Source organism: Pinus tabuliformis, chromosome 6, assembly GCF_031772625.1.
Source record: "Pinus tabuliformis cultivar Carrire ecotype Pingquan chromosome 6, CPIR1, whole genome shotgun sequence".
NCBI classification, from domain to species: Eukaryota; Viridiplantae; Streptophyta; class Pinopsida; order Pinales; family Pinaceae; genus Pinus; species Pinus tabuliformis.
In genome coordinates this window covers 47,440,080-47,728,437 of record NC_142292.1, presented here as the reverse complement: position 1 = coordinate 47,728,437, position 288,358 = coordinate 47,440,080, and the positions used below count along the sequence as shown (strand labels likewise).

Here is a 288,358-nt window from a genome sequence, read left to right as displayed (position 1 = left end):
GTATCAATAATCACATTCCTTTCTTCTATGCTTCTCTTGAGTCTAGTGATTTCATTATAGAGATTATCCACATCTATAGCATCCTCATAATCATCATCTTCAAATGCCATTAACAGCTTATATTTATTACCTTGTTCATCTTCATCACTGTTTGATAAGCCATCACTATCTTCATGGGTGTAGTAGCTTTTCCTATTTGCACTTTGTTTCTTGTTCCATCTAGCAGGTTCTTTTCCTTTATCCTTATAAGGACATTTTGCAGCATAATGACCTACTTTCCCACAAGCAAAACATTTGAAAGGTAGCTTACCTCTGAACCTTCCAGAACCCCTTTGAAGATTTCTGACAAAATTTGATTCTTCTTCCTCTTCTTCTGGAACATGGCTTGCTTCATAGTAATCTTCTTTTCCTGATGCCTTAAAAGCAGCTTCCCTTCTCTCAGATGGACCTCCCTTTCTCATTTCATAAGCGGTTAGAATTCCATGTAGCTGAGACATAGTGAGAACACGGAGATTTTCTTTTTCTTCTATTGCAGATACTTTAGATTCAAACTTGGGGGATAAAGATCTTAGAACCTTTTGAACTACTATAGTTTCTCTTATTTCTTCACCCAAGTTTTTCATACAATTAACAATCTCATCTACCCGGAGAAAATAATTAGCCACACTTTCATCATTATACATCCTGAGAGTCTCATATTGAATCCTGAGTGTTTGAAGTTTAGCTTCCTTTACCTGTTCATCTCCTTCATAGCTAGTGATCATTTTGTCCCATATTTCTTTTGCTGATTTGAAGTGCATGACCTTCATGAATTCTGTTTGAGATATACTTCCTAATAGGGTAGCAACTGCTTTTGCATTTGTTTCATATGCCTTTTTTCCATCTGGATCTGTAGGAGTAGCTGAAGGAAAAGCATAACATTTTTCTACAATGTCCCAAACTTCTGTACCAAGAGATTGAAGATATGCAGTAACTCTTACCTTCCAATAATTGAAATTTGTTCCATCAAAAACCGGTGGCCTGATTGATGCTTCTTTCTCGTAGTTGCTCATGATGAATGATCTTCCTTCAAGCGATCAAGCTTCTCTGAAGGACCTGCTCTGATACCAATTGTTGGAAATAATACTGAGAGGGGGGGGTGAATCAGTATTATCAGATTAATCAAACTTTTCAAATGCCCAAAACATATACGCTACTTCAGCTAAGTGAACCAGCGTGTACACGCTACTGTGACGAAGTAAAACAGCGTATAAGCAGAAAACTCACAATTTAGTTGGCTTATTCTTCAATTAAGTGCATCAGGACATTATTCATCATATTAACAGTAAACATGTGCAGTATAACAGAACAGATAAAAAGCCACACACATGAACACCAAGATATAAGGTGGAAACCCAATGTGGGTGAAAACCACCTGCTGCAAGTTGTCTCTATCTTTCTTAATATGAAACTTCAGTTTACAATCTTTTGTACTGGTGCAGCCTTATACCAGTACGCAGGCTACAACCTGCAGAAGGCTTCAACCTTCTCTCGTTCTCCAAACTTCCTTGGAAGGGAGCTCCAACCCCCTTTTCTTTTGTACTAGCCAAAATACTAGTATGTAGGTGCTGACCTACAATCTTACTTCTTCCAGGTATCACTTTTCATACATTTTCAGACTTGGATATTCCTGAAGCACAACATTACAATCTGAAGACCACAATTCATTCAATTTTCACAACAGATCATTGAAGCATAAAACAACCAACTTTGAATCACTGAACCACTGAACCCTGTCAATCACCAGTTACCAGAACACAGAGCAGACTACAGAACTCTGTAATAACAGTCAGATCCCACTGTAAACCCAAATCAAGCTTCAAAAGATATACGCTACTTTAATGAGCAGAAACCGCGTATACACGCGCTTTTACCGAAGCCAACCTGCGTACAGATCTAAAAATGAACTTTCTCAACTTGCAGCTGTACCAGATATTAGTTAGACTCAGAACGTAACATTGCGACAATATGCAGATCTAGAAATACGCATAATCAACATGATAGTGCATTTCAAACCATTTGATCCCGATCTCTCCTTAGATCTAGTTCACCATCACCCGATGAGATCTCTCCTTAGCTCAGATCAACCAACTCAGAACCTGCATATCAGATCTCTTTCTCTCTTAGATATTCATGCCTTGTCGAAAAAGGATGTTTGCCTAATGATCTTCTTCTCCTTATATAGCCTTAGGCCTTTCTCAATACCAAGAGCCAAAACCATAGTAACACAATACCATCAACTTTAAAACTAGGGATCGACACGCCCGTCGAGACATAATGGTCCGAAATCATAGGCACAACTTCCAAGGTCTAACCACCATGAACCAAAGGAACCTTTCCACATACACGCGCTTTTTCTGAATCTAACTTGCGTGTACACGCGACTTGGGCTTAACGAAAGAGCGTGTATGAGCTTTCTTGCCATGCTGTACTGAGATCTGTCTTCTGATTGAGTTGCCATCACCTGTACTATCCTTTGAGCACCTGTACCATCCATTGAGTGAGTTTCCATCAAGGACAACACTTGAACCATAATGCCAACACATACTGCTCTTAGCATTAACCAGAACTGGTCCGAATCCTCATTCCCTACTCCTCTGAATACGGGTAGCTTGATCGTAATCACCATGCTGAACTGCGGGGCTGGTGGAGGTGGAGTGGGTGGAGATGGAGGTGAGGGATGTGAAGCGGGTGGTGGTGTGGGTGGGGTTGGTAACTGCAAAATGTGTTGCCTTATCAAACTGACTGCACTTCTCGGATAGACCCGAGCGAGATCTTCCTCGCCCTCTTGCAAAGGTGAAATTAAGGGACCGTTTCCTAATCCCTCACTACCTTTGTAGATCTTTCTGCTCTGCGTCATTCCAAACATTAATGTATTCACATAACCCACTTTTCACATGACAGCATCTTAATCCAAGTATTCAAAGATTTAATGTACTTACCTCGCGGTCCCTTGAGAAAATGTCGTTCTGCTTCGTTGTAGCTCACGGTTGTGTCTACCATGAACTCAATGATAAATCCCCCTATGATCTGGTCAAGCCAATGGTCCACAACTTGTGTGATTTTATCTTCTAATGCCTCTAGTCTGCGCACTAATTCCGAAGTCCACACTATCAGTTGGTCTAGCTTACACCTTCCCTGGCTGTCAGCTAGCCTCGCGATCCACTCATACATTTCAGAAGGAAAGGATGTGAAGAAGATCTCATGGATTTCTGTATACACATAGTGATCCAGCCACCTTTTCTCGGATACCTACAGAGTTATGTTTTCCTGCATCAAAAACTCGTGAATCTTCTTGTCCAACCACTCTTCAATTTCCTTCTTTGTTGGGTTCCAATGGCACGACATCAGACATCCCTTAGGCAGATCCTGGTCCCGACAATGGAACCATTTGTTGGCTACGTGGGGCCTGACCCAGGTTCAGTAGTGAGTTTAGCCAAGAAAATCTTGGTACTACTGGCCCTTTCGGCAATAGTCTGTGGAGCGTGGACTGAGGTCTCACCCAAAGTAGTATGGGAGGGTGCTGGAACCAGGTTTCTACACCCTAGGGATGTCTTGATGAAGGTTCTGGAGGTTCACGATCCTAATCTATGTGTTTCGCTACTCTGCGTAGCTTTCTATTCTTCACAACCCCTATTCACCTTCGTATTATTCCGATCCAATCCGATCCTTACTATTATATTAGTGCTTAACTTGGTTTGTGTGGACCCAATATTCTTATTACTTGTTCCACTTTCAGACTAGTGCGTGTACTTGAAAATAATATAAATGCATAAAGAATAACCAGAACATAGAAATACAGATCTACAAGCATATGCACAATATTTTGAATCAATCTTATCTTTATTAATACTCAAGTTCAGTTACAGACCCGACTCTGCCCTGCGCACTCAACTGCAGGGGTCCGTGCACTCAGCTGTGGATTCTACTTGGCCTCTGCACACTTAGCTGCAGAGCCTCTATCTACTACTATGAATCAATACACTTCAGATTCACCTCTATCTTCTAACCATGCCCTCGCATCTATCTGTTACTTATCAAAACTTAGACTGACTTTACCCTTAGAGCCTCGCTTTATTTATACAATCCCATGGTCTATGGACCATGGGTAGGCCGACACACTTTAAATTAAATTACATTATCTTAGTGCGGACAACCCTAGACTCTCACGCTCCATGCCCACCTTTCGCAGGGTCTTTACATTACTCTTGACCAAAATTCGAGCTTCAAACCCCAAAAACATGCTATGGGGGGTTCCACTACCCAACACCTGTTATAGGCAAAAGGGAGATGAAAGAGTAATAATCGCGACTATAATTAAAAAATCAGCGATGACATTGCGACAATGAAGGCCAAACCCACGATGGGTGAGAAGAATGAGGGAAAAATAAAAAATATTCAAGACTAGACAAAATTGAGTGTCCTCAAGCAATCACCAGCAAGTGAAAACAGTTACAGAGAAGCAAACAAACCATAAAACTAACGGTTGGTCAAACTCATCACAAGATCAGGGTGAAGGATGGGATGGAAAGGGTTATAGCTTCCCCAATGGAGACGCCTTTTTTTGTCTAGTCAATCATCCCTGTGGACAGAGACGATCCCTCTAGCTCAATGAGTGGGACTAGCAACCTACGTGATAATCTATTATAAACTTTGCTAAGTTTCAATTGAAATAAGAGACGAAGAAGAGTTCTGATGCTATCACATCTCCCTTTGTTGAATGCCTTGAATCACTTGCATCACGGGCTCAGTCCTGCTGCTCACAACATTTAAACACCTGCAGAAGAGATCAAGACACAACAAGGCATGAAAATACAAATAGCATAATCAAAAGTAACCTACTTAAAATATCAAGGAGCATTAAGATAAATGATACATAAGCATACACATTTATGGAAAATGAACCAGTAGTTGTATATTAATATAATATGTTAGGTAAACTTGACTCAGGATAGAGTCAAAGTTGACCATGTTAAACAGTGATGGTTTTGGGGCACATGGTATTGTGCACCCATGGTATTCTGCCCATGGTAGTATATGTAATGGAGCTTATAAAATGCTGGAAGGACTTCATTGTAATGCAAGACCTGGAGGTGAGCGGTGAAGGCTCACTTGTTCGAATTGGCCAGGGTTTTGGCCAATGCTAATGAGATCTTATTAGGATGGATTTTTCCTCGATTTGGGGTTTTTCCGGATAAACTTTTGTGTTTATGGTTGTTGCTGATTATTTTTATATTTATTCCTCTCAATAATTATTTATGTTATGCAGTAAATTTCTTAACAATTGGTATCAGAGCCAGATATTGGCTTCAAAGGGATTCTTTGATGCCAGGGGTTTATTGAGATCATTACCGGTTTGGAACATGTTGACGAATTGTTCAGGATTCATGCGGCTATTTAAAAAAGGTCAGCAGAAGAAAAGTGTTCATGTGGCTTCGAAAATTGTTCGTTTTCTACTACGTGAGGCCATTGGTGCTGGAATCTACGAGGTTCTCGTCGGGCTCACAGTTGGAGCGGTTTGATAGAAGTTTTTGAGCAAATCAAATTGAGAGAGGATGGATCAGAATCGTAGCAGCAATAAACAAAAAAAAAAAAATTAGTGGAGTTAAAATTATTCCATGTAAATGGGCATACTACTGTAAGACCTGGTAAGGCATGTGTACCCCTCGGTGATCACCGGTAAAGTCTGGGTTAGACCTAGGTGATATGGGGGATGTCGGGTTAACAATACCCTGGGCAAAAACATTGAGGGGGGTAAGAGCTAGAGTGAGCGGGATTGTCTCACTTAGCAGGTTTGGCTAGAGTTAGTCAAGGAACCCCAAGTCAAGTTTAAGGGGGGAATATTGTTAGGTAAACTTGACTCACGATAGAGTCAAAGTTGACCAGGTTAAACAGTGATGGTTTTGGGGCACATGGTATTGTGCACCCATGGTATTCTGCCCATGGTATTATATGTAATGGAGCTTATAAAACGCTGGAAGGACTTCATTGTAATGCAAGACCTGGAGGTGAGCAGTGAAGGCTCACTTGGTCTGATTGGCCAGGGTTTTGGCCAATGCTAATAAGATCTTATTAGGTTGGGTTTTTCCCCGGATTTGGGGTTTTCCCAGATAAACATTTGTGTTTATGTGCTTATGGTTGTTGCTGGTTATCTTTATATTTATTTCTCTCAATAATTATTTATGTTATGCAGTAAATTTCTTAACATAATAAAGGAGGAAGCATACAACCAAGCCTTGATGTCAATGGACTCTCCTTGAATGAATGTCCAAGTCCAAGCTTTAGCTCTCCACGCACTCCTTCTCCAAGCCAAACGAGTAGCATGTAGGCACAATCTCAGCATAAGGGTGCAAATAGCCAAAGACCAACAATTTGGGAATGGGAAAAGATGAATATATAAGTAGGAAAAGGGAGTTAGGATCTCTCCAAAGATAGGAGTAGGCCCTCATCTCAAGGAGTTATCTCATAGGGATAAGATCAAAAGGCCAAGTTGGGGGAACTTGACCTCATCCACGGCGAACAACCTCCAACTCATTGCTTTGGAAGCTTTTAGATCAAGAAGCTTCTCATCCTATTTGGGAAAATTTCCTTTTAGGGATCATCACGGGTATTCAAGAAAATAGAGAAATGGCATCACAGGGCTAGTATAGGAAACTAGGAATCATTGCGGTTTTTGACATCATAAGGGTGATGATTCTAAAATTAGGGTTTTAGAGCCATTTCCTTCAGGGGAAGATCAAGGAATTTTCCAATTAGTGTTTTAGGGAGGATCTAAGCTACATATCTAAATGAGTACACTGCATGATGGTCATGTTTTGGGCACTTCGGGGTATGTCACAAGGAAATGCAGGAGGTGTGACAAAATATTGTGTAACAGGGGAAGAGAGAGGATTGGAGGGAAAAAAGAGAGAGAGAGAGAGAGAGAGAGAGAGAGAGAGAGAGAGAGAGATGGGGGAAGAGGGAGGGAGGTAGGAGAGAAAGGGAGAGAGTGGAAGTACGAGAGAGAAAACTTGAGAGAGAGGAGGAGAGAGGGAGGGATAGGGAGATAGAGTTGGAGTGGGAGAGAGGAAGGGAAGAAGAAATACATAGAGAGTGAGAAGTGGGGAGATATGGGAGTGATAAGGGAGAGATGGAGAGAGAGTGTGTATGTTTGGGGGTGAGATAAAGATACAAAGAAGGAGATATGGAGAGAAGGAGAGAGGAGAGAGGGAGGAATATAGTAATAGAGTTGGAGAAAGAGAGAGAGAGAGAGAGAGAGAGGATGTGAGAGAGTGGAGAGAGGGAGGGAAAGAGAGATGGAGTTGGAGGGTGAGAGAGATGGAGGTAATAATAAAGAAATAGAGACAAAAAGGTGGAGAGAGAGAGAGGGAGTGATAAGTAAGATTGAGAGAGAGGGAGAGAGGAAAACAGGAGGGAAGAGAGATAGAAGCGGGGGAGAGGTAGAGAAGGGGAAGAGAGAGAGAGAGAGAGAGAGAGAGAGAGAGAGGGAGAGGAGGAGGGGGGGTAGATAGATAGATTGGAGAAGGATAGTGTATGTTTTGGGGGTAATATAAAGAGACAAAGGGAGATAGATATATAGATGGAAAGTGAAGAGAGAGAAGAAGAGAGAGATGGAGAGAGGGGGGAGGGATAGAGAGATTGATATATATGGAGTGAGAGAGAATGTGTGTTTGGGGAGTTGAGATAGAGAGACAAAGAAGGAGAGATGGAGGGAGGTATAAATATAGATTGAGGGGGGGAAGAGAGAAGAATATTTCTTGGACTAGATGCATTGATTTTAGTGTAGATGGTGATTTCTAATCCTATTTTTTTCCTTGCACTAGATGTATTGATTTTAGTGTATATTTTAATTTCTAATTATATTTGATTGCTTGCATTAGATGCATTGATTTCAATGTAGATTATTTCTAATCCTATTTGATTGCTTGCACTAAATGCAACATTGATTTCAGTGTAGATAGTGATTTCTAATCCTATTTGATAGCTTGCACTATATGCATTGATTTAAATGTAGATGATTTCTATCTTATTTTGATTTCTTTCACTAAATGCCTTGATTTCAATGTAGATGGTGATTTCTAATCCTATTTGATTTCTTGCACTTGATGCATTGATTTCAGTGTAGATGGTGATTTCTAATCCTATTTGATTTCTTGCACTAGATGCATTGATTTCAATGTAGATGTTGGTTTATAATCCTATTTTCTTACTTTCACTAAATGCATTAATTTCACTATAGATGTTGGTTTATAATATTGTCTCCTTACTTTCACTAGATGCATTGATTTGAGTGTAAATGTTGTTTTCTAATCTTATTTGATTACTTGCATCAAATGCGTTGATTTTAGTGTAGATGTTGATTTCTGATTTGATGTAACTAGATGTATGATGGTGTAGATGGTAGTGGTTTGGTAATATTGAGTAACTTTTGTTCTGTGTGGGTACTACTATTGATTTGCAAGGGTAGCATTATCATTTACATGCTTCATCTTATCACAATCTCCTTCTTTTATGGTTGAGAAATCTAGGGAAGTTATATTAGTTGATTTCTCTTACTTTGTTAACTACTTGTGACGTATTTTTACTTAACTTAATTAGCTTCTTATTTCTCTTGATTATATCTAGTGTTCTTATCATCAAATAATTACCAAATCATAAAGAACTATGAGACAATAGGATACAAGATGTAGTCGATCGATCAAGGTTTAAACCTCTCCTCTTTAGAGGAAAACCCATAAGAATTCTTATATTTTATAGAATCTTCAAATGAAAAATTCCAAGACCTAAGACCCTTGACAAAAACCCCTCCAGGACCAAGTCGACCTTTCTCCTTGATGATCTTTCTTTCCAACAATTTCAAACCCGAAAATTTCTTTAGCAACATCAACCCCAATAGTTTCTTTTGCAATTTCGACCCAACAGTTTCTTCTAAAACTTTGACCCCAACAATTTCTTCTACAACTTCGAGCCTAGCAACTTTCTAGTAATTCGACTTTCTCGACATCTTTCTAGTACTTTTACTTGCCCAACAACTTTCTAGTACTGCGACTTGCCCAACAACTTGTCTTTGACCAATAAATTTAGAAACCCTTAATCCAGGTGGCTGTTGGTGGCCACCCACCTATTCCACTTGGACTCCCACCATTGTCTCTTTCAGTTTTTCAGTTTCCTTAATTCTAGAATAGTTTACTATTTTTGGTCGTTTTTCGAGTCCTGAACTTCCAGAGCCAGTATAAGGCCCTAAACAACGCTTTTTGGGAAAATTGAGGTAACCAAAAGTCTTTAACTAATTTTTTCCATTTCAAGGTTATATTCCTCAGATAGATATTTCTAACGAGGTATTTTTCACGTCAAACGAAGATCTTATACCAAAGCTATGACCCTGGGAAGTTGATATTCAGATTTACTCAAACGGGGCCCATGGTTTTGGTGCTTCATCTCCTAGGGTTAGGTTTTTGGATGTTTAGGGTTTTCCATTTTTTCTCAAAAATAAATAGGCCTTCGAGCCTCATTGTAACACATTTCAGAGGCATGTAGTCACCACATCTCTTCTCAAACATAAGATACCATTGTCTGACCTAGTTTATTTCCATTTCATTTGTAAGCTTATTTCAGTAATGAAATGAAGTGTTATTTTTGCTGCATCTATGTATTTATGGTTATATCTGTAATTTTTTGTGTTCTTGTTTAAGTTCGGATCAACCCTAACACGAGAGAGAGAGAGAGAGGTCCAAAAACTTTGATCTTTCTTTCCTTCTTCTTATCCTTTATTTTAGTCCTTCTCTGGCTTCTTTATTGAGGAGACCAAACTTGCTTATGGTGTGTCCAAATGAGGTCGAGTTCCTTCTTATATATAGGATTTCCAAGGGTGTGAATTACTTCCTTAAGGCCGACTTGGATCACCAGCCTCTTCAATTTATGCAGACATAGGGGAAGTTACAAAATCATAGCCACCAGAAATGGTCAAATCTAATCTAGGAGGCACATTATATTCGGGTAACATGACACTTTAGTGTGGAGAAGATAGTGATGATACTACAAAAGTATTTTATTGGTCGAAACTCCTAAAATATGTATGCAAATAAATCAAGTCCTACACTACCTGTTCTATTTTCAAACCAACCATTAAGAATCAAGGCATGTACACACCTCTACCTACTCCTGACCAACCTTGGGAATCCATCTCCATGGACAATATCTATGGCCTTCCTTATACCAAACATGGTAATTATTGTGTGTTTTTGGTCGTTAATATATTTTCTAATATGGCCATATTGGTTTCCTATAAGAAGAGTATCACAGTCAAAGACATTGCCAATTTGTTCTTCGAATGGGTGTGGATACATTTTGGGATCCCGCAAACCATCATATCATATTGGAATAGAATGTTCCTAAGTGAATTCTAGTAGAGACTATGGTCATTATTGTACACCAAACTCACTAAGTCGAATTCCTTCCACCCCCAGGCTGATGGTTAAACAGACGTCGTCAATAGGATCATTGTGCACATATTGTGCTACAACTCCAAGAATCCATGAACATGGGATGAGAATCTTCATTATGTCTAACACAACTACAATAGAGCTTTCCGTAACTCAATTGGTCATGGAAGGTGGGCCTAGAATTTCAACCATTGTGTCTCATTGATGTTGTACTGCCCCTTGTAACTTGTTGAGAATGCAACAAGATGATGGAGCTTAGTGGAAAGGAGTCGCCTTCACTAAGTGGGCCCGCAGGCAAATTATGGCGCAAAGTCTTTTTTTAGACTATGTCTATTCTTAGACATATAGATCATGGTCTATGAGTTGTAGGATGTTTTTTATGGATGATTGGTCATGTTGGGAAAAATAGATGGACTTCTATTTCTGGTTCACAACGGAGTGATCAAAGTCTATTTTTAGACTGCCAAGCTAAAAATAGAAAAGTCAAATATTATTGTCTCATAATAATATTTAGACTATAAACTTTATCTTATCCTCTTGGAGCACTTCAGTTTGAGCTACAGATGTGGCACATGCAGCTGTTAGAAGGAAATACGCTTTTCTTATGATTCATTTGAGCTATTGCATGCATGACATCAGTTAGAACTCATGCATGTGAGTTCTGTGGAGTTGGATGTGGAGTTGATGGAGTCGTGTTCAGTTTGACTTGGTTAAACTAGTTGTAATTAGTCTAACTGCAAATAGACTAGTGATGAGTGATGTGAATTAATTGATTAAATTAATTCACTAATTATTAACTCATAATGCAACTGAAGAATACATCAGTTAACTCAGTGCATGTACAGTTCAGTGGAGATAGGTGTTAGAGGTTGAGATTGCTATCAGTTGTGACTATAGTTGTGCATGAGGTCTTGCACAAGCAATGTATTGAGTATGCCAATAAGTATTGCCTAGAATATGCCCGGTAGAATAGCCTGTGCTCACGTGATTTCCAGTGTGAGTGATTCTCAGCAGGTATTATGCAATAGAGGCAGGCAAAGCAGCGGAGGAGATTTGAACCTATGACTTGTTCGGATCTGAGCTAATTTTGTGTGTAACAGGTGGAGATAGTGCTGGATACTTGTGAGGAGTATTGTACTATGTATTGTTACATGTTATCAATCATTAATATACAGATAGTGTGGGGTTTTCAGCTGTAAGCTTTCCCCAGGATACATACTGTGTTAATGTGTGCATGCGATTGATGTTTCATTGTTTTTTATGCTGCTAAATTGATTATCAACGTAGAGGAGGTTATGTATTGTGCATGTATTCCGCAATAGTGTATAATCGGGATAATCTTTGTTGAATATGTGTTTATTATTCAAAATTTCTACATGGTATCAGAGCTGTTGATCATCAGATCTACTATTCAGGAAGTGTTTACATTCTATTTCTTCAGGCAGAGTCTGTAATCGGGCCAGGTAGCCTCTGGATTCATCCTTCCTTTGGAAGGTGAGATATCCAGTAAAAGCCCATACAGTCAATCTATGTAAGAGAAATAATTTGTTCTCACGAATCTTAGATCGGAGGTAGTTGAGTTTGGAGCTGGTGGAATTCGAATTTGCAGCAGCGTTTTCTTGGTATCAACGTGGCAATGTCTTTCAACGGATTGCGATTGGAGTATTCTCTTGAGGGCAGCTCGAACTATATTGCATGGAAGGATAGGATGGAGGTAGTGTTGGATGATAATGGGCTGAAGGATTTCATAGAGGTTGATGTGCCAAATCCTACTGATGCTGCACAGGTTGATGCTTGGAAAAAGAAGACAAAAAAGTTTCGAAGGATTCTGTTGGAGAGCGTGAAGGATCACATTGTATCCAGCCTGCATGGAAATGCTTCTCCATACTTGATGTGGAAAGCGTTGACAGATCTATTCCAAAGCAAGAGCGATCAGAGGAAGCTGGCGCTCAAGGATAAACTCAGAAACATCAAATGTGAGAAGGGAGACAGTATGCCCAAGTATCTCACGAAGTTCACTCAGTGCAAAGATGAGCTGGGAAGTGTGGGGGTGACTGTCCATGATTAGGACTTGGTGAGCTTGGCTCTCCTTGGTCTTCCGAAGAGTTGGAATTCCTATCAGGACTCTATCAATGGTCAGGAGAAATTGCCAAGATGGGAGAGACTTTGGTTAGATCTTATGTAGGAGGAGATCACGCGAAATACCAGGGACGGATCTTCATCAAAGGGAACTGATGAAGAAAATTGCGCTTTGGCTACCAAATCAAAGAAGGGGAAGAGCAAGAAAGCTTCTCAATCTGGTGTGAAAGGCAAGAAGCAGGACATGTCCAAGGTGAAGTGCTTTCACTATCACCAGCACGGACACTATGCCACTGTTTATCGACAGTTGGTGGAGTCGCATGTGTGCAGGCTCAAGAGAGGTACATCGGGATCTGGCTCTTAGTACAGATAGGCGGATGCAGATTGGGCAGGGAGCCCAACAGACAGAAAGAGCACATCAGGAGGAGTCTTCAGTATCGGGTCGACAGCAGTTTCTTAGTACAGCAGGAAGCAGAGATACGTGGCACTCAGTTCAGCAGAGGCCGAGTATATGGCAACAAGTTTGGCTGCATGCGAGGCTATATGGATGAGGAAGATCCTGGTCGGTTTGTTCGGTTCTTAATTAGAGCCTACTGTGATTTACTGTGATAACCAAAGTTGCATTAAACTCTCGGCTAATCCTGCATTTCATGATAGATCTAAGCACATTGACATCAGGTACCATCATATCAGAGATTGTGTGCAGCGGAGAATCATGTTACTTTCATACATTCCAACGAAGGATCAGGATGTTGATATCTTGATGAAGGCGCTCACCAGGAGAAAATTCGAATACCATCGAGGCAGAATAGGGGTTGTTGATAATCCATATCTTGTTGAGAGGGAGTGTTGAGAATGCAACAAGATGATGGAGCTTAGTGGAAAGGAGTCGCCTTCACTAAGTGGGCCCGCAGGAAAATTATGGCGCAAAGTCTATTTTTAGACATATGGATCATGGTCTATGAGTTGCAGGATGTTGTTTATGGATGATTGGTCATGTTGGGAAAAATAGATGGACTTCTATTTCTGGTTCACAGCGGAGTGATCAAAGTCTATTTTTAGACTGCCAGGCTAAAAATAGAAAAGTCAAATATTATTGTCTCATAATAATATTTAGACTATAAACATTATCTTATCCTCTTGGAGCACTTTAGTTTGAGCTACAGATGTGGCACATGCAGCTGTTAGAAGGAAATACGCTTTTCTTATCAGTCAGTTGGGCTATTGCATGCATGACATCAGTGAGAACTCATGCATGTGAGTTCTGTGGAGTTGGATGTGGAGTTGATGGAGTTGCATTCAGTTTGACTTGGTTAAACTAGCTGTAATTAGTCTAACTGCAAATAGACTAGTGATGAGTGATGTGAATTAATTGATTAAATTAATTCACTAATTATTAACTCATAATGCAACTGAAGAATACATCAGTTAACTCAGTGCATGTACAGTTCAGTGGAGACAGGTGTTAGAGGTTGAGATTGCTATCAGTTGTGACTATAGTTGTGCATGAGGTCTTGCACAAGCAATGTATTGATTATGCCAATGAGTATTGCCTAGCATATGCCCAGTAGAATAGCCTGTGCTCACGTGATTTCCAGTGTGAGTGATTCTCAGCAGGTATTGTGAAATAGAGGCAGGCAAAGCAGTGGAGGAGATTTGAACCTGTGACTTGTTCGGATCTGAGCTATTTTTGTGTGTAACAGGTGGAGATATTGTTGCGTACTTGTGAGGAGTATTGTACTATGTATTGTTACATGTTCTCAATCATTAATATACAGATAGTGTGGGGTTTTTAGCTGTAAGCTTTCCTCAGGATACATATTGTGTTACTGTGTGCATGCAGTTGATGTTTCATTGTTTTTGATGTTGCTAAATTGATGATCAACATAGAGGAGGTTATGTATTGTGCATGTATTCCGCAATAGTGTATAATCGGGATAATCTTTGTTGAATATGTGTTTATTATTCAAAATTTCTACATAACTAACAGGAAGAAAATGCACATGTCCAATCTGAACTTGACAAAGCCATCAAGATTATTGAATGAATTTAACACATCTACCAATAGTTTCATGATATTCTACACAAGGCCAATACTAAGTACAAGCAACGTCATGATCAACACAAAGTGCCACATAAGTGTCAAGTGGGAGACAATGTTTGGTTGCATTTATAGAAGGAACACATTGCAAGGTCCCATCAGAAGATTATTCCACTCTATTATGTACCTTACACCATCACCAAGGTTGTGGATGATAATGCTTTTGAGCTAAGTATCTCCCTATTTCTTTGCCTACACCTAGTGTTCAATGTGGACCACCTTCGGCCTACTTTCCACCATTTTTGGACACATAAGAAATTGAAGAAAAAATGACATTGGAAAAGCTAAACCTATATTACATTGAATAGGCCATGACTAATTGGATCATGGACACATAGAATAATAATACCCACTAACAGATAATTTAACTGTATCAGGTAGTCAAAGCAAGCCTGCTCTTGCACCAAGGCAAGTTGCTCATCAGGGACCAAGTTCAGCAGAAGTTTCATCATCTCATGTAGAAACATAACTCAATGGAGACAATTTATTTCTAAGGGGAGAGGAGCGCCCACCTATTCCACTGACACACAACATAATTTTCCTATTTTCGTAGTTTTCTATTTTTGGCAATTTCAGGTCCTATACTTCTAGAGTCGTTTTGAGGCCATAAATGACGTTTTTTGGGGAAACGTGAAAAATTTTGGATTTAAACATATTTCTCCTTGGATAAACCTTTCTAATCAGCTATTGTGCATACCAAAGGAATATCATATCCAAAAGTTACAACCCTAATAAGTTAGCTTATCGGGGCCCATAAGACTTTGGTGCTTCATCTCCTAAGGTTAGGGTTCTAGATTTTTAGGGTTTATCATTGTTTCTTCATGATAAAAAGGCCTTTGGGACTCATTATAACACAATTTAGAAGGCATGTAGCTGGAACATCTCTTCTCAAAGATAAGCTACCATTGATAAATCTATTTTGTTTCCATTCTACATGTAAATAGTTTCATCATTTCTATTCATTAATTGAAGTTTAGTTTCACTATATCTTTGTATTTTTGTTTTAAATTTGTATTTAATTTTGTTCCCTTCTTAAATATGAATCAATATTACAAGAAAAAATCTCAGATTCAACTCTGGTACTACTCAATATTTCATATTATGCTCCACATATTACACTATATATAGAACTAGTCAAGAATCCTTCATTCTTCCAAGAAAATAAGGGTACCCATGCACCAGGATTAGAAGGAAAGGGAGAACCAATTCCCAGTCATGCCCAAAAATCTGTCCAATGAGAAATTTCAAACAACAGAGGGAGTACAACCCATCCAAGGGTCGATCATCAAGAATCTAGTAGCAAAATTAGACCCAAGACAAATGTGAAAGCCCTATTAAGGCAGCACAAGCAAGAGAGAAAGTGAGACCTCTAGTGCCCTACTATGTGCACATATGTATATTTTTCTTATGCATTCCTGATGTGTTATATGAGAGAACATGTACTTCCCTTCTATGTATGTTCCCTCAAGGCGTATCTTGGCTCTTTGGTGTTTTTCTTAAAGGGTTGTCTCTTTGATCTACGAAGGGAAAGGGGAATGGGCATTGATCCTCCTTCCATCACCCCAATCCAATCCCTTAATGGATGTCAGTAAAATTTTCCAACTTCAATTCAACCCCAATTGTATCATAATAAAACCTGTCAATTCATGGATTCCTGAATTTCCAAGATACTCTAGTATTTTCTTTAGATGGGTATGGACCATGGTTTTTCAAAATAGGTGGGAAAAATCTTCCCTCAAAGCAAAGATTAATAAAGGTGTCCCTTCCTCAATTGTATTAATTAAATTTAAATAATCATTTGCAGGTATTTAATCAAACATTTAATAAAAGCTTCAGCAAGTCATGGTTCTCCACGCTAATGTTATGCTCACAATTATCATTACAAAGAGTAGGGGTAGGAAAGGGGATGTTAAAATGGATCCACCTTGGTTTTGACAAACACACTAACAAAATGTTTTAACTATAAGAAATTTTGTATTTTCAGTTATTTTATATAATATATACATAGTTGACATTGAAATATTCTATTTATCATAAAAGTTTGATTATCCACATAAAAATGTTAATACATGTCCCCTCATATTTGAAAGCAGAAAACATATATCCCTATGATATAATATCATGTGTGTGTGCTAGTTATTAATACATTTTAAAATGTTACATGTCAACTCCATATTAAACATTGAAGGGATTACAAAATCTCCCTCATACATTGAGATAGAAAGCAAATATTTATGGAATAAGAACCTTCTCTCTCTCTCTCTCTCTCTCTCTCTCTCTCTCTCTCTCTCTCTCTCTCTTTGATTTGATGTTAAAATTCATATCCAAATATTTGATTTATAACCCACATTAAACTTTTTCTTGTTGTTAATATTTTCTAAATGTTATTTATTGAATTCATGTTAAGAATGGACTAAATTACTCATGTATCTCTCAATAGCAAGTGAAAAATACAAGAAAAAATTCAATTTAAATTATTTTCTTTTGTGGATATAAATTTGATATAAAATTATGTTATTTAATGACATGGATTTTTTTCCTTAATTTTTTTAACAGTGGGAAAAATTTTCATAACTCAATTATAAAAAAATCCATCATGGGTGCTAAGTTGACTTGTCAATGTTGTTCAAGGAAAGTCATGCCACCAGTAATTAACCACTAGTGGTCCGTAAGGGGGTAGGCTTCCACTTGTTATTGTTGTTAACATGTTTCCTTATGTCTAAAGAAGACAAGCTCTTAGCCAAAGTAGAAGTTGTTTAAGGGTGAAATATTTTATCTATGACTCACACTAAAATATTTTCTATTAATATAGTTTTGTTTTAAATATTATATGTCAATTAAGCATAGAATGAATTACATATCATGTAATATCAATAATGTTATTTTAGATGCCATCACATAACTTCCTCGTACTAAAAAAGCAATGTATTTTTACTTTTAATTATTTTATCTCTTTTTATAGAGTTGATCTAAAATTAAAAGAATTATTTTCTCAACTGTGATTGATTAGTTTTGTTATTAATACTTTTTTATTTATTAAATTAAAGTATTACCTTAAATATAATATTAACTGACAACATTTCCCCTCATAATAAATTGTATAACCGCTCTCAAGTTCATGTCTAAATGAAAAATATCCCCATCCCATTAAAATACCTTAGCCAATTTTATAAAAACAGTACCACAATAAAATACCAAATGCATTCTATTTATAGTATACTCTCTAATACAATGTGAAGGGTTTATTTTTTTATTTGTGGGAGCTTCTTCTCTTCTCAAAATTTACAGATTTTCTCCAGGTATTTTGTGGCTTCTCTTACTCTTTTATTTTTCTCTTAAAAAAATATCCCTAACATTTTAAAAACCCGAAGGTTTTCTATATAGATTTTCATTTCCTGTTGTAGAAGTTGTCATGCCCCCTAAAAAAAAGAATGATCCAACTTAGGTTCACTACCATTGAAATGAAAAAGGGATAAAAATATGCAATTATTGTGGAAGTAAAGTTAAGGATGTGGGGGTCCTGTTATGCAACCAACTCACAAAGTAGAAGAGATATATCAATGACTTCAAAATTAGCCTCTTCGAAGGGGCGAGCTCCTTTACATTACACAAATGAACAATTCTTGGATGATTCAAATGACAAAATCTAATTTCTATATATAGGAGTCTAAGGGGTCACAATATAATAAGAGTTAACATAACAATAACAATAGTGGGTTTCTATGGGGCACGACAATAACAATAGTGGGCTTCTATGGGGCACTAAATAAAAATATGGGGACTACATGGGCACAATAATAAAAATAAGGGGGCTACACTGACAATAAAAATGAGGGAATACACTAGTATTATAGGGACCTGACATGCCCTTCTTCTTTAGGAAATTGTTGTCCTCAGTGCTTGAGTAGTTATGGATGCTTCTGTTTAAAATTATCATATTCCCGTGTGAAATATGTAGTGAGCAAGTTCTTCTACTTGATGAGATACTCTGAAATTGATCGATTTTATAGTTGTCAAGTTCTTGTTTCCGTGACTTATTCAGGTTCCAATGTGATTTTTCCCTCCTCGTCAAGTTATGGAAATATTGTTTGAACTAGAAGCTTGTCACCTGTAACCTTCTTTAAGCATTAAACATGGAAAAATGGGTGCACTCGAGAAGATGCAAGAAGCTCCAATTTGTATGCTATAGTACCAATATTTTGCAACACCTTGTAAGAACGATAATACTTTGGTGATAATTTATTATCCTTCTTATCTTTCTTGAGGGACATTTGTTTGTATGGTTGTAGTCATAAAAATACTCAGATGCCTACATCAAAAATTCTTTCGTTTCGATGTTAATGTGCCTGTTGTTTCATTTTATTCTGCGCCAAAGTGAATTTATCCTTTAAGAGTTGGAGAACTTGTTGTTAATGCTCGATGTGATCTTCCACTGCCTGAACCTTATAATTCTCTCTTAAAGATGATGTGATGGACGATGGATGATATCCATAAAGTGCCATAAATGGGGTCATTTTTGTTGCAGTATGGAAGGAAGTGCTATACCACCATTTAGCCAAAGGTAACCACTTGACCCATTGTGTCTGTTTATCATATACAAAGCAACGACGATATCCTTCTAAAAAAGTGTTCACTATCTCAGTTTTCCCATTAGATTGAGGATGATATGGTGAGTTATGTGCTAATTAAGTACCCATACAAGAAAATAATTCCGTCCAAAATTTTCCAGTGAAAATGGGATCTCTGTCGCTTACAACAATCTTTGGGTTTCCATGTATCTTTTGAATTGTTTCCATAAATGCAGTAGCAACTTTATTAGCTTTAAATGGATGAGATAATGCACAAAAGTGTGCATACTTGGTAATTTTATCAACTACCACCATCATGACACTCTTTCCTTCGGAATTGGGTAAACCTGTGATAAAATCCATTGAAACCTCCTCCCAACATTGACTTGGATGGGATAAAGGTTGTAATAGACCCATGGTCTTAATTGTCTCTGAGTCCAATTTGCGATGCATCCTTGGAGTTCATTTGAATTTCCTCTAGTATAAATTTCCATCTTGGGAGGGACCCTCAAGATTGGTAATATGATACTCATTGTAATTTTAATTTTAATTTATTATTTTCTTTGTTTTCATGCATCTAGTATCATAGATTTCTTTGCAAACTCTATTCTCGAGTTGTATGTTATAATTGGTGTTTTCTATTTTAAAGACCAGGAAATGTTAACACAAGAGATCTCACCACTCACCTGCATGTGCCATTAAGTGAAGCCTCACCTGCATGTGCCATTAAGTGAAGCCTCTTGTGGTATTCCTCTGAGTCTTATTTCCAACCACAAAATTCAAACCAAGATTGGAGTCTTCAGGAAAGAGTTATGCCTGATCTCCCATGATGATCTGATTATAAATTAGTTCACTAGAGCAAACTTGTACAAAGTTCCACATGTCATTGTTTTGACCTTCAACCTTGAAATTTCTACATGAAAAGATACAGTGCATGCACTTTTAGTCACCTTTTATAGAATTCAAATCTGATGCCTGAAATGAAAGTTATGACAATTTTCCCTAGGTCATATGTTCGAGACAGAATTTTGGAGTCTACCAAAACCCTAACTTCCCTTGATCATATCTCCAAAAATATAGCGAACCAAGATCTGAATGTTTTACACAAAGTTCACCAAGATTTCGACTCCACGTGGAAAAAAATTCATCTTTTGAAGCCTCGTAGAAAAATAGTTATAGCGAAAAGTCCAAGATGTCCTATTGGAAGAAGTGAAACCCTAGAATCCCAACCTCTAATACCAAATGTTATGAAAACAGCTCACAAAATAGAAGAAAAGATAGATCAACGACTTCAAAATTAATCTCTTTGACAGAGAAACCTCCTTTACATTACACAAATGAACAATTCTTGGATGATTCAAATAACAAAACCTCATTTCTATATATAGGAGTCTAAGGGGTCACAATATAATCAGAGTTGACATAACAATAATACTATAAGGGCACAATAATAACAATAGTGGGCTTATGTGGGGCATGTTAGCTTTGCTACATGTTGTTGTTTTTCTAGGAGGAGGAATAAGCTTGGTCTTGGGTTACTGGATCAAAGATAGTCTACAGTGGTTTTCCTTGCCTTTCCCTGGTTGCTCGCTTACTTCATTTCGCCTTGCTATCTCTATTTCCCTTCCTAAACCCCTCCATTCCTCACTTCCCTTTCATTCTCATTTCTCTCCCTTAACCTGTCATTTCCTTTAAAATCCTTTATAAATATCATAGTAATCCTTTTTCCCTCGGACCCCGGGTGCAAAGCTAAACCTATGAGTCCGTGGATTATATGACCGCGCGCATATAAAAACGTGCTATCGGCGAGGCCCTTCCCTATCATATCAAGCAATAAGCACATGCTTTTAGCCCCGCCATCCAATCCTCTGCCTTGTGATCCAATGGTATACGCTACTCCCGCTCCCGTAAACCACATGCACGATAGTCCACGGGGAAAGCGGTTTCCCGCCGAACCCTCCACCATGCGTCTCAAATGTATTGGATCATGCCCCCATATACGGAAACCGCCTGCCATCCCGAAGCGGTGCGGGGAAACCACTCACCGCCCATACGTACTGTTAGGTTCCTATACCAATAGGTTTCACTTTTCATGATTGACCCGGGAAGTGCCAAATATGTTCATATTTTCATGCTGCAAAGGTTCCATATTTTGTAAAAGCATTAGAGGAAAATTAAAAAATGTAAAGATGGTATGCCCTAAAAGAAAAATCAAAGGGCAAGAAAAATCATTTGGTCAGAAAAAATAATAGAAATGAACCCCAAAGAAAGACCAGGAAAGTGGCTAGCCAAAATGCCACTGCTAGCTTGATGGATGGCCCAATAGTTCAATCTGGACCATGCCATGTTTTAAATTGCTTATTCTAGACTAGAGAATGAATATCTGTCCAAACAGTTCAAGCTTGGCAGATGAGTAGATAGGCAGAGAAATGAAGGGGCCCAACTGCCTAATCTAGGCCCTTGGAAGAAATAAGGGTAGATTTAAATAGGAGGACAGTCAAAAGAAAAGAGGACAATCAGGGTTTACTAGTTCAAATGCACCCAACCAAATGGAAGAAAAAATGCTAGGTATATTAGGTTGGGTAGGTAATTTGAGGTTGCAGAAGCAGGTGGGTGCTCATTATTTACTTGTCAAGGGAGGCTCATATCATCAGTGACATAAGAACTAAGGCAATTGTTAGAACTGTGGAACAATGGATGCATGACTAACCTCCCCTTTCCTCCCTCACAACAAACACTCACTAACATCCCTTAAAGAGATTGAGATCTGCTCAAAAACTCTTAAACTTCACTCCATTTCCATGAAAAATTTAAGTAAAACTTTTGGTTTGCTTAAAGGCTCAAAGCCACATTTCTTGTGTAAAATCATCATTTCAATCTCCTATCATGCCTAAGTTCACTTGATAAACTTAGCATTCATCCATACAAATTCAATCCATAAAGTCATATTAACTTCTATCTCTATTATTTAACTCCCTAAATCATTTTCCCTGCCCCTAGTTCTACAAAAATTATATAAAACCCCAAAAATATTAAAAAGTCCCACCCCATGGCACTATAGCCATATAATGCAGTCTTGGGAAATATCTAGTCCATTTGGGCCTTGGTATTAGCCCTTCCGCGTCCAAACACCTGGGAGTAATTTAACATTTGGTTAAATTATTTAACCTCGCCTAAACCCTCCATAAACCTTACCACACTACCCTCCGCGCTTGTATATTTTGGGATTAATTTAATATTTGGTTAAATTAATAACCATGTCTCGAACCACGTAACCAGGAACCCATTAACCCAAAGTTTTTAGCCCCCCCACGACATATTATAATATTAAATACGGTCGGGTCCCCACGCCGTATCGCCCCAACATCTAACCATCCCGTCAACCGTTGATTTGTGCCCGGCAGATCCGATGGCCTAGGTTGATTTCAGAGCGCCCCCGACGTACGGGAGTTAGCGCCCGATAGCACGGCGGTTTTGCCGTCGTACAAAAGATTCATGTCCCGTTTTGATTGCGTCAGGCCTCCTTTGACACATACCGCCCCCGTACCAAAAGCGGTCCGATAAAACCGTTTACTGCCTTCTTTCCCCGCTGCTAGCGTCATACGCCATGCCAGCCCCCATGCGACTGTTCCATCCTACCTGTCCACCTAATCATCTGGCCACGTCATCATCCTAGTCAACTGCCACATCACCATGCCGTACCAACTACCCACCAAATGACATCATGATGACATCATCCCGAAAAAGCGCCAAAAAATTCCGAAATTTCATAAAATATGCCAAATCGACTGTTTTTGTTCATTTTCATTGGTCAATTTGGAAGCTTCGTGCATGCTGTTTTACGTCGTTTATCCACCCAAGTGCAAATTCGATCATCCGAGCCGCTGCCACCTGCAATTTCGACTCCATTGTCGCCATTGAACCAGCTCAACACCCTCGGCGCCATAAATCCAGGTATTTGCCCGAAATTCAACCTGTTAACCCTGTTTTTCGCCATTTTTCTCCATTTTAGCTGCGTAAACACCTACAAATATCCAAACCAAGGACATTTTTGCACCTAAATTCTGCCCAAAATTTACTGAGTAACCCCCTGTTCAAAAGAAACCCTGTGAACCTGCGACCATTTGCAAAATTCACCGTCAAAAAATCATTTCTAAGTTGGTTTTGCTGAGAGAATCTTCATACTGCCCGTGCATTGGCTCCTTTTGCCAATATCCCCTACAGGAACTTCCCTCATTTGGCCAAAATCATCCTCTTTTCCCTCTGCAAGTCGCCCACAGTCTCTTAATCCAGGGAATCCATTAACCCAAGGCAAGTCTGTCTGAACTCTGCCAAAATTTGCCTCTTTTATCATAACTACAGACAGTAAAGACCATTGCCTCATTTAAACTCAGTCTGCAGCTCTTTTGCAAATCCTCAGAAGCTCTTTCATCAGTCTGTTGTTGTACTAATCCTGGTTCCAAGGATAAACACAGGTAAACCTCAAAATGACCACTCCCACAGCTTTAAATATTGCCCCCTTGAATGCACCACATAGGAACTTGGAATGGCTGCCCCTTGCTGACATGGATTACCAAATGAAGGAAACAGTGGAACTGACCAACAAATATCACAGTGAAACCTTTTGTGAGATAAGGAAAAGATACAGAAACAATGTTGATATCCTTGGTATCTGGGAGTCCATTCTTCCAATCTGTTATCTCCCACAAGTAAATGTATTCCCTGACCTTATCCATCAATGTTGTGAGAATTATGAGCCCACTCAAAGAGCAGTTTTGGCTCCATCTGGGACTGTTTTGTTTCACATCACCCCTCAAGCCATAAACAGGATGCTGAACTTTGAGCCAACAAAGCCTCTGGTTCCTCTCTCCATGAAACTTCTGCTTGACCAAGGTGCCAAGCTGCCCAGCTCAAAGATCACAAGAATTGCCCAGCTGTTCATGCAACCAGATTTTCAGCCCCGACAGCCTCCTCCTTATCTACATGTGTGGTTTAATGAAACAGGGAGAATGCTGGTAGACATCATATCCTGCATCTTAGGATTCAATACCAGTGAGTATGTTGATGAGACAGTTTTGGTAATGTTGTCCATGTTTGCTCTAGGACAGCCCCCTGATGTCCAGTATGATTATGCCACCTTCATAGCTGATAAGATTCATGAGCAATTCATGAACCTGGAGAGAGAAAGGGTGTTCAAACATACCTCCTACATATATCATTTGATGTTGTACTATCAGCCTGATAGTTTCCCAGTTTTCTTCAGAAAATTAGATGCCAAGGGGGAGTGAAGGTCTATAATATTTTGGTCATCGGTCTGCCACCATGTTTATTACTCTCCATATACCTACTGCGAGTTTATTGACCTATTTATACACCCAGATTCCTCCTTACTGGTGAGCACTCCTCTTCCTAGACTCACTGATGAGATGCAAAAGATTCTGCAACTTTCCAAAAGCTACAGCATTGGTGACTGGTATTTTTACCAAAACCACACAGTAATCAGGATTTATAGCTGTGAATTGGCCCCTTACAGGCTGCCCAAATATGTCCTCATGAGACTCTTTGCCTTGGAATACTTCCGGAAATTTGGTAATGCAAATATGATCCATTTCTATGGCAAAAGCAAAAAGGCACAGCTCAAGATTAGGCATCAATTGGGCCCATTTATTTTCAATAAGAGAGAAGAAGCCTGGGTGGAGGCACACAAGATGTTGAAAATTTTTCTGTTACTAAAAACAAGCTTTTATTGGGCACCATATGACCCCAATCACTTTATAAGCCTTAGAAGAGTCAAATCTAGGCTTGCAGCATATGAACACTGCAATATCCCTCAAATTGAACAACATGCTAATCAACAAGAATGGATAAAGGGCACACTAGTTGAAGAATTTTCTGAGGAAGAGCTAGCAGAAAAAGCAATCAAAGACCTTGAAAAATCAGTTGACTTGAAATCTTTTGGACAGGTGTTTTTCATAGCCCCTCGGCACCTTAGAGAAGGCACCTCATCTGCCACGGCCTCCCAGCAACCTGCCCAAGTAAGTGCCCCACCAACAACAATAGATAAAGGTAAAGGGGTGCAGCATTCAGAAGAGCAAGTACACAATTTGGAACAGCAAGAAACAATGGCAGATCGGCCTACTGCTATAGATGAACAAAGTCAAGGGAAAGACCCTTCTACCCAAGCAAAGGTGATGGAAATCCCAGTATTACAGACACCTCTTAATGAGGAAAGGGCAAAGAAAAGGGATAGACAAGAAGAAACCCCTCCAGGGACATCCACCGAGCAGCAAGGGGAAAAAAGACAGAGATTAAATTATTTTTCAAAAGAGGAAATGCCAGAAGGACAAACAGAACAACAAGTTCCCCCCAGGATGGAGACATTAGCTAGCTCCTTTCAGCAGGAGCAAGAGAGACAATGAGGGGTAGAGGTAACATCCACCAGGCAACAGAGCCGACAGGGCTCTGACATCAAAAAAGTATGTACTGATGTCAAGGCTAGAAATGAGCCAGTGAGATACCAGTTGTACAACCAGTTGCTAAGGATGGCCCACCAATCAGCAAAGGCTAATGTCAGCCTATGACATCCAGGAAGGAAAAATGACTCTCAGTCATTTCAAACCTACAATGCAGCAACCCCAATTAGCTACTGACTATATTAGAACCAATCTGGAAGTGTTCGCCAAAGATATCCATCCCATGGACCAGATTGAATTGCACAAGAAGACCGGGGAAATGGTATATTCTACCTTGGCAGATAAAACATTGTTAGCCCATAGATTGCAAAACTCTTTGCACAATACTTCTGCCCAACTAGAATTGGAGAAAGCTTCATCACAGGCCAAGGACAATAGAATCAAATCCTTGGAGGAGATCATTATAGAGCTGGGACATGATCCCACTGATCCCAAGGGCGTGCAAGCTTTGATAAAAAAGAAGGACGAAGACATAGCCGCCCTTAGAAGACAAATCAAGCTGCCATCTACATTGCATCCTCAAACTACAGAGGTAGCACAACAAAAAGAAGAGCAGGATGTGGTAGCTTTGCTTATGACCTTGCATAAAAGGTTGATAGAGACAGAGAGTGCCTTGGAGGTATCATTACAGGGAAGACAGGGAGAGTTGGCCTCTCAACCAATTCAAACGGCTCAGATCCTTACAGCTGCTCCTCCTACGGCCACCACAACAGTCCCTCCCACTACTCCAACATCAGAATCAGGTGCCTCAAGTTCAGCACCAATTTCAGCAACTACTACAGCACCTGCAGAGAAAGAGACCAGCCTGAGAATGGACAATATGATGAAAGAAATAGAAGCCCTGGAATTGCAAATGGCGGAATTGAAAGAGTCCAAAGAAAGGCTGGCTAAAATTGAGGGAAAATATGACAAGTCAAAGCAGGATGTAGCTGAAAAGACAAGGGAAGTGAAAGCCCTGGAAAAAAAGGATAAATGAACTAGAGAAAGAGCTCACTTTTGATAGAACTCTAGCTGATATCAAGAAAATTTTGTGGGCCAAGATTGGCCAATCCATTACAGACCAATGGCAATCCATTGAAACCATGCATGAGCAAATGGATTTGATAGGCATAGCTCAATTTGAAAATCAGAAGGCTAGATCATCTGTAGGAAATATGATTGAGCAAGCTAATAGGATGATCCAATTCCTGAACACTCACACCAAAAAGCAGTTGGCAGCAATAGGAATCACGAATAGGACTGACACTATCTTGCTAGCAAAAAGGGTGCTGACCCTAAGGAATTTTGTGCAAACCTTGGAAAGAAAGTGCCAAGAGACGCAAGCAGAGGTGGATGAGTTTAGAATAAAGATCGCAACATTACAGAGCAGAGGGCTACCCAGCTTAGTAACCAGCGCCGGAAGACTGCTGTCACATGAGCATTATGCCAACAGGGTAAACAATTATGCTTCCAATCAAATCACAGCTTCCTCAAGCACATCAGAAGAAACAGGGCCTCCATCTGGACAGAGTGTCTTTGATAAGCTAGAAAATCTATTCTACATTGCACACGAAATAAACCATCTCTTTGAAGTCCAGCCAAACTTTTATAGATATACCGAAGCTGATGAGACACTGATCAAAATGCAAAGGCATCAGCTACCTACAGAGGATTGGTGGAGAGGAATGATGGAAACATTGCTTAGGTGATTTTGATTATTAATTCTTTTTGTAAGCTACAAGTCAGCACATACAGATGGTATGCTCCACCTGTCAAAAGGGAAGAAAAGGCAGTGCAAGGCAGAAACAGAATGACCACTACAGCTCAATGAATGCGAAGAAGTCAAGCACCGATGATGAAGACAAAGACAGCAATGTACCAACATCAGGACAGCACATGCAGAATAAATGCACAGCAAGCAGCCGACTCATTCAGCCCAGAAAGTCAAAACTCCTCTGACAAATTGGACAGCTAACGCATTCATATTTACTACAGCATGTATTCCTTCATTTACTACTTCTTAAATAGTTGGTAAAGAAAGTTATGAGTTGAAAGCTTATCCTCATGATATTTTGTATCCTCCTTTTGTATAAAGACCCCCCCATAATATGTATTTGGGGTTGGTAATTTCACTTCTGAACTACGTTGTAAGTTATTCAAAGCTATATAATACAAAGGTTGCTGGAATTTCGTTGTGCTGAACCATCTGAATGTGGAACTAAAGCTCTGGGAACGCTACAGAATTCTTACGTCCTTTATGGATCAATAAGTCCCTCTTCTCTGTGTTTTTTATGTTTTCTATATGTGCAATTTCATGTATGTTCCATAAACTTGGCAGCCGAGAAAAAGAATAGCACAGAATTTGCTTAAGGGTACTCTGTGTTCAATCTCAGTTACTGTATATTTTTTCTTCAAAATTAATCATAAATAGGAATTCTCAATTGCTCCTATTTGCATTAGTTCTCTCATTCTGAATATTGCTTAGGAATTCTTCATTGCTCCTTAGTAATCTTCATGCACTTTCCCTCTGCCAACATAATGAAAGATTCTTGAGTGCCTTTCATTCTCTGACTTAATTTCATCATTTCAGATATCAAAATTGCTCCTAAATCGACTACCCTACTCTGTAGCAAACTCCTTTTACCAAATGAACACTTCGACACTTTACCAGTTCACTCACTTTGACTCCGTCTACACAATGGTAGAAACTGTTCCCTACTTCATTCTTGTTCCACCTGAAATTACCCTCCAACAAAATCAAAACAAAACTTGTGCATAATAGCTAGCCTAAAATACTCCAAAAACAAAGCAAACTACAAAGAGAGAGCCCTCTCTGGTTGCAGGTAGGCTAGTACCTATAGCTAAAAGATTGGTTAGTGGTTACCTCGGTCATATTCCCTTCCGAGGCAGGGAACAACCTGAGTGATAACACATACTACCCCCCGCTCATTAACCTTCGCTCACCTCCGCTACCCGATAGCCGTCGGATCTACCCGACCGCGATCCGACGGCCCGCATTTGCCCATCCGTGCTACCTCCCAATACCCCTCGTCAAACGATCTTTGCTGTTGATTTTTGTGATCCGACGGCTGAGCTTCATCCCTCCGCTCAATCTACCTCTGCCATTCTATCTACGCCCATAGCCTACTTTGTGCTCCTGAGAAATGAAGGTGGCCGACTACCAGTTCCGATACTGTCTGTATTAATTTTTCAACCACTGCAATCAAGGCACAGTATGGCCTAGAAGAAAAAGTACAGGAAAGAGCAGTTAAAGGTATTAATCAGTCAAGGAGCCTTGTACAAATTACACTCCATCTGCTCAGAGAAGGACAGCTGAGCAGCAGAAAGGTCGATTTGTTCATTAAAGCAGCAGATTATAGCAGAGATCCATATCAAACAGTTAATGTGGTTGGCGGCCCATCATGACCCCTCCACACATAGCATAGTAGACTTTTTGTAAACAAACTACATATATACCCAGAAAGAAGATGTAATAGGGTTGATGAATGTTATTTTGATGTAAAGTTCAACTTCTGGAGACTGTAAATACTGTGATACCTACAACGTCTGGTCTTCATTTTCAGCTAATGCAAGCTTCTTTTTCTGTTAATTGCTCACTTTCCACTTCTTCTTTGTTCCAGGCTGTGCCTGTTATGCATTTTTCATGTGCTCTTGATGTTTAGCATTAGAGGGGTTATCATCCCACCTCTGCATTAGAATCTAATAGATATTATTGAATTTGTATGCAGGTTTCTATTGTTTTAATGCCAGAAAGCTGTCATCCTGTCTGTGCATTAGGAAATAGATTTGCAGACCTCTTTACTAGTTGCAGCTGGCCATCACAGGGTCCTGTGCATCTGCTAGTGTGATCAGTATTTTCCATTTCCACTTAATCCTCAAATTGTGAGTAATTGGTGCTCTAAAGCCTTGTAGTCTGGGGGTGTTCACCCATGTCTGGGGTTAAGCAAAGTAGAAGTGGTTATCTGGCTTGAATATGCATCATTCCTTCCATTCATCCACCATTTTTCCAACATTTTTGTTTATTTTGTAATCTTCCCGAGCACCTCTGATATAAAACCTAGGAGAGTTTCTTGGGGTGATAACATTAACTGGCGCTGTTGCCGGGGAGAGGAGATTGAAGCTCAGCTTCCCTGGGAGAACGACACGGTTCCAGATTTTGATGATAGAAAGGTCTAGGCACATATTCTGGTTGTAATCATCTATCTGGCGAATCCACTGGAGGAAGGCCAACCTTTGGCAACTCCACATTGAAGTTCTGGCTCAGTTTGTGAGACATGCTGGAAGAAATCCTCAGAAATCACCAGCTGAACCGGTGCCTGACCCTGAGAGGATTGTCAAATCGAGGAAAGCATCACAGAAAGGGGCATCAAGAACAAGTAAGCCTAAGAAATCTCATTCATCTCTGAAAGATAAGGTTATAGCTGAAGATATACAGTTTGAAGATTTAGAGCCCGGCACTGTTAATAGGGAAATTCCTTCAGAGATTAATACTGCCCCTTGTGCAGTTAGTTCCCCTTTGAATCTCAGTCCAAACAAAGCTTCCCATACACTCCAAAACATCCCTTTGTCTCTGTCATCCATTGCATTACTTCCTACCTTTCAATCTGCTAGTATCCTTCCACATATCCCAATCATGGCAGGCCAACAAGCACCCATGAAGATAGAAAGAATTATTGCTGCTAGATATGGACCTTTCATCTTGCCTATTCCTTTGAATCCTAAGCCTGTGGCAGAATATCAAAAATATATGCCTATGTTCACTGACACAGAGGGAGTGACAGCAGAAGAACACCTAGAAGCTTTTTATAGTTATGCTGATAACTTAGATATAAGTGAAAATGATGTGTGGATGAGAGTTTTTGTCCAGAGCCTTGATGGAGAGGCCAGGAAGTGGTTCAGAGAATTACCCCAGAGATCTATAACAGACATTGAAGCTTTAGATGATGCATTTTTGAAGCACTGGGGAGATAAAAAATATTTGCTATATTACCATATCGAGTTTGGTAACCTGAGGAGGGAAAATGGGGAATCATTGCCTGATTTTAATAAAAGATTCAATCGTATGTATAGTAAGATACCAGCTGAGGTAAAGCCTATCCCCACCTCTGCCAAAATCACTTATGCCAATTCTTTTGACTCTGATTTATGCCTGTTATTGAGAGAAAGAAGATGTGCCACTCTAGCTGATATGCAGGATGCAGCACTAGAGGTGGAATCCAATATTATGGCTGTAGAAAAGCTTACAAGTCAAGCTGACAGAAGGAGGCAGAGAGGCCAGGCTTCTACTTCTTCTGCTTCATCTTCAGAACCCAAATTAGATAAAATGACTAAGATGATAGATTCATTGGCTGCTGAAATTTCTAAGTTGAAGGTTGAGCAGAATTTAGGAAAAACAAGGCAGGAGAACACATTTGCTCCAAGAAATCCCAATCCATTAAGAAGAGAAAATGAACAGTTAAAAATTATGCAAAGGGGAGAAGAATCAAAAGAAGAACAGAAAGTTAGAGCTCCTTTCCAAAATGTAGTCATGGAGGAGGAACAATTTGAAGATGAGGATGAAATTCACTGCATGGAAGATAAAGGTAGGGCTGCCTTTTTGACATGGGCTGCTTATAAAGAATCTTTGCTGCAGGAACAAGGCAGTCAGGAGTGGGACAGAGAGACTGTTCTACAAACTGGTGAACAGAAAAGATACAATCTGAGGTCAAATGCAAAGAATGTCAAAGAGAATCATGCCCAAAGGTTGTTGTCCAAACAGAGTCACATAATATCAGACAGAGAAGACCAGCAGCTGATCTAGTCATTCTCAAAGCTCCAGTTCAAGAGGTAAAAGGTTCTGATAAGTTATCTTCTTCTTTCAGCTTTGAGTTAGAAGTTCAGAAATTGAAAATATATGTGCCTCTGGTAGAGTTGGTAAAGAGTGAAGTATTTAAAAAACCTATCCTTGAAGCCCTTGAACTGGAAACCACACAAACCTCCACTGACTCTGTCAATTTGCAAGATGATAATCCTGCTATTGTGCTTAGCCCCATGATTGAAATTGCTGATAATAATTCTCCATCTTTTTATGTCTCCTTGACCATTCATGACAAAATCCTTCACAATTGCCTTCTAGACACAAGGGCCAGCCACAATTTAATGCCTAAAGCTGTCATGGAAGAGTTGGGCCTTGATATCACTAGACCCTATCATGATTTATTCTCTTTTGATTCAAGGAAAGTGAAGTGCCTAGGATTAATCAAAGACCTAGCCATTACCTTAACTCAGCTACCCATGAAGAGTATGATCATGGACATTGTGGTAGCAGATGTCCCTCCTAAATTTGGCATGTTGTTGTCTATAGAATGGATCAAGAGACTAGGTGGGACATTACAGAATGATCTATCTTATGCTAATGTCCTAGTTTTTGGAGGAGAGAGCAGGAGATTGTACAGAGAAGCACAGTTGGCATACATCATCAATGATGAAAATAATCCTACCAATCATCCCATATATGTTGTGGAAACCGATTTTGGAGCATGTATTCTCCAAATAGAAGAATCTCAGAAGGCCTCAATGCAGCTCAGGAAACCAATATTTTAGGCCGAGGAAGAGCAAGGAAGTCAAGTTTGGGAGATGTTCTTTGATGGAGCATGTTCTAGGGAGACTGCAGGAGCAGGGGTGGTGCTAATATCTCCACAACATAAGAGCACAAAGTTGTCTTTCAAGCTTGCTTTTCAAGTCTCAAACAATATAGTAGAGTATGAGGCTCTGCTATTGGGTCTAAATGCAGCAAAAGATAGAGGAATCAAGAATCTGAAGGTATTTGGAGATGTTTATTTGATCATTCATCAAGTAAATAAAACATTTCAAGCAAAGCACCCAAGGCTAAAAGCATACAGAGATGAGGTATGGAGACTCAAAGATTCCTTTGAAAATTTATGTATTTCATATATTCCTAGAGCCAAAAGTCATCTTGTTGATTCCCTTGTTGTTTCTGCTAGTATATTTATCCCTCCAATGCCTCCCAAACTGGTGTATGAAGTCCAAATGAAATATAGACCATCCTTGCCTGATAATGTCCAGCATTGGAAAGTTCGATGATGATGACGAGTTAAATGGGTTTTTTCAAGTCATTGATGAGTTTTCCAAAATGCAAATTGACCAAGAAAATGAAGCCTTGCAAGAAAGCCCTCAATCCCAGCTTAGGAACAAAATTGGTAAAAATAGCATTGTCCAGCTTCCCAGCAATCATATCCCAAAGGGTTTAATTCCTCTTGAAAGACTGTTTGACCAAAATGTTGTGCCCTATAAGGCTGCCCAAAAAGAAGACCAATCTGCAGTCTGTAAGCATGATATAGGGAGTCCAGGTCAGCCAAGATATGTAAATTTGTCCACTCATATGTCTGCTGATCAAAGTTCTGAATACTGCAAATTAATGAATCAATTCACTGAAGTGTTTTCCTGGGAGTATAGTGACCTAAAAACTTATGATAAGAAGATAATCCAGCATAAAATCCCTCTGGAGAAAGACACTATTCCTTTCAAAAAGAAGTTGAGACCAATAAATCCTATGCTTCTTCCTCTAATTGAAAAAAAAATTAAAAAATTGTTGGCTGCTAAGATTATAGTTCCTCTTAGATATTCCAAATGGGTAGCCAATCTAGTAGTAGTGAGGAAGAAAAGTGGAGAAATCAGACTGTGTATTGATTTCAGAAACTTGAACAAATGCTCTAAGAAGGATAACTATCCTCTACCCAAGATGGAACATTTGCTGCAGAATGTCTCAGGAGCCAAAGTAATGTCTTTCTTGGATGGATTTCCAGGCTTTAATCAGATTGCTATATACCCAAATGACCAAGAGAAGACTACATTTACCACTCCTTGGGCCACGTTTATGTATGCTAAGATGCCTTTTGGACTGATGAATGTTGGAGCCACCTTTCAAAGAGCTATGGACATAGAATTTGTGGAAGAGAATGATAAATTTGTACTTGTATACCTTGATGACATAACAGTTTACTCCAACAGCCATTAAGACCATTTGCAGCACTTGGAAAAAGTGTTTCTGAAGTGCAGAAGGTTTGGAATTCCAATCAATCCTAAAAAATCACAATTTTCTTTAGAAGAATGCAAGCTATTAGGACATGTTTTTTCCACTGCAGGTGTCTGAATTGACCCAGAAAGAGTAAAAGCAATACAGACTTTGTCGGTCCCTAGATCAAAGAAGGATATTCAGTACTTTCTGGGCAAGATTAATTTTGTAAGGAGGTTTATACCAAATTTTGCAGAAATGGTGAAGCATGTTACCTCCATGTTGAAGAAAGGAGCAGAGGTCAGATGGACTGATGCAACAAGAGAATCATTTGAGTCTATTAAAAAAGCTATTATGGAAGCTCCCACATTAATAAGTCCAGATTACAGCAAGGAGTTCCATGTATTCTCGTTTGCCTCTGAAGACACCATTGCAGTAGTTTTATTGCAGGCAGATGAAGAAGCTTCATAACATCCAGTGGCATTTTTCAGCAAAAACTTAAGGGATGCTGAGCTGAGGTATGATATTATTGAAAAACAAGCATATGCTCTTATCAAATCCTTGAAATCTTTCAGAGTTTACATTCTGCATTCCAAGATAATTGAATATGAACCCTCTGCTGCAATAAAAGATGTCTTGACACAACTTGATGCTGATGGAAGAAGGGCTAAATGGATTGCAAATCTGATTGAATTTAATATAGAATTGAAGCCCACTACGTTGGTCAGAGGTCAAGGTCTTGCCAAATTATTGGCTGAAGAAAATTGCAGATCATTGGATATTGATTTCCTGTGCACAATTGCAGAAAGTGATCAAAAGATGAAGAAAAGGAAGCAGTTGAACCAGACAGAAAGCAGTCAGTGGCCAAGAATATATCTTCTTGTGACTGGTATTCTGCAATAATTAATTTCTTGCTAAAGCTAGAAATCCCTTCAAGCTTTACACAAAGTCAAGCCAAAACTATAAAGCTTAGGGCAACTAAATATTGCATTATTGAAAATCTGCTCTATTGGAGGGATCCATCTGGGGTGCTTTTAAGGTCTCTGGACAAAGAATAGTCAATAGAAGTTATGCAACAGTTGCATTCCAGCACGTGTGGAGGGCACTATTATTGGAAGACTACTGCCCATAAAATTCTCAGAGCTGGGTACTATTGGCCCACTTTATTTTCTGATGTATTTTTATTTGTTAAATCTTGTGACAGGTGCCAAAGATTTGAAGGAAAATAGCAGTTGAAGTCCCTGCCCTTAAAACCAATACAGGCAAAAGGACCTTTTCAGCAATGGGGCTTGGATTTTATTGGAGAAATCAATCCACATTCCAGTGGCCAGCACAGATGGATATTAGTAGCTACTAATTATTTCACTAAGTGGATTGAAGCAGTCCCTACCAAGAAGGTTGATCATAATGTAGTCATGAAGTTTTTGACAGAAAATATCTTCAACGGATTTGGTTGTCCACATAAATTGGTCACAGACAATGCAGCAGCCTTCAAAGCAAAGGAATTGGTGGAAATGTGTGATTCAATGGGTATTAAACTAGTTCATTCCACCTCATATTATTCTCAAGGAAATGGTTTAGCAGAATCTTCAAATAAAAGCCTGATAAGGATAATTAAAAAGTTGTTGGAGGACAGTAAAAAGAATTGGGATTCAAAGCTCAAGTATGCACTGTGGGTTGACAGAGTGACCACTAAAAGATCCACAGGGAATTCTCCTTTCAAGCTGGTATATGGTACTAAAGTTGTGTTCCCAATTCATCTAACTCTCCCTGTGGCAAAATTCCTTCAAGAAGAGTAGGATGAAGAAGAAGACATGGCAAATAGGATCACTGATTTAGTAGAGGTACATCAAATTAGAGAACAATTGGTTGAAAAGGCTGCAGCACATCAGAAAAAGATCAAGGATGCTTTTGACAGGAAGACAAAATCAGATAATTTTCAGGTTGGAGACTTGGTTTTGAAGTGGGATGCACTAAAATAAAGAAAGGTAATCATGGGAAGTTTGATGCTTTCTGGACAAGCACTTTCTTCATTTCACAGATTCAAGGGAATAACACCTTCATACTGAAAAGTATGGGAGGAGAGGCAGTTTTTGATGGCCCAGTTAATGGGCGTTTTCTAAAAAATTATGTAGTTTAAGGTCTATGGCCTTAAAAGTTGTAAACATTTTTTTTTATCAGTTTTGAGTAGGCAAAGTAGACTCCATGCCCAATGGAACACTAGGAATTTTAGCTAATTTGTTTTCAACTAGAAAGGCAATGGTTTGTACGTTCTTGAGACCTCATAGGGAGGATCTCATCCTCAGAAGGAGCTAGTGTTAGCTCTGCTACATGTTGCTGTTTTTCTAGGAGGAGGAATAAGCTTGGTCCTGGGTTACTAGATCAGAGATAGTCTACAGTGGTTTTCCTCGCCTTTCCCTAGTTCCCCGCTTACTTCATTTCACCTTGCTATCTCTATTTCCCTTCCTAAACCCCTCCATTCCTTGCTTCCCTTTCATTCTCATTTCTCTCCCTTAACCCGTCATTTCCTTTAAAATCCTTTATAAATCTCATATTAATCCTTTTTCCCTCGAGCCAGGGCGCAAAGCTAAACCTACAAGTCCATGGATTATAGGACTGCGCGCATATAAAAAAGTGTTATCGGTAAGGCCCTTCCCTGTCATATCAAGCAATAAGCACGTGCTTTTAGCCCCGTCGTTCGATCCTCCACCTTGCGATCCAATGGTATATGCTACTCCCGCTCCTGTAAATCGCGCGCACGATAGCTCACGGGGAAAGCGGTTTCCCACCAAACCCTCCATCCACACGTCTCAAATTTACTGGATCGCGCCCCTGTGTACTGAAACCGCATGCCATCCCGAAGCGGTGTGGGGAAACCGCTCACCACCCATACGTACTGCCCCTCGCTCGTTAACCTTTTCTCACCTCCGCCGCCCAATAGCCGTCGGATCTGCCCGACCGCGATCCGATGACTCGCATTCACCCGTCCGCGCTACGTCCCGATACCCCTCATCAAATTATCTCCGTCATTGATTTGTGTGATCTGATGGCTGAGCTTCATCCCTCCGCTCAGTCTGCTTCCGCCATTATGTCTACACCCATAGCCTGCTCTGTGCTCCTGAGAAACGAAGGTGGCCAGCTACCAGTTCTGGTACTATCTATATTAATTCTTCAACCACTGCAATCAAGGAACAGTATGGCCGAGAACAAAAAGTACAGGAAAGAGTAGTTAAAGGTATTAATCAGTCATGGAGCCTTGTACACATTACACTCCATCTGCTCAGAAAAGGACGACCGAGCAATAGAAAGGTCGATTTGTTCATTAAAGCAGCAGATTATAGCAGAGATCCATATCAAACAGTTAATGTGGTTGGCGGCCCATCATGACCCCTCCACGCATAGCATAGCAGACTTTTTGTAAACAAACTCCATATATACTAGAAAGAAGATGTAATAGGGTTGATGAATGTTATTTTGATGTAAAGTGCAACTTCTGTAGACTGTAACTACTGTGATACCTACAGCGTCTGGTCTTCATTTTCAGCTAATGCGAGATTCTTTTGTTGTTAATTGCTCACTTTCCACTTCTTCTTCTTTGTTCCAGGTTGTGCTTGTTATGCATTTTTCATGTGCTCTTGATGCTTAGAATTAGAGGGGCTGTCATCCCACCTCTGCGTTAGAATCTAGTAGATATTATTGAATGTGTATGCAGGTTTTTATTGTTTTAATGCCAGAGAGCTGTCATCCTGTCTGTGCATTACGAAATAGATTTGCAGACCTCTTTACTGGTTGCTGCTGGCCATCACAGGGTCTTGTGCATCTACTGGTGTGATCAATATTCTCCATTTCCACTTAATACTCAAACTGTGAGTAATTGGTGGTCTAAAGCCTTGTAGTCTGGGGGTGTTCACCCATGTCTGGGGTTAAGCATAGTAGAAGTGGTTATCTAGCTTGCTAATGCATCATTCCTTCCATTCATCCACCATTTTCCAAAATTTTTGTTGAGTTTGTAATGTTCCCGAGCATCTCTGATACACAACCTAGGAGAGTTTCTTGGGGTGATAACAGGGCACAATAATAACAATATGGTGACTGCATGGAGACAACAATAACAATAAGGGGACTACACTGACAATAACAATAAGGGAATACACTAGTATTATAGGGACCTAATAAGTCCATAGAATTAAAGAACACCTAACACATTGGAGATGGAAAGTAAAACCTTGTAGCAATGTTTCATACAATCATAAATCAGAGATGCTAATTATAATTGAGGCCTACAATGAAGAAAAAGGGAAAAACATGAGAATTAAAAAAGATAGAGGCAAAATTTAAAATGATGATGTTGTTCTTAGTGACCCTGACTTTGAAGAATATATGCCTAGTTTTGAAGATTCCTCTAGTTTCCCTGCTAGATTTGGAGAGGATGCTTCTGGACCTAGTTCAAATTTTTTAAACTTGAATATAAAATCAACCCATAAAGGGATTGACTCATTCTTTGTACCCTGCACCACTCCTGGTTCTCAACCCACTATTGATGCTAAATGGAAGAATAAAGAGAAGGAGGTTTCATATGAATGCATTGCTAGATGGTGGTATGATGCAGACATACCTTTTAATGTTTTTAATTAAACATATTATCAGCCCATGATTGATGTTATAGCTTCATGTGGAGTAGGCTTCAAAGGCCCTAACTTTCAAGATATCAGGAGGCACTTTTACAAAATGAGGTCCAAAAAATACAAGAGTACCTTATAGAGTTCAGGAAATCATGGACCAAAACAGGGTGCACAATTATATCTAATGGATGGATTGATGGTAGATCTTGCACCATATTAAATTTATTAATTTCCTATCCAAAAGGTACTATGTTTCTCAAATTTATTGATGCACCTAATCAGGTGAAGGATGCACAATTACTATTTCGTCTTTTGGATGAAGTAGTTATGGAAGTAGAGATTAAAAATGTTGTACAAGTGATTACAGATAATGTCTCTAACTATGTTGCAGCTAGAAAAATGTTGGAGGAAAAAAGCCACCATTTGGTGGTCTCCATGTGTGACCCATAGTTTGGACCTCATGCTTGAGGATATTGGAAAAATTGAGTGGGTGAAAAAGTGTGTGGAGGAACCAAAATCCATAACCAGGTACATCTACAACCACTCATGGGTTCTGAACCTTATGAGAAACCACACTGGGGGTAGAGAGCTTGTTCGATCAACCATCACACGATTTGCAACAAACTTTATTTCGTTGCAATCCTTTGTTCAACAAAAATCAAACTTGAGGAAGATGTTTTCTTGTGATGAATGGAATGAATCTTAGTGGAGAAAAAAAGGCTGAAGGGAAATAGATGGTTGGCCAAGTATTTGACAAAAAAAATTGGTCAAAGGAAAAGTAGATAGTGTTATTTAGTGAGCCTATTGTTAGGGTTTTCCGGATGGTGGGTAGTCATAAACCTACCATGGGTTTTCTTTATGATCCCATGGGGATAGAAGGCAGAAGTACATTCCTCTATGGAGAATCATCGATGAAAGATGGAACAAGCAAAAACATAGACCTTTACATGTAGTTGGCTACTTCTTAAATCCAAGATATGTAATTTTGGATTTCAATGCTTATAAGTTTCAATTTTTAACTTTTTTCATTCATTACAAATTAGAAAATATTTAAAATAATTGAAATTGGTTGATGAATATGTTTTTGTTTTCTAAACTTCGAAGGTACCATTACACTACAAATTTTGAGGTTGATGGGGAGGTATTAAAAAGATCGTATAAATGCATTGAGCACATGGTCCCAGATTCCAAGGCTCAAGACTGGATTCATAACAAGCTATTACATTTCAGTGAGAGTATCGGTATCTTTAGAATTTCTATGGTTGTAAGAAATAGAGAAAAGGATCCCTTAGGTAATAACAGTCAAAATTTCCAAATTATTATATTACTCATTTCAATTTACAATTGTTGAGTCCAAGTTTCAACTTTCAAATTCATATGCTAATACTTCTTTTCCTTCCACCCTTTTTGCAACCTATTGGTGGAAATAATTTGGTGGTCAATGCCCTCAATTGAAAAAAATTGCAATTTGAATAGTGAGCCAGACATCTAGTGCTTCAGGGTGTGAGAAGAATTGGAGTGTGTTTGAGAGTATACATACTAAGTAGAGGAACCATTTGGAGCAAAAGTAGTTGAAATTGTGGTTTTTGTTTAATACAGCCTTAGGTTGAGGCGCAACCAATTGTTGAACAAAACACCTGAATCAAGCAACATTGTCTTAGGCAAATTTGATCCAACATCAGATTGGGTTGTGGAGATTCAAGCACCAACATTTGACAATGAAGACCTTTCATGGTTGGTGTTATCACTCTAGGAAACTCTCCTAGGTTGTAGATTGGAGATGCCTAGTAACATGTAATCTTCAATATTGTTCACTGAACTATTGGAATAAATGATGGTTTGGATCAAGTTAGATAACCATTTCAACTCTATTCTCACTCAAGACATGCATGAACGCCCTTAGCAACATAAGGCTTTAGACCACAAATGCTCAATAGTTTGTAGATTTAATGGATAGATGGAGAATACTGACAGTACCAGCCGATTGCATACATGAACATGTATGAATGGCTAGCTACAGGCAACAAAGAAGCTTGCTAATGTAATATATCAAAGCAGAGATAAGATGACAGTTATCTGGCCTTACACACATAGAAAACCTGAACAAATTGTTCAAGTGCAAGCGTAGAACATCATAAAGGCAATGGACATTAAACATCTAATGGCAAAAGAAGCTTATATTTCTTAGAATGAAGATGAGAAGCTTGAAGAAACAAAGGAGGAATAATCTCCAAAAGTTGAACCTCTATTACATCTTACTAACAGTTATTTATAACCTTTTTACAATGATCATGAGCCTTTTGAGGCTTCATGGGTCTTAATCTACCTGATATGCATTGTTAACTAATTCAATGCCTTCTAGGTAAACATGGCTCGGCAATTTTCCTCTTCTGACAGAGGGATAATTGCATTCAAATATTTTGGGCAGTTGTTGCACTGTCTAGGAGCTTTCTCGGGCTAGAGATGCCCCATAATGTTTGTTAGGATGGTTGTTGTGTTGGCATGACTGTTGATGTGGTTGTTGCACTGTTGGAGCTCCCTAAACGTGTTTAATTTGGCTGTGTGGCGCACTGTGGCTCCATGATTGTTGCTCGGCCTCTATCTCCTGGCAGTTATTTCCCGGCAACTATCTCATCGGCACTGCTATACGGTGAAATAGGTCTTGGGGCCTTTGAAACCCCTCTAAAATGCGAACAGTTACTGGTCTTTGTTTAATACAGAAAAATGATCAAATACTGTGAACTCCCGCCTTCTCTGTGTATTTTGGAAATACATGAAAAATACTTAAGAAACAGGAAAAATCAGCCTTGGTGGACTTGAAAAGTCTTCAAACATGCAATATATATCTATTGGGTCCGCCCTTTGGGTCGCTGTCACAAGTTGCATGTGGCCTAGTCCATTTGTTCCCTTTGTATTTTGAAATAGCCGAAAAACATGAGAAATACATGAAAAAATATTTTTGGGTGGACTTCAAATTCCCTATATTCCACCTCCCGGAACTTTTCGGGTTCGGGCTTCATTGCTATCGGTGCTTCCAGGCTTCCTTTGTATTTCATTAAAATAATGAAAATACGATAAAAACATTGAAAAATGCTTAGGCTCGGACCTCAAATATTATAGACTATTGTTCATAATGTCGTCGGGTCCAGCCTTATCGCATCGCACATAGGAATATGTAAAGGCCTCACCCCTTGGGTCAGCACTGATGCGATATTGTGATGTGATCTGATTTCAATCGCATATTGATACTCCCCCGGGTCGTTTGAACAGTGCTCCATACTATCTCCGATAGCGATAGCCGATCGCCATCGCCATTTCCCTTGGGCCCGCGTCGATACTCTGTCGATACTTCTGCTGATGTGACCCACCGATGCGATTAGCCATTTAGATCTAGGTTGTTGATCCACGTATGTGATTGACGGTCCTCGTTTAATTTCTAATCGCCATCGCCATTGCCCCATGGTCTGCGCCGATTTTGCCTCCGCCGGTTTGACCTGCCGATTAGATCTGGGCCGTTGATCAGCCAGATCTAACGGCTACTGTGCCTTCTCACTTTAAGCCTGTGATTTTGGAATTTAAATGGTTTTCAATCATTTCCTGCCTCCCGATAATGTATTTCCTCCCCTTTGAGGGCTTTCCTCCTTTGACCATTTTGATTTTGAACAACCCTTAAGAGGATTTTGAAGAATCTTGGAGCACACTTGGATCCTTTGAGATAATTCTTAAGCAAGTTTGGAGACTTTTAGGACATATATGGATCCATTTTTGGGTTGTTTGCCTCCAAGGCTAACATTGGCTCCTTCTGGGGATGAAAGCCTCCCTATGAGGTTTCAAGAACTACAGATCAATGTCTTTCCTGTAAAAACAAAATTTAAATCTTCCTTCTAGTGTTCCATTGGGCATGGAGTCTTTTTAGCATAAAAATAAAAACTGAAAGAAAAACATATTTACAACCAAGGCTTTAAGGCCTTAAATGAAATAGGTTTTCAAGAATCACCCATTTACTGGGCTACAAAATGCATCTTCTCCTTCCAGATTGTCCAGGATGAATGTATTGTTGTGCCGAACTTGAGCAATGACAAAAGGACCTATCCACAAGGAGTCAAACTTGCCATGATTACCTCTCTTTTCTTTAAATGCATCCCATTTAAGCACCCAATCACCAACTTGTAACTTTTCTGCTTTTTCCTTCTTGTCAAAAGTTTCTTTAATTGCCTTATGATGAGCCTTTGATTTATCAACCAGATGCTCTCTTATCTGATGTAGTTCAACCAAGTTATTCATTCTTCTTACCATATCATTCTCTTTATATTGTTCTTCTTGCAAGAACTTAGCTACAGGGAGGATGAGCTGGATGGGGAAAACAACATCAGCACCATAAACCAATTTGAATGGAGAATTACCTATGGAATTTTTTATGGTAACTCGGTCAACCCATAGTGCAAACATTAGCTTGGAATCCCAGCTCTTTTTGTTGTCCTCTAACATCTTTTTGATTACCCGTACCAAGATCTTGTTAGATGATTCTACCAGTCCATTGCCTTGAGGATAATATGGGGTAGAATGCACCACTTGAATGTCCATGGATTCAGTCATGTCCATCAATTCTTTTTCCTTGAACTCTGCTGCATTATCAGTGACTAGTTTGATTGGGCAACCAAATCTAGTGAAAATATTCTCATTCAAGAACTGTAGGACAACTTGATGACTGGCATTCTTAGTGGGTATAGCCTCAATCCACTTGGTAAAATAATCAGTGGCTACTAAGATCCATTTGTGTTAGCCACTGGAATTGTTAGAAAATTATATATTACGGAGCAATGAAACACATAAAATATTGCGGAAATATAAACACAAAAATGCATCAGACAAGAGAGACATAGATATACGTGGTTCACCTAGTTTGGGCTACGTCCACCCCTAGCAGTCAGTCCTTCCTTTCTATTATCTAGAAAAATGAAGAGACACAACCTACAGTAGATCCGTTGTAATATCCTTTGTTTTCTCTCACAGTCTCGCCTCTCCGTTTCTCGCTCAGAGAATACACATCTATCTCACAGCCTCAAATACAATGCCCTCATACAAAGATAGGGGTTGCCTTCTATGGAAAAAAAGCCTAAACTAAACATAAGTTCTACCGTCAGATCATCTGCCTAATGAACGCCCCAGATTGACTAGAAATTACTATACTTTTACAAGGCACTTTTACATCTATTTTTGGCTTCGGGGGCGCTGCCCCCGGACCCCCCCCCCCCCCCCGCATGAAGGGGTGTACAAACTTCCTGGGGTATACATCCGACTGAAACAAAAAGAGCTCTAAACAATCATGCTCCACACACAACAATCCCCCACTTGGAGAATGATTATAGCAACTCCACTGCTGCTTCATTTGATGTAAAATGACTCCTCTTTGGACCTGGTTGTTTCTCATCTTCATCATCATCCTTGAAGACCAATTGAAACTAAGCATGTTCTCATTTTCTCCCTGGTTACAACTTTTGTTAGCATTTTTGCAGGATTCTGGCTAGTGTGTATCTTTTCCAGCTTCAACTCTCCATCTTCCAACACTGATCGTATGAAATGGTACTTGAGCTATATGTGTTTAGTCCTGGAATGAAATGTTGAGTTATTTGCAAGATGAATGGCACTTTGGTTATCACTGTATAACGTGCCCATATCATGCTCCTTACCCAGTTCACCCATAAACCTTTGTAACCAAATAATTTCTTTACTAGCCTCTGTAGCGGCAACATATTCTGCTTCTATTGTTGAAAGCGCAAAAACACTTTGGATTTTTGAAACCCAACTGACAGCTGTTCCACCAACAATAAATACATATCCTATAGTGCTCCTCCTGTTATCTCTGTCCCCTGCCATATCTGCATCAACATATCCCTGTAGAGAAATGTTTGAACCACCAAAGCATAATGCTTGATTTGTGGTACCTTTCAAATATCTGAGAATCCATTTCATTGCCATCTAATGTTCCTTTCCTAGATTGTTCAGGTACCTGCTTACAACTCCCACTGCATGTGTAATATCAGGCCTTGTGCAAACCATTGCATACATTAAGCTTCCAACTGCTGATGCATATGGAACTTTAGACATATAATCCATGTCTTCTTGTGTCTTTGGGCACATTTCCTTACTAAGTTTGAAATGGCTAGCAAAAGGTGTACTAACTGGTTTTTCATTGTGCATATTAAATCTTTTCAACACCTTTTGTATGTACTCATTCTGAGACAATGTTAATTTGCGATTTTTCCTGTCTCTAGTGATTCTCATACCAAGGATTTTTTTTGCAGCTCCCAAATCCTTCATTGCAAATGAATTTGCCAATTTTCTTTAGAGCACATTTATTTCCTGCATGTTAGACCCTGCAACAAGCATGTCATCTACATATAATAACAATGTAATATCGCTGCCATCATTTTACTTTTTTAGATAAACACAATGATCAGAGTGACATCTAGTATAGCCTTGTTCAGACATAAACTTGTCAAAATTTAGATACCACTTCCTTGGAGCCTGTTTTAAGCCATACAAGCTCTTCTTCAACCTGCGCACTATTTTCTCCTTCCCTTTCACCTCATATCCTTGTGGTTGCGGCATATATATCTCTTCCTCCAAATCCCCATGGAGAAAGGTTGTCTTTACATATAACTGCTCAAGATGCAAATCTTCAGATGCTACTAGACTTAAAATAGTTCTGGTTGAAGTCATTTTAACAACAGGAGAAAATGTTTCATCAAAATCAATACCTTTCTTCTGTGCAAACCCCTTCACCACAAGTCTAGCTTTGTACCTCTGTTTTCCTCCATCTTCTTCCTTCAGCCTGTAAACCCATTTATTCTTCAATGTAGTTTTTCCTGCAGGCAACCTGACTAAGTCCCAAGTATGGTTATGCATTAAGGAGTCCATCTCTTCTTCCATGGCTACCTCCCACTTCTTCCTACTTTCAACCTGCATTGCTTTTTCATAACATTCGGGTTCACCAGAATCAGTCAACAATAAATAATATAATGAAGGAGAGTATCGTTCAGGGGGTCTACTTATCCTGGTAGATCTTCTAACACTACTTTTAGGTGTTTGGGGTGCCTGTTGTTGTTGTGGTGGTTGTTGATTATTATTATTTTCAGGCACCTTTACTTTTTCAGTGATTTCGTCAAGAACTGCATATTCCTTGTTTTCTTTTTCTTGCTTCTTTTCCTGCAACTAATTCTTATACAAGACCTTTTCATTGAATATTACATCTCTGCTCCTAATGATTTTGTGATTTTCGTAATCATATAAGCGATAACCAAAATCATTAACACCATATCCAATAAAGGTACATTTCTTTGACTTTGCCTCAAGCTTTGTTCTATTTTCTTTATCAATATGGACAAAGGCCTCACAACCAAAAGGCTTTAAAAAGGAGTAGTTTACCTTTTTACTTGTCCATGCTTCCTCTGGAACACCACCATCCAAGGAACTTGAAGGCCTTTTGTTTATTAGATAAACAACAATATCTACAGCATCTGCCCAAAACTGTAAAGGCAATCCTACATGCAATCTCATGCACCTTGCACGCTCCATGATTGTTCTGTTCATCCTTTCTGACACACCATTTTCTTGTGGTGTTCTTGGAACTGTCTTCTCTCTACGAATTCCATGCTTTGAACAGTAACTATCAAACTCTTTGCTGCAATATTCACCTCCATTATCTGATCTAAGACACTTCAATTTCTTTCCTGTCTCAATCTCAACCAAAGCTTTCCATTTCTTGAAAGCATCAAATACATCAGATTTATTCTTAATACAATAAATCCAAGTTTTTCTAGTTGCATCATCAATAAAGGTAACATAATAATGAGAGCCACCGAGAGATGATACCTGAGCAGGTCCCCATACATCTATATGCACAAGCTCTAATTTTTCACTCTTCTTTTCTTTCCCAACTCTGAGAAACCTGACTCTCTTTTGTTTTCCATAAATGAAATTTTCACAAAAGTCCAAATCAACATTCTTCAAACCCGGCAACAAATTCCTTGAGTGAAGAATCTTCATCCCCTTTTCACTCACGTGTCTGAGCCTATGATGCCATAATGTTGCATCTGCTCCTTTGGAAGTTAAAGCATTAACATAGTTAGAAATACCATTGCATAAATACAATGTACCAACCTTTTCGCCTTTTGCTATTACCAGGCTCCTTTGGTGACCTTCCAAGCTTTATCTGTGAAATTTTTCACACAACCTTCACTGCCTAACTGCTCTGTTGAAATCATATTTTTCTTTAGATCTAGAACATGCCTTACCTCCTTTAGTAGCCATTGGTTTCCATTTTGTTGTTTTACAAGAACCTTACCCATTCCAACAATTTTACAGGGTTTATCATCACCCAAACGAACTTGTCCAAAATCTCCTTGAACATAGTCATGAAAGTATTTCTTATCAGGTGTGGCATGGAATGAGGCCCCTGAATCTACCACCCAGGAATCAATAATATTTTCGAAAGAAAGAATCAAAGCATCTTGTAACACCTCACCTATCACATTTGCTTCATGATTGTTTTCTTGCTATGCATCTCCTTCTTTTACCTTCCGAGATCTACAGCCTTTCTTTAGGTGTCCTTTCTTTCCGCATTTCCAGCACACTATCCCCGATCTGGACTTGGATATGCCATTCCTTGATTTACTACGATATCCTGAGCTCTTTCCTCTTTCCATTTTTCTTCCCCTAGACTCTGCACTCAAAGCATTACCCGATGTCTCACCGGAGCTTTTCCATCGCATTTCCTCACTAAGGATAGCACCGACAACATCATCAAACTTTAAAGCACTAGATCCAAAGACAGAGTTACTAATGGCCATTACTAAACCATTCCAACTTTCTAGAAATGAGCACAAGCATAACAGAGTTCTAACTTCATCAACAAAGTTTACCCCTACAGAACTTAACTGACTTGTAACTATATTAAAATCATATAAATGATCTGCAACAGATCCACCTTCCGACATCTTCATATTAAATAATCGTTTCATAAGAAATACCTTGTTTGAGGCCGAGGGTTTTTCATATAGTTTCGACAACGCCTGAATCAAACCCTCTGTCGTTGTTTCCTTCGAAATGTTGAAGGCAACGGGCGCAGGGAGGCACAACCGTATTATTCCGAGTGCCTTTCTATCGAGAAGGTTCCATTCTTCATCTATCATAGCCGTCGGATTCTTTATTTTCCGCTCAATGGTAGGTACAGATCTTTCTGATACAGATAATCTTCCATCTGCATCTTCCATAGCAATAAGTTTTGGCCGTTAAATTTCTCGACCCTAAACTTACCATCTTCTGCCATTGCTCCCACTTGAACGAGGAACCCTTCTTTCCTGCAAGTTTATCAGCCAAATAGACCTTCGGCTCTAATACCAGTTGTTAGAAAATTATATTACGGAGCAATGGAACACATAAAATATTGTAGAAATATAAACAAAAAAACGCATAAGACAAGAGAGACACAGATATACATGGTTCACCCAGTTTGGGCTACGTCCACCCCGAATAGCCAGTCCTTCCTTTCTATTATCCAGCAAAATGAAGAGACACAACCTACAGCAAATCTGCTGTAATATCCTCTGTTTTCTCTCACAGTCTCACCTCTATGTTTCTCACTCAGAGAATACACATCTATCTCACAGCCTCAAATACAATGCCCTCATACAAAGAGAGGGGTTGCCTTCTAGGGCAAAAACCCTAAACTAAACATAAGTTTTACCATCAGATCATCTACCTAATGAACGGCCCAGATTGACTAGAAATTATTATACTTTTACGAGGCACTTTTACATCTATTTTTGGCTTTGGGGGCGTTGTCTCCGAACCCCCGCCGGGGGACCGCTAGCCCCTGGACCCTCGCGGGGGGGAAAAGTCCCTCCCGCACCCCCCCCCTGCGTGGAGGGGTGTACAAACTTCCTGGGGTATACATCCGGCTGAAACAAAAGACCTCTGAATAATCATGCTCCACACAACAGGAATGTGGGTTGATCTCACCTATAAAGTCCAAGCCCCACTGCTAGAAGGGGCCATTGACATGTATTGGCTTTAAGGGCAGAGATTTTAGTTGTTGCCTTCCCGTAAACATCTGACATTTGTCACAAGCTTTTACAAAAGAAAACACATCGGAGAACAAAGTAGGCCAATAATATCCAGCCATCAAGATTTGGTGAGCTGTGGTTTTCCAATAATGATACCCTCCATAGATGCTAGAATGAAACTGGTGTATAACCTCCAGAGACTATTCTTTATCTAGACACCTCAAGAGGATTCCTGATGGGTCTTTCCAATAAAGCAATTTTTTGTTAATGTAGAATTTGGCTGATATGAGTTTAATGGCACGAGCTTGACATGAGCTAAGTCCTAGAGGGACTTCTAACTTTTGCAAAAAATGAACTATGTTGTAATACCATTCACATGTGACTAGATTTTCAGCCAAATATTGATCCTGCTTTTGCTCTTCTGTTGCTCCCTTTGCCTGCTCATAATTTGAATTTAGACCCATGGAATTTATATCTAACAAGCTGCAATTTTCTTCAGCCATAAGTTTAGCCAAGCCCTGGCCTTTGACAAGCTTAGTGGGCTTCACCTCTATGTTAAACTCTATCAATTTTGCAATCCATTTAGTTCTCTTCCCACCAATATCTAGCTAAGTTAAGACATCCTTTATTGAGGCTGAAGGTACATATGCAACTACTTTGGATTGTAGAATATAAATTTTGAATGCCTTTAAATACTTTATAAGAGCATAAGCTTGTTTTTCGATAAGGTCATACCTTAGTTCAGCATCCCTTAAAGTTTTGCTGAAAAAGGCCACAGGGTGCTCTATGCCTTCATCATTTTTCTGCAACATAACTACCGCAAGTGTATCATAAGAGGCAAAAGAGAAGATACAAAACTCCTTAGTGTAATCTGGGCTGATTAGAGTGGGAGCTTCCATGATAGCTTGCTTGATGGATTCAAAAGAGCTTCTTGAAGCATATGTCCATTTTATTTCTGCTCCTTTCTTCAGCATGGAAGTGATGTGCTTTACAAGCTCTGCAAAGTTTGGAATGAACCTCCTTACAAAGTTAATCTTACCCAAGAAGGATTGAATGTCCCTTTTTTACCTTGGGATGGAAAATGTCTGAATGGCTTGAACCCTGGCTAGATCAATCTTCACACCTTCAGCAAAAACAATATCTCCCAGAAGTTTGCCTTCTTCTAGAGAAAACTGTGACTTCTTTGGGTTGATTGAAATTACAAATTGTCTGCACTTTAGGAAGACCTTCTTCAAATGTTGTAAATAGTCTTTGCGGCTGTTGGAGAAGATTTTTATGTCATCCAGATAAATAAGGACAAATTTGTCCTTCTCTCCCACGAAGACTATGTCCATGGCCTTTTGAAAGGTAGCGCCAGCATTAATCATTCCGAAAGGCATCTTGGAGTACATGAAAGTGCCCCAAGGAGTAGTGAAGGCGGTCTTTTCTTGATCTTCAGGGTGTACAGCAATCTGATTATAACCTGAAAATCCATCTAAGAAAGACACGACTCTAGCCCCTGAAACTCTTTGTAGCAAGTGTTCCATCTTAGGCAAGGGATAGTTATCTTTTTTAGAGCACTTGTTTAGATTTTTGAAGTCAACACAAAGCCTGATTTCTCCATTTTTCTTTCTTACTACCACAAGGTTAGCTATCCATTTTGAATACCTTATGGGCACTATAATTTTTGCATCCAATAGCTTCTTGATCTCTTTCTCAATCAAAGGCAATAAGAGAGGGTTGATAGGTCTTAGCTTCTGCTTAAAAGGGGTGGTATTCTTTTCCAATGGAATCTTATGTTGAATGATGTCTGTGTCATAAGTTTTAATATCGTTGTATTCCTAGGAAAAAATGTCAGTGAATTGCCTCATAAGGGTGCAATACTCGGAATTCTGAACAGAGGACAAATGCGCGGACAGATTTATGTTTTTTGGATGGGCTAGGCTCCCTATATTACGTTTACGAACAGCAAACTCATTTTTTGTTTCGGCAAGCTTATATGGCACATCGTATTGATCGAAAAGCTTCTCTAGAGGCACCAATCCTTTTGGTATGTAATTATTGGGCAGCTGGATGATGCTTCCTCGGTCGATCTCACTTTTTAGCTTGGGCTGGACGCATTCTCCCATGGCTTTATTTTCCTGATCGATGTGTATTTCAGAAAATTCCTCCACGACTTGCAAAATTCTGTTAATTTCCCCATTGTCTTCAAAAACCCTCCAATATTTGACATTGTCAGGTAGAGACGGTCTGTATTTTACCTTAACTTCGTATGTCAATTTAGGAGGCAAAGGAGGAATAAACATGCTAGCATAGGTAGCGAGGGAATCGGCAAGCTGGTTCTTCATTCTTGGAATATAAGAAATTTTGAAATCATTAAAAGAATCCTTGACCTCCATACCTCATCTTGTATGCCTTCAGCCTTGGATGCTTAGCTTGGAACGTTTTATTTACCTATTGAATAATGAGGTCTGCGTCTCCAAACACTTTTAGGCCTTTGATACCCATTTCTTTAGCAGTGCTTAAGCCCAGAAGTAAAGCTTCGTATTATGCGATGTTGTTTGTGACCTGAAAGGTTAATTTGAAAGATAAATGAATGCATTCCTGTGTTGGGGACACAAGGACCACACCTACCCCTGCATCTTCTTTAGAGAAAGCCCCATCAAAAAGCATATCCCAAATCTGTGGGTTTTCTTCCTCAACAATCTGGAAAACTAGTTTCCTGAGCTGCGTGGAAGCCAACTGAGATTCTTCAATATAAAGGATGCATGCTCCAAAATCAGTGTCGATAGCATATATGGGATGATTGGTGGGATTATTTTCATCGTTGATTATATAATCCAATTGCGCCTCTCTGTATAATCTCTTGCTCTTAACTTCAAAAACTCAGACAGTAGCATAGGACAGATCATTTTGTAATGATCCACCTAGTCTCTTGATCCAACCTATGGAAAGTAACATGCCAAACTTGGGAGGTACATCTGCTACCACAATGTCCATCATCATGCTTTTCATAGGCAGCTGAGACAAAGTGATGGCTAGGTCCTTGATTAACCCTAGACATTTCACTTTTCTAGAGTCAAAAGAAAACAGGTCATGATAAGGCTTAGTGATGTCAAGATCCAACTCATCCATGACAACCTTAGGCATTAGATTATGGTTGGCTCCATTGTCCAAAAGGCAGTTGTGAAGGATTTTATCATGAATAGTCAGAGAGACATAGAATGATGGGGAGATGTCTTCACAGTTTTCAATCATTGGGCTAAGGATAATAGCTGGCATGTCATCTTGCAGATTTACATAGTCAGTAGAGGCTTGGATGGCTTTAGGTTAAAGGACCTCGAGGATGGATCTTTTGAAGGACTCATTCTTCACTAGTTCAATCAAAGGCATAGGTATTCTTAGCTTCTGAATTTCTGATTACAAACTGAAAGGAGAAGGGGACTCGTTAAGGCCTCTTACCTCATGAGCTAGAGCTTTGAGGATGATGGGATCAACTGCCAGTTGTTTTTTCTTATTAGCTTGTGGTACTGTAGGGACAGCAGCTCTTTGAACAGGATTTTCCTTGGAATTATTTATCTTTGACCTTAAATTATATCTTCGCTGATCTACAGCTTGTAAAATATCTTCACCATCCCATTCTTGGCTAATCTGGTCATTGCATAATGACTTTTCATATGCAGCTGAGATAAAAAAGGAAGCATTGCCTTTGTCTTCTAGACAATGGATCTCATCATCTTCTTCGAACTGCTCTTCTTCCATGACTGCATTTTGAAAAGGAGCCTTCACCCTTTGGTCTTCATTTGCATTTTTGTTTCTTTGCAAAATCTGCAACTACTCATTCGTTCTTCTATATGGATTTGGATTTGGATTTCTTGGGGCAAAGGTATTAGGCATTCTTCCTTTCCCGATTGCTGCGCATCCTTCAATTTAGATATTTCAGAGGCTAATGACTTGATCATTTTGGTCATTTTATCTATCTTAGGATCAGAGGATGATGAAGACTCACCCCTCTATCTTCTTCTATCAACATTTCCCTTGAGTTTCTCAGCAGCCATGATGTTTGATTCCACTTCCAAGGTTGCATCCTGCATGTCAGCCAAAGTAGCACATTTCCTCTCTCTCAATAGTAGGTAGAAGTCAGAATCAAAAGCACTAGCATAGGTGAGTTTAGCATAGGTAGTAGTGTGTTTTACTTCAGCCGGAATCTTGTTGTACATATGATTAAACCTTTTATTGAAATCAGACAGCAACTCACCATTGTCTCTCTTTAAGCTGCCAAACTCAGTGTGGTAGTAGAGGAGGTCCTTTTTATCCCCCCAATGCTTTAGGAATGCATCATCTAAAGCTTCGATATCTGCTATAGATCTGGGGGTTAGTTCTCTGAACCATTTTCTAGCCTCTCCATATAGGCTTTGGACAAAGACTCTCATCCACACATCATATTCACTAATGTCCAGATTATCATCATAGCTATAGAATGACTTAAGATTTTCTTCAGCAGTAACACCTTCAGTCCCAGTGAACTTAGGCCTATATTTCTAATATTCTCCAGTATGCATGGCATTCAAAGGAGTGGAGAGTATTAGAGGTCCATATCTAGCAGTTATGATTCTTTCCATTTTGGTAGGTTCTTGAGAACTTGCCATAGTTGTGGTAGCTAAAAGAGTATTGACAGTCTGAATGATAAAGGGTTGAGGAGTGACTGACAGAACTAAAGGAGTATGATGGATAGGTGGTGAGGTTTCCTTTGGGCTTAAAGCAAAAGGAGAACCTAAAGAATAAGGAGCTTTATGAATCCCTGAGAGTTTTTCTTCACTACTAGTATTAGATTCTATACTCTCAACATGTATTTGTTCTATTACAAGCCTTTCTTATAGAGATATAGGAGGTTGTTTAGTTTTACCTAAACCTGACGCTCCTTTCTGTAATACCTTTCACTCTTTGATGATTTTTTCAGGATCAGGTACTAGGTCAGCATGTAGCTTTTGAGGATTTCTCCGAGTATGCCTCACAAACTAAGCCAGAACTATGAAGTGGAGTCGCCAAGAGGTTTGGCCTCCAGTAGAGTCGCTAGATAGATGATTACAACTAAAAATGTGCCCAGACTTTGTCTATCATCAAAGCTGGATCTGTGTCATTTTCCAGGGAAGTTGAGCTTCGGTTTCCTTTCCCCAACAACGGCGCCAATTATGTTATCACTCCAGGAAACTCTCCTAGGTTTTAGATCAGAGATGCCTGGTAACATGTAATCTTCAATATTTTTCTCTGAACTATTGGAATAAATGATGGTTTGGATCAAGTTAGATAACCATTTCAACTCTATTCTCACTCAAGACATGCATGAACACCCTCAACAACACAAGACTTTACACCACAAATGCTCAATAGTTTGTAGATTTAATGGATAGATGGAGAATACCGACAGTACCAGCCGATTGCATACATGAACATATATGAATGGATAGCTATAGGCAGCAAATGAACTTAATGACTATACTGGCAGATGCATATATAATGACACACATAAATGGCTAGCAACAGGCAGCAAAGAAGCTTGCTAATCTAATATATCAAAGCAGAGATAAGATGATAGTTATATGGCCTTACACACACAGAAAACCTGAACAAATTGTTCAAGTGCAAGCATAGAATAGCATAAAGGGAATGGACATTGAACATCTAATGGCAAAAGAAGCTTATATTTCTTAGAGTGAAGATGAGAATCTTGAATAAAGAGAGGAGGAATAATCTCCAAAATTTTAACCTCTATTACATCTTACTAACAGCTATTTATAGCCTGTTTACAGTGATCCTGAGCCTTTTGAGGCTTCAGGTGTATTAATCTGCCTGTTATGCATTGTTAATTGATTCGATGCCTTCTAGGTAAACATGGCTCGGCAGTTTTCCTCTTCTGATAGAGGGATAATTGCATTTACATATTTTGGGCAGTTGCTGCGTTGTCTATGAGCTTTCTCGGGCTAAAGATGCCCCATAATGTTTGTTAGGATGGCTGTTGCCCTAGCAAGATTGTTGACGTGGTTGTTGCACTATTGGATCTCCCTTAACTTGTTTGATTTTGCTATGAGGCACGTTGTGGCTCCATGATTGCTACTCCGCCTCTGTCTCCCAACAGTTATTTCCCAACAACTATCTCCTCAGTGCTGTTATACGGTGAAATAGGTCTTGGGGCCTTTGAAACTCCTCTAAAATGCAAACAGTGATTGGTCTTTGTTTAATACAGAAAAATGATGAAATATTGTGAACTCTCACCTTCTCTGTGTATTTTGGAAATACATGAAAAGTACTGAAGAAACAGGAAAAATCGGCCTTGGCGAACTTGAAATGTCTTCAAACATGGTATATATATCTATTGGGTCTGCCTTTGGGTCGTTGTCGCAAGTTGCATGTGGCATGGTCCTTTTGTCCCCTTTTTATTTTGAAATAACCCAAAAACACGTGAAATACATTAAAATTATTTTTGGGCGGACTTCAAATTCCCTATATTCCACCTCCCGGACCTTTTCGGGTCCGAGCTTCATCACTATCGGCGCTACCAAGCTTCCTTTGTATTTCGTTAAAATAACGAAAATACGATAAAAACATTGAAAAATGCTTGGGCGCGGACCTCAAATATTATAGAATATTGTTCATAATGTCATTGAGTCCGAACTTATCGCATCGCACATAGGAATATGTAAAGGCCCCGCCCCTTGGGTCAGCGTTGATGCGATATTGCGTTGCGATCTAATCACAATCGCATATCGATACTCCCCCGAGCCATTTAAACAACGCTCCATACTATCTTCGATAGTGATTGTCGATCACCATCACCATTTCCCTTGGGCCTGCGTCGATACTCCGTCAATACTTCCGCCGATGCGATTAGCCGTTTAGATCTAGGCCATTGATCTGCGTATGCGATTGATGGTCTTCGTTTAATCATCGATCTCCATCACCATCACCCCATGGTCTGCACCGATTTGCCTCTGCCGATGCGACCCGCCGATTAGATTTGGGTCATTGATCGGCTAGATCTAACAGCTGTTGTGCCTTCTCACTTTAAGCCTATGATTTTGGAATTTAAATGGTTTTCAAGAGTTTCATGCGTCCCAATAGTGTATTTCTTCCCCTTTAAGGGCCTTCCTCCTTCAACCATTTTGATTTCGAACAACCCTTAAGAGGATTTTGAAGAATCTTGGAGCACACTTGGATCCTTTGGGATAATTTTTAAACAAGTTTGGAGACTTTTAGGACATATATGGATCCATTTTTGGGCCATTTTCCGCCAAGGCTAACAGTTGGACTTGGACCCACTTCCACAAGTTGTAGAGGCAGATATATCAAAAGTATCGGTACCACATTCAAGGCTAGGGGAATCAAGTCGTGATCCCATTACAAACTTGGAGGCTACTCATTTTGCAGAAGAGGATGAGGATCAGGTTGATGATTCTCATGATGACAATTAGAACTTGTAGGTTGTAGTTGTAATATTTTACTTTGTAGTATGTGGTATCATACTATCATGTTATTTTGGACTATACAGGACTTTTAGAACCTATTTCTTGATGTTCTTTGGCTCAGCAACGTTTTGCACTAAATGTTATTTTGGTTATATGCACTATTACTTTCTATATAAATAAGAACTTTTGCATATTTTTGTATAAATGATTTGATTAATATTGATACACATGAATATATATGTTTTTCTTTAAAATTTGAATATTTTATGTGTTTTTGGTAAACCGGTTTTTTGGTCCAGTTTTCTTCCTAGTTCCAGTCAGTTGCCGATTCACGAGGTTTTTCGGTTCACTAGTTCAGTTTTGAGAACATTGCTTTCATTCCATACTCTTATTATTTGACCAACATCGAGAACTTTTCACTCACTCAATTTTGTCACAATTGGGCTTGCAATTCAACTCGGACCCTCGTAGCAGAGCACAATGTTCATCCACAATGCACAAGAAACATATTTGAGCATAACCTGTACGGTTGGAAGCAGAAAAAAGTGTTAGCCAAGCTTTGATACCAATTGAAGATATAAAACAAAAGAAAATGAAATATCAGAGGCAAAGAAAACTTGAGGAAAACACTTTCAACCTTGATTGTATATTCACAAATAATGATACATCATTCTCACACACACACACTAATACAATACATGACACCTCATATTATAGAATTGAGGTTCCCATAAAAAATTTCCAATTTGGCTAAATGGTTGAACCTTCTCCATAACTTTTTCCACAATATCTCCATGAATATTTCCATAGGTATCTTAGTTGATTTTATGTGATATCCATCCTTAAATTCTCTCATTATCCTCATCTTTGGTCATACATAGACTTCTAAAGTCTACTTTCATTATTACAAATTTTCATTATATCACAAGTATGAATTATTCCTTCATACTCCCCTTGATGAATACTTAATCTAGACTTAATAATTGTTAATGTGAATATGAGGCCAACATACACAAAACATAAGGGATGTGCATTGCTCTAAAATCTGCATTATTAAGAAAAAATACCCTCCACATGTGCTTATTACAATGAAAGGACATCGTTTTCAATGCATAGTGTGACCATTTTGAGGCTCATCAACCATAAGTTATTCTATACATGCTTCAACAAAAACATAGTTACCGATCAAACAAGAAAATTATCGATTTCCCAATTTTTTGAGGTAGCAAAAAAAACACCCAATTTTAAAAAGTGGTTACTCAGAATACCCTTATTTTTAGCATATTTTTAGCACTTTAAATTTTCTTATGTAACATTTTTTTTAAATGTTACTGATTTTCATGCTGATTTTGAAAAGTGTTGATACAATATCAACCCATTTTTTAAAGGACTTATTTTTGACACTTCAAATTTGTTTATGTATCAAGTATGAACATATGTTTTAAAATGTTAGTGATTTTCATGCTAATTTTGAAAAGTATTGATGCAACATCAACCCTTTTTATTTAGAGGGTTTGTTTTTTAAAGTTTAAATTTTCTAATGTATTAAATGTGAATAATTTTTTTAAAAGTTGGTGATTTTCATGTTGGTAATAAAACAAAAAAACCATAAAAATGTAAAAATAAAAATAAAAAATTAAACAAAAACAAAACTAAATTAAACATATAAAGGAAAATATTTCAAAAAAACACATAATTTAAAGAAAAATTAATAGCCAAAAAAACATAAAAATTAATTTTTTTAATTTAAAAAAAAAAAAAAAAAAAAAAACTGTGTAATTAAAACAAAAATAATAATAATAATAATTAAAACAAAAATAAAATTAAATAATTAAAATTTATAAAAAAAAATAATTAAATAATTGTTTGGTGTGTGTTATATTCTTTCAACAACTACCCACGCGTGGGGGGATCACAAGGGGGGCGGTAGCCCCCCTGCATGGGGTTCGGGGCAATGCCCCTAGAAATTTTTTTTGGACCCTATATTAGGTGGTTGGACCTACCTATGATTTTATGCATGAATTTCCACATGGTTTTGGGCATGATGGTTTTCTATCCATAGTATTTTGTAGATCCAGTCAAGGGAACTACGGTTATGTTCTAATCTAGGGTTAATGGATTGGGGTTTATGGATGCTTTGGCATATATATATATATATATATATATATATATATATATATATATATATATATATATTGTAACATTGAAAGGAATATAATGAAAAATCAATCTGGTAATCCTTGTTTTTGGATCCAGGAGAAAAATCATTATGTATATTTGTTTTATGTTTTATACTATTACCATTGTTTATTTTCTATTTTTTAGAATTTGTATGCAGGTAATTTTTGTACGGGATTAAAACCTACATTTAGTATCATAGTTGTTTCGGCTTCAAGGGGACGCCTTTGCTGCAGAAAAGTTTTGCTCGGGCCTGTGGTAGACCTTGCTCAGTGGGAGATCTACGAGATCGATTCTTGTGGTGAAAGAAGATGGCGAGCAATGGAAAAATAGAGATCAAGCGATTTAGTGGTTAGAGTTTTCAGTTGTCGAAACTCGGGATGGAGGATCTGCTAGTGGATAAAGATCAGTGGATTGCAGTAGATCCGGGTACTAAACCAAAAGAAATTTCAGTTGAGAACTAGGTGAAGTTGGATCAGAAGGCAAAGGGCACAATACGATTGTGTGTCTCAGATTCAGTATTGTTGTATGTATCAGGGGAAGCTTCGGCAAAGGTTTTGTGGGACAAGTTAGGGGCTTTGTATCAATCTAAGTCTCTGGTGAATAAACTGTTCCTACGGAAAAAGTTGTATAACCTGAGGATGAAAGATGGAGAGTCAGTGACAAAGCATCTGAATGCCTTTAATACTGTAGTAAGTTAGTTATTATCTGTTCATATTAAAATTTCAAACGAAGATAAGTGCATCAGTTTGTTTTGTTCTCTATCATATTTGTTGGATAGTCTAATTGTTGCAATAGGTAGTAATGTAATTGCCTTATAGTTTGATGAAATAGTCTCATCCTTGTTGTCAGAGGATATGAGACGGAAACAAATGGAAGGCCAGAATGGTGATGCCTTTTCTTTACGAGGACGGTCCCAATACATAAACAAAAATAAGTCCTCGAGTGGGAGATCTAAATCTCCAAGAAACCCTGCAAAGGTGTGCTGGAAATGCGGAAAGGAAGGGCACTTCAAAAGGGACTATAAATCTAAATCTCCTAAGAAAGGAAAGGGATATGATGATGCTCCTTTTGTAGAGGCAAAAACCACCTCAGATGAAGGTGGGAATGTGTACTTGGCTTCTTCTTCAAGTACACATGTAGATCATGAGACATGGTTGATTGACTCAGGTGCATCCTTTCACTTCACTCCCCATAAGGAGTGGTTCTCCGCATATGAGAAATATGATGGTGGTGATGCCTTCTTAAGGGATGACTGGAAGGCTAGAATCATCAGTCACGGAAAATTCAAGTTGAAGTTTCAAGGTGGAAGGATTAGAACACTTCCGGGTGTTCTGCATATTCCTACATTAGACAGAAATCTAATTTTTGTAAGCAAGTTAGATGATGTAGGTGTAAAAACAGTGTTCAAGAAAGATACCTACAAGATGCTTAGGGGAGCACTGGTATTTATGCGGGGAGTTCGGATTGGAACTCTGTACAAGCTTCATGGTAGCACTGTTATTGATGGGTGCAATAGTTCTATGGTTCGTGAAAATGGAGCAGAAAATCTAGTGGTCTCTAGAGAAAAGACCATGTTATGGCATCAAAGGCTTAGACATATTGGAGATAAGGGCTTTCGAATACTTCATGGTAATGGTATGGTAGAAGGTATGTCTAATTTCTCTCTGGATTTTGATTTCTGTGAAAATTGTGTATATGGGAAGCAAAATTGGGTGAGTTTCCCCTCTGGTGTTAAGAGGATGAAACAGATATTAGAGCTTGTGCACAATGATGTGTTTGGACTTGTGTCAGTTCATCACTGGGTAAGTTTGTGTACTATGTATCATTTATAAATGACTTCTCAAAGAATATATTGATATATTTCCTTAGGAAGAAATCTAAAGTCTTTGACAGGTTTAAAAAATTTAAAGCTCTGGTGGAAAACTAGACAGAGAAGAAGATAAAGGTGTTAAGAACAGATAATGGTGGAGAGTTTTACAAGAAGGAATTTGAATAGTTCTGTAATAAGTGTGGTATAGCATGGCAAAATACTACTCCTTACACACCTTAACAAAATGGAGTTGCAGAAAGAATGAATAGGACATTGACGGAAAGGAAATAAGCATGCTTAGTGGTGTCGAGTTAGGGCATGAATTTTGTTTAAAGGCAGTAGAGACTGCATGGTACCTGGTCAAAATATCACCTTCGTCAGCGTTGAAAGATAAGACTCCACAAGAGGTATGGACTGGTAAGAAACCTTCTCTTTCACATCTAAGGGTATTTGGATGTGATGCATATATACATGTTCCAAAGGAGAAAAGAACAAAGTTGGATAGTAAATCTAAAAAGTGCATCTTTATTGGGTATAAGGATGGTTTAAAAGTTTATAATATTTAGAACCCAGAAACAAGGAAGTTTGTGTACAGCCGAGATGTGGTGTTTAGACAGATGAAAAATGTTATTAAACATGAAGTCCTACCAAAGGAACCTGAGAAAATAGAGTTTGAGCTAAAGGAGGAAGAATCAAACTTTGCATCAGAAGAGGAATCAGAAGATGAAGAGCCACAAAATCTAGCCGTGAGAAGATCAGAACGCAAAATAAGGAAGCCAGAAACGTATAGTCCATCTGTTTTCTGTTCAAATTTTGCTTTATCTATTATTGATGATGATCCTAGAACTATGAGGGAAGCAGTAGATTCAGAGGATGGAAAACTCTGGAAAGAGGTCATGGTTGATGAAATGGCATCTTTGTACAAAAAAGAGGCTTGGGATCTAGTGGAGTTGTCGGCTCGAAGGAAACCCATTGCCAGCAAATGTGTTTTTAAGAAGAAGATGAATGCAGAGGAAAAGTGGAGAAATACAAAGCTTGGTTGGTAGCAAAAGGTCATTCCCAGGTGCTGGGAATTGATTTTGGTGATATTGTTTCTCTTGTTGCCAAAGTAGCTTCTACTAGATTACTTTTATGTATTGTTTCTACTTTTTATTTTGAGGTAGAACAAATGGATGTGAAGACAACATTTCTTCGCGGGGATCTAGAAGAAGAGATCTACATGAAGCAACCTGTAGGCTTTGTGGTGAAGGCTAAGAAAGAACTAGTATGCAGGTTAAAATAGTTTCTATATGGGTTAAAACAGTCACCAAGGATGTAGTATAAAAAATTTGATACATATATACAGGGACTTGGCTTCACCAGAAGCAAAGAAAATCATTGTGTGTATTTTAAATTAATTGGCGACCGTGTTATTTATTTGGTCTTATATGTAGATGATATGTTGTTGATTGGAAATAAAAAAGAAATTATCCAGGAATTGAATACCCAATTGTCCTCCAAATTTGACATGAAAGATCTTGGTGCTGCGAACTATATTTTTGGCATAGAAATGAAATGAGATCAGGAAAAGAGGAAACTCTAGTTAAACCAGAGGAAGTATGTTGAGACAATATTACAAAGGTTTAATATGCAGGATAGTAAACTGGTGAAGGTTCCTATTCCTGTAATTTATTTGTTGAACAGTGTCCCAAGGCACAAAAAGAAGAAGAGAACATGTCTCGTGTTCCATATGCAAGTGCAGACAGTAGTCTAATGTATGCAATGGTTTGTACTAGACCATACATTTCACATGTAGTGGGAGTATTGAGCAGGTTTATGTCAAAACCAGGGAAGGAGCATTGGACAACAGTAAAGTGGGTTTTTAGGTATTGGTGTGGCACTAGTGATTATGGTTTGTGCTACCAAGGAAGACTAGGATTAGATAGAGTTTTGGACATCCGTGGCTTTGTTGATGTAGACTGGGTTGGAGATCTGGATCAAAGAAGATCTACAAGTTGGTATGTGTTTAACCTATTTGGAGGTGCAGTCAGTTGGATGAGTAAGAGATAGTATGTAGTGGCACTTTCAACTACAGAGGTAGAATACATGGTAGACACTCATGCAAGCAAGAAATTTGTTTGGTTGCAGAGATTGTATTCAAGTATGGGGTTAGTACAACGAGCTATAAGGATAGACTATGACAGCCAAAGTGCAATTTTCTTGGCAAAGAACCTTGCTTATCATTCAAAGACAAATCACATTGATGTCTAGTATCATTTTGTGAGGGATATGGTTGAGGAGAAAAAGGTGTTGTTGGTAAAGGTGAACACTTTGAAGAATATTGCAGATGCAATGACAAAGTCGGTGAGTACTGAGAAGTTCTCTTGGTGTAGAGAAACGATGGGAGTTGCAGGGTTGGACCAATGACTATGCTCTCCTATGGTCCCCTATGGATAGAAAACAACAAGTGGGAGATTGTTGGGTATGTGTTATATTCTTTCTACAACTACCCCACACGTGGGGGGGGTCATAGAGGGGGGTGGTAACCCCCTACATGGGGTCCGGGGCAACACCCTGGAAAAAAAAAAATTGGACCCTATATTAGGTGGGTAGACCTACCTATGGTTTTGTGCATTGATTTCACACATGGTTTTGGGCATGATGGTTTTTTTTCCATGGTATTTTGTAGATCCGGTCAAGGGAATTACGGTTATGTTCTAATCCAGGGTTAATGGATTGGGGTTTATGGATGCTTCAGCATGTATATATATGTATTGTAACATTGACAGGAATAAATGAAAAATCAATCTGGTAGTCCCGGTTTTGGGATCCAGGGGAAAATCTCTGTGTATATATGTTTTATGTTTTATGCTCTTGCCATTGTTTATTTTTTATTTTTTAGAATTTGTATGCAGGTAATTTTTGTACTGGGTTAAAACCTACAATAAACAAATTTAAAATAATTAAAAACAAAAATTAGTATAATTTAAATAAAATAATTTAAATTTAAATTTAAAACAAAAAATGATGATGATGATTAACCTCCATTAATACCAATGTGGTCTATCGGACCTCAAGAAAAGAGAGTCTAATTATCATTCTTCAAAATCTTGTTTCTGTGATATAGGAGAAGGGAAAGAGGTTTTCCAAGCTCACTATAATTGGTTTGGCTTAATAAGTCAAGAAGATTGGAAGTGTGCCTGATGATACAAAATTGAGAGTGGATGTGGGCAAGAGCCAGGCAATCTAAAAGGAAATGTTTTTCATCTTCCACCTTCTTAGTGTCACAAATCTGACAAATTCTATCGTCCCAGGGAATCTTGGGAGTAGACCACCACCTGGTCTCACTCCAAAGCTCATGAGACTTAGTTCTTATCCTAACGATGTTTGTTTTCTTCTTAGTGCTAGTCTAGAGAGAGATAATTTTGGTTATCAAGGGTGGGGTTGATCACCTCCTTATAGTACCTTAGCTTCATGTTACCCTCCAACTCCTTAGCATCCCACATCTTGTCCTTAAAACTGGAGGTAATAGTATCTTTGATATTGTCCTTGCTTCCCATGATTATATCCTCCTTAATCCCCCAAAGGTTGAGCCAAGACTGAACATCCTAATGCCACCTATGGTTGAAGTACAGGTGGGGGTTTTGACTAAAGTTAGAAGCAATTTTTGGGAACCTCTTGGATTCCATATTGTGAAGCTTCTTCTTATACATCACATATCTAAGCATAGTATCACTTTCAATGGGGGACAAGCCACCTTCGATCAAGAGGATAGGATAGGGAGTATTTCCCTTGATCTTGAGGTTATAGGTTATGAATTGTTTTTGGATTATCTCAATCTTTCTCCATGACTCCCTAGATATATTGCACCCACAAACTTCATATCCGTATAAGATAACAGGGGTGCTGAGAGTCTCAAAGAGAAACATGTTTTTACTCCAAATATAAAGATCGACTGACTTACAATTATTTTCAAGCTGATAATAAGTTTTCCAACCTCCAATAATTCTTTTCTTGATGCTATAATTCCAACTGAGCTGATGAGGAAAGCCAATACCCAAATATTTATAAGAAGAAACCTACTCAAGACAATGGTTACAATAGACGAAACTACCATGGGTGATATTTTGGGATTTAATGATCATGACTTTAGTCTTATCAGTATTAATTGTCATACCCATCTTGGAGCAGTAGCCATGAAGATTCTTTAGTTGCTTGTCTAGGTCATCATGGCTCTTAGCAAGAAGAACAATATCATCAACATAAAGAAGAAGAGTAATGATAATACCAACGAGCTTGGTGCCTTTACATCCCGCAGTTTCGAGACACTCCTCTAGTTTATCGATGTAAATACCAAAAAGGGTAGGGGAAAGGGGACAACCTTCCTTAACCCCGATATTACATTTAATATCCTTAGACCACCCTTCGTTGTTCTTAAGCTTGGCAATGATAGTCTTGTAGAGGCGGATCACAGCAATCCTTAGTTTAGGAGGAACCATGATATCTTCAAGCCTCTCCAAGAGCTTGTCTCAGTGGACAATATCGAAAGCTTTTCTAAAGTCCACAAAACAACAGAAGAGATCGGTTTTACTATTGCAACATTCCTCTACGATGATCCTAAGAGTGACAAGGTGGTCAATGGTCAAGTAATGTCTCCTAAAAATAGCTTACCCTTTAGCTCTTTTACCCTGTTTCTCAAGCCAAAGGCTAAGGTTTTTTTCCAGAATGAGCTCATAAATCTTGGCTAGTATGTGGCTAATCATAAATTATGGTCATGTAGTTAGAGGGGACGCTTTTGTCCCCATTTTTTAAGATAGGCACAATAAGGCTTTGCATCCAAAGCTTAGGGAAGCCATGCTTTATAGCCAAATTGAGAAGCTTGTGGAGATGAGGAATGAGGATAGATTTTCCCATTTTAAATATCTCATCTTGGTATTCTTTCCACGACTAGCCCATGTAGTTAAACAGGGGTTAGAGTGGGGGGGGGGGGGTTACAGGGGGTTTGAGGTGTACCCATAACCCCACTTTATGGGGTTCGGGGCAACACCCCGGAAAATTTTGGTTTTGGACCCTATGTTAGGTTGGGGCGACCCACCTATGGTTTTGTGCGTGATTTTTGCACATGTTTTTTGGACGCGATGGTTTTCGGTCCATGGTATTGGATGCTTCGGCATGTATAAATATGTATTCTAACATTGAAAGGAACATAATGAAAAATCAAGCTGGTAGTCCCGGTTTTGGGATCCAGGGGAAAATCTCTGTTTATATGTGTTTTATGTGTTATTCTCTCGCATTGTCTATTTTCTATGTTTTAGAATTCGTATGCAGGTAATTTATGTACAGGGTTAAAACCTAAATTTGGTATCAAAGTTGTTTTGGATTCAAGGGGACGCCTTTTTTGCTGAGGGGTTTCGCTCGGGTTTGTGGTAGACCCTATTCAGTGGGAGATCTGCGAGATCGATTCTGATGGTAAAAGAAGATGGCGAGAAATGGAAAGATAGAGATCGAGAAATTTAATGGTCAGAGTTTTGAGTTGTGGAAACTCAAGATGGAGGATCTGTTGGTGGATAAAGATCAGTGGATCGCAGTAGATCCGGGTACTAAACCAACGGGAGTGTCTGATGAAGAATGGAAAAAGTTGGATCGGAAGGCAAAGAGCACAATACGATTATGCGTATTAGATTCAGTGTTGCTGAATGTATCAGGGGAAGCTACGGCGAAGGATTTGTGGGACAAGTTAGGGACTTTGTACCAATCTAAGTCTCTGGTGAATAAAATGTTCCTACCGAAAAAAGTTGTATAACCTGAGGATGAAAGATGGAGACTCGGTGACAGAGCATCCGAACGCATTTAATACTGTGGTAAGTCGGTTAGCATCTGTTGATATTAAAATTTCAGATGAAGATAAGTGCATCAGTTTGTTGTGTTCTCTACTAGATTTGTGGGATAGTCTGGTTATTGCAATAGGTAACAATGCAACTGCCTTACAGTTTGATGAAATAGTCTCAGCCTTGTTGAAGGAGGAGATGAGATGGAAAAATATGGAGAGCCAGAATGGTGATGCCTTGTCTGTACGAGAACGGTACCAGAACAGAAACAAAAATAAGTCATCGAGTGGGAGATCTAAATCTAGAGAGAGATCTAAATCTCCAGGAAAACTTGTAAAGGTGTTGTGCTGGAAATGTGGAAAGAAAGGCCAATTTGAAAGGGACTGTAAATCTAAAGTTCCTGACAAAGGAAAGGGATCTGATGAGGCTCCTTCTACAGAGGCGAAAACCACCTCAGATGAAGGTGGGGATGTGTATTTGGCTTCTTCAAGTACACATGTAGATCATGAGGCATGGTTGATTGACTCAAGTGCATCCTTTCACTTCAGTCCCCATAGAGAGTGGTTTTGTGAGTATGAGAAATATAATGGTGGTGATGTCTTCTTGGGAGATGATAGGAAGGCTAGAATCATTCGTCGCGGAAAAGTAAAGTTGAATTTGCAAGGTGGAAGGGTCAGAACACTTTCGGGTGTTCTGCATATTCCTGCATTGGCCAGAAATCTGATTTCTGTAAGAAAGCTAGATGATGCAGGTGTAAAAACAGTCTTCGAGAAGGATACGTGAAAAATGGTTCAGGGAGCACTAGTATTGATGCGGGGAGTTCGAATTGGAACTCTATACAAGCTACAAGGTAGCACTATTATTGATGGGTGCAACAGTTCTATGGTTCCTGAAAGTGGAGCAGAAAATCTAGTGGTCTCTGGAGAGAAGACCATGTTATGGCATCAAAGGCTTGGAAATATTGGAGAGAAGGGCCTTCGAATACTTCATGGTAAAGGTATGGTAGAAGGTATGAGTAATAGCTCTCTGGATTTTGATTTCTGTGAAAATTGTGTATATGGGAAGCAGAATCGGGTGAGTTTCCACTCTAGTAGTAAGAGGGCGAAACAGATATTAGAACTTGTGCACAGTGATGTGCTTGGACCTGTGAAGGTTCCATCACTGGGTAATTCTATGTACTATGTATCATTTATAGATGACTTCTCAAGGAATACATGGATATATTTCCTTAAGAAGAAATCTAAATTCTTTGACAGGTTTAAATAATTTAAGGCTCTCGTGGAAAATCAGACAGAGAAGAAGATAAAGGTGTTGAGGAAAGATAATGGTGGAGAGTTTTGTAGCAAGGAATTTGAAGAATTATGTAATAAGTGTGGTATATCACGACAGAAGGCTACTCCATATACACCTCAGCAAAATGGAGTTGTAGAAATAATGAACAAAACGTTGATCAAGGATAAGAAGCATGCTCAGTGGTGCCGGGTTAGGACAAGAATTATGGGCAGAGGTGGTGGATACTGCATGTTACCTGGTCAACAGGTCACCTTCATCAGCATTGGAGGATAAGACTCCACAAGAGGTATGGACTGGTAAGAAACCCTCTCTTTCACATCTAAGGGTATTTGGATTGATGCATATGTACATGTTCCAAAGGAGAAACGAACCAAGTTGGATAGTAAATCTGAAAAGTTCATCTTTATTGGGTATAAGGATGGTTTAAAGAGTTATAAGCTTTGGAACCCAGTAACAAGGAAGGTTGTTTACAGTTGAGATGTGGTGTTCAAAGAGGTGAAATATGTTATTAAACATGAAGTCCAACCAAAAAAACCTGAGAAAATAGAGTTTGAGCTAAAGGAGGAAGAATCAAACTCTACAACAGAAGAGGAATCAAAAGATGAAGAGCTACAAACTCCATTTGTGAGAAGATTAGTTCGAGAAAGAAGACAGCAAGAAAGGTATATTCCATCTGCTTTTTGTTCAAATTTTGCTTTGTTTGTTACTGATGATGATCCCAGAACTGTGAAGGAAGAAATGGATTCAAAGGATGGAAAACTCTGCAAAGAGGCCATGGTTGATGAAATGGCATCTTTGCACAAAAATGAGGCTGGAAGCAAACCCATTGGCAGCAAATGGGTGTTCAAAAAGAAGACAAATCCAAAAGGAAAAGTGGAGAAATACAAAGCTCGGTTGGTAGCAAAAGGTTATTCCTAGGTGCCGGGAATTGATTTTGGTAATATTTTTTCTCCTGTTGCCAAGGTAACTTCTATTCGATTACTTTTATCTGTTGTTGTTGCTTTTGATTTTGAGGTAGAACAGATGACTGTGAAGATAGCATTTCTTCACAGGGATCTAGAAGAGGAAATCTACATGAAGCAACCTGAAGGCTTTGCGGTGAAGGGTAAGAAAGAACTGGTATGCAAGCTAAAGAAGCATTTGTATTGGTTTAAAAAGTCACCAAGGATGTGGTATCAGAAATTTGATACATTTATACGAGGACTTGGCTTCACCAGAAGCAAAGTAGATCATTGTGTGTATTTTAAATTAATTGGTGACTGTGTTATTTATCTGGTCTTGTATGTGGATGATATGTTGCTGGTTGGAAATGACAAAGAAATTATCCAAGATTTGAAGACCCAATTGTCCTGCAAATTCAACATGAAAGATCTTGCTGCTGCAAACTATATTCTGGGCATGGAAATTAAAATAGATCAGGGCATGAAGGTGTCAAGGTGGACCCCAAAAGAATCAGGACGCCTGCAAACTATATTTTGGGTCTCACAGGCTATTATTGCAAATTTGTCCGCAATTATGGTCGCATTGTGAAGCCCCTCACTCAACTCCTCAAGAAAAATTCATTCTTCTGGAATGATGACCCACAACAGGCATTTACAGCTCTCAAAAATTCCATGTGTTCCACTCCAGTCTTAGCACTCCCTGATTTCACCAAATCTTTTGTCATTGAATGTGATGCTTCGGGTACGGGTATTGGGGCGGTCTTAATGCAGGAAGGTCGACCCTTGGCCTTCACAAGCCAACAACTAAGTGGGAATAATCTGGGACAATCTACCTATGAGAAGGAAATGATGGCCATCTTACATGCAGTAGATACCTGGTGACCTCACTTACTGGGGCGACGTTTCCAAATCTGCACAAACCATCACAGTCTTAAATATTTTTTTGAGCAACGCCTATCCTCCCCACAACAAAATAAATGGCTCGCCAAAATGTTGGGATATGATTATGAGATCATTTACAAGAAAGGGCGTGAAAATAGTGTAGCAGATGCATTATCTCGCCAATTTGAGGAGGAAAGTACCCTGCTCGCAATTTCCCTTCCCATTCCAGAATGGATTGAAGAGGCTCGCAGGGAATGGTTTTCACATCCCTAGCTCTCCCAACTCATTACTCAATTGAAGGTGGATCCAAATTCCACCAAGGGCTACTCGTGGCAGGATGAGATTCTTCGCTACAAGGATAAAGTGGTAATATCACCAACATCCACCCTCAAAAGCCGCATTTTGGGAGAATTGCACTCATCCCCCATTGCAGGACATTCAGGCTTTTAGAAGATGTATGCTCGCACTAGAAGATCATTTTTTTGGACAAGCATGAAAAAGGACATCCTTACTTTTGTAGAAGAATGCGATGTCTGTCACGCCACAAAGGGGAGACAGTAAAAGCACCAGGCACATTACAACCGTTGCCCATCCCGGCATCAATATGGACGGAGGTTTCTATGGATTTCATTACAGTTCTTCCAAAGTCAGGAAACAAGTCATTCATCATGGTGGTTGTGGACCGACTTTCTAAGTATGCTCATTTTTGCGCCCTACCCCACCCATTTACACCGACTTTGGTCGCTCAATCTTTCATAGATCAGATCTTCAAATTGCATGGCATGCCCACTTCTATTGTGTCTGATCGTGACCTGATCTTCACCAGTAATTTTTGGCAGGAACTTTTCAGGCTACAAGGCACCCAACCAAAACTCAGTACTTCTTATCATCCATAAACGGATGGTCAAACTGAAGCCATCAACAAATGTCTGGAAACCTACCTTAGGTGTTTCACTTCAGAAAAGCAACATCTTTGGGTACAGTGGTTACCTCTAGCTAAATGGTGTTATAACACCAACTATCATGCCACCACCAAAGTGACTCCCTATGAAGCAGTTTATGGTCAACTCCCTCCTTCCCCCACTTCTTATATCAAGGGGTGCTCAAAGGTACAAGCAGTAGATCAACTCCTACAAAACCGCACAACCATGCTCGCCCATCTTAGAGAGAATCTTCATCAAGCTCAAAACCGCATGAAGCAGCAAGTAGATCAGCATCACTCAGAGTGCCAATTTCAAGAAGGGGATCAGGTATTTTTGAGGCTGCAACCATATAAGCAAACATCACTCAAAGACAAGGGTTGTCAGAAACTATCTCCAAAATTCTACGGACCATATCAAGTACTTCAGCGCATTGGAGAAGTGGCCTACAAGCTAGCTTTGCCACCCACTGCAAAAATCCATCTAGTTTTCCATGTCTCATGCCTCAAGAAAGTTATTGGGAACAATTGCAGAATTCAAACCAATCTACCTGAATTGGATGAAGAAGGGTCAATCTGGCTCCAACCTGAACAGGTCCTAGACACACGAGAACGGCACCTGCGTGGTCGCATGATCAGGGAAGTCCTCATCAAGTGGAAAGACACATCTCTGAAAGATGCAACTTGGGAACCAGCCACTATTCTTCAGCAGTTTCCGCAGCGTCAGACTTGAGGACAACGCTATTCTTAAGGGGGAGGGCATGTTAGGGTCCCACCCTAACCCCCTTATTTATGTAGTAGGATCGTGTCATAGTAAAAATTCAATAAAGCCCATATTAATAATTGTAAGTGGTTAACCCGCATTTAATGACGAGACCACAGTTAGTTGCAAATGGGCCATGGTATTAGATAGATGGTATTAATAAAAACCATGGTATTGATCCATGGTATTGCATGTATGAGTCATATATAAAGGATAGAGACTCCCTGCGAGGAGCATGGTGTCTTATTTTGTCATCGAGCTCTGCTCTATTGGAGGTTGCCCCTCGAAGAGGCAAGTGAACATTGTTTTCTGAATAATAAAATACTTGTTTTTGTTACTCCTATTCTATGTTCTGGGTATATTTCTTCGCATGTTCGGTATTCTGGTCTCGTCTTGCAGGTTAAGAGCATAACAAAGAGGAAGAGAACATGTCCCATGTTCCATATGCAAGTGCAGTCGATAGCCTGTTGTATGCAATGGTCTATACTAGACCAGACATTGCACATGTAGTGGGAGTATTGAGCAGATTTATGTCAAAACCAGGAAAGGAGCATTGGACAGCTGTGAAGTGGGTTTTCAAGTATTTGCATGGCACTAGTGATTATGGTTTGTGCTACCAAGGAAGACAAAGATTGGACAGAGTGTTGGATATTCGTGGCTTTGTTGATGCAAACTGGGCTGTAGATCTGGATCAGAGAAGATCTACAAGTGGGTATGTGTTTAACCTATTTGGAGGTGCAGTCAGTTGGATGAGTAAGAAACAATTTGTAGTGGCACTATCAACTACAGAGGCAGAATACATGGCAGCCACTCATGCAAGCAAGGAAGTAGTTTGGTTGCAGAGATTGTGTTCAAGTATGGGGTTAGTACAGGAAGCTATAAGGATAGACTGTGACAGCCAAAATGAAATTTTCTTGGCAAAGAACTCTGCATATCATTCAAAGACAAAGCACATTGATGTTCAGTGTCACTTTGTGAGGGATATGATAGAAGACAAAAAGGTGTTGTTGGTAAAGGTGGACACTTTGAAGAATACTGCAGATGCTTTGAAAAAATCTGTGAGCTCTAAGAAGTTCTCTTGATGTAGAGAAACAATGGGCGTTGCAGGGCTGGATGAATGACTAAGCTCTCTTGTGGCCCCCTGTGAAAAGAAAACAACAAGTGAGAGAATGTTGGGTTGTGTTATATTCTTTCCACGACTAGCCCACGTAGTTAACCGGTGGTTAGAGTGGGGGGGGGTCACACGGGGTTTGAGGTGTACCCATAACCCCACTTTATGGGGTCCGGGGCAGCACCCCAAAAAATTTTGGTTTTGGACCCTATGTTAGGTTGGGTGGACCCACCTATGGTTTTGTGCATGATTTTCGCACATGTTTTTTGGACGCGATGGTTTTTGGTCCATGGTATTGGATGCCTTGGCATGTATAAATATGTATTGTAACATTGAAAGGAACATAATGAAAAATCATGCTGGTAGTCCCGGTTTTGGGATCCAAGGGAAAATCTCTGTGTATATGGGTTTTATGTGTTATTCTCTCGCATTGTTTATTTGTTGTGTTTTGGAATTTGTATGCAAGTAATTTATGTACAAGGTTAAAACCTACAGTGTCAGAGGAAAATATCGAAAGCTTTTCTAAAGTCCACAAAACAATAGAACAGATCGGTTTTACTATTGTGACATTCCTCTACAATGATCCTAAGAGTGACAAGGTGGTCAATGGTTGAGTAACATCTCTTAAAACCAGCTTGCCCTTTAGCTCTTTTACCCTGGTTCTCAAGCCAAAGGCTAAGGTTTTTTTTCCAGAATGAGCTCATAAATCTTGGCTAGCATGTGGCTAATCATAATGGTCATGTAGTTAGAGGGGACGTTTTTGTCCCCATTTTTTAAGATAGGCACAATAAGGCTTTGCGTCCAAAGCTTAAGGAAGCCATGCTTTATAGCCAAATTGAGAAGCTTGTGGAGATGAGTAATGAAGATAGATTTTCCCATTTTAAATATCTCATCTTGGTAACCTTCAATGTATTTTGGCTTTCCCATTAGCGAGTTTATTTATCCCAGAATCAACGTCTTCCAGAGAAAAAATATCATCCTTTATAGGAGTGTTTAAGATGGTTTCCATGGTGTCGGAGAGTTGTACAACTTCCTAAGATAGTTATCTCAATTTTCCAGAGGGATAGAATGATTATCTTTAGTTTTACGAACAAGCACATTCTGCCAAAACTTTTTGGGCGCAACTTTAGAAAGGTGGAGAAGATGCTCTTGTCTCTTATTAATATATGACCTCTTCTTTCTTGTAATGACAGCTTTGTATATACTGACATTCTAGAGCTTAATGCTTTCATTATGGGCATAGTGGAAAGGGTAGTAGTAAAATGGTTATAGATTTGATCAATGATGTTATTATAAGTCAGGGAGCCTAAATCCCTTAGGAAAAGGTCGACCTTACTTCTATCGAAGTGGATGTGACTTTTGCTTTCACTGTTCCCCTGCATGTGGGTGGTATGCATAGCAAGATTGGGGGATAAAGACAAAGGTTTGTGGTCTGAGTCAGGATCGTACCCGTTAAGAAGCTCAAAGTTTGTAATATTGTTGAAGGCATGGATGTCAAAAATCACATAATCCATGACACTTCTACCCAGCCCATGGAAACAATTCATTTGATAGGAGAGAGGCCATTTATTAATACCATTACAAATAACTAGGTCCTGGGAACTACAAAGTTTGAGGAGGTCAGTGCCGAATAATTTCTCAATTATGTCTCCATATTTTCTCTTAAATCTATTCGCTAAGTTACCATCCTCATCAAGCCACAAGGGGTCGGTCTTAGAGTTGTTACTTAACATAATAGCTTGGTTAGTAGCAGTTCGAGCATTAAAATCCCCAAGCAAAAGGATATTGCATTCATTCATTAGGTTGTACATGTATTTTTCTAAGGTATTGAAAGGACAATCCTTATCCACGTTTTTCTTATAGGATGTAGAGTTGATAGGGGCAAAATAATAGATAGCAAGAAAGATCCTATTGGTTGTAGAATCAGAGGTCTCGATCCAAATATATTGATTAAAGGGATCAATTTTATGAAGTCATATGTGATAGGAAACAATGTTCCTAATATAACAGGTTATACCACCAAAACCTTTCCTGAAGGATTTCTTATTCCAAGCAAACCAAAGAGTGAACTCGTCAAGGTGAGGGACCATAGATTCGTCATGCTCCCAAGTTTTAACTAGAAGAATAAGATCAATATCACTCGAGATCCAACTTAACATATGACCTTTACATCATGGAAAACCACGACAATTCCATAAGTGGATCCAAAGTGATGGTATTCCCTATTTATCACTTGTGTTTGGGACTCTGTCTCTAATAATAGCTTTTATATTCCTAATGATTGCCCATTTCCCTTCTTTTCTTGCCTCCTTGACCTTTTGTACTTATTTCCCAAGTTTAGGTTGGTATTCTGGAATGAGATCTTCATTTATAAAGATTCTCGTTCCTTTTAGGCTTGGGGATTTCCTAAATATATCTAATTATGGTGATTACAACTGACCCTGACACAGATTAATCTATGTTTATGCACAAGTGTCTTTTTTAACCTTATTGCTTAGATGAGATAAGTTGTTTGAATTTGAGATTTAGTCTTTAATTGTTCTTTAACTAATTCTAATGTGTCTTCATTATTTTGTTCTTCTATACCAGCAATTATAAGGTGTAAGGCTCTTTTGTGGCGCTCATGGTCGAGTACAATTAGTTTATTAATTTCTTCTTTTATGGGTTTAATATCTAATTTATTCTTTGTGTTATTTAGGGCTGAGTTATTATGTAGTTGTTCTTTTAGATTTTTAATATCGCTTTTCAAAGTGTCATTTTCTTTAACCATTGCTCGTTTGCTATGTTCGATTTCTTGAATTTTACCTTTCGTTCCTTCGAGTTCAATCTCGAGAGAGAGTATTTTATTTTCTAACGATTTGTAGTTATTGTCAAGCATTGTATTAATTCTAATTTTAAAATGGTTTTCTCTTTCTTCTCTTCATCTTTCTAAAGATTCAGTGTACTCCTAAGGACTCTAAAGTAATTTTACTTGGTCTCCCTTTGCTAGAGGGGACTTTAGAAAGATGAGTATTACTCATAGTGGAAATAAACAAAACTAACAACAACAACAATAATAATAATAATAAAACATTATATATATATATATATATATATATATATATATATATATATATATATATATATATAAACGGATCTCACGTCGAAGTGACCACGGGGGCTTGGCCTAGCGGGTAGGGAGCTGAGCGCAGCTCCGCGCCCGCCCACGACCCAGCCCCCGCGACCACCTGGGCAGAGGTCTATTTTTTATTTTATTTTTTATTGTGAATTTTTAAATTTTTTTAACTTTTTTTTTATTATGTGGTTTTTTATTTATTTAAAAATATATATATATTTTTTTTTATGTTTTTTTGTTATATTTTTATTTTTTCTTTAAATTGTATGGTTTTTTTTCTCCTTTTTATTCTTTTTTTGTTTATTTTTTATTTTCCTTTAAAAAATATTTTTACAAGTTAATTTGTTTTCTTTACATCTTTATGGGTTTTCTCTTTTTTTCCTTTTTAAATAGCTTTTTATATTTGATTTTTTTTGTCATGTCTTTTTATTGTTTTTTTTTCAATTTATTTTTTTTAATGTTTTTTTTTTATTATTTTCATTTTTTTCAATTTGGTTTTTAATGTTTTTTTTACAAGTTTAATTATTTTAAAAGTTTTTTTTTCTTATTTATTTATTTTAAAGATTTTTTTTTTATAATGATTTGTATTGTGTTTCTTTATTTTATTTTAATGTTTTTTTTTGGGTTAATTTATCTCATATCATTAATTTAACCTTTATTCCTTTTTTGGTCAAATTTTTAAATTTTTTTCTTAAATTATGTTTTTCTAATATTTTCCTTTTTTGTTTTTATTTTTTGTTTTTTTTTATATTAATTTTGTTTTTTTTTCACATTTTTTATGTTTGATTTTTTGTCCTTTTGTATTTTTTTGGGTCATGTTTTTTAATTTTTCTATCTTCTAATATATGTTTTTATCTACTTATTATTTTCTTAAAATTTTTGTTTTTTTGTTTTTGCTTTTATTTTTACAATGTTTCATATCCTCAATATATTTGAATGGGCCAATTCACATCAACTTTGGTGTGAAACACAACGGTGGAAAAGACCTAAAGAAGTTTGGGAAGAACAGGTGTGTACATTTTGCACGTCTATGACTGTAGAATCGGAAAAACATTTCATCTTGAAATGTGATGCATTCAAAGACAAAAAGTTATGAGAACATGTTAGCATCAGTTTCTTTTCATTGTATTTTTACTTGAGGGGATTGTTGGAAAGTTGGGCAAGCTCATCATCAATTTGAATCGGAAAAGGATTGAATTGCAAATGGTCTCATAGACTATTTTTAGTCTCGTAGACATTAAAATATCATTTCATTTCATTATACATTTCAAAATAAAAAAAATGTATAAGTAATAAATTTGGAGAACAATTTTTTGTTATGGTGTACAAACGACGTTTTTTTTGCATAATCTTTAATATGTCTTATTAGTTTCAATTTATTAAATTCAAAAGAAATATAATTTTAATATTAAATTATTATTATTATTATATATGAAAATAAAATATATATATATATATATATATATATATATATATATATATATATATATATTTCTCAATAATAAAATATAGTTTTTCAAAAACAATGCGTAATTTTCAAAATCTTAAAATTATTTAAAAATAAAATATTTACACAAATTTCAAAAAAAAACAAATGTTTTAATAGAGAGAGTATCAAAAACTCCAAAATTACATATAAATTCATTTGTTTTGTAAAATTGTGCATTCACCATAACTGAAGTATTTCCTATCCAGTGACTTCAATACATTATATGAAAAAGACATTATATTTAATAAATTATTATTAATATGATATATTTAAAACAAAAATAAATTAAATGGTAATAATTTTTTACAATAATATTAATACCGTGGTTGAAATGTCATCTTGGAAGTTTAAGGCTTTTCAGAGACATGATATTTTATCTTTAATACAAAATTGTTGAAATTTTAAGGGAATGTGATATTTTATCTTTAATGTCATGCCTATAGTAGGAATTTTAAGGTTTTTCAGAGTCGTGACATTTTATCTTTAATGTCATTATTAAAAAATGTTGACAATTTACCTCGAAAGAAAAAGGTGTTATTCCAGTATTTTCAGGGTGTTTTTTGCACAAAAAAATGGTTTTTACTCCCATTTTTAAAAAATGTTGAAAATTTACCTCGAAAAAAAAGAAAAGAAAAAATTATTCAAACATCAACACTTCTCCTTTTTAGGTTGTTTTTCATGTTTTGTGGGGTTTTTTTGTTAGAGTTCTCGTTTTGAGGTAATAATTCTCGTTTGATCAGTAACAACAATGTGTTATCTATATAGAAAAGAACAACAATGTGTTATATATATAGAAAAGAACAACAATTTATATAGCTAAGAGAAAATTAAAATATAAGCACCTAAGGTTTGGACAAACACAATGTATTTTTGGTGTATATATTGAATATGAGTCAAACTAAGACAATTAAGGAAAGATGCATGATGAAGTATTGTACAAGAAAAAACAAAAATAAAACACAAGAATTTTTAGGTGTTTTGCTTAAAATTGTGATCCGAAAGAAAATTAAAAGTTTGTAGTTGAATACAATGCTATATCTAAGCCATATGCATTATTTAATATTAACACATAAAATACAAGCTCGTGACATATTGGTCATTAGTTAATAATTTTCATGGGAGATTATTCAAAGTGAATGACCTTCACAAGAGATCAGTGATAGTGAATGATTTGAGTATTAAATACTCTATGCAATTAATCTCTAAAAGACTCATAACATTGCAGTATAAAAACCCCCCAGATGCCTAAATAAGAAGGGAGCTCTAAATGAATTATTCATAATCACACAATACACGCTACTTGGTTTTGCAAATGTAGTTAGCTAAGTGAACTTGACTATGGAAAAACACTCATGGTTGTGTACTTGAATTTGAGTCATATTGGGATGAGTGATGTCACAGCCCCACGCTATGTGTTATCTATATAGAAAAGAACAACAATTTATATAGCTAAGAGAAAATTAAAATATAAGCACCTAAGGTTTGGACAAACACAATGTATTTTTGGTGTATATATTGAATATGAGTCAAACTAAGACAATTAAGGAAAGATGCATGATGAAGTATTGTACAAGAAAAAACAAAAATAAAACACAAGAATTTTTAGATGTTTTGCTTAAAATTGTGATCCGAAAGAAAATTAAAAGTTTGTAGTTGAATACAATGCTATATCTAAGCCATATGCATTATTTAATATTAACACATAAAATACAAGCTCGTGACATATTGGTCATTAGTTAATAATTTTCATGGGAGATTATTCAAAGTGAATGACCTTCACAAGAGATCAGTGATAGTGAATGATTTGAGTATTAAATACTCTATGCAATTAATCTCTAAAAGACTCATAACATTGCAGTATAAAAACCCCCCAGATGCCTAAATAAGAAGGGAGCTCTAAATGAATTATTCATAATCACACAATACACGCTACTTGGTTTTGCAAATGTAGTTAGCTAAGTGAACTTGACTATGGGAAAAAACTCATGGTTGTGTACTTGAATTTGAGTCATATTGGGATGAGTGATGTCACAGCCCCACGCTATGGTGACTTCGTCCATAGTGGGTGTTGTGTGGCACCCATAATTTCACTTTTAGAATTACTCTTACTTGGACCACGCCTACTTCTAACACTTAGTCAATTTTTTATTAAAGTGTTTCATCTTCAATTATTCAATGTGTAACGGAAATTCAATTACTTCTTTAAATATTCAACACTTATATAAACTCTAAGATAAGAGTATCTGATATCGTAAATTCAATGAAGTGAGATGAATAATAAAACCATGTATAGTGGGAGGGGGATACTTACCAAACAAGTTCGCCCCAATATTTTACTAACTCTGCAAATATATTACAACAGCTACAATATAGAAACAGTGTGGCAATTGTCTAGTTAGACCATCAACTCGTCCACCCAACTTCTGCCCAATTCGTGCAGCTCACCTTGCACTTTTTTCCCAGTTAGTGCAGCTTTCTTACACTTCTGCCTAAAACATGCAATCTCTGCCCACATAGTGCAACCTGCAAGAAAACCTGAAATTCCTACCCAGAATAAAGACTCGTTCAACTCGATTGTGCAAGCTCACTGGGTGAGCTTCACTCTGCTCGTCGCTCTACTACTACATCCCTTTCTGCCTTGTGTGAATTTTAGTTCCCTGCGATATCGTAGACTTCACCCAAGTGCCTCTGTGATGTCTTCTTCTTAGTCGATTTGCCTTGCTTGGATGCCTCTTGGTCGAACTCCTCACTTGTGTTTATATGCTCCTTAGCCGAAATATTAAAGTGGATCAACACCCCTTCATGTTCTTGAGTCGACCCAACATGTTTGTCGAACGCCCCTGGCCAACCTGTCGCTAGGTAGGTGGGTGCCCCTCCATGGGCGGGCGCGCCCTTAGGATGACCTATCGATGGGCAGGTGAGTACCCCTGCTCAGCAGGCATGCCTCTACCTGGGCACATCCCTTGCCTTAACATTCACACTACCTCCTCGTTTGTCGCTTGTTTGTCAATCACTCCACATTGTTGTCGCTCCTTCCACCTGTCGCACCCACTCGTCGCGTCGTGCTTCCTGCCCACTATGCCTTGTCATCGCATCACATTGCCTTGGCACCCAAGCGCCCCTTGGTGTGGGTGCACCCATAGGCACGAGTCTACAAGTCGATCGCTATAAGTTTGTGATGCGCACTCCTTGCTCGAGTTGTGTGGACGCCCTTCGCTATAGAACATTCACACCTCTCAACTCGCCCTCCAACGCATGCTCTTTGCCAAGTCGTCACTAAGTCGCCCTCGTCGCATAGCTAGGTGCCCTGCCTTCTCGTGGGCACGCCCATCATGCGCTCTCGCCCAACTCGCTCCAACTTTTGTTTTTTTACTCTCCAAGGGTTTATGGGCAGTGATGGGCGCTTGTTGACCTTGGTGCCAATATGGGGCCCTGACAGGGGACCTTCCAAAGAGGTCATGGTTGTTTAGTACAAGTTCTTGAGGTGATTATAGACATTTTGATTCATTTGGCAGTTCAACCTCACTTCTTCGCCCTTATGAACATCATCTAATGCAATGAGGTGATGATTGACACTATGATTCATTTCAATAAGTTTTAATCCCACTTCTCGACCTGTGTGAACATCTCCAAATGAAATGAGCACAAAGTGAATTGCTTTTCAATCCTACTTCAACCCTATAAGCATCCATTAATGTAATGAGTGTTAAGTGAACTATTCAAGGTCGAGAAATAGCTCGCTAGTGAATGACGCTCATTGTAAATGGGTTACAATGAATGACTTGTATTAAACACTCCATGCATTGAATCCGAAAAAAAATATATTTCATAATATTGAAAAGTGGAAACAACCCACATACTTGAAAAGAAAATATTTGTAAGCAAAATTGTCATATTTGATGAGTTTAATTTCCAGCATTTTGGCATTAAAGTGGATCAAATTGATTTAGAACAAGTTGCTAAAGGCTACGTATATTCTAAGCAAAATTTAGAAAAACAAAAGTGGCTTGAAATGACCTTAGGAATATAAGATGAAATGGCTCAAATTGCTAGAGTTAAAATGAGGAGATTTAATGAAAAAATGCAACTTAATTTATGTATAATAAGTTAGAAATTTAATTATGCATATGAAGTTGAAGTCCAAATTAACGTTGCATCAACCCCCATTGAAGACAAGTTTGTTCAGGGAGATAAGTCAAAGGCTAGATGTCATTGAATCATTGAAAGGATTGATCAAACAAAATTTGATGGAAAGCATTGGGTACATGAAAGGTTCAACAATCTGGAAAGGTTCAATAAGGGGTAGGGGAACCTAATTCAACATGATACAATTTGGATTACATGCATAGATCAAGGCAGTTGTGATATAAGATACTAACACAACATAGTATCAAGCATAGAGACAAGGACTATGTGCAAGACATAGCTGCAAGGTATGCAAGGTACAAGTGTAGGGCACAAGCATAAGAATTGAATATAAGTGAAGGTGCAACATAGAAGATTCTCTCAACCTTCCATGATCAACCTTTGATCAACATAACTTCACAAAGTATTCGGTGTTCAACTCCTCCAATGTTGAATGATTGACACAACTTCACAAAGTATTAGGTGTTCAACCCTCCTACAATGTTGAATGATTGACACAACTTCACAAAGGACTTGGTGTTCAACAACCCTCCTCTCAACGTAACATCACAAAGGACTTGGAATTCAACAACACTACTTTTAGTACAACTTCACAAAGAACTTGGTGCTTAATGATATTCCATAAAAAGAAGATACAAAATCATATTATCACTAAACCTTTACGAAAGAGATATTTGGTGTGTGAAGTATTAGGTGTTCAAACCCTCCTCCAATGTTGAATGATTAACACAACTTCACAAAGAACTTGATGTTCAACGACCCTCCTCTCAACATAACATCATAAAAGACTTGGAATTCAACAACCCTACTTTCAGTGTAGCTTCACAAAGGACTCGGTGCTCAATGATATTCCATAAAAAAAAGATATAAAATCGTATTATCACTAAACCTTTAGCTTCACAAAGGACTCGGTGCTGAATGATATTCCATAAAAAGAAGATATAAAATCGTATTATCACTAAACCTTTACAAAGGACATGTTTGGTGTGTCGATAAATGTGATGATTTCAAAAGATGTTAGAGTTATTAGACTAATGGTTACATTTATGAATATTTATCTTCCATAAAAAATTAATACAAAATGATATTATCACGAAACCCCATAAGGGTACAACACGATATTATCACTAAACCTTTGGGAGGTATATGTTTGGTGTATCAATAAATGAGACCATTTTCTAGACTAATGGTAATATTATGAATGCTTTGAAAACATCGAGAAGGATACAAAACGACCTTATCACTATACCTTTAGGAGGTACATGTTTGGTGTATCAATAAATGAGATCATTTTTTAGACTAATGGTAATATTGTGAATGCTTTGAAAACATCGAGAAGTGGCATGAATCAAAATTTTGTAAAACCACCAAAGACAGTAAACAAGTGTACAAAATGTGTATACGTGTGTGAATGGTAGAGATAAGTGTACAAAAGTGTGTATACGTGTGTGATTGGTAGAGGCTACTACAAGCATGTGTTTGACTGACAATACTAACTGAGAGAGCGTTGTACAAGAAGTTTTGAAAAACTTACGCTTTTGCATCATTTATATTAATAATTGTTTTTCTATTTCCATGTAACGTGCGTACATGATTGTGTTGGTAGAACATGATCGTGTTGGTAGAGAATACGTATGTGTCACAGAGAAAATTAAGCGGGAGAGTATTGGAAAAAACAAAAAAAACATATGTTTTTATATAAGGAGCTAGGAAGAAAGAAAAATTATCATATTGAAGTGTTTAATCCCATTCATAATCATCAACTAAAAGCATACATAGAAGTCAATATCTCTTGGAGAGCCAAAATTCTTATTACTCAGTTAAGGACTAATTCTCATCAACTCCATTGTGAAACAGGGCGCTGGAAAAGGCCAAAGGAAGTGTGGGAGGAAAGAGTAAGCATTTTTTGTTCTTCCGGAAAAGTGGAAACAGAGAAACACTTCATTTTAAAATGTGAGGCCATCAAAAACAACAGGGAAAGTTATGCAGATACGCTGGCAGCTAACTCTTGAGATAATCTATTTAGCGAGGGGTTTGTCGAGAAGCTAGAAGCATTTATTGTGAAGCTTCATAGAAAAAAAGGCCAAATACATCAAGCAGATGAAGAAGCAATCTGTCCCATAGACTATCTTTAGCCTCATGGACATTAAAAAAAAAAAAATCTTTCTTTCTTTCTATATACTAATAAAATTCTCCTTTCATCTCATTTTCTTCGTGTGCGATGCAACCGTCCTGCTATTGCGGCTTTGATGTTATGCATCAGTTTTGATAACAAGGCATTCTATTCCAGCTACGATGTTCTGATTCAGTCTTGATAACAAGCCATTCACTATATGGTTAGAATAAGTACGTTGTGATATTTTTGAGGAACCACCATAAATGTTCTAACTTTTAATCATATATGTAACTACCCCATTTTATTGATTGAGAATTTTCTAAATCATAAAAAATTAAGAGTATAAAAATTGCGGGCTGTGTAGCTAAGCAATATTATTATATTATAATTGGAATCTGTCAAAAAGAAACGGGTAGAAAAGATGAAATAATGCCAAGCTGCACCTAAACAACATGCAGCCACTATTTTATAATCATATTTTGGCATCCTCCTGAGAAGATGAAATTATAAAATAAGTTCATTACAGCAACAGAACCCTTGTTTGAAAGCTTACCATGTTCCCATTCAATTGGAGAGCCTTCTGCATTGCCGCACTTTGGACCTCTGATACCTGCGCTTCAGGGTCTTAGTTGAATGGATGCTGAATATAGTCTTATTAGTAGGCATTTAACGGAATGTTTTCAATATCCTAAAGCCAGTAGTAAAACCATGTATCAGAACCACGAAGAAAGAAAAACTGTGAAGCAATTCACCTGAAGAAATGAACCAAAGGTGTCCCATAATTCATGTTTTCTGGAAGGCTCGAGAGCTGGCTAACCACAGATCAAATACACTGGATTCTAAGCAACCAATGGAACTAGAAAGGTGCTAATATGTAAATTTAGAACGATGCCCAACGTGGAAAAGTTAATTTGACCAATAATTTACACGTACATAAAAGAATCATAAAATAAAACCAAAAACAATGATCTCTGCCAAGCGGCAGGGATTAACAAATACATACATCGACAAGGATATCAAAGGTTCCGAGTTCTTATAGAATAATTATGCAAGGAAAATTGACTTCGTCAAGATTTTGGTGCAAGCATTGACTAGAAATGTATCATACGTGCACGCCATCCTGCCCACCAAGTTTGCTAGCACCTTTTACAGCCAAATATAATGTGCAAAAGGCTTAAAATCAATTCAGGAATTTTGCATATTACAAAACATCACAAAGATGCTCAAATAAAATTAACCGTAAAAAATGAAGACTGTACAGTATCTTTATTAAATTGATGCTACACAGAAAAGACCGTGCTTATCCATCTACAAGATGTGATGATGACATCAAAACCACAAAAGAAATTTAGAATTTTACAAACTCCCTGCATTACTAGATGTTGCTTTAGTCTTTGATTTCGCCAAGTCAACTAAATCCTTAAACAACCTATCTTCAGCCTTAACTTGCTTACTGGGCACCGGCGACTGCTGCATATACGGAGAATTCATTTGATATGGATTAGGAGAATTCATTTGATATGGATTAATATTCCTCCCATCGTAGAGTGAAAGGTTTTGTGTTCCTCTCATCAGTTCATCCTGTGCACCTATAGAATACCCTGGCTTAAACTGACTAAATGCTGAAACTTCTTGTAACTGAAAATGTTGTTGTCCTGGTGTATTATTTCCCGGCCACCTGTTTTCCATCTGTGGCACATTCTCCATAGCTTGAGTATCCCAAGGAGCTGGTGGAAGGCTGACAGGGCTTCTCTGCAAGCAAAATTTTAAGGATGGAAATTTATGTTAACCTTTAGAAACTTTGTCGACTTTCACTAGTCCATGATATGCCATCTATAAAATGTTTGATGGTATTTCTGTAAAAATATTTAAACCTAGAATAATTTTTTATAGCCTCTATATAAAATTTTAGCAATTTTTAAGGTATACTATAAAATTTGGGCGAAATATTTTTAGAAAAAATGAAAATTAACGAATTTTTTTTTGGAAAAATTATGGAAAATTAGCCCACTTGCGAATATTAACCCCTAAAATTTTCCCTGCTTCTGAGCCTGTACCTGCATGTTTTGCATTTCTGAACCATAGATAACAGCTTGCTGAGTTGGACTGAGAGATTGCCCAGATGGGCTTGTCCACTGCAAAGAATGACCAGCCTGATCTGCACGTATTCCTTGAGACTGAAGTTGTCCATATTGAGCTGAGGGCAACACCTGACCGGAGATGTTTCCATTTGGATGCAAATAAGGCTGCTGCTGCAACTGTGGTGGAGAGGTATATGTCTCTGCTGCTAACATGCCCTGTGGACTTGATAGTGAACTGAGTGAATTAGTAGCAGCCTGCTGAGCTACGGGAGATTGTAAGCTTTGCAAGGATTGCCCAGCTGCTGGAATAGCTTCTGTAGGTGTTACATCAGTTGGTGACTTGTAATCTTCACCACTTAAAAGATCAATACTTGGTCCTGCCTTAGTAGTTGGTGCATTGATCTTGAGACCTGGTGGTGGAGGAAGCAATGTAGCAGGCTGAGTTTTTGCAAGGGTATGACCTTTTGAAGACCTGCAAAGCATAGGAATTATAATTACCTACCCTGCAAAGAACAAACAATTAAGTGTTGACCTTACAAATCATATTTAAGGGGGGGCATATTAATGTTCCAAGAACAGTACCTACGAGCAAGCTGTTCGAGATTATCTTCCATTTCGTCTTCTTCAGAATTGACATCAACAAAAGGTGCAGAAGCTCTTTTCTTTTCTGGTGGAACCAATAATCCTGAAGCAATTGCATCATGTTTGCCAAGGATACGTTGGAGGTCATCATTCAATGCCAGTCCTTGACAAAGAAGCTCTTCATCCCTGTGAAATATATTGACATCGCATGATTCTCAAACCTTGTAAATAATAAATATATATAGGGTTCACAAAACCCAAAATGTGCTTTGTTCGTCCACAAAAGCAGGAAAAGAAATATTATATCGAAGTCACATGCGGAAAGGCAAACGCCTAAAAATTGTGTTCCGTTGTATTCTCGAAAGGCCCTATATGCATTTCATGACAAAGAAGAATAATATTACTATATTACAGTTATATAAACAAAGGAACATTGACCAAAACTTTCAGAAATGTGAAAGTTGCTCATACGAAGTTGTGTTCACAAGTTGCACCACTCGCTGCTTGTAAGAACGGCATTGTTCAACAAGATCCACAATCACTTCCTGCTTGATACCCTGCAAAATAAATATGGAATCTTAGCATTAATATTGCCTTCATTTTAAGAGCTGTAATGATGTATGCGAGTGTGTGTAGAAACTCGAGAGAAGGACACCCAGACAGACATACCCCGTTTATCTAAACAGAGATGTCTGGTATTGTCAACTCTCTCAAGTCTAAAATATATAGCTTCTTCAAAAATACCCCTTTCATTTTCTATATTTATTCCCTGGACAATCGTATTATCATTCAGCAATTTTACTCCTCACTAGACATGTTAAGTAATTTGAGATTAAAATAGTATGATAATAAAAAAGCCAAGAATTAACTGCATGTTGGATTGTGTATTTCACGAGGATAATAAGGCAGCATGGAACTTTAGGCCTGTAACCCATCTTATAATGGACTTGAACATTGTAAACTGGCAGCCTAAGTTGCTACAGGAAGAGGGAGCCAATGCAGCAAGCAAATCAGGGGGATTGGGGTGATTCACAAATTTGGGAGTGTAAGTGACAACATAGCCTGATATATTGCTTCTTGACCATACTCACTTCATTTTACTCCCTAGTTTAATTTTTGGATCTTATGAAGATTTGTAACACCTAATGGATCCATCATACAACACACATCTGGCTGTGCACTCTGCATATTGCTCCTCCACTTTACAGGATTGGATTGTATACTCCGGAGCAGCCACGCATGTGACAAAACACCAACACCTTCTCTATGATTATCAAATTTTGAAAATATGTACTTTAAAACCATCATCCACTTCAGGTTCCCCAAATTTTTTTCATATAAATTGTCCTTATGGTGAATCTGAAATATTTATTACAACAGCAAATACTTCAATTTTGCCTAGCCTTTTCACTAGGTAAGCTCAACAAAATAGACACTGAAAATGTGCTTTAAGGAGAGATAACTTTCACAGCCCTTGGCACAATCCTGACCAACACAGATTTGGAAATTACTTTTATAATAGCAGATTTGTAACAACACTAAAATCGATTTCTACTTTCAACTAGGCATGCTAAACACATGAACTATGTTGCAGGAAATGTGGGACCCCCCGTATCAGTTGTGTCTCAGCACAAAAGCACTGAAACGCATTTCACCTTTTCGAAACGTGTTTTAGCCTGGTTGAAATGTGTTTCGGGAGCCATATCCCATGTCTTAGCATTTGTACATCATGTTTCAGCATTCGTATGGCACATATGGGGTGGTACAACATGCTTGTGTGGTGTGTGTGGGCCAAACACAAATTATTTGAAAAAAAGCAATAATTTATGAGTGGGCCAGCCTGATCATTCAACCCTAGGGCAATGTTTCTGATTATATGCAGGTATTTGTTGAAGCATGATTTTCTTGGGCCTTTGGCCTTGGTACTTGCTCATTTATTCATGAATATATATATATATATATATATATACACAATGTTTCCTTGCTTCTTGACTTTTGGGGGATCACGTTTCCAGCATGTTCCCATTTCAGATACATGTTTACATTTCCTCGTACCATGCAACTTAGCACACAATATTTCGTCCCAGCTGCCAAATAAATCAGCTAATTAAAACAGCCAAATATACTCATGACAATGAGAAAGCAAAAGTCTGATTTTCAGATTTACAATGAAGCGAACAAAGTTCCTTTGATAGATTAATTACTCCAAATGACTTGGAATGTCAAGATATCCATTTAGGATATAAATACTATATTAAATAAAATGAATAAGAATGAATGATTTACAAATGAGAACGATAGGCTTGCTTATATACCAAGCAAGTGTCTCTTCATGAAGAGTCATGTCTCATTTAGACATGTCTCTTCAACCTAATTACTACTTAACTAATAAATAATTATGATTATTATCATTTACATTATATTTATATTATTTATATATTTTATTCGTTACATAGCCTCCTTCCTCAAAAAGCTTTGTCCTCAAAGCTTGTCGATGAAAAAAGGCTTGATCTCTTTTTTGGCTTCGAACATCTTTCTCTCTTGGAATAGTCATCCTCGTTGATACAAGTTGATATGATCTTCTTAGTGACAAACAAAATTGTCACACTGAGAAGGGATCAGACCATCCTAGATTAATCTTCTGTATAGTATTCTAATCACTGGAATTTTGTAACGACTTGTCAACATAAGACGGAATTGATGTTACGCCATTGTTCTCTGAAACATTAATTTGTTGTCTACGGTTTGAATGGTCCTGATACACAGCTTGGTTGATTTTTCTATTCTCATGATTCGGATGCCGATATAAAGTTTTTAGATTTTCTTCTGGCGAAGATGGTGTTGAATTGGTTATGGAACATTCACTTGGGATGTCCATTGTCTGAACTGCAACATCTACATGTGTCGTTTCTTCAACTGACTTGTCTTCTTGAGTTGTCATATTCACTGGATCCGTATTCGTTCCCTTATTTTCAACTTGAACTGTTGTGACTGGAGATTTTGATACTTCTTGAGTGACTTGTTTCAACTTATCTTTTAATGCTTTCTTATCTTCCTTAAGTTTCTTAGTTTGATTGAGCAGACTTTGATTATGGTTTCTCAGACGTAAAAGTTCTTTGGTTTTTTATTCATCAACCTTATTTTCAGTGTTTTGAATTTTAAGTTTTTCATCTTTTAAATCTCTAATTTGTTCTAATAAATTTTTATTAAGGTTCTTTAAACGCAAATTTTCCTCTTCTTGTTCTGATAAATGCTGCTTGAGTTCTTTCTTTGAGACTTTAGTCTTTTTCACTTATGCCAGTAATTTTTCGACGTGGTTCTTGAGACGAGAAATTTCTTTATCCTTTTCCATTATTTCTTTGTAATGTATATCCACAAGATTTTTATGTTCGCATTCTAACACTTTCTTGCTTTGTTGAATTTTGGTTATTTTGTCATTCTCTTGATCTTTTAGCTGCACTTTCTCGGTACAATGAATAACATCATTCTGTGGAAGTGATGATGGATATAGAGAATCCAAGAAGGAATCCATTCTCTTTCTCTCCTCAGCTCGTCGCTCCATTCTTGTAATTAATTGTTCTATATCTCTTGCGATTGATTGTTTTTGTTCCCTACTCAGGGATTCCATATTTTTTATTTTTCTTCACTTCTTTTAACTTTGCATGGAATTTATTTTTTAAGTTATTTATCTCTTTATATATATATATATATATATATATATATATATTTCAAATATTCTTTTTTTATTTTTTATTTTTTATTTTTACCTTTTTTAATATAAAACTTCTCTTTATATTTTTTTTTATAATCTTTTTTTTTTCTTTCTCTATAGTTTTCTCAATTTTTTTTAATTTACTTCTCTTCTTTTTTTTTTAAATATCACTAAGGCTTTATTACTCCTTCAAAACTTATCGTTTATGCGCCCTTTTTTTTAAATAATCCCTCTCACTTTCTATTCACTCTTTTAATAAAATTTTTATATAATAATAATGTTTTTATTTAATATATATAATTATAATTATATATATTATATAATTTTAATTTATATATATTATAAAATTATAATTATATAAAATTTATATATACTTTTTTGAGACTCGTTTTTCCTTTTATATGTAACTATATAAGGCTTATATAGTATCCCTTTTTATAATTACAATAATAATATTTTTTTTTCTCAGAAAATTTGGATGAGAGGTGACTCTTGGTACGGTCACAATCTTTAGATTTGAACGATTAAAATTATTTAGATCACACCTTTTTCTCCAATGTTATCAAAATATCTTTTACTTTTAAAATACCATGGGCAATTACCATGGGTTGTTTCTAAAACCTCGGTTAATGTTCTCCACGTAAATTGTAAAACTTACCATTGGTTTCTAAAACCACAGACAATTACCATTGGTTTCTAAAATACCATGGGCAATTACCATGGGTTGTTTCTAAAACCTCGGTTAATCAGCCAATTTCCCAAAGTGTCCGGAGGAGAGGCAATGGAGGTCGATATAAGATAGTACTCAGTTTGCTTATTGTTAACAACATTTGATTCTTCACACCTGGAGTTCCTTGATTTCTTGGAGGGTCGACCATTTCCTTGATGTCCCGCATTCCTTTTTCCTTTGCCATTGGACCTGCCATTCCTTTGATCATTGTTGTTGAAGTTGCCCCTAGAATGATTGTGATCATCACCATGCAATGTGTCCCTTCTGTTTGGACACTCCCATGTATAGTGACCAAACTTATTGCAAACAAAGCACCTGCCCTTCCTTCCTCCCTTAAATCCAGGCTTTCCATGGAAATGACCTTTAGACCTTGCACTGTTCCTCCTTTTGGCATGAGCAAAGAATGTAGTGGGGTTGCTTCTATTAGAAGGCATTTCTTGCTCCACCATTCTTGTTTCTTCTTGAATGCATCTCGATATCAATTCTTCAAACCCTGAAATTCGATCATTGTTGAGTACGGTGGTTCTAAATACATACCACTCAAGTGGGAGTCCTCAAAGGGTGGTGAGCGTAAGTTCCTTGTCAGGAATGACTTCTCCAATCGAGAGTAGATCATTCTTGATCTCAGTAATCCTCAAGAAATAGGATTGAATATCCTCGTCCTTGCCCTTCTTAATATCCTTCAACTTATTATTGAGAAATAGAATTTGATTAGCATTACTAACCTTGAACATGCCGACCAGCCTGTCGTATATCTCATTGGAGGTCTTCAATTCGGAGATGTAGGCCACCAGATGCTTGTCAATGGAATCCCTGATAATCTTCTTTGCTTTGACTTCAGCCCTATTGTACTTGGTCTTCGCAGTAGCTGGTGCATTTGAAGGAGGTTCAAGGATTTTAACCTGCACATAGTCCATCATTTCTTTTTCTTCCAAGGTCAAATCAAGAGACATCTTCCATCCATGATAGTCAGATTTATCATGGATCTTGTCTTCAATCAGGAAGTAGGATGAGGAACCCATTGAACCTTTTGTCCTTGTCCAACTGTCTTTGGTGATTGCTATTTCACTCTTGCTTGGGCTTTGTCTTCACCTCAACTCTGAAACCATGTTAATTTTAGGCAACAATGGTATGTTCTATGATTTAGAGCAATTTTACTTCAATTTCTTTATTAGCCCAGAATCAATATTCAAAATAACAATCACATCAACATGATAGTAAAATGCGAATAGAACATAAACATAAACAATAAAAGACAAGCCAAGACAAGAGGACACAAGATGTGGCACCAGCCAAGGACAAACCCCAATGTGGGGAAATCCTTGATCAAATCTTCTTTTAGTCTTCAATAGTTCAGCAGAGAGAGATAGTACAATTTACAAATCTGATAATTTATAACAGCAGCAAAAAAGCCTTAACCAGAAAAGTCAACGCTAGTCAACAAGGCAGATTTGACCCTCAATAAATCGGTCAACTTCAGTCAACTTCGGCCTCCAAACAGCGAGATAAAACAGCCCTCAAAACAGTGAAATTCAGCCCAGTCAAAATCTGGTCAAACAACCCAATTGTGGTCATCCCTAGCTGCAGTCAACATTTAGCCTTGATTCTTGTGCCCAGAAATGCAACCAGCCCAAACAGAGATAGCCCTCACAAAAACACAGTCAAAGGAGGTCAACGCATGTTGGTCAACGCTTGGTAAAAATGTTCAGAAATTCGGTCTCCTGAAATTTCGGCCTCATGAAATTTCGCTCTCCTGAAATTTCGAGTGTGTGGAGAGAGTGTGAAGATGAGTGTGTTCAAATGAGGCTAAGTCACCTTCTATTTATATGTAACGTTGATGATGAATAGACGTGACTATTGGGCTTATGAGCCTACATAATTTTGTTGGCCGACCTTGACAAATTGACCATAATCAAAATAAATTTATAAGTTCCTTTTTACATGTCAGAATCGAATGATCTCTAGATCAATCCTACACCTCTTGAAGAGAGGAATCCAAGAAAAATATCAATTGTCATGAATAAGATGACTCATGTGGAGTTTGGCGCTAGTTGCCAATTTTAACAAAAGTCGACCTCATTAGGGCAGTTCGAACACCTCAAGGAAGCCTATATATAAGAGAACCTCGACCTCATTTGAAGGAGTATCCAACAAGTTCAATCAAGGACAAGAAGAAGTCCATTGAAGCACAAGAAAGGCAAGGAATAGCTAGCGAAGAGAAGACCAAAGGAAGAAGGAGAAGTGTTAGAGGATTTCTTTTCGGACCATCACCCTTCACACGTGTGAGATTAAGGCATCATTGTGACTGCAAGAAGACAGAATTGCAGACTCATCAAATGGAGCCGAAGTTTTGAAGCAAAGAGATCAAGGAGAGAGGTCGAGTACCTTAGAAAAGAAGAGCAAGCCTAGAAAAGAAGAAAAAGATTTATTTTTACCCTAAAGACAGTCACACGTGCGAAGGTGCAGTGACTAATGGGGGTCGAAAATTGCAGGTCTAGGGTGCCAAAAAGTTGCATATTTGAAGGAGCCGAAATTGGTTGCAGAGAAAGAGGTGTTTGACTTGGGTTGACTTTCAGAGAAGCAAGTTCATCAAGAAGAGGTTTGACTTGGTCTTGGAGGGGTCTTCTTGGATCATAGGTCTTGGAATTCGTCATTTGAAGATTCTATAAGAAGAGAAGAATTCTTGTGAGTTTTACTCTCAAAAGAAAAGGTTTTGGCCCTGGCTAGCAGCCTACATTTTCTGTCATTTTGTCTCTTTGATCTTCATAATTTGGTAGTTGTTTGATGATAAGAACACAATAATAATCAAGTAAAAGAAGAAATTAATTACAAGTACATCAAGTTAAGTAAAAGAACATCACAAGCAGTTTTCAAAGAAAGAGAAATCACCCTAATCTAGCTGCCCTTGATTCTCAACAGTGCGAGCATTCAAGAGAGAGGAACGAATTCATTTAGGGAGAGTGAGAGAGGTATGAGTGCCATCAAAGAGAGAGAGAGAGATGAGGTGGATTGATTGCCAAGTAGGAGAGGTGACATGTATTTCTCTTTTAATAATATTATTATAGCATCATAAGGATAATCATAATAATATTAATAATATTGATGATTAAAATAAAAATTAATTAATTGAGATTGATTAAGGACAAGTTATGTGATTTTCCATCATCTATATATGATTACGAAATGATGGAAGGTGATTTACTACTTTTGGAAAGTCATGGGTGCAAAGATAAACATGACTTTCTATTTTTTAAAGTCACTCTAGAAAGTCAAAAATGAAATTTTATTCAAGGAAATTCATCCCATAGCAACACATATCTCTTTGGCTTAGAGACAGGTCGAGGAATTACTGGTCTTGGAGGAATCAACTTGACTTGTCCATTATCAATAGTTACTCTTTTCAATTTGGATTGAGGTTGTTTAGTATCAACTATTGACTTGTATTGGAAATACCAGTTTCCAGGTAACTCAGTAGGATCATATAGAACACCTTCAACTTGAGCATTAGACAAACCAACTGTAACACAATCCTTTAAGACAGGCTGTTTAAGTTTAGGATGTGCTGTATTAGTCAATTGAAAAGAAGCTTGTCCAATTATAGACAGGTATTCACTTTCTTCAGCCATGGTTAACCCTTGGACACCAGACAATAATTTCCAACAATCTTTCAGATGGACATCATTCAGACTAATAGCATAGTCAGGATAAATGGTTCCATATTGACAACCAGTAGCAACTGACTCAATGAATTTCAAGTATTTCTTGAATGCCAAGATATCTCAGCAATTAGCTCGTGGGCGATTATTAGCATGGCAAATGTGGTTTCAGATGTATGAATTTGATGTTGAATGGATTCCTGGAAATTCTAATTATTTACCTGATGCCTTAACCAGAGAAATGAACAAGGTACATGTACATAGTGAAAGTCTTTTCACCATTGCAGGAACCAGTCCTGCTGATGATTCTTTTGAAACTTTTGTACAGCGTTTTAAGATTTTAGAATATTTGTTATCCGATGTCACTGATCAAATCAAGAAGATAATTGGTCTCCGACTAAGAAGAAATCAGTGGATACAAAGATGTCAAGCTTGGCAACATAAAAATGTTGGCGTTTTTCTAAATCTCAATGAAGAATTGGTAAAGGTTTATCCTCTACCAAATTTACAGGTTAAGCTCTATTTTACCTTACTCTAGGATATTTAGGGTCTTTATGCAGATTTGCTTTCTGCAGGGATGGCATAATAAACGATGGAAATAGAGTTGCAGCATTTTCTATTGTAGCCAATTCACCTTTGTTTTTATACAAACTGGAAAATTTTGGAATTGCAGTTTTAGTACTTAATTGGCTATTACTAGATTCAGCAAAATCTGCTGCTTCTTCATGGGAATCACTGGTTTCCCATTTAGGTGGAATTTCCATTGTTTTTACAAACTTTGGAGGCTGTTCTTCTCTTTTCTTCTTCTGTCTTCTTCTTTTCTCTTTCTCTTCTCTACGCTGCTGTTCAGCGGACTGTTCATCATGAAGAAGTTTAAGATTGGCTAAAATCAAATCACTTTGAGAACCCAAATCATCTAAGACTTCTTCAGCATGTGCGCACCAAGTAGTTAGATAATTCCCAATCTGATAAGTTTGATCTAGATCATTTGTATTTTGAGAATTGTGTTCTATCAAAGGAGCACAATCTGCTCGGGTTGGTGGCTGTCTAGAAGAGGAGGAAGTAGTACAGAACTTTGTTCGAGGAGGCCATTTGCCACCTTTAACAAATCTATGATTGGCATATTGCCATTCTTCAACAGGAGCAAAAGAAGTACGCATACGATGCATTTTATTTACAGTGGGTAGAAATGGTTTATACTCAGGTATATACAACTCATTAGGTGACAGAGAAGGTTCACCTAAACTTTCTTCTTCGGGAATAGTAGCAGGAACTTGACTACTTGAAGGAACTTCATTTGGAATCATAGGAAACACATATCTCTTTGGCTTAGAGACAGGTCGAGGAATTACTGGTCTTGGAGGAATCAACTTGACTTGTCCATTATCAATAGTTACTCTTTTCAATTTGGATTGAGGTTGTTTAGTATCAACTATTGACTTGTATTGGAAATACCAGTTTCCAGGTAACTCAGTAGGATCATATAGAACACCTTCAACTTGAGCATTAGACAAACCAACTGTAACACAATCCTTTAAGACAGGCTGTTTAAGTTTAGGATGTGCTGTATTAGTCAATTGAAAAGAAGCTTGTCCAATTATAGACAGGTATTCACTTTCTTCAGCCATGGTTAACCCTTGGACACCAGACAATAATTTCCAACAATCTTTCAGATGGACATCATTCAGACTAATAGCATAGTCAGGATAAATGGTTCCATATTGACAACCAGTAGCAAGGTTTCCTTGAATAGTACCAATCCTAGCATGTTCATAATTTTGATGACGGGTATCAAACAGTTCAGCAATACAGGGAGTATTAATTCCATGACGAAACAGTGGAGCTAATCCAATCCTTATCCCCCCAAAATGAAGATAGAAATACTTTCCATCTTTTACATACTGCCGAAATTTCTTAATTTCATCATCAGAGAATAAATTCAAAGCAAGGATTTGCACAGAAGGTCCAGATATCTTAATAGTGATTTCTACCTCTTTCAGAAAGTTTTTCTTCTTGAACAGGAAAGTCATAGGTAGCTTATAGATATCAGTAGAATTTAGAGCAGGAGGAGTCCAATGTTCAGGGTCTTCAACTAATTCATGATTTTCGTTTTCAACAGACTCGGACTCAGTCGACCGTGACGAGACTTCAGTAATGACTTTTCTGTCTATGGATGAGAATGATCGCAACAGATTGGCCATATTTAATCTATAACAGAAATAGACTAATGAAAGCTTTTATCTACTCGGTCCAATGATCAACAGAGTGACCTTTCAAAGGCTAGCTGGCTTTCAATAGAATTCTGTCTACAGATTAGTGAGTTAGGATCTACAACTGAAGCGAACGCCTTCTGCAAATTGAAACACATATCTCTTTGGCTTAGAGACAGGTCGAGGAATTACTGGTCTTGGAGGAATCAACTTGACTTGTCCATTATCAATAGTTACTCTTTTCAATTTGGATTGAGGTTGTTTAGTATCAACTATTGACTTGTATTGGAAATACCAGTTTCCAGGTAACTCAGTAGGATCATATAGAACACCTTCAACTTGAGCATTAGACAAACCAACTGTAACACAATCCTTTAAGACAGGCTGTTTAAGTTTAGGATGTGCTGTATTAGTCAATTGAAAAGAAGCTTGTCCAATTATAGACAGGTATTCATGAATGGATTTCTGTTGATGCTTTTATTGATACCGGTGGCTCCAATAATCTTGCTAGACCGTCACTGTTTAAAGGATTATGGAAGCCCTTACAGAATATCCTTAGATCTGAAACCATTGGTGGTTCTGTTAATCTGACTCATTATGTTGATAACATTTCAATGAAACTTGGGGGGAATATAATTAAGATTTCAGCTATTCAGCATTATGATAACTCAGCAAGTTTATTTCTGGGAATGCCGTTCATTAATTCAGTGTTGCCTGTTACGATCAGTAATGATAAAATCATTTGTAACAGTTCCAAGACCAGTATTTCCAATAGAATTCTGTATAGGAACTTACTTGGAACAACTGAAGCGAACGCCTTCTGCAAATTTCTTCAACACATCAACCAGAGATTTGCACGGACTTTTGCGAACTCCTGTCGCTTCTCAAACGCGCCTTACTATCTCTCACACGATGCTCTTAAAAGAAACAGTCCTCAGACTGGCGGCCCAGCAGGCTTCAGTATTAATTCAAAGTAAAATTACACACCATAGAAACTCAAAGATATGAGCTCTGATTACACACACACACTCACAAACTCACTAAGCACTCACAACTCACGATGCCTAAACTATGAGAGAGTTCTCTCTTAAATAACCTAACAAACGAATCTAGCTGACCTAATGCATGACATAAAAGTAGAAATAATTGAGGGTCCTGTCAGTATCTTATTCCACTGACGGTGTCTACTCAACTTTTTCTTTTGTACAAAGATTCGTCACAACATGTGACCAACAGTGTCACATTGCTGACAAAGAGATTCGTTACCAAGAACCTTTCGGGCTTCTATCGCTATCATATCCCATCTCGGAATCTGACGGAGTCTTGACTCTATCCCAATGGTACGATAAATGAGATAAAGTATCTTGAGGATCTTTCCAGGAAGATGTAAGCCATGATAGATATTCTTTTTCCCAGGTAGGGTCATTTTGTTCTTGAGCATCTTGATAAATATCCACATATACGGTTTCTTTTTCGCTATTCACTTTAGCTTTTCCTTTTGGATCGTGGATTGTAATGGAGGAATCTTCTTTTTGTGGAGCATGTGAACTCTGACCTGTGTCCTAAGTAAATCTGATCGAATCTGCAGACTTCTTTAAACTTTTAGATGGAAAGAGATAATCATCTTTATTCCATCGGTTCACATATGCAAAGGGATCGATTTCAATTCCAAGGAAATTATCTTTCTTGCTATTTCTGAAATCTGGCAAAGACTGTACAGCCAGTTCAACCCCATCTAATAACTCCCATTTAAAAATCTGAAACATACTTACAGATTGTTCAATACTCGATTGAACCCATAATTTACATTGATGACTAAGATTTCCTTGTTCTTGCCATCCTATTTCAAACACCATTGAAGAACAGACACGATTAGAGAGAAGTAGATTGATCAAGCAAACCGCATCTTCGGACCATGAACAAGAATATACATTAATAGTAATAACAGCCTTCTGATTAACTATTAATCGAAATACTCGTTGTTTTCCTTGCAGAAGTTCGAGGGTTTTTATCAGTGATAGTTTCTCCGGTAGTTTTAACGAATGAAAATCTTGAAGCCATAATGAAATCTTTTTAATCTGATCTGGATCTTCAGCTAATGTAGATTTCATAATACTATCCTTTCCGTAAAGCTGTGAAAAAGGATTTGGTTCAATAGCATTACGGAATTCCATATTCTGATAATCCCAAGGTTCTGTAAATGTTCTTAAATACTGCAAGGTCCTTAATACACATTGAGAAGCTCTGACTTGGAGTTTCCTCTGACACTTACCATCTCTTATCTCCCAATCAGCAAAAGACTGAAACATCTCAAATTGAGGGAAAGAATCAGTATTAACAAAAGCTTCAGTATTTTGTTGGAGATATGCTGCTTCAATCTCTTCAAATAAATCTGGAATTTTGAGAGATTTCAAAAAGCGTTCAACAAGACCATTCATATTTACCTCCTCCAGTTCTAACATTTTAGAAGAAATATACATAGAAATAGAAAACTCAATTGCACCAATAATCTGATAATAATTCAGAGTTTTCAGAGTTTGAATCATATCTGGAGTATAATGACTGAGCCAAGTGTCATCGAGCTGTTGAAAATAGAGCTTAACCTGTAAATTTGGTAGAGGATAAACCTTTACCAATTCTTCATTGAGATTTAGAAAAACGCCAACATTTTTATGTTGCCAAGCTTGACATCTTTGTATCCACTGATTTCTTCTTAGTCGGAGACCAATTATCTTCTTGATTTGATCAGTGACATCGGATAACAAATATTCTAAAATCTTAAAACGCTGTACAAAAGTTTCAAAAGAATCATCAGCAGGACTGGTTCCTGCAATGGTGAAAAGACTTTCACTATGTACATGTACCTTGTTCATTTCTCTGGTTAAGGCATCAGGTAAATAATTAGAATTTCCAGGAATCCATTCAACATCAAATTCATACATCTGAAACCACATTTGCCATGCTAATAATCGCCCACGAGCTAATTGCTGAGATATCTTGGCATTCAAGAAATACTTGAAATTCATTGAGTCAGTTCGAATCAAGAATTTTGAAGGTGCCAAATAAATTTCGAACTTTTGAATTCCATTGAATATTGCAAGGGTTTCTTTTTCAGCAGGAAAATAACCTTTCTGATGTTTAGAGAATTCACCTGAAGCATAGGCACATAGAACTTCTTCAACATTTTCTCCTTCTTGCCTTCTCTCAAAAAGAGTAGCCGCCCAAAAATTGTCGGAAGCATCAGTCTGTAAGATGAGAAAACCAGTACCAGGCGGTTTTAAAGTAGGTAATGTTTGGCATTCTTGTTTCAATAATTGAACCGCTTGAGTAGCTTCATCAGACCAACCACCATTAATAAATTCTCGAATAGGAGAAGTCTTTTCAGAAAGATTGGGAATATATTTATGAACATAATTGAGAATTCCCAAAAATCGCTGAATCATTGGCTTATCTTGTAATTGATCAGGAAATTCAGATAATTTCTGTAAAACATGAGGCTGCATCTGAATTTTACCTTGGCGAACGGTGATGCCGAGAAAATCAATACTGTCTTGAAATAAAACCATTTTCTTCTCAGATAAGACTAAACCATGATTACGGGCTTCGTCAAGAAATATTTGGAGATGCTTCAAATGAGAGGCGAGATCTGGACTAAATACAAGGATATCATCAATATATACAACAATAAAATCGTATGAACCAAAAATATGATCCATTCGACGCTGAAAGAATGCAGGAGCATTTTTGAGACCAAATGGCACAACTCGCCATTGAAAGAACCCGGCAGGACATGTAAATGCAGTTTTTGGACGATCTTCTTCTGCAATTTGAATCTGATAATATCCTGATTTCATATCAAATTTGCTGAATATCTTACTGCCATGAATTTTCTGCATGATTGTTTCTTGTCGAGGCATGGGATAATTAAAGCTCTTAGTTATAGCATTTAAAGGCTTATAATTAATCACCATCCTATCTTTACCACGAACAATCTCAGAATGATTGCGAACTAGAAATGCAGAACAGGAATAATGAGATTCACTTACTTCAATCAAATTAAGATCTAGCAATTCTTGAATCTGTTTGCGCATTTCTTTTTCTTCATCAGGAGTACAGGGTATCAATTTGCCAGTCACTCCATTGTCATGCAGAGTGATAATTTCTTGTTTCGGGCTCTGAGTTGTCCAAAAAGCTTGAGGATTAGTAGAACAACATTTTAGCAATTCCTCAAATATCTGAATTTGTTCAGGAGACCAATTAGGATCCCTATTGGCCTTTTGGGTAGGTTGAGCTTTGGCTTCATAAATCTTTAACACTTCTTCCCAATCATGAGATTCTTTTCTCTGTTTGGGTTGCCTTTTTAAACCTACCTTTTTCTGACTCTGATCTTTTCGGGCTTCAGAATTAGCCATAGTTAACCTGGGGACTGAGACTGCTTTCTTCTTGATGTTACAAATGATTTTATCATTACTGATCGTAACAGGCAACACTGAATTAATGAACGGCATTCCCAGAAATAAACTAAACCATGATTACGGGCTTCGTCAAGAAATATTTGGAGATGCTTCAAATGAGAGGCGAGATCTGGACTAAATACAAGGATATCATCAATATATACAACAATAAAATCGTATGAACCAAAAATATGATCCATTCGACGCTGAAAGAATGCAGGAGCATTTTTGAGACCAAATGGCACAACTCGCCATTGAAAGAACCCGGCAGGACATGTAAATGCAGTTTTTGGACGATCTTCTTCTGCAATTTGAATCTGATAATATCCTGATTTCATATCAAATTTGCTGAATATCTTACTGCCATGAATTTTCTGCATGATTGTTTCTTGTCGAGGCATGGGATAATTAAAGCTCTTAGTTATAGCATTTAAAGGCTTATAATTAATCACCATCCTATCTTTACCACGAACAATCTCAGAATGATTGCGAACTAGAAATGCAGAACAGGAATAATGAGATTCACTTACTTCAATCAAATTAAGATCTAGCAATTCTTGAATCTGTTTGCGCATTTCTTTTTCTTCATCAGGAGTACAGGGTATCAATTTGCCAGTCACTCCATTGTCATGCAGAGTGATAATTTCTTGTTTCGGGCTCTGAGTTGTCCAAAAAGCTTGAGGATTAGTAGAACAACATTTTAGCAATTCCTCAAATATCTGAATTTGTTCAGGAGACCAATTAGGATCCCTATTGGCCTTTTGGGTAGGTTGAGCTTTGGCTTCATAAATCTTTAACACTTCTTCCCAATCATGAGATTCTTTTCTCTGTTTGGGTTGCCTTTTTAAACCTACCTTTTTCTGACTCTGATCTTTTCGGGCTTCAGAATTAGCCATAGTTAACCTGGGGACTGAGACTGCTTTCTTCTTGATGTTACAAATGATTTTATCATTACTGATCGTAACAGGCAACACTGAATTAATGAACGGCATTCCCAGAAATAAACTTGCTGAGTTATCATAATGCTGAATAGCTGAAATCTTAATTATATTCCCCCCAAGTTTCATTGAAATGTTATCAACATAATGAGTCAGATTAACAGAACCACCAATGGTTTCAGATCTAAGGATATTCTGTAAGGGCTTCCATAACCCTTTAAACAGTGACGGTCTAGCAAGATTATTGGAGCCACCGGTATCAATAAAAGCATCAACAGAAATCCATTCACCACGTACTTGAACTTCAACAGGAATATACAACAGATCACTAGTTCTGACAATCTTTTTCATAAAGGCTTGTTCATCAACAGAACTAGGTTTAGGGAGGAGAGAGGAAGATGATACAACTGTCTTCGGATAAGGACATAAAGAATTCTGAACGGACTGAGGTTTAACGGATAAGAAGTTTGGCAAAGAATTCTTGGTGTCAACAGTTGTAGTAGTTGTGACAGAGGTATCAGAATACTCTTCTGTATCATCTTCTTCAAAAACAACAGAATCACTATCATCACTTAAGTGATCCTCATAAACATCGGAATCAAAATCAGAATCTTGATAAGCAAGATTCATTTTATTACTAATATCAGGCAGAGAATCAGTATCAGAAAGAGAAGCATCAGTCAAAATATATACATCTGAAACTTCATCATCAGAATCAACAACTGACCAGTCATCTGCAAATTCTTCAATATCAAAACAGGCTTTTAGTTTGTTAGAGGAACTCTTGGGACATTTGCGTGCAAAGTGTCCTTCTTGCTTACAGATAAAGCAAGCATTATCCTTCTTTTGTTGTTTCCTCTTTTTCACATACCTAAATTTACGGAATGGTCGTTTAGGATTGATAACTCTCTTAGGTCTGTATTTACCATATCTTTTTTATTTCCTTTTCCGGAAAGGAGTCCAGGGTAAAACAGAACGACACACATTCAAATTAGGAGAAATATCATGAACCTGTTTCTGCCAGCACAAATATTTTACTTTCTCTTGGCTTCTGAATAGGAGATCGATCCAATAGATTTGTTCTATCTTTTTGCCTTGGACTTCAATATCTTTCATTATCATATCCCCTATATTTCCCGGTAATTTAGAAAGAAAAGCAATCTTCTGAGTATGATCATTAACAAGATTTGCTTTATAGATTTTACCCATAAATTCAGATCCACACTGATCTAAATCTTTTAAATCTGTTAATTGCATGCGGGTTAAATCTGTAATGATTGTTTTCTTTTCATCTTGAGGCTCGGGAACAAATTGAGTTAACAAGAGAACTTCTAAAGTGGCTAAGCATAAAGCTGCCACATTGTTTCTTTCTTCTTGAGAAGCGCCCATCCACCAATCCCAAACAATTCCGGCCATTCGTTTCTCCGCCAGCAAGAAAATGGAAAAATTATCCAATTTTGACACAACTTGCATTTGATATAGTGCACCTATCCAAATCCGGATAGATTCTGCTGGATTAGATGACTTATCTAAATCTAAAACATATCCAGAGGAATTAGTATGAAAGAGATCTTCTTCAACTCTAGGATATTTAGGGTCTTTATGCAGATTTGCTTTCTGCAGGGATGGCATAATAAACGATGGAAATAGAGTTGCAGCATTTTCTATTGTAGCCAATTCACCTTTGTTTTTATACAAACTGGAAAATTTTGGAATTGCAGTTTTAGTACTTAATTGGCTATTACTAGATTCAGCAAAATCTGCTGCTTCTTCATGGGAATCACTGGTTTCCCATTTAGGTGGAATTTCCATTGTTTTTACAAACTTTGGAGGCTGTTCTTCTCTTTTCTTCTTCTGTCTTCTTCTTTTCTCTTTCTCTTCTCTACGCTGCTGTTCAGCGGACTGTTCATCATGAAGAAGTTTAAGATTGGCTAAAATCAAATCACTTTGAGAACCCAAATCATCTAAGACTTCTTCAGCATGTGCGCACCAAGTAGTTAGATAATTCCCAATCTGATAAGTTTGATCTAGATCATTTGTATTCTGAGAATTGTGTTCTATCAAAGGAGCACAATCTGCTCGGGTTGGTGGCTGTCTAGAAGAAGAGGAAGTAGTACAGAACTTTGTTCGAGGAGGCCATTTGCCACCTTTAACAAATCTATGATTGGCATATTGCCATTCTTCAACAGGAGCAAAAGAAGTACGCATACGATGCATTTTATTTACAGTGGGTAGAAATGGTTTATACTCAGGTATATACAACTCATTAGGTGACAGAGAAGGTTCACCTAAACTTTCTTCTTCGGGAATAGTAGCAGGAACTTGACTACTTGAAGGAACTTCATTTGGAATCATAGGAAACACATATCTCTTTGGCTTAGAGACAGGTCGAGGAATTACTGGTCTTGGAGGAATCAACTTGACTTGTCAATTATCAATAGTTACTCTTTTCAATTTGGATTGAGGTTGTTTAGTATCAACTATTGACTTGTATTGGAAATACCAGTTTCCAGGTAACTCAGTAGGATCATATAGAACACCTTCAACTTGAGCATTAGACAAACCAACTGTAACACAATCCTTTAAGACAGGCTGTTTAAGTTTAGGATGTGCTGTATTAGTCAATTGAAAAGAAGCTTGTCCAATTATAGACAGGTATTCACTTTCTTCAGCCATGGTTAACCCTTGGACACCAGACAATAATTTCCAACAATCTTTCAGATGGACATCATTCAGACTAATAGCATAGTCAGGATAAATGGTTCCATACTGACAACCAGTAGCAAGGTTTCCTTGAATAGTACCAATCCTAGCATGTTCATAATTTTGATGATGGGTATCAAACAGTTCAGCAATACAGGGAGTATTAATTCCATGACGAAACAGTGGAGCTAATCCAATCCTTATCCCCCCAAAATGAAGATAGAAATACTTTCCATCTTTTACATACTGCCGAAATTTCTTAATTTCATCATCAGAGAATAAATTCAAAGCAAGGATTTGCACAGAAGGTCCAGATATCTTAATAGTGATTTCTACCTCTTTCAGAAAGTTTTTCTTCTTGAACAGGAAAGTCATAGGTAGCTTATAGATATCAGTAGAATTTAGAGCAGGAGGAGTCCAATGTTCAGGGTCTTCAACTAATTCATGATTTTCGTTTTCAACAGACTCGGACTCAGTCGACCGTGACGAGACTTCAGTAATGACTTTTCTGTCTATGGATGAGAATGATCGCAACAGATTGGCCATATTTAATCTATAACAGAAATAGACTAATGAAAGCTTTTATCTACTCGGTCCAATGATCAACAGAGTGACCTTTCAAAGGCTAGCTGGCTTTCAATAGAATTCTGTCTACAGATTAGTGAGTTAGGATCTACAACAGGGCTTCGTCAAGAAATATTTGGAGATGCTTCAAATGAGAGGCGAGATCTGGACTAAATACAAGGATATCATCAATATATACAACAATAAAATCGTATGAACCAAAAATATGATCCATTCGACGCTGAAAGAATGCAGGAGCATTTTTGAGACCAAATGGCACAACTCGCCATTGAAAGAACCCGGCAGGACATGTAAATGCAGTTTTTGGACGATCTTCTTCTGCAATTTGAATCTGATAATATCCTGATTTCATATCAAATTTGCTGAATATCTTACTGCCATGAATTTTCTGCATGATTGTTTCTTGTCGAGGCATGGGATAATTAAAGCTCTTAGTTATAGCATTTAAAGGCTTATAATTAATCACCATCCTATCTTTACCACGAACAATCTCAGAATGATTGCGAACTAGAAATGCAGAACAGGAATAATGAGATTCACTTACTTCAATCAAATTAAGATCTAGCAATTCTTGAATCTGTTTGCGCATTTCTTTTTCTTCATCAGGAGTACAGGGTATCAATTTGCCAGTCACTCCATTGTCATGCAGAGTGATAATTTCTTGTTTCGGGCTCTGAGTTGTCCAAAAAGCTTGAGGATTAGTAGAACAACATTTTAGCAATTCCTCAAATATCTGAATTTGTTCAGGAGACCAATTAGGATCCCTATTGGCCTTTTGGGTAGGTTGAGCTTTGGCTTCATAAATCTTTAACACTTCTTCCCAATCATGAGATTCTTTTCTCTGTTTGGGTTGCCTTTTTAAACCTACCTTTTTCTGACTCTGATCTTTTCGGGCTTCAGAATTAGCCATAGTTAACCTGGGGACTGAGACTGCTTTCTTCTTGATGTTACAAATGATTTTATCATTACTGATCGTAACAGGCAACACTGAATTAATGAACGGCATTCCCAGAAATAAACTTGCTGAGTTATCATAATGCTGAATAGCTGAAATCTTAATTATATTCCCCCCAAGTTTCATTGAAATGTTATCAACATAATGAGTCAGATTAACAGAACCACCAATGGTTTCAGATCTAAGGATATTCTGTAAGGGCTTCCATAATCCTTTAAACAGTGACGGTCTAGCAAGATTATTGGAGCCACCGGTATCAATAAAAGCATCAACAGAAATCCATTCACCACGTACTTGAACTTCAACAGGAATATACAACAGATCACTAGTTCTGACAATCTTTTTCATAAAGGCTTGTTCATCAACAGAACTAGGTTTAGGGAGGAGAGAGGAAGATGATACAACTGTCTTCGGATAAGGACATAAAGAATTCTGAACGGACTGAGGTTTAACGGATAAGAAGTTTGGCAAAGAATTCTTGGTGTCAACAGTTGTAGTAGTTGTGACAGAGGTATCAGAATACTCTTCTGTATCATCTTCTTCAAAAACAACAGAATCACTATCATCACTTAAGTGATCCTCATAAACATCGGAATCAAAATCAGAATCTTGATAAGCAAGATTCATTTTATTACTAATATCAGGCAGAGACTCAGTATCAGAAAGAGAAGCATCAGTCAAAATATATACATCTGAAACTTCATCATCAGAATCAACAACTGACCAGTCATCTGCAAATTCTTCAATATCAAAACAGGCTTTTAGTTTGTTAGAGGAACTCTTGGGACATTTGCGTGCAAAGTGTCCTTCTTGCTTACAGATAAAGCAAGCATTATCCTTCTTTTGTTGTTTCCTCTTTTTCACATACCTAAATTTACGGAATGGTCGTTTAGGATTGATAACTCTCTTAGGTCTGTATTTACCATATCTTTTTTATTTCCTTTTCCGGAAAGGAGTCCAGGGTAAAACAGAACGACACACATTCAAATTAGGAGAAATATCATGAACCTGTTTCTGCCAGCACAAATATTTTACTTTCTCTTGGCTTCTGAATAGGAGATCGATCCAATAGATTTGTTCTATCTTTTTGCCTTGGACTTCAATATCTTTCATTATCATATCCCCTATATTTCCCGGTAATTTAGAAAGAAAAGCAATCTTCTGAGTATGATCATTAACAAGATTTGCTTTATAGATTTTACCCATAAATTCAGATCCAAACTGATCTAAATCTTTTAAATCTGTTAATTGCATGCGGGTTAAATCTGTAATGATTGTTTTCTTTTCATCTTGAGGCTCGGGAACAAATTGAGTTAACAAGAGAACTTCTAAAGTGGCTAAGCCTAAAGCTGCCACATTGTTTCTTTCTTCTTGAGAAGCGCCCATCCACCAATCCCAAACAATTCCGGCCATTCGTTTCTCCGCCAGCAAGAAAATGGAAAAATTATCCAATTTTGACACAACTTGCATTTGATATAGTGCACCTATCCAAATCCGGATAGATTCTGCTGGATTAGATGACTTATCTAAATCTAAAACATATCCAGAGGAATTAGTATGAAAGAGATCTTCTTCAACTCTAGGATATTTAGGGTCTTTATGCAGATTTGCTTTCTGCAGGGATGGCATAATAAACGATGGAAATAGAGTTGCAGCATTTTCTATTGTAGCCAATTCACCTTTGTTTTTATACAAACTGGAAAATTTTGGAATTGCAGTTTTAGTACTTAATTGGCTATTACTAGATTCAGCAAAATCTGCTGCTTCTTCATGGGAATCACTGGTTTCCCATTTAGGTGGAATTTCCATTGTTTTTACAAACTTTGGAGGCTGTTCTTCTCTTTTCTTCTTCTGTCTTCTTCTTTTCTCTTTCTCTTCTCTACGCTGCTGTTCAGCGGACTGTTCATCATGAAGAAGTTTAAGATTGGCTAAAATCAAATCACTTTGAGAACCCAAATCATCTAAGACTTCTTCAGCATGTGCGCACCAAGTAGTTAGATAATTCCCAATCTGATAAGTTTGATCTAGATCATTTGTATTCTGAGAATTGTGTTCTATCAAAGGAGCACAATCTGCTCGGGTTGGTGGCTGTCTAGAAGAGGAGGAAGTAGTACAGAACTTTGTTCGAGGAGGCCATTTGCCACCTTTAACAAATCTATGATTGGCATATTGCCATTCTTCAACAGGAGCAAAAGAAGTACGCATACGATGCATTTTATTTACAGTGGGTAGAAATGGTTTATACTCAGGTATATACAACTCATTAGGTGACAGAGAAGGTTCACCTAAACTTTCTTCTTCGGGAATAGTAGCAGGAACTTGACTACTTGAAGGAACTTCATTTGGAATCATAGGAAACACATATCTCTTTGGCTTAGAGACAGGTCGAGGAATTACTGGTCTTGGAGGAATCAACTTGACTTGTCCATTATCAATAGTTACTCTTTTCAATTTGGATTGAGGTTGTTTAGTATCAACTATTGACTTGTATTGGAAATACCAGTTTCCAGGTAACTCAGTAGGATCATATAGAACACCTTCAACTTGAGCATTAGACAAACCAACTGTAACACAATCCTTTAAGACAGGCTGTTTTATGGTATCAGAGCCCTGTTGTAGATCCTAACTCACTAATCTGTAGACAGAATTCTATTGAAAGCCAGCTAGCCTTTGAAAGGTCACTCTGTTGATCATTGGACCGAGTAGATAAAAGCTTTCATTAGTCTATTTCTGTTATAGATTAAATATGGCCAATCTGTTGCGATCATTCTCATCCATAGACAGAAAAGTCATTACTGAAGTCTCGTCACGGTCGACTGAGTCCGAGTCTGTTGAAAACGAAAATCATGAATTAGTTGAAGACCCTGAACATTGGACTCCTCCTGCTCTAAATTTTACTGATATCTATAAGCTACCTATGACTTTCCTGTTCAAGAAGAAAAACTTTCTGAAAGAGGTAGAAATCACTATTAAGATATCTGGACCTTCTGTGCAAATCCTTGCTTTGAATTTATTCTCTGATGATGAAATTAAGAAATTTCGGCAGTATGTAAAAGATGGAAAGTATTTCTATCTTCATTTTGGGGGGATAAGGATTGGATTAGCTCCACTGTTTCGTCATGGAATTAATACTCCCTGTATTGCTGAACTGTTTGATACCCGTCATCAAAATTATGAACATGCTAGGATTGGTACTATTCAAGGAAACCTTGCTACTGGTTGTCAATATGGAACCATTTATCCTGACTATGCTATTAGTCTGAATGATGTCCATCTGAAAGATTGTTGGAAATTATTGTCTGGTGTCCAAGGGTTAACCATGGCTGAAGAAAGTGAATACCTGTCTATAATTGGACAAGCTTCTTTTCAATTGACTAATACAGCACATCCTAAACTATGAGAGAGTTCTCTCTTAAATAACCTAACAAACGAATCTAGCTGACCTAATGCATGACATAAAAGTAGAAATAATTGAGGGTCCTGTCAGTATCTTATTCCACTGACGGTGTCTACTCAACTTTTTCTTTTGTACAAAGATTCGTCACAACATGTGACCAACAGTGTCACATTGCTGACAAAGAGATTCGTTACCAAGAACCTTTCGGGCTTCTATCGCTATCATATCCCATCTCGGAATCTGACGGAGTCTTGACTCTATCCCAATGGTACGATAAATGAGATAAAGTATCTTGAGGATCTTTCCAGGAAGATGTAAGCCATGATAGATATTCTTTTTCCCAGGTAGGGTCATTTTGTTCTTGAGCATCTTGATAAATATCCACATATACGGTTTCTTTTTCGCTATTCACTTTAGCTTTTCCTTTTGGATCGTGGATTGTAATGGAGGAATCTTCTTTTTGTGGAGCATGTGAACTCTGACCTGTGTCATAAGTAAATCTGATCGAATCTGCAGACTTCTTTAAACTTTTAGATGGAAAGAGATAATCATCTTTATTCCATCGGTTCACATATGCAAAGGGATCGATTTCAATTCCAAGGAAATTATCTTTCTTGCTATTTCTGAAATCTGGCAAAGACTGTACAGCCAGTTCAACCCCATCTAATAACTCCCATTTAAAAATCTGAAACATACTTACAGATTGTTCAATACTCGATTGAACCCATAATTTACATTGATGACTAAGATTTCCTTGTTCTTGCCATCCTATTTCAAAAACCATTGAAGAACAGACACGATTAGAGAGGAGTAGATTGATTAAACAAACCGCATCTTCAGACCATGAACAAGAGTATACATTAATAGTAATAACTGCCTTCTGGTTAACTATTAATCGAAATACGCTTGGTTTCCCTTGCAGAAGTTCTAGGGTCTTTATCAGTGATAGTTTCTCCGGTAGTTTCAAAGAATGAAAATCTTGAAGCCATAATGAAATCTTTTTAATCTGATCTGGATCTTCTGCTAATGTAGATTTCACAATACTATCCTTTCCGTAAAGCTGTGCAAAAGGATTTGGTTCAATTGCATTACGGAATTCCATATTCTGATAATCCCAAGGTTCTGTAAATGTTCTTAAATACTGCAAGGTTCTCAATACACATTGAGAAGCTCTGACTTGGATTTTCTTCTGACACTTGCCATCTCTTATCTCCCAATCAGCAAAAGACTGAAACATCTCAAATTGAGGGAAAGAATCAGTATTAACAAAAGCTTCAGTATTTTGTTGGAGATATGCTGCTTCAATCTCTTCAAATAAATCTGGAATTTTGAGAGATTTCAAAAAGCGTTCAACAAGACCATTCATATTTACCTCCTCCAGTTCTAACATTTTAGAAGAAATATACATAGAAATAGAAAACTCAATTGCACCAATAATCTGATAATAATTCAGAGTTTTCAGAGTTTGAATCATATCTGGAGTATAATGACTGAGCCAAGTGTCATCGAGCTGTTGAAAATAGAGCTTAACCTGTAAATTTGGTAGAGGATAAACCTTTACCAATTCTTCATTGAGATTTAGAAAAACGCCAACATTTTTATGTTGCCAAGCTTGACATCTTTGTATCCACTGATTTCTTCTTAGTCGGAGACCAATTATCTTCTTGATTTGATCAGTGACATCGGATAACAAATATTCTAAAATCTTAAAACGCTGTACAAAAGTTTCAAAAGAATCATCAGCAGGACTGGTTCCTGCAATGGTGAAAAGACTTTCACTATGTACATGTACCTTGTTCATTTCTCTGGTTAAGGCATCAGGTAAATAATTAGAATTTCCAGGAATCCATTCAACATCAAATTCATACATCTGAAACCACATTTGCCATGCTAATAATCGCCCACGAGCTAATTGCTGAGATATCTTGGCATTCAAGAAATACTTGAAATTCATTGAGTCAGTTCGAATCAAGAATTTTGAAGGTGCCAAATAAATTTCGAACTTTTGAATTCCATTGAATATTGCAAGGGTTTCTTTTTCAGCAGGAAAATAACCTTTCTGATGTTTAGAGAATTCACCTGAAGCATAGGCACATAGAACTTCTTCAACATTTTCTCCTTCTTGCCTTCTCTCAAAAAGAGTAGCCGCCCAAAAATTGTCGGAAGCATCAGTCTGTAAGATGAGAAAACCAGTACCAGGCGGTTTTAAAGTAGGTAATGTTTGGCATTCTTGTTTCAATAATTGAACCGCTTGAGTAGCTTCATCAGACCAACCACCATTAATAAATTCTCGAATAGGAGAAGTCTTTTCAGAAAGATTGGGAATATATTTATGAACATAATTGAGAATTCCCAAAAATCGCTGAATCATTGGCTTATCTTGTAATTGATCAGGAAATTCAGATAATTTCTGTAAAACATGAGGCTGCATCTGAATTTTACCTTGGCGAACGGTGATGCCGAGAAAATCAATACTGTCTTGAAATAAAACCATTTTCTTCTCAGATAAGACTAAACCATGATTACGGGCTTCGTCAAGAAATATTTGGAGATGCTTCAAATGAGAGGCGAGATCTGGACTAAATACAAGGATATCATCAATATATACAACAATAAAATCGTATGAACCAAAAATATGATCCATTCGACGCTGAAAGAATGCAGGAGCATTTTTGAGACCAAATGGCACAACTCGCCATTGAAAGAACCCGGCAGGACATGTAAATGCAGTTTTTGGACGATCTTCTTCTGCAATTTGAATCTGATAATATCCTGATTTCATATCAAATTTGCTGAATATCTTACTGCCATGAATTTTCTGCATGATTGTTTCTTGTCGAGGCATGGGATAATTAAAGCTCTTAGTTATAGCATTTAAAGGCTTATAATTAATCACCATCCTATCTTTACCACGAACAATCTCAGAATGATTGCGAACTAGAAATCCAGATATAATGAAAGATATTGAAGTCCAAGGCAAAAAGATAGAACAAATCTATTGGATCGATCTCCTATTCAGAAGCCAAGAGAAAGTAAAATATTTGTGCTGGCAGAAACAGGTTCATGATATTTCTCCTAATTTGAATGTGTGTCGTTCTGTTTTACCCTGGACTCCTTTCCGGAAAAGGAAATCAAAAAGATATGGTAAATACAGACCTAAGAGAGTTATCAATCCTAAACGACCATTCCGTAAATTTAGGTATGTGAAAAAGAGGAAACAACAAAAGAAGGATAATGTCCCAAGAGTTCCTCTAACAAACTAAAAGCCTGTTTTGATATTGAAGAATTTGCAGATGACTGGTCAGTTGTTGATTCTGATGATGAAGTTTCAGATGTATATATTTTGACTGATGCTTCTCTTTCTGATACTGAGTCTCTGCCTGATATTAGTAATAAAATGAATCTTGCTTATCAAGATTCTGATTTTGATTCCGATGTTTATGAGGATCACTTAAGTGATGATAGTGATTCTGTTGTTTTTGAAGAAGATGATACAGAAGAGTATTCTGATACCTCTGTCACAACTACTACAACTGTTGACACCAAGAATTCTTTGCCAAACTTCTTATCCGTTAAACCTCAGTCCGTTCAGAATTCTTTATGTCCTTATCCGAAGACAGTTGTATCATCTTCCTCTCTCCTCCCTAAACCTAGTTCTGTTGATGAACAAGCCTTTATGAAAAAGATTGTCAGAACTAGTGATCTGTTGTATATTCCTGTTGAAGTTCAAGTACGTGGTGAATGGATTTCTGTTGATGCTTTTATTGATACCGGTGGCTCCAATAATCTTGCTAGACCGTCACTGTTTAAAGGATTATGGAAGCCCTTACAGAATATCCTTAGATCTGAAACCATTGGTGGTTCTGTTAATCTGACTCATTATGTTGATAACATTTCAATGAAACTTGGGGGGAATATAATTAAGATTTCAGCTATTCAGCATTATGATAACTCAGCAAGTTTATTTCTGGGAATGCCGTTCATTAATTCAGTGTTGCCTGTTACGATCAGTAATGATAAAATCATTTGTAACATCAAGAAGAAAGCAGTCTCAGTCCCCAGGTTAACTATGGCTAATTCTGAAGCCCGAAAAGATCAGAGTCAGAAAAAGGTAGGTTTAAAAAGGCAACCCAAACAGAGAAAAGAATCTCATGATTGGGAAGAAGTGTTAAAGATTTATGAAGCCAAAGCTCAACCTACCCAAAAGGCCAATAGGGATCCTAATTGGTCTCCTGAACAAATTCAGATATTTGAGGAATTGCTAAAATGTTGTTCTACTAATCCTCAAGCTTTTTGGACAACTCAGAGCCCGAAACAAGAAATTATCACTCTGCATGACAATGGAGTGACTGGCAAATTGATACCCTGTACTCCTGATGAAGAAAAAGAAATGCGCAAACAGATTCAAGAATTGCTAGATCTTAATTTGATTGAAGTAAGTGAATCTCATTATTCCTGTTTTGCATTTCTAGTTCGCAATCATTCTGAGATTGTTCGTGGTAAAGATAGGATGGTGATTAATTATAAGCCTTTAAATGCTATAACTAAGAGCTTTAATTATCCCATGCCTCGACAAGAAACAATCATGCAGAAAATTCATGGCAGTAAGATATTCAGCAAATTTGATATGAAATCAGGATATTATCAGATTCAAATTGCAGAAGAAGATCGTCCAAAAACTGCATTTACATGTCCTGCCGGGTTCTTTCAATGGCGAGTTGTGCCATTTGGTCTCAAAAATGCTCCTGCATTCTTTCAGCGTCGAATGGATCATATTTTTGGTTCATACGATTTTATTGTTGTATATATTGATGATATCCTTGTATTTAGTCCAGATCTCGCCTCTCATTTGAAGCATCTCCAAATATTTCTTGACGAAGCCCGTAATCATGGTTTAGTCTTATCTGAGAAGAAAATGGTTTTATTTCAAGACAGTATTGATTTTCTCGGCATCACCGTTCGCCAAGGTAAAATTCAGATGCAGCCTCATGTTTTACAGAAATTATCTGAATTTCCTGATCAATTACAAGATAAGCCAATGATTCAGCGATTTTTGGGAATTCTCAATTATGTTCATAAATATATTCCCAATCTTTCTGAAAAGACTTCTCCTATTCGAGAATTTATTAATGGTGGTTGGTCTGATGAAGCTACTCAAGCGGTTCAATTATTGAAACAAGAATGCCAAACATTACCTACTTTAAAACCGCCTGGTACTGGTTTTCTCATCTTACAGACTGATGCTTCCGACAATTTTTGGGCGGCTACTCTTTTTGAGAGAAGGCAAGAAGGAGAAAATGTTGAAGAAGTTCTATGTGCCTATGCTTCAGGTGAATTCTCTAAACATCAGAAAGGTTATTTTCCTGCTGAAAAAGAAACCCTTGCAATATTCAATGGAATTCAAAAGTTCGAAATTTATTTGGCACCTTCAAAATTCTTGATTCGAACTGACTCAATGAATTTCAAGTATTTCTTGAATGCCAAGATATCTCAGCAATTAGCTCGTGGGCGATTATTAGCATGGCAAATGTGGTTTCAGATGTATGAATTTGATGTTGAATGGATTCCTGGAAATTCTAATTATTTACCTGATGCCTTAACCAGAGAAATGAACAAGGTACATGTACATAGTGAAAGTCTTTTCACCATTGCAGGAACCAGTCCTGCTGATGATTCTTTTGAAACTTTTGTACAGCGTTTTAAGATTTTAGAATATTTGTTATCCGATGTCACTGATCAAATCAAGAAGATAATTGGTCTCCGACTAAGAAGAAATCAGTGGATACAAAGATGTCAAGCTTGGCAACATAAAAATGTTGGCGTTTTTCTAAATCTCAATGAAGAATTGGTAAAGGTTTATCCTCTACCAAATTTACAGGTTAAGCTCTATTTTCAACAGCTCGATGACACTTGGCTCAGTCATTATACTCCAGATATGATTCAAACTCTGAAAACTCTGAATTATTATCAGATTATTGGTGCAATTGAGTTTTCTATTTCTATGTATATTTCTTCTAAAATGTTAGAACTGGAGGAGGTAAATATGAATGGTCTTGTTGAACGCTTTTTGAAATCTCTCAAAATTCCAGATTTATTTGAAGAGATTGAAGCAGCATATCTCCAACAAAATACTGAAGCTTTTGTTAATACTGATTCTTTCCCTCAATTTGAGATGTTTCAGTCTTTTGCTGATTGGGAGATAAGAGATGGTAAGTGTCAGAAGAAACTCCAAGTCAGAGCTTCTCAATGTGTATTAAGGACCTTGCAGTATTTAAGAACATTTACAGAACCTTGGGATTATCAGAATATGGAATTCCGTAATGCTATTGAACCAAATCCTTTTTCACAGCTTTACGGAAAGGATAGTATTATGAAATCTACATTAGCTGAAGATCCAGATCAGATTAAAAAGATTTCATTATGGCTTCAAGATTTTCATTCGTTAAAACTACCGGAGAAACTATCACTGATAAAAACCCTCGAACTTCTGCAAGGAAAACAACGAGTATTTCGATTAATAGTTAATCAGAAGGCTGTTATTACTATTAATGTATATTCTTGTTCATGGTCCGAAGATGCGGTTTGCTTGATCAATCTACTTCTCTCTAATCGTGTCTGTTCTTCAATGGTGTTTGAAATAGGATGGCAAGAACAAGGAAATCTTAGTCATCAATGTAAATTATGGGTTCAATCGAGTATTGAACAATCTGTAAGTATGTTTCAGATTTTTAAATGGGAGTTATTAGATGGGGTTGAACTGGCTGTACAGTCTTTGCCAGATTTCAGAAATAGCAAGAAAGATAATTTCCTTGGAATTGAAATCGATCCCTTTGCATATGTGAACCGATGGAATAAAGATGATTATCTCTTTCCATCTAAAAGTTTAAAGAAGTCTGCAGATTCGATCAGATTTACTTATGACACAGGTCAGAGTTCACATGCTCCACAAAAAGAAGATTCCTCCATTACAATCCACGATCCAAAAGGAAAAGCTAAAGTGAATAGCGAAAAAGAAACCGTATATGTGGATATTTATCAAGATGCTCAAGAACAAAATGACCCTACCTGGGAAAAAGAATATCTATCATGGCTTACATCTTCCTGGAAAGATCCTCAAGATACTTTATCTCATTTATCGTACCATTGGGATAGAGTCAAGACTCCGTCAGATTCCGAGATGGGATATGATAGCGATAGAAGCCCGAAAGGTTCTTGGTAACGAATCTCTTTGTCAGCAATGTGACACTGTTGGTCACATGTTGTGACAAATCTTTGTACAAAAGAAAAAGTTGAGTAGACACCGTCAGTGGAATAAGATACTGACAGGACCCTCAATTATTTCTACTTTTATGTCATGCATTAGGTCAGCTAGATTCGTTTGTTAGGTTATTTAAGAGAGAACTCTCTCATAGTTTAGGCATCGTGAGTTGTGAGTGCTTAGTGAGTTTGTGAGTGTGTGTGTGTAATCAGAGCTCATATCTTTGAGTTTCTATGGTGTGTAATTTTACTTTGAATTAATACTGAAGCCTGCTGGGCCGCCAGTCTGAGGACTGTTTCTTTTAAGAGCATCGTGTGAGAGATAGTAAGGCGCGTTTGAGAAGCGACAGGAGTTCGCAAAAGTCCGTGCAAATCTCTGGTTGATGTGTTGAAGAAATTTGCAGAAGGCGTTCGCTTCAGTTGTTCCAAGTAAGTTCCTAGACCATACATCGTTTTATCCAAGTCTCCTTAGAGGTTACAAGTCTGCTTGATCCGAGCTCTTACAATTATGTGAATGCAATCGACCAATAGCAGAACGATACAATCTAATTAGTAGCAATGATACAGTGACATTGAATTACATTGGCATGGTTTCATATGGAAGATAGGTAACTCGGCCAAAGTTCACCTCAGAGAGCCACAGCACTAGGAGACCAAACAAAGAGAGAGCAGGTTGTTCTTCAGACTGTTTTAAAAGGAAACGAAGAAGGAGAGTTAGGGCCGAGTTAATTTGGGGTTGTTCTGGGCATAAAAGGAGTGAATTTCTCCTCTCTGTAACAGGCCGAAAATTTCTGTGAAGTTGCAGGATGAAGATACCAGGTTTTGGGAGGCCGAGTAGTCCTATAAGGCTACCAGATTAGGCAGCAATCTTCTGTGGGAACAGCCCAATAAATAAGGGTCTCTGGGTGTGGGAATTTGTTCGTTTATGTAGGTACAGTGTGCCCTAAATCTCATAAATTGCAAACCTTACTTGATGTGTTATGGAGGGCTATCAGCGGATGGTTTCAAGGGAGAGAGGGAGCAGGATTGGGTCCAAGTATTGGATTGCATCCAAGAGAAAACATCAAAAAGAAACATCTTTGTGATTGAACCGGAGCTACAGAAAGCCTAGTGAAGATAAGGAGTAGGTATGTTTTACGTGGTTCTTCTAGTGATTGTTGGGCTGTGTAGGAGAAAGCTGCCAGAAAACAAAGGAGGTGTATTCTGGGTGTGTTTTGTGCAAGACTTGATGGTGCAAACTTCTCTGAAAGCATGTCGAAGTTTTCTGAGCTGATAGAGGAGGGACCAAGCCCTAAATTTGGGCTGGTCTGATGTTTGATCAGGCTAGAATAGCAGTGCGTATCAAGCCTAGAGATAGCACAAAAAAAGATCTGTTGAGGAGGATTTGTGAAGGTTTGAGGACAGAGTTAAGGCAGATATAAGCCCTAACCAGCGCCACATTAGACTTCAGAACTAGCACAGCTCGAGACTTCAGGAAGCAGCAAAAGGCAGCTAATTGAGGTATGTATGGTGATGTTTGCTAACGGATGTGAGTCCTATTTTAGGACAGTTTGGGAAAGACACTTGTGGACTGTTTACAGGATAGCAATAAAGTCTCCTTGTGAGCCCTAAGTACAGACTCAAGAAGGTCAGTAGGTCTGCTTGGAGAGGCAGATCTGTGAAAACCCTAAGGATAGTGAAGCAGTAGACATTCACTATCAACTGAGTTGTATTTGTGAAGATCTTATGATGGAAGTCTTGTAACTATTGAAAAGCAGATTGATTGGTGCCCCAAGGACTGACAACAATAGGACAGTTAGAGGGCTAAAGACAATCATCTAAAGGGGCAGTTGGAGGACTGATAAGAAAGTTTGTTGGAAGATCCTGGGAGTTGGTTATTTTAGAAAGGATGAGAATAACATCTAGAAGGAAAAATTATTTGAAGTTGTGTTGATTGATAGAGACTGATTGGAAATGTCAGCCAAGTTGTGGATTGGCTAACATTGTGATAATCAATTTATTGAAGAAATTGTGTGATGGACTATCTTCAAGGCAGAAAGTGGTGCGGGGAAGATGATGTAGGTGAAGACCTCAAGTACAGGATAATGATATGTTAGGAGGCAGAGTTGGAGCCCTTGAAGTTGCAAGGTAAGCAGTGATAAGTGGTAAAAGGGATGTTAAAGGAAAGCTACAATTACAAGTAGTTGATGTAAGAGAAGTATGAATACTTCTAACACAAGTCGAGGTTTATTGATAAATTCTCCCTGGTTTAGAGGGAGTGAGCATGGATTTCTCCTCTCAAGTTGAGGAGTAAGGTTGGACACTTGTTCTCCCTGTGTCATGTGCTAGGCCAAAACTAACAGTCATAAGTCTAGTGCATGCATCACGGATAGGGAGAATGATAATTTGAATTAGCTTGGTTCTCCTTGCGTCAGGTACTGTGATGGATTAAGACTAATATCCTAAGTCAAGTACATTGACACGGATAAGGATAATGATGGATTGGATAAGCATCTTGGACAGACATTCTTGAGTCATATAATGTGATGGATTAGGATGGAAATCCTAAGTCACATAGACCTGCATAAGAATGTTCCGATGGACAGACATTTCCTTGAGGGAAATGGTCAAGTGGTAGACATACTCCGGGTATCCCAGGTGGAGTATGTACCATGGTGAGGTGGTGTGGTGTCCTATGGAATCCCTCCCAGCATTGTGCTTTGATCTTGTGAAAGATAGAGTGTACCTGTCAAGGCCTTGGTAATGTGACAATGTTGACTATGATGATATTTTGATGCTATCAATCTGGATCCCCTTCTTATGAGAATATTTCAACTTGAGATGGACCTGTTGAGTCATTATGAATACCTCCCTAGTTAAGAGGGACTATTGGAAAAGTAACTAGGTTTGGTCTTCATATTAATTTGTATTTTATGTAAATAAAGAAAAAGAATTTTATTCATTTCAAGCATGGGTTTCATGCTCAAGTGCTCAAGTGTAGGTTAAGCATGTTCTTCATGCTTTTAGGGATTTATTGAGTCAAAAATTTAAAATTGAGTCAAAGTCCATTTGAACTCTTTATAAGAAAAGGAAAAGAAATTTTTATTTAATCAAAAAGAGTCAAATTGACCTCCATAAGACCAAGTCAGCCCTCCAGATGGTCAAGTCGGCTCACTCAAAGGAACGTGTCTGTTCATATGTGAGAACAACTATATATATGCATGAATCCTCCACCAAAAAGTAAAAAAAGTTCATTCATGTTCTAGTGTGAAGCGAGTTTCATGGGAAAGGATATGTGAGTTTTTTGTGGGAGAATAAGGCCGAAGTTTGAAGGACAAGTTGCAGACCTCTAGTTGCAGGATGGAAAGACAAGTTGTAGACCTGTAGTTGCAGGATTGAAGGACGAGTTGCAGACCTAAAGTTGAAGGGCTGAAATCTTGACTTGAAGCAGATTGACCAATTTTGACTTGGTAAATGTTGACTTGCTTGAAGAAAGTTTTAAAAGGGCTCACTTAGTTCTTGGAGGAGGTCTAGGTCTTTGGGCATTGAAGGTCTCATTTTTAATCTGATTCTATAAGAACGATATTGTTCGGGTTTTCCCCAAGTTGCGGGGTTTTTCCCTGGCATGGAGCCTACATCTTGTGTCTATTGTCTCTTGTGATCTTCATGTTTACCTTTTTGATAATTGCTTGATGAAAGAGAACACAAATAATCTAATAATAAGCCAACAAAGTTCACAAGTAATTATCATGCAAGGAAAATCAACCTTTACCTTGATTTTCCAACAATATCTACAAGGAAGCCTCCCTTGTGTTCGATTGTGTCCATCACTTAAATGAGGGGAGTAGTTAGTAAGGTAAAAGTGGTCACGCTACCATTGTTGCACTTTGTCTAGGTCATCTAGTAAGGCTTTGCATAATGTGTTATATTTTGTTGTAACAAAGCTCAAAGCATTCAACCTCTAGAGGTATCCCATCAAGCTCTGAATTTTATTAATTTATAGACTATGTCGACTATTTTAATTTTTCTGAAAAAAACTAAGCACTCAAACACTACAGAAAGCCCACCAAGCTCTGGTTTTTAATAATTTGTCAACTACATTGATTATACAATGTCATGAGATTTTGTGGGGCGACAATGTCAACATGGCCACCTTCTACGCAATCATACATTTCTCTGATGTTAGTTTTTGTAGCATCGGAAGTGTTTTATCCACGATATTTTGTGGAGAGGCTAGAATACATAAGATCTCCAAAACCCAGAAATCGTTTCTGGAAATTCCACCTAGAGACGACTTAATTAGATTATTAGTTGTATTTTAAATATTTCCTACGTCTAAACTTAGGGAATAAGACTAATTAATCAAACTTAATTAAGTCATGATAAGAATGTTCTAGAAAAGTACATGGATTGATTTCTAGTTAATCCTAGCCATCGATTAAGATTTAATCATGGTCGATGAAGTCTCAACGGAAGATTATAAGAAGTCGATGGGGCTTGGAGAAGACACACCAAACCAGTTGAGCATTTGATTTTGTTGGGAAATCGATCTCTAGAGTAGCAACATTCAGTTGCCGAAGGTGATTCAGTAAGTTCGAAGCAGTGAGAGAGGGGCAGAGATAGTGAGGCCAAAGGAAGCTTTTCCAATTCCGGCGAGTACATTACAAAGAGGCAGCGACTGCCACAGAGAGGCAGCGCAGAGCCCTCCATAGGAGATTTCCGTTTTGTTGGGGAGAAGTCGAGACTCAGGGCCAGAAGCTGGATAGAGGTTCCAGAATCAGAAGAATCAGTTTCCCAGACAACAGCTGACGAGACAATGAGAGGTGATGCAGTTCCGAGCTAGAGGGACGCAGTGACTATGTAGGCTAACGCAAAGACTGCACAGAGGTAGTAAGGGACAGCTCAGGTAGTAATTTTTCCTCACTAGTTGTTTTTGCCAGTTTTCCTATGTTTGGATAGCCAGTTTAGGCATCCATAGTTTGTACTTAGATTTCACAACTGCATAATATTAAAACCCTCAGTTGTTTCACCAGTTTTCCCGAGTTGGGTTTTAACGAGGACTTAGTCCAAAAATAAAGGTGTATTTTGTGTGTGCGCATCTATTTCTTCCAACGTTTTTATTTCTTCCGCATTGTTTGTTTTGTGAAGGTTGCAATGTATTTGTTTCGATATTTTTCGTAGCACACAACGAATAATTTGTTTAATTAAATTATGTTGCAATAGGATTCGGGGTTAGCCGAATTTTCACATAGTATCAGAGTGCAGATTGTAAGTCGAAGAGCTCAGTAGCAGAAGGGAAGAGGAATTTCGTAGCTCTACGTAAGCAGCAGTTTGAAACCCTCAGAGGCAGTGCAGTTTCTTGGCCAGGAGGGTCAATTTCTTGAGGAAAAATCGATTTCTTTGAGAGAGCGACAGAGAAATCGAATTTCTCTAGTTCGAGGATTACCAAAGGCAGAGGGAGCAACCAGTATTTTCCTTGCAGAGCAAATCTCTAGCTGGACACAGTATTTTGCAGTAGTTGATAGTGCAAAATAGCATCAGGAGGAAGAAAGAGCAAACACTGAGGGAAATTTTTCTCAGGGGACTCTAGCTTCAGAAATTAAATTTTCTCTTGCAAATGAGCAGTCGTTGTAGAGCCTAGCAGCAGCTGAGCAGAAAAGAAGAGGAGGATTTTCACTTATTTTGTTGAGATGACCACTGTTGAACTACGAGATCGAGACAAGTTGGACAGTGCTTCCAACGATGACATCTAGAAGTCAAGGATGTCCTCCCTTCTGGATGAATATGGCCTGAAGCCATTCATAGATGTAGTGGTAGATATCCCCACGGATGCAGATCAGCTGAAGGAATACCAAATGGACATGGCGAGGGCAAAAAGGTTGATTCTTGATGGTGTTCGAGCTCACAATTTATCACACATAGCGAGCCAGGGAACGGCCAAGGAGATGTGGGATAGACTTTCCATGCTATACCAAAGCACTTCCGAGCAGTAGAAGATGTACTTGGAGGAAAAGTTGAGATGCACCAGGATGCAGAAGGGGGAGCGCATAGACCCCTACCTCACCAGGATTTAGAAGATCCGAGATAAAATGTCAGTTGTTGGAGCAGCACCTCAGATCACAGAGCTAGTACAATTGGCATTCAACAATGTCTCCGAGTGGCAAGTATTCGTCCAAAGAATTTTGGGCAAAGAAACCTTGCCAAAGTGGGATAGGATGTGGACCGATCTGCTGCAGGAGGAGTTGAGGCAAGACTTAGTGAAGAGCTCCATTGGTGGCAGCAGTAGCAGGTCGAAGCAGGTGAAGGAGGAGGAGAATGTGGTCCTCGCATCAAAGGTTCCCAATCAGGGCAGGGGGAGCAGAGGAGAAAGAAGGAGAACCTGACGAAGGTCAAGTGCTTCAGATGTGGTGAGCTTGGCCACTACAGCACCCAGTGTCCTCTTAGGAAGAAGCATAAGAAGGAGAAGCAGGACCAACAGGCAGCATCAGCAGAGATCAATAGGTTGTCCTCCACGCTGGAGGAAGACTTCGCCATGTTTGCTAACATATCCCAGGGAATCAAATGGGGTGATTTGGTTTTGTAGCCCCAGAGCGCTACAAATGGGCAGGATTCTTGAGGAGGTCCACCTCTTGAATCAAAACCTTGTTACAGGAGCCCACAGTGTTTCAGTAGCACGATGGATCAGTGGCAATCGATGCAGTGAGATGCCAAAGTGATAGATGCAGAGTCTAGTTGCATGTCAGATGTTGGGGAGCGCAGTGCAAAGTTGGCAGCAGTGCAGTTGGCACAATGCAGAGTCAATGGCAGCGAAGATGCCTCAGTGACAGCGCAAATACTAGCAGCAATCAGAGACTCAGATGACAGATGTATCATACTGATTAGAGTTGATTCGGAATATTGAATGCTTTTCAGTTGCAGATGTTGCAGTAGCCGTAGTTGCTAATGGAAGGGGATTTGCAGTGCGGACGCAATGTTGGCAACAGTTTTGCACGGTCATCAGTAGCACAGATGCAGCACATATCAGAGTTGCGTAGTGGTTGGTGGGCAGCAGCAACGAGACACCAGCAGTGTGACAGGAGATGATGCAGAGACAGGGTGGTGCTACAGGGGGCAGCAGCACTAGAACCATAGTTTTAAAAACCGGCCACAAAAACCAGTAACCGGTCTAACCGGCCGGTTGGATGCCTGGCCGGTCTGAACCGGCCTATAAAACCCGGTTAGCCACCTCATTTGCCCAAAAAACTGCCTAACCGGTCAAAACCGGCCGGTTTAGGACGGAACCGGCCGGTTTGCTAGGGCAGCAGCACTAGAACCATAGTTTTAAAAACCGGCCACAAAAACCGGTAACCGGTCTAACCGGCCGGTTGGAGGCCTGGCCGGTCCGAACCGGCCTAAAAAACCCGGTTAGCCACCTCATTTGCCCAAAAACTGGCCCTAACCGGTCAAAACCGGCCGGTTTAGGGCGGAACCGGCCGGTTTGTAGCAAACCGGCCGGTTTATGGACAGCCCGCCGGTTTATGGAAAAAGCGCCTGCGGTTTTATGGTTTAGGGGTTTTGGGGGGGAGGGAAAGGTATTTTCCCTCCAAAAACACCCTCACACTTGCTATAAGACACCCCTCTCACTCTCATTTGTCTCACACAACTGATTTGGAGTGTTTGTGAGTTTGTTTGTGAGCTTGGAGAGTGTGGAGTTTTTGCTGAAGTAGTCATCTTGGAGTTGGAGTTGGAGCTATTTTGGAGATAGTGTGTAGCTGCCAGTGGAGTTGCCATCTTCAAGAGGAGGCTAAGGGAGCTAGTTTGCATTTCCAGGTAAGGATTTGCACTTGATAATTCCTCATTTGAGTCTGCTGTCCATGAATTTTTTTTTAATGTGTTATACTTATAAACTTCTCACTTCTATGATCTATCATGTATGCTATAAACTCTCTAGCTCTATGCTATCAAATTTTGTAGCTTGAGCCTTGCATGTGCATTTGTTTTTCTACATTTATCTTTGGTTTTCCATTTTGCTTAGCTGCAATTTTTTTTTAAATGGCAGATTTCTTTGCAAATTGTTATTATTTCAAGCAAACATGGCTCCAAAAGGAAAGGACGATGCATGGGTTCATTGTGATGTAATTGATGGAAAAATGATATGCAAATTATGCCATAAATCTATTGGAGGTGGGGGTATTCTTAGGTTGAAACAACACTTGGCTGGGGTAAGAGGCCAAGTAAAGCCATGTGATGCACCAAAAGAACTGTTAGGTCCTATTAGGGCAGAATACATTGCCAAGCTTGAAAAATTTTATGAGGATAAGGCTAGGGAGAAGGCCATCCAAGATGAAATTGCAAGGAAGAGGGAATTAGTAGAAGCCATGAATCTTATGAAAGAGAGTGGGTATGATGATTATGAGATTCAAGACTCCACTTCTATCCCTTCCACCAATGACCCTTTTCACTATGTTCATCCTTCTGTTGGAGTTGGCCAACCATCAAAAGGAACAAAGAGAGCAAACATCCAAAGTTATTTCTCATCTTCTGCCAACATTGCCTCTTCTAAATCTAATCCCACTTCCTCCTAGCCAAGTTCTCAACCCACTTTGGATCAACATTGGAAAAAACAATGCAAAGAAACTTCTCACCAATACATTGCTAGATGGTGGTATGATTCAGATATCCCATTTAATGCTGCTCGCTCACCTTATTACCAAGCTATGTGGGACTCTGTTATAGCTGCAGGAAAGGGCTTCAAAGGCCCTAGTATGCATGACTTGAGGGGAGCTCTTTTGCAAAAAGAGATATCTTCCATTGATGAGTATTTGGTTGAGTTTAAAGAGTCATGGCTCAAAACAGGTTGTTCCATTATGTCAGATGGATGGACCGATGGAAAGAACCGCACTATCATTAATTTCCTTGTTTCTTGCCCTCAAGGAACCATGTTTTGGAAATCAGTTGATGCATCTGATAGGGTAAAGGATGCAAGCCTTCTATTTGAGCTTTTGGATAACATTATTCAGGAAGTTGGGGAGCAGCATGTTGTGCAGGTCATCACTGATAATGCCTCAAACTATGTTCTTGCTGGAAAGATGCTTGAGGCAAATATAAGACCATATTTTGGACTCCATGTGTTGCACATTGCATAGACCTCATGCTTGAGGATATAGGCAAGGTGGAGTGGGTAAAAAACACTATAGAGCATGCCAAGTGCATTACAAAATACATTTACAACCACTCATGGGTATTGAGCCTAATGAGGAAACACACTGGAGGCAAAGAGCTTGTTAGGCCTGCAATTACGAGATTTGCAACTCACTTCCTCACGTTGCAATGTCTCAATGGTCAACATAAAAACTTGCAGAAAATGTTTTCCTCTGAAGAATGGTCTGAATCTCGGTGGGCTCGTAGACCAGATGGAAAAGACACCAAAAAGAAAGTGTTAGACACTTATTTTTGGAAAAGGTCTGTAGAGCTTGTGAAAATTACCGAGCCCCTTGTTAAGGTGCTAAGGTTGGTGGATGGGGAAAGATTGGCCATGGGCTACATTTATGAAGCTATGGATCAGGCAAAGGAGCAGATACGGGCAGCTTACAAGGACAGGTTAGCTAAATATGGCCGTATATGGGAGATCATTGATAACAGATGGAACAATCAACTCCATCGTCCTATACATGCAGCCGGGTATTTTTTGAACCCAAGGTATCACTATAAAAATCGGTTAGGAGATCAGCATGATGGGGAGGTCAGAGCTGGATTGATTGATTGCTTGGAGCGCATGGTCCCTAACCATGCAGACCAGTTGGAAATACATAGACAGCTTACTATTTTCAATATGGCAAGTGGTACTTTTGGCAAAAACTTGGCAAAGATGGCAAGAGATGTGGACCAACCAGGTAAGCAATTCCAATTTCCATTTTGTTTTTCAATTCAAGTTAAAATTGTTTACGTTCTTTACAATTCAAATTATAAACTAAGTTACTAATTATTGTCTTTTTCTTTGCAGCACATTGGTGGGAGTCATTTGGTGGCCAGTGTCCTCAATTGCAAAGGTTTGCAATTAGAGTCCTCAGTCAAACTTGCAGTGCTTCAGGTTGTGAGCGCAATTGGTCTGTTTTTTAGCGCATACACACGAAGAAGAGAAACCGTTTGAAACAAAAACGATTAAATGATCTTGTTTTTGTGCAATACAACCTTCGACTGAGGAGGAACCAAATGATGAGCAAATCACCTGATCTAGATCCCATTGTGTTGGACAATATTGATCCAACATCAGAATGGGTGGAGGAGACTGAAGATCCTGTGTTTGAGGCTGATTTTGATATCGACATGGCTTTAGCGAGGGATGAGGCAGATTATGTGGCGGCATCAGAACCAGGATCAGTAGCGGCATCAAGGAAAGGCAAGGAACCAATGGAAGGCACTAGTCGTGCAGGTCGACAAACTCGTGCTTCCATTAGGTCCACTTCTATTGTCATTGGTGGCATTGATACTGATGTTGCAGATCAGGCTGAGACATCCTCAGACTCTGAACCAGATGATGTCTATGTAGCTCCTGATGATGATCCTGTGTCTAGTAGTGGTGATGGACTTGATGATTGATCATGTGTACACTGTAGACTTGTAGTCTTGTAGTAGGCCAATGGCCTCATAGCTTGCAGCATTGTTTTTGGACTTTATAGGCCATTTAGAGCCTCATTTCTTATGTATTTTGTTATTTTGTCGATGATATGTATTGCACTCGGTGCCATTTTGATATATTCACCTTTGCATGGTATATAAATGAGCAAACTTTGCATATTTTGTCTCTATTGGCTTGGAATCATGGTTTTACATCTTAAAAATAGTTTTGTTTCATTAAAAATTAATTATTTAATGTATTTTTTAAAAACCGGTTCGTTTAGACCAAACCAGTCCCGGTTCCGGTCGGTAAACCGGTTCATTAGGTGGACCGGTCCGGTCACCGGTTCCGGTTTTAAAAACACTGACTAGAACACATTCCTCGCTAAGAAGGAGTGTTAGTTTTTGTAGCATCAGATGTGTTCTAGCCACGAAATTTTGTGGAGAGGCTAGAATACATGAGATCTCCAAAACCCAGAAATCGTTTTTGGAAATTCCACCTAGAGACGACTTAATTAGAATTTTAATCATTTTTTAAATATTTCATAAGTCTAAACTTAGGGAATATGACTAATTAATCAAAAATAATTAAATCATGGTAAGAATGTTCTAGAAAAGCACATGGAACGATTTCTAGTTAATCCTAGCCATCAATTAAGATTTAATCGTATATGTTGAAGTCTCAATGGAGGATTATAAGAAATCGATGGGGCTTGGAGAAGACACACCAGATCAGTGGAGCATTCAATTTTGCTAGGAAATCAATCTCCAGAGTAGCAGCGTTCAGTTGCCAGAGGTGATTCAGTGAGATCGAAGCAGTGAGAGAGGGGCAAAGATAGTAAGGTTGGAGGAAGCTTTTCCAGTTCCGGCGAATATATCGCAGAGAGGCAATGATTGCCACGAAGAGGCAGTGCAGAGACCTCTAGAGGAGATTTCCGTTTTGTTGGGGAGAAGTCGAAACTCAGTTCCAAAAGTTGGATAGAGGTTCCAGAGGCCGGGTGAATCAGTTTTGCAAACAGCAACTAATGAGACAGTGAAAAGTGATGTAGTTCCAAGCTAGAAGGACACAGTGACTACATAGGCTGACGTAGAGACTGCGCAGAGGTAGCAAGGGCCAGCTCAGTTTCGAGCTGAGGTCAGTGTCAGATCTCCTATGGAGTGAGGAATTTTTCCTCGCTAGTTATTTTTGCCAGTTTTCCTCAGTTTAAAGCCAGTTTGGGCATCCATAGTTTGTACTCAGATTTTCACTACTGCATACTATTAAAACCCTCACCTATTGCACCGATTTTCCTGAGTTGGGTTTTTCCAGGGAGACAATCCAAAAATAACGGCGTATTTTGTGTGTGTACATCTATTTCTTCTAGTGTTTTTATTTCTTCCACAGTATTTGTTTTGTGAAGGTTGTAGTGTATTTGTTTCGATATTTTCCGTAGGACACAGCAAATAATTTGTTCAATTAAATTAACAAATAGAAGAAATAACATCAGTTGCTGCAATAGGATTTGAGGTTAGCTGAATTTTCACATCTGAACAGTAACACACCATTTACTGTCTATTGTCTTCATTTTGTAAACATTGTCTGAAATATTTGTTGCAATAATGTATTCAGCTTGGCTATGTTCTCGCATTTTAAATAAGTATTTTCCAATAGGCATTTTAGAGAAGGTTTGATGATACATCATAGCTACAAACTTTAAAACCAGACCGGTTACTGAGAACAGTCTCAAACATATGACATATCTGCCCAGGTCAAATCGTCTACAACTTAATATTATTATATTAAACCCACTGTCTCAGAAACAGTAAAACAATGATCTCATACTTTCAATAAGGCTCAAGTATATGATGCCACTTTCATCAGACCAAGGACTGGTGTAGGAAAGAAAATAATAGGTACCAAAAGTTAAAGCCAGATACCCAAAAAAGGAATCAGATAGAAAAAAATTATTTAGTTATAGCCATGGGCAATAACCTCTTTAGACCGAGGATCCAGAGCATTTAGCATCTCCAATAAAACATCCATAATACCTCGAGCATTCTGAATCTCTGTCAAGCTGAAAGACGAAAACATAAAAATATATTCGACACATTAAAATTCATAAATGCAATTTCTTGTGTAAGTTAATTTAATACTACAATGCAAAGTCAATAATACATCCAAAAACATACAACAATTTACTAAAAATACGAGTTTTGGTGCCAGTTTTTTCGCAATGATAATACTTTAACAAAGTCAGTGAAGCACAGCCAAAATTTTCAAAATTGAATTTTAATTTCATGGTAAAGAAAAATACTAGATGAGGATTTTCACATGCAAAGACTTGAATACATGGGAAGTGGGTCCTTCAGAACAACTTAGCGATAAAGGATCAACTACATCACAGTAGCCTTACAAATGGATCTCATGCAGCTTGTCATAAACATGAAATGTTCACCATGTAAAATACAATTGCGAACTTGCAAGATCATTGGCTGCATTGCTCTATTTGTTTCCCTTTGCAAGAGACTTAACTGAAATATACACAGGCATGTATTGCAGATGAACATATTTGAACATAAGTTAGATTATGATTGGATGGGAGCATATTGCATTTTTTATATAAAAGAGATGGTTCACAAAGAAAAATCATGACCAATAGGAACAGGGTATCTGATTAATGATTATATCTAATATAAAACATTGAAACATATCTAGGTTACTTACTATGTATGAATGGAAGCCACCAGCTTTACTAGGCATAGCTGGCAGAAAGGGTGAAATACAGGATGCATATGTAGTCACCCTTGCGGCCACCCATGTAAAAATAAAAGAATCATCAGATGAGCCAGTTTGGGCAAAGAACCTCTCCGTAGGAATATATACTCCCAGATTAGGATACTAGCCGGTTTGGGCAAAGAACCCCTCTGTAGGAATATATACTCCCAGATTAGGATATCAGGTTCTGCATCTGAATGAAAAAGGTGATGAGGGATAGTTTAACTTAGTGAGTCTCATTCATTCAAGTTCAAGGCAGGGAACAAATAAATGAAAGTGGGGATTGGCATTATTTTTATGGAGCATGTCAAGCGGATCCATATATCTGTGTGGCAGAAGAGATAATTTACCTCAGTGATTATCATTCTTTCAAGGCAGGAACAAGCAGGAGAGCCAACATCTATGCTGAATTATTTGTTTTAAAAAATACTTTTTCTCTCTTCTAAAAAAGGTCTCTAAGCTTCAGTGTTTTGGGGATTCTATGGTGGTGGTAAATTGAATGAGGTGTGTTTGCAACATGTAAAGCCTTGTGCTGAGGTCTACCTATGAGGAAATTATAAACTTCAAATCATTATTTAACTCAATCTCTTTTACTCATGTGTACAGACAATGAAATGGGGAAGCAGATTCTCTCTCCAGAGGTTAATGCAGCTAAAAAGAAAGTTAAAAGCATAATTTGGCCACTTACAACAAGAAATGCACCATAAAATATAAAAGATGGCCAAGACATAAAAATTTAACACGTGGGAAAAAGCCAAACATGATTTCTACTCCATTATCATGGCCATCACCTTGGTTCTTAGGGCCCCTATGTGAGCCCCCTGCATCATTAAGGAAGCCATGATTGTCCCAACCCCTAGTGGGAAATGAACTGCCCAACTTACAAGAGTATTCACGGTTATATCATTAACATCATGCTCTCATTCCCTGGATCCCCGAGTAGTTATAAAAGAAAAATCAATAAAAGGCAAAAGGCATATGAAGAAGGGTGGAAAAATGATGGCAAGGGTGACTCATGTACCACAATTGCTCCCTCCTACATCTATAGACCCATGTGTGGGCTTCCCTTGCTATAGCTACCCTTGTGCCATGGCATGTGGCTTGGAGCCTTCCATGTTGCCCCACTCCATTCCATCATTATTTCATGTAACACATGCCATCTAATGGATGTACCATGGACTTGTCATTCCCTTACAAGTTGAAACCACTTAATAGAGTCCTTGATTAACCTCCCTCTTGAACCTAGGGACACATGTATATTCTAAAGCCAATTATGGAAGGGCATGCCACTATGTAGTGCCCACTTGGTTCCATGATTTGTAAGCTCATTCGCTCAATTGCACTAATGAATTGTTGTGCTAGAAGACGAGGAGATGCATTGGATCTTATACAGGATTGTAGATGAGTCTTCATCTTAGGGTTTGGTGTCCCTATATGGGATTCAAGCCCTCCATAGGGTCTTAATGGCATTTATAGGGTGGGCGTTAAGAGACATAGGCCTCCACTATAACAAAGAGCAGATAGCCACACCATGGATCCCTCAACACAACTTATTGGTTGCTCGTGTACCACTTGTTCGATGATGATGATGCACCTAACCCACCTAGCCCAGTCGGCTACACTCTTGATAGTTGATCCAGGGCCCATATGGAGACAAGGGAGGGCTTGCATCAATATTCCACCCTTACAGATGGAGCACATGCTTGATCGATTCAGTTGGAGACCCATGAGGATGTTCTTTGTGCCCCTACAACCACTTGAGAGCACCACAAGTCATTTGCTTGGAGAACAAGGGGCCACCCCCTTCATAACTTTTATTGGAGCCCTCCTACTCATTTTCACACATGAGGGACTTCATTTAGTGAAGCGAACAAAGTTCCTTCTGTAAATTAATTACTCCAAAAGACTTGGAATGTCAAGATATCCATTTGGGATATAAATATTATATTAAATAAAAATGAATAAGAACGAATGATTTACAAATGAGAACGAGAGGCTTGCTTATATACCAAGCAAGTGTCTCTTCATGAAGAGTCATGTCCTATTAGACATGCCTCTTCAACCTAATTACTAGCTTAACTAACTATTATTTATGATTATTATCTTTTACATTATATTTATATTATTTATATATTTTATTCGTTACATTGCCTCCTTCCTCAAAAAGCTTTGTCCTCAAAGCTTGTCGATGAAAAAGGCTTGATCCTTTTTTCGACTTCGAAAGTCTTTCTGTCTCGGAATAGTCATCCTCGTCGATACAAGTTGATATGATCTTCTTAGTGACAAACAAAATTGTCGCACTGAGAAGGGATCAGACCATCCCAGATTAATCTTCTGTATAGCATTCTGATCACTAAAATTTTGTAACGACTTGTCAGCATAAGACGGAATTGATGTTACGTCATTATTCTCTGAAACATTAATTTGTTGTCTACGGTTTGAATGGTCCTGATACACAGCTTGGTTGATTTTTCTATTCTCATGATTCGGATGCCGATATAAAGTTTTTAGATTTTCTTCTAGAGAAAATGTTGTTGAATTGGTTATGGAACATTCACTTGGGATGTCCATTGTCTGAACGACAACATCTATGGGTGTTCTTTCTTCAACTAACTTGTCTTCTTGAGTTGTCATATTCACTAGATCAATATTTGTTCCCTTATTTTCAACTTGAACTGTTGTGACTAGAGATTTCGATACTTCTTCTTGAGTGACTTGTTCCAACTTATCTTTTAATGCTTTCTTATCCTCCTTAATTTTCTTAGTCTAATTGAGCAGACTTTGATTATGGTTTCTCAGACGTAAAAGTTCTTTGGTTTTTGATTCATCAACCTTATTTTCAGTGTTTTGAATTTTAAGTTTTTCATCTTTTAGATCTCTAATTTGTTCTAATAAATTTTTATTAAGGTTCTTTAAACATAAATTTTCCTCTTCTTGTTCTGATAAATGTTGCTTGAGTTCTTTCTTTGAGACTTTAGTCTTCTTCACTTGTGCCAGTAATTTTTCGACGTGGTCCTTGAGACGAGAAATTTCTTTGTCCTTTTCCATTATTTCTTTGTAATGTATATCCACAAGATTTTTATGTTCGCGTTCTAACACTTCCTTGCTTTGTTGAATTTTGGCTATTTTGTCATTCTCTTGATCTTTTAGCTACACTTTCTCAGTACATTGAATAACATCATTCTGTGGAAGTGATGATGGATGTAAAGAATGGAAGAAGGAATCCGTTCTCTTCCTTTTCTCAGCCTGTCGCTCCATTATTGTAATTAATTGTTCTACATCTCTTGCGATTGATTGCTTTTGTTCCCTACTTAAGAATTCCATATTTTATCTTTTTCTTCACTTCTTTTAACTTTGTATGGAATATATATATATATATATATATATATATATATATATCCAATATTCTCCCTTAATGTGGATTGTTAAAAACTTGAATACCCTTTAAAAAAAATTCTCCTTTATAATGTTGCCTTGTATATATGTATGTATTTTTTTATATTACGAGCCTTTTTCAAAATAACTTTATTATCTTATAATAATAATAGTTTCACTTCTTTTTTAAATAATAAATTGGTTCCTTTTTTATATACTTAATTACTCCCTTCATATCTTTTAATGTCACCCCATTTAATATAAAAGTCACACTTAATATAAACTTTTATGATGTTGTTAGGATATTCCGACACATAGGATATAGTTAAGTTCAACTTGGTCTAGTATAGAGTTAGGTTAGAGTTAGGTAAAGTGTGTTTCTTTACCGTTGTACATTTTGTAACTTACAATCCGACGGTCACGATATGTAGTGATCCGACGGTTCACTCTCACCTCGGTATTACTTGATCCGTGGCTTGACACCCGATTGGTCCATGAGTTCTATTTAAAGCGCATGGAGGGTCATTGTTCGGGTAATCCGTGCATGAGAGAAGCTTATGTAAATTTTCATTCTTTGATTAATAAATTGCCTGTAGTACCCACGTTGGGACAGGCCGTGGACTGTTTCCCTCCTTGCACTCTGAGGGTTTTAACCACGTCAAAAATACTGGTGTATTGATTTGAGATCTGGTTGTGAGCGGTGTCCTTTTGGTATTCTTTCTGTGGAACTTACCCTGTAAATTCCTACATGGTATCAGAGCTATTTGAGGGCCGCGTCCGTTGGTGATCCAAATCTGAAGCCGGTAGAACTGCATGCGGCTGTCGTTTCCTAGATCTGCTGTTTCTGACTGCTTTCGGGCCGAGAGGACTGCTCTGTTGCGTTCGGAGCATCTGTTCCAGTGAGGAACCCCTTTCGTTTCACGCGAAAAGGTTTCCGGTAGCCCTAGCTGCGTCATTTTTCAGATCGGGAGGTATACAGTGTTTTTTTGCAGTTTACTGTTATTTTCTCTCTGCTTATTTCGGTCTCAGTTTATTTAGCCTTTTTTTAACCGGATCTATACCTTTCATTTCTGCGTATGCTCTTTGCCCTGCGACTCTGTGCGATCTGGGCAAATCAGAAACAGAAAGGAAGGATTTTTCTCATGCGTATGCTCTTTTCCCTGCACCTTAGTGTGATCTCGGAAAATCAGAAACATTGAGAAAAATATTTAGTTTTTCGGCTAAAGCTAACTTTGAGATTTTTTTTTAAAATTTCTAGTTTTTTTTGGCTAAAGCTAACTTCGAGCCGTAAGGTTCGTTTTTCTTTGCATATTCGTGTTGGGTTTTGTGTTTTGTGTTTTGTAGGGAAAAAGAGCTTTCTCAAGGCAAGCACGCAAACCAAGGCCCCCCCCCCCTCTCTCTCTCTCTCTCTCTCTCTCTCTCTCTCTCTCAAATTTTTTGTATAGATCAATTGGTTCAAAGCTATTTTAAGAGAGTAGAGGTCTTGGGTTCAAGTCTCCATTTTGTGGGGGCGGATTTTTTCATTCCCGCACATTCGCGCACTTTGCCGGCAACGTCAACATTTTTTTTTCAAAAAGCCATAACTTCTTCATCCGGAAGCCTTTTTCAGAGCCGTTTTTTTTAAAACCGCCTATTTTTTCGAGATCTATCCATTGGAACACTTACTTTCAGCATCTTCAGCTTCAGTTTTTTTTAAAATGGAAAGTCCATGCCAAGTCATTCTTGACAGCACTAACTACTTCCAATGGGTAGCCTACATGGGAGATTTACTTAGAAGTAAAGGTCTCTACAGAATAGCCACAGACCAAGAGAAGAAACCAAAAGATGAAGACAAGGCGGCAAAATGGGAAAATAGACAAGATCAAGCACGTGGTTTGATAGGGATGTCTGTTTCTCCTGATCTTAGATTCCACATTGCAGAACTTGAGACTCCTCATGAAGCATTAGAAAAACTTGCTAAAGTTTTTGGAATTAAAAATGAAATTAGAGCCCATCAACTTGAAAATGAGCTGCTTACTTTGGATCCTAATAATTTTTCTTGCATTGAAGATTTCTTGTCCAAATTCAAGACCCTTAGATATCTCTTGGAAGGTGTTAAAGTTAAGAAAGAAGATGGTAACCTTATTTATTCCATCCTTACTAAGTTGGGACCAGCCTACTCTGTATTTGTTTCCACTTTCCATTCTACAAGGGAAGCTTTCATTTGTCAAGGACAAGAATACAAGGCCCCTTCCTTTGACTCCTTTTGTGATTCCTTAATAAGAGAACAAGAAAAACTCTTACACCTTGGTCTTCTTAATCTTGGAAACTCTTCCACGAAAGCGTTAGCCGCCCAGCAGCAACCAAATTCAAAGAATCCTAAGAAGTCATATCCTCAAAAGAATGGTCCTAAACCATCTCAGCCTCAAAATGAAAGATCATTTCAGCAAAATGATAAGACCAATAAAAACAAATGGAAGAAGACTGATAGACATTGTAACTTTTGTAATCGAGATGGCCACTTAGAATCTAAATGCTTTAAGAAGATGGAAGCCTTGGAAGCCGCAATGAAGAAACATAACATCCATGTGGAGCCTACTTCAACTTCAACTTCCGGAATGGCACTTTCTGCATGTCATTATCAATCATCTCAGTCTGGTTATGCATTAAATGTATCTTCTTCTTCTTCTCATTCTCATGAGTGGCTCATTGATTCTGGAGCCTCTTGTCACATGGCCAAAAACCAAGCCATGTTTTCTTCTTTAAATGATTGTAACACCAAAAATATATATATTGGTGATGATAGATCTCTTAATGTTGTAGGGACTGGAACTGTTCATCTAGACAATGGTCAGTTTAATGATGTATTATGTGTTCCAACCTTATCCTGCAACCTTCTATCTGTCTATCAGATAACTCATTCAGGTGAAGGTAAAATTGTTGAATTTTCACCTCATGATGTTGTAATCAAGGATCTAAAAGATCCTAAACAGATTCTAGCTACTGGTCTTGCTGATGATTCCAAAAGGTTGTATAAGTTTCACAACTTTGGGTCATCCAATCTTCCCTCAGTATTTGTTGCTCATAATGATGAAGTGAGCAAACTTTGGCATGAGCGATTTGGTCACTTAAACTATCGCTCCCTTCAGCATCTATGTAAAGAAAATATGGTGACAGGTCTTCCTATGGTATCTTGCAGAGATGGTGTTTGTTCCGGATGTGTACTCGGAAAACATCATCGGGACAGTTTTGACAAACGTGCCTCTTGGCACGCCTCAGCCCCTTTACAGCTTGTGCACAGTGATTTATGTGGTCCTCTTCCTGTTGCTTCATTCTCTGGCTGCAAGTACTTCTTAACTTTCATTGATGATTTCTCCAGACGCACTTGGGTATACTTCTTAAAACTCAAGAGCGAAGTATTTAACACTTTTTTGGCCTTCAAAGCCTTTGTTGAAAAACAATCTGGACATCAAATTCTTAAGCTAAGAACTGATAATGGTGGAGAATATGTTAAAAACACATTCATCAACTTTTGCACCGAAAATGGAATTCAAATGCAACATACTGTTCCATACACTCCACAACAAAATGGTGTAGCTGAAAGGAAAAATCGCACCTTAAAGGAAATGGCTAATTGTATGCTGCAATCTAAAGGACTCAGTCTTAGTTTTTGGGCCGAAGCAATTAATTGTGCAAATTATATAATCAATCGCACTCCTACTAAGGTTCTAGAGAATATCACTCCAGAAGAAGCTTGGAGTTCCATTAAACCAGATGTAAGTCACTTTCGTGTGTTTGGAAGTGAAGCATGGGCCCATATTCCAGATGAAAAGCATAAAGCTTTAGAACCTAAGAGTGAGAAATGTACTTTTGTTGGATATTCTGAAGATGTAAAAGGTTATAGACTTATTCCATTTAAGTCCAAAAATGTTATCATTAGAAGAGATGTAAAATTTGATGAAAATAAATCGGCCTGCGAGCCTAGTCCGGCGGATGTGCCACCTCTTCCTATCTCTTCTACTTTTGAAAACATTTCTTCTTCAGATGATGAAAGCGAGGATGATAATCCTCCCCCACCTTCTCAGGATCCTCAACTTCCAAGATGGGTCCGTGCTACTCGGGATGCAGCAGGTGATCTTGCCGGTGATCCTACAGATCAGCGACGTACACGTTCTCAGTTTGAAAGAGCCTCTTCTTTACTGGCTCAAGCTCCAGTAAATCATGATCCTGACACTTTTGCAGAAGCTTCAGGCCATCCACATTGGGAAGCAGCTATGAATGAAGAATATCATTCATTGATGACAAATGATACATGGGATCTTGTTCCTCTACCAAAGGGACGCAAACTTGTTAGATGTAAATGGGTTTACAGAACCAAGTATGGACCAGATGGGAAAGTTGATAAACATAAAGCTCGTCTCGTTGCTAAGGGCTTTTCACAGGTTGAAGGCATTGACTACACTGAAACCTTCTCCCCTGTTGCCAAAATGAACTCTATCCGCCTTGTTCTTTCCCTTGCTGCCTCTTTAAAATGGGAAGTCCATCAGATGGATGTTAAATCTGCCTTCTTGCATGGGGACTTGCAGGAAGAAATCTATATGGAACAACCCATTGGCTTCATACAAACAGACTCCAGCCTTGTTTGTCGACTTAAGAAATCCCTTTATGGCCTCAAGCAAGCTCCTCGGGCTTGGTATGCCAAAATGGATAGCTTTCTTTTAGAATCTGGCTTTTCTAGGTGTCATTCTGACAATACTGTCTACACCAAGAAAGTGGGCAACTCTCTTATCATCCTTGTTCTTTATGTTGATGATCTTATTCTTACTGGTAGTGATCCCAACCTTATAAACCATGTGAAGTCAAGCCTTAAAAAGAAATTTGAAATGACAGACTTAGGACACTTACACTATTTTCTCGGTCTTCAAGTCTTGCAATCCCAAGAGGGTATTTTCCTTTCCCAGTCCAAGTATGCTTGTGATATTCTTCGTCATTTTCACATGGAAGACTGTAAGCCAGCCCCTTCTCCCTTTCAGTCTGGAGTCAAACTTTCAGTCTCTTGTACTTCTCCTGAAGTTGATGCTACCTTATACCGTCAACTTGTCGGAAAACTCTTGTATTTAACCCATACTCGTCCTGATCTTTCCTTTGCTGTTGGCCTTGTTGCTCGTTTTATGCAAAACCCCCGTGAAAGTCATTGGAAAGCAGCTAAAAGAATACTTCGTTATGTTCGAGGTACAGTACAGTTTGGGATTCATTACAGTGCCAAAGCAGCTCCTCTGTTAGTTGGTTTCACTGATTCTGATTGGGCTGGTGACCCTGATGATCGGAAGTCTACTGCCGGTTATGTCTTCACTCTTGGTTCAGGACCTATTACATGGGCTTGTAAGAAACAGGCTGCCATTTCTCTTTCGTCAGCAGAAGCAGAGTATCGTGGTGCCGTGGAAGCTAGTAAGGAAGCCTTGTGGCTTCGTCAGATCCTATCAGAGTTTGGCTTTGAGCAGCAGCATCCAACCACACTTTGGTGTGATAATCAAAGTGCCATTCAGCTATGCAAAGATCCAGTCCAGCATCAGCGCAGCAAACACATTGAACTACACATGCACTTCATCAGAAAGCTCATTCATGACCATGTTCTTGAAGTGCAATATTGTCCAACAGATGATCAGGTTGCAGACATCTTCACAAAGGCTCTCACAGAGGCGAAGTTCACTAAACTTCGATATATGCTTGGAGTTCAGGAAGTTGTCACTAAGGGGGGATAGGCTCTAGTGCCTCCTTCCTTCTCCTATTGTGTCATATTTGTAAATCCTTCAATCCTATCCCAAGTTGTTCTTAAGGGGGGATGTTAGGATATTCCGACACATAGGATATAGTTAAGTTCAACTTGGTCTAGTATAGAGTTAGGTTAGAGTTAGGTAAAGTGTGTTTCTTTACCGTTGTACATTTTGTAACTTACAATCCGACGGTCACGATATGTAGTGATCCGACGGTTCACTCTCACCTCGGTATTACCGACACTTGATCCGTGGCTTGACACCCGATTGGTCCATGAGTTCTATTTAAAGCGCATGGAGGGTCATTGTTCGGGTAATCCGTGCATGAGAGAAGCTTATGTAAATTTTCATTCTTTGATTAATAAATTGCCTGTAGTACCCACGTTGGGACAGGCCGTGGACTGTTTCCCTCCTTGCACTCTGAGGGTTTTAACCACGTCAAAAATACTGGTGTATTGATTTGAGATCTGGTTGTGAGCGGTGTCCTTTTGGTATTCTTTTTGTGGAACTTACCCTGTAAATTCCTACAGATGTAACCACACTTAATAAATATAAAGTTCACGTCTTCGACACGGTCATGATGTTAAAATACCATGGGCTATTACCATGGGTTGTTTTTAAAACCTCCGTTAAAATGTCCTCCATGTAAAAAGTAAAACGTATTCCTTTTGTTTTTTGTTTTTTGTTTTTTTACTTTTTAAAATACCATGGGCAATTACTATGGGTTGTTTTTAAAACCACGGGCTTCTCCACGTAAAAAGTTTTAAATATACTTGGAAAGATTCCCTCTTATCTTTATTATGCACTTATTTTAATTTATTTTTTTCCTTTTCTTATTGAATTTGATTTTTTTCTATATTTTTTTGAATCTCTTTTTTTATGAATTTTTTTTAAATAATATTTATTATTAATTTTGTTATATATATATATATATATATATATATAGCTAAAGGCCTGGTAGCGAGACGGAGAAACCCTAAATATTTAAAGAAACGCTTGACTGCAACAGCAATAAATTTGACGAAGAATCGATAGCCAAAGACTTGGTGTTATGTAAAAATTTAGTTAAATTTAGGTTTATTATTTAATTTAGGTTTAGTTAGGCGAAAGGGCACGATCATAAGATCGTGCCCTTTCCCAAAGGGTGCCCATGGCGGTATATAAGCCAGGCAACCCAGTGTAAATCAACATCATCTGTCTATTCTTTTATTAATAAATTATTTCTATATATATTTCTGTTATCCCGAAGTTTTTACACTTCATCTGGTATCGGAGCAAGTTCGTTCCTCGGGCTTGTTGATCCAACTACCTGTTCAAACCCGCAGACCCTAGAAATTATTCCAACCAGAAACCCTAGCCCAGAACTTCGCCTTCTTCAAGACACCGACAATTTCCGACCACTGTTCCCTTGTTCCTTGTTCCAATTCTGCCACTGATAGAACCTTATCCGCACGCTGTCATACCCACACATTCATGCTTCCGTCATTCCTTGACTCGTTGTCCACCAAATTCGACTGTCGTTGAAACTGTCACGACCTCCTTCCATTCCGCTGCTACCGCAGGTTACCCGCTGACCACACGCTGCATCGGTGGTCTGTAGTCTTGTGGGCCTTTCGCATCCACGGGAGATCTGTCGTTTTGAGCGTTGTGGTCCAGCTGCACACTGCGTCCACCTCCCTTTCCGTTGCCTCGTCAATCATCGTATCCCCACAATCGTTTTTTATTGCAGTCGCCACTGTCTCTGTCCGCTGTTCTCATCCCTCTGTTCTTAACCTTAATTACTTGCCCACGTCTGTCGTGTTATCCGCTCAAACCGTCGTGCCGCTCCTCCAAATTAAATTCGATAAGAGTTATTTTATATATATGTATAATATATATAATTAAATTATATTAAAAAATATATATTATATAATATATATAATTAAATTCGTGGTGCCGCTCCTCCAAAGTAAATTCGATAAGAGTTATATTATATATATGTATAATATATATAATTAAATTATATTAAAAATATATATAATTAAATTATATTAAAAATTATATATTATATATTATATATAGTTTTATATACATATAGTATATAGTTGAAAACTATATGATATATAATTTAATTATTTAAAAATATATATAATAATAATTAATTAATTAAATTAAATTATTAAATTAATTTAATTTAATTATTTAAAAAAATTATTATTAATTAAATTAAATTATTAAATTAATTTAATTTAATTATTTAAAAAAAAAAAGGGAAAACCTTTAAACTGGCAGATAAATACACGCCTCCGCAAACCCGCTCAATATCGACAATGACAATGGCGGATTTCCAGAAAAGGTTGTTGGAGGCAGAGCAAAAGATAAATAACAACCATGACGAGGTCAGTAGAAGATTAAATGAAGTCGAGAGCAAGCTTGGGGAGCAAGCGGACAAAATCAAAAATCTGGAAGATACGACAAATCGAATAGAGATAAAAATGGAAAGTCAACATGTCCAAACAAAAGTCAACTTCAAAGAGGTCTTAACAATGCTAAAAATTCTGTGTAAAAGGTCGAATTGTACGCCCGAGCAACTACTAGAAGGTGAAGAGAATCAAGAACACGTCTCGTCGGATTCAACTAAGTCCACAGACTCGCATGACAAGGTTGAATCCCCAAAAAAATCAGTGACACCCCACCAAGAAGCAAGTAACACAGTCTTTACAAACAAGCAACTCTGGGATAACTTTATCAATCAACACCCTTTTTTCGCTCAACCAGTGGCAACATACCAGCGAAGGGCAAAGGTCGAAATGCCTAAATTCGATGGAAACGAAAAAAACAATGTTGCATGGATAAATAAAGCAGAAGAATACTTTGAGATATATGACATCACTGACGATGACGAAAAGCTCAGGCATGCATCCATGAAAATGGAAGGAGAAGCATACAACTGGTACATGTGGTGGAAAAAAACAACACACGTCATTAGCTGGAGAAAGTTTAAAGATGCATTTTTCAAAAGATTCCAAGGTGTAAAGGAAGAAGAATTCTTTTCAAAACTCATCAAATTACGACAAAAAGGAAGTGTGGATGAATACACTCAAGAATGGGAAACCTTAGTAACACGAGTACCTGGGTTATCAGAATCTCGTCTAATTCAGTCATACATCTCGGGACTCAAAACCCATTTACAAGCAGAACTTGAGATGCATGATATTACATCTATAGAAGAAGCAAGACGAAAAGCAAAAACAGCCGAAAAGAAATCCGAACCAATATTTTGGTCAACAGTAGAAAAAGCTTATGCAAGACGAAGGATACCCCAGTATGTGGACTCAAATAATACAAGATATGTTCCACCACATCGTCGTGAAGATGAAAAATCTAATGTGGAAATACAAAGGATAAAAGAGGGTAAATGTAAACGCTGTGGTGAGAAGTGGGACCCCAAACATAGATGTGCTAAAGGAAAAGAACCAAAGAACCTATATAATTGTGAAGCAACCAATGATTCAAACAGTGAAGATTATGACGTAGAAGACACAGAAGACGCTCCAGAATTTTCACCAGAACTAGATGATGGAAGTATTCCACAAGTATCATTATCAGCTATGACAGGTATATCACAACCTCAGACTTTAAAGTTAAAAGGACACATAAAGAAGAACAACGTAGTGGTTCTCGTCGACTCTGGAAGCACACACAATTTTTTAGATGCAACCATGGCAAAGAGACTCAATATATTTTCATTTCCCTTACCAAACATGAAAGTGATGATAGCTAACGGTAAGAAGATTGAAAAGGTGGGAAAATGCCATAAGGTTAAATTGCAGATTCAAGACTTCAGTTTAGAGTCTCCGTTTTTCACAGTACCGTTAGGAGGAGTAGATGTAGTCTTAGGTATCCAATGGCTACGAACTTTAGGTACTTATGCCGCCAACCATCAAGTACAATTTATAAAATTCAAATGGGGAGGTCAGAAGTACAAACTACATGGATTCCAAGCACCAGAAAATCATGTTGTATCATCATCTCAAATGATGAAGCTGAGTCGAAGAAGAGCACCTGCTTATGCAATACAATGTCACCAATTAGAAATGTTATCTGCAAATATGACCAGAGAAGAATCACCAGAGATTCAAGACCTACCTATGAAGATGCCGCCTAATACAGAAATTGAGCGTAGAACAGAAGTTAAAACAGAGTCAAACCCCATCAACATCAAGCCATACCGATATCCACATCTCCAAAAAGCGGGAATTGAGAGATTAATTCAAGATCTTTTAAAGTATGTGACTTTGATCATCTTGGAGTATCTGATCAAGTGGAAGGACTTACCCGAAGAAGACGCTTTCTGGGAGAATGAAACATTCTCCAACAACAATGTGACTTTGATCATCTTGGAGTATCTGATCAAGTGGAAGGACTTACCCGAAGAAGACGCTTTCTGGGAGAATGAAACATTCTCCAACAACATCCGTCGTTACTTATGCTTTGAGGACAAAGCATTCTTTCGAGAGGAAGGCAATGTTATGTAAAAATTTAGTTAAATTTAGGTTTATTATTTAATTTAGGTTTAGTTAGGCGAAAGGGCACGATCATAAGATCGTGCCCTTTCCCAAAGGGTGCCCATGGCGGTATATAAGCCAGGCAACCCAGTGTAAATCAACATCATCTGTCTATTCTTTTATTAATAAATTATTTCTATATATATTTATGTTATCCCGAAGTTTTTACACTTCACTTGGATCGGAGAACGAGCTTTGTGCACCGGTTAAACAACCTAGAGGACCGGACTGCTCTAATACCAAATGAAGCGAACAAAGTTCCTTCTGTAAATTAATTACTCCAAAAGGCTTGGAATGTCAAAATATCCATTTGGGATATAAATATTATATTAAATAAAAATGAATAAGAACGAATTATTTACAAATGAGAACGAGAGGCTTGCTTATATACCAAGCAAGTGTCTCTTCATGAAGAGTCATGTCCTATTAGACATGCCTCCTCAACCTAATTACTAGCTTAACTAACTATTATTTATGATTATTATCTTTTACATTCTATTTCTATTATTTATATATTTTATTCGTTACATTTAGCCTTCCAATGACCGTTCTAGCTATCTTTCTATCATTTCGTCCCTCTTGAGAAGCTTGTTACCCACCACCTGTGGGTAGTGTACATATGAAAAAAAAATCTCCTAGATGGTCCTCACTCAACAACCAACAGCCCCTTGCAGCCCCCAAATAGCTCGATGTGCCATTTTCTCCGCCACCTGAGCCAACCATGTGGTCCTTCACCCATCTATTATGAATGTATGTTTGAAGGTGGGCCTCCCGACCCCAAAGGTATGACTTTTCATTGGTTTGGTTGAGTAATCTTGTTTACTTTTCATGGGCACTTTTGGGAATGGATTGGTGGGGGATCCAGCGGAAAGAGTGGGTGAGGTCTATATTCTTGTCACCAATGCTCGATTTCGTGGTTACCCTTGCATCCTAGTCTTGTGGGATCTCCTTTACTGGCCATTAGCTTTAGGGATGGCACTACATGGGAAATCCCAATTTTGGTTGCGTGGTCATGTTTCCCGATACCACCTACATTATTCCCCTTCCACTCATTTTAACCCCATTCATCTCTTTCCCCATCTGGGGCCACATGTGTCCACTGTGTCCACATAGGGTTAGCCTCCCCCTCCCCTTGTCCACACCTTGTGTCGAGCTTGGAATGATGCTCCAAAGGTTGATGCAACTGAAAAGAAAACAAAAAGCATAATTCGGCCACTCTCAACATGAAATGTACTACAAAATGCAAAATATGGTCAGGACATACAAGTTTAGCACGTGGGCAAAAGCCAAACATGAGCTCTACCGCTTATCCATGGCCATCATCCTGGTTCCTATGGGCCCTAGATGAGCCCCCTCCATCATTAAGGAACCCATGATTGTCCCAACCCCTAGTGGGCAATGAACTACCCCACCTTAAAGGGGTATCCACTACAATATATTACACATCATGCTCTCATCCCTAGAGCCCTGAGCAATTATGAAGAAAAATCAATCAAAGGCAAAAAGGCATATGAAGAAGGGTGGAAAAACAAAGGTCAAGGTAACTCATGTACCATGATTTTCTCCCTCCTACACTTATATACCCGGGTTTGAGCTTCCCCTATTATAGCTACCCTTGTGCCATGACATGTGGTCTGGATATTTCCCCTCATCCCCACTCTATTCCATTACTATATCATTTGCTACTTGCCACTTAAGGAATGTACCATGAACAAGTCACCCCCTTTAAAGGTTGAAACCACCTAATAGGGTCCTTGATTAACCCCTTATTGAGCTTGGAGACACTTGTACATGCCAAAGACCACTATGGAAGGGCATGCCACCATGAAGTGGCATATTGATCCCATGACTTGTAAACTCTTTTACTTGATTACTCTAATGATTTGTTGTATTGGAGGGCAAGGGGACGCATTGGATTTTATGTAGGATTGCGAGTGGGTTTCCATTTGGGGCTTGGTCTTCCTATACGGGATCCTGGCCCTCCAGAGGGCCACATTGGCACTTGTGGGGTGAGCGTTGAGAGCCATGGGCCTCCACCAGAGAAGGTAGTACTTCATGGATCCCCGTCACCACTCATTGATTGCTCGTGTTCCACCTTTTAAATGAGGATGATGCACATGTTTCACTATGCCCGGCCGACTCCACACTTGCACCATACACTTGGCAAATGTTAGAGGATCTCGAGGATGCCTCCTGCTGCATCATCATCCTAGCCCTTACAGATGGTCTTCAGGCATTTTCAACCCACTTGGAGACCCATGAGGATGTCCTTACGCCCCCACACCCACTTGGGAGCACCACAGGTTCTTGCTTGGAAAACAAGGAGCCAACCCCTTGTCCACCACGTTTGGAGACCATTTTCACATCATGGCACCCCTTAGACTTCACTAGGCCTTCTCAGAGGCCCAACAACTTACTATATTGATCATTAAGCCTTCTTGAGAGACTAATTATTCTTATTATGGAACTATTTGGTGGGCTTGTCACCAAAAGTATTATTATTATGCACATTATTTTATTTTAGGGGCTCAATTAGGCCAATTTAGCTAAATCGAATTTATTATAGAGTGTATAAATAGAAGTGAGATGATTCATTTTCATCATCATCATCTAGATTGGGTTATTTTCTCTTGTGAAATTTTCTCTATCCCTTTTCGAGGACAAGTTTGGATGTTATGGATGAATTTTGATGTTTGGATATCTCTCTCTTGTCTTCAAGCTTCATTATTAAAATAATTTGATGATTTGATATACTCTTTTATACATGTAAGTACTCTTTTAATGCTTATTCTTGTCATTTACTTTTGTCACATAAATGTTACTGGGATTTTCGCTATACAAGTCTGAAATTTGCTACAGCTCTATATGAATTGTGGGACTTTTTGTTCTTTATAGTGTTGCATCATGTCATGGGCCATGTATGAATGGGTGAATGTTCCTAGAGATAATTTATGTTAAATACATCTCAATAAGTCATCATTTATTGCAAACCAAAGTATGAAGTCCTTGCAGCAATTGTTCTCATGCTCTAAATGCCATGCGAAGTTGTTGAAGGCCTCCTCAATTGGGCGAATTCTTCCCAAACCATAAATTCTCCTAGACTCCATATCTCCTAAAGGACAAGACACTAATCCTCCATTGGTGATCATTTTCAACAATTATTCTTTTCACCTCCCCCTTTCTCTAGGCCTAGCCTACATAGCTCACCTAGGGCATCAATTATCTCACAATCTAGCCACCCAAACACTTTGATTTTTGGTCCACAATTGTGTTGAGGTTCATTGTAGAGGCACTCCAAATTTGAAGCAAATCCAATTATGGGATCTCGAGATATAGCAAGCCCTAGTTCAAGCACCACTTCTTGCCATAGTTTTCCCTTGGCTAGCGTCCTTATTAGGATCATTGAATTCAAATCTCAAAGGAAAATTGTTCTTTGATCCTCTTCTCCTCCCTAATTATGTCAAGCCCCTCATTAGGTGATCAACTCCATACCCTTGACCTAATTTTGGGTATGCTTGGTCCTATGTGGTCCCACAACCTATTAAAGACAATTCCACAAAGATCACACAAAGACCAATCCTCCATAAGGATTTCTAGGCCTAGGAATCATCTTTGCAAGATATATTTCCAAACCCTAGACTCAAGAATCCTCATAGCCCTTCCTAGAGAACATATTGCCTTGCTTCCCAAGCAAGAAAGCCATATAATTGAGTCTCTCTTGTGAATATGCCCTAGGAATCACTCCTTGCCCTCTCATTGTTCCATTCATCTAGCGATTCCCCTTTATACTGGGTCTCCTCCCATCGATGAAAGTTCGTAAAGAGCAGGGAGCTTTAGCTGAGGTGACAGTGGGTTATCGCTCCATTGTTACTCTTGACCTAGTAGTTGCTCTATAAGATCCCCTCCTAGGACCCCTGCTAGTTTGAGCAGTAACAAGGCTAATTGTTCTTATTATGGAGCTATTTGGTGGGATTGTCACCAAAAGTATTGTTATTTTGCACATTATTTTATTATAGGGGCATCATTAAGATAAATTGGGCTATTCAAACACCTTACAGGATTGTATAAATATAAGAGAGGTGTTCTCTCTCATTCATCATCACTTGGATTTGGGATATATCTTTCTAAAGATTTTGGACCTGCAATTTGTGGAATGATTTGGATGATTAAATGCATTTTGATGTGTGGAATATTTTCGCTATCTCTCTTAGAGCTTTTATTTTGCGAATGTGATGGATGGATATATGCTCTTGTCAGGTAAGTTCTCTTTTCATGCGAATTTCTTGATAATTTATGTCTAATGTATGGAACGATATGCTTTGTTTTGCTTGTGCACTAAAAATTAATGTGAATTTATGAAACACATGTAATCATGGCTCGTTGCATATGTTATTCATCTTGGCAAGAAGAATGAATTTTCCTAAGGGTAGATTGTGCATCGTTTACCTTTAAACTCCACCAAATCTTGCATATCGAAGAATAAAAGTTAAATGTTGTCGTGTCACTGCATCCATCTTCGATGAAGTTGCTTCTTTAGGCCTCCATGAAGAGCGGAATTCCCAAATCTTGACCATTTTGACTCCAATCTTCCCAATAGCCAGGCACTGATCCTAAATCCTTGGTGATCACATTAACTTAACGAAATATCATTCTTTCACCTCTTTTCTCCCTCTTTTCTTTGTCCACTACGGATAAGAAGATTTTCTAGGGTTTTGTGTGAAATTTTAGGGAGGAGGAATTTTAGAATTAAGTTTGGACAAGTTTCTTCATTTATGTCTCCTCTAGGCATCCTCCAGTTTTGAACGAATTTCAATGGTGGAATTTCAAATAAATTGATGTCCTATCTATCACAACATGAGGGAACCCATGAAGTTGCTTTGACTTGGGGATTTCTTGAAGGTTTACACTTTGTAGTTCATCATTCAAAACCTTTTCTCTTAACTATAGGTGATCATTGGATGAGCCTTTACCACAGTATATATTTCAACCCTTGGTATCTTATAGTATTTCTCTCAAGGGGTTTTTCGTGGAAAGTCACCCTAGATTCTCCCAAAGGTCACACTTTAATTGAATCTTTCCATTGAAAGAGCCATCCTTGCCTCACTTTGAACCCTAGTATAAACACATCAATCACATGTGAGGGATTTTGGAGATTTTGATCTTAGGCATTCATCATTATTGAATTCCTAAGCCCGAGGTCATCCTTCACGGGTCTTTCTTGGGGAGCCTTTCAGCTTTTCTTTAAGCATTTGAACCATTAATTGAGCCTCCCCATTGAATGGGTGCCTTGGAAATCACATTGTACATTGCCATTGATCCTATCATTCAAGTGATTTCCTCCATACCGGGACTCCTCCCTATGGTGAAAGTCGGTAAAGAGCAGGTGACATCAACTGAGGTGACAGTAGGTCTTTGTCCCGTGGTTGCCATTTGGTCTGGTAGTCGTCCGTTAGGTACTCCTCCTAAGGCCCCTACTAGATTAAGTGGTAACAGGGTGGAAGGAAAATTCAATAGATAGCTCGAAAGGATTCAAATAGTGAGCCAACATTCCCCTTGTCCTTGTTGTCAGTTATCAAACTCAGGCATTCTTGACATCATGGACCTCATGTTCAGCTCTCTCTCCATGGGCTCTTTACCAGGACGCTACTACAATTTTATACATGTTCATGTTCATGCAGATGTCCTATTGTTTGCATTTTTCATTACCTTATTATATATATATATATATATATATATTGTATTAGATTTAGCTTTTCTAGGAGTGGCATTTGCACTCCCACATTGTACTCTTACTAGATGTATCCTCTAGTCCCATTAACCTACTTTTGTGGTAATTCATTGAACATTAATAAAAATATCTTATCTTATCTTATACAGGGTCACGAGGCTCATTGTATTCAACATCCATGTAACGAATAAAATATATATAAATAATGTAAAATAATGTAAACAATAATAATCATAAATAATAATTAGTTAATCTAGTAATTAGGTTGAAGAGGCATGTCTAATAGGACATGACTCTTCGTGAAGAGACACTTGTGTAGTATATAAGCAAGCCTCTCGTTCTCATTTGTAAATATACATTCTTATTATCATTCCTATTCACACATTTAATATATAATATTTGTACCCTCATGGATATCTTTATATTCCAAGTTTTCTGGAGTAATTAATTTGTAGAAGAAACTTTGTTCACTTCATTTGGTATCAGAGCAGTTCGGTCCTTTAAGTTGCTTCACCGGTGCACATAGCTCGTTCTCCGATCCACGTCCTTGGCTATCGAAATTCGTCAACCGTGTTGTCATACAATTGAAGCATTTTGCTTAGAATTTGGGAGTTTCTCCTTTTCTCCATTTCTCTAGGCCTTTGGCCATTAAAATTAAAATTAAAAGAAAATTCACTAGTTGGAGGGTCTCCAATTCGCTAGTTGACCTTTGGCCATAAAAAAAATAAATAAATAAAAATAAAAATAAAAATTAACCAAAAAAAATATAAGTAAATAAATTAAAAAAGAAGAAGAAGAAAAAGTAAAAAAATAAAAAAACATAAAAAATCAAATTATAACAACAAAACAAAAAAATTAAAATCACCTGGTAGAAGCCCGTGGTTTTAGAAACAACCCATGGTAATTGCCCATGGTATTTTAAAAGTAAAAGAAAAAACAAAAGGGATACAAAATCTCATACCAAGTGATATTTAAAACTTTTTACGTGGAGAAGCCCGTGGTTTTAGAACAACCCCTGGTAATTGCCCATGGTATTTTAAAAGTAAAAGAAAAAAACAAAAGGGATACAAAATCTCTTTACATGAAAGGTAAGTTTTACTTTTTACTTAAAAAGTTTGGTGAACATCGTGACCTTGTCATATGAAAAGACGTGACCTTTATATTTATTAAGTGTGGTGACATCATAAAAGTTTATATTAAGTGTGGTGACATCATAAAAATTTATAATATTAAAAAAAATAATAATAATATACAAAGTCCAAATTCAAAAGTCGGGAAGTGCCACATTCAAGTCAAAGAGAGGTAAAACAAGAAATCACAGTACTTTAGCGACAATATGCTGAATTTATGCTGAATTTGTGAATATGACAACTCAAGAAGACAAGTCAGTTGAAGAAACAACAAATTGATGTTCCAGATAATAGTGATGTATCCTCAATCTAGTCTTATGCTAACAAGTCGTTACAAAATTCCAATGATCAGAATACTATACAGAGCATTAATCTGGGATAGTCTAATCCCTTCTCAGCGCGACAATTTTGTTTGTCACTAAGAAGATCATATCAACTTGTATCGACGAAGATGATTGTTCCGAGACAGAAAGACTTTTGAAGCAGAAAAAGAGATCAAGCCTTTTTCATCAACAAGCTTTGAGGACAAAGCTTTTTGAGGAAGAAAGCAATGTAACGAATAAAATATATATAAATAATGTAAAATAATGTAAACAATAATAATCATAAATAATAATTAGTTATGCTAGTAATTAGGTTGAAGAGGCATGTCGAATAGGACATGACTCTTTGTGAAGAGACACTTGCGTGGTATATACGCAAGCCTCTCGTTCTCATTTGTAAATATACATTCTTATTATCATTCTTATTCACACATTTAATATATAATATTTGTATCCTCATGGATATCTTTATATTCCAAGTTTTTTGGAGTAATTAATTTGTAGAAGGAACTTTGTTCGCTTCAATCCATCCCATCATTTATTGTTCAATGTTCATTCTTATTTATACTTGCACATGTATTTTGTAAATCACATAATAATCAGGAATAGTTTATACCATCTCCTGACTATTGTTGAGAAATCTAGGGTAGAGGGATTAGTTGATTTCTCTAGAAATGATAACTGCTTGTGATGCAACTTTACTTAGTCTTTTATTAGATTCTTTCTTTCTCTTGATTATGTTAATGTTTTCTATCATCAAACAGCTACCAAATCATAAATAAGCATGAGACAAGGGACACAAAATGTAGGCGATCAGCCAGGGCCAAAACCTCTCCAACTTGAGAGGAAAACCCAAACAAATTCTTCTTCTTATAGAATCTTCAAGTGATGAATTCCAAGACCAAGACCCTTGACCAAGATTCCTCCAAGACCAAGTCACCCTTGCCCTTAAGTCAAAGCAGCTTCTTCCTTGACTTCAACTTCGACCTCAGCAACACTTTTACTGCAACTTCGTCCTTACTGCAATTCAGCTTACCTGCAACTTCTGCAACTTTTTGGCCCTAGCTTCAGAAACCCTAGGTCACATGAGAGAGGAGATAATGGAGAGATCTATCCTCCTTTGCCTTCATTATGCCTCCCTTTCTTTCCTAGTGAATTCAGCCTTCAAACTAGACCTTGTTGACACCAATCTTTTGACACTTTGATGTGACTGCAACTCGGCCTTTCTGCAGCAGATTGAAACCCTAGATCTCTTCACACGTGTGGAGAGAAGTAGCCCAAAACTGATCCCAAAAACTTTGATCTTCTTTCCTTCTTTCGTCCTCCTTTATCTCACACCTTTTCCTCTTACTTGTGTTCAAGTGTCAAGTGTCAAGTGTGTCCTTGAGAGAGGCCAAGTGCCTCCTTATATAGGCTTCTTGTTCATGACTCGAGGCCGACTTGCCATTGACTCTAGGCCAACTTGATCTTAGCGAAGGCAGATTGCTTCATTGAATGCCGACTTGTTGGAGGTGCTTGGACTTGGTCTTGGAGGATCTTTAGACTCTTTACAATGACTTAATTACATATGTAACATGCCCAAATGGGTCTTCAATACATGACATTGACTCAATAGACTTTATGACTTGATGACCAAACCTAATAGCTCACAATGGAAGCTTCATCTATAAAATAAAATTCCTTAAGCATGAAACCCATTACTCAAGCATAACATAAATAATTTTATTTTTCTTCTTTTCATCAATTACATAAAATCATGATTACACGTCATTATCAAAACCGAACCTAGTTACATATTTCAACAACTATAGCTGTGAGTTCCTGGCAGCATTATGTCAGTGTTTGATGTCGAAATTATAGATGACATGCACACAAGCCAGAAATAACTTCTTAGCACATTTCAGTGAAGCAACACTGACTGCTTTACACAAGTTCATTAAAATGATCAGATAATTTTTACCGATAGCTATTTGAGAAACATAACAAAATTGGTTTAATTACACTCAGAGCTTTGTTGTTGCCACAGAACCTCTCTGAAGTTGGATGAACAGGGTTAGTGACTAAAAGATCCAAATTCTAGTTGAAATAGACTCTGCAAACATGCAAACTCAAAACATAAATCAAATTATCAATCCACAAATACAGTAGCTATTCACTTCATAATGTGAATCTGGAATTCAATTTATAACTTGCTAAATTATAATTGCATGGACAAGATATATGATATAAAATGTTATAACCACTGTCCAAGAAGGAGAGGAAATAAACATAAAAATGAAGGAAAACACTTATCAGGAAATATGAAAATGACAAATGGGACAGAACATATGCAAACGAAGACAAAGCATGAATACACTATATCTTCTTACAAGGCAGAAACTAAACACCCAAAACCTAATTGAATCTACATTATCACATAAACCACAAAAATACCCATACCTCAAACCTGGCAGATCAGAAGCCATGGACGATTGAGCTGCTTCACCACCATATTCCGGGGAATCATATGACTGGGAATATGGCACAATTGGATGGGTCTGTGGAGGAGTGTGAATTGGAGCAGAACTCTCTGCACGCTGAGGAAATCTTACTCCTGCACGCTGTCATAGATACAAGGAGTCATGTCTTTTCCTTTGTAGTTAATCCAAATGAAACAAATTACATGTATGCCAACATATTTGCAGAAGCAATCTAATGCTTATAATACAAATCAAACAAATTGTATTTTTCATTATATCAAATCAACAGAGAAATTCATTCAAATGCAGAATTCCTACCAGTAATGAATGTTGAATATATCAGCATCGGGAAAAAATCAGTGAGGGTCCAGAAAACGAACAAATTAAGATAACAAAAAATAATAATAATAAATAAATAAAAATGCAAAAAAATTGGTAAAAATCAGCAAATATCGGCAAAATTAAAAAAATATGAAAAATAACATTAAAATAGAAAATGACTAAAATCGCTCCGTGAGTCGTGACCACGCAGTGGCAATTTTTTTGGACCAAATCACAATTCTTTCACGATTTTTATGATTACGATGTGATTTTTAATGGACTGAAAAAATCAGCACCAGCTAAAAAATCACGATGTGGTGATTTTATCACAATGTTTCCAACACTGCCAGTAACATAAAAACGTTGCCTGCATTATACAGCAGTTATATAATGACATAAAATAACTCCTATATGTCATTTACCAGAACCAGCCAGTTCTAATCGGTTTGGCACAAAACTGCACTGAACTGGACTTTCAAATCAGTATTGGGTGTTGAGATTTGTAGCTTGGGAGGTACTCCAAACCCTAGGGTACAGGGTTGTGGAGGAATTTGACCCACATGGGCTTTGTAGGCAAGAGTACCCAAGCTGTGGCCTTTGCACCCAAAGTTGTGGGTGTGAATCCAAGAGGTATTTTGGAGATTTGATCATGGTTACGTGTGTAGCACCCTTAATGGAGCAAGGGGCTACTAGGGCAGCAATGAGGGCAGCAATGTAAAGGTTGATCGAAGTTCGAACGAGCAAGAATAATTTTATTTGTGTAAGTTAGGCTTGTGACAAGAACTACAAGTCGGCTAAGCTTGTAGAGATACCCCTTCAACAGCTATTCATTACACCCATGAGATCATATAAATAGAGGAGGCTACCATTCGATCAAGGCATCCAAGCACAAGAGCGAATTTGCATAGTGGAAATATTTGATGTTCTGTGGCAGCCGAATCCAAAGAATGTCCATCCGAAGTAAAGGAGAAGAGCATTTGCGTCTCTCTTTGTGACTGGTAAAGGCCAAGTGGAATAGGAGGCTAGCTGAGTGGTTGGACTGAACTGTGCATGCATTGGAGGCTGATCTGCTTGGGAAACAAGGGCCAGGGATTTTCTGTTCTGTTGCAGGTAGAACAGAGCCCTAGATTAGGGCTGGTCTGAGGTCGTAAGGGCTAGAATAGCTGTGTGAAGGAGGCTGTGTAGCAGCACAGGAAGAAATGTCTGTTAGGAGGGGTCAGCGCAGAGATCGGAAGCAGTTTTGAGGTCTATTTGTGAGCTGGTCTGGTGCCCTAACCAGGGCGAAAAACTTAAGGACTGTAGCATCTACAGGGCCGAGCTTAGTGGCAGAGAAAGTGTCCTAATTCAGAGGTATGTATCTCCCTTGTTAATGATTTTTTCTAGGTGTTTGGTGGTCCAGTTTGGGACAGTTTTGAGGGCATCTTAAGGAGCTGTTTGGAGGGCAGTTCGGTGTATTTGGTGCCCTAGGTGCAGACCTGTGAAGAAAAACAAGTCTCCTAGGAGTGGCAGAGGTATTCACCTAAGGGTTGGCTCTTTGAAGGACAAAAGAAAGCAACCAAGTGGGCTAGTGTATCATCCCTAGTTCACTGTTGGAGAAGAACATCTTCAGTGAGAAGAAAGGCAGCCTCCGTGCCCTACATTTGTCATCATTGTAGCAGCAGAGGAAAACAGAAGTCCCAATGTGTTGACATCCTTGGTGGACAAATGAGCAGCTAGAGGGCAGAGTTGTTAGAGCCATACTCAATGACCTAAAGGACTTGTGATCATTGATAGAGGCAGATTGGAAGAGCTGCAGATTTGAGGCATAAGGACCAGCAGTTGTGTTCAGTGTACGTGCACTGAAAGGAGCTGGGGACCCGGCTACATCAGCAAGTCAGTTGTATCTTGTTCAAGGTAGATTGGTTGTCAAAGGACTAACACCAAGCCCTAGTTGTATTCTTGTATTAGTGATTGTATGAGGGCCATGATCCCTGGTACGGGAGCCCTAGACAATTGTATTAAAGATTGTTAATATAACGAAGTTGGGTTGAAAAAGTAAAAAGTTGTCTATTGTGCACTAGTTGATTTATTGTTGTGCTTATTCCATTGTGCAAAGTAGTCTTGTTGTGGCATTTGAGTTGGTTGTGTTAGAGATTGTAAGACCCAAACCTCAATTTTCTGGTGCCGTGGAAATTCAACATGGTATCAGAGCTACTTTGAAGGGCTAGTGAATCATAGTGTGCACAGCAAGTACAGATAAAGAGGGAGTTGGTTCCATTCTTGTTGAAGGACTAATAGTAATGGCGAAGTTGTCGGTTGGTCTACAATATGACAAGTTGGAAGGGTTGTCCAACTATAGTCCGTGAAAGGAAAGGACCAAGTTGGTTTTGATGGTGAACTTTGTCAAGAAAGAGATCAAGAAACCGACTGACCCTAAGGATTTGGAAGCGTATGAAGGGATGGATATGAAGGCCAAGCTAATCATCCTAGATGGTGTCAAGGATTATTTGATACCTTATATGTCCGAGAAGAACACTGCACATAAGATGTGAAAGCTCTTCAGGATTTGTTCCAGATTAAGAATGAGAACCAACTGTTGGTATTAAAGGATAAGTTGAAGGCCACCAAGATGATGGATGGTGAAGAAGTGGTGTCGTATCTGATGGCATTGTCTCAAGTTCAAGATGAGCTTGCCACCATCAAAGAGACTGATTCGGATTCTGAAATGGTGGGAATTGCTTTGAAGGAGTTTACTAAGGAATGGAAGTCATTCATCAAAGGGATCGTCTCCAAAGAGAAGCTGCCAGACTAGAATAGGTTGTGGGATGACTTCATTTAGGAAGAATTGCAATATGATGATCTTCATCCAAAGAAAAAGGCTTATGATGATGACGTGGCTCTTGCAGAAAAAATGAAGGGCAAACAAAAAGATTTGAGCAAGCTGAAGTGTTTCAACTGTGGTGAGTATGGCCATTATTCGACAAAGTGTCCGAAGAAGAAGCAAGCAGATACTCAGAAGAAGAGGAAGGAGGTTACAGGTGTCGCCACTTCTATTGAGCTAGATGATCTCTCCATGAGATTGAAGAGTGAAGATTTTGCTCTAATTTCTCACTTCTCTAAGGGTGTTATCGACGAGATAGCATGGTACATGGACAATGGTGTGTCAAAGCATATGACAGGTTCGCATGATGTCTTCAAGACTCTAGCTGAGTGGGACTCGAAGTTGCACAAGATGGTGGGTGACAAGAATCAGAAAGAGATCAATGGATCAGGTGTTGTGTCATTCGGGATGGAGTTAGGTCAGTTGATGTGACTTAAGGACGTATTATATGTTCCAAAACTCAAATATAACATAGTGTCGATCTCAGTGATCGACCAAAAGGGGCTTGACATGATTTTCCAAGATGGGAAAGTGAAGCTCAGGCCCAAAGGCTCTAACTCTGTTGGAGTAGTCATCGGAATTAGCGAGCATGGTCTATATCAGTTGATGGGCAAGCCTATAGATCATGAAACCAGACGCAGAAGCAAGTGCAGGATATAGAGGCTTAGAAAAGGCCAAGTTCTAGCGGGAGTTTGCAGGTTCAAAGGGAGAATATGCGGCCCAAGAAGAGCACGTAGTTAGTGGGGAGCAAGGGAACTTCTACAACTGGAAAGAAGGAACCATGGGATGGCTTGAAAGCATTTAGGAGAAGGGCATAGATCATGCTACAAGATATGATGGAGTGGTGACGGCCAAGATTTGGGCTAGTGTTGCCAACAATGATAGCGATAACAAGTTACTTCCTAGTGGTGGACCGTGGAAGTATGTTAAAATTGGCAACTAGAGCCAAACTCCATGTGGGTCACCTTACTTATGGCAGTTGATATTTTTCTTGGATCCCTCTCATCGAGAGGTGTAGGATTGATCTAAAGATCATCTAATTCTGATAAGTATTCATGGAGTTATGAATTTATTTGTGTTATAAGACAATTCGTCAAGGTCGGCTAGCAACCAAATAACCCACACATGTGCTCAACGTTTTAGTATAAAAGAAGGTGACTTGATAGCCATTTCTACACACTTCACTCTTGATTTCTATCCACTTGTTCTGGGTTTTAGTGGAAGAGAAATCTAAGAGAGGAAGCCCTAAACGCATAAGGTAAGGAGCTCTAGTATGAGACCTAGATGCAGTCAAGGAGAGCTACAAGCTGTCCTATACGCTGGGCTCTACAAGCCCTAGACACAGTCAAGAAGGAGGGCTACACGTTGCCCTATACACTGGTCTCTACAAGCCCTAGACGCAGTCAAGAAGGAGGGCTACATGCTGCCCTATACACTGGTCTCTACAATCCCTAGATGTAGTCAAGAAGGAGGGCTACGCGCTGCCCTATACGCTGGTCTCTACAAGCCCTAGCCACAGTCAAGAAGGGTTACTATGATGCCCTAACCGCAGGTCCATGATGCCCTAGTCACAGGCCACTTCAAGTGACCGAATTGATGGATGGACGGCCAAGGATCTAGGGCTGAGAAGGCAGGCCGCTATGCCAAGTAGAGGGAAGCTAAACGCTGGAATTTGAGCAGTTGTTTAGGCACGTTGAGGAGGTTGAAAGCTACAGCAAGCTAGGCCGCAGGCCATAGCAAGTTGTTGGAGTTATTTCATGGTTGCGTTGAGAGGATAACATGGCATGGGAGGAGCCTCTTCAAGGCTATCCGCAGCACTAGAGGGCTAGTCTTGATGTGTGTTGGGTTAAGGGCAGTGGCATATACCCTAACCAGAAGTGCAGTCACAACACTAAAAATTGGGACAACAACAATGGCATGCAACAATTGGGACAGCAGCAATGGCATGCTAACAAATGGGACAACAACATGACATGGTGCAACAATAGCAAATTGGGACAGCAATACGGTAAGCAAGGTACAACAAGCACATGGTGGCAAGCATGGTGTTGCAAGCACACTGGGCAAGGTGCAAAAAGCACATGGTGGCAAGCATGGTGTTGCAAGCACACTGGGCAAGGTGCAAAAAGCACATGGTGGCAAGCATGATGCTGCAAGTACATGGGACAACAGTACGGTAACATGGTACAGCATGCCACATGGGACAGAAGTGTGGCAACATGGTGCAGCAATGGCACATAGGATAGCAATGGTACATGATGCAGTACAGTGAGGTACAAAATGAGCCAACACTGGTGAGTGCAGCAAGATGTTGCAGTACAGGAAGGTGCAACAGTATGATGCATGGTAATGAGGTCCAGCATAGTGATGATGGGTGCAGCACAGTGAGGTGCAACATGATGATAAGGTGCACCACAATGATAGGTGCAACATGGTGATGCAGTTATCTTGGAGAATCAGTTGAAGTAGCATGTCTTCAACTGAGTTCAGCTACCTCATGTATCATCTTAGAGATGATCGATGCTCTTATTTAGATAAGTCAAAGTGTTGATTTTTTTGTATATGTCCTATCTCTCTCTCTCTTTACTGAACTATTGAAGAACATATAAGAAGAATTGATCAAGGGTTTCCCCACATTGGGGTTTGTCCCTGGCTAGCGCCACATCTTGTGTCCTCTTGTCTTGGCTTGTCTACTGCAATTTATGTTTATGTTCTATTTGCAATTTACTTTAATGCTGATGTGATTGCTAATCTGGAAAAAATATTGTGCTAACTGTGAAAATTGAAATAAATTGCTCTAAGCATAGAACATACCTAAACTTAACAAAGTACCTCCCTAACTAAGAAGGAGTGTTGAGATTTGTAGCTTGTGAGGTACTCCAAACCCTAGGGTGCAGGGTTGTGGAGGAATTTGACCCACATCGGCTTTGTAGGCAAGAGTAACCAGGTTGTAGGCTTTGCACCCAAAGTTGTGGGTGTGAATCCAAGAGGTATTTTAAAAATTTGATCATGGTTACTTGTGTAGCACCCTTAATGGAGACAGGGGCTACTAGGGCGGCTATGAAAAGGTTGATAGAGTGAGCAAGAATAATGTTATTTGTGTGAGTTGGGCTTGTGACAAGAACTACAAGTTGGCTAGGCTTGTAGAGGTACCCTTCAAGGGTTATTCGTTACACCCATGAGATCATATAAATAGAGTAGGCTACCATTCGATCAAGGCATCCAAGCACAAGAGCAAATTCGTCATAGTGGGAGATATCTGAAGTTTTGTGGTAGCCGAATCCAAAGAAGGTCCATTTGAAGTGAAGGAGAAGAGCATTCGCATCTCTCCTTATGATTGGTAAAGGTAGAGTAGAATAGGAAGTTAGTTGAGTGGTTGAAGGACTGACCTATGCATGCATTGGAGGTTGATCTGCTTGGAAAATAAGGGCCAAATATTTTATGTTATGTTGTAGGTGGGACCAAGCCCTAGATTAGTTCATTTCTGCTTATTTCTACTTACTTTCCTTAACCTCAATATTTGCTTGTGAACTTAATTAATCTTCTTTATGTTCTTTAGCTAGATCTTTTCATCAAACAAATATCAAGAATGAAACAACAACAAAAGAGACAGAAATTAGGCTCTCAGCTAGGGAAAACCCGCTCCAAGGGGAAAACCTGGAAAACTCTTCTCTTCTTATAGAATTGGGTTCAAATGAGACACAAAGACAAAAACCTTAGACCAAGTCCTTCTCCAAGTACAACGTCAGCCCACCAACAAGTCTTCCCCTGATTCTGCATCAACCAGCTTCAACCTGCAACTTCGACCTGCCAACTTCAATACTGCAACTTCGACCCTGTGTTAGGGTCCAAACCTAACCCCCTTATTTATGTAATAGGGTCGAGTCATAGTTATAGTAGTTATAGTTTAGTAAAGAGTCAATAAAGCCCATATTAATAATTGTAAGTGGTTGACCCGCATTTAAAGAAGGGACCATAGTTAGTTGAAAATGGGCCATGGTATTAGATGGATGGTATTAATAAGAACCATGGTATTGACCCATGGTATTACATGTATGAATCCTATATAAAGCAGAGAGACTCCCCTCAAGGAGCATCGTGTCTTATTTTGTAATTGAGCCCAGCTCTATTGGAGGTTGCCCCCTCAAAGAGGCAAGTGAACATTGCTTTCCTTTCTAAATAATAAAATACTAGTTGTTCTTCCTTATTGTTCTGTGTTCTGGGTATATTTCTTCGCATGTTTGGTATTCTGGTATCTTCTCGCAGGTCAAGAGCATAACAAGTGGTATCAGAGCACTTTCCAGGGCCGGTGGGATCTCCATTTTTAGAAAAAAAATTGGCTAGAGACGTGTTCCAGCGTCTTTAAACCACGAGATCTGTCGTTGAGCGCATAAACCTGCGAATTTGGGGAGGCATGCACGCAGGAAATACAAGAAGTGGTCACGCTTGTTGGACTCCCTTGTAACCCCTGTGGGTACCCCTTAGAGTAGTAGCACATTAGACAGAACCGCGCACGAACTGTCTTCCAAGTACCCTCTGGGTATATCGGAAGCCCCCTAGGCTCTCTTGAAACCTCGCCATAGATAAATCGTCCGTCGTCTTGCTGCTACAGTACACCGAAAACAGCACTCAAGGAGATTACTTGCGCGTACGATAGGGTGGTCGGGTTGTACGGCAAAGGGTACGGTTGATCCTCCTTGGTTAGTGCCCTGAAAGATTGGGCCGAGTACTACTGTCAGACCCTTATGTATATTGCAATCTGTAGTACCTGACACTCCTTGAAGACCATAGTTCCCTTGTCTCTCTCTAGATCACGCTTCTCTTTGCCAGATCCGATCTAGCAAGCGGAGTTATGTCGCAGCCGCAACAATCAGTTCTACCATTCAGATTTATCAGATCCGCCATTCAGATCTAGCAGCAAGGGTTCAATCATGGCCACATTCCTACTCATACTCTGCAGTTGAGGGTTAACCGACAGATCAAACTATTTGTGTGGGCTCCTATACCCATAGTCACCAGGTTCGAGTTCGAGTTCGAGTTCGAGGACCATGAAATTCGAATAAAGTTCGGCAACTCAAATTTTGTCGATAAAATTCGACATATAGAAATTCGAATGTATATTAAAGATAGATATATCATATGCATATGAGAAATGGTATGGAGTGAATTTTATCATGATTATCCTTATAATCAGACTATTAAATGCTTAATATCAAATTTTATATCAGAATAGATCAATTTTTCAATAGCTGCACTCACCAATTGTTAGCTCAAAACTATCAGACCTTTATGACTGCTGCAACCACAGTTTGTTAGCCCACATACACATGCCAATAACAGATCAGCCTTATAGAGAAATAACTAGCAGAGCTAGGGAATGAAAATTTGGAGATTTGACGTGATGTTTAATGCTTGATACTTGTGACCATTGCGAGGTCTTTGCGCAATATGAGCCGAATTTCGAATTTAATGCTTCAAATTCGGCATATCTGGTGACTAGCCTATACCTGGGTGTGATTCTCGCAGGACATTGGGCAGAATTGAATTTTCTGGGATTCGGCTACTGCAGTATTCCTAAGCAAGGAGTAAAACTCCTTTCGGAGTAAAACTTTATCCATCAAAGAGTCGTTGAAGCAGTGCATTGTTTTGCCAGAGCAGTCTCTAATTTCTAGGTCCAAATTGTTGATGGGGGGACAATGAAATGTGAAGGCCGCTGTGAAAATGTCAAACTTCAAATGGGGGATTATCAGTTAAAGACCCACATGTTTTCCATACACATGGGAGGGTGTGACATTGTCTTGGGTGCTGAATGGCTCCACACACTTGGCCCAATCACAATGGATTTCCAGGAGTTATATATGAGCTTTAAGCAGAACAACCACACACATACCCTCCGCAGACTCCAAGCGAGTGCTCCCTCTATCATCAGCTCGCATAGGATGGAAAAATTGTTAAAAAAGGACCACCATGGAGTTATAGCCCAATTTAATGCCATCCAGGCCTTCGAACCCACTTCTCTTCATATTCATCTTGAGATGCAACAGATCTTAAACAACCATCTATCGGTCTTTGACAAGCCTCATGAGCTTCCACCCTCGAGAGGGGAACATGATCATAGCATTACTTTGGTCCCAGGGACCCAACCACCAAATGTGCGCCCATAGATATCCATTCGCCCAAAAGAATGAAATTGAAAAAATCATCAAGGAACTCCTGGAAGCAAGTGTCATTCGTCCTAGCATTAGTCCTTATTCATCACCTGTGGTCATGGTGCTCAAGAAAGATGGGGAATGGCGTATGTGTCCAAACTTCAGGGCCCTCAACAAGTTGACAGTCAAAGATAAATTTCCCATCCCAGTTGTCGATGATTTGTTGGATGAACTAAATGGGGCTCAATTCTTTACTAAGCTCGACCTTCGCTCGGGCTATCACCAAATTCGCATGAAAGAAGTAGACAGTCCAAAGACTGCTTTCCGAACTCATGAAGGCCATTATGAGTTCATGGTCATGCCATTTGGTCTTTGTAATGCCCCATCCGCTTTTCAGAGCCTCATGAACCACCTGCTCAAACCATATCTCAGAAAATTTGTCCTTGTTTTCTTTGACGACATCCTCATCTACAGCCGCACCTAAGCCACACATCTTCAGCATGTAGATCTGCTCTTGCAACTGCTCCGGAAGCATAAATTATTTGTCAAGATGTCCAAGTGCTCTTTTGGCATGGAAGAAGTTGAGTATTTGGGCCACATTGTGGGGCGTGAAGGTGTCAGGGTGGACCCCAAAAAGATCTAGGCAATGCAGGATTGGCCTCAACCAAAGACCTTGAAGAGCTTGAGAGGATTTTTGGGTCTCACAGGCTACTATCGCAAATTTGTTTGCAATTATGGTCGCATTGCTAGACCCCTCACTCACCTTCTCAAGAAAAATTCATTTCTCTGGAATGATGAAGCGCAACAGGGATTTGTAGCTCTCAAACATGCCATGTGTTCCACTCCGTATTAGAACTACCCAACTTCACCAAATCTTTTGTGATTGAATGTGATGCTTTAGGTACGGGTATTGGGGCGGTCTTAATGCAGGAAGGTCGACCCTTGGCCTTCACTAGCCAACAACTAAGTGGGAAAAATCTGGGACAATCTACCTATGAGAAGGAGATGATGGTCATCTTACATGCAGTCAATACCTGGCGACCATACTTATTGGGACGGTGTTTCCAAATCCAAACAGACCATCAAAGCCTTAAATATTTTTTGGAGCAACGCCTATCCTTGCACAACAAAATAAATGGCTTGCCAAAATGTTGGGATATGATTATGAGATAATTTACAAGAAAGGGTGCGAAAATGTCGTAGCAGATGCATTATCATGCCAATTTGAGGAAAGCACCCTGCTCGCAATGTCCCTTCCCATTCCAGAATGGATTGAAGAGGCTCGCAAGGAAAGGTTTTCACATCCTTTGCTCTCCCAACTCATTAATAAATTGCAAGCGGATCCATATTCCACAATGGGCTACTCTTGGCAGGATGAGATTCTTTGCTACAAGGACAGAGTCGTGATATCACCAACATCCACCCTCAAAAGTCGCAGTTTGGTGAAGTTGCACTCATCTCCCACTACAGGTCATTCAGGCTTTTAGAAGACTTATGCTCGCACTCGACGTTCATTCTTTTGGACAGGCATGAAAAAGGACATTCTTACTTTTGTAGCTGAGTGCGACGTATGTCAGCGCCACAAAGGAGAAACAGTCAAATCCCCAGGCACATTACAGCCATTGCCCATCCCAGCCTCAATCTCGACGGAGGTTTCTGTGGACTTCATTACGGGTCTTTCGAAGTCAGGCAACAAGTCATTCATCATGGTGGTTGTGGAGAAACTTTCTAAGTATGCTCATTTTTGCACCCTACCCCACCCTTTTACACCGACTTTGGTAGCTCAATCTTTCATGGACCAGATCTTCAAATTGCATGGCATGCCCACTTCCATTGTGTCTGATTGTGACCCAATCTTCACCAGTAACTTTTGGCAGGAACTCTTCAGGCTACAAGGTACCCAACTACAACTCAGTACTTCCTATCATCCCTAAACTGATGGTCAAACTGAAGCAGTCAACAAATGTCTGGAGACCTACCTTAGGTGTTTCACTTCAAAAAAGCAACATCTATGGGTACAGTGGTTACCTCTAGCCGAATGGTGGTATAACACTAACTATCATGCCACCACCAAAATGACTCCCTATGAAGCAGTTTATGGTCAACTCCCTCCTTCCCCTACTTCTTATATCAAGGGATGCTCGAAGGTACAAGCAGTGGATCAGCGCCTACAGAACCGCACAACCATGCTAGCCCACCTCAGAGAGAATCTCCATCAAGCTCAAAACCGCATGAAGCAACAAGCAGATCAACATCGTTCAAAACGCCAATTTCAAGAAGGGGATCAGGTATTTTTGAGGCTGCAACCATATAAGCAAACATCACTCAAAGACAAGGGTTGTCAGAAATTATCTCCAAAATTCTACAGACCGTATCAAGTACTTCAGCACATCGAAGAAGTCGCCTACAAGCTAGCTTTGCCACCCACTGCAAAAATCCATCCAGTCTTCCATGTCTTATGCCTCAAGAAAGTGATTGGGGACCATTGCATAATTTAAACCAGTCTACCAGAATTGGATGAAGAAGGTTCAATCTAGCTCCAACCTAAACAGGTTCTTAACACGCGATAACGGCACCTGCGCGGCCGCATGATCAAGGAAGTCCTCGTCAAGTGGAAAGACACCTCTCTGAAAGATGCAACCTGGGAACCAGCCACTGTCCTTCAGCAATTTCCGCAGCTTCAGCCTTGAGAACAAGGCTATTCTTATAGGGGAGGGCATGTTAGGGTCCAACCCTAACCCCCTTATTTATGTAATAGCGTCGAGTCATAGTTATAGTAGTTATAGTTAAGTAAAGAGTCAATAAAGCCCATATTAATAATTGTAAGTGGTTGACCCGCATTTAAAGAAGGGACCACAGTTAGTTGCAAATGGGCCATGGTATTAGATAGATGGTATTAATAAGGACCATGGTATTGCATGTATGAATCCTATATAAAGGATAGAGACTCCCCTCGAGGAGCATCGTCTCTTATTTTGTAATTGAGCCCAGCTCTACTGGAGGTTGCCCCCTCAAACAAACAGGTGAACATTGCTTTCCTTTTTGAATAATAAAATACTTGTTGTTCTTTCTTATTGTTCTGTGTTCTGGGTATATTTCTTCGCATGTTTGGTATTCTGGTATCTTCTCGCATGTCAAGAGCATAACACCTTGCAACTTTGACCTTGCAAGTTCTAAGGAAACCCTAATTTTGCCTCCTCCTAAGACCTTCCTAGAGCAAGATAGCTCTTCCCAAGGTCAACGAGGTCAGGGTAGGGTATTCTTCCTTCCATCTACAAGATACTACACTTCGTCCTCCTGCAACTTCAACCTCTTTCTACAGCACCAAAAACCCTAGAACTTCGCAGGTGTGAGAGAGATAGAGCCAAAAACAAGATTTTTCGTCCTTCTTTCTTCTCTTGGACCTTCACTCTTCTTTTTCCTGCTTCCCAGCTACAGATTGAATTCTTTCTAGATAGATCGAACTTCTTGACTGAGTGACTTCTAAATGAGGTCGAACTATTTCGTTCTATAGCCTTTCCAAGGGGTCGAATTCCCTCCTTTAGGTCGACTATAACTGTTAGGGCCAACTAGTACTTTTGGATTTTCCAGGACTTTCTAGACTCGAAAATAATTCTTTTTACAATTACATTTTCCCCGAAAGGGTCTTGAAAACATGATGTTGACTCGTTTGACTCATGACAATAAATCCTAAGACCTAACAAACCCTAGAATCATGAAGAACATGATTTTACCTATAAGACCATCAATAAAGGGCATGAAACCCATGCTTTAATAATAATAACTTTTTCTTTTCTTCTCTTGTGTGTTACATAGAATACATATTGAAATGAGTACAACAACAATTATGAAGACCAAAACTAGTTACATTTTCAATAGTAAGGGCTAGAATAGTTGTGTGAAGGAGGTTGTGTACCAGCACAGGAAGAAAGCTCTGTTAGGAGGATTCAACGCAGAGATTGGAGGTGATTTTGAGGTCTAGTTGTCAACTAGCATGGTTCCCTAACCAAGTCAAAAAACTTAAGGGTTGTCGCTTGTACAAGGCCGAGCTTAGTGGCAGAAAAAGTGTCCAAATTCAGAAGTATTATCTCCCTTGTTAATGATTTTTGCTAGGTGTTTGGTGGTCCAGTTTTGGGACAGTTTTGAGAGCATCTTTAGAAGTTGTTTGGCGGGTAGTTAGAAGGTGTCTTTGGTGCCATAAGTGCATACCTGTGAAGGAAAAAAAGTTTGTAAGGAGTGGCAGAGGTATTGGACTAAAGGTTGGCTCTTTGAAGAACAACGGTAAGCAGCCAAGTGGGCTAGTGTATCATCAATATTTCACTATTGGAGAAGGACATCTTCAATGAGAAGAATGCTAGCCTTTGTACCCTAGATTTGTCATCATTGTAGCAACAGAGGAAGGCAGAAGTGGGCAGCCAAAGAGTTGTTCAAAAATAGAGTTGTGAGCAGCTAATAGAAGTCCCTATGAATTGACATCCTTGGTGGACAAAGGAGCAACTAGAGGGTAGAGACCTAAAGTACATGTGATCATTGATAGAGGCAAATTGGAAGATCTGCAGATTGGAAGCATAAGGACCAGCGGTTGCGTTCAAACTTCAAGGTACGTGGACTGAAAGGAGTTGAGGAGCTAGCTACATTAGCAAGTAAGTCAGTTGTATCTTGTTCATGATAGATTGGTTGTCAAAGGACTGACACCACACCCTATTTCTATTCTTGTATCAGTGATTATATGAGGGTCATGATCCCTGGTATGCGAGCCCTAGACAGTTGTATTAAAGAAGTTGGGTTAAAAAGGTAAAAGGTTGTCTATTGTGCACTAGTTGATTTAATGTTGTGTTTATTTTGTTGTGCAAAGTAGTCTTGCTGTGGTATTTGAGTTGGTTGCATCAAAGATTGTAGGACCTAAACCTAGATTCTCTAGTGATGTTCAACATTGAGCCACTATGGTTCCAACCTAGCAAGTTTCATATCAAACTAAAGAAATTTCAACCCCCACTCCGGTTATCAGTTCTCCTTATCACTCTATGCATTTAGTTTTAAATCCAAGCATGATAGAAATTCTAAAATCTGGAAATGATAATAATTTTCTGAAAACACAAATTTAGAGATTTCACAACTGCTGAAATTGCAGAAATAAAACACAGCAAAATTATGACAGCCACGCACAAAAAATAAGACAGTGATTTTTGCTCAATGTGACCCTGGAAACACCCCCTACAACACTTGGGGAAAACCAGTTTGAGAGCTCTTTATTTCTGACAATGCTTTTACAGATAAACTGAAATACACAATAAAAATTTCAGCAACCACAAATTACAACTTATCTCGATTTCCGTGTTTGAACTCCACCTCAAAAATCGTGCCAATCAACAAACAACGAAAACAGAAATTTTTAGAGCAATAAAACAGCATTAAATTCTATACAACCAGCCTCAAAAAACGTGCCCAAAACTTGTTGTCCCTCTTCCTCGATTTATGTGTCTTTCTCTTGTTGTACGGTTTTTCCTTGGGATGCATGCCAATAAATGTTGCTGCCCCAATTTGCTAAAATGTCTTCTTGCTACTCTCCTTCATTGCTCAAAAATTTTCTCCTTGCTCTCTCTTCTCTTTCTCTCAAATGCTCATGAAATAATGAATTGATCTTTTCCTCTTCTCTTCTATTTTTATTCTCTAAATGACCTTTTGGGTTACCCTAAAATCTAATGGCTGAGATTCATTTAGATCTAGGGATGAGAATAAATGCGCATTTAATTCTCACTTTCTATTTTTTAGCTCACCCACTTAAATAAACACCCACTTAGCCTTTTATTTCCATAGTCACTTTTTAACTTTCTAATTCTTCATTCACTTTAATAAAGTCACCTTTAAATTAGAATGTAACTTTACCACTTATAAAGTCACTTTTAAATTAGAATGTAACTTTACCACTTATAAAGTCACTTTAGGAAAAAGTAATAAATAAATTTGGACACTTTTCCCTAGGCCAAAGATCAAAGCCTTACGGAACCACTTGTCCTCTAGTACCCAAATTTTAACACTCCCTCTTACCGAGGAAAGTGTTTGTCACCACACCCATCTTGTCCCTGAAGTATACATGCTTGTCCCATGGTAAAGCTTTGGTAAAAGTGTCCGCTACCTGCTCATTTGTGGAAATGTACTCAAGCTTGATAGCTCCCTTTTGGACATAGTCACTAATGAAGTGATACTTGATCTCAATATGCTTTGACCTATCATGAAAAACTGGATTCTCTGTGAGTTTTATGCTACTCTGATTATCACAGTAAATTACTGAAGGTCTCAATGCCTGACCAAATAGACCAAACAACATCTTGCAAAGCCATATGGCCTCACAACTAGCCAAACTAGCAGCCATATACTCTGCCTCAGCTGAGCTCAATGCAACTGACTGTTGTTTCCAGCTGATCCACGACACAACTGCCGAACCCAACCCAAAATAGCACCTGGAAGTACTCTTCCTATCTGAAGTACAACCTGACCAATCTGAATCCGTGTACCCTGCCAATCTCACTCCATCACCCTGTCTATAATCCAAACCAAAATCCATAGTCCCCTGCAAGTAACGAAGAATGTGTTTTGCAGCCACCCAGTGCACTCTCTTGGGCTCACACATGAACTGACTCATAGTGTTAATTGCAAAACATATATCTGGTCGAGTGTTGACCAAATACATCAAACAACCAATCAACTGTCTGTATAGAGTAGGATCCACCAACTCATAATCAGAAGCGTGAAGCTTATTCCAGTTGATTATCATAGGTGTAGACATGGGTTTGCAGTCCTCCATGTGAAATCTGCTAAGAATATCCACAATGTACTTCCCTTGTCCCAGGAAGAAATGCCCCTCCTCCTGCCACAACTCCAATCCCAGAAAATAATGCATCAAGCCAATATCCTTCATCTCAAACTCTTAAGCAAGATCTCTCTTGTAACCCTCAATGAGTCTCTCTGCACTAGTGATGATCAAGTCATCAACATACAACACCAAAATGAGAGGCTCCTCACCCACCACAATGAAGTATAGGTTCGAATCAGCCTCACTATTTGTGAAACCCAACTGCTACAAGTATCTATCAATCCTCGAGTACCAAGCTCTAAGAACTTGCTTTAGGCCATAGAGTGCCTTTTTCAATCTGCATACATGGGACTCCTTCCCATGCACCACAAAGCCCTGCGGCTACTTAATATAAACCTCCTCCTGAATGAAGCCATTGAGAAATGCGGTCTTCACATCCATCTGGTGGATCTTTCAACCCATCTCTGCTGCAATCGATATAATGGAGCGAATAGATGTATACCGAGCTATGGGAGCGAAGGTCTCCTCATAGTCAACACCCTCTAGCTGTGAGAACCCTCTCGCCACAAATCGAGCCTTGAACTTCTTGATGATGCCATCTACAGCATGCTTTATCTTGTAGAGCCATCTGGAAGTAACAACTGATTTACCTACAGGCCTTGGCACTTGATCCGAATTGGATCCTAAAACTCTCCAAGTTTTCATGATTGTTTCAAATTATGCTAAAAGATTCAAGTCCTAGAAAAGATCGAAGCTATCAAAAGGAATCCTCATAACAATTGCAGTTGTGCCCAGAGTGGAACAACGAGGACCCTCGGTCAAGCGCGCAGACTGTTGACCCATGGTAAAGCACAATGGCACAAAACTAGCAAAACCGGAGGCTAATTTGGGAAACAAAGGTGGATTCTGATATGCGATTAGCGCTAAGCGCTAATCACATATCGCAGGGCGTCCCCCTCAGTGAAGGAAAGCCTCGAAACACTCGAACTCAAAAACGCTATAAAATTCGGAAAAAGTAACTGTTTCGGTTCAGTAGTGCAGGATTCCCCAAACCAGTAGGATATCGGAAGGCTTCGAGGCGGTAAGTAGTTTTGACTGAGTCCCGCCCGATGCCACACATCGAGCGACACGCGTCCGGTGGAAGAGAGAGAAAACCGCCCGCATCGGATGGGTAAACGTAGTGCAACTTGTTCGCCCGATATGAAGGGGGATGACCATAGGATCTGGGGGGCCCAGATTGACGGTAGAGATACATCCCGATGGCTGACCGGATTTGACAGGTCAAAAAGCAAGATGACAAGGATTTGAAGTCTGACGTGGATGATGAGTTGGTAAACGATTCGTGTTCGCAGGTGATCTTGAAGTAAACAGATTTAACGGACATGAATATGATTGAGGAAATCTGACACCCAGTTCGTTAGCAAACAGGTGGCCACCTCCCTGCAAGGTGTTACCTAGTGATGATGAAGCAGAGTAGAGGAATTCAAATGGACAGAGGAAAGGATACCAGAAGGCTGCGAAGCAGAAACGAACAGTCAAAAGAACAAACTGGCTTTAAAGCCATAAATTGACAAAAGCAAAGGGGGCAACGTACAGAGAGGCAACACACAAAGACGCAGAAAGCTAATAGCAGAGAGCAGAGAGTAGAAGCCGAGCTGACCTGAAGGCAGCGTCGAGCCAGACAAGAGCCAGAGAGAGTCAGAGAGTCTGTGTACTCCATTGAAGGCTTGAGAGGTTCAAGCAAGCTCCTCAGAATAGGCCTGTCATACTACTATGACCCTCAAAGGTCGAGTTCAGTAAGGAGAGTCTGTGCACTCCATTCCTACTGACTTCATTCTGTTAGTGAGACTCACTTCGAGCTCATTGTTGTAAAACTCTGCTTGAAAACATTATAGAGAGGCCACCACTGAAAGGCTGGACCAGAAGGCGTAACCCAAGAGCATTGGGTGAACTCCTTATTAAACTTGTTTGTTTACATGTTTGACTGTTATGTTTTCTCTGATTGCCTTAGTGTCTATGTATTCTAGCAATCTTATCGATCCGTTGCATAAGTAACATAGGCACATCCATGCACATGAGTCTATAATACCTTTCATTCTTTATCCTGGATAAATTCCAGATCAAGTGGTATCAGAGGTCTAGGTTACTAAGGTTAACCAAGCTTGCATTGGATTTTGTTGTTGAATGCTAACTAGATCAAAGCTTAAATTAGGAGAGGGAGAATTGGTTGAAACTAACCCGTCAATTGGAAGAGTCTATTCTAAGAGGAAAATGTCAAGAGAAAATCCCTTGGAATCAAACCCCCAGTTCATGGATAGTTTTATGACCTTGAAATCCATGGTGGAGGAAATGTATAGGGACTGTAAGAAACATAGAGATGAAGATGCATCAAGCTCCAAACAAGACAAAGGAGTAGAAGAATCTCTCCTCCATGACCACTCCAAAGGCAAAGGGAAAGAAGAAAAATTTCTCACGCCTCCTAATAGCCCTGAAAATAAAAAGAAGACATCATTGATTAAATTAGATGTTAAATTCGAATTACCAATATATGATGGAGAGTTGAATGTAGAGAAGTTGGATAATTGGATCAAACAGATTGATGTTTATTGTAGAGTACAAAGCATTGACTCAGACAAGAGTAAGATTCAGCTGGCCAGCCTACGCCTTGGAAGCACTGCCTTAGTATGGTGGGAAGGCAGGACACAAGCTGACATGAAGAAACATGGTAAGATTCTTTGTCTTGAGTGAATTTGTTTCTACAATTAAAAAGCAATTCTATCCACTAGCCTACATGTAGCAAGCCATGATGATCTGGCAAACTCTTCGACAACTAAAGGGGAAAAGTGTACAAGGTTACACCCAAGAATTTTGGAAAGGAGCTTTGATTCTAAGAATTTCTTTAGACTCACCTAAGACTCTGTTGAAGTACATAGGTGGTCTACACAGCTACATGAGGCACACTATCCTCATGTTTAATCCCACTAGTATAGATGAAGTATCTGTTCACGCTATGCATCTAAAAGATAGAGGTAAGAATGGGAACCCAGAAGTTGGGGGATCATCCCAACCCACTACAAGCAAAAATAAGGAGAAAAGAAAATAGAAATGGAAAGAGAGGAAGACAAAACATTGTACAGAAAAACAAGTCTTCATGCACTCACTGTAAGAAGGATGGGCATGATGATGAACACTGCTGGATTCTACATCCGGAGCTGAAACCTAAGAAGTTTGAGGGCAAGAAGAAGAAGACTGTTGCAGCTATTCAAAAAGATTTGGGATCAGACTCAGGAGATGAAGCAACAATCGCAGCCACAGGTATAAAAGGTAAAAATTCTGAAGCATCTACTAGTAATTCTGCACAATCTACTGATAATGAAGAAAATGAGAGAAAAAGACGTGAGCTTTTTCATATTCGAGTTATTTCCAATCATCAAAAGATTGATACTTTGTTTGATAGTGGCTCACAAGTAAATTTAATTTCTGAAGCAATTGTAAAGAAGTTGGGATTACTAACCACACCTCACAAGAAACCATATCCATTAGGTTGGCTATGTGATAAAGCAAAGCTACAAGTGACTAGACAATGTAAACTTAAGTTTTCTTTTGGGTCAGCATTTGTAAATGAGGTTGAGTTAGATATAGTTCCTTTGGATATATGTGGAATTGTTTTAGGAAGTCCTTACTTGTATGATAGAAAAGCTATTTTCTATAGAGCTAAGAACAAGTATCTACTCGTTAAAGATGGAATCGACTATATTGTAAGAGCTCATAAGCTCAAGAATAATTATACTCTCATAAACTCAAGGCAGATGAAACGAATTGTAAATCCATGCAAACAATTTTTACTGATGGTTGTAAAGGAAAAGAAACCTAATAAAACCAGTGTATTTGAGGATTGTGATGCTAAACAACAAGCTGATTTAGAAAAAGTTGTTTCCCAAAATGATGTATTGTTTCAAGAACCTAAAGGTCTGCCACCCAAAAAGGAAATAGTGCATGATATTAATTTGCAGCAAGATGCTCCATTGCCTAACATCGGAATGTACAGGTTGTCCGCTTTAGAGAATGTAGAAATCAAGACGCAGTTACAGGAGCTGCTCGAGAAGGGGTTCATTAGACCAAGCACATCAGCATGTGGGTCTCCAATCGTTTTGGTGAAAAAGAAAAATGGCTCGTGGAGAATGTGCATTGATTACCGAGCACTGAATAAGATAATGATCAAAAATCGTTATCCCCTTCCTCGCATAGATGATCTATTAGATCAGTTGAAAGAGGTTGTTTATTTTTCCAAGTTAGACTTGCATAGTGGCTATCATTAGGTCAGAGTCGCAGAGCAAGATGCATGGAAGACTGCTTTAAAAACAAAGCAGGGATTGTATGAGTGGTTGGTTATGCCTTTTGGCTTAACTAATGCTCCTGCTACTTTCATGAGAGTAATGAATGATGACTCAGACCTTTTCTTGATGATTTTGTAATTGTATACCTGGATGACATTCTTATATTTAGCAAAACGTGGGAAAACCATTTAAAGCATGTTAAGCAAACACTGGATGCTTTGAAAAGAGAAACTTTATGTTAAACTCTCAAAATGTGAATTTGGCAAAACATCTTTGAATTATTTGGGACATATAGTAGGGGGTGGTGAATTGAAGATAGATCCCTCTAAGGTTGCAGTCATTGTAAACTGGCCTAAACCCAAATCTGCTACAGAAGTTAGAAGCTTCTTAGGAGCAGCACAATATTGGAGAAAGTTTATTTCTAACTTTTCCTTAATTGCAGCTCCCTTACATGCTTCAACAAGATTGAACAAGGTGTTTTAGTGGGAAGGCAAACAGCAGAAAGCCTTCAACACCTTGAAAGAAAATATTAGTACAGCACCAGTACTAGCACTGCCCGATCTTCAAAGACCATTTGAAATTGAAACAGATGCTAGTGAGTATGCCATGGGAGCAGTGTTGATGCAGCACGGTAAACCCATATGTTATCATTCTGAGACATTTAATTCTGTAGTAGTTAACTATCCCACATATGATAAAGAATTGTATGCATTAATACAGAGTGTGAAAAAGTGGAAACATTACTTAATGGGCAAAGAGATAGTTATACATACTGATCATCAACCACTTCAATATCTACACTCCCAAACTAAGTTGCAGCAATCAAGACACTATAGATGGATGGGTTTTCTACAACAGTTTCATTTAGTCATCAGATATAAAAAGGCTATACACAATAAAGTTGCAGATATGATATTTAGACCAATTATAAATGCATCTACTATACTTAAGCATAATTCAGTATTGCATGAAAGCTACATTGAACAATATGCTCAAGATATAGATTTTAAAGATGTATATGCAACTTTGAGTCAAGGCAAACGGGTAGAAGAATTGGATTATCATATTAAGGACCAACTCTTGTATCATTGTGGGAAGCTATGCATTCCACAAACTGAAAGAGTAAAGATCATTCGAGAAGCACACACTTCTCTAATATCAGGTCACTTTGGTGTAAGTAAAACGGTTGCACAGCTGCAAAGATTTTGTTATTGGCCAAAAATGAATGAGACAGTTTCTAAATATGTAAGAGGGTGTACCATGTGTGCTAAAAGCAAGCCCAGCAATAGAAAACTAAGCTTGTACACTCCACTACCGATTCCTTCTCATCCTTGGGAAAGTATTTCCATGGACTTCGTTGGAGGACTGCCTAAATCTAGGAAAGGTCATGACTATTTATATGTTGTTGTGGATAGGTTCAGCAAAATGTGTATTTTAATACCTTGTAATAAACATATTACAGCTGAACAAACTGCAAAGTTGTTCTTTCAACATGTATCGGTTCATTTTGGATTACCCACTTCCATAATATCTGATTGAGATACCCGATTTGTTGGGAAATTTTGGTCAAGTTTGTGGCAATTGATGGACACCAAGCTGAAGAAAAGCACAGCTTTTCATCCGCAAACCGATGGTCAAACAGAAGTGGTCAACAAGACAGTGATCCAGTTGCTCAAAGGTTATTGCAGCAAGCATCCCAAACTTTGGGATGAACATTTATGTTATGTGCAGCATCCTTACAACCGAGCTAAACACTCTTCTACATAGAGATCTCCTTTTGAGACCTGTTTTAGTTTCACACCAAGGTCTCCCTTGGATTTGTCTTTGGTAAAGACATAGCAGTTGATGGACACAGTTATGTGGACAAGGCAACCAAGCTCATTGAACAAATCCAGGAGATTCACCAAGCAGTACAAGAACAGCTGGAAAATAGCCAAGCCAAGTACAAGGCAAGGCATGACAAGCATCGAATGGAGCATAGTTTCCAAGTGGGTGGTCAAGTCTGGCTGTATATCAGCAAAGACAGAATGCAAGGTGAAGGTAACAAGCTGAAGCCAATAAGGTATGGACCTTTCAAGATACTTGAGAAAATTGGTGAGAATGCTTTTCGCCTTGATCTACCAACTTACATGCACATCTACTTAGTTGTTAATGCAGACAGCTTGAGACTATTTGAACCTTCATTAATTGAAGATCCCAAAGAGCAGAGTCAAATGCCTTCTATTGGTGATCTGTTACCTGAATATCTTAATGAGTTGCAGGAAGATATAGTTCTAGACAAAAATGTAAGAACTACACGCAGAGGCAATGTTGAGTACCTCAGGATCGAACTCAAAGATTCAAAGCCAAGCAGTGCGAAATGGATAGAAATCGAGCAAGCGAGGAAGCAAAACCCTCACCTGATTGATGCTTGAAAGAAAACCAACTTTTGGTGGTCCAAAAGCTTTTTCAGTGGGAAGGTCGTGATCCAAATTGGATCCTAAAACTCTCTTAGTTTTCATGACTATTTGAAATTATGCTAAAAGATTCAAGTCCTAGAAAAGATCAAAGCTATCAGAAGGAATGCTCATAACAATTGCAGTTGTGGCAAGAGTGGAGTAACGAGGACCCTCGGTCAAGCGCGCAGACGGTTGGCCCATGGTAAAGCGCAATGGCACAAAACTGGAAAAACGGGAGGCTAATTCGGGAAACAGAGGTGGATTCTGATACGCAATTAGTGCTAAACGCTAATCGCGTATCGCAGGGCATCCCCCTCAGTGAAGGAAAGCCCCGAAACGCTCAAACCCGAAAATGCTATAAAATTCGGAAAAAGGTAACTGTTTCAGTTCCGTAGCACGAGATTCCCCAAACCGGCAGGATATCGGAAGGCTTCGAGGCAGTAAGCAATTTTGACTGAGTCCCGCCCGATGCCACACATCGAGCGACACGCCTCTGGTAGAAGAGAGAGAAAACCGCCCGCATCGAATGGGTAAACGTCGTGCGACTTGTCCGCCCGATATGAAGGACGACCGTAGGATCTGGGGGGCCTAGATCGACGGTGGAGATACATCCCGATCGCTGACCGGATTTGATAGGTCAAAAAGCAAGATGACAGGGATTTGAAGTCCGACATGGATGATGAGTTGGTAAACAATTCGTGTTTGCAAGTGATCTTGAAGCAAACAGATTTAACGGCCATTCGAATATGATTCAGGGAATCTGACACCCATTTTGTTAGCAAACAGGTGACCACCTCCCTGCGAGGCATTACCTAGTGATGATGACGCAAAGCAGAGGTATTCGAACGGACAGAGGAAAGGAAACCAGAAGGCCGGGAACGGAAACGAACAGTCAAAAGAACAGACTGGCTTTAAAGCCATAAACTGACAGAAGCAGAGGGGACGGCATACAAAGAGGCAACACAGAGACGCAGAAAGCTAATAGCAGAGAACAACGAGTAGAAGTCGAGCTGACCTGAAGGCAGCATCGAGCCAGACAAGAGCTAGAGAGAGTCAGAGAGTCTGTGTACTCCATTGAAGGCTTGAGAGGTTCAAGCAAGCTCCTCAGAATAGGCCTGTCATACTACTGTGACCCTCAGAGGTCGAGTTCAGTAAGGAGAGTCTAGAGAGGCCACCACTGAAAGGCTAGACCAGGAGACGTAGCCCAGGAGCATTGGGTGAACTCCTTATTAAACTTGTTTGTTTACATGTTTGACTGTTATGTTTTCTCTTGATTGCCTCAGTGTCTATGTATTCTAGCAATCTTATCGATCCGTTACATAAGTAACATAGGCACATCCATGCACATGAGTCTGTAATACCTTTCATTCTTTATCCTGGATCAATTCCAGATCAGCACTACCTCCCAAACATCGTTCTTCATAATAGAAGAATACTCCTCCATCATGGCCTCTCTCTAGACCTGCTGGTTGGTTGCCTCGTCATAACTAGAAGCCTCGGAGTCAACAATGCTTGTTACCAATGCCATGTAACTACAAAACCGCTCAGGTGGTTTACTCTCTCTAACCTGTCTCTTTGGCCCACCAACTGATGTGGCCTCGCGCAAGGTATCTTGAAGCCACTTGGGCTTCCTCTTCCCTGAGCATGCTTCTCCCACTGGAGTGAAAGAATCCTCATCATCATTAGAAGTCTGAACTCCTGAAGGCCTGTCAACTGACCTCATGCCTGAATCTACGCCTGTAGATGTTGAAGTACCATGCGAATTGTCCATTAGTGGACTACCTTGTGAGTTGCTTTATGGACTGCCTTGCATGTTGCCCGAAGAACCACCCACCTGACTCTGAGAGCCACTGCTCATTGATGGACCTGACACTGTCATCGATGTACCTCCTCATCCCTATCCACTGGATCCCTGTGACTGACTCAGTTGCTCCTGAGGGTCTGGTGACTCTAGATACTCTAACTCCCATGACCTCCTGAAAGCTCTCTCCTCCTCGAACTCTAGTTATGTATTGGAGACGTCTTTTTTGGATTGAAAGAAGGCCATTTCTTGGAAAATTTGCGAGTAAATTTTCTGAATTTTAATGATTTCGAATGTGATGAAAGTTTGCTAGGGTTTTTCTAGTGTACCTTGCCTAAATGCATATTTTTATTGGAAAATATTGGTTAATTATTGCATGTTAAATCTATTTTCCTTGAATTTCATAGAACATCTCCTAGTGAGCTTTCTTCTAGTTAATGTCTCCCCTCATATAAAGATAGTTAAGGTAATTGTCATGGTGCCTGAAAGACATGATACCAATGCAAACTGCTGCTTGAATTTCTCAGCTAACTCATCCAATTGTGCAAATGCAACTGTTGATGTCTTCCCTTTGCCTTTCTTCTTGTTGGGGCATTGTAACATAGTGACCATACTTGTGAAGATCCTCCACTCCAGTTCTACTTGGCTTTACCCTTTGCCCTTCTTTGCTTGCCCGACAAGAGCAAGTTCCTCATCTCCACCTCAACCTCTCCATTGTCTACCAAATATCAAACCCTCCCATATCTCCTTTTGGGTGAAGTCTCAAAACCTAGTCCAATCAAAAAGCTTGTCTCTAGCAAGGATACATGTTACAAAGGTAGCCCATTGCTTTCGATTGCCGCAACAACTAACAATTCATCACGAACTTGCAGAATTATCGTGAAGTATGAGGCTACAATTTGAAATCCGTTCATTCTTATGTTTCTTAGTTTCTCTATCATCACCATCTTCCTGTTTTTGTTGTTACTTTGGTATAGGTTCGCCATATGCTTCTCTGATCTGTGAGGGACTATGTGATCCCTCACAATGTCCAATATCATCCCTCTAGCATTCACATCCTTCAGATTGTATCTGGATGCTTGTGTAGGATCCAAAGGAACTTAGATCTCTTTTTCTACAAGTTCCCATAGGCTATTTGCCATCAAAACAATGGTGATCCTCTCCTTCTATGGACTAAAGTTTGCAGCTCCCTCCAGCCTATCTTCAAATTGCAAATTTGATGATACCATCTCACTATATCGATTTTAGCAACAAAACCCTTGTTGCAAAATAAAAATTATGCTGCTAAAATTATTTTGTTGCTGTAATGTATGATCTACCCCACAGAGTTTCTATTGCTCTAATACCATGTTAAATCTCTAATTCCATATCTGATTTATTTATATCTCAACAATTCTTTTATACCAGAAATTATTTACTCAATAAAATCTGAAAACTGTTGGAAAATAAAATCATTGGTATTTTAACTTTTAGAAATTAAAATGCAGTGAAAACAAGATAGAGAAATCAATCATACTACAGCAGAAAATTCTGCCCAAAACAATCTTCCTTCACTTTATATTACTCATGAAAATTACAGTTTACACTCAGAGAATACACAGAAAAAATAATATTGTTGGAACCTCGAAAATCAATTTCAAGGAATTCAGTGCTTTGGAAATCGACCCTTTTAAAAGATTTCAACCCTGGAAAATTGGCCTACTTTCACCAACTAACTCATCTCCTCTTTCTCCCTTCATACAGCCCTTGCACACTAGAAGAAAATCGACCCCTCGGTAATTCAGCCCTCCTCTTTAGTAATTTGGCCTCTTTCTCTCTTAGACTCAACCTGCCAAAAAAATTCTCCCAACATTCCCTTGATGCGATCCTTTTCCGTTCTCTTCAATCTTGGAGTATTTCACTCTTTTGAAAAAATTGCTCTCTCAACAGTAGCACTATAATGTATCTTCATCCTCTAGCATAGGTTGTCTTTATTATTATTTTGTACATAAAAACATCATTTATATCCTCTTTACATGCTATAGTATCCTTTCCCTTTACATTTGAACATGAAAATTTACTATTTCTCATTACTAATTGAACATCCTACCATCTACCTTCACTAAACGGTCATTGGTTGAAAAGAAAGAGGCTTACTTCCACATTACCAAATATATGATTGAAGCTTATGCATATCCTTCCCTTTATGTGTGAACATGCAAATTTACTATTTCTCATTACTAATCCAACATCCTACCCTCTACCTTCACTAAACAATCATTGGTTGAAAAGAAAGAAGCTTACTTCCACATTACCAAATATATGATTGAAGCTTATGCATCCTATACATTTGCATGACAATAAAACATGTGAAAAACATTTCAATTACTTGAATCTATAAGCCACAGTGTGCAAACATTCTCAAATGTTGTTCTTACGCAATAAGTAGAAAGATGCAATAAAAGTTTAGTTGACACAAAGAATGAAACAACCATGCATTCAAAAGTATTATGGGAAGTACACAATTCATAGCATTGACATTCAAAACCTCAATTCGTAAGGCATTAATATATTCATTACCCCCAAGAATATCAAATGCATTGAAGAAGGCAAGTGACAAGAGAGGTTATAAATTTAGTGACAAAGTTCATGCAATAAAAAATTTAAGTGTCCCCAACTCCAAGGACTTGGGACTAATTGAGGCCTCAACACAACCCAAGATGAGTTAGTGTGTTGCAAAATCAGGCTTCAAGTTACACATAACAAAGAAATTTTGTTGCAATGGCAAAATGTGGGCATTAGAACCTTTTGTTATGGATCAGATGGAATAATGTCTTTTCTTGGCCACCAGTCCCAAGACAACACTGTGGAAGAGTGGAAAAAATTAAAAATGTGAAGAGGAATTTGACCATGCACTACAAAAGGTAATCAAAATGGGAACCGTTAAGGAATGGCAATTGACCTTCCAACTAGAGAACAATAGGACATGAGGGAATATATGAATATTGTTAATCTTATCAAAAATAGGGTTCGACTCCAAAGATTTGTAAAGAGGGAAGGTTGCACTATTTGACTATAGTTGATATTAAGAAGTCAAAAACCAAATTGTACCTAGAGAATCCATCGATTGCATTATACATGTTTGCGAGAGACTAAAACCTCTAGGCCAAGGTGTGATAAGCCAAATTTGACCCTATTATTAAATAAAGTTTGAGTTCTATTCATTCTCCATTCTCATTTTGTGTTTTCATGCAATCTAATGGTGTTTTTCACTACCAAGTACCATCTATTCTACATCTTTCATTAATCTAATGTGTAAGCATAGCTTATGTTGTTGTAGCACGTTGAGATTGCAATCTTATTTCTACAACTGTTATTTGAGACTACATTGCCCAGCATTGTATCACTAGCTCACTAAAACCAATAGGCATTGTTGAAGATGGGAAACAGAACTTCCAAAAAAAAATTGTTCTTTGAAGCTTGGGAACCATAGCAATTTTATCAATTACATGTTAAAAGAAGAAATCAAGCATCTTACCCATTTTGGAGTTTTCCCATAGGGTTTCTCTAGGGTAATTCTCTATGTACTATTGTCTATGAATGTAGTACTTCTTGCACTGAGTTCTTTGCATTTCAACTAGATCATCACTATTAAATCCATTGTAGCATCAAAACAAAGAAGACCACAATGCTCATATAAGTAACACAAAAATAATATATCAAGGGTGAAATTCAAATCCACATAATGAAGACGAAACTCATTGTAAAATAAAGGAAAAGAATTAAAAAGCATTAAAGATTCGTGTTGGTGAATTGAGTCAACCATATCTTGATTGATTATGGATCTTTTATTCTCATAAATGATAATGATTGTATTCCCTACACTAAATAGGGATTAAGAGGAGATGTTAATGTACATTGTAAAGTTTGTTTTGCCATTTTCAGCCATATCTTTCCCAAGTGTATATTAAACAAATATGTTGGGGTGTATTATTTGTCCACACATTTAGCAATCGAATCATGGTCAATCTTTCCTTCTGTGTCCCAAATCAAGCTTAAAAGGGGTATTATTTTTGTGGTGATTAATCTTGTCTTGGTGACACTAGTGACCTTCTAATGTCCATTATGTAATTTCATTGGACCACCCTACTGCCCCTGTGTTGTTAACATTGTAGTCTCTTGTATGATGTTTAGCATTTATGATGGAGTTAACCTATGACTATCACCCACTCTAAACACCTAAATATATGAGGTGCCTTCACCTCATTATTGCAATCATGCATCAAACATTAAGCATGATCATCCTGTGTCATGTATTAGGTTGATTAAATAAATGGGGTACAATGGTACCCATTAATATCTGTGTCCCTTAAGTTCTCTCCTAATTATTAATGTGAATCCTAAATATACCACATACAGGACAAAAACGTTTACATCCAATGCAACATTTCTTCTATCAACAAAAGAGAAACAAGGAAATGTGTGGAGGAAGCAATATCCAATATTTGGATACATAAATTTTTGCTACACATCTAGATCTGACTGTTAAAAATTTCTTCGGACCATAGGTGAAAAACTTCGTTATGATCTCAAGCACAACAATTTGCTGAATTTTCAATCGTAAACAAACAAACAAAAATTGATCATAGAATTGATTACACAGTTGAAATATGTAACTAGGTCTGGTCTTCATAATGACAGAGGTAATCATGATTTTATGTATTTAATGAAAAGAGAAAAATAAATTTATTATTGTGAGTCTTGAGGGAAGGGTTTCATGCTCAAGATAATTCATTTTTATAGGACAAAGCACTCATTGATTGCTTCTAGGTTTGTTATAAAATCATTGAGTCATTGTCATGTATGAATGACCCTTTTGGGCATGTTACGTATAGTAAAGAAATTATTCAAGTCAAATTAGAGTCAAAGCACCCTCCAAGACCAAGTCAATCATGCAAGCGTCAAGTCAGCCTAAGGGCATGTCAAGTCAGCCTAATGGGAGGCTCAACGAAGCCTATATATAGGGCACTCGGCCTCATTTGGAGAACACACTCACACTCACACAAGTTTGATCATAAAGAAGAAAAGAAGTGCGAAGAAGAGGAGGTCGAAGGAAGAAGAAGAATTCGAAGTTTTGGGATTTGTTTTGGGCTACTTCGCTCCACACGTGCGAAGGAATTAGGGCTCGTATTGTTGTTGTAAAGCCGAGGTGCAGAAGTGAAGTTAGGTCACCAAAGAGAATTGTTCTAAAAGCCGAGTTCTCTAAGAGAAAGAATCTACCTAAAGAGAGAAGCGAAGTTGCAATCGAAGTTGCAGTAAAAGTTGCAATCGAAGTTGTAGTTTTTGGGCAAGTCGAAGTTGCAGTTTTTGGGCAAGTCAAAGTTGTAGTTTATGGGCAAGGTGCAGTTGCAAGATAGGTCGAAGTTGCTGGAAAGAGGAGCTACTCAAAGAATTCGCATTGACTTGGTCTTGGAAGGGTTCTTGGTCAAGGGTCTAGGTCTTGGAATTCGTCAATTAAAGATTCTATAAGAAGAAGAATTCGTTGGGTTTTCCTCTCAAGCTTGGAGAGGTTTTGGCCCTGGCTAGTTGCCTACATCTTGTGTCCTTTGTCTCATTGTTCTTTATGGTTTGGTAGTTGTTTGATGAAGAAAGAACACATAATAATAATCAAGTACAAGAAGAACCTAATTAAGAATAATAAAAAGTCCTCACAAGCAGTTATCATTATAAGAGAAATCGTCTAATATCTTTGCCCTATATTTCTCAACACACTCAATGTTGAAAAATGTAACTAGGTTTGGTCTTCATAATTGTATTTGAGTCACAATGAAATGTACTTATGAAAAAGAATTTTACTATTATTATTATGACTTTTTAAAGCATGGGTTTCATGCTTAGGTCATCATGTTTTAAGTTGATGTCCCCATTGAGGACTTATAGGATTTATACTGAATCATTGTACATTTAATAAGACCCTTCCTGGGCTTTTGAATCATGTAAAAAAAAAAATTTTGAGTCAAAAATGAATTTTGTCACCTCCACACCAGGTCGGCCCTTACCAGTTCAAGTCAGCCTACAAGAAGGGAATTCGAACTCCAGAAAAGGGTAGATATATAAGAGAAGCTCGATTCATTTGACAGACTATCACTCACACATGTTCGATCTCCAAGAACAAGCTGTGAAAAAGTGTGAAGTTGTAGAAGAAGACAAGGAATTGCAGGATCGAAGGTTTGTGGGTCATCTCTCTCTCACACACGTGGAATTTTCTAGGCTAGTGCAACTAGATCGAAGTACTGCATCAAGGCTGAAATTTTGTTGTTGCTTCTAAGTTGAAGTGTTGCTTCAAGGTCGAAGTGTTGCTTCTAGGTCGAAGTGCTTCAAAGTCGAAGTGTTGCTTCTAGATTGAAGTGTTGCATCAAAGTCGAAGTTATTGGGTTGAAGTTGTTGCATCAAGACCGAAGTTGCTAGGTCGAATTTTTTGTTGCATTGAAGTGTTGTTGTTGCTACTACTATTCTAGATCAAAGATAGTGTTGAAAGGTTGTCATTTGCAGAAGAAGGAAAGGGTTGGCCTGGTGATTGGAGGAAGTTTGTGTCTAGGTCAAGAAGTCTTGGATTGTCTCGTGAAACTATTGAAAGAAGAGTTGTTGACAGGGTTTTCCCCTAGAGTGGGGTTTTGCCCTGGTTGTCCACCTACATCTGGTGTCCCTAATCTTTATATGGTTTTGATAATTGCTTGATGAAGAAAGAACACATAATAATAATCAAGTACAAGAAGAACCTAATTAAGAATAATAAAAAATCCTCACAAGCAATTATCATTATGAGAGAAATCATCAATATCTCTGCCCTAGATTTCTCAACACACACAATGTTGAAGAATGTAAATAGGTTCGGTATTCATAATTGTATTTGTGTCACAATGAAATGTACCTATGAAAATGAATTTTATTATTATTATTATTATTATGACTTATTCAAGAATGGGTTTCATGCTTGGGTCCTCATGTTTTGTGTCAAAGTCCCCATTGAGGACTTCTAGGATTTATACTAAGTCATTAGAGTCATTGTACATTTAATAAGACCCTTCTTGGGCTTTTGAATCATGTAAAAAGAATTATTTTTGAGTCAAAAATGAATTTTGTCACCTCCACACCAGGTCGGCCCTTACCAGTTCAAGTCAGCCTACAAGAAGGGAATTCGAACTCCAGAAAAGGGTATATATAAGAGAAATTCAATTCATTTGAGAGACTATCACTCACACAAGTTCGATCTCCAAGAAGAAGCAGTGAAAAAGTGCAAAGTTGCAGAAGAAGACAAGGAATTGCAGGATCGAAGGTTTTTGGGTCATCTCTCTCTCACACGTGTGGAATTTTCTGGGCTACTACAACTAGATCGAAGTACTACATCAAGGCCGAAACTTTGTTGTTGCTTCTAAGTCGAAGTGTTGCTTCAAGGTCGAAGTGTTGCTTCTAGGTCGATGTGCTTCAAAGTCTAAGTGTTGCTTCTAAGTCGAAGTGTTGTATCAAAATCGAAGTTACTAGGTTGAAGTTGTTGTATCAAGATCGAGGTTGCTAGGTCGAAATTTTTGTTGCATCGAAGTGTTGGTGCTGTTGTTGTTATTCTAGGTTGAAGATTGTGCTGGAAGGTTGTCATTTGCAAAAGAAGGAAAGGGATGACCTGGTGATTGGAGGAAGTTTGTGTCTAGGTCAAGAAGTCTTGGATTATCTCGTGAAACTATTGAAGGAAGAGTTGTTGACTGGGTTTTCCCCTAGAGTGGGGTTTTGCCCTAGTTGTCTGCCTACATCTGGTGTCCCTAATCTTTATATGGTTTTGATAATTGCTTGATGAACTAAAGAAGAACACAAAAGATAATAAGCAAATAAGAATTACACAAGTAATTATCAAGTATAAGAAAATCTTTCTGCCTTTTTGATTTTCTAACATGGTTTCAAAGGTAAGGTGAAGAAGGAAAAAACGCAGTTTGAGGATCTACTGAAAGGAGTCTAAGACACCTCAAAAAGTTGAGCAAGGGATCATATAAGGAGATCTTATAAGGAAAGAAGCTTACTACCTTCAAGGACAATATCTAACACAATAAAGAGAGAGAACAAATTAGAAGGAGCGTCAATTTACAGGTCATGGAAGAAAAGAATTAATCTCATTTTTGAAAAGAACAAAGTCCTGGATTTGGTCAAAGAAAAAGTGAAGAAACCTACCGAAGGATCTAGTATGCAAATAAAGTGAAGTCTAGAGAATCGGAAATACTGGCTATGACACTAATGGTAGAAGGTATAAAGGACAATTTTGTCCATACATTTCCAACATAGACTCTGCCCAAGAAATGTATGAAGCCTTATCAAAATTGTTCACTATCAAGAACATTAGTCAAGTAGCAAGTCTTATGAATGAACTAGGGACCACAAAAATGACAAAAGATGACATTGTAGCTTCCTTCTTTGTAAGGATAGATAGAATTCGAGATGACCTTCAAGCCATAGATGAGATTGCACTGGAAAAAGAGATAGTGATTATTGCATTATTGGGATTGCCACCTACTTGGAGTGTTTTTGCTTCAAGAATCAACAGCTGGAAAGAAACTCCTTCATTTAAAGAATTATGGAATGCCTCCAACCAAGAAGAGATGAGAATCTCATTAATAACCAACAATGAAGAAGAGAGAGTTTCAAATGCCTAGTCCACTCATCACAAGAAAGGAAACTTCAAGAAGTCAAAAGGACCAAGAAGGAAGGTAGACATGTCCAAAATAAAATGCTACCAATGTCATAAAATGGGTCACTATAAAAGTGATTGTCCTAACAATCCGAAGAATAAGAAAAGGAACAGGGACCAAGCTAATGTTGTTGAAGAAGGATCTCCAAAGAAGAATAAAGCCGAAGAATCAGATATAAGGGACTTACACTACTAAGTCCTTTGCTCTAAGCTTTAGTTGTTTCATTTTTTATTTCTAGTATTTGTAGGTTTAACATATTTTGGAAAAACATTTTTGAATTGTTTTTATAAGGTTATAGGTATCCCTCGAGTTTGGAGGGAGCCCTCACCAACTTCCAAAGATAAGTATCTTACTCCTTGTATTACCTTTTCATTTTTGGTTTCCCTTACTTATCTAAGTTTGTTTGTATTAAATACTAATCACATTTCTATTCATATTTTCCTTGTTTAGGAAAGGCTTGTTGAATACTCAAGGATTATGGAAGAAGGCCTCACAAGACAAAGCATTGGAATTACAAGGTTTGTTAAGAAACAAAAGGTATGCCTTAGACTATAATTTTTTCTCTCTTCATGATAAAGGTATATTCATTCTTGATAAACTATTCTACATTACTAACATTATTGTGTCTAGCTCTCTTGAATCATAAAGATTCTTGATTGGGTGATTCATCATTAGATAAATCTACCCTTCTCATATCTTTGATTATTCTTGTGGAACCCTAAAAAGGTTCTTTATAAAACCCTAACTTAAGGGTATGTCGATGATAATGTGTGAAACCCTAGCCTACTTAGGGTTATTGATGAAGTCTAAAGAAAATGTTTGATGCTTTGATGATGTCATGTTTGGGGTTTTGGTATGGTTATGAAAACCCTAACTTGTTAGGGTTGAATGGTGATGTCTAAAATCCCAAACCTTTGAAGTATTGATAAATTAGGGTTTGTTGTTGAAACCCTAGATCTTTAAGGTTTGGCAGGGCTTATGAGCAAGACCCCTATTTTAGATAGTGTCCTAGGAATGAAACCTTAGGTGTATGTTTGTCCATCTAATCAAATATCTTAAATATCTGAATGTGTTTGTGTCAATGGGTTTGACTAACATATGTCGTTATGATATTCTTGTGCATGATGATGGAATCCTAGGTATATGTGTTAACCTATTTTTTTATGGTCATAAGTCCTAGGGTTTGAAACTAAGCCCTAGTCGAAGTTTGATACTCTAAGATAATAGTGTTTGTGAATTCTAGGGTTTTGTAACTAAACCTTAGTAGAAGTTCAATTCTCTAATATATGATGAAAGTGTGATAATCAAAGATTGTTGAAAGATTGTTGAAATCTGAAATTGAGCTGTGATTGGTTTTGATTGTTGAAGCTTAATGGCTCATGTATGAAATCTAGGATCTTGCACTAAATCCTAGTAGAAATCTAACATATGAATTCAGAAAGTTGTTAGATGCATTATTGAATTATACTTGTTTGAATTGTTTCTAGGGTTTGTTATATGTTATAAAAGAATTTTTCATATCATTGAAAGAGATATTGCGGCCCTAGATATAATGAGATTGATATCTTGTCTAAGCTACTGATGTGATTTAGGGTTTGTAACAAAACCAGGCAAGAAGTTGAAGTATGTGTCTCTTGTTGATTATGAACCTAACTAAGGTTAGGTATCTAGTGTCTAAAGTCTAATGCTTCCATTATTATATGATTATGATATGGTTAACTTCATGCTTCTATGGATTTGGTTGTACTTGCTATCTAAGTTGTGCAGGTACATAATCTTCAAGATAATGAAGATGTTTGTAAGTAAAGTTGATAAGCATGACGAAGAAAGTTATATGAATGATGATGGTCATGATGACTTTGATAAGAAGGATGGAAGCCATGAAAGATTCTTTGATGTTATAGACAAAAGTTGATCTCCCTAAGTTAAGAGGGAGCCTAGATAGAAGAAATCTTCCCAAGTTGAGAGGGAGGGCATATTATGGTCATACCTTGAAAGAAGAAATTGGAGGTACCGCTAAAAGAAGGAAATAAGGATCTGGTTGTAGAATATGTTGTTGCATGTGAAGTAGGAGAGGAAGTTGTATGGTTGAGGAATCTTCTAGATTCATTTGAATGTCCTATTGTGATAAGATGAGAAGTAACATCAAGTTATCTAAAAGACCTCGGAAGTTTGTGCTTACTTATGTATATTTGAAAGTTTTCTACTGAATGGGGCTGTGTTTCTATAGGTAAATCTCTCGGAGGTTTGATAGCATGTTTTACATTCTTGTTGTTATTGATTAGTTTGAAATAGATTAGTAATTGATCTGTTTGATCGGGGAGGATTTGCTACCGATTGGTATAATCGGGACTATTGAGGCTTTGTGTGTGATACACACTGCTTTGGAGGACATCTATGTGTTGATGTTTAGATCTCGAAGTAGGGAGGGTGGCGTTGGTCATAGTGCTCTGGCCTTGGATATGCACCAGGGTCCCTAGGTTGATGTTTAGCAAATAAGCCTAATGGTACTTAGAGAGGTTGAAAGCTTTAGTCCATCTTAGTCCCACCCAGATAGATTACCCTGGTTAGGAATCTACTATGTGGCACCGTAAGTGCCTAAACTGTTGGACGACCTTGGATAGTTTGCCCTGGTCAGGAATCTAGTCCATGGCATTGCGGTGCCTATACTCTTCATAACCCATATGTTTTGAGATCTTCCTTGTACTTGTTATTATGAATACCTCCCTAGTTAAGAGGGAGTGTTGAAGAATGTAACTAGGTTCTGTCTTACTAATTGTATTTGAGTCACAATGAAATGTACTTGTGAAAAAGAATTTTATTATTATTATTATGACTTATTAAAGCATGGGTTTCATGATTGGGTCATCATGTTTTAAGTCAAAGTCCCCATTGAGGACTTCTAGGATTTACACTGAGTTGTCAGAGACACTGTACATTTAATAAGACTCTTCTTGGGATTTTGAATCATGTAAAAAGAATTATTTTTGAGTCAAAAATGAATTTTGTCACCTCCACACTAGGTCGGCCCTTACCAGTTCAATTCGGCCTACAAGAAGGGAATTCGAACTCTAGAAAAGGGTATATATATTATATATAAGAACAATTCGATTCATTTGAGAGACTATCACTCACACAAGTTCGATCTCCAAGAAGAAGCAGTGAAAAAGTGCGAAGTTGCAAACGAAGACAAGGAATTGCAGGATTGAAGTTTTTTGGGTCATCTTTCTCTCACATGTATGGAATTTTTTGGGCTACTGCAACTAGATAGAAGTATTGCATCAAGGCCGAAATTTTGTTGTTGCTTCTCAGTTGAAGTGTTGCTTCTAGGTCTAAGTGCTTCAAAGTCGAAACGCTGCATCAAAGTCGAAGTTACTGGGTTGAAGATGTTGCATCAAGATCGAAGTTGCTAGGTCGAAATTTCTGCTGCATCGAAGTGCTGCTGCTGCTATTCTAGGTCGAAGATAGTGTTGGAAGGTTGTCAATCGCAGAAGAAAGAAAGCGCTAACCTGGTGATTGGAGGAGGTCTGTGTCTTGGTCAAGAAGTCTTCGATTGTCTCGTGAAACTATTGAAGAAAGAGTTGTTGACTAGGTTTTCCCCTAGACTGGGGTTTTGCCCTAGCTGTCCGCCTACATCTGGTCTCCCTAATCTTTATATGGTTTTGATAATTGCTTGATGAACTAAAGAAGAACACAAAAGATAATAAGCAAATAAGAATTCCACAAGTAATTATCAAGTATAAGAAAATCTTTCTGCCTTTCTGATTTTCTAACAAAACAGCTGGAAAATAAATCAATGGAAGCAAAATAAATTTTCATGTACACAAACATATTTTTACTACCCTTCAAATCAGCTTTTCATTAAAAATTATTCCAAACTTAGAAGGGCTTCCCACACTAGGAAAGCTCACCCACTGGAAGAAAAACAAACACAGATTGTATCTGCTGCTGCTGGGCCAATCTGCTGGACTGATCCACTGCCTGCTAAGGCCAATCTCCCACCTGCCACTGATCTTCTGCCTGCTGCATTGTTTTTCTCTCCCGCCTTGGCTTGCACACTTAGAAAACCTCACTGTATCTCTTGTGCAACTAAATAATTGTGTCCCTTTTCCTTCTATCTTGCTCTGCCTTTATAATTTTTGAGTCGATGACCAAGTCTCCACAACCCAAATTTCTCATTTAGATCAACGGTTGAGATTAAATCCCAATCTCACTAGAGCTCAATGGTGGAGATTTATCTAAATCACTAGTGTAATTATATTACACTTCACTGGAATTTCATTACTTAAAATTAAAAGGCTCTTCTATTTAATAAAGTGAATTACAAAATACTAGGACTCAAATGACTTCCTGCACATTTGACACAGAACCTGTTCAAAAGTTCCTGTCCAAGCTACAAACATCAACATTGACCCCAAGGGCAGGTCATTTAATCTGGTTGGGTTGGCTTTCTGCAACCTCTGATGCATGTCATCCTTGCCACTCTCTTTGCCATTTAAAATGGCGGGAAAACCAAATGCAAAAATTGTTTACACGCAAATTGAGCAAGGCCAGCATTTGGAGAAATGAGATTTTTGCATTTTCTGTTGTTTTCCATACATATTAGTGGGAAGAGGAAACTAGATGCAACTGGAGAAGATAATATGGGCAAAGAAAAATAACAGTCATGCCAAGGAGTTGAAAGTGGCTCTAATACCACTTGAAACAGAACTAATAGGTTGTTACATATGGCATTCTTCCTACAATCATGGTTATTTAACCCAACTTACCTATGTTTAAGATACATTCATCTGTATTTATTTATAATATCAATATCCATTAGGAACGAACATACTTTCTATTTTGTCTAAAATGTGCACGATGCTCAATGTTGTCTTATATTGATATTTTCTATATCAATCGATACTAGATTAAGATTTCATTGGAGACAATGGATAAAACATTAATATTCTGAACTTGTCCTTATATTTACTTGTGTTCTTCTTTTAAGTCTATAATAAGTTACATCCTATACATATAAAATCTTCATATCTTGGTAGGAAAGTGGCTATCCCTATTAGAATTTAATAGTTAATTGTATCCAAAACAGAAAATCTGATCTCATATTATCTAATTGCTTTCAGCAAATCATATAGAAACATCTAGCATTATCACAGTATCTAATAACACCTCTCATTTTGGAATCTACCCTGTGACAAGTGATGCAAATGAAACAGAAAACACTTACCACCAACTCATGGTAAGCAGCATAGTATTGAGGATATCTTCCACCTGACCTACCAAAAGCTTCTTGCCATGTATCTATTAGGACCAATATTTTTTCCTTGACATGCAAATCTGCCTGTAAACAAAATAATCCAAACCATGGAAATTATTTCAAATGGGAACATGAAAGGAAAAAGGAGAGACAAAAGATTCATTTTAATGAATACTATTGTAATTGAATTAGCCTACAAATATAATATATTCCAGCTAAGATAGCTAATAACCTTTTTCTTTACTAGCTTCACCATCTCATGCAACACATCCCGCTCAGCCACTTGCAGATGAACAGGGTCACCACAGTTCTTTATCAAAGTCTCCAACAACTGAAAATACAAAATATGCACAAAGTCAAGATGCCAAATAACAAAATTTAAGAGGCAAAGCACATTTATTAAAAAATATCAAAATAACAACAGAGAAAAGTTGTTAATAGAAAGGAGTGTTTGATCCAGATATAATACATTCTTCTTGGGGTAACAATCTTCCACTTATCACAATGCAGCTAACACACCCTACCCCAACTGAGAGAGAATGCAACCAACAACATTCAAATTGCATTCACTTGGATGGAAACGAAGTTAAGGTGTACTATGTTGAAATATGTAACTAGGTTTGGTCTTCATGATGACATATGTAATCATGATTTAATAAGAAAAATCAATTTATTATTGTTGATCTTGAGGCATGGGTTTCATGCTCAAGAAAATGTATTTTTAGGTCTAGCTCCCATTGTGAGCTCCTAGGGCTTGTTATTGAGTCTACAAGTCAAGAAAGTCATTGTCATGAATGCATGACCCATTTGGGCATGTTACATATTGTAAGAAAAATTATTTGAGTCAAAGAAAATGTTAAATAACCCTCCTAGACCTTGTCAAGTGTTAATGATCAAAGTCGGCCTACATACGAGCATGTCAGTCTAGAAATGAAGAAAAGTCAGCGTCAAAGCATATATAGGAGGACTTGGCCTCACTCAAGGATTCAATCATCAAGCTTATAAGTCAAAGAAAGAAGTATGGATAAGAAGGAAGAAGAAGCCTCCTAGATAGCGAAGAAAAGGAAGAAAGAAAACCGAGAAGTTTGGATCTGTTTTGGGCTAGAATATCTCACACATGCAAGAAGAGTTAGGGCTCTCATTGTTGCACGAAGACCGAATATTACAGTCACCATAGAAGTCCATACTTGGGTGAAAAGGGGATCATTTTGAAGGCCAAGGTGTTGAGGAAAAAGTATCTCACCAAGTGAAGAAGAAAAGAGGACAATTTCTCCATGATCTTGCTCACACGTGTGGCCTAGGGTTACTGCAGTTAGGCCGAATTGCAGTCAAGGAGTTCCAGGTCTGAAAAAAGGAGGTCGAAGGAGAGGATGCTGCCACTGGAAGGCTAGTTTGGCTGAGGTTGACTTTGTAGAAGAAAAATTCATGAAAGTGTTAAAAATCAGAAAGGCAAAAAGATTTTCTTTATATAGATAATTACTTGTGACTTCCTTATTTTTATGTTCTTCTCTTATCTTTTAGTTCATCAAGAAATTATCAAAACAATAGCACAAAGATCACAGACACTAGATATAGGCGGGCAACCAGGGCAAAATCCCTATCTAGGGGAAAACCCAGTCAACAACTCTTCCTTAATAACTTCTTGAGATAATCTAAGACTCTTGACGTAGACACAAACTTCCTCCACACCAAGTCAGCCCTTTCTTCCTTCTTTCAGATGATAACCCTTCAGCAGCAACTTTGATCTTGCAGCAACAACTTCGACCCAGTAACTGGCAGTAGCAACAACAACAACAACTTCGACCCAGCAACTGGCAGTGGCAGCAGCAGCAACAACTTCGACTTGACAAGAGAGACTTCGATCTCCTAGAGAAATCCACACGAGAGAGAGATAGATAGCCCAAAATTTTGATCTTGACCTTTTCTTCCTTCTTCTCCAACTACGCACTACTTTTAGCCTATTTTCCTACTTCACACTTTTCCATCTCTTTTTTCTAGATATCAAACTTGTCTGTGAGAGAGTGAGTGCTCCAAATGAATTTGAACTGCTTGTATATATAAGCTTCTGGTGAGGTCGAATTACCCAGATTGAGGTTGACTTGATCTCCTTGAGGTCAACTTGGTGTGGAGGTGACAAAAACGTTATTTGACTCAATAATAAACATTTTTACATGATTTAAAAGCCCAAGAAGGGTCTCTTTAAATGGACAATGACTTTATGACTTAGAAATTTAGAATGAATCCTAGAAGTCCTCAATGGGGAATTTCACCTAAAACATGATGACCCAAGCATGAAACCCATGCTTTAATAAGTCATAATAATAATATATTTTTCATTCTTTTGATAAATACATTTCATTGTGACTTAAATACATTTTATGAAGACCGAACCTAGTTACATTCTTCAACAAAAGGAAAGGCATTAACTTGGTTTTGGAGGGGTTTTGGTCAAGGGTCGAGGTCATGGAATTCGTCAATTGAAGATTCTTTAAGAAGAAGAATTTTTGTGGGTTTTCATCTTAGAGTTGGAGAGGTTTTGGCCATGGTTGATCACCTATATCTTGTGTCCTTTGTCTCATTGTTCTTTATGATTTGGTAGTTGTTTGATGAAGAAAACACTAATAATAATCAAGTGAAAAGAATAAGCTAATCTAAAGTAAAAATCACATCACAAACAGTTATCAAGCAAGAGAATGTTGGAAAATGTAACTATGTTCGGTTTTCATTAATGTACTTGAGTCATCATGTAATGTACTTGTCAAAAAAATAAAGAAAATAATTTTTATTATTATTATTGTGACTTATTAAAGCATGGGTTTCAAGCTTGGGTCACCATGTTTTAGGTCAAAGTTCCCATTGAGGACTTCTAGGATTTATTCTTTGTCAATAGAGTCATTGTACTTTTAAAGAAACCCTTCTTGGGCTTTTGAATCATGCAAAAAGGTTAAGTATTGAGTCAAATATGATTTATGTATCCTCCACACCATGTCGACCTAGAAGACGATCACGTCGGCTTATGGAGTTTGAATGTGTTTTAATACATAGGTTTAGGATTAGGACTTGGATTTGTAAATGTAATTTAATACATGGGTAGGACATTGAGCAGTAGGTTTATGATCATAGGTTTAGAGCTTTTAGGATTGCAAATGGATTTTGAATGTAGATTAATACATAAGCTAATGTATTAGGGTTTTTGAATGGTTTAGCATAGGAATAGCTTAGGGTTTTAAGCATATGCTAGGAAATGGATTTTGATGGTTTAGATGTGTAGAATAGGATTCTTAGGGTAACAAAGAATAATATGATACCTTAGGAGCTAGGGTTTAGGTCTCGGCATAGGTAAACAATTTCTTTTAACTATTCAAAGACCCATGTCGGCTCTGCACAGCGACATCGGCAAAACTGAAGCCTTTTCCAGACGATCGACCCTGATACATCCTTATGGTCTCCGTGCGACATTCGTCAACATTGCACGACGAAGACCATCACATCTTTGAAACTGACACTGGTGACGACGACAAGACTATGTCGTCGACCAGGTACTTTAACTCGAACCCTTTTAGACAATCAACTATATCAACCTTAAATCCTGAAAAGTCGAACGACAAAACACATGTCATCGACCAAACTCTGGCGAAACTGTTGATGACATAAGTCGATAGCCAGGTACAACATCATATCAACTGAATGCCATGAAACCATAACATTACCGAAACACTGATCATTACCAACATTGTCGATCTATCGACACTGAATTGAAGCGACGACGACACTGAAAGACACTGAACAACACCCATGAACAATGATGACGACACTTCAAACACTTGTGCATTTGGATCAATGGATCCTCCTGGATCATTTCCTCTCCACTTGAAAGCTTTTGGACCACCAAAGTTTGACTAAGAAATAGTCGATGAGGGTAGAATTCCCTCTCTTTCCACATTGAACTGGTGATGTACCAATACATTCGATCAATCATCTGCATGCTATGATGACCTTAATGATGCTGACCTTAATACCTTTCAATTCGGTGACATGTTTCTTCCATCCACAGTATGGCCAACTTGCGACGATGGGTAAACAACCTGTTATCAACATGTCAATTGAATTCTTTCCATGAAGAATCATTAGTTAATGATTCAGAAACATCTTTGAAAATAGTATTCATAAAACTTTGTTCAATACATTTGATGGGTATTAACAATCTGCTTTCCAGAATAACTGAAATATTCAAAGACTCCTTTGATTTTGATTTTGTAGAAATTACTTGACTTGATTTACTTTCCTGTTGACTGACTACTAAGTGAATTTGCTGCCCATAACTCATCCAGCTGCGATGAAAACACTGTTGCAACTTAGTTTGATTCTGAAAGTATCTAAGTAATTGTTGATTTACTTGAATCACTATGTCTATTAACTGATTTTTCCATTGACTTACACTTCCAATTAATGCATTAGTTTTCAAACCATGGTAAGGAATCTTTAGATCTGCTTTCGAAAATGCTTTGTCATGAAAACTTATAGACTTCCTCTCCACTTGAAGAGAGGCTTCATTACTTTTAAAAGCATGAAATGATGATGCAATACTAAAGAAATGCGACAATGACTTTCCCCAATACTGACCTGCACCCCTGAAACTGAAAATAAACATACCATCTGAAACAAGTCTCTGATTAGACTCACATGTACCATTCCCTACAATACACTGCTGATGATGATAGCTTCTATAATTCAGTTGAATGAATGAATTGAGATTCATTCTGTCTTTAAGAAGATGTTCGTAGGACATTAAATGTATCTCATGTTGCTTATCTTGTTCATGAATAAGACTTCTTGGAAAAGAATTAACCACCTTAACCAATTGATCTATAAACTGAATCTCGCATCTCGAACAATCAACCTGATGTTGTTCCTTAATAACCATGAGTACATATTTACTTGAACTTATAAACTGCTTAACTTGATTTGAAACAGTTAAATCCAAGTTTGATTTGACTTTATGTGCCCTAACAATAAATTCAACCCCTTCTTTCTTTAGGTGATATTTATGTTCTCTTCTGTAAAAGACTGCATCTTTATCATAAAGATAAGGACTCCCTAAGACAACTCCACAAATGTCTATCGGGACCACATCTACTTCCACTTCATCGATGTACTTAGATGTAATTGCAAATTTTAACCGGCACTGCTTTGTGACATGTATCTGAGTTGATTTATTAATCCAGCCTAATGGGTACGCCTACGATCTTGGATGATTATGTGTTTCCAATCCCAATTGATTAACTATTTGCTCAGAGATTAAATTTGCTTGCAATCCACTGTCAAACATTGTGTCAATCTTTGTATGCTTAGAAGTTATCCTTATGTGGAAAAGTTCAACTCGTTTATCCTCATGTGGAGGATTTATGTTTGAAGAAGATACATTAGATTTCGAACTTGAACCAATATCAAAAGTTTTACCTGTCGTAACCATGGCGGTTAACTTATGTTCATCACCTGAATCTGAACCGAGGTCTTGCTGGAGTGTTGCAATGGCCTTCTTTTCATCCCTCCCCTTAAGGAACTTTTTGGACTTAAGTTATGGATGAAGTTTCCAGCACTTCAATTCATCATGACCAATTCTCTGGCAATGAGAACAGGTAGGTCTTTCCTTCTGAACGACTATTGATTTCTTTCTCTTCGAAATGTTCCCCTTACTGTCTTTGGATTCTCTATTTTCCATCTCTTTAGATGACTAAGATGACAACTTGAATGGTCTGCCACCTGATTCAATATGTATGCCCTGAACACACACCTCGTCAAAATCATCAGGCTTAAACATTAATAAAGTATGCTACAAATATGAATGTAAATTGTCGATGTATTTTAACAAAGTTTCACGTGTATCCAATGAAATACCAAGCGCCAATGCTTTCTTCCTGAATTCCTAAGTAAACTCCTGAACACTCTGCCCTTTACCTTGCCTCAGATGTTGCTAATCAATAACAACTTGCTGCATGTATCCTAAAGGATAGAACTGTTTCCTAAGAGCTTTCAAAAACTTAGACCATGAAGAGATAACTTTTCTTGTTTGCTTTACATCTAACTGTGTTTTGCTTTCCCACCAAATTAAAGATGTTCCCTTCATTCTAAGTGTAGCTAACTGAATTTTAGTTTTATCTTTAGAAATGTTTTGAATGCGACAATACACTTCTAACTGCTTTATCCAGTTATCTAACTTTTCAGGATTCATTTCACCATCATAAACAGGTAACTCAAATTTAACATCAAGTTTCAAAAGAGATGATTTCTTAGGTTTCTTATCCATTTCAGATGCTGCACTAGAAGAAGAAGAAGAGGATGATGGAGATGATGGAGGTGAAGGAGGTTTATCATTCTTCCCTTTACCTTTGTCCTTCTTCGATGCCTTCGAAGAAGAAGCTGCATCTCTCGCCTTCTTGTCTTCGTACAATTCTCCCAACATCTGCTGCATATTTAAGAACACCTGCTGAAATTGTTCCTCACTCATCTTAGTCTCAGTGTTTCCACCTGCATCAGGTCCTGACATGGTCGATTTTCAAACGACTCGTCGCTTTCCAATCTCTGGATCGATCTGCTCAAGGATTCCTTCTCCTCGTTGTGACTTAGACCTGGTTAACATTCAATGGCAACTCTACAAATGAAAACCTGCTCTAATACCAAATTATATGATCTGATATGATCATAATGTTAAATATTGATGTAGAGTTGATTAGCTATTAGTGAATTGAATGATAACTAAAAACACGGAAAACGAGAAAGACTGCTGGAGCAGAACACTTTACGACAGTTGATAAACCATGAGAAAGATGCAAAACTGAATTAAAAACAGAAAAAACACAGTTATACCAGACAGCAATATTGATTACGGAGTTTGTCCCTGATGGACTACGTCTCCGGGTCCGCTTTCAAGATGGGCGACCGTTTTATTAGGAAAGAGAAAGAAGAAGTGGATTACACAGTGAAAAGACCAGACTGAATGTGAACACATGCACTTCTAGTCACCGTCATCAAATAGCTCTCTAAACCAGCTTTCCAACATCTCTTACGATTTCCAAATCCGACTCCCGATGCTCCCGAAACCCTGAAAACAAAACAGCCTACATCCCTCGAGAACCTGCACATGAAAACTGTAAACTCTCCTCTCGTCTTCAATGAACAAATCTGTCTTTATAGGCCTGTAAATACACCATAACATCCTCTGACTGGTTTTGGGGTGAACAAGCTAACTTCTGGGGTCAAATAGGTTGAGTTTTCCACCTCAAGTGACACCTTAGGGTTATAGTTATGGTCATCTAATTAATTTCATGCCAAAAATACATTACAAAACCCAAATTTCCATAGTATATGAACTGAAACCGTTAACTGTTTCTTAACCGGGCGGAGGCGCTTGCCAGTGCATGTGAACACCTACTAATCCCGCTGTTAATTCGCCAACGGTTCTGGTTGGCGGTGGCGGTGACTGTCGCATGTGACCGTTGCTCCACGGTTCCCGCCGCAGTTTAGGTTGGCGATTATCTCCGCACAGTTTCCAAGCCCAACTGTTATCCCATAGCGTTCACATGTCGGTGATTATGGTTTCCGTTAGCTGTTAGAGTTGACGGTGGCGGTGGCAATCAGCACTGCATTCACATGGATACGGTTCCGAAACTCGACGGTTACTGCTAACTGTTGCGGTCACCTCTAACCTCGGTGGCTTTTCAAACGCTAATCACATACCCTTACAGTCCTAATGCAGTCTACAACCCGCGCGGTTTAGGACTGTTATATGTATTAACATTTGTTTTATAATGTTTTTTCATTGTATTAAACATACAATAGGTTGAGAGTTAGGTTATGGAGTTTGAATGTGTTTTAATACATAGGTTTAGGATTAGGATTTGGATTTGTAAATGTAATTTAATACATGGGTAGGACATTGAGCATTAGGTTTAGGATCATAAGTTTAGAGCTTTTAGGATTGCAAATGGATTTTGAATGTAGATTAATACATGAGCTAATGTATTAGGGTTTTTGAATGGTTTAGCATAGGAATAGCTTAGGGTTTTAAGCATATGCTAGGAAATGGATTTTGATAGTTTAGATGTGTAGAATAGGATTCTTAGGGTAACAAAGAATAATAGGATAGCTTAGGAGTTAGGGTTTAGGTCCAGGCATAGGTAAACAATTTCTTTAACTGTTCAAAGACCCATGTCGGCTTTGCACAACGACATTGGCGAAACTAAAGCCTTTTACGGACGATCGACCCTGATACATCCTTATGGTCTCCGTGCGACATTCGTCAACATTGCATGACGACGACCATCACATCTTTGAAACTAACACTGGTGACGACGACAAGACTATGTCGTCGACCAAGTACTTTAACTCGAACCCTTTTACACAATCAACTATATCAACCTTAAATCCTGCAAAGTCGGACGACAAAACACATGTCGTCGACCAAACTCTGGCGGCACTGTCGATGACATAAGTCGATAGCCAAGTACAACATCATATCAACTGAACGCCATGAAACCATAACATTACCTGAACACTGATCATTACCAACATTGTCGATCTGTCGACACTGAATTAAAGCGGCGACGACACTGAAAGACACCCATGAACATTGATGATGACACTTCGAACACTTGTGCATTTGGATCGATGGATCCTCCTGGATCACACATGGAGCCTATAAATACAAGCTCATTGAATTCATTTGGAGCATCATTCTCACACACAAGTTCGATTTCTATTGTAGCTGGGAAAAAGTGTGAAATTCTCTTGTAGCAGGAAAAAGTGCGAAGTTCTCTTGTCGCTGGGAAAAGGTACAAAGTCTATTGCCAGGACGCCGAAGTGAAAGTGAGTTTGGGGAAGTCTAAGGAGAAAGGAAAAATCGAAATTTTGGTGCCTCTCTCTCTCTATTTCGTGGTCTGGATTGGGAGATCGAAGTCTCCTAAGTTTCGTTTTTGCCGGAAGTTGTTGCCTAGTCGAAGTTGCTGGAAAGGGTCAAAGATCTAGAAGGTTGACTTGGTGTGGAGGGAAGGTTTGGTCTTGGTCTAGGGTGAAGAGTCTCAAAGAATACTATTGAAAGGAAGAATTACCTTCACTAGGTTTTCCCCTCAAGGGGGGTTTTTCCCTGGCATAGTGCCTACATCTATTATCTATTGTTTTATGTGTCGCTGCTTTGGTAATTGCTTGACGAACTAAAAGAAAGAAGATATAAAATATCGTAATAATAAGAAACATCACAAGTAATTATCAAGTATAAGAAAATCTTTCTACCTTTCTGATTTTCTAATATGGTATCAGATCTTTGGTGAAGATGGAAGTAAAAGGCAGTGTCAAGCACTCGACCAGGGATCCATGCAAAAGGACTATCTCAGGGAAGGAGTCTTCTATACTCAAGGAAAATGTCTAACACAATCAAGGGAGAGAACAAACTTGAAGGATCCTCTAACTACAAGTCCTGGAAGAAGAGGATTGACCTAAACCTTGAAAAGAACAGGGTACTGGAGTTGGTCAAAGGGAAAGTAAAGAAGCCTACAGAGGTTTCTAGTGATGCTGAGAAAGTGAAATACAATAAATTAGAATTGGTAGCCATGACTCTGATGGTAGAAGGAATAAAGGACAACCTTGTCCCATTCATATCTAACATCGATCATGCTCAAGAAATGTTTGAAGCCTTGCCAAAGTTATTTACTATTAAGAACATTGGTCAAGTAGCAAGTTTGAAGAATGAGCTAAGGACCACAAAGATGACTAAAGAAGACATTGTGGCAACCTTCTTTGTGAAGATAGCTAGAATCAGGGATGATCTCTTGGCCATTGATGAAATTTTTCCAGACAAAGAACTCGTGATCACTGCCCTATTAGGATTACCACCTACTTGGGGTGCATTTGCTACAGGTCTTAACAGTTGGAAGGAAGCTCCCACTTTTGAAGAACTATGGACTGCCTGCAGTCAGGAAGAATTAAGTATCTCATTAGTTGTCAATTCTGAAGGAGTTTCAAATGCCTACATTTCTCAACATAAAGGAAAGAGATCGAAGGGACCAAGGAAGAAAGTTGACATGTCCAAGATAGAATGCTATCAATGCCATAAGAAGGGTCACTACAAGAGTGATTGTCCCGACAATCCAAAGAATAAGAAGAGAGATAGAGATCATGCTAACTTTGCTAAGGAAGGAGACTCAAAGAAAGCCAAGCCCGAAGAATCTGACATTAGGGACTTGCACTACTAAGTCCTTTGCTTGTAGCTTTAGATATCTTGTTTTATATGTTTTAGAATTTATAGGTTTTTAACATATTTTGGAAAAGACATTTTTTTACAAGTTTGAAACTGCCTGGATGTTCTACATATTCCATTGTCATTAATGTTTTATTTTAAAGATCTTATATTAAAAAAAAACACAAAATAGAGTTTCCATATATATCTATATATCCATGACAAGAATTAGTGAAAACTAGTATAACAATGCGGTCAAATATTGTTTTTATACATGACAGTCCATATTCATAACAAATTATCCTCCCGCTATCTCCAAAGAAAAGAGACATGCATAGCTTAACATTTTACTTGTTCATTGTTTCTTCTTGTTGATACCTCTTCAAAAGGAATATCACAGACTATATTCTATTTCCCATTAAGACAAATACACAATTCGTTCCAGAATTTCAAAACTTTGGTGTGTTCAAACAAATCCATTGTCTGTAACAGATTACATACCGTCAGAGAAAGAAGCTGAACTTTAGAATTCTTATTCCCAAGACGCTTCTTGACTGCTTTGACTACATCCTTTGCTTGTCTGTTTTTTCAAATTCAAATTCAGCCCAATCAAATCATAAATAGATCTCACTACAACTTACAATAACTAAAATTAAAATCAAAAAATTTGTTTCATATTCAAAAACAAGATATAGAAAATTAAGTGCGTACACATTTAAGAATTTTTTTCTTGAATGTTCAATGAAGACCATTAAAAAAATTAGCCACAATATGGTACATTGCATATAGAGTGAAAAGGCATGCTAAAGCAAAGACAGGCCTAAACATTCAAGAAGTAAAATGCAAATGCAACAGTGATACGTGAGAAAATGTACCCACACCTCGGGTCCACATCCCAAACAGAAATACCATCATGGAAACAAGAGGTATAACCAGGTCATAACAAATTTGGTAGGGTACACGGGACGCAAGGGGTTACATCCCTATCCATTTTCTTCTATGGGACATGGAACTCCACACATCCCTAACATGGGGGTTCAGCAAATGCCCCAGTGTGTGTGTTGTGTATACTATATATAAAGAAAAAGCCCTAATCTCTCCCACCCTTTCTTCATTAGTTCACCTACCCTCTACCTTCTATTAAAAAACTAAAAATAATATATATATATATAAAGGAAAAACCCAAATTTCTTCCACCCTTTCTTCATTAGTTCTCCTGCCCTCTACCTTCTATTAAAAACCGTTCAAGCACCATTTGCTACTCATTTTTTGCTAGTGTTGGTTGTTCCTTGTAATGGATATAAATATATAAATGATCATCAAATAAATAATAGTAATAACTGAAGTGGTACATCATAACCTTTAACCTCGTGACCTGTCAATGTGTACATATACTGCCATGTAGGTCATTGTAAACCATATATGATATTACAGATTCAATACATTATTTTGATCTGTCTAGTTCTTTTATGTTATCCTATTAATTTTGGATATTCACTTTATGAACCAGGTTGCTCACTTCATATTCAGGAAATGAACTTTGTTCATTTCATTTGGTATCAGAGCTTATCTACAGTAACATGTGTACCTCATCTACATCCAAATCACAGGAGTTGATACTTTGACCAATCCATGTATCTCCGTTGCTTAGAACAAAGATAATATTCAAACTACATTTCAAAGAGTATTAATTCAGATTCAATTCAGTCTCAAAACAGAAATTGTTGCCACACAAATCCACAGAAAATCAAATTAGTGTGGTCAGATTTAACCATTCGACAATTCTGCTCAACTTTCAGAAGAGCACACCATCTCATGTCTTCAACCTCGAGAATCAAGAACTATGACAAGTATTGCATGACAAAGGAAAAAGAAGCCTTTTCCATAAAATACTTTGAGGACAAAACATCCTTGAAGGGATAGGCAATTTAATGGACACAAGTATATAAATAATAACAATAACAATAAATAAAGCAGTACATCCTTACTAAGGGGCATAACCCTTCATCATAACCTTTCACCTCCTGACCTGTCAATGTGTATACATCCCGTCACGTAGGTCATTGTAAGTAATCTCTTATATTATAATATTATATATTCAATAAATTATTTTAATATATATATAAAAAATCGTTATCTTATTTAATTTAGATAGTCACTATATGAACCAGGTTCATTTCATATTCAATGAATGAACTTTCTTTTCATTCCTTTGCCAAAGACTGGTCGTATCATTGTAATTTCATCTTGATTGGATTTATTCTACTATCATGCACTTATGGCTAGGATTCGTGAGTATGACATGAGACATTCAGAATTAGAAATACAATAACTCATACAAGCCCTCATTTGTAGGCACTCGTCATGGCTCTCCTAAACCACCTACACCCCTGCATCTTAGCTATGGCATCACCTGCACATGTGGCTTATCCACATGAAAACACCAAAATAAGCCCAACTCTTAGCCATGACAACCTAGCAAACAAACAATAATCAGTATGGCATTCATGTGAACCCATGACAATTGCAAACAATGGCAACACACATCAGCATATGATATTCACCACATCAGTACATGACATCGTCACATGTACACAGTTTGATAATTGTAACATACAACCAAAAAATATGCCATCTAGCAACATAGTCACAACTGTTGGCATTTTGGAACTGCACAATTCTTGGAAAATGAACAAGCAATTTTCTTGCAACTAAAATCAGTTTGTAACAAATGTTGGAGATCCACACAACTTTCTTCACAGCATACTCTAGGAATGGACTCATACACCAAGCCCTTGTGTAATGCGCAGGGGTAAAAGACAATCAATACGCTAAGAAACAAATCCATGTAACCCCTGCAATTCATTGCAGTGTACTCTGAAGTTTTTCCACCCCGTGAGGATTTTCTCTAGTGCAAAATCATGTTGTGTAATATATTTGTGTGTGCCAATTATTTGGGTTTACATTGCTTGCATGACACAGTTTGTGCCTTGTGTATAAACCTTTGTTAATATGGTTTTGAGAATATGCATAACATATTATATTTTATAGGAATGATAGTATTTAATCTTATGCCATCTCTCGAGTTATTGTCCCATACCTCCTTTGGGTGAGACAAATCAGCAAATCTCCTCCAATCTCGTAGCAAATGGGTAGTAGATAGTAAATGCAAATCACTTCCCACTAAAATCTGTCCCAACTAAACTCCAAATTTGTTCGAACAACTGGTGAATGCTATGATGCCAAGTTCTTCAAAATTCAAATATACACAACGAGAAGTGTCTGGCGTAAAAGAGGACAAGGGTGTTTACAAAGATGGGTTTAGGGGCCTCGGAGGGTTTGAGTTACTTTGTCTTGTCTTTTCCTTTTTATTGATGGTAGTGGGGGTGGGTGTGGGGGGTTTATTTTTTAAGTTGAGTGAGCTCACAATTAGGCAACCTACTAAGTGTATCAGACTTGGCCAGGTCATTGAGGACTCTACCAAGTTGTTGAGTAAGTCAATCACTGTTTCAACCTAGTCAACCATTGATTCCAGACTACATTGGCAAAAAAAACAATTTAAACTAGTCAAGTCGATTTGACTCGAATAGTTATCAGAATGCTGTTATGGACCCATCAACCTTCTTCACAAATACAAGCTTTCACTAAATCCTATACATGCAAAACCATTTCCTCAATGGCAGAGAGTAAACCTTTATTCTCATCATTGCCTCACTATTCTAAGTCATAGACCTCTTATGGCTCCTCATCAATTCAATCTTTTAGTACTTTGTCTATCCTCACTTCCAACAATTGTTTGTAACAATAGTTGACTATCACATGTTGCTTCCGCATAAGATAATTATGCCCATTAATATTTTCAGCATTTCTGAACATAACATATGTAGGATCCCACTTTAAAATGCTAAACATCGAGCAGTAAAACAAAAGTTTTTTTAAATTTTAACAACCAAAAGACAATTTTTTAATTTTGAAGGGTGTAATCTTCACAAGCCACAACAAACATTATTTGTACTTTTATATCATATTTGTAGGTTTAGTTAAGGCTGACATAGTCAACTCAATCTAAGCCCATAACCCCTCCTTGGGAAAGCACCAACCTCTTTCATTGTGTATAAATACATAACTCTTTGTTGTATTTCTACACACTGTCTTTATTCATTAATTCATTCTTAACAAGTGCTTTAACCTATGAGAACCATAAACCACCATGCTCTCTTGTTCTTGGTTTCATCTATCTCATGTTTGGGTTATTTCCAATGTTCCACCAAGTTTAAGGGACGTGGGGGCGAGGGAGTGGGGATACGCAGGAGCGGCCTATGCAAAAGCTCCCCACCAATTTTTAGGAAACGTGGGGGACGCCGGGGTCTTAAAAAACTTATAGATATAAAAATATATGATATATCATCGAAATTTTAATGTTTATAATGTAATTGTCTTTATCATTATATAATATATAACACTTACATCATAAAGGATAAATGATAAATCGATGAATCATATAACTGAAGTCTGAAACAAATTTAAAACAAAAAGCATGATATCATATAATCATACATCATACATGTAAGTTTGTAACTGTACAATGTAACTACTAACAATGTACAATGAAAATAAATGTTTGAAGTTCTAAAGTTAAAACCATATTGAAGTTTTAGCTATGAATATTGAATATTGAATAAAACTCTGATACATCAAAGGTCAAATTTTTATAGAGTGAAGACTCAAGTCTAATATATCATATATCAAGATTCAAAATAAATTGAAGTCTACAACTGAAGTCTGAAACAGAAAAGCAAATGTGAAAGGACGAGAGGACCACTGAGTAGAGTGATATCATGAAAAGATGAAACAATGTGAAATGAACATTGAAAATAAAGTTTAAACCCTTCCTAGTTCATAAAAATTAGGATTTTTTTGTTTCATTAAAAAAAAAATTATAATTTTTGTCTAGGAAAACAACCCCTCACGACCCCACACAACCCCTTTCGCCTAGGAAACAACCCCATTTGGAGGATTCAACCCCGAAAATCAAGGAAACGCCCCCTTACAAGTTTCCGTGTGTACCTTGCTTTTTGGGAGCGTGGGGAAACGACCCCTAGTCGTCCCCAAGTCCCCAGAGCGTGAGGGAGCTAGGAAAGTCGACCCCCAGCTGGGGGACGTGACCCCGTGGAACACTGGTTATTTCTCTCTCTAGCACACGTATTCTAAGGTTTCTTTCTCTCTCTTGAGTGAGACTTCTCTTCACCATCGTAGTGTTATTTATCTCTTCACTCATTACAGAATTTGGGTTGGTTTTGGTTTCATTCAATTCCCTCACTAACATTTGGGAATTTTAGCATGGTTTCACGGCATGCATGTACCTCCCTCACTCTGTTCAATCACTGATATGAAGCTTTTGTTTGGTGGCACCATTGTTGTTTGTGACTATGGATCTCGAGTTTCGGGTCCATCTTTTTCACCAATTTTTCCATCTGATCCAAAGATTTCTTATCAATGGCATTGCCTCATGGGACAAAACTATGGTTTTTGGATCATTCTATTTTAGGGTTTCCTAGGCTTTAAACCCTATTTCACAGCGAGCACACTCTCCTAGTTTGTTGCATAAATGTTTTCTAGAAGTTGTCAATACCTTCCTGGGGTTTAAAACACTTTTACAAACAGTGCACTCTAATATGTATTGTTTCTAATGGACCTAGTAGTCTCTTTGACCTATTTATGGTCACTTGTTGGACATTAAAAATATTATATTATCATATCTAATATTTTGCAGCAAATTTGTTTTCAGATGTTGCATGGTACTTGTTACCCACCACCAGTGGGTGACACCCATAGGAGAAATTTTCACCTAGATTTGTCTTCAATTGAGGCCCCTTGCAGCCACCAGATAGCTCAATGTGCCACCATTCTCCACCACCTGAGCCAGCCATTTTGTGCCCTCGCCCATCTATTATGATCGTATGTTTGAAGGTGGGCCTTCCAACGCTTTTCATTATGTAATTGGGTATCTTTGTGTAGAAATTCCTTGTAGATTCAAACTATAGATTGTAATATGCTAAAACAATTGACTTGAATCTACTCTACTCATCAGCATTAACAATAAAAGATCAATGAAATCACGAAGCATATAAGAGAAAAAATTCAATCACACATAACACAATAATTTCCTAGGGAAAGCCACAGCGAAAAACCCCTTCTATCTGTATATTGCATTAATCAGAAAATATGAGAAGATTATAATGCTTTGCTCAAGCCTGAACAACCTCTGCAATATCTCTATCTATCTCACTACCAACATGTGCACAAGCTTCTCTTGGCACACCTTTCTCTCACAAGCTCCACGAACAAACTTGTGCTTCCTATTGCTTGGTCTCACCAACTTGTGCTCACCAAAAAAATGATTAAACTTGTGCTTTCATTCCTCCTTTTAAAGGCAATTCGAATAGCTAAAATTAGTGAGTTTTCTAATTAAGGAATGATTTATTTTACGTCTTCTTCTTACTGCATGCACAATTTGTTTAATTTAGATGATTTTACAGCTAATAGTACATTGTCCCTGAACTCCAATCTCAATTGGGTCTTTCTCTAATCTGAAATGCATGAGTTAATTATGAGCGAATCTTCAGTTTACTGGTTGAGCAGTGTTGGTTACACCCCACTACTAGATCTCCCACTAATTCCTTCATTAGTTGGAACTAGTTTAACTGGATTAAATAATTACAACCCAAAAGAACTCAACCAAGCCCTAAAATTTAGGAACCACTCTACATGACTCTAGATAGACTCCCAACTCGAATTAACTGAGTCAACTAAGTCAAATTAACTTAGTTAACTATTACAAGTTGCTATGAGAATTATAATTACAATTTAATTCCTAATTTTATTCAAGGACAAATTAAATTAGGATTTTTTTGCTTTCTTGATGATATTTTCAACACTTTGCTTACTTGTCATGGACACATCTAGACATGGATTAGTGAGGGGATTCAGTAGAAAGAATGGGCTTGGTCTATACTTTTGTCTGTTAAGAAATCAATGCATGTAGGAATTAGGGTTTGATTCCTCTTTTCTTGATAATTACTTGTGAATTATGTTGGCTTCTTTTACTTTTTTATTATGTTATCTTTCATCAAGCAATTACCAAAATAAAATGTATGAAGATCACGAGAACAATGAACACAAGATGTAGGCACTCAACTAAGGCAAAACCCCTATCTTAGAAAAAACTCAGTCCAACTCTTCCACGAGTAGATTCAAATCAAAATGAGACAATCCAAGGCCCTTTTGACCTAGACAAAGACCTTCTCCAATCACCAAGTCAACCCTTCCTTCAAGTAGATGTATTCTACCAAAGTCTCCAAGTGTCAGCTCCCCAAATGCAGCTTCAATCCAGAATTCCCCCCCCCCACCCAAACTACAAAATTTCGAACTTGCAACTACTTCAGAAATTTCAACCCCCATCTACTCGTCCAAAAACCCTAAAATCTTCGCATGTGTGAGAGAGATGCCCAAAAACTTCAATTTTCCTTCTTCCTTAGATTAGGTCTTCTTCTCCTACACTTCGCTCTCTTTTTCGTCCTCTTTCTCTTGTAGATCAAACGTGTGCAAGTGTATTTCCAAATGAGTCAAGTTGTCTCTATTAAAATTGCTTCCATAGGGTCAAATTGCCTCCAATAGGGCCAACTTCTCCAAGAAAAGGCCGACTTGGTGAGGAGGGACAAAATGACTATTTTGACTCAAAAATAAATTTCTTTACATGACACAAAAGCCCGAGAAGGGTTTAATAAATATGACAATGACTCTCTTGACTCTTGACAAAACCTAGAAGCCTTCAATGGAGGCTATAACCTAGAAAATAAATGAAAAAACTTTAAACCCGTGCTTCAAAATATTTTTCTTTTACAATAATTTTTCCTTTTGAAAAATACAATTATAAAGACCGACACTAGTTACATTCTTCAACATTGTCCCCTTGTCCAACTTGTTGGTTAGTCTTGTATCCTAGTCTCGTGGGATCTACTCTAGTGGCTACTAGCTTTAGGAGTGGCACTACATGGGAAACCTCGATTTTGGTTGCGTGGTCCCGCTTCCCGACACTACATACATCACTCCCTTCCGCTCATTATAACCCCTTCTCACATATTTCCCATCTAGATCCACATTTTTCCATTAGGTCCACAAGGAGTTAGCCTCCCCCTCCCCTTGTCCACACTTTGGGTTGGGCCTGGAACGATGCTTCGGAGGTTGATGCAGCTAAAAAGAAATTTAAAAGCACAATTTAGCCACTTATAACAAGAAATGTACCACAAAATCCAAAAAATGGTCAAGACATAAAAATTTAGCACATGGGCAAAACCCAAACATGAGCTCTACCCCTATCATTATGGTCATCACCCTGGTTCCTAGGGAACCTATGTAAGCCCCTACATCATTAAGGAACCCATAATTGTCCCAAACCCTGGTGGGCGATGGACTGCCCAACCTTAAAGGGGTATTCACTGCTATATTATATGAATCATACTCTCATTCCCTAGAGCCCCAAGTAGTTAAAAGAAAGAAAGAAAAATCAATAAAAGGCAAAAGGCATATAAAGAAGGGTGGAAAAAAAATGGATGGGGTAACTCATGTACCATGATTGCTCCCTTCTACATCTCCCTTCTACATCTATACACCCATGTGTGGGCTTCCCTCCTTATAGCTACCATTGTACCATGGCATGTGGCTTGGAGCCTTCCCTATTACCCCACTCTGTTCCATCATTATTTCACATGACACCTGCCATTTGACGGATGTACCATGGACCTACCATTGCCTTAGAGGTTGAAACCACCTAATAGGGTCCTTAATTAACCTCCCTCTTAAGCCTGGAGACACCCGTACTTTCTGAAGCCTATTATAGAATAACATGCCACTAAGAAATGCCCACTTGGTTCCATGATTTGTAAGCTCATTTGCTCAATTGCACTAATAAATTGTTGTACTGGAAGGTGAGAAAATGCATTGGATCTTATATAGGATTGCAAGTGGGTCTTCATCTTGGGGTTTGGCCTCCCTATATGGGATCCAAGTCCTCCAGCGGATCATGATGGCACTTATTGGGTGAGCATTAAGAGCCATGGGCCTCCACTATAGCAAAGAACAGACAACCACACCATGGATCCTTCAACACCACCTATTGCTTGCTCATGTCCCAGTTATTCGACGATGATGATGCACTTGAACCACATTGCCCAGTCAGCTACACACTTGCACCACACACTTGGCAACTGATCCAAGGCCCAGATGGGGTTGTGTCTCACCTAGGGAGATGAGGCAGGGCTTGCATCATCGTTATAGCCCTTATAGATGGAGCACAGGCTTGTTCGATTCAGATGGAGACCCATGAGGCCATTCTTTGTGCCCCCACAGCCACTTGGGAGCACGACAAGTTATTTGCTTGGAGATTAAGGGGCCACCCCCTTCATCATTGTTGTTGAAGCCCTCTTATTCACTTTAGCACATGAGGGACTTCATTTGGCCTCCTAGCAGCCATGTTAGCTATTGTTCTATCATTTTGGCCCTCTTGAGACACTTATTATTCATCTTGTGGAGCTATTTAGTGGGCTTGTCACCAAAGTAGTGTTATTTTTGCACATTATTTTATTCTAGCGGCATTATTAGGCTAAATTAGGCCATTCGAATGCCTAAAAGGCTCATATAAATACATGGGAGCCGCATTGTAACATTCATCATCACTTGGATTGGATTTCTCCTCTTAAAAGAATTTGGACCTACAATTGATGGACGAATTGGAGTATTATTGATGCACTTTGATGTTTGGGTTATTGTTATCTTATCTTGGAGCTTCATGTTTGCAAATGTGACGATTTGGAGTATTATTGATGCACTTTGATGTTTGGGTTATTGTTATCTTATCTTGGAGCTTCATGTTTGCAAATGTGACGAATGGATATACTCTTTTCATCATGTAAGTGCTCTTTTCATGTGAATTTCTTGTTGATTCGTGTCTAATGTATGGAATGTTATTTCATGATTTACTTATGCCCTAAAATTAATGTGTATTCATGAAACACTTGGAATCTTAACTCATTGCATATGTTATTCATCTTGCAAAAAAAAATGAATGTTCCTAGGGGTGGGTTGTGCACTTTTTACCTTGAAACTCCATCAAATTTTGTAAATCGAAGTGTAAATTCCTCTTGTGACCTAACTAATGCCTCTCTAGGCTAGCGAAGCTGCAAGGACTCCTTGGTAGAGCGAAAATCTCAAAATCAAATTTATCTTGACTCCATTCATCCCAATTGGCTAGGCATTGATCCTTGTCCTTGGTGATCACCCTAAACTTCATCTTTACCTCCTTCCAAAACTTGGCCCTAACCCTAGACGGCCTAGCTAGGGCATCAAGCGAATTCCATTTGAGCCATCCTCTTGAAGAGTTGGTGAGGAACTAAGTTGGGTTGTCTTCTACTAGCCCTCGACATTTGAAGCCTATCCCACAGTCGGTTTGTAGGAAACACCGAGCACTAGCTCCAAGATTGATTGGTTTAGGTCCTCTTTGGTTAGTGGTGATTTTGAAGGTCTTGTTACCCACCATTTTGTGGGTGATATCCCTAGGAGAATTTTTTTCTACAAGATGGTCCTCAGTCAGCAACCAGCAGCCCTTTGCAGCCACCAACTACCTCCTTGTGCCATTTCTCCGCCACCTAAGCCAACCATGTGGTCCCTCACCCATCTACCATGATCATATGTTTGAAGGTGGGCCTCCTGAACCTAAAGGTATGCCTTGTCATTTGGTAATTGAGTATTGTAGTTTGCTTATCATGGACACTTTTGGGCATGGATTAATGGGGGGATTCAGTGAAAAGAATGGGCTAGGTTTGTGCTCTTGTCCCCTAGACCCCTTTTGGATATTAACCTTGGATTCTAGTCCCATGGGATCTCTTTTACTAACCATTTGGCTTTAGGGATGGTATTTCACGGAAAACCAACTTTTGGTTGCATGATCCTGCTCCCTTATCTGCATATATTACCCCCTTTCCAGTCATTATTACCCCATTCATCATTTCTCCCACCTGGATCCAGATTCCTCCACTTGGTCCACATAGGGTTAGCTTTCCCCTTACCCTTGCCCACACCTTGGGTTAGGCCTAGAATGATGCCCCGGAGGTTGATACAGCTAAAAAAAAGATAAAAGCATAATTGGTCACATTCAACAGGAAAATGTACCACAAAATGCAAAATATGGTCGGGACAAACACATTTAGCACGTGGGAAAAAGCCAATACATGAGCTCTACCCCATCATCATGGCCATCACCCTAGTTCCTACAAGTTCTATGAGCCTCCTTCATCATATAGTAACCCATGATTGTCCCAACCCCTGGTGGGAAATGAACCGCCCTACCTTAAAAGGAGGGTATCCACTGTTATATCTCACGCATCATGCTCTTACCCCTTGAGCCCCAAGCAGTTAATCAAAGAAAAATTATATAAAGGCAAAAGGCATATAAATAAGGGTGGAAAAATCAAGGTCAGGGTGCCTCCTGTACCACAATTTCTCCCTCATATACATTATATGCCCAAGTGTGGGCTTCCCTTTTATTAGCTACCTTTGTACCCCAGTATGTGGCCCAAAGTTGCCCCTTCTAATCCCCTACTTCATTCACCTCTCTATCGCATACCACCACCTTTTGAAGGATGTACCTTAAACGTATCATCCCCTTTAGAAGTAGAAACCACTGAATAGGATACTTAGTTTACCCCATTTGGATTTTGGAGACATTAGCACATGCAGAAGCCCATTATGGAAGGGCCAGCCATTATGAAGTCCCCACTTGTGGTCCATGGTTGGTAAGCTCTTTTACTTGATTTCTCTAATGACGTGTTGTATTGGAAGGCTATGGGACGCATTGGATCTTATTCAGGATTGCAGGTGGTCTCCATCTTGGGTTTGATCTCCATCTTGGGTTTGGTCTCCCTATACGCAGTCCTAACCCTCCAAAGGGCTACATTGGCGGATGTTGGGTGTGCGTTGAAAGCTATGGGCCTCCACAGCAGTAGATAGCACTCCATAGATCCCCGAGGATGTTCAAAGATTGCTCGAGATTCACCTATTGGACGAGGAAGATGCACCTAGTTCACCTTTGCCCAACCAGCCCCACAAATGTACCATGCACTTGGCAGCTGGCCCAAGACTTATAGGATGACGTGGCATCACCTACACCATCATCAGAGCCCTTACAAAAGATCTACAAGTATCTTCGACTCATTTGGAGACCCGTGAGTTTATTATTGTGCCCCCACACCCACTGGGAGCACCACAAGTTTATTGTTTAGAGAACAAGGGGCCAACCCCTTGTCCATCACTTTTGAGGATCCTATTCTTCAATATGGCACCTATGGACCTCATCAGGCCTCTTGGACGGCCTATGACATGTATTATTTATCATTTGACCTCTTAAGAGGCTTATTATTTCATTTGTGAGTTAGTTTGGTGGGCTTGTCACCAAAAGTTAGGTTATTAGCACATTATTTTATTTTTGGGGCTTATGTAGGCCTAGGAGACTGATTTGAACTCCTCATTAGTGTATAAATACAAGTGAGATGAGTTCATTTGCTCATCATCACTTTAGATTGGATCTCTTTTCTCTCTTGCGAATTTCATATTTTTTCTTGGAGGATGAATTGGAGCTTTATGGATGAATTTTGATGTTTGAATTTGGTTTATTTTGTCTTGGAGCTTCTCTATTGTCAAATTGTGGATGGTTGGATATGTTCTATTACATGTAAGTACATGTTTTTAATGTTATTCCTATTTACTTTTGTCATATACATTGGATTGGGAATTTCGTTATTTTTTAGGGCTAATTGTTGCATGTGTTTACTGCTTAAATTGTGGAATTTTGTCTCTATATTACATCTCTCAATGTATGGGCCATGTAATTTTGAATGAAATTTCCTAGGGATAATTCCATCAACGAATTCATCTTGATAAAGTCGAAGTATAAAATTGTAAGGTTGCTTCCCTTTGCCCTAGAAAACAAGTGAAGTAGTTTTAAGGCCTCCTTGATCAAGAAGCAAGGTCCTCATTCATATTTATCCTAGACTCCATTCTCCCAAGACTAAGGCACTAATCTACCAAGAGGTGGTCACTCAAAAATCAACTCTTTTTCACCTTCTTCTAGGTCTAGCCAACTTGGGTCACCTAGGGCATCACTTTCCCAACAAAATAGCCCTCCAAAAAGTTTGATATCTTAGCCCCTTCTGCGCTAGTGTGTCCTCAAGGTCTCCTCCAATTTTGAAGCTATTCTGACGGTGGAGTTGTGAGATAATCCAAGCCCTAGCTCCGAGTCAAACTTTGCCCTAGCATCCCCAAGGTTAGTGCCTCGGGATCATTTTGACACCTTTAAGTGAAAATTCTTGCTTTGATCCTTTCCCCCTCCTTGTCCAGGTTAAGAACATCATTGGTTGCTAAATTCTATCCCCTTAACCTAAGTCGGGTCCACTTGATCCTGTGTGGTCCTACATCTTTGGAAAGTCAAATCTTCAAGAACCATTCAAGAATTCAAGTTCAAAAGAATTTTAGGATTGGGAAACTCTTTCATAAGGCATATTCCTCTAAACCTAACCCTCAAGTCCTCACCTCCTTCTCATGGAAGTCTTCGTACCTTGCTTGGTAAGCCAGAAAGCTCTATTCTTAAAACCCCTTCTAGGAAAAGGATCACAAGGGTCACTTCATATTCATTGATCGATTTATCCTTTACAAGTGACCTTCTATATATACCGAGTCTCCTCCCATCGGTGAAAGTCCATAAATAGTAGGGAGTCTTAGTTGAGGTGACAGTGGGCTAAGTCTCCATTGTTGCCTTTGATCTAGCAGTTGTCCCTTTAGGAGTCCCTTTTAGCCCCCCTGGCTAGTTTGTGCGGTAACAGGTCTCTTTACTCAAAAATTCAAAGGAAGTTAACTATTCCTCTAAGTTGCACAGGAACTGCTCCCAACCCTTGGAGAGAAAGTACCACAAGCTCTGGCGCTCTGGGAGCTTGGGAGCTAGTACGAAACACTCCAAAACAGTTGGGAGCTTTTGCAGGAACGTTGGAGCTTTGCGGTCCAAAATGAGGGGTTTTCGGTATTGGTTTCACTTGGGAACGTTGCTCGGGAATGTGATGCTCCTTGATGGATGGGAGCTCCCACACGTTCCAGAGCCACGAGTACCCGTCGTTGGGGAAAAAACGTGTGAATCTTTGGCTTGGTGCCAATTCTTTGCCTTCCCTTTCCTATATAATCATTGTCCTGCTCGAGTGAGTCAAGCCAGCTATTTATGAGTTTCTTTGTGTGTTGTGGACGTTGCACTGAGGGACGTTGCCGCTATCGTGGGTGAGCCACTGAGCACTAAGGGACACTATCGCTATCGTGGGTGAGCATTGAGAATTGAGGGACATTTCTGTGTTGCGTGCTTTGACGTTGTGTTGCGTTAAGGCTCAAGTATTGACGTTGGTTGTGCTATGTGCATTGACATTGTGTTATTCAAGGCTCTTGGCTCACGCGTTGTTGTTGTTCAGGACCGTGTGTTCAAAGGTAAATATTATAAAAGTCGTGTTCAAACTTCAAATTATTTGATATAGTATTAATGTTTTCAATCTTCATTAATATTTTATTATTTAATACCTGGATGTGGGTGATTATAATGAATTTAATGCAGATTAGACAGAAGGACGGTAGGCAGCCAAGCCACATGGCCACCCGTGTCCCCTTCCATGCCAATTTATGGCAAGCTACAGACAGTTTGCAGGCACCATTACTTCGGTGCTCTAGTCGAGGTATTTGCAGCAGGGATAAGGCCATGGCTCCCACAAGACATAATTCATTCACCCCTTCACCACTAAACTGCTCTTGCCCCCCTCATGCTGTGGAGTCGAGCTCTCGCACAATTACTGGGAGGCGATGTTGGATTCTCAGCTGTGTTGATTTGGGGAATGGTTTCCATTACTCTCAAACAATTCACTGTGCGCTGAATTCCGCCCAGAATTCCTCTGTTTCTCTTCTGAATAGCTCCACCATCTCCAGAGTTACATCTGCCTCCCCAATTGCACTCACTGTTCACAACACAGCCATTTTGGCCCAGCTCAACAGAAGACATTGAACCATGGTATGCACTCGCCATCGATTGCGTAGCGGAAGAGGCGGCAGTCGTGGCGGAAGCACTCGCCTCCCTTTGACGCCCAACCATTATTCCGCTACTCCTTCCTCTTCCCCATCTACTACTCTTTCCAGAGATCATTTCTCTTGTAGTTACCCTGACACTCGCAGTCATAGAGGCCGAGAACAAGCCCATGGAGTCAGAAGAATGAACGCTGCTATCCAAACTGCCAATATCCCTACCCCCCTTCATCCCTCTCACCCGGGGAAAATTTTAAGAACCACCCTAAATTTATATGTATAATAAATGGGCTAATCCCCATGATACATAGGAAAAATGGGAGGCGATTTTATCAATAATATAATATGTATATATAATTTTTTTGGCAAATCTCTCACCAGATTATATTATCTTGTACAATGATGGAGAATCTTTCACTGAATTATAAAATCTTGTAAGATCTTGGCAAATCTTTTACTGAATAACAAAACATTGTGAAGTATTACTATTGGCGAATGTTTTGTTAAAGTATGAAACCATATATGATAATAAGAAAACATATTCATTAAACTGTAATATACTAACATACATGTTTGGAAGAAAAAAAACATAATTTTCTCTTCCTACAAACAAACAATGTTCCAAGTTTCAGTGGTCGTGTTTGTCAAGGTTTTTACAATACACTTTCATATCCTTCTATTAGTTTTGATAATATTCCACAACAAAGTTCTTGTAGGTGTTGATATTGACAACGAGTTCTGTCAAGGTAGGAGAGATTAATCTTTTCTCTACAACTTTTGTCAAGCTACCACTTTTTTCAAGTTATCAAATTTCTTTCTTATTCCATAGACTCCAACTGCGAGATAAGAAAAAACACATCAAGTTTGTTTACCCCAACACACCAACAAGTAGCAAGCCCCAACTATATTATATAAGAAAGTATTAGGCATCCCAAGGGCTTGAAGGGGATGTAATTGAAAGAAGTGACCATTATGAGAATCCTTCCAATCAATATATGAATATATAAATGTAGATTTATTATTATTTTAATTGGAAATCTTCAATTAAATAGTAAATTTAATTATGTCTCTCCCAATCTAAATTGCTTATTAGCATAATTCACTACCCTCATAGGTCTCGCATTTATTAACAGCGTTGTAACATGTAGATTAATTTCCTTTTTGGTGAACAGTCTCCACCTTTTAGGAAAATATGGTGCAGTGGCTCCAACCCCCACAGATGATTAGGAAAAACTAAGAATAGCACAAAAGATGAAAGGTTGTACAAACCAACTTATTTTTCAAACAACTAATCCAACATCAGTACCTAAACTTTTTCATGAAGATATCATATTGAGAATGTTTGAAAAATGGTGAGAAATCTTCTACGAAGGTGATGCGGAAAGAGTGATAAGGTTTCATTGTTTTGAATTTCTTTTGTTAAATCAGAAAAAGTTAAAAACCAAAATTAATGGAGATATTGGTATTTTTTACTAAATTTTGTGAAGTGCCTAAATGTAGCTTTAACCATTCACCTTAAGATGTTTTTACAATATAATTTCATAAGTCTATTTAATATCTTCATTATCATAAAAACCAACTTATATCCATCTTAACTCCACATCTACCACTCTTGGGGGGGGATGAAATCTATTTATCCCTCTGAGCACTTGGTAGACCCAGAATTAAGATGGATCTAAGATGATAGAATTTCCCCTTTAAATAGTCTATGCTCACATGAATACCATGGTATTACCATGGGTCAATACCATGGGTTATCATAAACTTGGAGCTTAAAAATTACTATTAGTAATTTATAAAAATTAATAAAATTAATAATTGATTTTTATTTTATTTTTAATTCCAACCAAGTTAAAATGTTTAACATACATTAAATTACAACATCCATTTTTACTCTTGATCCACCAAGCCCCGAGAGGGATCAAATATTTTTTCACTCTATGCTAGTTTGCATATCACGATATTTGATACCTCTCGGGGCTTAGTAGATCCAGAGTAAAGATGGATCTATGCTGGTTTAATTCCCCCATTTAAATAGGCTACATTCCACGTGAATACCATGTGCCATTTTTATTTTTATTAATACTAATATTAGGGTTAATAATGTTTTTTTGCATGGTATTAATAATAATCTAGCCCATGGTATTTGGCCCATAGTATTTTGCCCATAGGTTTCACCTAAATATAACGCATTTTTTGAGTGTTCATAAATATAAGGTGACTTATGGAGTAAATACAAAAAAAATGTTTTATTTGTTTACCATACCTCTCATTTATTTATATTTTTATTAATTTACCATACCTCTTGTACAAATATGGTATTTGGCCCATAGGATTCACTTAAATAAAACCTCTTTTTTGAGTCTTCATAAATAGAAAGAGAGTTATGGACTAAATATAAAAAGAGGTTTTATTTATTTACCATACATCTAGTTTATTTATATTTTTATTTATTTACCATACCTTTTGAGAAAGTATAAAAAGAGGTTTTATTTATTTACCATACCTCCACATTATTTATATTTTTATTTGTTTACACCCTTGCATGTATATAAGGTGACTTATGGAGTAAATATAAAAAATGTTTTATTTATTTACCATACCTCTCATTTATTTATATTTTTATTAATTTACCATACCTCTCATTTATTTATATTTTTATTAATTTACCATACCTCTTTTATAAATATGGTATTTGGCCCATAGGATTCACTTAAATAAAACCTATTCTTGAAAATTAGGGCGAATGGAAGGTTGTAACTCCTGATTTCAAGGGCTAAATTTACTTTTTTTACCCTCTCCCTTAAAATAAGGTGGGCTATTTGAGACGATTTGTAAAAATGTACTATGATAGAAAATATTCACCCACTAGAAATTTAAAACCCCTTAATTTCGCCAAAGGGCGAACATTCGCCCCTAAAATTTTCCATGCTCTCACCACACAACCCAATTCGGTTCCACAGTACACTGAATCGCCCCGACATCTTAGCCACCGTCACTGTTACATTCAACAAGGAAATCAGTGCGCGGAATGAGCAGAATGCTCAGCTTCGCGTTCTTGGACCAGAGGAAAAGATCAGCAGGGAGCAGCAGAAGGCAGATAAGAAGAACAAGGATGACTGTGAACCAGAGAAACGAAACAATAGCAAGCAGTAGACGGCAGAGAAAACAAGTAAGGCTGGTAGTGACATCATTCTGCATGGCGAGGAGTTGGCTGGAGGTAAGCATGCAATTGAAGGCAGTGCAGGCAGCACGTCAGGCAAGCATGCAGGCGCAGGCAACTTAGCAGGCACACAAGCAATCGGTGGCCTCCCGCACGGCACGTCAGCAGAGGATGATGATTGGTATGAGTATGCGTGTCGCATTGTAGAAGAGCCTCCACCAGATGAGACCCAGGGGGTTCATTCTGACAGCTGATCCATTCACCAGATGTCGCTCCGCCGCTCTTTGGTTGTTTCACGGGTTTGTTTTCATGGGGTTTTTCTCTACCGTCTTTTTTTTTCTAAACCATTTGGCTAGTTTTGATTGGTTTTGGTTCAGGACCCCTGTGTGGGCCTTTTTAAGTTTTGTTCTGAGACCCCTGCATGGGCCTTTTACATTGGGTTCTCTCGGACTGGTTTCCCCTCGGTGGGCAGTCGAGTATAGTCTTTTGATTAATTTTGACATAACTCTGTTTAGCACCGCAGAGGCCGGAGCCTCGTTGTATTTTTAATTTTGCCCTTATAAATAGATTAGTATTACTTAGAAAAAAATTATTTTATTATTTAATGACTGGTAATTAAATGAAATACGTGCTTTACTTTTCATGAAAATTACTGAACTCAAAGTTTGATAAGGCTCAATCATTAGTATGGGGGCTTAGCAGGCTTCTCAAGTCAATGACTTTCATTCTCTTTATGCAACAGTGTTCATAGATAAGGAATTTTTATTTTATTATTTACAATTTTCGCAATGGAAAAAGGTGTGTGGATGGCCAAAGCAAGGCATTTTTTATTTTTACTAGATTTAATGCATTCCATGTATGTTTCCTTGAAAATATATGTGCAATCTGTCACGTTTATTCAAAAATTCTTGTGTTCCTTCTTTTTTATCTTGGGGCTCCTTTATCCTTTTGCTTTAAAGTTTATTCTTTGTTTCATAGTTTTTTTCAATTTTCTTTTTTTTAAGAATTTGTAAATTTAATTCAAATTTCCTTGTAGCTCAATGTCACCTAATTGTATTTTTTATATAACCAAACATTTCATGGTCCCGGAAGTTGAATAAATATTGTAAGAAGGCATTAATCATCCTCGATCCACATTTTCTGCGAGTTTCCCAATCCTTCCAGCCAGTTCTGGCGAGAATTTCTTAAAGGGATTTTTTGGTGGGATAATCGAAGTCCCAAATCTCTGGAATACGCTGCAAACTCCACCATACTCTTCTTAGAGAATTTGACACTGAATCTACGTTCAATAGCAAGCGCAAGCCTTCCAAAGTTGTCTTATTGTCCAAACATATATCTTCAATGCCCAATGGATGGGGTCTGAATCATGCCATTGATTTCTTGTTCATTACAACCGCCATTTATGAGCATAGTTGTCAGCTCCTCTAAGATATCCATCATTGTTTTTCATTTGTTAAACCATTGAGTTTGCTCTTCACAACTTATCTAGCTCATCAATAGTCACACGAAGTCCTCAATGTTCTTGTACCTTCACAGTTTTTCACACTTTAAAATGAAAATTTAAAATTAATTGTTAAACCATTAGCCTTTATCACAATTCTTTAAATAATACGTGGTGGCAAAGTTAGGATTCCAAATCGGAGGTTTAAAAAAATTTAAATTTTAGTTTCGAATCAAAACAAATATTTTATTAGTTATTTTGTCTTATTAAATATGTAATGTACCTTTACCATAAAAGCTTGAAGTGATTGGTATATTAATATAACCAACTTGGACGGAAAAAGAAAGAGTATTACAGTGGATTACTTTTATGTAGAACGTAGATTGTTTACTAGAAGAACTTGAGGAATTATAAACAAAGTATACGAGGAAAGTTAATTGCTAATCTTGTTTTATATTTATTGAATGTTTAAAATTGACTTTTTTTCCACGTTAATTGAATATTTAAATATACATAAGCTTAGGGATTAAAGTGTGAATTTAATGATGCTTTATGTTAGAGGCCATGCACATAATCTCGCTACACTGATCATTGACTAGTTTATTAGTTTATGAGAATATGCAAATTAAATACTAGTATTCTGAGTTTTATTTTTTTGTCATTTATGTACATTGTAAAATCTATTTATTTGTTCCACTTCTAATGTTTTTTGTATTTTAATGTAAATTTTCAGTATTGATACCATGGATAGAGGGTTGGGCAATGAATGTGGTAACAACAACAACAGGATGAGACCCCCACTACCTCCACAAGCTCCACAAGTTCAACAACAGAATGCAGAGGCAACAATAGGTACCCACAAGCAATCAAGCAACATTTCCAAGAAGCCCTTAATGAAGTTCATGAAAAAAATAACACAAAACAAGGCAAAAAACAATGGGGGTTGTGAGGAATGGCAATGCACTTTGTGTGACCATGTTTTTAAGGGTAGCTATACAAGAGTATGGGGTCATCTTTTGGGCATATATGGGTTAGGAGTGAAGGGTTGCACATGTAACCTTGAACAATGAATGGAGATGTCTAAGCTTCGCATGAAAGCAAACAGAAACAATGAATGCGATAGTAGCATTGTATCTCCTAATAATAAGAAAGGTAGACATGAAGATTCATCCCAATGTATGAATGAACAAAGTCAAATCCAAATTGAGACTAATCAAGGGAATTCTAGTGCTAAGAGGACTAGTGTAAGTGATTCCATTCAAAAGATGTGCAATGTCTTACATAGGGATGACGCAGATGATGCCACAGCAGCTTTTTTTATGGCAAATGGAATTTCATTTAATGCCACTCGTTCACCATACTATAAAGAAATGGTGAGAAAAATCATAGCTGCAAGGACATGATATGCACCCCCAAGGTACAACAAAATGAGGACTTCATTATTAGATAGAGAGGTGACAAGAATGCATGGACTTGTGGAGGACCTCAAACAATCTTGGTTTCATTCAGGTTGTTCAATTGTCATGGATGGTTGGACAGATATTCAACAAAGACCTTTGTTGAATGTTATTGTCACATCACCAGAAGGGCCTTATTTTTTAAAAGCAATTGATTGTAGTGGAAAAACTAAGGATGCTACTTTCATGTTTGAAATGTTGAAGGATGCAATTGATGAGGTTGGTCTTTCAAATGTGGTACATGTCATCACAGATGCAGCACATGTTTGTAGAGCAGTGAGATTGATGATCCAAAGTTGATATAGGCATATCTTTTGGACTCCTTGTTGTGTACATGCCCTTAACAATCTCTTAAAAGACATTGGTAAAATACAGTGGATTGCAAAAATCATTTCAGATGCGAGGGAGGCACAAATGTTCATCTGCAACCACCATGTTTCCTTGGCAATTTACAGGATGTATTCAAAGAAGCATTTTTTAGAACCTGCAAAAACAAGATATGCCACATACTTTATTTTGCTTGAGCGCATGGTTGAGGTCTATGCATCTTTACAAGCCACTATTGTTTCTTCAGAGTGGAATGCATGGACCGAGTCTAAGTCACCTCAAGCAAAGAAGATAAGAGAAATGCTTCTTAATGAGGATTGGTGGGCTAATTGTAGATATGTTGTCTCTTTCATAGTGCCAATTGTGAAGTTGATCAGGCATGCTGATTCAGATTCTCCTGCCCTTGGAGAAATATATGAATGTATTGATACCATGGTGGGCAAGGTAAAGCACATCATTCGCCAAAGAAACCCTTCTTTAGAGTTCTTCCATGAAATACACAAGCTGAAAGAGAAAAAGATGGCTTAAACTCAACACCTCCCTTCACATGGTTGCATATGCCCTTAATCCAAAGTGGTAAATGGAAAGACCAAATAGAATTCTTCCTATTGATGACGAAGAGGTAAAATAATGGTTTCTTGATGCTATAACTAAGTTGTATACTGTTGATGAAGCAAGTGTGATACGGGAGCAATTTATTGATTTTGGTACATTAAGCCCTCCTGCGTTCAACCAAGATGCAAAGAGGGACATCAAGCATTATGCTCAGAAGAAGCCCCTTGGATGGTGGAGAATGTATGGGGCCAGGTTCTAGAGCTCTGAAATCTTGCTTCACATTTGCTATCTCAGGTTGCTAGTTCCTCAGCTACTGACAGGTTGCTAGTTCCTCAGCTGTTGAAAGGAATTGGTCCACTTATAGTTTCATACACTCTGTTAAGAGGAATAGACTTACCTCTAAGAGAGCAGAGAAATTTGTTTTTTTTTTTTTTCTGAATAAGACTAAATCTATTATTATACAAAACAGTGATACATAAAGATTACAATGGGCAAGGCTTTGAAGTTTTGCCTATCAGCCCTTTCCTTGCCCTGCTTTCATTTCCAAAATTGAGCAGATTCAAAATTGGAATTTGTTGCTTGACCACTGAAGACATATTAACAGAACACATAGTAACAGTACAGACACCAGGCCCATGGACTGACCCATACAAAGACCGACAGACACCTGGACTATTACAGCCGACACTTGAACAATTACATTCGACACTTGAACAATTAAAGCCAACACAGTGACAAAGATGTGGATAACGCTTGGCAGAGTCATACATTGAGAACCCAAGAAAAACAGCAGAGGTTACCGGGGCGAGGTTATTCGTCATTGGTGGTCTGGGGCGCTTCTTCAATCCGGCAGCCGAAACGGAGCGTATCTTCAGAGTCGGAGAGCTGGATGACCGCGTCCGGGCTCCCTTCTGGTGTTGGCTTGCTTGGACCAGCCAGCGTTGAAGGGCCGGCATCATGTTCACAATTAGAGGCTGGGCGCACAAGTTCAGGACCGAGCTCACGTCCCGGGGCCAACCCACGGGTGCCTACTCCAACCGGAAGGCAAGCGACCGGAGATTCCTCTCTGCTGGAGCAAGGCCATTCTGGGAGAGGCTCTGCCCCTATGTTCTGAGAGATGCCCGGCTCAACCGAAATTGAAACTATCAGAGTGGAATTAGCTTGAGGGCAAGGGAGTCGATACCTGAGCATAGGGAGCTCCCGCTGACCCTCCTCTGAACTTGGATTTCTGCCATCAAAACCCCAGTCCTCCTCATTGCTGCCTTGGTATCTCCGCGGCATTGATGTTACTTCGATGGAGGAGGAGGGCGAATTGAAATTTTGCTGCTGCGAGAGGGCCCTACCTCTGGTTCCCCCTCTTCGGCTGCCCATCCGCGGCCTCTCCCTCGGCATTGCTGAATGCGGCCTTACCCAAGCACTCCGAGCTCCTCCCACAATGAAAACCAACACAGTCTCAGCACCGTTGCAGGGTGCGTTTTCTCCAGGCTTAAAAACCAGCGTGACGCCTCTCACATTCTTATGCTCATGGCCTTCTGAGCGAAGCAAGGCACCTGCGCAATGCTTACCCATATTCCCCTGAACACTGCATATTCCTTCCTTAAAACATTCCATTGCATCGATCTCCATTCCCCTCCCTCGAGCCGAGATGACAGGCATTAATGCCTTCCTCTGTCCGAGCTTATGCATATTAATAAACTGCTTAACGTGGTACCCTTGGACACCGCGGGCCGGCCACTTGCCCACGTGATGGCACATGCCATTACCACGTTGCAATTGCACCCGCATCCGGGAAGCAGAGAAATTTGTTTATGTGCATAGTAGTCTTCAGTTTTGTTCAAGGAAGCTACCTGAATATTTAGAAGGACCTGCTGCACGATGGAATGTGAATGTTGAAGATGCTGCCCAAATTGACGATGATGATGACAATCCTTTACCAAATGCAGGATTGGTTGGCATACCTTTAGATGACATTGTTGCATCTGATGATGATGACGTTGATCCAGTACCTAGTGAGGCTCAAGCTTATATGGATCTCCTTGATGCTGAAGATCGTACTATATGATCATAAGCTTTGTATTTTTGTTGCTATATTTTGGCTATTGGGCATTTTGAATTATGTACTACTTTAGGCTTTTGCCTTTTTAAGTTTTTTCTAGTATGAACATCAATATGATTTGGGTGGCTTTTAGTTTTGGTTTTAACTTTTTATGGTTGTCTCTTGAATGATGAATCATTTAAAAATTCAATTTGGTATGTACATTTAATCTTTACACTATTTAAAAAAAACATATATTAAATTTTAATTTTTAATATCTTATATTATTGTCGTTCCCAACTTTACGTTTCCTGTAAATTTGGGCAAGCTTCTAGTCGTACCTGATACTTGTTCCCACGTACCGGAAACTTGTGCAACATAGTTATTCCTGTGACCTTCACCTATCTTCGCTTAACCTAGACACTCTCTTAAGGATTTTTCAAACCCTAGCTCAAGCTTGGATCTTCCCAAGGCTCCTTTGTGGTCCCACATTTTCATTATTCTTCATCTCACAAGGCCATTGAGGAATCTCGTTCTTTAGAGTCTTAGGTTTAGGGCATTCTTCACAAGAGAATGTCTACATCCCCTAGATCTAGTCCTCCTTTTAAGCCTTCCTTGGAAAGCCCCTTACCTTGCCCTACAAAGCAAGCAAGCTATTAACTGAGTCTCTCCCTTGAATGGGCTTTAGAAATCACATTGCTCCTCATCATTGACTTATCCCTTCTAGTGATTTCCTTTAAACAGAGACTCCTCCCATCGATGAAAGTCCATAAAGAGTAGGGGATATCGACTGAGGTGACAGTGGGTCCTTGTCCCATTGTTGCCACTCGGGTCTAGTAGTAGTCCCTTCAAAACCCCTCCTAGGACCCCTGCTAGATTCTATGGTAACAATACCTTCCTAGGGTTTAAAACTCTCTTTTATAGTGAACACACTCTTCTCTTTTGTTGCACATTTTTGGAAAAGGTCAATAACCTTCTTTTCTTGATTCTATAAAGGCAAGTTGAACCTAATGGACTCATCTTACATTGCACATCTAATAGTGCACTCTACATTTTGGTCCTCCACCTCTACATTTTGGTCCTCCACTTCATAGGAATAGATCACCAAGTCTAGAGCTACTAGAGATATGACCAAGCATCAAAACTTCCTCTCCAATTATTGATGGCAGCAAAGTGAATAGGAAGTGATCATTAGTGATAATTCAATCCTACTAGTTTCAATATGTGGGGATGCCATCATTAACACCACTAAGTCTGGATAGGTCCTTCATGTTCTAGAAGTTGAGCCCAATCTTCACTCATACCAACAAGAAGGTGGAATTTTGGCCATATCAATGGGTTATAAATGACATAGATGATGGTCTTAAAGTGGTTTCCTCAAGTTATTGTCATGAATCAGATCCTATGTACATGCTAGGGAAGCCTCCTCCTTCCTCAGTACAAATAGGATCTATTGCTAAGTTGAGCAATACTAAGACACCATAATGTTATGCGTCAACATTTAGTGCATACAAACTTTGGGTCGTTGCGACATATGACTCATCTACATATGGTTAAACGTAGTGTTATCAGAACTTTGACTAGCTGGAGGGAAAAATTGGTTCCACCTGGCCTCTTGAACCATTTTCACTGAACTAGTTGGTTCGGTAAAGCCACGTACAACGCAACAAGCGGAGCCTGTTTTGCTTTTTTCTTTACTTTTTTAATTTTTTTCTCTTAGCTGGCTATTGGCTCGCAGTAGGTGCCTCAAGTTCAAGCCCATGGCACTACTATTGCCATGAAATTCATGGTAATGTTAAATTCTTAAAACAAAAGGTGACATATTCCTTTATCTTTCATTCCCATCCTTTTACTTAAATTTTTAACATTACCATAAAATGACTCAGGATGTTTGAGTGGTTCCAAATTCATTGGATTTCATATAGAGAAAGTAGAATTTTAGATCCCACGCAAAATCCAGCAGACTCAACATTTTCATGATTTCAAAATTGGAGGGGTTACAACATTTCCATTGGATTGTCATGTACAAGGGTATGGAAATAGTGTTTAATCAAGACCACCAAGCCCTCTATGTACCTTGATGTTAGTGACATTGGTTGTCAAACTCCTCTATCATGATCCTACTAAAAATGTACCCATCACTCAAACAAAATCTTGAATTGACATGCTAAGCATTTTCTATCTTATTTTAATTCTTAGAGGGTGATATTAATGACGAAGATCCTAATATAGGCAAAGATTGTGATGATATGTAGGTAGTTGTTGTAGCATAGATGTTAGAGGCCATATAGGACCTATTTCTTGATGTATTTTTGGTTCAGAGATAGATTGCACTCAGTGTTATTTTGGTTATGTGCATCCTTACATGCCATATAAATGACAATTTTTGCTTATTTGTGTATGAATGGTTTGTATTCATATGGATGCACATGATATATGTGTGTGTGTGCGCGCGCGCGTGCGTGTGCATGCGTGTGTATGTTTTTCTTTAAAATTTGAATATTTCATTGGCCAGTTTTTTGCTCTGGTTCTCGGTCCGGGGGGTCTACCAGTTCGATGACCAATCCAGTTCTAACATTGGTTAAAAGATCTTCCACAAATTGAACTAGCTAGTGGTATATATGAAGGATGTACAATGGGGAACCATTCAGAGGCCCTTCTCAAAGATTTAGTGAAGTGAGCCTCTCAAGCTATTGAGTTGGTGCAATAATTGTGGGCCTATGACCACTCCTATTATGGGATCTAAGTACTTGCTCATTCTCAATGAAGGTTTCTCCTGCTTTCTTTGGATATATTCCATTTACTCAAAAGATGAAGCTTTTGGGAAATTCAAAAAATTTAAATCATTAGATGAAAACTGAAGCAAGAAAAAGATTTGAGTGCTTCAAGACTACTCATGAAGGAGAGTATATCAACAACGATTTCCATATATTTCTCAAATTTCATGGTATCTCTTGGCAAAGGATTACTGCACAAGAAAATAAGGTAGCATACCAAAAGAATAGAGCTATCATGGAGATGGCTCATTGGATGCTTCACTCTAAACAAATAAAGTTCAAGTTCTAAGGCGGTGCACTTGTGAGTCCATCCCATAGGAACAACTGGACACCTACTCGTGTTGTTCAAGGTATGACTCCCTATGAGAAATGGTATGGAAACAATCCTTCAATTTCATATTTTAGAATCTTTGTATCAAGTGCATGGGCCCATTCATAGAGAAAAGCAAAAAAAATTGGAACCAAAACATCACCGCTACATCTAATGGCCTTCCATGAAATTTCCAAAGCATATTGTACAATCCTTTCACTTGGAAGGTGATAGAATGTGGAGATGTTGTCTTTGATGAAGTTCTTACTATTGAAAATGTAGTTAGGTTCAATCTTCATAATTGTACTTGTATCAATATGTATTTCATGTAAAAGAAAAAAGAAGAAAAAGAAAAAATTTATCCCTGCTTAAACTAAGCTTGAACACCCTACATACAATCCTAATCCATCTCCTCTTGATTGCGCTGTTTCTCTGCCCATATCTTCTCGCATAGGAAGTCTCCTATATTTCCTAACGCAGATTTGGGCTCCTATTATTTAGGATCCTCCTAAATCCTAGTGCACATCTGCAAACAAAAATCATCCCCTTCTCTTGTTGCATATAGGCTTCTCCTTGCATGATCTCCTAGAAAGCCTCTCACACACACAATCTCGTGCATACAAGAATGATCAATGATGTGCCTTCGTCCTCCTTATAAGCAATTCGACCCATCCAAATTTGGCAAATTTATTTTTGGAACTCCGACTTGTGATTGACTAGTTAATTGAATCTAACTGACTCTTGCAACTCGTCCTAGCCACAAATAACCTTTGAGACTTTGTCACTTGTCCTTTTCAACTCTAACTCACACTAGGAGAGAAACAATTGAGCCTCCAACTATTTGCATGAGTGAAACTACTTCATGAACTTATCATAACTTTTAGGAACTTCAGCATGCTAAAGAAGGATTGTTTGTGGCCTTTTTTACTAAGGCACAAGTCAAAGAAGACTTTACTCGCTACTATTTTCAACACTCCCTCTTAGTGAGGAAGGTGCTTCTGGAAGAACCTCGTCCACCTAGATATTTCTCCAATACTACCACATTCTTCGTTGCTGCTTGCTCCCTCTAAACTAGAAGACTTTCCTGCTTTCTTCTGCAAAACCTGATCTAAAGACTTCTTTTTTCCCACCATGCTCTACAAGCCTATCACTTCAGTCATAAGTGCCATGTACCCTATGTACCTCTATGGTTGTTTCCTTTATTTGAAGGCAATACTAGAAGATCCAACTCTCTCTCGATCTCCCTTAAACAAATCCTCTTCCCACTTGGATTGAACTCTCCCTTTACTAAGAGTCACTGACTAAGTCGCTGCCTCCACTCACCCTAGGCTACGCTCCTCATCGTCTTGCTAGTCAACCCAACTGCTAATTAGCTTAGACTCAAACTAAAAAATCGGTTGAGGCTCCATGTTGAGTAGCTTCTTCTCAGGTACTTTAATCTGCTCTTGCCCTAAGGACTACCTCTGAGTTCTGCTCTCCTCAACCATCACTTCTCTACTCTGAGCTCTCCCTACCTTGCTGCTTAAGGCTACAGTTGTCTCTACGTGGAACTTGTAGAGATTCTTCTTTCTTACACCTATCTGCTTCTTACATCCAAAAGCTAAGTGTTGGAGGTAAGCCTTACCTTTGTTGAAGATGACATCATAACCCTTGTCCTCAAGGGTAGCTACTGAAACAAGATTCTACTTTAATCCTAGAACATAAATGACATCTTTGAGATGAAGAGGATTACCTGACTCCCTCTGAAACTGACAGTGTCAACTCCACTAACTGCATACATGCCATCATCTCCTAGCTCAATCTAAAACTGCATGTCCTTCTCCTTCAAGTGGCTGAAATTCTTCTTGTTCCCGGTCATGTAGAAGGATGCTCCTAAATCAATATACCATACGTTGTTGTATGTTGAGCTTTCCATGCAAGCAATCAATGAAAAATCTTTCTCGAACTAGGCATAGAATGCATCTACCTTCGTTGATGCAGCTACATGATCCTTACTAGACTCCTTCCGCTTAGAACACTTAGTGGCATAGTGTCCAAACTCATGGCAATGAAAGCACTTGATCTTGCTTAGATCCTTCTTGCCCTTTTGACTAGACTCAGCCACTTCTTGGTCATCCTTTCCCTTAGCCTTTCTACTCTTGCCTACCAGGGCAAAGTTAGCCTCGTCCTTTATCTTCATCGATCTACCATCTTTGGTCCCAATCTGGATCTCCTCTTGAACGCAATGAAACCATAATCTTTCCCAACGAGGAATTTTTTCTCTGCTACTGACAGCATCTTACAACCCATACCAAGACTTGTGAAGTCCTAGAAGAGAAAAACTCAAAAGGTCATGCTCGGGTACAATGACACCCACACCTCCTAGCTCATCTTGTATCAAAGTGAATTTTGACAAATACGTAACGATGGGCTCATCCTTGTTCATCTGGATACTCCTTAGCTTCTCCTTAAGAGCAAGCATCCTGGTATCACTGGTACTCTAATACAAATCTGAAATAGTTTTTAACATCTCAAAAGTTGCCTTCTTCTCATGGATATGAGGAACTATATGATCTTTGACCCCTTCTAGAATAATCCTCCTTGCCTTGATATCATTCTTAGTATGTTGGGTCAACTATTGGGGATCTTGTGGTGGTGGTATAGCCTGCTTCACAAATTCTCCCACCCCATTATCCTCCAAAACTACCATGATCCTCCCTTTCCATGGAACGAAGTTCAATGCTCCCTCTAAACAATGATCTACTCTCAATCCTTGGTATGCCATCCTACTTCCCCAGAGAGCTCTCCAACACCTACCCACTAACAGCCTTGTAGTCCTTCACAATAGTCTAAACTTAGGGCTCAATAAGGCAACTTCTAACAGCACTCCTATATTGTAGAACTTCCTGCCACCAAATATACACCAACCTAGCAATCTCAACTCGGAAGGACAACAAAAAAATACCTCTTTAGCAGACTTCTTTTTCCCTTCTTAGGTCACGGTTCTGGGTTGTTCCTTTGAGATTCCTCGACCCATGATTAGGGCACCTGAACACAATGCACCAGTCCTCCAACTCAGCCTCTAAACCTCCACAAATACTGCGTTGATCCTCTCCTACAAGTCCTTCACTCCTATGCAACTCTGCAAGGTATCTTGCCTCTTCTTCTACTGCCTTCTATGCCTTTCAGCCCTCTAAGACAGAGACTCGGCCTACCTGTTGTGCATAGAAGATGGCAGCCGCTTTTAACAGAGAATATACCCTTCTAAACGTGAAAAAAATTGCCCAAAAATCCTCCTTATCCACTCGGCCAACACCCTGCCTAATCTCGGCATGTTCCAAGCATGAAAAGATAACCTCAAGCTTGTCCTTCTCTTGTTGGAAGATCTCCTATAGGCCACTGCTCCTCACATCAGACGTCCTCAACTTGTGCTAGTATTTATTCTGCTCCTTGCTCTGATACCATGTAGAATTTCCTTGAAATTCTGCAACTATTGCAGTGAACAAATTTGAAACTAATTGTTGCACCAAGACATAGAATTTCTCTACCAAGTTGCAGCAGAATAGAACATAAATAAAACACAGTCACATGATAGCAAAAACACAAGATATTTTTCTACGGAAACCCAACTGGGAAAACCCTCTACTAGTTGTAGATTTTATTGAGAGAATTTGAGCAATTGATCTCTTACAAGGCAATATAGTTTTACTAGAAAACACATGTTTTCTCTGCTTAAACTAATCTTGAACACCCTGCACACAATCCTGATCCAGCTCCTCTTGCTTGCATTGTTTCTCTGCCCCTATCTTCTAGCACAAGAAGTCTCTTATTTCCTAGTGCAAATTTGGGCTCCTATTATTTAGGATCCTCCTAAATCCTAGCACACACCTACAAGCAAAAAATTTCTCCTTCTCTTGTTGCGTATAGGCTTCTCCTTACATGCTCTCCTAGCAAGCCTCTCACACACAATCTCGTGGATACAAGAATGATCAATGGTGTGCCTTCGTCCTCCTTAGAAGCAATTCAACCCATCTAAATCTAGAAAATTTATTTTTGGAACTTCGACTTGTTATTGACTAGTTAACTGAGTCTAACTCTTGACACTCGTCCTAGCCACAAATAACCTTTGAGACTTTGTCACTTGTCCTTTTCCAACTCTAACTTGCACTAGGAGACAAACAATTGAGCCTCCAACTATCCGCATGAGTCAAACCGCTTCATGAACTCGTTTTAACATTTAGGAACTCGTCATAACTTATAGGAACTTGTGCATGCTAAAGAAGGACTGCTTGTGGTCTCTTTGACAAAGGCACAAGCCAAAGAAGACCTTACTCGCTACTATTTTCAACACAAAGCATACCCAATCAAAAGAAATGAAAAATAGTCAATTGGGACTAGCTCGAGTATTTGAGACAAATGATTGTTATCCTCCACACCCAAATTCAATTCTTGCAAGTAAGATGTAGATCTCTTTATGAGTATATTGTTGTGATAGCTTTAATCCATGTGTTGACAACACCTCAAGATTCTGCAAAATCCAGTTTACCCTAGGTACCATCCTTTGAATGAGGGAAATTATCTAGTGGATTTCCCCAATATATGTATTTCATGAAAAGAAATTTAAGGAAATTAAAAATAGAGACCATAAAATTATCTTTTAGTTGGACTCCATACACTTAAAAGTTAAGAGCATTGAGAGAAAGGCAAAGAGAAAAGAAATACGTAAATGGCAAATGCATATTAAGGAGATAAAAATATGAAACAAAAGCCAACTATTAGAGAACCTCAAGAAAACAATTGCAAGGAGCAATTAACCTTTTGGTCATGAAAAAAGGTTGCATGTTGCTACTCCAACAAATGCAATTATGGCATTCAATTCCAACATAGGAAAAGCTTTGCAGCACATCCAACTACCAAAGTTGATAAGACATATCAGGGATTGTCCTATGATACCTATATTCAGATGAAAAGTAGACTAGAAATGACATTGTCATAAAATTAATCGAGCGCAAAACCCTCTAATGATTCAGCATCAATTTTGTGTTGAAGAATGTAACTATGTTCGGTCTTCATATTTATATTTGAGTCAAAGAATGAAAAATAAATTATTATTATGACTTATTAAAGCATTGGTTTCATGATTGGGTCATCATGTTTTAGGTCAAAGACCCCATTGAGGACTTCTAGGATTTATTCCAAGTCATTAGAGTCATTGTCCATTTAAAGAGACACTTCTTGGCCTTTTGAATCATGTAAAAAGGTTTATTATTGAGTCAAATAAGGTATTTGTTAGCTCCACATCAAGTCGGCCTCGAGGAGATCAAGTCAACCTCAAACTGGGTAATTTGACCTCACCTAAAGCCTAAATATACAAGCAATTTGAATTCATTTGGAGACATCAACTCAAGAAGTTCGATCTACATCAAGGAAGTGCAGAAAAGTGCGAAGGTAAAGGTGAAGAAGGAAGAAATATAAGTCGAAGGTTTTGTTTGGGCTATCTCTTTATCTCTCTTATGCGAAGTTACTAGACTAGTTGTTGGATCGAAGTTCTACTGCTGGGAGGGTCGAAGTGAAAGTGTTGGGTCGAAGATTCTGCTGTTGGAAAGTCGAAATTCTGGATTTGCTGGGTCTAGGTGTTGTTGCTGCAAGGTCAAAGATCTAGGTCGAAGTTGCTGGAAGCAGAGGCTGACTTGGTGGTTGGAGGAGATTTGTGTCTAGGTTGAAGAGTCTTGGATTATCTCATATGAACTAAGGAAGAAGTTTGACTGGGTTTTCCCCTAGATAGGGATTTTGCCCTGGCAGAGCGCCTACATCTTGTGTCTCTTGTTCTTATGCTCTTCATACACATATAATTTGGTAATTGCTTGATGAAAGATAATATAACAAAGATATAAAAGAAGCCAATACAATTCACAAGTAATTATCAAGAAACAAAAATCTAACCCTAACTCTACTAGCATTGATTTCTCAACATTCTGAATGTTAATATGCAAATGAAAGGCCTCTCCACTTTGTTAGTCTTTGTCAAGATCAGAATAGAATGACAAGGATGCCCTTTCCCCCCACAAAGGGTGCAAATGACGGATAAGCTCAATGAAAAGACCGCTTCAGGCGATATAAGGCTCCAACTAGATCGACATGCATCATCCCCAGCCCCGGCATACAACATGCAGCAGGCTCTCTTCACTCTAGTCAACAAGCACATCAATATCTGATTCATCATGGGAGGCTATCATTATTTGATCAGCCCATCTCAGATCAATTCATGGTGGTTTAATGTTGATGCGTGTGGGAAGGCTTTATAAGGCACTATCCGCATGGAGCTCAACGAGGAAATTCTGTTTGTTAAGGAAATGGTGGGCATTTGCAACCATGCCAATAATAGTTGTTGTTCTCTAGCAATCTGACTCGACGCCAATATTGGGGATATTGCTTTTCTCTTCTGTCTGAAGAATTGCACTCGTTGTCCACTGGTCATGGGGTACTCTGAGGTCAGTAGACTTCCTTTGGTCTCCATGGGAGACAGATCATGCGCTAAGACTATATTTCCATGTCCAGTGTCTCTAGCTAATGGCGGGAGTACTCACATTTGGACAAATTCGTTAAGTCTCAATCAAAATTCTCTAGCCATCCTCTAGGCACTCAAGCCTGGCACCACAGTTGTTCTTGTGCACTCTGCGCCCATTAAACTTGGTTTGGAACCAAGGAGTCACCCTCTTCTGGCTCATCACCTTCCTCGTTACGTTGGTTGCTCTGGGGCGAATTCTTGTAACCATGTCATGGGGTTGCGAATTAACCAAATGGGAAGGCTCACCGTTTGAAGCCCAGGTTCATAATGTGGCTCATAATCGGAGTTTGCAAAAGGGCTCGTGGTTGCAACATGGCCATCAGTAGCCACATTGTTGGGGTCAAAGCATGTCTTGGGGCATTATTGGGGTTGTGGGGTCGTACCAATGTCAAAGCATGGTTGGGGTCGTGGGGTCGTAACAGTGTCAAAGCATGGTTGGGGTCGTGGGGTCATAGCAGTGTCAAAGCATGGTTGGGGTCGTGGGGTCATGACAATGTCAAAGAAAAGCTCTTAGTCGTGTTGTAGAGTCCTCGCAATGTTTGTAGCGACATCTCTCTGCTGACAGACAACCCTCGCTCAATCAGTCGTCACCTATGGACAATGAACAGTCTTCCATCCTCTCGCGAGCTGATCGGCTTTCTCAATTATCTCTTTGTCAACTTGTTTTGAAATGTCTTTCTCAGTTGATGCTAGTACTGTGTTCGAAAGTTATTATCATGGCAATTATGTAATTTTGCAAAAACTAGGCTCAATTGTGTCTCTGGTCCTGAAAGACACTCTAATAAAATGCAGTATATGTAATTTAAAGACTCTAGATTGGTGTTTGTGGGTTGGTATCCTTGCGGGGCAGCACCGATCACCAAGGAATTCCGATTGTACTCCTTTTTTGAAGTAATATAATGGTGAATTTCACAAAAAAAGACAAGGATGCACTTTCTAAGATAGACACAAAAGGTGGAAGGTAAGATTGCTTTAAAAGAAATTTGGAAGCCCTTCCTACAAATAACTAACAATGAGCATGGCTTAAAAAAAATTATCTTCCGTAAGTTAAGCAGGGCAATAGAAAAAAACAAGAGAAAGACAACCTTGTCGGTTATTTGTCAAGTTAAAGATCAATCTTTTCGACAATTATTTATAAACTAGGCTTGCTTTTATTGTGGGGGGAATAACAATTAAACGTAAAAGGGATATGACATAGGGCTATAAACCGAAATATGTCTAAAAAGATTCACCAATTCGAAATAAATATTCCCTCAGCCTTATAGACAATGAAAATATTTTACTTCGAATTTGTGAATTTTTAACGGAAAATATTCTCATTGAAAAAAAAAAATACATAATTTTTGCTCAATATTTATAGTTGCGTTTTGAGAATTATAGATATTCTCCAATGTTTCTACACTTCAACAAAAATATGGTTCCTTAACAATTTCCCTACCCGCTTCTTCCATGAAAAATCAGCTCATAACCTAGATTTGGTGAACATGAACAATTAAGATTATTCAGACAATACTAAATAGGTAGTCAATTAAGGAAGAAAGACAAATCCAAGAAATGTGTAGACATGATGAAGAGAATGAATAGCCAGGTGGGCTAGCTTTAGTAGTTGAGTTTGGAGGTTTTGAAACCAATCTCAGGCTGGCTGCCTCTGTTACATGCCAGATCCAGCGCCTTAATCAGTACCAACGGATTTACACGGGGTATCATCCACAAAAGCAAGTGCACCACGAAGTGTTCGATGGAAAAAATTAATGAAAGGAAACGATACGGAATAACTAATGTGAGAAATGAACTGCGTCCACAAAAAGAAAAAGAACGGTAGAGAATACCCCAAGGTAATATATACCCAACTTTCAGCTATGGTGAAATCCCAATATGACGCGAGGACAAAGCTGTACCTTGAAGTAAAAGGCCAGAGTGGATTGGGAACTCAAACCCACTAAATGGGCAATTGCGAACAGTTAAGCGTAAGATCAAAGCGACTTCAATTCAGAACATCCATAAGATCAAGCGGAAACGATATTGCGTGCATATGTTAACAGAACGCATAAATGATTAAAGCACAGATTTCAAAATTTTAAATTAGAAAAGAGGAACCGGCGTGGTGAGGGTCAGCTTTATTGATGCATTACACATTCTGAGAGAGTAAAATTCAGATTTGAATTGAATTATTGAGCTGAAGAGACAAAGATAAGCAGCGTACCCTGGATCGCTATTAACGATATCACAGATCTCAATGTTCATCGCCCAGTCCGGGCCAATCAACATATCGCTCGTGGCCCTCTCCACAAGAGAGCTTGCCATATTTCTTCTACTATTTGCACAGATAACAGACGGGATCAATCCTGCCTTAAACAAACACGCTCCGGTGGAATTGAAGAAACCTGTTTGAAGCCCAAATAATTGAAAAGACCTCTTCGGATCGAAACCCTGGGGTTTGCGAAGAATCTTTCCTTGGTCGGCAAAAAAATCGCCAATTTTAACGCGGAATCTCGATATTAAAAGCGTGCAAACTCTGAAGCAACCTTCGTGAAGATAAATTTGGATCTTGCTGAGTCGAAATCCATCGGCATGAAGGCCAAACCCTGAGAGATCTCCTCCCTGGACGGCCCAATTCTTCGTTAATTCTCGTCAGAGAATCGGCATTCCCCGATAGCTCACCGCGCGTTTGGACTCGCATTAAAAATTGCAATAAGAAATCATTAAAACTAAAATAAAAAAATAAAAAAGTGAAGTAAGACTAAAGCATTTGGGAAAGAGCCAATGCTTTCCTTCCACGTATCGCCACCCAATGTTGTGTATATGCAGTGTTAATAAAAAAAAAACTAATATTGCGTATTATGCAGTATTAATAAAAAACTAATAGATGACAAGCGTAGACCAGACCGGGCATTTCCCGAGAGAATTTTAAGGTCCAAATTTGTACCATCTCCAATGGTACTGTCGTCATATACCAACTCCAAAATCTCTAAGGAAAAGGGGCACCCACTTTACAAGGTACATCACAACAAAATAGTTGAGTAGCTCGAGTCAGCTGCCCCTCAGCCAGAAAGAGCATTGCGTTTTTAATTTTCTCACATGTCTCTATGCTAACTTTCCATGAAACCAAGATGTGAGAATTGCGTTAAAAAGAGGTGTCCCCTTAGTAGTAAAAGGAAGGGTTTTAATATGGTTTAATGCGAGGCATATTTATATAAGTTTGGGTTTTGGGGATAGGTGGATTAAATACCATTTTTTACCCTAAATTTGTGGTGTGTAAATTAATTGGTTGGTATTGAATTTAAATTTTATTAAATTTTAAGTTCAAATTATATACAAAGACAAGGAGTTAGAGTTATATTGTTTTAAAGTTTGATTAAGTCTCACACCATTTTTGTGACAATATTATTGTACAATAAATCATTTTTCTATTTCATATTATAGTAGGCTTTAGCAAAAGCTTAATTTAAATTGAGGAAAAAAAAAATACTTTTTATTAATGAGATAACCTACTTTGATATAAATTTAATATAATATAATATTTAATTTTCTTTGTTTTCTCTTTACACTGATTTTTGGTGCAACTTTCTTACGTTTCATCACTAGATTAGTTCAACTTTCTTACATTTCACTATTAGTTTAGTTCAACTTTCTTACATTTCACTACTAGTTTAGTTCAATTTTTTTACATTTCATCATTAGTTTTGATAAGCGTACCTGTCGTGATTGGCAATGCCAAGATGCGAAAAAGGGTGTATCATGTGTTGGTGCATTCTCATAATGGTAATTTTGTGTAGCTTGGTAATGAGATGTCAATGTGCAGTCTTCAACAATTTATTCTATCCTAGTTGGCCCTTGATCTCGTAATTCCCTAAGGGGAGTTGTTCCAACTCAAGCTTGATCCCACTTTTGGTATTTATTATTTTATTTTTCTTCCTTATTTCATACCTTTGCTTCTGCTTGTGTTGTTCATGTAATAATTTCTCATCAATATTGTTGTGTTGTATTGTGTTAGCAAGTGCAGGGTTTGCTTCCAAGAGCACATATATATTTGGAAAAGTGAATATGTAGATTAAGCTCATTCTTGGGGACTCTGTTGGCACCGTTACTGCTTTCTATGTAACTACCATTCTCCATACAAAAATATTGTACTATATTTGTTATTGTCTAAAAGAATTGTTTGCACTCTGTAATATGCTTTGAAGTTGTAACAATCCAATATTGCTTGGTGTTGCAGATGTGTTCCCAAGGGGATGAGCACGATGAATTTGACTTTGGATTCTTGAGGAACACTTCTGGACAACCATACATTGTGCAGACCAATGTTTATTCAAAATGGAGTGGCAATAGAGATCAGCGTATGTTCTTATGGTTTGACCCAACTCCAGATTTCCATTCCTACTCCTTTCTCTGGAATCGTCAGCAAGTTGTGTGAGTATATATATATATATATATATATAATTTGTAACAACTAATTGTACATAGATATATTTTAATAAAAAATATATAACAATTTCTTATAATTAAAATATTAAATATATATATAGAGAGAGAGAGAGTTTAAATTCATTTTAATTTAAATTTGTGAAAAGGTTGATATTTTAAATTGCAAAGAATTATGTAAATTATTAAAATCAAAAGAATTATCTTAATTATTTATATTTTAAATTATTTTATAAATTAATATCATATAAATTTATTTAACAGTTAAGACCAAATAAAAGGAAAAACATTGTGGTATAGCCTTCATTAACATGGGTAAGAAATAAAAATAGAATTCATGTAACTTTATCTAATTGAATAAAGGAAAACAAAAAGTCTTTGCAATAAAACAAGACTTTTGTCGATGTGCCTCATTTGCACCTTTGAGTGAAGAAAACAATTTAAGAATTGTTCATAGTAAATCTCGAAGAGCAAATAAAAAATTATTAATGGTATTTATCGCCAATACATCCTTACACCTCCAAAGAAGGGGAAACAACCCAAGGATATGAAGTAATTGAAACTAAGTCATTGCAAAACGAAAAGAAAATGTTTCACTATTTAATACAAAAGAACAGTGTCAGTCTACGACCAATCTTTCCCTCAATGGTAAATCTAATTTAAACCCTTTATTTCCCATTACATTACACTAACAGAGTTATCTAGAAAACCCTAAGACCCCTCGTGTTGCAAGGAGGGTCGCGTCTTAAGGACAATGAGAAAGAACCTGGAAGAAGAAAAAACATGTGTTAAGAGAAATGGGTTTGACGAAATACCCATTGGAAACGTCCCAGAAAAACAAGATCGAACTCGCCTCCGGACAACTTATATCTGCAAACAAAAAAGTTAATACCAAGTTAGAAAATATCGAGGGCTTTGCAATTCGACATTTAAATATATATATATATATATATATATATTATATATATATATATATATATATATTGTTAGGGAGTACACTAGGAATTAAAATTTTTTACCTGAGAGAAGCCTTGTCTATTTTCTCGTTCTGTCATTATAGACCTATAAAAGAGAAGATAAACCCTTAACTTGTTGTCAGAGTAATATGTAACACGCAAATGAATCTGAAACAAGAAACCTTATTTTTAAGTCGTAATAGATGGTAAATGCCTAGCAAAATGGGGAGGCGAACCTTAGCAAGAATAGCCAAAGTAAATAAAGAGAAGACATCGTCGTTGTAATAAAAAAACATAATAATAAAAAGCATATAGATTATATCAGAACTACAAGGGTTGATACAAAACAAAGACAAAATTTAAAGGAAGATTGTAAAATTGTAGAAAACAATGATGAAGTGTTTTACCTAAAGACCTTTGGAGTTTCGCCTTAAGTCCTCCAATGGTACGCAGTCCTACTAGCAAATCTAGATTTCTATATGTAATTGAGACTAAGGGTAAGGGATTCTCAACGAAAAAAATTGCAATGATGAATCCAGGGAGAAAGAGTCAGGAAAACCCTAAGCATGCAGAGCTTCAGCTCCACAACGATGAACAATGGAATGAGACTAGCTACAGCAGAGGGGGACGAGGTGTTTACCCAAAAACCACCTTGGTAATTCCCATCCATCGATTCCTTACCAAAAACGAAGTGTGAGGATCATGTGACAAGTAGAGGTAGCAAACCCTAGGGCTGACAATGGAGACGTTGTGAAAAATACATTTTAATGGTAATAATAGGTGGTGACATCGAGCTTCGGCATTTGAACCCCTAGTGGAAGATGTGGGTTGATGTCACCACCTAGAGAACAACGAACTCAAATGTTTTCTATATAAAAAGCAAAAAAATTACCAATTATTTTTATACAGAACAAATTAATAATCCAACATAATCACTATATATCAACCTAATAACTTAATAATATAGCTTTCATTATTAAATATATAAATATCTATATTAAAATAATTTAATATATACATATCTTTAAAATATGTATAAAATATATTGTTAATGATTAATAGAAGTATAAACTTTAATTGAAAAATAACTTCATCCGAAAGAAATCTGAACCATGTACTTCTTGAAGATATATATCAATCAATTGATTAATAAAGATTCTTTATATAAAATACCTTTATCTTTATCCTGATTTAAGAAGGTAATTATTGATATCCTCGGAGGAGAAGGAAAGCATATCTAATGCTTTGATTACAAGTCAAATGTACATTATATATCTATTTGAATTTGACCATTGGATACATTGTTTTTCAATGTAGTTCCTGTTGAATGGTTGAATATCCCTTGCCTTGGTTGGATGATGGTGGGCATCGCAACATTATAAAAAATTGATATCGCTAAAAAGAAAAGTATGGAGTTTGCATCACATGACTTAACTCTTAGTGTAACTTACTCCTAGTGGGGCACACTAATAAATTTTAAATACAAGGTAAAGGTAACATAATGTATTAAAAAATATTCCACATATACATGTATGAAAAAAGCAAAGCACATGTAAGTAAATAAATAGGACAATTAGTTGTCGGGAAGAAGGTTAGAGAATGACAAAAACTAAATGTTCAAAACATAAGGTCCTTGTGTCATAACATAACTTTAATTTAATATTAGCCATGATTACTTGTGTCATAACATAACTTTAATTTAATATAAGCCATGAATTATGGCTTAAGGGGTGGTTAATTAATTGGCGGCCCTCTGCAGCCAGTAAAGGGTAGATATGTATAGGTGTAAATATTTAATATTAGCCATGAATTATGGTTTAAGGGGTGGTTAATTAATTGGCGGCCCTCTACAGCCAGTAAAGGACAGAGATGTATAGATGTAAATATTTAATATTTATATGTGGTTTTAAATTAATATAATAGGAAGTTAAAATTAATACAAAGTTTAATATAAGAAGATGTTGGAGGGTTTATAAATGAGAGTAAATATTTAAATTTTGACTTAATTAATAATAAAAAATAAAAATAATAAAATTTAATTTATCATATTATAATTTTGTTTTACAGGATATGTTAGTTCTTTTAATTCAAGTTAGAAATTATGTTATGGGAAAAATTGCACAAATAATTATAACTTACATTGATCAATGCTAAATTAATAATGGTTGGTAAATCATCTCATAGTTTAGCATTGACAAGAAGTTATAAATTGAGATGTAAAATGGATAAGTAAATTGCTTGGTCAACGAGAAGAAGTCGCATAAATTTTGGTGGGTAGTAACCAATAGTAAATCTACACATTTATAGTTTTACTCCTACATAAGTGTTGAGGAAAACATAAATAATAGAGGGAAGTAACTCTGGTAAGTATATTTATTTACATATTATTCCTATCCATTTTTAATGCAAAGACTTGTATAGTGGGAAGTAATTGATGGCAAAAAAGTAATTTAGTTGAATATAGACTATTTTCATAGATTTTATTTTTGGATGGTTTTCTTGCAAAGCTTAAGAATACAAAATCACTAATCATGCATGAATATTGCAACCATATCCTTAAATTATGGCTTAAAATATGTAAGGTAATTATCCACATGGCATTAGATTGGGCAAAGTCTCCAATAAGACCTTCATGGTCCAATCAAATGTTTGAAAATTAGTTTTTAGTAATATTGAAAAATAAATATTTCAAAGTTAAAAATTATAATTTGCATTGATCAATGCTAAACTAATATTGATCAATAGACAAATGGATTGTTAGGGTTATGCCTTGGCAGGAACTAATAATGATTCCATAACTATGCTTAAATCTAATTAATAAGCACATGAAAACATAATATTTACAACAAACTTAAATATAAAAAGATTCTTAACCATGGATATTCACCCACACTTTAACGTGGATATTGTTAAATTGTAAATAGGCTATGTTACAATATCATGGGCCAGTACCATGGTTTATCAATACCACATGCCAAAAAATGATAACTCATTTCACAACCAAAAATTAAGATGTAAAATATATTAGACCTTACATATATCATTGATTACACAAAGTGAAAATTCTCAATCATATGGATGGAGGGGAGAAAGGGGGGGGAGAGGGAAGAGAAGGAGAGAGGGAGGGAGATAGTGATAAAGCTATAGGGTGGAGAGAGAGAGAGAGAGAGAAAGAGAGAGAGGGAGTTGTGAGAGATAAGGAGAGAGAGCAATGAAGAGACAGAGGAGGAGAGGGAGAGAAGGAGAGAGGGAGGGAAGAACAAAGACATAAAGAGAGAGAGGGAGCGACAAGGGAGAGATGGAGAGAGAGTTAGGGATAGAGTAGAGGAGTGGAGATAGAGATAAGGAGAGGAGAGGGGGGAGAGGGAGAGAAAGGGAAGAGGAGAGGGAGACATAGATATGGGGGGGGGGAGGGGGAGACAGAAGGAGAGAGGGAGGGAGATAGTGATAGAGTTGGATTAGAGAGAGAGAATGATGGGGGGAGAGACAAATAGAGGTGGGACAGTGAGGGAGAGAGAGGAAGGACTTGAGAGATAAAAAGCAAGAGGGAGGGAGAGAGAGGTGGAGTTGGAGGGGGAGAGAGAGGGAAGAACAAAGACATAAAGAGATAGAGGTGGAGAGAGAGATTGTGACAAGGGAGATATGGAGAGAATGAGTGAGAGAGGAGAGAAGGAGGGAAGAGAGAGAAGGACAAGAGAGAGAGAGAGAGAGAGAGAGAAAGAGAGGAAGGGAGACATAAAGATGGGAGGGAGAGAAGGGCGTAAGAGAATGAGATAGGGAAGGAGATAATGATAGATTTGGAGGGCCGAGAGAGAGAGTGAGTGATGGGGGGAGAGACAAAGGGAGGTGGGAGGGAAAGTGAGAGAGAGGAAGGAAAAGAGAGAGGACATGAGAGAGAGAAGGAGAGAGAGGGGGAGAGAGATGGAGTTGTAGGGGGGGAGAGAGGGGGGAAGAAGAAAGACATAAAGAGATAATGTTGGAGAGAGAGAGAGAGGGTGACAAGGGAGAGATAGAGAGAGAGGGGGGGAGAGAGGCAGAGAGAGAGAGAGAGGGAGGGAGAGTGAGATATATATAGATATGGAGAGAGAAAGGGAGTGATAAGGGAGAGAGAGAGAGAGGGAGGGAGAGTGAGATATATATAGATATGGAGAGAGAAAGGGAGTGATAAGGGAGAGATAGAGAGAGGATAGGAGGGAACACAGAGAGGAGGATAAGAGGGGGGGGAGAGAAGGGGAAGAGAGAGAGGGAGACATAGAGATGGATGGGGGAGAGACATAAAGAGAGAGAGAGAGATGGGGGGAGAGACAGAGGGAGGTGGGAGATAAAGGGAGAGAAGGAGGGAGAGAGAGGATTCAAGAGAGAAGGGAGAGAGGGAGGGGGAAAGGGATGGAGTTGGAGGGGGTGAGTGACATAAGGGAGAACAAAGACATAGAGAGATAGAGGTGGGAAGAGAGAGGATGACAAGTGAGAGATGGAGAGAGAGTGAGTGAGAGAGGAGAGAAGGAGGGAAGAGAGAGAGTTAAGGAGAGGAGAGAGAGAAAGAGAAGGAGACACAAATATGGAGGGGGAGAGGAGTTAGGGAGGGAGATAATGACTAAATCCAACATAGATCAATCTTAACCCCAGATCTATCAAGCGCCGAGAGGGATCAAATCTCTTGAGTTGCAAACCTATTATGTGAGTGAAAAACTTGAGGAAAGGTTTGCACCTCGGGAGATTTGATCCCTCTTGGCGCTTGATAGATCTAAGGTTAAGATGGATATATGTTGGTTAATTAAAATAGTCATAAAGTATAATTTTAAAGTAATTAATTATAATTTTTTAAAACTACAAGTGTATGAAAATATTAATTGGGTTTATTTTAAATAAATGATTATTATTTTTCCTACTTTGAATCAATTTTTATAAGTGACATGTTGAACTCATAACATGTGTATTATTGTGATTGCTTCAAACATTGTTGTTAATTGGTTGTGCCCTCAATTTTACCAATGATACTATCTTATAAATGAGGAAAAGTAGTAAAGGATTTCCTAAATGTGTAACCTTAAAAATCATAATAATAATAATAATAAACAAGATCTGCAGATCTAGGGACTTGAGGGGCTCACCCGCTCATCTTGTTAGCCTAGACCTCCCTTTCATCAAATTATATCCTTTGTCATTTTCACCAGATAGATTGTTAGGAGTAGAACCATGTTGACTATGAAATCAGTCCACCTCACAGCTGTATCCTTCGCAATCAACGATAGTTCTCCCCCCATCAAATTATCCATCGATATCTATCGTGGAAGGTTATCCAGACTCTTCCAGAGTTACCCCAGCTGCAACAAGTGTCAACAAACATGCCCCTTTTCCTGGTTTATCTAACCTTGATCATGTTCACACATCCTAGGGTTCCACTTGAGGGGATCACAATTGAGGGTTTCTGCAGGTGCACTAGCAGGGTTCTGAGCTTTGTTTTTTTTCTTTTTGAGTTTATTATGGGTTGCACTCATCCTATGATTCCATGCCTCCCTCGTCAACCTCCCTGTTAGTTAGTGAAGGTTTTTTGGTACTATTCTCACTTTCTCATCTTGTCAGCCTAGACCTCCTCGGTTTTCTCCGCATCGCTTAAAGGTCCCTGACACTTCAAACATTTCTAGTTTTGGGTTGAAGGGCTTGCCTTCTGATCTGAATGCGTGGATCTCCCCCATTGACAAGCAAAAGGATGGTGATATCACTAATGGTAAGATCTTACCTCACTCTTCCTCTTCTTTCGATCTTCCTGTTTCCCTTCCCCTTGAGGTATGCCCTAATTCAAACGATGGGCCCCCCTCTTTGTTGCATATCGTCCCTTCTTCCCCTCCCCTTCCTCCTCTTTCTGTCACCTTGGATCCCTCTCCTTCCAAGCCTTGGTAATTTACTTCTTCTCCCACCCTCTGCTCTTAGGGAGAGAAAAGGGCTTAATCTCTACTACCCATGATGAATCCTAAAGAGATTCCTCCTTCTAGCAGTGGACTAGTGATGGACACACCCTTTCTAAATCTAATAGGTAAGAAATCAAACATGTTAGTTTTTGTAGCATCAAAGTTGTTCTAGTCTCGAAATTTTGTTGAGAGGCTAAAACAAAGGAGTTCTTCATAACCCAAAAATCGTTTATGGAAATTCCACCTAGAAGTGTCTCAATTATATTATTAACCATTTTTTTAATATTTCCTAAGACTAAACTTAGGAAATTTGATTAATTAATAAATATTAATTGAGAAAAGTGAGAATTATCTAGAAACTCACACTGATTGACTAGGAAATAATCTCATACATTTATTAAGGTTTAATCTTGGTCGTTGGAGTCCCACGGTGATATTATAAGAGGAGGTCGATGGGTAGATGGAGAACATACACTTGACACACTTGAGATCAATTTTCCTTGGGAAGTTCATTTTTCTAGAGAGTAGTAGCAGTTGCTGGAAGAGTTTGAGCCAAAGAAGGGAAGTAGAGACAGTGAGTCTGGAGGAGTTTTTCCAGTTCTGGAGAGTCAGGATGAGGAGTCCAAGATTTTCTCCAGGGATTTGCACAGAGGCAACGTAAAGCCTCACGAGGGAAATTTTACTCAACTGAAGAGGAAGGTGTTTTAAGTTCCAAAGGTCAGGAAAGTTTTTCAGAGGATCGGAGAATCATTTTTCCAGTCAACAACAGGTTGGATGACTAGATTGGTAGTTGATTCAGGCAGAGCATTTGCGAGACTGTGCTAGGGTGATGCATGGCCTGTGTATAGTTAATTGTACGACTATTTTTCAGAGGCAATCAAGTGTCGAGATTGCTTGAAATGAGGGTAAATTCCCTCAGATAATTTTCTCCAGTATTCCTCTTGGATAGATTTACCAGTTTGGCGATATTTATTGTACTCATAAATTCTCATTGTTGCTTAATAATTAAAACCCTCAGTTGTTGCACTGTTTTTCCTAAGGTGGGTTTTTCCAGGGACTTTAGTCAAAAAATAATGGTGTCATAATTTTGTGTGTGTACTAATATTTTCTCACTTTCCAGTTTATTTTTCGCATAATTTAATTTGGTGAAAATTGTAGTTGTGAATTATTCGTTATTTATGTGGGAAAATAAATTGTCAATTAAGCTACACTTAGAAGAATGATTTCCAGTTGCTACAATAGTTGAAATTTTCACAAAACATGCTAAAAGGTAAATCCAAGTTGGAAATAAAGAAAGGAAGATATGTTTCCATAACAAGGTCCCTTCAACGAGCGTAGCCCCATCGAAAAGTGTCATGTGATTCTTCTTTCTTTCAATGTGAGGTGTATTAGGGGTGCTTGAAAGAAACTAGCCCTCAAAAGACTTTTGGTGTCCACAAAACCAAATATTATCCTAATTCAAGAAACAATGTTCTTGCGTGTTAAAGCTCGTAAGATTCTTGAAGGCATGCTTAAGAATTGGTGTTTTAGTCATGTAGGCCCGGAGAGGCTCTCAGGGGGGCTAATTTTTTGATGGAGCTCGAAGTGCAAGGCTATCTCATTATCAATTTTTCCCTCTACCATTTTGTTCAAGTTGTTTTTTAAAGATTCAAAATTTCGTATTTCTCTTTTAAATGTCTATGGTCCCTATGTTGATTGAGTGCCTTTTTGGGAAGATATGACTTTAGCAAGGGCCCTTGCAGACTAATATATTATCATTGGAGGTGATATCAAATTTACTATTTCCCTTAGAGAAATTTGGGGGCCCAATCCCCACTTGGATCCTCGACATCTTTTCTTCTCATTTTTTTTTATTAAAAATCATCTTATGGATGTCGATCCGACCAAACTTTTCCCCACCTAGATGAATGGGCACACATGTTAAATTAAAGTATCCAAGTGGCTAGATATAAATGAGCTCTAGTTTCTAACTTAAATCTCCTATGATTACAGGTGGGATCTTCGATTGTCATCCTATTCTCTTGCATTTTTCCCATCCGAAAGGTGTTAAGAAGATTTTGTTTCACTTCAATCCCTCCTAGCTAGAAGAGGAGGATTATTGGGCCCTAGTTTCCCATCACTGGATACATTTATGTCCTTCCAGCTCCTCGTATCTTATGGAACAATTCGCTGATAATTTTGTATTTGTCAAACAAGCCTCAAAAGTGTGGGCGAAGGATTTCTATGCCAAAAAGAAAGCAAGTCTCACTAAGGTGGAAGATCAAATCACTGAGGCCTATGCACATCTAGACTTAATTCTTCTTCTTCTAAGTTATTGGAACTTTTAAAACCAATAGAGGTTGAAAAGAACTCTATTCTTATGGAGGAGGAGGACTGGTGGTGGTTAAAAAGTAGGGCCATATGGCTCTCCTCAAGAGATGACAACACCAATTTTTTTTTTATCACTATGTAAATTCGAGGAAGCATGGAAATGCTATTTGGAGTATTGTGGATTCAAATGGCTCTACTCTTCACTCCTTTGAAAACAAAGTTGTAGAGGGGGTCCTCTTCTTTCACGCTCTCTTCAAGGTCCCTCAAGGAATCCCTATTTACGAAATACTTTAGGTGGTGTCAAAATTTCCCAATGTTATTATATATGAGATGAATGTTGCTCTCTTGGAGGAAGTGTTGGTTGCTCTAAAATCAATGCAAAAGTTTACGATTTTGGGCCCTGGTGGTTTTCCTATAGAGTTTTAGCTATGATTCTATGATTTGATCAATTGGGACCTTTGAAAGGGGGTAAAGGAATCCCAATGATTTGGTAAGGTTTTGGGTTCATTCAATTCTTCCTTTTTGTGTCTCATTCCTAAATCACAAGAGGGATCTTCCTTCACCAATTATAGTTCGATTAGTTGTTGTAATTTTATTTGCAAATTGATTTCAAAAATCATTTCAATGAGGAGAAAACATGTCCTCAAGTCTTTCATCTCTAAGGAACAATTTAGTTTCCTACAAAATAGAAATATACACAATGTTGTTCAGGAGGTGTTTCATTCGGTTAAATTGGCTAACATGAAAGTCATTATGCTAAAGTGGAATTTCTTAAAGGCCTATGACAGAGTAGATTAGACTCTCCTATGGTTGATCCTCGGCAAATGGGTTTTTCACTACATATGGTAAATTGGATTATGGGTTGTCTTCACCCAACTTCTTTTATTGTGCTAATAAATGGGCCCCATATAATTTTTTTTAAGCCTCCCATGGGCTTCACCGAGGATGTCCCCTGTCTCCCCTCCCGGTCCTTATTGTGGCTAAGGCTTTTAGAAAACTAGTTGACGACTATCAATTTAGGGGCCACATTCAAGGTGTCAATGTATCTAAATTTGTGGTGCTCTCCCATATTTTATTCGTAGATGACTCCCTTGACCTATTATGTAAAGCTCTTGGGATGGAGATACATTCACAAAAATCATGCATCATATTTAATGGAGTTTCAGTGGAGTCTTTAGCATAGCTGAGGGTTTTTTTCCCATTCCCTACCAAGGATATAGATGAAGTTTTAAAGTATTTGGGATTTTTTGATCAAACCGAACAATTTTCAAATTGCAAAATGGGTGTGGATGGTAAAGAAGGTGGAGTCTCGTATCATAAACTAGGCTAGTCATTTGCTCAAGAGGGCGTCTAGTGCTAGTAAAGTTTGTATTAGAGAGCTTTCTGGTGCATTGGAATTCCATTGCAACCGTGCCCAAAGGTGTACTATCTTTGATTAGGAAGTTCGTCTTCTATTTTTTGTGGTCGACGGGTCAAAGCTAAAATGGTTTGGCATTGGTTAAATAGTATCACCTCTCCACCCCAAAGGATCTTAAGGGATGGGGATTAAAGGACATTCATTTTCTCACTAAAGCATTGGCTAAAAAAAAAAAAAAGCTTTGGAGGCTCTCCTAGGAAAATTCCCTGTAGTTCAAATTAATGCAAGAGAATTACTTTCCCATCAAATCTTTGGTTGACTAGTTTAGGATCCCAACCAAATATCCAAAAGAATCAAACATGTGGAAGGCGACGGAAAGGACATCTCCTTTTGTAGGAAAATGGTTAGCCTAGCGGGTGGAGGATGGCTACCAAATCAGAGTTAGCTAGGATCCCTGGCTCGACGCAGGTAATGAATATAATCATTCAACACCTATGTTCGTTGCTCTTAGTCATTTGAACATTTTGGTTTTAGATAATACTAAGGCATAAGATCCCCAAATCATAGGCCTAGACGATTGGAACTATGCCATGACATTGGGTTTGTCTGGTCCATTAGTGGAAGAATGGGGCAATTTTATCAATCTGCTTGTAGAAAATCATGTGTATCTCAAGAAAAATTCCCAATATCTGCTCATTTGGTCCAATAATTATCACTCTAGTTGTTTCTCGATGAAGCTCATTTATAGAGCTTGGATTGATGATTCATCTAGTGATATAAAAAAATGGCGACGAAAGGTATTTTGGAGAGTGAGTGCCCCTTTGAAAATAAAGCTTACTACATGGTTGATTTTTAATAGAAAACTTCTCAGTTGAGATAAATTGGTTAAGCGCAAATGGTTCAGTCCAAATTGTTGTTCATTATGCAAAGCACAAGAAGAATCCCACATGCATCTTTTTATCAGGTGTAGTTATTTCACTTATGTATGCGAAATTATATGGAATTATTTTAAGCCTAAGGCTCATTGGGCAGGATGAGCCCTTAACGACACATTCGGTGCTTGGTGGATAGGGAAACAACTTACTCCTTTCAATGACCTTCCCTGTTCATTAATTTCGTACATTTGGAGAGCTAGAAATATCTACGTATTCTAAGACAATTTCATGCCTCCAGAAATGTGTGCTATGAAGGTAGTTGCATTGGACTTTGAGTTCAAGTCTGATCCAAAGCTAATCAAGCAGTGAAATCTGATAATGCCTAAGTTTGGACTATGACACCCCTAGGCATACTTTGATGGAGCCAGTTAGGTCCAACCCCGTCATTGTGGCATTGGGGGTGTCCTTTATTGTATCCATACTCACTTCATATCTTTTCGATATGCACCAAGCAGGGGGGTCCAATAATAATGTATAATTTACTACTCTATGGATTTTGTTGGTATTGGCAAAGAAAAAAGGTTTATTTAGGCTTCAGGTGATGGGAGACTCCAAAATAGCTATAGTCTGGGCCAATCACAAGTCAAAAGTATCCAATATAGACATTGATTCTCTACTTAGTGATATTCAGCTAGTTGTAGACTCTTTTGAGCATGTCTCTTATTACCACATTCTTCACAATCTCAATATAGAAGTGAATGGTCTCCTAATGGAATCCCTTACCCTTCCGGTTGGATCTGTTGGGCTATATGAGTTTTCATATGGTGCAAATATTGGTCTCCAGAGATTGATTCAATTGGGACCAAACTCTGCTTCTAGTTTGCTCTTTTGTTTATCATTGTTTACATTTTTGTAGCAGTCAGAACACAAGTGGTATATTATTAAGGATTTCAAGCTCCAGAGATTTTTGAACTAGTTGTTTTTGTCATCTTTCATTAATGAAGACAATCATTTTGAATATCAATTTTCTTTTTTTTTATTGACAAGAATGTCAGCAAACGAATTGCATATGTATATATTTTTTATCATAAAATATACAATTTTTTCTTTGCAAAAAAAAATAAAAATTGCATGGGAACATTTTACCAATTAAAGGATTGTGTGTATCTTTCTATATGCTCTTTATTTTTGTGCAAAGATCGTACTTTTTTATTCAAAGTTGAGTTAGTGTGTTTTTATTTTTATTTTTAATGAGTCATGAAAATGATAGCATTGTGTTGTTAACTATATTTGAAAAGGTGTTATAAATGAGAAAAGCTTAGAATGAAATAATGAATTACGATGTATGTGGATTATTAATTGATTATATGTTTTTAAATATTGTTTTCTTGACATGTTGAAATCCTTTTGAAATTGAGAATAATGGAATGAAAGAGAATGTTACATACATCAATACATTTTTTCTTTTGAACAATATTAAAAATTATGCACTAAATCATTGAGACTTGTTGTGCTCAACTCTTTCGATGAAATCACTACCTCGTTGTCTATGTATTTATTAAATTATTTCCAAACACTAATCCACATAACTCTAAGACAATATATAGATCAATAAGTGGTTTGACATAACATTCCACATCAACTATATGCCACAACATAAAGGGTCAACACACCTTAGTCAACTTGGCTACAAGGAACAAATTCACAATAATCCTTATCAATGTGCATGATGTTGACCACAAGAGCTACCTCTTTTGATAATTCAATGTTTCTTATTTCATATAAAGAATTAATAGTGTTAACTGTAACATGTGTTTCAATTACAAATAAGTTAGTTACAGATATGAGTATCAAATTATTTTAATATAATAGAAATTAGAGTTTTAATGAGAGAGTTCTTATGGACTTATTAGATATGCTTTTATAAATCAATATTTTAAATCCTTTTTTTCTAAGTTGTGTGAGTCTTGTTGTTATAGACATTTTTGTGCCTTACAACTCCAAGCATGAAATGTCCATAAACCAAGGGCTCCTAAGTCCCTAAAAGTGTTGTTCTAACCCCTAAAGGAACAAGGTCAACAGATTACAGCTTCTCCCAGAAGTTCTCCACCTGAAACTGCTCAGAATAAGTCAAAACAGGATCATTTCAGCTGCTCCACTGGCTAGGTGCGTTGCATTGCACCTAAATACACTGGCTAGGTGCGTTGCAATGCACCTAAATACACTGTGAGGGTGCGTTGGGCGAGAAATGACAAATGGCAGTGTCATTCCGCGAGGTGGAGAGACAATGGAAGCTTCTAGAATCTTCTCCTGTGACACTTGCCTCACTGAATTCGACCAAGGATGAGTAAGAGGCCTTCAGTCTCCAAGTGGAAGCAAGAACTGACAGAGAGAAGACACTAATCAAATCACAAGCTGACTCATCCTCCTTACACATATCTATATATGGATCCCTCATCCCAGAGATCCAAGGGCTGGAATTTTGCACATTGTAAGGAATTGCTGTTGGTTTTGAGACAAACATCAGAGTATTGGGTGATCTATGCTTTGTTGGAGGTGAAGAGGGGCTTCTTTGCTGGGAGGTTGATGCTGGGTCAGGAACCATCGGTTGTAACTCCTCCTGGATCTTTTCTTGTTTATCAATAAAAACTATTTGAGTTTTTCCTCCATGCTTTTGTATCATTGATGCTTGTTACATTTGTATGGTTAACTTAAATCTGATCCTAAGTTGTTTATGAATATAGATCCATGTCTTTGTATAGTGTTCTTCTTCTGTGATCTTACAGGTACTTGGTGAAGTTGGGCAAGTAAGGGAGCAGGTAGCTGGAAGCTATCAAAGAAGAGAGGGATTGGATCAAAGGATTAGCGCAAGACACAGGTTGGTTCTTTCTATTCCTCTCTATCTATAGTTCATAAAGGAAATACAAAAGCAATTTTTCTCTGTTTGTTTCTAAGGCAGCTGTCACACCTTAGTGGGATAGAGCAGTTCTAAATAGACACTTTTCTCGGTAACACTTGCAATGACTGCAAACTTAACCTTTGGCTTGAAAATCTACAACCCAAGGGCATCTAAGCCATCAAAATCACCCGGGGATCGCACTCGGCCTGGGCCACACGAACCCTTAATATGGTTGGATTTTTGCCCAAGGAGTTTCGAACCGATGACCTACACATCACAAAGTGCCTTAACAATACACCCCATCACCATTTATTGTATGCCTCATGGGTTAAATCAAAGCATTATTATCTATTATTAAAAGAAAAATAAAAGTGAAAATTTAATTATTAAACACACACACACACACACACACACACACATATATCCCTAAGGGCTCAATTGGTCGAGTTCCATCGTTAAAACACCTATGTATTGAGAGGTCATTTGATCAATTCTCCTCAACGCTCTTGTTGGAAGTACAAAGAGGAGGAGTGAATCACTATTTATTTCAATTGTTATATTAAGCTAGTTAAAATATTTCACAATAGGAAACACAAGATATACCAGAACAAAAATCATTTTATTACTGAACACAATAGTGGGGACTCCAATCCTCTTTTAAAAAATTTAGGCTCCAACCTATACAAAAAAATCTCTAACTTCTTCAAGGTTGCAACCTTGAATGAGGACTCCAATCCTCAACTACAAATCCAAGCGCAAACTTCGTCTCAATGAGGGCACCAATCCTCTTAAGCTCCAAGCGAGGTCCAAATACTTCAAATAAACTTCTCTAAGATGTCTCCAAAAACTTTCCAAACGTTGTTCCAAATACACTTCATATGTTACTCAAAAAGGTATTCAAGATCTTCTCCAAGTCTACTCCAAAGTTGCTTCAAATATACTTCAACAAAGGCTTCTAGGGCTGCTATAAATAGTCTCCAAGGTACTCCAAGGAATTATTCAAAGTTAAAGGTTCAAATTTGCTCCAATATTCTACTCAAGCAAGGCCTTAAGAATGCTCCAAAACTTGTTACATAAGGTCTTCAAGTCTATTTTAACAAATGTATATAGGTTTAATCAACAAATTTCCTTTAATATCTCCAATAACTGCTCAAAAGGTTCTTCACGAGTTACTCCAAAGTCTTCCACATGACTACTTCAAAGAGGCTTCATATTTTGCTACAAGGAAGGTCTCCAAAAGTCTGCTCTCAAATTTATCTCAGGTTTTGGACCAGGCCTGCTCCAATAAAATTTGAGAATGCTTTGAAAAGATTTTAAGAATTTCTAGAAAAAGTCCCCAAATAGTCAAACCTCTGGTCAAAGTTTCCTCACAAAGGAGGCCAAGTTTCACTCTTATTTCAAGTCAAATGGGATCATAGAGAGGAGGATGGAGGCATGTCTCTATCACAAGAATGGAGGCTGAGTTTTTATCTTCCACAGGTATCAATACAAAGAGCCTAGTATTTTCAGGGCCGAATTCTTGTTTGAAATATGCTTCGAAGGAAGATGGAGGCTTGTTTCGAAATTTGGTCGAGTACTGCTAAAAAATTGGGCCAAAATTTGCATCAAAACCTCAAAAGGTACTAGGTTGAGTATGTTTTAGAAATAGCCTGAGATCTACTCAAGAATAGATCGAGTTCCTTTAAATTTCCTTTAGTTTCATGAGATATGAACCTTCCTCTTCCTTCCTCGGTCTTGGATTCTCTCTCCTTTCTTAACCGAGTTCCTTTGGTTGAAATGAGGAAGATCATGGCTTATTTATAGCGGTTCGATCTTATAACTTGAGTTGATATCATTTGGATTGCTTTAATAAGAAATTTGGGGTCGACCTGAAGTAGCTCGTTCTGGGTTTAATTTTATAATTTTGTCACTCAACCATCACATATCTGATATCATCCATTTCTAAGCCCAATGTCATGTAGTTGATGCTTTACTATTAAACTGTTATGAGGTACCAATTACCCAAGAACTTGACAGGAGATGGGGCTTTGTGATGCCTTGACAGTTCCTAATCCACCTTATTTTGCTATCATAAACATTCCATTTCTTATTAAGATGATCTACCACTGAATGAGTTGGCCAAATCTATTATTTAGCTCCTTGGTTTGTTAAACCATAGTGGATTCCCATAAGATCATTTCCCATACTACCAATTAGGTCCATGAGCATCTAAATTTGGCTTAAACAAAGTTCAAACAATAATTTAGGATCATCCGACCTATAGTAGTAAAAACAGGTTCATCAACAATCTAAAATCTTTATAATTGATTAAAAAGTCTCTAAAATAACCAGTTACTTTTGCACTTAACCCACAAATAAACGAATCTATGAATGGCTTAATTTGTCAATTATTTTCCTCCAAAGTAAAGAATCAACTTAGGTTGCCCACTTTCCATCTAGAAAGTGAATTATGCCATGGAAACTTAAGGTCGTGTGCCCGATGATGTAGATAATAGTCAGGGAGGATGATAAGTACATAGATTTCTTCATGATCAATCATCTGACTTTGACCCTTGCTTTGTCATCAATGACAACACCTCGACAACTCTTGGGGTTAGGCTTTGTTAATGTGTCGATGGGAAGTGATCCTTCGGGTGGATCTGCTTGGAACAATGTTTCCACGAACATAGCGGTCACTGATCTCCAAAGTCTGTGAACCACATCCAAAAAAAATCCCCAAGGGCTAGCTCAATTGATCAAGTTCCCATTGTGAAAGCAACTTGCTAATGGAAGGTTATGGGGTTAATTCTCCTCGATGCTCTTAGGGTTAGTCTATGCTAATGGGTTAGCGGGATGTGATCCCTTCGAGTGGATCTACCTAGACATTTTCCATAGATGTCGCAACATTCATATGGCACTTTGGCCTCCGACAAAGTCTGGTCAAAATACCTAAAATAAATGCATGTACATCATTTGCATTAATATAAAAAAAATGTATATAAGCTCAAAAAAATAACTAAATGTATATTTTAAGTCTTGATATACAAAAAAGGATCTTGATTGTTCATGTAAAAACATAAAATTCTAAGGAGCCATTCTAGAGAACAAAAATAATTTGTTTCATGATATCTTGCTCAGTCAATCTAGCGTGAAGTACAAGCATGTTTCTTGTAGAGTTATCAAAAATATAATAGTTGTGAATATGAAATATATTGGCATATCAATATAGTTTATCCAAATTTCGTAACTGTTGGAAACATATTAGTTGCTGAGGAAAATTGATGTGCTAGTTATGCCCAGGGGCATAGCTGGTGGAACTAGAAGGTTTCTTGATTGTTCTCTTGGATTTCCCATTGTAATTTATCAAATGCTAATCCTCGGTTCGAAATTTGTTCAATCGTTTGGTTTTGTTCCCTGCAGATATGAGTGAAAGATGTGTGAGAAATGACCGTCATTTCAAAAGAACGTTTTGGTAGAGTGGAATGATCATGTAAATTTTGAGCTTGTAAGATCCTTGCATCCATTTTATAACAACCAAAGAATCTCCATCCATATATATATATATATATATATATATATATATATATATATATATATATATATATAGAGATATATATATGAAGATGTCCACACGACTTTGGATCTAGGGCCTTGGGAGGGAGTGATGGAGCTCTGCAGCCCTAGCCCTATTTTCACCATGAACCCTGGTTAATCCTAAAGCTCAACCGTTACGGTCAACCCGACAACCCTCAGCTCCGGTCCCTACCTGCACCTGTCAGTTTCCGCAGTTAATCATGGGCGGAAAGGACCTCGATGCTGTTGATTATTCTCCGGATTCGTTTTGCGACCAGGTCATTTTTCAAAACCCTGTTCAAAATTCGGCTGCTGCTTCCTCTGCCTTGTCCTGTTCGCATCTAGCGTCGTTTGTCACCTTGCCTGGGTATGTTGACAACTCCTCCCGCCTCATATCCCTCTCCATAGACTCGCCTGGTCTGGACTGCCCACCCCAGTCCCCCACTACCCTTAATCTTCTCGCCTCTTGCTCATCCTCGCTATTCAATCCCAACCCCCCCTCTGACTTTTGCTATCAGCAAAACCCTAACCCTAACCCTATTCCTGAGATGGTTTCAGTCTTTCCCTCAAAGCTAGCTGCAGATACCACAGGCGCTGGTAGCGCACCTTTGGAATCAGAGACACCCTCTGGATGTTTCGTCACTCTAGTGGTTAGGGTACAATCTGAGGACCCATCCACAGAGACAAATACCCCGGTTGACCATCTGCAATCACATCCAACCGCTCTGCGCACAGGGAAGAAGAAATAAAAGTGTATTAAGGTCTCCGACAAAGACTACACCATCAAGTTCGGTGAAGGCCTCGCCATGGGTGATATAGTGGACAATGCTAGCAAGGTTTTGGTGGGCAGGGATCGAGGCTGAACCTATACAGTGAAGCGATTAGGGCTCTAGGTAAAGGAGATTTGGGGTCAGACATTCCAACAATTGCCAATGGTACAAACCCTGGTCCGTGGCTGGTTTGTTCTCCGTTTTGCAAATGAAGAATACACAAACTTAGCCCTCTCTCGCTTCTGGCAAGCATTGGAGGCCTCTTTTCGATCCTGAGAGAGAGAAAATTGGAGCAGGGCCGCTCTGGGTGAGGTTACCGGGGCTACCCTTGCAATACTAGTCAGAGGAGGTCTTCATAAAAATTGGGAACACCCTAGGCACCTATTTGGACTGTGAAAAAACCATTGTGCAATCCAAAAATCGCTCCTTAGCGCGCATTTTGGTTCATTTGGACACCAGGGAAGGACTGGAGGAAAGGATCACACTACAGTGGAGGAATTTTACCAGAGTTCAGATCCTGGATTATGGGGGTGTGCCATTTCGTTGTCGTAGATGCCACAAGGTCGGGCATATTTTCAAAGAATGTCCTTTGGTGAATAAATCACAGGAGGCACCAACAGTACATCGTCTGGCAAATGAAAAAGGAACCCCGGTGCATCGTAAGAAGACCACAGAGCCAGCTCCAGACACATCTTACGTGGTGACACCATCGAAGCCTGTTAATCAATCGGTGAGTACATCCACTGGTCCCCCATCCCCACCACTGACTCATGCACAAGCAACGACGGAAGCGGCTCGATCAACAGGTACTCCTCTTCCCTTATCTCCATCTCTTTCTAATGTTAATTTACCATCTAGTTTGCATAAGTCTGCAATACAATCTCATAACATCTCCACCTCGGCATCTATCTTTTGCATCACCCCTCCCCACCATATGGTTGATTCCATGACCCCCCCTCCATTCAACCTGTGACTCACCCTTCACCCCCCTCATCCCCTGTGGAACCCTCGTTCCCCTACAATCTCAGATCGAGAACTCCATCTGGGATCTCCCTCCCCCCTTCGGGTCTGGGTCTCGCCCCATCCAATTCCTTGACCAAGCCATCCCGCGGTCGCAAATCATACCTCTCCCATGCTATCCTCCGTGCAGGGGCTGAAGTCCTCTCGGGTTGACAATCATCTATCGATCGGGTCCTTAGAGCAAAGACAACCCCTGCATTGGTTCCCCCATGAAATGCCTCTCTCTCAACTACAGGGGAATGGCTAGCTCCCCCAAAAAGCTAGCCCTTCGCAGGCTATTTTCCATGGAGTCGATTGACATTATTCTTCTACAAGAAACCCTAGGGGAAGCTCTTCTTGTCTCCAATTCACTACAGTCGATTTGCCCTGGATGGATTTTCACTGCCATTGATGCCACGGGACATTCTGGGGGTTGGTCATTGGATACAACCCTCGCTCTATAAAACCCATTGCATCCTGGGGAGGAAAGGGTTTTTTGGGAATGGATCTCTATTCTGCTGAATTGGGTAAGGAGCTCAGGGTCTTAAATGTATATGGGCCTTGCCAAGGAAGAGAGGCCTTCTAGCAGCACCTCTCTAAACTATCTCTAACCTCGGTCGACAATCTCATATTAGGAGGGGATCTCAATTTCTCCATTGGATACAGTGAGTTGTGGGGCACAGCTGCTCAGATTGACCCTCTCTCAGAAGTCATGGAATCTCTCCTCAACCAGGCACATCTTATCGACGTGCCCATGGTAAAGCCCCTGCCTACTTGGAGGAATAGAAGGGTTGGGGAGGCAGCCTTAGTGAGGAGAATTGACAGGTTCGTCATAAAGGCCCATTTACTCCAAATTATATCACATTATAGGTAATGGGTTGAATCTCGGGGCATATCTGATCACTCCCCCATCTATTTGGAAATTGTCGGACCTCCCATTAAACCTCGGGCTCCCTTCAAGTTTAATTTTGTATGGTTACAAGATCCGGGCTACATTGAGATGGTCAAGACTCACTGGGCACAAAACTCATCCCCCCTGCATCACTCCAAGGAGGCGGGCTTCTGTCAAAATCTCCTCCAGTTAAAAAATCTCACCATTAAGTGGGCCAAAGAGAAAAAACCTGAAGGATAATCAAACCCTCACTTTAGTGGAAGCTGACCTTGCAGGCCTCATTGATGAAAATAATAGGGGTTATATTAGTCTAGAGTACAAAGCCCACTTGATTGACCTGGAGAAAAAATGAGCAAATATACTAAAGGATTAGGAGGAAACTTGGAGACTAAAGAGTCAGGCCATTTGGCTCAAGGCAGGAGATGAAAACTCCAAGTATTTTCAAAATTTCGCCAAAGGTAGGAAAACTACTAACACTATCTGGGAATTGCCCACTCAGGAAGGAGGCTCTGCACATACTTTTCATCAGCTCTCATAGCTGGGCATTACACATTTTCAACACCTATTCAAAGAACCTCCTGGATGCAATCTGGCTGAGATCATTCATGTTGTAGGGCATTTCCCTCGTTTTGTAGATCAAGAATCTACAGATGAGCTCTCTGGCCCTGTCACTATTGAAGAATTGGAGCAAACTTTCAAGTGGTTCCAAAAGGACAAGAGTCCTGGACTAGATGAATGGCCTATTGAATTATATCTGGCCTTCTTTGACATCATTTGCAATGACCTCCTCAACGTAGTAGAAGAATGCAGGATGTCAGGAAGAATGTATGAGGCTATAAACTCCACTTTCATAGCACTCATTCCAAAATCGGACTCCCCGAATACTTTCAATGACTTTCGGCCTATATCCCTCTGCAATACTCTATACAAAATCATAGCTAAAGTCATATCTAATAGGCTTCACCCCATCCTATCTCATCACATCTCCCCTGAACATTTTGCTTTCCTCCATAAGAGACAGATCCATGAAGCCATTACAACTGCCCAGGAAGCCATCCATTCCATAAATTCAAAAGATCTGAAGTGCATCATCCTCAAGATCGACGTTGCAAAAGCTTTTGATCATGTATCATGGCTCTACATTAAGATGATCCTCATTCATTTAGGTTTCCCTATTGAATTCATAAATTGGATCATTTGCTGCATAAACTCTGTCTCCTATAACATTCTAATCAATGGGTCAGCCATACCTTTCTTTCATGCTGAACGTGGTTTAAGACAGGGCTTTCCCCTACCCCCCTGCTATTCCTCTTGGTGATAGAGGGCCTCAGTAGACTCATCGCCTTTGCAAAGAGGGAAGGTCGACTACAGGGCCTCAAAATCACTGACCTTCTATACCTCACCCACCTGCTTTTTATTGATGATGTCCTGATTTTCTTAGATGGTTGTACCAGGGACTCAGTCTCTTTTCATGAGATCCTCAACCTCTTTGAATTAGCTACTGGCATGTCTATCAATCAGTCAAAATCTACTATAACCCAGTCTTGCACCACCCCTCTTGAAGCTCAAACGACCAATCTACATTTTCAATCCTCACAATTTCTTTGAAGGTCTCAAATACCCGGGGTTCTGGATAAAACCAAATTTCTACAACATAGTAGACTGGATCTGGCTAGTAGTTAAGCTAGAAAAAATATTAAAAAGATGGAACCACAGATTGCTCTCCAGAGCAGGGTAGCTGGTCCTGATCAAATCAGTCCTAGAAGTCACTCCTATATAATGGATGTCCCATGCATGGATTCCTTGGGGAATTCTCAACATACTACAATAACTTTGTAGTCAATACCTTTGGAAGGGGCATAAGGAAGGTAAAATTTTTGCTTGGGTGTCTTGGAAATCTATTGCCCTACCCAAGAAGTGGGGGGTTTGGGGGATAAAGGAGCTGCCCACCTTTGCAAAAGCTCTAGCTTCTAAGATGAGCTAGACTCTCCTCACTGCAAACAATCTTTGGACCACAGTAACATTCCATAAGTACATTTGGCTGCTACAGATCTTGGACTGGGCGAGACAACAAACCTGGCCTAGAGGAGGCATCTCTATCGTTTGGAAATCCATTCTACAAATAATGCCTTTCATCAGAGGTGACCTGGCATGGCGCATAAACAATGGACAGTCAGTAAGAATTGGTATTGACCCGTGGATAGGGGGCGACAACCTATATATTCTTCCTCTGGAGCTCATAATCTTCTTAAATCATAGAGAGGTAAAAACATTAGCACATATTGCAGATCCAGGCCCCCGCATTTTCCTCAGACAACAGTGGAGATCAGCTCATGATTTGGATATCCCTGAACAGTGGCAACAAGCATGGGATTTTTTCATAAGAACTCTTCGAGAGGCTCATATTCTACTCAATCAGGAACCCAATGCCCTTGTTTGGATCCCTACTGCGCATGGGATATGCAACCCTAAGCTAGGATACCTACATCTTATACAGGCTCGAAAACCTCTCCATCCGCAGAACTAGTGGCAGCAACTATGGAGATTAAAAACACCCCCACGAACCCGGCTATTCATGTGGTCTGTTCTGAACAACAAGACCCCACGGGAGAGGCACTCATGCATCAATCTATCTATGGGGCAAGCAGATGTGTGCTATGTCAACAGGCATCTGAGTCTAATGACCATTTATTCCTACATTGTACACAAGTCTCCCACTTCTGGCAAGAAATCACCTAGCAACTTGCTATCAGGAACACATGGCAGGGAGCTTCTATTATTCATGCCTGTAACTGCTAGACATCTGCCCATCAAAAGCATAAAGAGCAATGACTTCCTCTCCTTCTCTATTGGTCTATCTGGCTTGGGCGAAATCGTTTCATTTTCAAAAACCAGCGTGTCAATTGGCAACTCCTCTTTGTACAAGCCCTGACAACTTTCCATGATATCTCAGAGGATTTTCCTCCTCGCACCCACTCTATATCAGGCCTCAGGAACATTGATAAGTCTCGGCCATGGGCCTTTTTTGACAGAGCAGCACAACCTCATGGATGTGGGGGGGGGGGGGTTTCTGCCTATATATCTCTGAAACACATTCTTACAAAGTCACACTGGGTCTGGGAGACGGATCTAATAATTATGCTGAGCTCCTTACACTTAGACACCTGCTGCATTTTTCCTTGGCTCATAATTGCTTATCTGTTCAGATTTATGGAGATTCACAAATCATCATAAACTGGTTCAATGTTGTTAATCAATGTCATGCCATTACTCTACAAAACATTCTTTCTGACATGCTAAATCTCAAATCAACTTTTAATCTGATATCTTGTCAATACATTCACAGGGAATACAATGAGGATGCTGACGGGATTTCCAAGGAGGGCTCGTTACTTCCCAGAGGCTTGTGGATAGTTACAGAGCAGAAGGATGCAGAAGTCTATCAATACCACCATAGACCATACATAGATGAGGAATATCACAAGGTGGATCGGTCATAGACATTGCAGATTTGGCCGATGTTTTTTTGTTATTTTCCTTGTATTTAACGTGCATATATAGAACTGAACTTGAATATTTATTTTTTGCCAATAGCATCACAAACAATTTTTGAAAATTATCGGCAAGGTCAAGTTTTGCAAATGCAAAATATGTATATAGCTATGGCGGACAAAACGAGATAGCGCATATGCCTACCAGCATTTACTACATGTAATTTTTCTCATCTAATGAAAGATTATAATTTTTCTCTTCGGGGAAAAAATCTCACGAACATGTAGATAAGAGGCTAACCACAATAATAGCTTGAGAGCGAACAACTCAACATAATTGTTTATTGCATGCTCAATGTTGCAAGAAAATGAGAAGAAATGGGAGTTGGTCAAATAAATGGTGCCTCTCGTGCCTTCCATAGATGAAGTTTGTTGACATTCCCCCTTGAGAAAATCCCATGGTTTATCTTTCAATATTTTCACTTCTATCCTATTTATATTTTGAGTGATAGAGGGAGGTTACATAATGGATGATAGTAAAGCAAGATAGTTTATAGTTACCTAGATGAAATATTGACCCTGATTTTCAAATATGGAGCGATTTCTCTCTAGCAATATTCCCCATTTGATAATGGGAGCACTTGAATTTTTTTTGGAGGTTTTCTTCCCAACAATTATTTGATGCATTCATCCATTGAGACCTCGCACCATAATAGGATGTCGCCAAGAGATTTATTTACCTCTTCCCAAATTCTAATAGCAAAAGGGAAGTTTATGAATAAATGGGGGATACCTTCAACATTTTCTAAGCATAGGGAATGTCTGTTAGGCCCGTAGAAGGACCATTTTTTAAGGATATCCCAAGTTGGTGCTTTATTTTTTAAGAGGAGCTACATAAATAATTTAGTTTTTGGAAGGCTTGATGATTTACATAACTTTTTTACCCACCAAGGAGGGTGGACATTTGGTTGATGAGCCAAAGAGAGATAACCATATTTTGGACTATATATGCCTGAGGAAGCAACAAACCAAACTCAGTTGTCCTTAGATGGTGAGAGAGAAACCAAGTTGTGACAAAAGGCTTCAATGTGCCTATTCCATTCATTGACCATGTCCACTTACAAATGTAATTTTGCCGCCCTTTTCCACTCTTGCAGTCCCATCAAACCCGTATGAATACATATGACTAATATAAGTGAAAAAATCGATTCTTGTATGATTTTTTCACAAAGTATATGAGAGTCCACACAACCTATTCATGGGTCTTTCCCAATTATAAGTTTTTTATGATCCCTCATCTTCCATGGAAGGCCATGGAGAATGACAAAATATTTCCAATCCAAAAATCTTAAATACGAAGATCTTCTTGGTGCTATGATCTAATCCAATATTGAAGTGGGATACATATATTTCTTGGCCATTATTTGAGCCCAAAACCTAGAGCCCTAAATAAGTTTCCAAACACCCTTTGCAGTGAGTTCCTCTGAGAACCAATTGAGATTTTAGTCCCCAACCTCTAAGTTGCATTGGGAGATCATTAAGGACCAGGCCATAAGGGAAAAAGGGCAACAGTCCTATTCCCATACCCAGAGATATCTTAATGACAATTGCTTGATTTTGTGTAAGATACTCAAAGGAACTCATGCAAGGGATGCCTAGTAAATAGGAATAGCCTTTAGCACTGCTTTACAAAGTATCTGTTGTGTGTGGAGCATGATTGTTCAGAGGTCTTTGTTTCAGCCGAATGTATACCCCAGGAAGTTTGTACACCCCTCCACGCGGGGGGGTGCGTCCCCCCCGTGGGGGTCTGGGGGCTAGCGGTCCCCCGGCAGGGGCTCGGGGGCAGCGCCCCCGAAGCTAAAAACAAATGTAAATTGCCTTGTAAAAGTATAGTAATTTCTAGTCAATCTGGGCCGTTCATTAGGCAGATGATCTGACGATAGAACTTATGTTTAGTTTAGGGTTTTTTGCCCTAGAAGGCAACCCCTCTCTTTGTATGAGGGCATTATATTGGAGGCTAAGATATAGATGTATATTATGTGAGGGAGAAACAGAGAGGTGAGACTGTGAGAGAAAACAGAGGATATTACAGCGGATTTGCTGTAGGTTGTGTCTCTTCATTTTGCTAGATAATAGAAAGGAAGGACTGGTTGTTCGGGGTGGACGTAGCCCAAACTGGGTGAACCACGTATATCTGTGTCTCTCTTGTTTTGTGCGTTCTCTATGTTTATATTTCTGCAATATTTTTTGTGTTCCATTGCTCCGTAATATATAATTTCCTAACAACTGGTATCAGAGCCGAAGGTCTATTTGGCTGATAAACTCGTAGGAAAGAAGGGTTCCTGGTTCGAGTGGGAGCAATGGCGGAAGATGGTAAGTTTAGGGTCGAGAAATTTAACGGCCAAAACTTCTCGCTGTGGAAGATGCAGATGGAAGATTATCTGTATCAGAAAGATCTATACCTACCATTGGGCGGAAAAACAAAGATGCCGACGGGTATGAAAGACGAAGAATGGAACCTTCTCGATAGAAAGGCACTCGGAACAATACGGTTGTGCCTTGTTGCGTCAGTCGCCTTCAACATTTCGAAGGAAACCACGACAGAGGGTTTGATGCAGACATTGTCGAAACTATATGAAAAACCCTCGGCCTCAAACAAGGTATTTCTTATGAAACTGTTATTTAATATGAATATGGGGAAGGTGGATCTGTTGCAAACCATTTAAATGATTTTAATACAGTTACAAGTCAGTTAAGTTCTGTAGGGGTAAACTTTGATGATGAAGTTAGAGCTCTGTTATTCTTGTGCTCATTACCAGAAAGTTGGAATGGTTTGGTAATGGCCATTAGTAACTCCGTTTCTGGATCTAGTACTTTAAAGTTTGATGATGTTGTCGGTGCTATCCTTAGCGAGGAAATGCGATGGAAAAGCTCCGGTGAGACATCGGGAAATGCTTTGAGTGCAGAGTCTAGAGGAAGAAAAATGGAAAGAGGAAAGAGCTCAGGATATCGCAGTAAATCAAGGAAAGGCAGATCCAAGTCCAGATCAGGGATAGTGTGCTGGAAATGTGGAAAGAAAGGACACCTAAAGAAAGACTGTAGATCTCGGAAGGGAAAAGAAGGAGATGCACAGCAAGAAAACAATCATGAAGCAAATGTGACAGGTGAGGTGTTACAAGATGCTTTCGTTCTTTCTTTTGAAAATATTACTGATTCCTGGGTGGTAGATTCAGGGGCTTCATTCCATGCCACACCTGATAAGAAATACTTTCATGACTATGTTCAAGGAGATTTTGGACAAGTTCGTCTGGGTGATGATAAACCCTGTAAAATCGCTGGAATGGGTAAGTTTCTTGTAAAACAGCAAAATGGAAACCAATGGCTATTAAAGGAGGTAAGGCATGTTCCAGATCTAAAGAAAAATCTGATTTCAATAGGGCAGTTAGGCAGTGAAGGTTGTGTAACAAATTTCACAGGTAAAGCTTGGAAGGTCACCAAAGGAGCCCTGGTAATAGCAAAAGGCGAAAAGGTTGGTACATTGTATTTATGTAATGATATTTCTAACTCTGTTAATGCTTTAACTTCCAAAGGAGCAGATGCAACATTATGGCATCATAGGCTCGGACACATGAGTGAAAATGGGATGAAGATTCTTCACTCAAGGAATTTGTTGCCGGGTTTGAAGAATGTTGATTTGGACTTCTGTGAGAATTGCATTTATGGAAAATAGAAGAGAGTCAGATTTCTCAGAGTTGGGAAAGAAAAGAAGAATGAAAAACTAGAGCTTGTGCATACAGATGTATGGGGACCTACTCAGGTATCATCTGTCGGTGGCTCTCGTTATTATGTTACTTTTATTTATGATGCAACTAGAAAAACTTGGATTTATTGTATTAAGAATAAATCTGATGTATTCGATACTTTCAAGAAATGGAAAGCTTTGGTTGAGATTGAGACATGAAAGAAATTGAAGTGTCTTAGATCAGACAATGGAGGTGAATATTGCAGCAAAGAGTTTGATAGGTACTGTTCAGAGCATGGAATTCGCAGAGAGAAGACAGTTCCAAGAACACCACAAGAAAATGGTGTATCAGAAAGGATGAACAAAACAATCATGGAGCGTGCAAGGTGCATGAGATTGCATGCAGGATTGCCTTTACAGTTTTGGGCAGATGCTGTAGATACTGCTGTTTATCTAATAAACAGAGGGCCTTCAAGTTCCTTGGATGGTGGTGTTCCGGAGGAAGCATGGACAGGTAAAAAGGTAAACTACTCCTTTTTAAAGCCTTTTGGTTGTGAGGCCTTTGTCCATATTGATAAAGAAAATAGAACAAAGCTTGAGGCAAAGTAAAAGAAATGTACCTTTATTGGATATGGTGTTAATGATTTTGGTTATCGCTTATATGATTACGAAAATCACAAAATCATTAGGAGCAGCGATGTAATATTCAATGAAAAGGTCTTGTATAAGAATCAGTTGCAGGAAAAGAAACAAGAAAAAGAAAACAAGGAATACGCAGTTCTTGATGAAATCACTGAAAAGGTAAAGGTGCTTGAAAATAATAATAATCAACAATAGCAACCACCACAACAACAACAGGCACCCCAAACACCTGAAAGTGGTGTTAGAAGATCTACCAGGATAAGTAGACCCCCTGAACGATACTCTCCTTCATTATATTATTTATTGTTGACTGATTCTGGTGAACCCGAATGTTATGAAGAAGCAATGCAGGTTGAAAGCAGGAAGAAGTGGGAGGTAGCCATGGAAGAAGAGATGGACTCCTTAATGCATAACCAGACTTGGGATTTAGTCAGGTTGCCTGCAGGAAAAACTACATTGAAGAATAAATGGGTTTACATGCTGAAGGAAGAAGATGGAGGAAAACAGAGGTACAAAGCTAGACTTGTGGTGAAGGGGTTTGCACAGAAGAAAGGTATTGATTTTGATGAAATATTTTCTCCTGTTGTTAAAATGACTTCAATCAGAACTATTTTAAGTCTTGTAGCAGCTGAAGATTTGCATCTTGAGCAGTTAGATGTAAAGATAACCTTTCTCCATGGGGATTTGGAGGAAGAGATATATATGCAACAGCCACAAGGATATGAGGTGAAAGGGAAGGAGAAACTAGTGTGCAGGTTGAAGAAGAGCTTGTATGGCTTAAAACAGGCTCCAAGGCAGTGGTATCTAAAATTTGACAAGTTTATGTCTGAACAAGGTTATACTAGATGTCACTCCGATCATTGTGTTTATTTGAAAAAGAAAAATGATGGCAGCTATATTATATTGTTATTGTATGTAGATGACATGCTTGTTGCAGGATCTAACATGCAGGAAATAAATGTGCTCAAAACAAAATTGGCAAATTCATTTGCAATGAAGGATTTGGGAGCTGCAAAACAAATCCTTGGTATGAGAATAACTAGAGACAGGAAAAACCGTATATTAACATTTTCTTAGAATGAGTACATACAAAAGGTGTTGAAAAGATTTAACATGCACAATGCAAAACCAGTTAGTACACCTTTTGCTAGCCATTTCAAACTTCGCAAGGAAATGTGCCCAAAGACCGAAGAAGACATGGATTATATGTCTAAAGTTCCATAGGCATCAGCAGTTGGAAGCTTAATGTATGCAATGGTCTGCACAAGGCCTGATATTGCACATGCAGTGGGAGTTGTAAGCAGGTACATGAACAATCCAGGAAAGGAACATTGGATGGCAGTGAAATGGATTCTCAGATATTTGAAAGGTACCACAAATCAAGCATTATGCTTTGGCGGTTCAAACATCTCCCTACAAGGATATGTTGATGCAGATATGGCAGGTGACAGAGATAACAAGAGGAGCACTACATGATATGTATTTATTGTTGGAGGAACAACTGTCAGTTGGGTTTCAAAAATCCAAAGTGTTGTTGCACTTTCAACAACAGAAGCAGAGTATGTTGCTGCAACAGAGGCTAGTAAAGAAATGATTTGGTTACAAAGGTTTATGGGTGAATTGGGTAAGGAGCATGATATGGGCACGTTATACAGTGATAGTCAAAGTGCCATTCATCTTGCAAAGAACTCAACATTTCATTCCAGGACTAAACACATACAGCTCAAGTACCATTTCATACGATCAGTGTTGGAAGATTGAGAGTTGAAGCTGGAAAAGATACACACTAGCCAAAATCCTGCAGATATGCTAACAAAAGTTGTAACCAGGGATAAACTGAGAATATGCTCAGTTTCAATTGGTCTTCAAGGATGACGATGAAGATGAGAAACAACTAGGTCCAAAGAGGAGTCATTGTCCAGCAAATGAAGCAACGGTGGAGTTTCAACAATCATTCTCCAAGTGGGAGATTGTTGTGTGTGGAGCATGATTGTTCAGAGGTCTTTGTTTCATCCGGATGTATACCCCAGGAAGTTTGTACACCCCTCCATGCAGGGGGGTGCGGGGGGGACTTGTCCCCTCCACGGGGGTCCGGGGGCCAGCGGTCCCTCGGCAGGGGCTCGGGGGCAGCGCCCCCGAAGCTAAAAACAAATGTAAAATTGCCTTGTAAAAGTATAGTAATTTCTAGTCAATCTGGGCCGTTCATTAGGCAGATGATCTGACGGTAGAACTTATGTTTAGTTTAGGGTTTTTTGCCCTAGAAGGCAACCCCTCTCTTTGTATGAGGGCATTGTATTGGAGGCTAAGATATAGATGTATATTCTGTGAGCGAGAAACAGAGAGGTGAGACTGTGAGAGAAAACAGAGGATATTACAGCGGATTTGCTGTAGGTTGTGTCTCTTCATTTTGCTGGATAATAGAAAGGAAGGATTGGCTGTTCGGGGTGGATGTAGCCCAAACTGGGTGAACCACGTATATCTGTGTCTCTCTTGTTTTGTGCGTTCTCTGTGTTTATATTTCTGCAATATTTTATGTGTTCCATTGCTCCGTAATATATAATTTCCTAACAGTATCATCCTGCCAACTCTTTATAGCCATATGTTACACCGATCCCTGATTTTGAGTTTGATCTTAGAGATGAGCCAAACCCAATGTCAATTTCAATAACTAATAGGCTTTTAAAACAATCCCAAATATTTGAAAGTCTCTCCCGAAGGAGACAGGGTGATAGAGGATTCTTGCGAAAATATCATTATCCTCATGGGTAAGGGCATTCCCGATCAAGGGGGATTTTGCATGGTTGATCATCATGCTTGTGGCCATAGAGAATAAGTCCATAATAAAATTTAAAGCAAGGAAACTGTCAACATCTATAGATAGAAAGAGGATGATATCATCCACTAATAGAAGGTGTGAAGTCGAGAAATCCTGGGAGATCTTAATAACTTTTATAAGGTGTTATTATTTTGCATCAATGATGGCCCGACTAAGGGATTTGGCTACTAGTAGGAAGAGGAGAGGGGACATGGGGCATCCTTTTCTAAGCCCTATATGGGGGTTAAATAAGGGGGAAGCCAATCCATTGATTAAGAGGACCATTGAAGATGTGGTAATACAATTTTAGATCCAATATACAAAAAGAGGGTTGAAACCCACATGTGGAAGAATTAGCCTAATAAAAATCCAATCCAGCCTATCGAAGGATTTAGATAAATCCACCTTGTATATAAAATCCTTTTGCTTCTTAGTATGGATGGAATGAAATCCCTCCCGAGCTAACTCAATAGCTTCATGAATTTTCCTATCCTTTAGAAAACAAAATTATTCTAATGATATTTGATTTGGTATGGGTTTTATGTGAAGGGTGATGATTTTTGAGATAATATTCTAGATAGAATTACAAAGAGAAATGGGTAAGAAATGATCAAAGGAACTAGGCTTATCGTGTTTGGGAATGGGGGCGATGAGTGTGGAATTGAAAGGGGTGAGGATTTTTCCTTGTTGTCAAGAATATTCCACAACCTGTAGCAGATCATCTCTAGTAAAATCATAACAAGCCAAGTAGAATTCAATAGAGATCTTGTCTAGACCGAGACTTTATCTTTTTGGAAGTTGTGGAGGATAATCTCCAATTATGTATTTATAACTTCCTTCGTTAACTCATTATCATCATCATCATCTATAAAACGAGGAAAGAAAGTCGTTATTTTGAGTATCTTGTCTATGTTTTCTCTTCCTAGGGATTTAAATATATCTTTAAAGTATGATACACCATCATTTGAGATATCCTTGAAGGATATGGCTTTTGATCCATCAACCCTATTGATCTCCCATATAGTGTTTATGGCCTTTCTATGATTTGTAATTCTATGAAAGAATTGTGTTTTCATCACCAGCCTGCAATTAGAGGGCTCTACTCTTCAGACGCCATTCTTTCTCCTTTTCACAAAGTAGGGCTCTCTTCCTTACTTCAAGGTCTTTTTGGAATGATAATTTCTCCTTAAGGAGTGAGGAGTGATACCTACTCATTAAGGGATCCTTCAATTTTTCTTATATTTTTGCTAGAGAATTTTCCTCGTGATGTTTCTTCTCTCCAACACATGGCATGATGAGCTTTTTGGCCATTTTTAAATTTTTCTGAAGTTAGATTAGAGGGGATGATCCCTGAGTTGTATCAAAAGGGTACCACAATGTATTTTTTTTTTTTTCGGTGAGAGAAGGATGAAAAAGCCAACTATGACTCAATTTGAAGGGTCCAAGAGGTTTTTGTGAGTTTGGAATCATGTCCATAATGATCGAACGATGATCTAAGTCCCTCCTTGAGTCTACCCATTGACGAATATGAAAGGGTTGGTCCAAAAAATTCCCACTCTATTTTTTGACCAAGAAGGGAGAAGCTTTGCAGGGAGAACACCTGCCAGTCCTAAATTATCAATATTCTCCACAAAAATAAATCACCCTTGGATCAAGGTGTGTGGAGGGGCCCTAAATTTCAGATCACCCTAATGTAAAATTTAGGTTAGCCCCTAGGCATATTGGTTTTGAACTAGAGCAGGGGAGTTTGAAATGTTTTCCCATAATAGTTTGCTTTCCACGTATGACCCATAAACGTTTAGTCCATTGAGAGAAAAACCATTCTCTGTTATAGTGAAAGTGGTAGCAAAACATGACCTAGAGGCCCATACCAAAGAACAATGAAGGAGAGAAAAATTCCAACCTGTGATCAAATCTCCAAATTTGGATAAGGCATGAATATGATGAAAAGACTAATATGTGAGGAGGGTAGATAAAAGAGACTTCACCTTAGGATCGTTGATCATAGTTTCTTGAAAAAAATTAATGTGAGGTGAGAGGGATGCAATTAGACTCTTTAAGGCCAAGGTTTTCGAGGGGTTGTCTAGCTGTTGAATGTTAAGAGAAAGGATTCTCATTCCGAAACCCTCCCTAGGCCAACTACTCTAAGAGCCCCATTAATAGATCTTTGCTTCCCATATTTTATCTCTGAGGAGGCCTTTCCCTTTGCTAAGGAAATAAATGATTTGTTTTTCTTTCTCGAGCCTCGAGGTAATAGGTCATCTATAAATCCAATACCTGCCCTCAGTTCAAGGTTGAAAATCCCCCTTTTTTGATCGATTTTTATTAGGCCAGTTAAAAGTGAGCGAATGTTGTAGCAATGTTTGATCAAAATAGAAAGAAGAGGGGGGAAGGAGTCCTCCGAGAGAAGGGGCCAATTGGTGATAAGGGAGGGAGGGATAGCCAGGGGGGGAGGGGGAGACTAAGAAAGGAAGGTGAGGTAAGGGTGTTGAGAAATCAATATTATTATGAATTAGGGTTGATTTATATATCATGATAATTACTTGTGAATTTGTTGGCTTCTTTATTAGATTTATATGTTCTCTTCTTTCATCAAACAATTACCAAACGTAAAAAACATGAAGAACACAAGAGAAAAATAACACAAAGATATAGGCCCCAAGCCAGGGAAAAACCCCACAAAGGGGAGAACCCAACCAAATTCTCTTCTTATAGAATCAGATCAAAGTGAGAAATCCAAGGCCGAAGACTAACACAAAAAGCCAACCTCCAAGATGCCAAGTCAAGCCCTCCAAATTCATCATCTTAGTCATAGGAAATAGCATCAATCTCAATCACAATAACTTGCATCAACTTCAACTCATATACCAAAGGGAACTTACTCTTCTTTCAGCACATCTACCACAAATAACTCACACTTATCTCAAATCTTAATCAATAGAAAATTTGCATTATCTCATATCATCACAAAAAGTGTGTATTATATCAAACCTATAATCAAGAAACTCATATTTCTTTGCAGAAGCATAGCCTCAGGAACTCACAATTCTTCACAAGGACATAGCTTCTAAAATTTGCATCTCTTTTACCTCATAACCCACCATAGAAAGCACCGAATTGCTTTTCCATTTTAGTGGAGGATGTATGCCATTATATAGTTGTTCTCATATGCGAAAAGATACATATTTTGAGTGAGTTGACTTGTCATCCAAGAGGGACGACTTGGCTTCTTGAGATGATTGACCCAAATTACATTTAAAAAAAAATCTTTTTTCTTTACAAGAAGTACAAATAGGACTTTGACTCTTTGACCTAATAAATCCTAGAAGCATGAAGAAAATGCTTAACTACTATTAATAATAAATATTTTTCTTCTTTTTTCTTATCACATAAAATACATAATGATACAAGTACAATGATAATTATGAAGACCAAACCTAGCTACATGTTTCAATGCTCCCTCTTAAATAGGGAGGTATTCATAATTACACAACAAGATACAAGGATACTCTCAAATTGAAATATTCTCATAAGAAGAGTTTGGATTGATAATAATTTTCAAGCATCATCATGATAACTATCATTGTCAATCTGCAATATAGCAAGGCCTTGACTAAAAATATCTAACTCTCCACTAGATTAGAGCACAATTTTGGGAAGCTTACATTTGGCCACTACCACCACAGCCTCTCAAGGCACATACCCCTTATGGATGTTCACTAGGTATGTCCTTACAAGACTATTCTTATCTTGGATTCCCTATCTTCAAAGAATATTTGTCCCTATTCGACTACTCTTATCTTGGATACCCTACCCTGTCCTCAAAGAGTATCAATCCTCGAGACTACTCCTATCTTGGATTCCTAATCCTTAAGGAGTATTGGTCCCAGATGATTATCCAATCCTCCATTCTCCCTACATGTTCCTTCACTAGGCTTATGATTGTTAGTAATGGGCATAGTGCATGACACATGGAGAATATGATGTCCCTCATCAAGCCCCCTCAACCAGGGGGGATATTCTTACTCCCTCTCAATCAGGGAGACACAAGAATAACCTTCAAATTGTCTCATTCATCAACTACTTATTCTTCCATGGAGATCTTAATAGTATCTTGCAGGGCTTCTTGACTCCTAATAACATCACGTCATATCGAACTTCAACCTTCCTAGATCTTGACAATCTTCATGAAACTTTTTCATCAAATGGCTCATATATCATTTTCAAGGAACCAAATTTTATCACAACTACTAGCACATGTCTTCTTCCTTACATAACAAAATGTTGTTCTCATGCTCTTCCAAAACCATCATCAATGTTGTTCACTCAAACTATGTGCTCCCAAATTGAATTAAACCAAACAATTGTAGTTACATCATATTATCTCAATTGTTATCTTTCTAGCCTCTACACATACTTTTGCAATATGACCTTCCAGGGAGCTAAATCATATTCCAGACAAATCATCAATATCAAAGTTTTCAAATCACAATAGCCTCTAATGTGGGATTCATCATGTCAAATTATGCTACTTTCATCCTCTAAGGTCAGCATTCCTTCGCATGGTCTATCCTCATGTTGCAATAGAGTTATTGTTATAGACATTTTTGTGCCCTACAACACCAAGCATGAAATGTCCATAAACCAAGGGCTCCTAAGTCCTTAAAAGTGTTGTTCTAACCCCTAAAGGAACAAGGTCAACAAATTACAGCTTCTCCCAGAAGTTCTCCATGAAAAACTACTCAAAATTGGTCAAAACAGGATCATTGCAGCTGCTCCACTGGCTAGGTGCGTTGCATCTCACCCAAATGCACTGTGAGGGTGCATTGCATTTCAAAACTCGCTTCTGTGGGGTGTGATGGGCAAGAAATGACAAATGGCAGTGTCATTCCGCGAGGTGGAGAGGCAATGGAAGCTTCCAGAATCTTCTCCTGTGACACTTGCCTCACTGAATTCGACCAAGGATGAGTAAGAGGCCCTCAGTCTCCAAGTGGAAGCAAGAACTGACAGAGAGAAGACACTAATCAAATCACAAGCTGACTCATCCTCCTTACAGATATCTATATATGGATCCCTCATCCCAGAGATCCGGGGGCTGGAATTTTGCATATTGTAAGGAATTGTTGTTGGTTTCTAGAGACAAACATCAGATTGTTGGGTGATCTAAGCTTTGTTTGAGGTGAAGAGGGGCTTCTTTGATGGGAGGTTGATACTGGGTCGGAACCACTGGTTGTAACTCCTCCTGGATCTTTTCTTGTTTATCAATAAAAGCTATTTGAGTTTTCGTCCATGCTTTTGTATCATTGATGCTTGTTACATTTGTATGGTCAATTTAAATCTGATCCTAAGTTGTTTATGAATATAGATCCGTGTCTTTGTATAGTGCTATGCTTCTGTGATCTTACAGGTACTTTGTGAAGCTGGGCGTGCAAGGGAGCAGGTAGCTGGGGACTATCAAAGAAGAGAGGGATCGAATTGAAGGATTAGCGCAAGATAGAGGTTGGTCCTTCTATTCCTCTCTATCTATAATTCATAAAGGAAATACAAAAGTAGTTTTTCTCTGTTTGTTTCTAAGGCAGATGTCACACCTTAGTGGGATAGAGCAGTTCTAAATAGACACTTTTCCCTATAACAAAATGGCGACTCCGCTGGGGAGATAATTAGTTTGTTTGTTTATCATTCTTTGTTGTTTGTTTCATAGACTTATAAGTAGCATTCGAACTGCATTTGCCATAACAAATACAAAGTAGATAACTGCTGCTTCAATCCATTCACTGGATTTGTTTATGATTTGGTTCACAAACTATCTGATTGCCCTTGTGATAGCTCTTAGATCCTCTTTAGATCTACCCCTGATTGTTGCATTACTGATTGCTTTTTACTCGGCCAAAAACCAAGAACTGAACTGCAAACTGTGACCCGGAACCCGAACAGAGTCTCGTTTCTGGCCCAGCGCGGGTACTGTTCAGAGATTCTGAATTTCAGCGCACTTCCCGAAGGGACAACCTGTGCTGCATTTCAGATTCCCTGTGTTACAGGTGCGCTGATCAGACTAGCTCTGTGCAGTTGTGGTTTCTGTAGATCATCCTTTCCAGTTCTATTCTTGAATTTTGCTGCCTGTGATTAGTATATGTCTGTTTGAAACCCCTTTTCCTTGCTGTTATTCCGCCTCCTTTGTACAAAAGAACTGTAGATGTTTTTGTGTGTTTGTTGAGTCGTTTATAGTTTTCCTTTGCAAAAGTAGCATAGTCGTATTGTCGTCCTTTGATTTGAATCTGTCGCAAGTGTCGATTTCGATCATAAGAAAAAGTTTGATTGTTGTTGATGGTCAATTATCTTGTTATTATTGCTTTTGGTCTGAATTTGTAATTTTCTAGTGTCAAGAACGAGTGTTCATTTCAAAATCGTAAGGTTTCGTAATCATCTCTATTTTTGATTTCGAAAAGAAGCTTGTTTATGTTTGTCACTTGAAAAGAAATTCAGATTTGTACATCAACTTTCTTTTTAGCATCTATATACTAAGAAAGTCGAAAAAAATACATGCATGTGCATTTGCATATAGACAGTCTGTTTGGCTTGATTTAGGAAAGTGCATTTACAGTGTGCTCTTTGCTCTTTGTGAAAAGATTCTGTCTTTCTTTTCCCTAGTAGCTAGGATTTTCATTGCACAAAAGAGATAAAAAGTTTGTTTATCATCTTTAGATTGCATTTTAGGAATTACATCTACATCTCGTGGTGAACCCGAAAGGAAAACTTCATAAACAAGATCAACTTAAAATAAATTCAATGAATCTAACAACGCTTTGGAACTTAACGCACAACATTTAGAGGTCTAGGCTAGAGACGTATTCCGGCGTCGTAAAGCCTGGTAACTGTTGTCCTCACTGATGGTTGGGTGATTCCTCCACTTTGAGACGATAAGTGCCAGTACGGACTTGTGCTCCCACATACCGTCGAGTATATTTTGGGAGACCCCTATAGGCTTAAATCCTTTATCCATAGGAAGCCGTGTCTGCCGCCCTATCGATCACAATGCACTGAACACAACATTCAGGAAGATTCACTGCCGTACCGTAAAAAGTACTCTGCAGTTTTGCGATTGGTTTGGTACTCCGTCTACCTAGACTTCTAGAGCAGTCCCTTTCGTTCCTTTTCAAAATCCTTAACGGAAAAGGTCCATATGAGCACTTGTCACTTCAGGCTCATTAAAAATCGAAGGAGACTAGAGTCATCTTTTGTTTTTTCTCGACTCTTAAAAACTGAAAAAACAAGTTGTGTCAAATCGTCTAAAATTCATTTAATTCAGAAACATACTTCCCCTTTATTTTAGTTGATCGAGTAATCCGCAATCGTGGAAGAAAGTCAATTGAAACCCCGTCGTTCGTGGAGGTTTACGAGTCTACCATCTTTGTCTCCGGAATCGAAGCCAGTACGGACAAAGCGAACTCGTTTAACCAGTTCCAAATCTCCTATTAAAGTTAGAACAAGTGTTCCAACGACATTAGAGACTTCGGTTACTCCAAACATTTCTGGAATCCCTGCCTCTACAGAAGAAGTTCAGCAGCCACAGAAGGATAGTGATACTGATCCTAGTCTGAGAGTAAACACTTGTGTTACCGAACCAGTTCCATCTACAACCGGTTCGGAGAGTCTTGCTCTTCAAACATCTGCCGCTGCCGATTTCACACCTTCTTCGGCACCAGAAATATTTTACGGACCTGACGATCTTCCCCTTCCACCTGGTCTGATTGCCATAGAAGAAATTGTAGAAGATCCTCAAACAAGTACTCCAACGCACTTTGGAGTCGGGATCACTCTATATCCTTCTTCGTCAGAAGTCAGCGGAAGCTACTGTAGAATCGCTAGGTAATCTTTTGGATAGACTACAAATGTCTGAACAACCGTCAACATCTAGGATTGTGTCGTCTGACACAACGACGGCAGAACTCCCTGCTATCACTCCGACAATGTTCGCCGGTATACCATCTGTCCCGACTAGCTCTCAGCCGCTAGAAGGAGCCCACTCAGGGGCTATTTCGACAATATGGTATGTTCCTGTTTGTTCATCTGGAATAATATCCGGAAACTCTTATGTTGAGTCTCAACAAATTGATCCATTTGGAGGTCAATTTGGGCAGTCCGGCCCCCAAGGGCAAACAATACCCTTGAGTTCTGGATTACCACCGTATGGGGGGCAATATACCCTTTCATTATCCCCTCCGGGAGGATATCCATACGGGAGTTCACAACAACATTCAGGTTACACTGGAATTACCTCAAGCGGTTGGGTACCTATACTACCTCAACAACCAACAGTTGTATACTCAATGCAACAATGCTTACCTATGTCAAATATTCCAACTACACCAGCTATTTTGACGGTGTCGCAAGTTCAAGCGCTGCCTGTTGTATGCCAACCTCAGGTTTCTCAGGTTGTAATGCAACATCCCCTTGACCCTGCGACTCAACCACAATCGCCGACCGGTGGAATGACACAGGTTCAGACGGGTACAATTACCCCTCATCTTGGTCAAACTATTAGTATTGGTCAACAACACATGGCTTCACAACCATGGCTAGTACAATACCAACAACTGCAATTCCAACAAGTATACCAAGGTTCCGAGCAACAAATCTTTGCTAACAGTGGACAACCGTACATTCAAAACGGTCAAAATCAACCATTTTACAATAGTCATGTCCACCAACCTTACCAAACATACCAGCATCAAATGCATTATGCCGGTATGCAAAGACCAACTACTCAGGCAATCCCATCTTACCCTGGGTATGCTTCACCTAACCTGAATCAACAGTTACCATTTGTGGCAACTTTGGAGTTACCTGATTTAAACCGGTTAACCAACGATCCAATTGCTTACGCCCCTTGGTGGCCAGCGATCCCGCATAAACTTCCATCAGATATTCCTAAATTTAATGGAAATCCGGGTGAAGATCCATCGAATCACTTGATGACCTTTCATCTATGGTGTTCATCAAACACCCTAAATGATGATTCGATAAGACTTCGCCTCTTTCAGAGGACGTTAACAGGTCCAGCAGCAAATTGGTACATCGAATTGCCTAGAGCTTCGTTCGACAACTTCAGTACCTTAGCCACAACCTTTTTAACCCATTTTCAGTTACCAATAAGGTACGAAACGGGAACAGAACTCCTTACCAATTTCAAACAGACAATGGCCACTCACATATCTGATCATATACATGAGTGGCGACATCGTCGTAGAATGGTAAAAACGTATGTCCCCGATCAGCTATTAGCTGAATGGTTTATCAAGTCATTACTGCCTTCCATCACGGAAGATGTGGCAAAGGGGGGAGTCGTAACAGAAGAGCAAGTTATCGCTCGTGCGTAATATCTGGACTTGATTTACACTCAGTCCGGCACGCTCTACGATAAAATACCTGACGCCCCTAGACCGGAATTCTCAATTCCTCCTCCTCCTAAATCAAACAATGGCTCTCATGCCGGCGATGGCGTGATTGGCACAACAGACATGAAATCGACAAAGGCTACATCCAAAAAGGCCCATAAGATTTCAGGTCAAAATGCAAAAGACGAACTTCTTGCTTCGAAAGTAAATGCCGTATCGACAGATAAAGGCAGAGAAACCAAACAACCAGGGAGCAAGAAAAAAGGAAAAGGGAAGAAGAAGAAACAGGAGGAATCATCACCTGAAAAATCTTCTTCAAACCCTCCTGGAGATAGGAAACCAAAAAATCCATGCTTGATATGCGATGAGGATCATTGGACCGCAAGTTGTCCACATAGAGCTGAGGTTAAAAAATTCTTTAAGAATTCGAAAACCTCAGCAGTGTTAACTGATCCGTTTCCAAATCTAGGAACAAATCTGGTTGAAAGTGAAAATGCTTCCATGTCTCAAGTGCTAATGTTGTCGGTTTCAAAACAGAAAAATGATGCTTTGATATCGACAAGGAACAAAGATTATGGGAATCCACAGCTATCGAACAATAAGGATAAATATCAACCTTGTAGTTCGACAACAACTTCAACAGAAGTTGCACCACCCACCATTCCTGAATTGACGATAAAACCGCCAAAGGGAGTAGTACACAAGTCAACATTTAATCCCCGCGCTAGAGCGGCACAACATTATAATATAGTGGAAGATTTGGCCCAATTGCCATCCGCTATGTCGACTCTTGAAGTACTACAAAATTGCCCATCCCAAAGGCAGGCTTTATTACCAGCCATTGGTGGGATAGACCCAAAGGATTCCAATCTAGTATCCTTCGATCATAAAGGATACGATCCTCAATTACCAGCTCAACTAGCTTTCCTTGTTCAAGTGAAAGCCCTCAACAAAACTGTTCATCGAAAAATTATTGATGAGGGGGCATCTACATGCATCATGTCGATGAGTTGTTGGAAAACTTTAGGATCTCAAACCTTGTCGCGATCTTCGACGACATTAAAAGCATTCGACGGAAGGAAATATACCCCATATGGTATCCTAAGTAACTTGAAAGTTGAACTAGGAGGGAAAACGATAGAAATAGATGTTGAAGTCATCGATGGGAATCTTGATTACAACATCCTACTAGGAAGACCATGGATATATGCCATGGTAGTTATTGTGTCGACCTATTTTAGAAAGATTGCATTTCCTTTTCAAGGAGGGATTACAATCGTTGATCAACAAAACTTCCTCCCCAATGGTTCTCAAGTTACTGGAAGCATTCCCATGATCCATGGAAGCCCCCATTCGCTTCAGAATATCGGAGTAGGCCTACTAAAATATCCTATACTAATGGGAACTTTCGCTCTTCCACCTCCAATCAATCTGGCAGAAGTGGCGTCGATAGGAACCTGCTACATGATATCTTCTAAAAAGATCTCGGAAAACGATATCGACATGGATCATGCAATGGTTTTGCCCCCGAGCCCAACGGAAATATTGTAGCAATCAATGTTCCTAGCATGGGAGGCAAACCCAAATCAACGCTCATCAAGCGTTTGGATAGATAGGTCTAAAGAATATGGTACCCCTTCAGATCCTTGGTCGCAAGTGCATGTCACCGACGAAGGAATTGTCCAATCAATGGTAATTGAAGGAGCACCATGGAATGATTCCCACCATTGTTCCCTTCTTCTGGATTGTGGAGAAGATACTCAAGATGACCTTTATCATCCTTCGGTTTTTGATTTTCTATCAAATACTGTAAACACGGTGGATTCCGAGCGAAACTTGTCCAATATTGAAGAGACTATCGCCATAAATATCTCGACCAAAACAGATGTTGTAGAGAATATTTATGTCGGCAAATGTTGTTCTCCTTCAGAACTAGAGATATATAACGCTCTTTTTCGCGAATTCAGAGATGTCTTTGCTTGGTCATATGATGAAATGCCAGGCATTGACTCGAGTATCATTGAACACGAAATTAAGATGTATCCAGATGTCAAACCAGTATGACAACGGCTACGACAGGTGCACCCCAAGAAAGCCGCTGCCATTAAGGCAGAAGTTGAAAAACTTCTCCATGCTGGTTTCATCTACCCAGTTCCTCTAACCGATTGGGTATCGAATATTGTCCCTGTTATGAAAAAACAAGGAACAATTAGAGTGTGCGTCGATTATAGGGATGTAAATCAAGCTTGTCCAAAAGACAACTACCCTACACCCTTCATTGACCAGATAATTGATGAATGCGCCGGATGCGAAATATTTTCATTCATGGATGGATTCTCTGGGTATAATCAAATAAATATCCGCCCACAGGACCAGTCAAAGACTGCATTTATTTGTCCGTGGGGCACATTCGCATATCGAAAATTACCCTTTGGTTTAAAGAACGCAGGGGCGACGTTTCAGAGGGCAATGAATTATGCCTTCCATGACATCAAAAACATCGTTCAACCATACCTCGACGACCTTCCGGCTCATTCGCGAAAGCGGACTGATCACCCGCAACATTTAAGAGCGATATTTCTACGTTGTCGACACTACAAGATACGACTCAATCCACACAAATGTGTATTTTGCGTTAGTTCTGGTCATTTACTTGGCTTTGTAGTCTCAAAGGACGGGATTCGTCTCGACCCATGTAAGGTCCAGGCAATCATAAATTTGCCTCCACCTTCGAATTTGCTTCAGATTCAGAAACTCCAGGGGAAAGTGAACTTTCTGAGGAGGTTCATTCCAAATTATGCCGAACTTGCTAAAGGTTATACACGTCTTTTGAAAAAGGAAGTACCCTTTGTCTGGGATCAGGTTGCGCAAGCTTCCTTTGATGCTTTAAAAGATTCCCTAATGAAAGCATCATTAATGTACGCTCTTGATTATCAAAAAGATTTTAATTTGTATCTGGCTGCAGCGGATACGACCATTGCAATGGTTTAAGTTCAAAAAGTCGATGGAATTGAAAATCCTATATATTATTTAAGTAAAAACTTAAATGATACAGAAAGCAAATATTCTTACGTTGAAAAGCTAGCACTCGCAGCTGTTCAAGCGATACAGAGATTTCGACACTATGTCCTCTTTCGGAAAACTACCATTCTGTGAGATTGCAACCCCATGACTTATATATTGTCGCGACAGTTGCTGGGGGGCAAATATTAAAAATGGATAGCAATCCTACAAGAGTTTGATCTGGAATTTGTAAAATCCAAGTCAAAGAAAGCTCTGGTTTTCGCAGAATTATTGTGCGATCTCTCATCGTCGTCCAACAATGACACATCCGAAGAAACAATCGTGGATGAAAGTTTGTTTCTGATATCTGCAAGCAATGAGTGGTATGGGGATATAATCATTTATCTCCAAACCCAAAAATACAGGCCAAACACCTCCCACTCCGAATAAAAACGTATTCGATACCAAGCAAAAGACTACATGATCATCGGTGATACACTTTACCGTCGTGGTATCGATATAGTTCTGAGAAGGTGCCTCACCCATGAGGAGGCCGAAAAAGTCCTGAATGATTGTCATTCAAGCGCGTGTGGGGGGCATCAATCTGGATATACTTCTGGCCAACAATGTTCAAAGATTGCATAACCGTAGTCAGAAGTTGCCATGCTTGTCAAATTTTCGATAGCAAAACCAGAAGACCACCCGCACCTCTGCAACCAATAGTTGTTGTTGGGCCATTCGCCAAATGGGGCATCGATTTCATGACATGTAACCCCACCTCGACCGGGGGGCATGGGTACATCATAGTCGCAGTTGACTATTTTACCAAATGGGCCGAGGCAATGCCTACATTAGATAATACTGGTGAAACAGCTGCCCTCTTCTTTCAATCATGTAGTCGCCAGATTTGGCGTGCCGCAGGCTATAGTGACAGATCATGGATCGCATTTTCACAATCACATGATGGTCGAATTAGCTGCCAAACTAGGGTTGTCTCACGACAGCTCTACTCCATATTATCCGCAAGCCAACGGACAAGTTGAAGCAATCAACAAGGTCCTCAAACGCATGCTGCAAAGGATGATTGGAGTTCACAAAAGAAGATGGTACCTAATCCTGTACTCAGCTTTGTGGGCTTACCGAACATCGGTAAGGAATGCAACCGGGTTCACACCTTTCCAACTGGTATATGGCCTGGAAGCAATCTTACCAATCCAGTGTGAAATCTCGTCTCTCAAACTCGCAATTGATCTCCTCCCCGGAACTTCAGAAGAAGAAGCTCGTTTCTTGGAATTAATCCAATTGGATGAAACCCGTCGTGATGCCGCGTTGGCTAACGAAGCCCATAAGAAACGAGTCAAGTCGCAGTTCGACAAAAATGTCAAACCTCGTGTCTTCTCAGAAGGTGACTTGGTCTTGCTTTACGACCAAGAATCTGATAAATTGGGAGCAGGTAAATTTAAGTCTTTATGGATGGGCCCCTATATTGTTAAACAAGTGTTAGCAAAAGGAGCCTACGAGTTAATGGATTATGACGGAATTGCACTGGCGCAACCTCGTAATGGGTTTTACCTCAAGCGTTACTATGCGTAATGGTAACCTGTGTGCTTTTGTTATGTTTTTGTTTTCGCTAAAGTGTTTATTTTGGTAAAGTAATCCACTTTTTACATTTGTTGCAGATGTCAAACCTATTAGAGTCATGTGTTGGATATGCCGACGGAGAGAGTCGTAGTTCGTGGAACCTATCCTCCGCAGCCTGGGCTATTTTTGATCCAAGCGGCGAGTTAGTAAGTTTCAGAGTGGTATGTATTGGTCGATCAACAAATAACATCGCTGAATATAGCGCGTTGATAGAACTTCTCTCTGATGCCATCACACATGGTATACGCCGACTAATTGTCAGGCTAGACTCACAGCTCGTAATACTACAACTCAATGGTATATATTCTGTCCGAAACCCAGCTATTTATCGCATGTTCCTAAGGGTTAAGATTTTGGAAAGACAATTTGATTTTATTCAATATCAACATATTTCCAGAAACTTAAACACATTAACTGACTCATTAGCAAATTATGTGTTAGATAGACATTTGCAACATTTATAAAAAGAAACATACCATCAATGTTTGCATTTGGATCATGTAACTTAACCGAAGTAAAACTCCGAAAATCAAAAATATATATAACTGTTTATGGTTTACACATAATGTTCTGTAACCAAGACAAAATCGGTCAAATGACCCAAAAACTCAAAATGCTAGGGGGCACCCTAGTCTAATGATGCTCGTGATAGTAAGTCACAGCCTGTGCGATCATGCGTAAGAGACGAGTCCATCGTCTGGGCACACCAGTAGTATGTCGCTGTAACCGCAAAGGTAGCTCGTCAGTCCTCACATCTGGAATACCAAGAGTGAGGCCCTCAACCTGCTCCTGTAATGCTGTGAGAGTCTCAGCCACATCGAGGTCGTGAAGGATAGCCCTTCCAACGACCTCTCCTGCTGGGGCAGCAGCTGGTACTCTCAGGCGAACTACTAGATGAACAGGACCAACATCTGCATGTACACATGAGTCCAAGACAAAATCGGTCAAATGACCCAAAAACTCAAAATGCTAGGGGGCACCCTAGTCTAATGATGCTTGTGATAGTAAGTCACAGCCTGTGCGATCATGCGTAAGAGACGAGTCCATCGTCTGGGCACACCAGTAGTATGCCGCTGTAACCGCAAAGGTAGCTCGTCAGTCCTCACATCTGGAATACCAAGAGTGAGGCCCTCAACCTGCTCCTGTAATGCTGTGAGAGTCTCAGCCACGTCGAGGTCGCGAAGGATAGCCCTTCCAACGGCCTCTCCTGCTGGGGCACCAGCTGGTACTCTCAGGCGAACTACTAGATGAACAGGACCAACATCTGCATGTACACATGAGTTTGATTAAAGTCTTGATAGAATAAAGCACAAGGACATTATAAACAAAAAACGATAAACAGGAATATGGTCAAAGATTTTACCAATGGCGCCCCACTGCTCACCATCCGGCAATACTAAATCTGGATCACCCCGGAAGTCCATGCCAGCGTATGGATACTCAGAATAAACCATCTCCTGACAATCAAACCACCTGAAGAAGGTATCAAAAAATGAAATCTGAGACTGGACAACATGCCTAGACATATGGTCAACCCATCTCTGCATACGTGGTTCAGTAGGAGAAGGTAAATCGAGTGCAATGTACTGCGACTGCATCAGTGGTATATTCTCTAAGGCAAAGGCAGTCAAAATAGAACCATACCCAAAGTTCTTCAACCTCCCGCTCTTTATCTTGGTCAAATGTTCTTTCATCACAAGAAGTATTGCGTCGCACCAGTTGAACACCTTTGGTTGGAGGCATTCCAAGGCATGCTGCATATAAGATCGGTTGGCTACATGAAGAGCCGCACCACCGGCCATCCTACCAAAAGTAAACAGAATAGTCCTAAGGGACCTGTCAATGACATCACGAATAATGATCTTGCCGTCTTTACTCAGCTGAGATCCTTCTCTGCAGTACCGACGAACATAATCTCTCACAGAGTCGCCTCCTCGGGCCGAACCTGACAAAGAGATGGGGGCACCCCGCCTCGACAAGCCAGTCAAGAAATAGATGTCTACCACAATCAAGGGGATAGATTTTCCCCTGATCTGGAAAACCTGATTGGTAGGATCCCAAGATCGAGCAAATACTACAGTAAGTTGATCTGCTGTCTCATGCTAGAAATGCGGAAGAACTTCAGCAAGCCACAGTTCCACAGCGCGTTCACTGTAACTGGATCATGTAGAGCAAGCATGTCCTCTTCTTCATGCTCACGTTCTCGCCATGTAATGGTCATCTTACTCCAAAGATCTCTGAAAAACAAACAAGAGAGGGGTTAGATCCTGATTTTTGTAAGAAACAGGCAAAATTTCCATAAAAAATTGTGCATCAAATTCCCTTTTTGCGCCCAACGCACTTGCAACAGTGTTCTAGGTGCGTTGAAAGTCAGATAGCCTTTAGACAGGCCAACATTCAACGCAGTTTTCGATACACTGAGGGTGCGCTGAAGGCAAAACGAGTTCTTCAAACCCCAGGGACTCAGAAAAGCTAGGAATCAAGCTCAAAATGCAAAATGGAAACCATGAAATGAAAGAGCTCAGGTTTAGCTCCTATCTAGTCCAGACGACGCCGAGAATCGTCCACAGAATCTCCCGAAATCAGCTGATGAAAATCAAGGGGGAAAAGCACCTCCAAAGCTCCAACAAACCAAAGTTCAAATGAAATGGTAAAATGAGAGGTAAAAACACTTTTTCATTACTTTTTACGTAGTTCAAAGTAAAATATTAGTGTTCTAACTCGTTTTCAAGCGTATATTGTTCATTTCTGACTAGTTTGATGAAGCAGTTGAAAATACAGTACGATCTTTGAAAGAACGAAGCTATTTATAGTAAAATCAAAATAGGACCATCTAATCGAGCAGTTTTAGCACATAGTTCAAGCTCATTAAAAAATAAACATAAGACATGAGCAAATGTTTCCACCCGCGTTTAAGCTCGTTAAAAAATGAACTATTCCCCGGTAAATAACCATCGTGCATGTAGTACTTCAACCATTAAAGACTTGGTCGTGTTTGCACCGTCACCTCCACTTTTTCATTGGCCAATCATTCACCTCCATTTGATTGTTTACCCATTTTGAAGAACAGCTGCGAAGAGTGATTTCACTAGCCATCCTTGTGACACTGCCGTGATTGGAAAATTCCAAACCTTACCTGGAATCAGCTGCTACCCGTTTTATCGATCGTTCCTCAAAAGACGACTCTCCTTTAAGCTCTTTTCAACTGACTCGTAAAATATGAAAATATTTCCAAGCCATTGGCCTCTCCACCTCGTTAAAGGGACAGGAAGTGCTATCCCTCCTCTAGATTTTAATCTTTTTGGACCTGAGGGATTATTACACAAAAAGATCGAGCGCTTGTTTTGTTCGGCTCGTTAAAAGTATCGAAAATTCATCCCTTCTGTATTGTTTTATACTTTTTTGGATTTAAGGGATTAGATGAAGAAAAAGGAACTTTGGAGTTACCTTTACGTTCCTTTTCAGACTCTCTAAAATTGAAAAGGACCGAGTTATCTTTGTTGTTAAACTCGTTAAAAAGATTAATAGCAACAAACTTGTCTATAGACGAGAACGAGTTTCATTATCGCTAGGCTCGTTAAAACATAGCGATGGGTTTGCCCGAAGGGCAAATTATAGAACAAGAATACGTTATCCTCCTCAAGCTTGATAAAAATAAAGAGGTACTGGTCAGCAA

At 38.6% G+C, this 288,358-nt stretch overlaps 1 protein-coding gene across 1 annotated transcript; it reads right to left on the bottom strand.

Annotated features, from left to right (window-relative positions):
• Positions 1–83,434: 83,434 nt before the first annotated feature.
• On the bottom strand, positions 83,435–237,702 carry LOC149257141 (TOM1-like protein 3). Its single transcript, XM_089413653.1, has 10 exons — positions 237,216–237,702; positions 201,746–201,824; positions 191,246–191,344; positions 190,984–191,097; positions 152,306–152,466; positions 128,228–128,309; positions 85,555–85,640; positions 85,084–85,269; positions 84,478–84,973; positions 83,435–84,172 (listed from the first exon to the last, which is right to left on the bottom strand). The coding sequence occupies exons 1-10, from the start codon at positions 237,314–237,316 to the stop codon at positions 83,777–83,779; spliced, it is 1,800 nt and encodes a 599-aa protein (XP_089269779.1). The 5' UTR covers positions 237,317–237,702; the 3' UTR covers positions 83,435–83,776.
• Positions 237,703–288,358: the final 50,656 nt, after the last annotated feature.

Excerpts from the sequence above, each read along its gene's own strand:
- LOC149257141 (XM_089413653.1), bottom strand. The coding sequence starts at position 237,316 with ATGGCAAGCTCTCTTGTGGAGAGGGCCACGAGCGATATGTTGATTGGC. Across the intron at positions 191,098-191,245 it reads TGAAGCTAGTAAAGAAAAAG|GCAGATTTGCATGTCAAGGA; the intron begins GTTATTAGCTAT and ends TTTTGTTTACAG. Across the intron at positions 84,173-84,477 it reads CAGAAATGCAAAACATGCAG|AGAAGCCCTGTCAGCCTTCC; the intron begins GTACAGGCTCAG and ends TTTTGCTTGCAG.